The sequence below is a fragment of the Megalops cyprinoides genome, chromosome 2 (assembly GCF_013368585.1).
Source record: "Megalops cyprinoides isolate fMegCyp1 chromosome 2, fMegCyp1.pri, whole genome shotgun sequence".
NCBI classification, from domain to species: Eukaryota; Metazoa; Chordata; class Actinopteri; order Elopiformes; family Megalopidae; genus Megalops; species Megalops cyprinoides.
Window position 1 is genome coordinate 10,769,708 of NC_050584.1, and position 228,227 is coordinate 10,997,934.

General features: G+C 42.0%; 6 protein-coding genes across 8 annotated transcripts; 2 read left to right on the plus strand and 4 right to left on the minus strand.

Annotated features, from left to right (window-relative positions):
* Nucleotides 1–1,560: 1,560 nt before the first annotated feature.
* ndufv2 (NADH:ubiquinone oxidoreductase core subunit V2) lies at nt 1,561–12,098 on the minus strand. The gene is made up of 8 exons (XM_036554511.1): nt 12,031–12,098; nt 9,439–9,504; nt 6,783–6,845; nt 6,378–6,494; nt 4,315–4,483; nt 2,903–3,012; nt 2,143–2,219; nt 1,561–1,735 (listed from the first exon to the last, which is right to left on the minus strand). Exons 1-8 carry the CDS (start codon nt 12,067–12,069, stop codon nt 1,642–1,644), a joined length of 735 nt encoding a protein of 244 aa, XP_036410404.1. The 5' UTR covers nt 12,070–12,098; the 3' UTR covers nt 1,561–1,641.
* A 6,430-nt stretch (nt 12,099–18,528) lies between these two features.
* Nucleotides 18,529–66,845, minus strand: LOC118795733 (microtubule cross-linking factor 1-like). Of its 2 annotated transcripts, none has more exons than XM_036554436.1 (16): nt 65,460–66,845; nt 61,788–62,012; nt 61,215–61,373; nt 40,469–40,528; nt 38,845–40,236; nt 35,553–35,699; nt 33,698–33,814; nt 32,917–33,072; nt 32,034–32,201; nt 29,684–29,851; nt 27,906–28,142; nt 25,310–25,630; nt 24,605–24,681; nt 22,041–23,589; nt 20,832–20,889; nt 18,529–18,607 (listed from the first exon to the last, which is right to left on the minus strand). In XM_036554436.1, the coding sequence occupies exons 1-15, from the start codon at nt 66,357–66,359 to the stop codon at nt 20,851–20,853; spliced, it is 5,715 nt and encodes a 1,904-aa protein (XP_036410329.1). In that variant the 5' UTR covers nt 66,360–66,845; the 3' UTR covers nt 18,529–18,607; nt 20,832–20,850. The 2 variants fall into 2 exon arrangements, with proteins under 2 accessions (XP_036410329.1, XP_036410339.1); XM_036554446.1 differs by lacking the exon at nt 20,832–20,889 and adding an exon at nt 21,090–21,138 and having other exon boundaries at nt 18,530–18,607.
* A 5,264-nt stretch (nt 66,846–72,109) lies between these two features.
* LOC118795773 (ras-related protein Rab-12) lies at nt 72,110–80,216 on the minus strand. Its single transcript, XM_036554499.1, has 6 exons — nt 79,832–80,216; nt 77,921–77,981; nt 74,875–75,013; nt 73,695–73,784; nt 73,378–73,482; nt 72,110–72,779 (listed from the first exon to the last, which is right to left on the minus strand). Exons 1-6 carry the CDS (start codon nt 80,064–80,066, stop codon nt 72,672–72,674), a joined length of 738 nt encoding a protein of 245 aa, XP_036410392.1. The 5' UTR covers nt 80,067–80,216; the 3' UTR covers nt 72,110–72,671.
* A 181-nt stretch (nt 80,217–80,397) lies between these two features.
* Nucleotides 80,398–88,098, plus strand: LOC118772935 (gamma-soluble NSF attachment protein-like). The gene is made up of 12 exons (XM_036521620.1): nt 80,398–80,587; nt 81,361–81,428; nt 81,759–81,843; nt 82,259–82,276; nt 82,411–82,441; nt 82,800–82,909; nt 84,208–84,274; nt 84,586–84,656; nt 84,776–84,854; nt 85,145–85,224; nt 85,330–85,459; nt 86,837–88,098. Exons 1-12 carry the CDS (start codon nt 80,532–80,534, stop codon nt 86,969–86,971), a joined length of 930 nt encoding a protein of 309 aa, XP_036377513.1. The 5' UTR covers nt 80,398–80,531; the 3' UTR covers nt 86,972–88,098.
* Nucleotides 88,099–88,794: 696 nt separating this feature from the next.
* Nucleotides 88,795–96,180, plus strand: LOC118772853 (probable aminopeptidase NPEPL1). Of its 2 annotated transcripts, XM_036521487.1 has the most exons (12): nt 88,795–89,276; nt 90,281–90,466; nt 90,691–90,861; nt 91,620–91,709; nt 92,190–92,271; nt 92,745–92,887; nt 93,356–93,433; nt 93,960–94,060; nt 94,486–94,609; nt 94,977–95,147; nt 95,357–95,467; nt 95,632–96,180. In XM_036521487.1, the coding sequence occupies exons 1-12, from the start codon at nt 89,127–89,129 to the stop codon at nt 95,794–95,796; spliced, it is 1,572 nt and encodes a 523-aa protein (XP_036377380.1). In that variant the 5' UTR covers nt 88,795–89,126; the 3' UTR covers nt 95,797–96,180. The 2 variants fall into 2 exon arrangements, with proteins under 2 accessions (XP_036377380.1, XP_036377382.1); XM_036521489.1 differs by lacking the exon at nt 95,632–96,180 and having other exon boundaries at nt 94,977–95,109; nt 95,357–95,438.
* Nucleotides 96,181–97,705: 1,525 nt separating this feature from the next.
* LOC118795663 (piezo-type mechanosensitive ion channel component 2-like) lies at nt 97,706–220,966 on the minus strand. Its single transcript, XM_036554310.1, has 56 exons — nt 220,945–220,966; nt 196,789–196,884; nt 183,227–183,352; nt 170,745–170,787; nt 156,497–156,659; nt 148,538–148,724; nt 148,019–148,232; nt 140,088–140,256; nt 139,030–139,149; nt 138,539–138,574; nt 138,027–138,159; nt 137,659–137,804; nt 136,708–136,938; nt 135,581–135,695; nt 134,874–135,070; nt 133,909–134,057; nt 131,983–132,156; nt 130,802–130,843; nt 130,190–130,222; nt 129,543–129,754; nt 126,907–127,067; nt 125,396–125,566; nt 125,140–125,259; nt 123,680–123,880; nt 123,114–123,318; nt 122,892–122,993; nt 122,646–122,811; nt 120,735–120,978; nt 120,242–120,338; nt 119,381–119,540; nt 118,668–118,757; nt 117,887–118,005; nt 116,935–117,006; nt 114,086–114,189; nt 113,570–113,668; nt 112,541–112,661; nt 111,890–111,964; nt 111,470–111,636; nt 110,973–111,163; nt 109,666–109,839; nt 108,245–108,685; nt 107,426–107,684; nt 106,471–106,653; nt 105,829–106,096; nt 105,126–105,258; nt 104,451–104,598; nt 103,764–103,978; nt 102,565–102,723; nt 102,107–102,254; nt 101,452–101,640; nt 101,097–101,189; nt 100,413–100,582; nt 99,891–100,007; nt 99,717–99,796; nt 99,153–99,357; nt 97,706–98,582 (listed from the first exon to the last, which is right to left on the minus strand). Exons 2-56 carry the CDS (start codon nt 196,793–196,795, stop codon nt 98,330–98,332), a joined length of 8,397 nt encoding a protein of 2,798 aa, XP_036410203.1. The 5' UTR covers nt 196,796–196,884; nt 220,945–220,966; the 3' UTR covers nt 97,706–98,329.
* Between the last annotated feature and the right edge of the window lie 7,261 nt (nt 220,967–228,227).

Consider the following 228,227-nt stretch of genomic DNA (forward strand, 5'->3'; position numbering starts at 1 on the left):
AACCTGACGGGGAAAGCAGAGTTCGGAGTGGAGAACAGCAGGTTGTTAATTTTTTATGTCTGTTGAAATAATGCCAGTTATATTTTATTCAGATTCCGTATCGCCGGTTGGCCTCTTTAATGCCACCATGACAACCACGGTGGTCTTCATGTGCTGCTTAGTTGTAGAGCTTTTGTGGCGCAGTGGTAGTTGTGATAGAAGACACCGCGCCTGCGTGTATGTGTGTGTGTGTGTGTGTATGTGTGTGTGTGGTTTTCCCTGCAAAACGTGAATCGCAGACAGGATATCAGGGTGGGGGATGGGCAGCGGCTAGACGGCTCCTCGTGGGATTAAATGGAAGTGACAGCATGGCGAAACGTGGGAGACGGCTTCTCGGAGGAATGTCTATAGATGGCTCACCAGATCCTGGAAAGCAGCCTCGCTAGCTTGTTAATCATGTTGCTTTCAACACAGGCGCGTTCGAATGTTAGCGTGAAGCTCTTGTTTTTTCCTCTTGCTTTCGTTTTTAAAGACACGTGTTACCGCCGTTGTGGCAATATTTGGAATTAATACTTTGCCATTGCCATTGCCCTTATTAGTAGTATAACTGAATTATTAGTAACATTGAATAAGAATTAGGAATAATCCATCGATCGCACAATTTAGAGTAAACTAGCTAGCTCAAGAGAGAATATTTGTTAAATATTTTGTGGATATATGCAGGCTCGCGCGTAGAATACATGCTCAGTGAATTTACGTAAACATTTGCAGAAGGTGGTCTGCTAAACAAGGATTATAAACGTCATTTCTGACTGACGAAACTTACATTGTGCAATAATCGATTAGTAGTAGAAATGTTTTATAGTCAATGGTGCACGTGTTCTAAATCCATTATCATGCAGTGCAGTCAATCAAACATACTTGTGATGGTATATGTTGAATATTTTTATCATGGGTACTTTGTATCCTGAACCTTTGATTTAAAGTTTAAAAGAAAAGTTGATGATGAATGTTGAACAAACGTTGGTATATGCTGGAAATACTTCCACGAGTTTTTAAATGGCTAAATAAAGTCGATATGATGAGTGATAACGAGCTCTCCAAGTTTGTTTGCTCAAAGCATGGATGCCTACAGATGGTCATAACTCAAGTGGTATAGAATTGACTAAGATCAGTGGAGACTAAAAATGATATGGGCATTGAAAACATTCTGACTGTTGTAACAGAAATGTACTCACTTGTGGCCATAGAAGAGAGTTCCTGTTTGGTTGTCTTTAAAAGAAGTAAGGTTTGCTGTTAAAAAACAAAACTATGCCAGATAACTAAGTAAAACTAAAAATAATGTTTCTGGAAGCTGTAGACTTGAGAGGTTAATGCTTTCAATTTTTGCATAAAGGTTACTTTTAGATTATCATGTCATTTCTCCTGCTGACAATCACGACTGTGGTTTCCTCTCATGAGAATATTGGTCTTATCCCAGGCAAAAATTTAACATACCCAGGCTTTAATTAAATAAAACATATCAACTGAAAACAGACTCCAGAGTTGGTTAAATGAAAATATTTTATTTACATTGCACTCCAACTAATATTCATGAACACAGAGTACACCAATGAAGTACACTGAGTGAACTGTCTGAGGAAGAAGTTTTTATGACGGTCATTAGAGGTCAGCTCTCACACCAAATCCGGGTCCAGTAGGAGGTTCTGTTAAAGAGGTCAATCCACCTGCTGGCTCACAGGAGAAACGGCCGTTTCTAAAAACAGAATTTAGCTGTTAGTTTGCTGATAGTCAAGCCTGCAAAGTATCAACTTAATCTGTGCTTCAGTAGAAATACTGTAGTTCAGCAAGTAAGGCAGGTGAATCTTGAGATGTTCCTGACACCAGTACCACCTGTGCTTAAAGCTACTCCGAGTTAAAGTTTACTGAGCCTAAAACTGAATTGTGAATTTCCACAGAGACAGTCATGGAAATACTGAGCTGGGTCAAAGCTGAGACTTAGCACTGGCCACCAAAGGTGTGTGATTTAATACTTTCAGGAAATGAGCTGCTTCTGCCAAACTAATTAGCCTAATTTGTCTGTAGAAGAAAATGGCCTGTCATAAATATTAGTATACCACTGGGGCTGCATTAAAACAAGCAAGCACTGGTTATTACTCGCACCTGGGCCCAGGTGGTGGAACTCGACCAGCTTTCAGCTCATCGATGATTTGCTCAATGTCCTGCGGGAGAAGGTCCTCCTGAAAGTACAGAAAAACATATTGTAACTTCCTGTTCGTGAGTAGCAGGATGTCACACAGTATGTTCTCTCGAAAGCAGTGGTTCTCAATTCCGGTCCCGGGGACCCACTGCCCAGCACGTTTTAGATGCCTCCCTGCTCCAGCACACCTGATTCAAATGATCAACTGGGTATTAACTGCTGCAGCCGCTTGATAACAAGGTGATCATTTGAATCAGGTGTGTTGGAGCAGAGAGGCATCTAAAACGTGCTGGGCAGTGGGTTCCCGGGACCGGAGTCGAGACCCACTGCTCTAAAGGCTTCTCAAGTTTGTTTTGTCTTTTATCTGCTTCACTGGAATATGTTCTCTTTCAGCATGAGGACTGTAGTGGTAAGAAGCACTGCTACAGAGGACTAACTATTAGGGGGGACATGTTGACTTCCCATGCTGTAATATTATATTTTATATCCTCATATGTAAATAAAATCATAAACCAAGGTTCAGTGCTGAAAACCTTACTGTATTCCATCATATTCAGTCAAAATGTTGTCGTCCCCAAATAAAGACAGAAGAAAACAGGCATTTACTCTACTTGTCCTTCATTGATGGCACATTATAAACGTAAACATCAGCTATCCTCTTGCCCTATTAGGCCTACCCTGTTTAAATACACAGAGGGGGGCCACAGATGCCAAACTACTCACATAATAGTTATCATTGATTTGGACCATTGGTGCGTTGACACATGCTCCAAGGCATTCCACCTCTATTAGTGAGAACATTTTGTCAGGCGTAGTTTCCCCAACTTTAATACCTGTACACGACAAACACAAATTACTGTTAGTCTATTGCGATCAAGTACATGGATGGATGATTTTAAAATCTTAATATTTCCTTCAATAAGACTGAAAAAATGTCTGCTCTCTCATCGTGTTCACCCATATACCTTCTCTTAAATTGTCCAATACTTCATTCATCTTAGCTACAGAATATATGCCACACAGCTGACCATGCAAATTGTATATTTTCCTACCAAAATACTGAGCCATAGTGCAGAAAGACTACAGACACCAAAGTAGTTTATTGATGAAAAAAATGTAACATTTCTCTTTTCCAGCAGTACTTCTGCTCTCTATCCTCAGCTGTTCCAAATCCCAAGATGACCTTACATATGGCGTGTATGTTTTTGTCTTCCTATTCCAGCTGTGCGTTTCCCTAAATCACATGGCTACCAGCAGAGCAGAACAAAAAGCTGAAGGGGGCAATGAAAGAAAGACTCAAAAGCTTGTGCAGTGTGTCAATAACTAAACAGCCAATTACATCTGGAAGCTCACAGCTAGAGTATTATCTAACTAGAAAGTGCAGGTAATCACAAGGCAGCAGAAGCCAATAAAATGTATGCAAAACTGGGCGTGGCTGGGCGTGGCCAGAGACGTACAGCAGTTGACTCTACATTTGCTTGATTGTGATGAAATGTGAAATGATTGAGTGAGTCCTGTGAGAAATCACTGACATGAAAATTGTGCTTGGCAGCCGCAGTGGCTGCAGTGGGCTTGGCCTAGGACCTAGGGTAACTAAAACTATTTTATGCAAATATGGAAGCTATGATCAGTAAGTGCGCAAAAGCACAGCTGTACAAAAAAAGCTTTCTTAAAGATTAACCTGGAGGCTTAACGTTACACAATGAAAGACATGTCCTTGCAAGCTAACCTGCGCCCAAAGAAAATAAATAAGCCGTCAGCTGTTCTCACAGATGATTTTCCCACACAACGGGTCAGGTAATCAGTTAGACTAAAATGATGTCATCTAAAGAATGCCCACAGAGCAGCCTTGGTGGTCTGTCTCCTCATGTTTCATACTCATTAAGTGTGAGCAAGGTAATTCTTTTCAACAGGAGTGATTAAAATTCCTAGTGTCACTCAAGTGCAATATGCACTTCAGGCCAATTCAATTTAGTGAATAGGACAACATTTGAAATACGGTACAAAACTTTGAGCTCTACAATGAACATCCAAAAACGTCACTTTTCAATGCGCTATTTGACTGAACAACCCCGTTGCCGCCATCAACGGAGTTACTCATGCTTAGCATGCTCGCGGCTGTGTTGGTGTCTCACCAAGTTTGTTCTGGATGGCCTCCAGGATGCTGTCAGAGTTGCAGAGCATGCAGGGTGTTGTCGTGCAGATCTGAATGTGGTATTTCCCCACAGGCTTGCGCTGGAACATGGTGTAGAACGTGGCAACTTCATACACCCTCATAGGAGGCACCTCCAGCACTTCTGCTACCTGCAATGAAAAATGTAAAAAAAATAAAATAAAAAGGCATTCGATAACTATAGATAACTCAGCAAACGGGTAGAAAACACAACTAAAAAGAACAAAGCAATGGATTTGTAGTTGTAGTCGCACGAAGATGACAAATTCCATGTTCAGACCAAACAATTCCGGACTTTCTAACATCTTCTGACTCTTACCGATGCCACTCTTATGTTCACGCCAAATGCTCAACAGATATGAACTGATTCACAAAAAGTGCACAACCACCATTTGTATTGTGTCTGCAGCCTCTAAACATATTTCACAACAGTCTTTATTGTTATGTGTGACAAACTACAGTTCAGCTAAACATCTGGCAGTTTGTGTAGTTTGCAGGGAAACTGTAGGAAGTCCAACAGTGGAAATGCAGCATAGTTGGGACCAGCAATGTTTTTCCAAGTCATTATCAGCATAACGCCAGTTTGTAAAAATAGAATAAATTGTGTTTTTAAAGAATTTTTTCTGCTACATTAATTTTACACAACTATACTGAAAACTACCTTCAATATCACAATTTTGATCCCTCATAGAGCCTGCTCATTTCCAAGTAACCAAACTACTTGTGCATTTGCAACAAATCTACTAATATAGTGCAGTAATGTTGCTCTGTGTATAAATAGCTGGAAGTCTGACACCCATCTGGACCTCAAGAAGGCTAGTGCCATAGATAAGTTGTGCATATCCACACAAGGGGTCACACTTCAGTGTTGTAGCTGACCTTTGCATTGTCAACTGATCAGCACGGTACAAAGGAACATGTTTTAAATGTTCATATTTTCACTCCAATGTAGAACAGAAAAGAAAGGACCACACTTGCTATCCATGTGGTGAGATACAGAATAAAGAAATTTCAAGTAACCAACTAATGTGGAACAGCACAAATGCTCATAGATTTTTCTGCCTTAAAAGGAAACAATACAAATTCCCCTCAGAAGTCTCATTAAAAATATCCTAATGGGGAATAAAAACAAAATGCAACACTTGTCCTGTTATTCCCCTTAAAATAAACATCCATGTGTCAATCTTCATCTCGTGAGCGGAAAGGCATGAAATATGTAGAACATGCTCTCCAAAACCTAATGTTGAGCCCAAAGGGAAACCATGTTTAGGAATGAGCTCCCATTACACAGAGCACTCCTCCAGGGACATATACACACATGTTGAACACACAGCAGATCCCACAATTGTATGGTACTGTCCCGCATCACAAAGGGGATATAGGATAAATGCCTGAATGTACTTAAAACTGCAAGTGTCTGCTGGGCCTTAGAAGTGAGCACACCAGATGTACATCTTTTAATACCGGAGAGAGCAGTTGGCTGAGGCTGGTGTGGAATGAAGCCCAGTGCACTTCCAAGACTAATACACAACTCAGTGCTCAGTTTTCCTGGAAGTGTGATGGTGTGACAGCATGGCTCACGCTACATCCTTCGAAAAACACATCCATAAACCAGCAACATCTGATAAAGGACAATATCTGTAGACCAAATAACAGAGGCTTAAATGTTCCTCTTTAGTGTACTTCATAAAGCCTGGGTATGAGGGTTGGAGTTAATCAAACCATCTGTTGCGGTGGGTAAATTAGCTTGTGTACAGCAACTATGCTAATTATCTGATCTCCCACCCACAAACATAGTCAAGCGCTGCTTAATTCACTCCAGGATAAAGAAGCAATGGGGAAAAAAATGAAGAAATCTATCTTTCTACTGAAAGCATCAAACACAGGTAGGGCAACAAAAAAAGACCCAAAAGCTCCCTGAAAGTGGAATTCCAGCACCATAATGTATGGAGAAGGGAGAGCTGCAAGAATACAGAGTGACACATATCCACCAGGAAGGCAGAGGTCCCTCTATGCTGCACCTACCTTGTTCATGGCTGAGATGGGCAGCCACCCGTGCTGCCTCTGAGCCAGGTCCAACACTGGGATGGTAGCCGCTGCTTTGTGTCCTTCTGGGTAGTTTTTTATGATTGCTTCAACTCTCTGTGACAGAGGTAATGCACAGACAATCTTAGCAGTTTAATCCCGGTTCGTCCATTTGGAGACACCAATGTAAATGCAACTACAACTATCAGAGCCCATTACGACAACATCATGGGTAATGTGGCAAAAGGGCTCACAAGTGCCAATGATTTAGTCCTTAGCATTCATTTATTCATCTGAAATCCATTTCGGGTCAAACCAAGAATGCCATGGAAAGAGAGACAAAACTAATTAGCTCTTTACAAGAAGGTAACACTCCTGAGCATTCCTGAGCTGGGTTCCACTTACCTTGAGATTCTCGGGCGTGAATTCAAAAGGGGTGTCTGGGTTGTTCTCCGGAGTGTCTCTGTGCTGAAAGACAAGAAGCAGAACTTTCTGTTAAGCAAAGTGAAGCTTCAGTAGCATGAAAACACATGTGCTTCTGGACAACAGCACTAATATAAAGCCTCCAGTGCACCAGGGTCCACCACTTTCCACTCTGTTCATGACTAGTGGTGCCCAGCTCCGTCATGGGCTTACAACCCAAAATGTGCAATGGACATCAGAATTCTTCTATATAACAAAGCTGTACATATGTTTTAGCCAATATAAATCTGTCATAACATGATGCTATGTGCAAAATTTTAAAGTAAAGCAAGTGGCAGGGACACATTTGAAAGTCAAGTGAGGTTTTGAAGGTTAGGAAATTCAAGCACATCAACAGTCACCCCATGCAATACAGCCTCAAACCATGTGAAGGAACCAATTCTCATGTAATAGTATAATCACATATAATAGTTCTATTCTATCATGAATTAATTTGCAAGATTTTCAGATTACAGAACCAGATGAAAAAAATAAAATGCACATTTGCACTTAAAAATGAATATTTGCCACATGTGATATGCTGTAGCGTATGATCTAACAATTTGTAGCTGACATGCATAAGGAAGATCACACTATCAACCTACTGCTCACACCCCATTCTGATGTGCCACCAGACGTCCCTTCCAGTTAGCGAACAATACAAGTGTATCTAGAAATGAGCTGGAACCCGTACAGGGCACAGTGCTGAAAGCACCAGCTCCCAAAAAGTAATATGCATCTCATCAGATCCTCAGCCACGCTCATACCAGCCTTCACCCAACTCTGATGGCTGTTAGAGAACTGTGTCTGTAACTGAATGAGTCCATCAGTGAGTATGGGACACTACTGTTTAAGTAGCGTACTACTACTAAGTTTAAGTTCATAATAACAGAACAAACTTTGTGCGGTCATGTAACTTACTAGAGAGCATGACATAGAGAATATGCTGGAAAAGGTAGTATTTTCTTTTGCTTTAGCAGTTATGCACAAACAAGGTAAATTGGGACTTTTGTTGTAGTTACTGGACTACTCTGAATCGATATGAATGAATCGATATGTAAACCATAACAAAGTTTACCCACTGCGTAATGTATTGTCATGATGACATCACCCCTTCTTACTACATGGAAAAGTGTTCAGCCAGCAGTATACACAGACTTATCACATGCAAACAAAATCATTATTCATTCATTCATTTTCTTTCAGCTCCAGTAGACTACGCCACCATGTGAATAATATTTATGAAAAATCAGGATAATAATAATTACATGTTATATAATATATATATATATATATATAAAGTAACTAAATTAAAAGTATTCAGATTCCTGATCATTACATTGTAATGACACTGTATTCAAATACATATACTTTAACATGGAGTTGGTCCCCCTTCTGCAGCTATAACAGCTTCCACTCTTCTTGGAAGGCTTTCCACAAGATTTTGGAGTGTTTCTGTGGGAATTTGTGCCCATTCATTCTGTAGAGCATTTATGAGGTCAGTCACTGATGTTGGACAAGAAGGCCTGGCTCGCAATCTCCGTTCCAGTTCATCCCAAAGGTGCGCGATGGGGTTGAGGTCAGGGCTTTATGCGGGCCAGTCAAGTTCTTCCACACCAAACTCATCAAACCATGTCTTTATAGTCCTTGCTTTGTGCACTGGGGCACAGTCATGTTGGAATAGAAAAGGGCCTTCCCCAAACTGTTGCCATAAAGTTGGAAGCATAGCATTGTCCAAAATGTCTTGGTATGCTGAAGCATTAAGATTGCCCTTCACTGGAGATAAGGGGCCTAGCCCAAACCCTGAAAAACAGGTGTGGCCAAATACTTTTGTCCATATAGTGTACTTCTATGTAAACCTAACACAAAACATTATTTTAATTACATTTGTTCAGATAGTGTGCTTCATATGTTCACTTGAACTGAGCAACATAGTTCACAGACTGGAGCATTGCTTAACACACAGTTCATAACCTTGGCTACACAGAGCATTTCCTCCCTAAACTTTGCTTTGTCCCAAGCCCACAAAAATACTCATTTTTGATTGGTCGTTTAGATTTTCCTCAGTGAGATAATAATGCTGACTGGATTTCAATGCCTGGGAATGATTTGTTAGCATCTGTCTAGCTTTGTTTACACAAGACACAAAAAATCCTAAACATCCTGCTTTGCTTGGACCTTTTGTGTTCAGTTATCTGAGTCGGACCTTATAAGGGCAAATGTCTGAATTCTACTATTCATGACACGTATCTACATACGGACAGCATTTATCCGACAAGATCAGTGAACAGCTTATCTTCTAAACTGAAAATCTGGAGGAGCTTTCTACATGCAAGACCTTCTGTTAAATGTACTGCAGCAACATGTTATTCAATTAATAGCATCTACTCAGGTTCACTGTTGTCTGTTGTAACATTCTGAAAGGGGTCAAATATCAACTGACGGAAACACTTCCTCTGAAACAGATAAACACCTGTCGTGGTAGGGCTACCTCTCTTGGGGGTACCTCATCCCTTAATTATTGTCAGTTTTGGTTAAAATGTCATCTCTTTAGGTGTTCCAGGTGCACAGTGATCACTTTTTAATAGCACAGACTCACCACAAACAGAGCTCCACCTGCCCCAGAGCGGTACGCCGACTGATGCAGGCTCCGAATCTGCTTGGCCTGTCAAAAGACACAAAAAAAGCAAGATAAAATATCCACAGCACTCACAATGCACAGTAACCAGTATCTCAGGATAGTACATGAAACTAGAATGACATACCATCTGTTAAAAAACATACCATCTGTTAATGTTTTCAAGAGGAAAACATGGCTCTGTACAAATCAGATTTCACACCGGCAAAGTTCATAAAACAAAGTGAATTTGATATTATTTCTATTGTAAGAAAGTGTATCTCTTTAAAAACTTGCAATGCAGTAGTCTAAACTGTTAACTACTGGTATCTACAGTTTGATTCATATTGGAGAACTTTTGCTTTGATTATGATCTGTTGTAATGCAAAGATGAGAACAGCATTAATCTTTTCATTTCTATTATTTTCACTTGCTAAATGTGTTACTGCTATGAGTAAACGCTTGGATTTAGCACCACCCATATAACCTTCAAAGCCCAAATGTACGCTAGACATATTAAGAATTAATGTATGTATTCCCACCAAAGGTTGTGTTTTAGCTAATACGAATTTATATGCATCCCATTATGGCCCAAGAGGTTAAAGACATCATGATCCAGCATCAGTGCAGAAGTTTTGTAACTGACATTTTCATTTATGCTTTTTCCCCTTTATACAATCCTATTTCAGAATCATCAGTTACATACTAGGTTCATCTCGCCATGACGACCCCTGCACTCACAGGAACGCTGGGGACAGAGAATGCAATCCTCCAACATACTTGCCTCCAGCAACATTTTTTCACACTACAGGTCATGCTACGAATGACCCCCAAACTAAACTCTGCACAAACTTCACCCTGAATATGGGACACTGACAAAGGTCATGTCAATGGTCAATGTCCAACTGCTATCACTTTGTGAGTCCTGTGCACAAAAACCATGATATCAGTGACACTTAATATCTAGTTATAGTACTAGAACACATCAAAAAGAACGATACAATAAGGAAGAGCAATAGGCACCCACTGCTTATTGCTCAGAATTTGGGGAAAGGCAGAGGTGCTATTTACACAAGCATAGCTTTACTACACTTCAAAAAGAGAGGGAAATGTATGCATGTGCACTCTTCAGTTAGGTACTCAATGCAATTCCCTCTTCTGCCAAAATGGCCGCATGTAAATAGATGTTATGTTAGCTGTGTGGAGGCTCTTATAAGTGACCACACAGTGCTGGTGGACTAAAGAAGCCTGTAGTCTTTCATTAAATTACATTCATATCTGACTGATTGGATTTAGCATTGCCTAATCCACTGATTCTCAATCCTGCTCCTGCCCTCCCCCCCCTGCTCCACATGTTTTCCATCTTTCCCTGCTCTACCTACCTGAGTGAACTCATCAGTGGCATTTTTGATTAGCTGAGCACACCTGATTTAATCACTGTTTTCAATCAGCTGTGTTTGGAGCAAGGACAGGGGGGCTCCAGGAGCAGGATTGAGAAACACTGGCCTAATCTAAATCACGGCAGCTTCCTTGCCAATTCTGAGATTGTTGGTGATTGAAAAGAACCCAGAGACATGCCGAACTGCAGCCCTCCCAGACCAGACTCAGGCAGCTGTGAAGCAAGTGTGATGGCTGGGATATGGTATTTGTACTAGACTGCCCATTTTATTTCTTGTCAATGCTGTAACGGTGCTGGTGTTTAGTTGTATTAACGTTTTACTTCAGTTTACCCCTTTATTCTTTGTTACTGGTTATACTTTTTTCATTGAGACTTCTCCTTTAATTGGTTTAGATCTGTTCATTCATAAATTGCATTTGTGTATCCTCAACAGAATCAACATTTAGCCATGTTCCCTTTTACATAACAAGTGACAATGATTTATTACCCATATGGTACAATTATTGCTCATCTGCAGCACAGGCAACCTTAGACAAACGGGCAAGACGTTAGTTTGACACTACAGGTAAACAAGCATTCATTTACAGCTGTGAGAGATGTTTCTTTCAATCAGCTGGCCAGTTAACTAAATATAAACAATATTATCTCACCATGTAAACACGTCGCTACACGAACAGCTACCTGTTATACAATCTATTAAACAAAGAATGTATTTAGCCACCCTCAGCTATGCTAGTGCAATAACGATGGCTAGCTAGCTAACGTTTGCGCTTGCTCAATATTGTGCTGATGCAGAGCAGGCAACGTTGGCTAGTTCTACGAAACCTGTTAGACAAAACCGCCGCCAATTCAATCCACTTGCAAAAACTACGTTTTATCGAGCTGGCCAGCCATACCGTATGATGTGAGAGTACCATTTAAGATCTAACATTGGCTAGCTCGCTGGCAGTCGAAGAGGCAGCTATATAACTGAAGGTCGCTTCCATTCTCCTTGCCCTTGGATTATCTCGCAAGCTAAGTTAGCTAGCTAGCCATATACAGGCCTCAGCTCCCCCACACCAATGACAACCGATTCGCTACATTGATTTATAAAGCGTTTGTAATTGTAGAATATGCATCATTTTTGTAATTGATTGATTGTTTGATTTTTCTGAGTTGCATTGTCCTATACTTACCGTTTGAGAAACTGCCTTTCGGAAAGTCGAAGACAACATTTTTGCGTCTCAGAGGTTTGCCTTCCCCTGCGTTGACCTGACTGCAACTACAAATCGAGTTATCGTACAGCGATTGAGGATGACTGTTTGACACAAGGCTGCGAAATCGAGCGCAGACAAATGCAACATCATTTTTTAATTTTGTGTGCCAGACTGAAAGACACATCTCTGATACGTGAACTGAGTGGATTTCTTATTCATTCAGGTCACTGAAAATAATCTGTGTAGGTATCTAGATATATTTAGGGGATTTACATTACTGGACGTATTTGTTCACACTAAAATTCAATGTGTTGCTCACTTGAAACAAGTAAATGGTGTTCCTCCCTCACGCAACTTTGTTTCTTTGTGCTCTGATCCTATCATTTTTTCCTCCTCTGCTATAAAATACTAACTTTAACTTGTAATCTCGGTTATGCATAGGGTTAGGGCTAGGGTTATGGACAACTCTTCGTTATGTTCCTTTACTCTGTGTTCACGTTTTACTTAAAACAAGCCAACCAGTTATTGCAAAGTTTTTTTTTTTTTTTTTTTTTTTCCCACCGTAATAGCAGTGCAACTTTCAAAGAATGTCCAGGTCACAAGGTCAATCTGATGAGGTGTTTTTAGACCGTAAAGGTTTTTTTTTTTTTTTTTTTTTTTTCCAACTTTGGCAATAAACAGACATTTTTCTTCCAATACAGTAGAGTGTACAAGATTTTCATTTTTCTCCTGTTCAGATCCTAGTGACATCTTTCTTCTTCTGACTATATTGGCATGTACCAATATTCATTTCCCTGCTGAGGTGCAGATCATTAATCTGCATGTATGTTGGTGGGCTTCAAAACACATTTTAATTGAGTACTACAATACTGCTTTTAGTCTATGTTCAGGAAAAACTTAACCTTACATATTTTATCATAACACCCAGAGGGATACAGCTAAGTGCATAGAACATTCCTACTGACATTTACAGTTTGTACAGTTTTACATTTTAACACTTTTTGGTCACACATACATTTATGATGAACAACAGCAACCAACACACTGTACAGACAAGTTAACCAAAGAGACAGTCTGATAAATGGAGATATAAGGCAAAAGTGGGCATCCTGGACCCTGATACCTATCTGTCCTCTGAAATCTGAACACTTCCCCAGAACAATTAACACTCTTGTTAGCAATGTGATGAAGAGGTGAAGTGGGAAAAAAAAACAACTTAAAAATTACAAGTTCTCTTTGTGAAATGTAGGCGTGAAGGGTAATTTGTATGGACATTGTATGAACAATTTTATATAAAGTCTAGGAACTGGTGGGGCAGACTACCAAAGCACACACGGAAGACAGTGGTTTAGTTGTCAAAGTGTGCAGGCCATACACTGTTTACTGTTAGTCTGAATCTGTCCCTGATTCCTCATGCCATATCCAGCACATATTCCTCTTACTTTGCTTCTTCAGGGTGTTCTCTCTCTGTTTACAAGAAATCATTTGCTTACAGATTGAAACTACCCTTAAAACCCTGTAGTTCAAAGGCTAAATCCTTTTCATACTTAGAATTTAAGAATCTCCACAATTGGTGTCATAGGGCTGCAGGTGTCCGGATTGATTTTTTTAATGCTGCCCCTATGTGGCTCATCTTAGGTAATTGTTCACAGAGCAGTCTGATTCCCAGCTGGTGTCTTGAAGATGTTTTTCAGTGCATGATTCATTTTTCATTGAGTACTACAATAGTACATTCTATCTGAAGAGTCTTATTGCTGCTGCTTTTCCCCAGATATTTTTGCTTTGCAGTCTGAGTAGCAGTGGTTCATTTATCTAGTGTGTGATCCCTCTGTGCTGGTTAGACATCCCCAACAGTTAATGGTCACAGAATAGCTGTGCATTATTTCAGGCAGACATGTTGTCGCAGAGATCCAATTAACATCTTCTCTTTTGTAGACATCAGGTGCTTCTCATGTTGCAGTGAGGGTGTCTGGTTGACTATCCTGAGTGCACTCTTTAATTTATTACTGACTTCCCCTGCAATAAATCAGCTTCTCTGTTAGTGGGTGAAGGTCAGGATTTCACAGAAAAATGGTAATCAGCCAACTGTGCTGCACAGCCCTATCCTGTTACACAGAACTTGTCTGATCTCATCATGTATGTCAATGGTTTTTTTGTCATCATTTAATTCCAACATTAGGTTTCTTATCCAGCGATCTTCTTTTTAGCTTTACACAATTCATGCGTACCACTTCAAGTTTTGAAATGATGATACCTTATCATCCCCGTCTAACAATATGAGGATCAGATAATCAGACAGCCAGATTATGAGAGACTGGAAATTGTGCAAGGATGTCAGTGCCATGGTATACTTTATAGTCATAGTCAATTCCATGTCTTATCAAAAATACAATGCCTGCCACAGCACAGAGATAGCATCTTATCCCTTATGCCAGCGTTTCCCAAACCTCTCCTGGAGGACCCCTTGTCCTGCATGTTTTAGATCTCTCCCTGCTCTAACACAGCTGATTTAAATGATCATTTTGTTATTAAGCAGCTTCAGGAGTTCACAACGAGTTGATCATTTGAATCAGTTGTGCTGGAGCAGAGAGAGCCCTAAAACATGCAGGACAAGGGGTCCTCCAGGAGAGGTTTGGGAAATGCTGAACTAGGGGATGGAGAGGGGGGATGGCAGGTTAACAAGGGGGATGCATTTTGGTCATTTTGCTAACAAGGGGGATAGTATCCCCCCCCCCCCCCCCCACAAATCGCCTACTGGTCAAAGCCCTCAACCCTGTTATGGAATTATTTTTGGTTTTTAACATTTTTGGAAATGTCCTAAATGCACCATTTTTAAAACAATTATTGTTTCACGGTGCACAAGTGCTGTATTTTGTCAATGAAGACATTAATGATCATTTCCAAGCCAAACAAATATCAGGGTAATGCATTGTAAACCCTGTTATCTCTGTATGTCTTGCCAGTACATGACTTCCCTCATCTTTCAGTATTCTGAAGACTGAAGTCTACAGACTTATCATACAGTTCTATATTAATTAGTGGGAGTGATTTAATTTGGTGAGCTTTAGACAGCCAGTGTTACATATCTAGAGGCATCCATTCATATGTAATCTCTGAACATGTAACTAGCATTACTGCAGAAACATAGCTCAATGTATCTCACTGGTATGAGAATTTAATAGGAACAATATTTGAAAACAATGTAAAAAATGTGCCAATTGCGCCATCTCCTGGACATTGACAGGTAGGCTTCTCATTTTTGGTTTCGTTGAACTGTCGTATTCACTGGTAATGGCAGATTTATAAAATTATATAGCAGATTATAAATAACAAAACTTTCTCTTTTTATATAATTACAGTTCGTGAATAATAATGTAATAATAGAAACACCCTTATGATTGCAGTGCACAGTGCTCTTATCTGAATGACTGAGAAGTTTCATGTATGTATGGTGAGCTCCCCAATTCACCTGGAAGGCCTGGCACTGGTATTACGGGGTGATAAGGCCTCACAGGTCCCACCTACATCCTACCTTGTGCAGGAAGTGCAAGGATGAAAAAACCATACCCCTTTTGTCTTTGTGCCTAGTCCAGTGTATTCTATGCTTTAGATCGGAGGAACATAAGATTAAATAGGGAGGCACAACTGTGATACATCTGCTAAGTTTGTTTTGTTCTGGTATACACCTGTCAGTGAAAAAATGAGTCATATGGTTCTTACTTGGGACTAATGACAGGTTAATATTGAAACACTTCTTCATCATGGGACGTTGCCAAAAAAAGTCCTGGAAGATGATTCAATTAATTTGATCCTTTCTTCATTGCAGGGTGAGAATGATTTCATTCTGCAGCTATGCGCTAAATTTAAAATCGACCTGTGTTCCCTGCTGTGTTCACTGTAGAGGAAGGAGACTGTCACTGGCAGAAGTAGCAATACGAGCACAAGGCTTATTTAACACCCCACCTTGCGGAATCGATTTGATCTATTTAGGCTCTTATTGTGACAGAGGTGGGGGCTCAGATTTCCCTGATGCTAAAATGCATTGTGCTGCAAAAGCCATTGATCTCAATCTTGCTGCTTGGGTGTGTGATTTCAAACACCGTGACCTTACCATGCTAATGACAGTGCACAGGGAAGAGCTTGGTGGCTGCAATGGTGTGGTGCGGATTGTTACAGAAATTCAATGGGGACTCCCTGTACAAGGTCAAGGTCAAGCCCTTCCCTTGGGCTGTATTTGCTTTGGGATTTCCACCCTCTGTTAGGTTTAAGGTTGTTATTGTCTTTTTCTTGCTCTCTCAAAACTGTTGATATGACGCAAGGAACAAAACACCACCACACTTATCTAAATGTGTCTGTCTATAATGGTGGGCATACATCTCACTTGGCTGGAAAAAGCACGTATGTGCAACAACTATTGATGAGGATGGGATTCAAACCCACACATGCAAAGCACAATGGATTAACAGTCCATCATCATAATCACCATAATGGCCACCTCATCTGATGCAGTTGTGGTTGGGTTTGGTTCTACAGCACTGCTCAGCTGTAGTATTTGTAATGTGGGTCTTGTGGCAGTTTTGCCCACAAGCTTTCCATTAAGGATCTTTGGTCAAGGGGCCTGATACTTCCTTCGAACACAAAGGCTCTTCGATTCAAGTCCTGGAATACTTTAATGCAGTTTGTAGAATGTAGCTGCAGAGCTGCTTTCCGAATTTTTGCAAAAACAAAGTGTCTTGTGTTTCATTTTGATGTCAGACCGTCAGCCCTTTTAGCAATCAAAAGTTGTGCCAGGCTCAGTGATTATTAAAGCCACTCTGCATTTATGGGTTGAAATCACAGGTGGAATGGTGCTGCTGAACCCTTCAGTTAAAGCAGTCTCCTTGAAATGCTCCAGTGAAGTTTGAACTATATACACAAGCTACTAGATGACTGATGTAATGAATGTGTATCACTATACTATAATGATTGGCTTCCTTATAACTAAGTCTAAGAGTAAATTGTAAGACAACATTTTCTGTAATTTTTTTGTGTTTGGTAAAAAGGAAAACCGCACACACTGCACATGTATAATGTATGAAAGTGTTGCAGTACAATGGGAATGTTTAGTTTAACTGTTTGCTGAGAGCCTGCAAGTTACTTCTTGAATATCTGAAGAGGTATTGTTATCAATGACAGACTCTAGGGCCACATAAGATCACATAAACAAATACGACATACATGCATGTTAGTACACAAAATTACACAAATTATTCATATTTTATTCAATATATCAATTATTTCCTATTATAACAACGAACATAATCAAAACACCACCAGGAAACTTGTTGTAAATGCATGTTCAATTTATTACCATATTACCATTATAACCGCTCTTACATAGATTTTTTTCTGTTTGTGACATAATTTTCCCCATTTCCATCCCTATGTGTTTTCGCAGCTCTGCCATAACAACTGTAAACAGGCTGTTGAAAGCTACAATTATTTACATTAAAATTTTGACAAGTTAAATTAGGTTACGACAAAAATACAGTACAGGATTACTCACAATATTTTTACAGTGGTATTCACATAATGAGTCATGGTGAAGTATGACAGCTTGTATATACATGCACTAAAGTGCTAAGACCTAAAAGGCATGCAGATCAAATATCACAGAGATGCACACAATTGTCTGCCAATATGCATCAGGTTCACGTTTCCATCCCAGCTCTTAAATAATTGAATGCAGTTCTCGAAGAACTGAATGTCCATTACAGAAATAGATCAGATATTTTATGAAATTTTTTCTGCTCCAGTGAAGTTTTTGTAATTTATTAATTATCTGTAATGAATCTGTTATGTTTTTCAGCTCTGACCTCAGAAGGCCAGAACAGAAATGGAGGCTTTACTGTTAAGAAACTACTTTCCTGGGAAAAGCAGAGTGTTAATGATAACCAAAAAAAGGATAAACATTTCAACACAGTCAAGACACCTGAGATGACAAGTAAAGTGATGATCTGCAGTTATCCTTGCCATCCAAACAGCCCCACCTCTGATTAACCCATAAAAAATACATGTGTACATTCATACACATTCCCACGCATACACACACATACATATATATTATTTTTACAGTCAAGAACTCAGGTTTGTACAGGCACGTTTCATGAATTTGTTTTTGTGTTTCAGAACTTGTAGCACAGCATATTCCAGATTAGATTGTTTGATTTATTCATGTTTTTTTTTTCATTGCAAATTTTAAATCACATCCTCCTAGGTCTCCAGTTTACCTTGGTGCCAGGGAGACACAGGAACGGGTGAGGGAGGCGAGGCTAGAAAAGGCCAGGCTGGTGAGGGAGCTTCATATGAAACTGTGGTCTTCACCAGGCGCTTCGGTTTGTGGCAGACACAGCTCCACCGGTGGGAAACAGAACTTCCTCTCAGACGTTTGGGACCAGCGAGGAGAGGAGGAAGGGGAGTGGTTCGCCCAGCGGGAGGGCGGGCGCTGATTGGCTGGTCGGGCAGGTCTCAAAAAGCAAGAATCCAGCGGTGGAGCGACAGGGGAACGTGGCAGTTCCTTCCAAAGACAAGACACGATGTCAGGAAAACCCTGACAAAACAACACAAAATACTTTCACAGACGCTGCCCTGCACACACAACAGCTGCACATTAATCTCATCTGATGTTTCAATGTCTTAAACACCAAGCTTTAAAGAAAGCACAAATTCTTGCTATCCAGCTACATGAACTAGTACTGTACATAATATTTCGTGATATATAGCATTTTTAAATAAAAGGAAGATTTTAAAAGTCAAATCTGTCCTCAAGAGAATTATTTTTTCCAGTGCATTACTTACAAACACAGGCAGACCAACGGAAAAAAAAAACAAGGAAAATTTTCTCCATTTTTAGTTCTGTGTCTGTAGAAGCAAGTTTTAAAAAAGAAAGAACATCTATCTTTGGGCCTGTCATCTAGTCCTCATCTAGTTTGTTCCAACTATTTGTATTTTTTCTTTTATAAAGCCAAGCCCTGTAATCAGGCTTGTTTTTGTCTGAGTAGGTGATAGCTGCAGTCTGCTCATGTGAGCTATATGTTTAGGTTTAGGCTGTTTATAGTACTTTATTCAATAGGTGTTAAGACAAGTAAGGATGGGTAAATCTAAAGCATAAATATATTTTAGTAATCCTGCAACTGGGTAGTCCTATCCTGCGAAATACAGGAACAAAAATGCTTAAAAGAGTGGGGAAATGGGGGGAAAAAGCAAAAGGAGTGTTATTCATGGACAAATAGATATCATGAACAAACACGCGTTTAAATGGCATAGCACAACCAGCGTACCGTTCGATCAGGTTAGTGATTTTTTACACATAGCAGGAGTGGATGCATGCACTTTTTCAACATGGCCACGAATATAAACATGTTCTGTTGTATTTAGGTTATTCATGCAGTGCTGTTACAACACTTGCGCACAGCCTAAAGACCTGTTCTTGAACAGAACACAAGTGTTATGGGTGCAGTCAGTTTAACATTGAACTAATCCTGATGAATAACGCAAGCCAATGTCAGCAAAACAAAACAGATCCAACAACTGGGAGATGAATTAAAATAAATATTCCAGCTCCACACAATAACATATACATCTGGCACAAAGAAACATCTCATTGTTTCCTTTAAGTTGTGTGCACTTGCGCACACAAACAAGCCATTACTGTAAAAGAGCTGTGGAGAATGAAAAACAAATTGCATATAGAACACAACCAAAAACGCGGCCGTTGTCACGTCACGGCACTGGCAACACACGACCATGTTAAGAATGTGTCACATCGAGGGTTAGTTTGTTTCCAACATAAGCAGTGGTTACAAAACAACACATGAATGAATGTGCCCAAAACCGAAGCTGACATCTTCAGCGCTCAGAAAGAGACGACGCTGAAGTGAAGTCAGTGTTAAGGATGAACTGAGGGGAAATGAGAAATGATGGAAGAACAATCAAACAGCAACCTGAGACAGCAGTCTGACAGCAACCTATCAGACATTAAAGTTGTTTCTGGGTCCTGCAGCTCCAGCTGACAACTGCCTTCAGGCCCCATCACCTGAGGCAACAAACTCAAAGTCCTCTCCCAGCACTCACGAAGCAAGCCAGTTTTTGTGCTGGGGTCAAAACCAATTCTTTTGCTATGGTTCTGCTGGTTCTTTTTGTCCTCGCTTGGGGAATTTGGAGGAGTCTGGAATCTGCGACCGAAAGAGTCATCATACAGAATAGAAATGAAGTTTTTCTTCGAATGGGCCAAAGGAATTGTAATCTACATCAGCTAACTCCATGTTTGATGTGACGTGACAGAAGAAAACTGACTCAAATTTAAATTTTGTTCAAATTAGTATTAGGATGCTGAACTATTTTCTTGGCAGGAAAGTAAAGAATAACATACCTATAAAGTGAAGGCAAGCCATGAGTCATGTTACTATTACTCATGGAAGTGCACAGGATTATCATTGATATATACCAAGAAACACCCTTATTAAAATTTACAACCAAACACCTGTAGTCTGTGATGACTCTGGGACAATAAGCTCTGTGCAAGTTGCTGAGAGAGTGTTTTAGTGTATACAGAGACTGCATGCACACACACACACACACAGACACACACACACACACACAGCCAACAGGATGTGACCACTGCAATTTCTCTCTCTCTTCCTGGCTATCAGATCAGCTAACTGTGCAGGATTCTCTTCCAGTGTGTAGAATGACTCCTTGCTCTTCACAAACACAGTATTTTGGGAGAACTGAGAACTTACAGCAGTGGGACAAGCAGGTTTAGAGTCCCCAGGGAGCAGTTAGTAAGACAGTGTGGTTCTGGGTAAGAGCATACATACAGAGGAGGTCCCAACCGGGCAGAGAGGAAGAGAGAAAGTTTAGGTAAAGAGATTTGTCACAAATAAGGAAAAAAAAAGAAACAAGAGAACTTGAGGCTTGAAGGACGGATACAGAAGCCTCCAAGAAAACTGTGGTTATAGCCCTCCCTCCACCCAAGGCTGCGGTTATCATGGTATTACCATCATATTCTAAGAAGCAGCCTCATTTAGGGTGTTTTCCCTGTGGAACCTGCAAGAGGAAGAGTGTTTGAGGGCCCGTGAGGAATGCCCTCTCCATCCTTTTGGAAGAACCATCTGTACAATGCAATACCAAAAATATGATCCTATCCTGCAAATTATGAGATCAACTGATTTACAGTAACGTCAAATAGTCTGTGTATCATTCACAAAGTGGGCATTGCTTGTGCATTGCATTGCGTTTGATGTGCATGTACCATTGCCAAAATACTTATTTAATTCACAGGCAGCAGGGAATGGCTATTTTCAATGCCAACATCAAGACAGTTGATTGATAAAAACAATGCCTCCTTTTCAAGAAGGCGGCTGAGGAGTGCATGATGCCAAGACCTGTTCTTACTTTCCTACTCAGCTGCTGAAACACAATGGTGACACGCATCTGCCCTGATGTGGCCTCTTACCAAACAGTAGCAGTTGTTTTTTTCTTAGTGTGGCAAATTTTTGGTGTAATGCCTCCTCATTCACAATGTAATAATGACACTGCGTAGCTGGCCTCATATTTCAAGAGCATTCAGATAACTATTTTTATTTATTATTCTGTTATATATTACCAAATTAGAATTATGCATTTGAAATGTTTTGCTTTTTCACTGACATTTCAAAATTAGCCCTGCATTAGTATTGTGCATGAATGTCAGTTCTTATGTATTTAAGAAATTAAAGTGGTACTCAAAGGTACACAAACACATTTGCCTTTACATGCAACACATTTACCTTCATTACCTTCAAAAACAAGAATTGACAGTACAATGTCATCTAAAATGTAATTTATCTGATTTACTGAACACTGAACCGGTACAATAAACCTGACGATATGACCACAAATGCGAGACACTGTCATTTAATCAGCTTATTATGCAAAAATCTGTGGCAAAACTGTTTGTGTGCATTTACCTCAATGGATCCCTGCAGAGGTTTATCTCCTTCACTCACGCGTCCGTCTTTGCTGAAGCTGGCTTGGCTGACAGAGGGCAGCCTTTTTTCATCCCTGAAGGTTTGCTCTGATAGTCTCTTATTTAGAATCCTGGCAGCATTTTCAGCAAGGTTGTAGCCTGGAGGAGCTGACAGGTCCTGCCTAATGCTCACGACCTCTGGGGTCTTCTCCCCCTGTGTCTCTACAATCAGCTGAACGGGACTAGGGGGCCTGCCCCCGACATTCTTGGAAAACTCCTGAGCCACACTCAGGCCAGGCAGCCTGTTCTCGGCGGGCCTGGCCTCGGTGGGGTGGCAACGGCTGGGGGACCTGGCGAACTTTGGCAAGGCATCGTGGGCCAGCGGCGTGTGGTCGATTATGTTGAAGAGGCTGGAGAGCCCGTCGTTGATGGTGGTGTGAACGGGGCTGTCCCGGGTGGTGGTGGACCGAGCCCAAGCGGATTCGCTGTGTCCCTTCTGGGGTGGCGCTGGGGGGGCCGCCTTGCCGCCAGACAGGTCGGCCTTGGAGGGGATTCTTCGCTGGAGCTTTGGGGAGCCGTATTTCGGAGAGCAGCATTGGCGCTCAAACTTGCTCTGCACGACAGGGGAGAAGGGCATTTTCCTCATGTTGCGGGACGGGGAGGAGATGGGCGTGGAGCCCCCTTTGGGGGTCAAGCACTTGTGGGGACTGCTGGTGAGGTTTCTAAGGGCCTCCGTTTGGAGGCCCACGCTGATGGTCTGGGTGGTCTGGGTCCCCCTGGTGGTGAAGCTGTTGGTCTGGCACGCGGTGTCCTTGAAGTGGCGCTCGACCGGGGTGGAGCGGATGGCGTTCCTCACCGAGAAGGCCACCTCCTTCATGTCGTCGCTCAGGTTCCTCGACAGCTGGAGCCCATGCAGGGACGAGGAGAACCCCACCGTGGGGCAGATGGAGGGCTCGATCAGGCGGGGCCCGCCGTCGAGGAGCTCCTTGTGGTTTTTTGGGAGTTCCCTGGGCCAGCCCCCGAACACCTCGTCCGCCCCTCCTTTGGTACTGCCTCCTTTAGCTTTGGTCAACGAGAACATTAGCTCAGGCTCCACTGCAGGACCCCCGTCGCCAAGGGGGAGGCCCGAGCTGTCAATCTTGCAGTTGCGTGAGGGGCTGCGGAAGACTCGGACCCCGTAGTGGTCCGCCCCTACGCTGCTCCCCGGGGCCTGCTTCTGGCAGTGCTCGGGGCTGCTCAGCGTGTTGGTGGTGATGGTGGCGCTTGTGGTGAGGTACCATGAGTCTGGCTGGAATGGTTCTGAAGTCTGCTCTGCTCTCCTGCCCTCAGGCCTCTCCGCCCAGGCCTCCCGGAGAGCCTCCGGTGGCCCGCTCGGGCTGGGGAAGTCCCAGCGCTTGCTGTTGAACTCCTCAATGTACTTCAGGTCATCTGGTGACAAGGGCGGAGTCACCTCATCCCTCCCACTGCTCCCGTGCATGCCTTTCTCAGGGAGGTACGGAGAGCTGTCCATCAAACGCTGGAACTCACTCATGGAGCACACCGATTTTGCCCTGGGACACAAAATATGAACTGAATTAGACCGAACAGACTTCAACTGGATAAAAAGGCAATTCGTTAACTGTTAAATAGAGGTGCAACTGCAACATCTGTATGAAACTTAAGAAGTGATAAATGTTTGGAATAGGAAAAAGTAATGGTTGTAAAATTTTTAATAAGCATCTCCTCATCTGTTAAAAGTGCATGAGTGAATAATGAGATAAAAAATGAACAGACTTAACTGAATACATGTATACATTAGTACAATTCAATTCAATATTAGTACAATACAATTCCTAACTGAGTTTTAAAAAAATAATCCAATAATTACACCCTAGGGTAATCCACAAAGGGCAGGGAAAACAAATTAAACAAACAACTGCTCACCTCGTATCGCATGATACACATACACAGTATGTACACATACACATACACCAATTCATGCACGTTTTGTTCTATGTATCACAATCAGGTCAATGTTTTTGAATTTCATCAGAAAGCATTTTCTCCACAGCTAATTGAAATAATTATTCATCAGCTCGGTGGTACTACGTGGATCCCCCTCCCTTCAGTATTACAACAATTGTGAAGGAAAAAACAATAATAAGAAGAAAACAAACAAAACCAATAACTACTTCAGTTTAAACCTCCCTTGTCACATCTGGTAATAGAAAGAGCACTAATGGAGCCTGGCAATTTCCTCATGAGCCCGAAATATTTGCTCTGAGAAATTAGCTCATTTTGCACTCCATCATTAACAGTTTCTCCCATGTTCCCACTGCTATTGTTAGAATGGCATCACTTTCATTTCATGGTGGTCAACCCCGGCGTCTGACTAGCCAGCTCACAACAATGTCTACAGAGCTGTTTCAGCAGTGGCTAATACCATGAACAACAAGTGATTTGACCTCTAGCTCAGACAATGCATTCAATGAAGTAAGGCTGAATGATAGCCAGGGAGCCTAGTATCCTTCTAGGGCGGTTTCTGTCACTGGGGTAAAAGTAAACAGCGTGTGGGTCAAAGGTCACCTGAGGAGGCTCCCACTACGGATCTCTTCATCGTGATATGTCAACGGGCCCTTTTGGTCTGATATTTCATTCAGAGCCTGAAAATGGGTTGAAGAACAACAGTCAGTACAACAGAATTACTCACAGAGGTGAAAATCGATGTTTTTGACATCAGCTGATTCATATTTGACATGATTAAGCCCACAACTGGCTGGTTGACCTTTAATAATTACATAACTGCGTCATACCAACATACAAAAAGCAATGTACTAAGCGCTATACTTGTTTTGTGTCATTGGACTTGATCACACTGGATCAAAATGCATTCAAAACAGCACAAAGTTAGAAAGCTGACATGGAGCCATGTTCAAGGGCTAATCTTACACCACTCTTTTAAGTATTATTAATAGATACATATCAGCCTGTAAGTGTATTTTAAAATAATGTTACTGTAAAATAAAAATCAAGTATTTGAAATAAACTTAAAACATAAAGATTACTACAGAAACAAAATTTTAAAAAAAGAGCGGTGAACTGTACATGGTGGATATTGAGACATATGGTGTGGGTTAGAAGATCCTTAAAAACCTGCTCTTGTAATTCATGACATCATCATATGAGATTTGTACATGATTTTCTCATATCCCACTATTTCCCCTATGCTGCAGAGCAGACCTTTCATTTAGAACCACATTCACATTTTAACCCCTCTGAAGACTCCCTTGCCTCGTTTAAACACGGGAACCTCTTTTCGCTCTCCAGGCGGGACGGAGGGAGGACGTTGCTGTCACTCAGGGGGTCCAGAGACAAGGCATCCAGGAACAGGTTCTCCGTGGCTCGGAAACTCTCGCTGGCCTTCAGCCTCATCATTGCGGGCTGATCGTCCAGGGGGGCCTCCGAGTCCGAGAGGGACCGGACCGGGGCGGGGGCGCTGGCACGGGGAGACCTGGGGCACTCAACAGCACGAGGGCTACTTTGGGGAGACAACGCCCCGCAGTCTTCCTCCTTCAGCTCTAGTGGGGCCCGAATCTTCCCTTCCCTCTGCAGCTGAGAAACAAGGCGGGTACACTTAAAATACCACATATTTTCATTCATGAAAATGCCACTAAGTCATTTCATTTATGCTGACATATGAGTTCTATGCCGATGTTATGGCCAATAACCCCCTTAGCTACAGTAACCAAAGAAGTAATTCAGTAGTTGATATATAAGGAAACGTCATGCCATCAATCAATGCAAAAAATCAGAAGTCTTTAATAACAACTAACCAAAACCAAAATAACACATGGACATGCAGGGTCAGGGCAGGTATACAGAAAGTATACTTAGCTATTCCTTCAGTACACGTCTATCCAAACAAAGTAGAACGTTCTTACCTGCCATGTAACTGGAGAGCTTCCGGAGGCTAAATGTCTGTACTACAACAATCCTGACTATTAAGAGAAAGTTTCACATCTACTTTTAGTATGTAAACACCCTGCCCTGCCCTATGAAGAAACACAAAAATATATATGTTGAAAACAATAATAATTTCATGACAAAAGGGTAACCAAGATCACAATTACAACAAACAGCGAACAAGTCAGCTGGGACAACTCTGCCTATACTGACATCCATGTGAACGCAGACACATACAGACCCCACAGAGTATCAAAAACAAACAAGCTAAAAGGACAGCAGCATGTATGATATGAATTTCAAAATATGAATCTATGTGACACAAGAAAGGTGACATTATGTTTTTGGGAAAACTGCTGGAGGTGGTGTAATCCATTATGACATGTTGCAGTGCAAATATGTATTACAATCCTTCAGACTTTAAAAGGTAACTTCACCAAAAATGTAAAATTGAATATCTATGTATTAATATGTGTGTTCCTGCCTACCAGTTCAATTCCCAGGCCATTGTTGTTGTACTCTTGGGCAACACAGTTAACCCAAATTACCTACATGAATATCCAGATGTCTAAACGTGTAAATGTGTCTGTTGAGCGAAAACCTCTGTAATCTCTGTATACTAAAAAGGAGGGCTTATAGCAGCCAATTCCTCCTACAACACGTTCAGAGTGACATTTCCCTTTCTAATAGATATGTTATGAATCGGCACTTGAATAAATACCTTGCAACAAGGCAGTTCTTTTTGCAATGTACATACGAGCTTACAAAGCATGTACAGGTGGCTGTCCAGATACATTTCTTTAATTTAGTAAAATTATCTTTTATATATTCCATCTGTTTTTAGTGGAAATGTTTCATATGTATTAACATTTTAGTTAATATCAATAAACTGAGCACACTCCATCACACTGCCTGCCTCCATTTCCCAGAAAGCACTGTGAAGCCTGTCACACCCCATCTCCCCATCCAAGGCTTACACACTGTTGCTGCTCCATGGATATAAACTGATATTCCACAGAGCAAAACACAAACTAAAACAGTGTACAATGAGTAGCCTGCACCAATTCTGCAATACTACCAAAACCTGTACGCATGCGCCAAAATGGTCAAAATGTTGTTGTTTTTTTTTTTTAGTACAGAGTGGTAACATGGCCTGCAAGTTAGTTGACAACTCTGTAAAGAGTTGGGAGTGATGGAGCAATATATCTTTGGCTTTATAGGATTAGATAGCTTGGGGCATGTTACAAAAACATTATTTAACGTATGTATTAAGCTTGTGCTTTGCGGTATTAAAACAAATTAACATATTTTCAAGATGGATATCCAATGAAGTAAAAGTGAGAAATATTTTTACATTTATGTTGAAGTTACCTGACTAAACACCTGAAGGATATGTAAAGGTAAGCTTATTTCAACTCTTGAATAGAACCAGGAAATTAACAAGTCTCAGAAACGTATCCAAGGAATCCTAAAAGAATGTATCATGACCTCAATCCAAGAATTTAAATTCAGACCGTGTACACAGGAAATTAACTGTACTGAAACTAACCAGATTTCTGACAGATTCATATAATTGCTGTTTTAATTTCTGATTCAACCTCATGACTGCAACTTGGTATCATATGTTTGCACTTTCTTACTGAAAAGAAATATAATTACATTCTCCCAGCAGTTAGTGATTTGCAGTAATAACTTTTTTTTTGTTTGGGCTGTGAAATGATTTCATCACCATTTTCCTTATCTAGGACAACCTGAAAATGACCTGCTTTTCATTCCGCAACGCTAAAATCTGGAGCTGGAATTTTGTTGTTTGAGCTCTTGTGGTAAAGCGTCTTGCTGAAGTGCACAGCCCAAACGCACCATTCGCGCTTTGAGCCCGTGACCCTCTGGTGCTACGCTAAAGCTCACTGTGAGCCTGTCGTACCTTCTCAATGCTGTGGTGCAGCTCCCTCATCTGCCAGTCCCAGTCCTGCCTCTCTCGTTCGAAGCGCTCCAGCAGCTCCGTCCTCTCCCGGCTCCACCTCCTCTCGCCGTGCTGCAGCTTCCAGTGCAGGTCCAAGGTGGCGCTGTGGTTCTCCGCCAGGAGCCGCTGGTGCTCCTCCCGCTCCCGCCTGATCGCCTCCTTCAGGTCATCCCACTTTGGATCCCCGCTCGGCTCCAGCTGCTCAAGAGCGGAGGGGAAAGGCCCCAAATAATTCACACATGGCGTAGGTGTAGGATAACATCACAGCTTTGAGACTTTGAGACTCTTCAAATCATACAGTACTGCATATTACTAGCTATCTGGTGCAAATAACTATCCAGCGCAATTACAGTAGCAGTTTCTTTAAGGGGTAAAACTAGCAGTGCCTTGACTATTAATATGGCCTCTATTTATACCTGGTTGGTAATTTGGGATAAGATGACAGGTTAACGAACATTTAACGGTCCCATCTGTATTCCAAAACAGTCTCCCGTTATAGACAGGCATTTCATGAAGGAAATGAGCCAGTATCAGCCTCCAGATGTCCTTTCCACTGACCATTTCAGTGGGTGGGAATGTGACCAATGTGAGGGGAACTGTGCTCGGTGTAGGCTTCACAGACAAAGCTTAACTCAATCTGTAGATCAATACTGACGTTAATCAGCAGAAAATGTGACTTCAAGAAATGCAAATGCTCCGTTATGCTTTGAAAGAATTGAAAGTGCAAATGCTTGTATCTGGTTCACAGCCTTTGGGAATGTTGTGAAAAAGTTACACAGCAAATCACAATCCAGGCCTTAGCATCAAGCTTAGCTCAGCCTTAAAATGGGGCCTTCTGCTTTCATTCAGATGGAAACCATTTAATCATATGTTTGCTCTCCCCTGCAATAGGACCTTTTTTGAGCTAGGATAAATGAAAATCGTGTACAGCATATGCAACACAGGCATATGGACGTTTGAATGAAATACCAGAGTCGCCATTCTATGCCTCTTCTGTTCATTCCTACAAATATACAGAAGTGATACACTGTGACAAATTTTCCTTGGTGTGAAGGCTTGGGTTCATTATTTCCTTTTTTCGATTAAAGTCCATTTTAACATGAATGCAACTGAAAGGTGTACTGCCACCTTCTGATGTACAAAGCAGGCTGCATGCTGCATCAAAGTTACGCAATAACAGATTAAATCCATAACTGGTGGCTTAAGGAGCCCGTTGACCTATTACGTAAGCGATTTAAACTCATGCATCTGTTCACAACTGCCCTGCTTGACCTGCTGAGACTGAGCAAGAAGATTAAGAACGTATAAGACATTTCAATAGCTGTTCGAATCAATACCTATCACCCTGAGTTGGTGGAAATGACCGTGTTACCTGTACCAGCTATGAATTCATCAGCAGCAGTTGTTTAAGTATACTTTAGGCCAATGTCAAAGATGTTCTGTCTACTAGGGGAGTGTATAGTGGGCACCAATGTCACCCCAGGACCACTCAAGTCTGAACAGTGATTTATCAGCCTTCACTTGAGGAACACTTTTTTTGCTTTGCCTGATAGTAAAAGGCCATTTATCTTTTATCTGTCATCTGATAGGAGGGGACTCTTCAGTCTGCTCTGTTCAGTCAGCCAATGAGGAATCTGACAGCATTAAAAACCGCTTAGCTTGTGTTCAGCACGTCTAGCTCCACCCCACCGGGAGAAATGGGAGCTAGCCCCATCCTTTGCACACGGGTCGGAAGGTACCTGCTGTGCTTTGCTCTTTAGCTCCGCCCACTGCACCTCCCAGGCAGCCTTCTCATTGGCGTAGGTCTGCTGCAGCTGGCTGCGGCGCTGCTCCTCGTCCCGGAGCTCCAGGCGGAACTCCTCCAGCAGCACTCGCAGGCCCTGCAGCACGCGCCGGGTCTCACTGACCTGGAGGGGGACCGGCACGCACGCGCCGTTCAGTTCCCGCACCCTTCACACCGCTCCTCTGCGCCTCTCGGGTCTGGCCCGTTCAGAGTGAGGCAGTGGCGCACGGCTATCTAACCTCATCCTATGCTTACACTCACATAAAAACAACAACTATCACTACTGACTGCACCCCAAAATACAACATAGCAAGTGGGGTTTTATTCTGAGTATGAACTGCATGTTAATGCTGGGGAATGCCACATAAACAGCAACCTGGGCTTAGGGTCTAGTTTATGTGCTCTTAAACTAGACTTAATATCACCAAATTGTCAGACTTTTACTAAAAGCACCTGCACCACTGTTTTCCCGCAAGAGCGTCCATCCTTTTAGCACTGTTGTGAAATGTTTTCGCAATCATACAGACGTTTGAAAAGCTTTATTCGCACAAACTAGCCTTCTGGCCATTTTTATTGCAGTGTGCACGCTCTGCTTTCAGGGTAACTCTGACCCCATACACCGCATTGGCTTTTACAATGAATCATACAAGACCAGCTGAACTACCACATCCCTCAGTCATTACTACAGCTGCATCAGCGAAGCACTCCAACGTTTTTTTTTTTTGGTTTCCTGGATTTACAGCACTTATAATTGCTATGTTTTAAAGAAATAATAATTATTCATGTCATTGTAATGACATGGGAGTTAAATTGCCGAGACGCCCTGGAAGTGAGTCAGTCTGTGTTTGGTTCTGCTCTGGCGGTGACCGTCTCATGTTTCCCGTTTCCTCTGAGGAGGCCCGGAGAGCACTCAGGAACTCCCCTGTCTGGACTCTGCTGAAACCCTAGACTGCGTGGCTGCTGGCAGGAGCCAGACAGGTTATGTATAGAGTGCTGTCCTTGTACACGCATGTGACAGTGGTGGCAGGGCAGAAAAACCACGTTACTGCTGAACTGTATGACGTCCATAACCATGTCCTTCTTTGCCTCTGTTTCATCGGCTTTCAAAAGCGGAAGTCCACCAATATATGGAGTTTAACTTCATCATGCAATTTCAGGTATACACTTGGTATTCTTTTATAAAATAGTCTTAAGTGTTTTAAAAGGGCTCAATTTCATTTCAAATTACGCTCTTAGGAATAAGCTCTGCTAGCAACATTGCTACGTATTTTTTTCGATTGCGTAATAGAGAATGTCATGTAAACTATATTTTTGTCTGAATGAGTTCCAGCGTGGTGGTGGCTTGTATTAGTTATAAATGTAAACTTTGTTTTCTTATCTGTCATTTCTTGCCAATAAGAATCAAAACCACAAAAGACAAGGCAAGAAGACCATTTTGACTCTTTCATACAAAATTTCATACAGAATCTCAATATGTAACTCAACTTCACAGATTTATGTTTTAAAGATTCAGAGCAGGTGCAAACAAACAAATATTTCCCACGTGCATCACACTTCACTCTATTTTCTTATGAACCTGAAACAAGTTTTTTACCACCCTGACCACCACTTTAGCTGCAGAAGGCAACCCAACAGGAGAAGTCATAAGTGTTTTGATGCAGGAGCCATTTGCTCATACAGTATGTACCATGTTTGTTTGGGGATGCCTTCCTCCTGCTCTAAGGCCAAGACATTAACACAGAGTGTGTGATAACAGTGCTCTTTAAGGGTTCAGACAAAAGAAGATAAATGTGTCACCTCTACCCATGGGATCACCTTGGAAACCAAGTACATAGCTTTTAGATAAATACTAAAATTCTCGTTCAATAACACTTAGATGCCTGATGCGTCATTCTATAAATGCACAGTATATCAATATGCTTGTGGAATGTAGGGATGAGATTTTGACATCTGGGGACAGGTAAATGTACCAGCACTGCTATACCTTGAGGCAGCATCTGCTCTGTGCTGGACGACATGGCAATCAAATCAAAATCATTTGGTCGCTAGTGCTTAATCACCAGTAGCAATTTATTATCCCCCTCTAGCCTGAAGGAAATTATCACTGAGTCACTACCTTCAAATTACTGCATGAAAATACTGTACCTCCCTACCTTTTAGCCATCACTAATAGTGTCTAATGAGTATGCTTGTCACTGCTGTTTATACAGTGATGTCGTGATACTGATATAGTTATTACTGGGAGTAATGGAACACCAGGCATACGCTCTGAGAGACCACTGCTGGGTGCACCACAGACTCGGTACCTGTCTCTGATGTTGGAGAGGCTCAGGACTCTGAGGAAGGGCTCCCTGATCGGGGCTGGCTCCCGCACTGTGCTGAAAGCAGGGCCTGTCCTCTCTGTCTCCCTCCACTTGCTCCATTAGAAGACCCAGCTCTGGACAGCCCAGCCCAGTGCTGTCCAATCTCTCATACTGAAAACAAAGAATCGCACCCGCTTCAATATCTTGGTTTGATGCACAAAGGCATGCATCCAAACTGACAGATTCTACAAATGTGAATCATTACGCCAAATCCCAAATGAAAGGTTTCCTTCCTGCTGATGTCTGTAAAAATCACTGCTGTTCACTACCTCTTTATCAGATCTCATGAATTGTATTAGTTTTGTAAGTGAAAAGGAGAACACAATACTAACTACTGCAGCATGGAAGATGTGCTCTGATATATTTAAATACAAACTTAAATAAGCATGCACAACAATGTATTCTCTTTGAGAATAATTTTGCCATTTTTCCCTTTTCTAATTTGAAAGCTTAGCTCTTGAGCAAGAGTGGCAAATAACAAGGCCAAGTTCCGCCTCAGCGGACTTTGTTGGTGAATGACAAAGCTCAGACTCAAACCTAGGACATGTACTGACCAAGCAACTCAGGCGCCCCGGAGGTATGTTTTCAAACCCAAGCCGTTCACACAACCAATGAGACACACCCAATATCACCCCGGTTATGTTAAACGGTACTCCCGGCACCCTCGTGAACGCAGACCCCTCCGTCGCCTCGCACAGTGGTGACGGAGACCGTGTGCCCGTCCCCGCTCGCCTCCGGAAGTCCGTCCTCCTCGCCCTCGTGCGCCCCTCCCCGCTCACCTCCGGAAGGCCGTCCTCGTCGCCCTCGTCCGCCCCTCCCCGCTCACCTCCGGAAGGCCGTCCTCCTCGCCCTCGTCCGCCCCGAGCCGCTGCCTCCAGTGCCTCAGCAGCCACCTGAGCTTGACGTACAGCAGGAAGGTGCTGTGGCGGAAGAGGCGCATCTCCTGCTGCAGCAGCGCCCTCTCCTGCGGCCAGGCCTGCTCCTGCAGCGGAGACATGCCGGGTCAACGCTCCGCCACACACCCCTCACACTCTTCCTCAGGTCTGCTGGGGGGGGGAATGGAGCGCCACGGTGGCAACATCTGGAGGGTTTCTGTGTCCCTGCCTGACGTTATTTCAGCCCGCCTTTTGTCCTTGACTCACTGGCCAAATCCTTGCCAGTGTGAAACCTTCCTGTCTCAGAAATCATAATTTTATTTATTGTAGGGATATCGTTTGTCCCTGACAGACTCCTTCCTCCCTATTGCTGCTCTGAATCTTGTGTGGGAAACAAACAGCTAGCTCTCAGGCTAGGGCTACACACAAACACACATACACACACAGTGCATTATAAACAAACACGAACCTACACAAACTACGCATTACACATATTTTTTCAAGCTTTCAACAAAGCTATGGCTAAAAATCTAAGCACACATACACATGTAGTAATGAAAAAAAAAAACAACCGGGAAAATTGTGTCCCAAGAACCTGCTTTTCTTTTTACCACTTTTTTCCAGTATCGGACTTGACAAGGGTCTGTGCCGCACAAGCTTCACATAAATTTCAGCGGTTTTTCTCATGTGGCATGAGGTCAAACGAGCCGCTGCGGGCCGTAAGGGGTGTACCTGCACCACACAGCCGGAGTGGCCCCTGTGCTCCTCCTGCCGCTGTCTCCTCTGCTCCAGCTGGGCCTGAACCTCCCTCGCCAGGCCACTGACCTCAGGAAGAGGGGCGTCCCGGAGCTGCACACCACCCCCCCCCAGGGAGGGACACGGAGTTACTCTTGGCACACACTACTCCCCCTGTCACCTGCCTGGCCTCGCTACGCATTCTGTGCTTCCCTGCGTCTCCCGGGTGCAGCTCTTGGTGCGGACTTTCCTTGGCCGGTATTTTAAGTAACTTTTTCATGTGACTGTCCTGGAATTGGCAAGACCCGCTGAGTCACCGGCTCCTGCTTTCGACGGCATGGAAGCCGGCTTGTCAAACCTCTGAAACGGCAGCTTTTCAGTTATCCGATACTGTCGAGTTCCAAAGCATCGCTTTAGGTCCGCTCCTGTTCTGAATTATTTGACAGTGGAATAATACTGTTCATATCCATTTTAATCCTCTCTGCCAGGGAAGTGACTTCATATTAGAAACATGACTATTTGGCTACTTAATGTCTTCATTAATACTACTTGGAACTGAATGGCTCTCCATATACAATCCACTTCAAAATGCTTCAAAATAGTCAGTTATTATTCTAATACTAACTACAAAACATTAAAAGTGAATAAACTATATACATTTCTATTTTTCATTTGATTCGACAGATGTGAAGTGATGGAGTGTAATTTTGACCTGCTCACTCAGTTGACATCCTGTGTAATACTAATGCTGACAGCATGTCACACAGACTTTTCAGCAGCTGATTTCACTCTGGCAGTACCTTTCTTAGACAATGGCTCTGTGATCATGTTTTCCCTAGTTACGCATAAGTTAAAAGAGATAAACACTTCCACTATGTCACTTTCTTCCCTAAGAACACTGGTGTAGTAGTCGGTGTGTTGACAGTTCTGGGAAAATGCTGTCACGTATAAATAATTAGGCCTATTGGGTGTGTGTGGTATAGCTCATCAATGTGTCACAACAACAGAGATGAAACTGAGATTGTATTGTATTTCTCATATATGTAAAATATTTGTTAGCTATCCAGATGTCACATGCCGTAAAACTACTTCATTGTACATTCCACAAAACATTACCGACGACAGGCATCTGTCAGTGACAGGTCATCTGAAGACAAATGTAACACAATAACTTCCATTCTGAGAGATAGCCAGGCATGCAAAGAATCCTCCAGACCCACTCCTGAAAACACCAATATACAGACAACTTCTCATTTTACAGCAAGACCAGAGAAAGTCTGGCAGCAAATGAAAGGAATTGAAAGATTTTAAAATAATAAAATTTGCAATAACTAAGCAGTGGCTGAAAGAGCAGGGGGTTTGTGAGGGGTAAAAACCGAAAGAAAAATAGAGGAGGAATGAAGAGGAGATCTTATTTCGCCCATGCAGGTGGCTGCCAATCGATAGAGTTGCACTTGCTGGATCTATAGGGTGTTCCATTTCTAATCTCTGATTCACCTGATGTGCCTGGAGTCAGTAAAAGCACTGCAAACAGCTCTATCAAAATCCAGAACACTGGAGCACAGAAGGTATGTGAAGAACTAATCTTGCAGTACATTCTGTTCCACTCTGTACCTATTCTGTTCTTTTGACTAATGGACCAATTAAAAAGCACAGCCTGACTCCATTCAGCATACAGCTTACTACCAACCAGCACAAAACGAGAGCTCCAATCTCCCATGGCCTTCAGTCCTTCTTTTTTTTTTTTTTACTACCACCTCTCCATCCCTAGTATTGCCTGTTCTTAGGGACCCACAGTAATGTCGGAAGGTGTAAAACTGAAGGTGTTGAGGAAAATGGATCAGGCACTGACCTCCACACTTAAACCCTCTGGCCTGCTGTATTTACTGTGTCCATCGGCTCCCCTGCCCTGGTCAGTGCCCTGGTGACCTCGCTGGGTCTCGGGCTCCACGGCATGATCCTGTCCTAGACGCCACTCCGGTTCATCCCTCAGACCGGACTGTGGGAGGTGGGGGTGGGGTTGGGAGGAGGGGATTCGGGGGTGTGGAGGGGATAAAGGGGCGGGGTTGGGGGAGCGGGGAGGTGCATGGGCGGATCCGTTAACGAAAAGGAAGGACGGGGCAGAAGGGAACACAGAGAACCAAAAAACGGGTAGAGAACGGGGGGAGAGAAAATAAAAACGAAAAGAAACGAATGGACGGGGGGAAAAATCTACAAGACAAAGAAAAGCGTGAAGAGAAAGACTAACTTAAAGACGGTGGCGTAAGAGAGAGACGAGAAGAGAACTAAAACGAGGATGAGCAAAATCATGGGCTGAAACATCTGGAGGGGAAAACAAAGAGAAAAAGAGAGGAGAAAAGAATGCAAAACACTGGTTATGAGGCGCATGCAATGAAGGATACATGAGTCAAAACCAACAGCTGGTATAACAAGCATGATAAAGTTAGAGGACACTAAACGCATGTCAGTGCGTCGTGCCATGCAGTGAAGCGGTGCCCAAGTGAAGCTTAACTTATAACCTTGCCATCATTAAGTGAGCATGCAACACAGTCAATAAGTAGCAGTAACCACTTTAATGTTAACAATGCAATATGGGTGAACAACAGTTTCCCTGCTCGCTTCAATGTAGAATCATAGTCAAGTTGTTAGTAATACCCCCAAACACCACCCCACTTCCCCACTTCTTACACCATGTGGATTCGAGCAGAAAACAGAGGCCAGATTTGTTGATGATTATTTGACTTAAAAAGATCTGGATCCATCTATGAATATTGAATTTCCCTAACTGTACTTCCATTGGCGTTTAGCACATTGCTGCTCACACCTTCACAATTATGGCTCAGGTCTGCTGTCGCACGTATGCTTCATTCCATAAAAAGTAGTTTTTCCTTGTCTTTGTACTTTTACAGAAGGTACTGTAATCAATTTGCTGACCAACAGGAACTGTTTAAAGTCAGATTCTCATTCAGTTAATCAGGACGTATTGAACGTGTGCTAATTTAAGATAAATACCCATTCGGTGAGGACACTATATTTCTATATAGGCTTTGTAGCTTTAAGGCTACAACAAACATTACTCCAGAATAATGGCAAGCTGAATTATGAGGTCTTTGTTTGTGAGGTCAGACCGGACTATCTTAATCGGACACATTTACAAGGGATTCAGATAAACTCATATTAAACACCAATGATGCATTCTTATCTTAATTTCTGATGCATTCACATGCATTCTGATCAGAAATTAAGATAACCTTCAGAACCCTTCTTTGGAGAGCATCCATGTGTTAATTTACTTCAAACTGGTTTTGGCAATTCCCACCCCCCATCCCAGCTTTCTAGGGTTCATCCTGACAGGCTCCCCTGCTTGAGACCTGGTGGTTGTCTGCTGATCACCCTGCATTTAAAAAAGCCTCCTGCTAGCAAGCAGCCAAGCACTGCGCTGGAGAGCCAAAGAGCTTTGGAAGTCATGTAGTGCAAATCACCCTGGAGCAAAGCAGTTGTATGTGAGCGCAAGGCCAGCTAAGGGCAACAGCAGCAAAGACAGGAGCAGCAGCAGAAGGTCAAAGGTCAAGCTGAAGGGGATGGGCCAGGTGGAGTGGAAGTTTGCACCGTGTCCATTTGTGATGACTCGACCAGGCCTCTTCTAACTGATTTAGAACACATATAATTAGGCCTGATTTATTAGCATAATATATGGATAGCATAAGTCAGAAGCTATTTATGTACTTTTCTTTCTCTGTAATTATTAAAATAAATAAATTACATTGAAGATTAATCTACTAGACTTTTCAATGGAAAAATTTAACTTTATGAAACACATTTAGATGAAGACAGGAAGACAGGAAGAGACATGTTCTGCAAAACAGATATTTGAGGGATGGTTGACTTTGCAAGTCATGAATTACACACCAGACACTAACAGCAGCTTATACCTTTGTGGTAACCCTGTTTCCCAATGGAATCACTCTTGTTTTCCAAAAATAAGTCACAATTACAACTGGGTTTGTAATTTGTAACTGACAGGACAGTCAAGGACTTGATGAATTTTCTATATGAATGTGACAATTGTGATCTGAATGAGATCTGAATTCTGATTGAATTATTTAAAGATAGCTCATGAAATACTCTTACTAAGCTATCAAAAGATAAATAGCAATGTGTCCACATATATGTCTAAATTGGCCAGTAACACCTGCATGAAACAAACTAACAAACACAAGGCAAGATACCAAAGTAAAACACTGAATAATCTGATATTCCGAAAACTGTACAAATGTTGAAAATCTGAACTGTATCTTTGTTCTGAGCTGGCAAACAGTTGAGTACAGATAACTGTATGAATAACTACACAATCTCTTTCTGGAGACAAACTATCCAGCACAATGTACAATTTACATTGTAATCTCTTTCTGGAGACAAACTATCCAGCTCAATGTACAATTTACATTGTACAATGTATAAAATTGACATTCTATTAGCTTGGTGATTTGATATGACCATATTGGAACTGTTGGGCATATCATCACCATCTTCAAGATAAATGCAAGCACCTTACCACAGCACTGTTTTTAAAAAAGTGGAATGGCAGAAAGCCATTCACGCTATAATGTCAGAAAGCTATTCACAGTATTCAGCTGTATTTCGGACAATAATCCTGTGAAGAAGACTTCACTAGGCCACAGGCCAAAGTAAGAATGACATTTGCATTATGCCACAAAGTAGAATAGAAGCAACAGAGAGGAATGAATTTAATTTCCAAGAAGCATTAAAATCCAAGAAGCAGACAACAGAGAGCCTTCTAAAACCTGCAGCCTGTCTACTGTCGTTTTTCCCTGCACATCAGTGCCTCGCTTGCTAAATCCACTGACATTGTTTGGCTCGTACTGCTCTTAAGTGGCATTCAACAGGGGCCGGTAAATTGCCATGGCAGCTGATCCTTTCCAATACAAAGTCATGCCAGATGAGCTAACTACTGGGCCACATGAGTCATCTCTTTAATTGATGGGTGATCGCCATTTGCAGGTAGTCTTACTTGCTATATAACAACAAAAGAAGCAGCACATACTTATGACTAAATGTTGCAGGTGATAGCATATGAGGCCTGTGTTCATGAGAGCATAAAAGGTAAAAATTTGCACACATACCTGGAAGTCAGTCATGAGGTCCCTTCTCAGGGGTGTGACAGGTGAGTCGTGCGACATGGAGGTGACCCCGGACAGGAAGCTGGTGGACTCGGTCAGGTTGGGCATGGGCGAGAGGTCCTCCACGTGCTCCCCGAGGCCCTCCCCGAGGTGGTCCACCTTCTCCATGAAGACGCGCAGCTCTGTCCTGAAGGCCTTCATGCGGGTGTTGATGGCATCCAGCACCTGGGATTCGGCCTTGCCCTCGCATGCGTCCCCGCTCCCCCTCACCTCCTCTGTCAGGGGCTCGCCGCCCGTCACCAGCAGCTTGCCGTCGTAGATCAGGCTGTCGGTGTCTGTGATGAGGCGGTCCACGGTCTTGCCCAGGCGCTCCGCCTCGCGCTTCACGTTGACGAAGGTCTCCGCGTCCTCTTTCTTCGGCCAGGCGAGCTCGGCCGAGTAGAACCCGCTGACCTCGGACGGCCTCCTGCTGCCGAGCCCCGAAGTCCTCTCGAAGTGGTCCTCGGAGTCGCTCTCCCCGCCCACCGGCCCCTCCCTCCTGGGCTGCGGGGGCGGCGGGCACCCCGCCTCTTCGCCCTCGCCCTCCTTCTTCCCCCCGTCGCTCTCTGCGTCGCCCTCCCTGAAGCCCGCTGCTTGCAGGCCCAGGTGGGACGCCAGGTCGTAGCGCTGCACATTGGAGAGGAGGACGCGGTTCTCATACTGGAGCTTCAGCACCTTCCCGCTCAGCTCGTTGATCTGCTGGCGGGCGGCCTTCAGCTCCTCCTGCAGCGGCCCCGCCCCCGGGCTCAGGCAACACCCGCCACCGTTGCTGTTCCCATTCCCGCCCCCAGGCCTGGCTGACCCATCCTCCTGCGCCCACCCCGTCTCCTGGCCCGGCCCAAACTTAAAGCGGTTGAGCTCGGTGGTCAGCTGCTTGTTGTGGTCCTCGATCTCCGATATGGAGCGCCGCAGGAGCTCCGCTTCCTCCTCCACGAACTGTAGGTGGCGCCGCAGCTCGGCCGCCGACTCCAGGCCGTCGCCGTACGGGGAGGTGGGGACGCTGGAGAGGGGCTCCCTCCCCAGGCAGTCCTTCTCGTACTGGCAGCGGATGTCCTCGTTCTCCGCCCTCAGCCCGCGGTTCTCCACCTCCAGCTCCACGATCTTCCTGCCCAGGATGTTGGCCTCCTCCTCCACCAGTTTGAGCCGCAGCTTCAGCTCCGCCTCCCGCGTGCTCGGCGGGCCCCCGCACTCGCCGGTCGGCACGGCGCTGTCCACGTCGCCGTACATGCACTTGTACTTTTGCAGCTCCTGCTCCAGCTCGTCCTTCTCCCGGCCCAGCTTGGCCATCTTCTTGCGCATGAGGGCTGACTCCTCTTTGGCAAACTGGAGCTGGCACCTGAGGTCCGCGCTGTCCTCCTGCAAGAGACATCCAGTGTCTGAGCCCGGACCCCAAGCACACCTCTGCTGCCTGCTGACTGAGCGAATACCACTGATATCTGCTGCAATATTATCTGGTGCAAACATTGCATCAGTGGTATCAGTGCTCTGTGGAACCAGCAGGTCTATGGCATTCCACAGAGTTCAACAGAATGACAAGGCTGAGCACTGGGACAAATGCACAGGTTAAAATGAGAAATAAAACACCAACCTGGGTAGTGGACTTCTTTTCTTTGTGTATTTCTCTGCCTACCCTTCTCTTTGTGGAGCTCTGTGATGAAAAAAAAAGCAAATAGAGACAATGTCAATCAGCCAATCAGTGACAATATGTGCTACAAACCACACAGACAGGAAATGTATTCAAGGTATTAATGTTACGTTTCAGCAAATACAGCATTTTAGTATTTCTAGTGGAAATGAGTAAAAACACATTTGATATCATTCACACAACTTAATAAGATTTGCACTCTCTTTCACTTTCATGATCTGGTGCTGTATTTTAGTACAGGTATTCATAAATAAATTGTAATATAAATCAGAAATATGTATTTTTCCATATGGAATCCATGTGATGCTGGAGAAGGCTGCTCTAAAGAGGAGGGATTTCTCTATAAACACTTCAGCATGTTCTGTGGGGAGACTGGGCACAGGGAAATTAATCTTTGAGCGGGCTTTACATAATTCAATCTGTCGGATTAAAATTATATAAATATGAAAATATTTATTGCAAAGCTCAAAACATGCAGTCGGTGAGTCACTACTTTTGAAATTCTCCCCAAGTGGTAATTATATCTGGTAATTCACCTGCTGTATTAAAAGAATGGGCGGCAGTGTAGCATAGTGGTTAAGGAGCAGGACTCGTAACCGAAAGGTTGCCGGTTCGATCCCCGCTTGGATACTGCTGCTGTACCCTTGGGCAAGGTACTTAACCCACAATTGCCTCAGTAAATATCCAGCTGTATAAATGGATACCATTGTAAAGAACTGTAACCTATGTACGTCGCTTTGGATAAAAGCGTCTGCTAAATGAATAAATGTAAATGTAAATGTAATATTGTTGTATAAAATACCTACCTTTTTCTACAACTACACGGTAATTTCTCAGTACCTTGAATTTTGTAACAAAAACTCCCAAAGTGGCAGAGATGCATTAAGGTTATGTTCCACTGAAATGAAACTGTTCTGATACAATGCAATGACAATAAAGTCTATTCTGATTCTGATTCTGATTATGCCAGTAAAGACTGGATAGAATTGCAGTCAACACCAGGTTATGGAAAAACATGAACAACAGAAATGTCTGCAGTTTTCATAATTACAGCAGATAGGATGCAACATTTGACTGCAGTGTGAAAGGCCTACTCAAAAGCCCCAAGGTGCCCTTTCTGTCATGGATGACAGTGCGCATAAGCCTGTTGATAGGACATCAGAGTTTAAGATCGGCCCCACCCAAAAAAAAAAAAAAAAAAAAAGATTTCAAAATTTCACACGCTCTGAGGTGCATCTGTCAAGTCGAATCACTTGGATCGGAAAACCGAACTTTCCGTTCACATCCGCTGGATGCAGCCAAGAAATCCTCCCAGGTGGAAGTTCACATAAGACAGAGACAACAGCAAGACAACAGCACCTTTGTGTTCCTGTGCCCACAGGTCTTCTGAAACAGGGACAGTGCAAGTACTGTTCTAAAATCTTATGTCTCTTATTTAAATCAGGACTTTAAAAATGCTCCAGGCCCTCAAACCCCCTAATTAGTACATGGATTTTTTATGGCCCTTTGGATAAAATAGCCTAATACTCAACTATGGAATAAGAGCATAGACAGTTGGTATTCTCTATGCAAATCACCAATACCACTGCAAGAATATATCATTTAAATATTATAATTACAATTTAAATATGGCATGTCTTAAAAATATTTAGGTTGGCTCGTACATACAGACAATTACACTAGCCACAGTGGTGTTAGACATGGTCAATGCTTGGGAAATATGTACAGTACAGTATGGGTTTCACATACACCACAGAACCAGCCTCATCGGCAGTCACAACCCACCACCGGGTCCTGACCCACAGTGTGGGAGCCATCAAGTTAAAATAACACGGCCTGGCTTCTTCGACCTTTCCGAGTACGGAATTCTAATTTCTTGAAGAGTTTTGATGTGAAAAACGCTGGAGGAGATGAAGGCTCTCAACAAGCATCAACAATTACCCCTTAGCAGAGTGAATGAAAGCCTGCCATGCAAAACAGTAAAGTTATGTCAAGTTTACCTCAGCCTGGAGGCACGTTTGAATCATTTATGGCGAGGCAGATGGAAAGTGTGAGAGTGACCTCATTATGAGAAAGAACATTAACATATTTCCAGGCTGGCGCAAAGGCCACGCCGCACAGACACCGAAAACACCAAGCAAATGCTGCTCAGGGCAGACCACAAAATGGACTCATAAAGACGGCATCCCCAGGTGTACAACCTAACTATAACGTAAACTTTGCTTCCAGATCACGACCATGAGCGTGTGATGAACGTGACTAGCACTTCATCTAATATCGAGTTATAATGATGTCACTTCTATGATTACATATCCTTCAGTTGCAGATACCTGAAATAATGAGGTTTTCCCTTGCTTAGCGGCCAACAGCATCCTCTTCAAGCCCAGCACTCCCGCTAATTTATAATAAGGCTGGACCCTCTTTAATTTGCAGAGATCACAGGATCTATCCCATTAGCACAACTCCACACGGCTCCCCCACTGACATGTGACAACTGCGTGATAGAGCAGTGGAGGGAAAGGGTACAATTAAACGTGCGCTCAAAAAGCTTTAAAAAAAAAAACACTGACACACACTGCTGTGCAGATCCAGGCACACAGACTAGATCACAGCGGCAGGAGGGAAAACCACGAGGGAGAATGCCGAACACAAACAGCTGTCATTAAAATCGCAGCGTCGGAGCGACAGAGAAAACTACAGCGATCCGCGGACGCTCTTTTCCCATCGCATCAAACGACTCCGGACTGTAGCAAATGAGTCTGCTAAAGGCCCGGGCGTACCTGAGCAGCGCATCCCGTCATCCTCCAGCCTCTCTTTCTCTCTGTGACCTGAATACAACCCTCCACTGCCTCACTCCTTTCTGCGATTCTCCCTCTGAACGTCTGAGCATCTCACTGGGGAGTCTACCTCCCTGAGAGGTGTTCCGAGAGCTACCGTGACATGCTTCGTCTTTGATGTTCAAAAAAAAAAAGGTTTACGCCGAGGGCATCTATTTATTCACATTGAGACAAACTTGTGCTAAACCATGCATAAAGGCTTATAACATATTTCTTCAGTTTTTCCTTAATGCATGCGGACTGTCAGAAGCATTTAATCTTGGTGACAAAACTGTTTCGGTGGGAATTAATAACAGTGTCACAGTAAGGAGATGCCTTTATAGTGGGCATGGGGAACTAAAACTAAAAAAATGACAAGCAGCTTGTCATGTCTGGTTCAATGCAAAGCTGTAATTCCAGACTGATTTCAGAATCTATTCCAACGGTATTGTGATGTAATAGTAATGTCAGATACTAAAGGCCGTTCATTGTTCCCTGCACTCCAATGGTTGAGAGTACAAGGTTGTTCGTGAACACTGTGTGAGTGGTCTTATGGTAGGTTCTGTATGTGTGTAAGGGACCAGGGGTACAGCTGCGTGAAAGGTGCAAAGATAGGTATATGCATGAGGAGCATAACTATGCAAGGGAGCAAGACGGTGTTTGTGAAGAATGTGTGTTTGAGGGTTTTGGGTTGGGATTTGTGTAGGGAAAGAGGAGAAGCGTTCTGTACAAGGAAGCGTGTGAGGTGTTCAAGGTAGATATATGCGTGAGGACCAGAGCTGCAGGAAGGTGTGTGAGGGTGTGAAAACTGTGCATCTGTGGTTCATCTGTAGGCCTGTAAGAGAGTTTCTGCTGTAAGACAGTGAGGGTCAGCACTGCCTCCTCAGCCCTGGGCTTCGCTTGGCCCTTCCAGACAGCTGGCATCAATTCTGTGATCCCTGACAAATACTTCTAATTCTTCCTCCAGTGACAGGAGTAAGCTCTTGATAAAGAGACAGGATTAAGGATTCTATGCAAAGCTCAGAGGAAGACTCCTGTCAAAGTCTCCCTGCACAGCAAACAGACAGAATGACCCTGTAACCAATGGGGTAACAACAGGACTTATTGTGCTTTGAATAGGTGGAAGTCTTTTACAAATGCAAATACAACAAAAATGAATTGGAAAGACGTGAGCTATGACTGACTCTAACAGACTCTAATGACAGACTATGACAGACTCTAATGCAGTGTGAAAGAGGATTCCAGTCACTTTCTAAGACAGTGAGAACTTGCTTGTTTTCCTGTGATGTCACTCTTCAGTCTTCAGGGACCCCATGGCACCACATCATTTCGTCATATTCAAATCTCAAAACTGCCATATATTACAGTATATCATAGTTCAGGATGGAGAGATGATTAGAAAGGATTATATTCAGACTCCAACAAAAAAGTTGCTTCTTGATGTTAAAAAAATCACAGCATTAGTGTCCAATATACATGTATTAGTCCACAAAACTACATTCGGGACCAAAAGAAAAGAAACGTGAACCCCACAATCACAGAACAAACTGTATGTGGAAAAAAACCGCACATTCATTTTTGTGGATGGGAAAGTGGATGTGCTGTGTGCATGTAATTATGCGGGTGACCAGCAGTGCTCTGTGCTACTTGGGCTATGCGGTGATTCAGTCTTCCAGCCCAGCTGACCAATGCACACGACTGCACAACACACAGATGGGACTCGCTGACAGCACCTGTGAGCTCAGTCCAAAGCAATAAGAGTGTCACTGTGGCCAGTTAATCCCCGAAAAACTGGGGCATGCCCACGGGCTGCTCATCGCTAGGCAGCTTGCACCAGCTCAGCCCAGGAGGCATTTGTTGACAGTTCACATCAGAGAACTCCCCTGCCATCCTGAGAAGCCTGTTGCGCCTTCGCATTGTCCTAACAGAACTTCTGTTTGGCAGGCTGTGTTTGACCATCTGCGGATTGCTGAGGCCAAGGGAAGAACAGTCCTGTGGTTTTTTTAAGCTCTACATAAATGGTCAATGGCTGAACCCTCTAACCTGTGCTCCAGAGATGTCTAATGAGCTTAATTTTTGATCCTAAATAAGACACGAAGGGTTTAGTTACAATGAACAACAGAACTGCCTACAGCTGCTGAGGACCAGTGCAACCAGCCTTTAACTTCATTCACAAATACAGAGCTGCAGTGGGCAAAGTAGTGACGTTAAAATAATGACCAATACAACAACCAGCCTGCACTTTCCTCATGAACAGGAGTGCATGTACTAGCTTGACCAATTTCTCATTTTGTTTGAAATGGAACAGAAAATGGGATAAAGCCATAAGCATGTTGTCCGATGGAAAGCTTTATGTATTCTGTAGAAATCTAGGGTGACGACATCACGAACAGGAAATATAGGTTATTCATTTCTGAGGGCTTGGCGCATAAATAAATCATGCAGTCATGAGACTCTTACAAAACAGGCAACATAATCACTGAGCACCATTCTTGTGGTTTTCAACCGCATCTTATCTGCTGGTGCATGAATGACCTTTTGTTCAAGTTCATCATAATTGCACCTTTATGAATGAAGTACACTTGTTCAGCGGGCCGCTGTGATGCATCAATCAAAGCACGGCAGGATATTTTAAACGCAAAACAATAGAGGCTGCCAATAACAGTGACTTTCCTGGGGCTGAACAAAAACAGTTACAGCCTCCTGACACATTTTGTACAAATTATCATTTAAATAACATTTTGCTGAACTCTATGTTCTACTTCAGTGTATTGACTACATAGTGGACAGCCAAAAGCCTGTACAATGAAGGCAAAACACCAACAGAACGTGTAATATTCTGTTGTCCACAGAATTAAGAGATACAGAAACGTGAGTGCCATGACTAATCCTGCAGACATGTGTTCAGTGAGTAAAGCAGCGAGACTGCTTTGTTCTCTGGTGGTGTTCTCTGAGGTCAGAGCAGTGTCTGTCCTGCCAAGAGAGTATCTGTTTTGAGACTCCAGGATTACCTCAGGGCAATCCGCAATCCAGAAAGGAAAGCCTTCTTATTTACCAACACGCTGACTACCTGTCTTATAGGTACATCTAGAGACAAGTGCATCTCTGCTTGTCATGATTCAACCTTATGTCCCCTGTCACGTGACAAATCAACCATGACAAAAACTGGCATGATCTGCAATATCCACTACTGTGACCACTCCTGACACAACTGGGTTGATCGGCGGCTGTCCCCCACGCAACAGCTGTGGTAATCAGTCCAGTACAAATCCGGCATGATGTATGATACCACATCTGTAGTGATCGCTCATGACACAACAGGGCTGATCTGCGGTGATCCGCGGCTTTGCAGGATTGATCTAGCTGCTCCCAGATAAGCGCAGTGTTGATCGGTGAGACACAGTGTCCCAGCTGAGACAGGCTCCTGCTGGGCATAGGTTCTTCCCTTCTGTCAAAGAGCTTTGCCAGGTTGGATCAAGCATGTACAGTATATAACACACTGCACTAGGATGTTCAGGAAAAAAAAGCATCAACAGGAACACAATGGACCATCCCGCTCTCCTGAAGAGCTCTGTGCTATAAATACTTATTACAGAGATTTGTTTACTTGGCAGACGGCCTTATCCTGGGTGGGTTACACAGCTTTAGTGAGTGCAGAGCATGGCTGGAAGTGTGAAATACAATTCAAAGTCAAATTACAATTCTAATTTACAAAGTGATCTACCCCCTGTAACACCGTAGAGTGATACAGAGCATTAATAGATACATGTCTGGTGTACAGTGCAGAGGAGAAACAATAATTTAAACATAAATTATGTCTTCCAGTGGCTACTGTGAACTAGGAGTGTTCCACACTGACAGGAAAATCAATCTGTAGATTTGAAAATAAGTTATCTACCACTTGTAATACCCAGAAATGGAGCAGACCATTAAGGGATACAAGTCTGTAGTACACTGCAAAGTACAAAATAAATCACATCAATCTTGTGCATGAACTGACTTTCGCTTTGATGGCAAGGAAGTTAATTTGCTTTAAAATGTCTAACAGGAGAAGGTGAGGAAAGAATGAGACACATGATTTATGATGTGGTCACACTAAGTGCTCGGGTAGACAAGCAAGAAATGGAGCAATCACAATGAGATAAGCGTCTTTCTTCCCCGGCATCTACAGTCGAATGCAGCCTTTTTCTCCTCCTCTAGGGGGCAGACTTTCAGCTGCCAGTATGTTGTTGAATCTACCCAAACCGTCACATGCATTACAGTCACACTGTGCTCAGATGTCAGAGGCCAGTGGTTAATGAGCCACTTTCTACAGGTTTTGTCTGAGCTAAGTTGCATCAGCACAAAAAGAACAGGTTTTGTTACATACTGATCCTGGAACAGCCAAATTCCATCTCCTAGGCATGCATTCATTACATTACAGGAGTACCTGCTAACGTTGTCATATGACCAAGAAATTCAAGTCATGCAGGTGAAACTGTCTCCTGTGCAATTACAGAGTGAAGACAGAAATGCTTGGCTAAATACAATGTAGGCCTGCTGCATACTAGTAGAGAGCAGAAAAGTAGAAGTGGGCTAGCAAAAATATCTCAGTAAACCAAATTTCCCATAAACACCTTTGGTCCGCCCTCATACTAAAAGCTAACCTGTTCCCCCTGACTGATTCGCTTGCTTTCAAAACCTTCCAAGCAGCATTCCTTAACAGCATAGCTCCATTTTCCCACAGATTACTTCTTGTAATAGCTGTTGTTTCCTTGCTTAGTGTGTTGCAACACACAACATATTGTCAGTAAAGATGGTGATTAGCATACATGTAGCACTGGAATTTGTTGATAAATACAGAGACTTTTCTCACAGTCTTTTAAGTACCACTCACACTCAGACACATACTATAATGAAGATGTGTTGCAGTGGGCTTGTGTCTTTAGAAAGGGAGCCCAAAGCGAGACACATTAGTCATTCTTCCCAGGCAGCCCATTTAATCCCATTTGTGTATGACGCTGAAGTGGCCGTTTGTGTTGTTATGGTTACAGAGGAGGGTAAACTGTTGGAGACTTGGCTGAGATTCATCAAGAAGGTCAAACTGCCATAGCTGGATAAAAAAAGCAGTCCCGGCTCCAGTTCATGCTGTAAGGTGAGGACTAAAAAAGAGCCCTCCATATGCAGAATAACATAAACGTGTGGTTTTCTAAACACATGGACCTGAAAACTTACTTTACCACAACATACATTCAGACCCTAGCTGTGTTTTTTTTTTTTCCTTTGAGGATGAACCTCTTGGATGACGGACACAAGCAATCCCCTTCTGAATTACACACAGGCCATAAACCCAGCCCAGTCATAATGTACAGTGCAGGTTCATCTGTTTAACTGTTGTAAGTCCCTGGGCGAAGAGGGGAGGGACATGGGCCGCGTGCCCCTGAGGTTTCTAATGGACGCCTTTGTGCAGTGCGGCACATCAGTGTCACACATCCAATGTATTTTTAAACTCCTGTCTCAGCACTCACCAATAAAAGCGCCCGAGCCACGGCCATCTATTCCTGAGCCTCTGAAGGTCACCCTCATCCCTATATCTCTACCCGCCCCCGTCCAGATGATTGATATGAGTGCACACTAAACCACAACTGCACATCAGGGGCTCCCTCTTTCCTAACATAAGGAAGATAAACACACTCTCCAGACACTACGCCTCTGGAGAATACCCCTCCCCTGATAGGTCGGCTCAGCCTGGATCAGCTGCCACCTGCTCTCTCTCTCTCTCTCTCTCTCTCTCTCTCTCTGGGGCAGTGCTTATTTCCATGTGACTGGCCATGGCAGAGTCCAATTGGGTGCAAAACCCAGACTGACACAGGGTGCATTTAGGAGGCTTTCAAAGTACTAAGCAGCACAGAGCAACAGCCTGGCACTGGACTATATATCACAGCGTGAAGGGCTATCCCAGGTGGGAAACGTTTACCCTTAGGCAGGAATACTACACATGCATTGCTCCTTGGCGCGCTCACAGTTAACAAGGCATCAAATTGCATAAAGAATAACACGAGATCTGAAAAACGGAGCAGTATGCATTTAAGACAAAGAGAGGGAATCGTTTGGCATGTGGTGAACTAAACATGAGGACAGACAAAGTGTTCACCACCTATTCGTCCATCTTCATTCTGAATCAGAGAGCTAGGCAATGAGGGGCAACGAATACGTGCACATCTGTAGCACGCTAAACTTGATGCCTGAAGCTCTGCTTGCTACATCCTGCACGTTAACCGTACAGACTTTGGAGATCCGGTCCAGTCTGTGGAACCTGCTCAACAAGAGGGAATCACTCATACACAGCATCTGGTGACTAATTCTTGATGACAAGCTCAGCTCTGACCGTGGGTTCCTTTGGGGGAGGAACTGAGCTAACACGTCCTTTTCAATACCATCAGATCAGCACTGTACTGCAGCCTGTGGCAGCAGTCTGGGTGCATTGTCACTAACTGCCCTGATCGGGACAAAGTTCATTCTGTATCCAATTTAAGGAAACAGAAGGTGAGATAGCAGGTGGCGAGGATTCAACAGAAGGAAACAACAGCTCCAGGCACAAGGGTAGCTAAGCTTAAGACGATGAACACAATACGGCAAGCATGTTTTGCCGCTGGAATGGTCGATAGCCCTTACTCAGCAAAATAACCAGAATGCATTAGGAAATTCTGGTTCTTCCTTGACAACAGCAGATTAGAACAATCTTTTCAGGCTTCTGTTCAGAGGTCAGTGCCTCTCTGTTCACCAAGCAGGAGGGAGTGCCTGTGTCCCCTGGGCTTAGGGTACTGTCTGCACTTTTCACAGCCTTCTCTCCAGGCATCAATATTCATGTGTACATTTCAAACTGAGGGCTTATCTTTCCTTTGGGCCGTTCTCGCTGCGTAATCCTACGGCACGGTCTAGACTCCTCCTGTCAGAGATGCTAGCTGTGTCTGAGTGATAAACTTTTAAAGGCACTTCAAAAACAAGTTTCTTTCCCCTTGCGTAATAATGAACCATATTTATTATTCCGTTACAATAGTATTCTGTCTTTTGTGCAGAGGAACATAGCTGAGGTACATGAGATTTTGAATGCATTTTACATGCGATCCATAGCTCTGTGTAAAATGACCATGCAATAACAATATTTTATCACACTTCATTTACAACACAAAAGAACACAACTTCAACCACTTCCTGATCCAAATTTCAGAAGGTGTTATCACAAACTATCACACTTACAGAATGGTTCACAACGATATCTGCAAAGAAAGACATTTTGCATTGACATTAATATCTCAGAACAAATGCCACATATCCAAGGGTCGGATTTTTTCACACAGCCGAATATAACGTTGAATCCAAGCAGATAATATCTCCAGGTGCTCATTAGCAAAGAAAGTGCAGTATTTATCTGTGTGGGTCAGCGTGTGGGGGAGTGTTTTAATTAGGGCTTCTTTGAAGGTAATGCTTGAAAACTGCTTACCCTTAGTTAAGCATTAAAACTGGTAGGACTACTCAGTGACTCCTACGATCAACACAGGCATGATCAGTGAAAGAGAGGTTGCATCTTCAGCCCCTGAGAAACAGAACCAAACCAAACATCACTGCCCCCAGTAAGTAGGCCATACAGAGCTAGAGAGATTGTCTGTAATGAGAGCAAGACCTTGACGTTGTGCTTTTAACGAAGCTAGGCCACGCATCATTACCTTGATAGAATAATACTGTCAATCAATTCGTAGACTTTTACCTCACATCCTACCAAACACAGTGCACGTAACGATCTCCTATAGTAGTCTGCCTGAACTCTATTCAGGAAGGGAGGGCTCGTCGCCTAGCATGAAAGTGCAAGCTAGAGGCAAGCAGACAGAAATGACACAGGAGTGATGCAGAAAACAAACGAAGGGAGGGCACAAACAAATTCAATAATATAATCCAGACCTGATTGATGGATTTAAATACACAGCTCTTTGCTATTGCCAAATGTATCACCAGCTTCTTTCCCACCAATGTTACTGTTTGCCTTATGCCAGGGGTGTTGGTTGATGTCCTATGAATCCCAGAGGAATACATATAAAAAGTACTTAAAAAAGCCTTGTGGAAATTTTAAAGGGTGTGACATGGTAATGTTATGATCAGGCTTCTCAGAGACCTCAGGGGCCTTTACATCAGCGCCCAATGGTGACTTCAGCAGCTCGCTGTTGGTTAAAAGTCTTGATTTAATCTAGGACCCTTGACAGAAAAACCAAAGTTTTCTCTGACGTCAAGCGAATGCAAAGGTTGAAAATGACTTCACGCATTCCTTTGACAATGTCTCATATTTTCATTAAAAAGTGCAAGCTGTAGATGAGCGTGGCTGAATGTGCTGTGGTTTTTGTCAAAGTTGAGAATTATCAGCCAACACTAACACCTGTATCAATAAATGAAGAGAAGGCTTCTTATGTGCCCTGGTATAAATGAACATAGCACGCCCCTCGACCCTGGAATGTACCCAGTGTTATGCTGGCATGAACCCAACCCTCACTTAGATTCTGGCTTCCTGAAAAGGTATGTCGGGTGACTAAGTGCAGTGCTAATTTAGCAGCGGCATACAGCGCAAGCGACCAGGGAGAGCTGCTGACTGAAAGACCTGCTCTGACACTGAGATGGAGGCTTAGGGAATCAATTTTAGTTGCGACAGCAACACAGCCATGCAACAACAAACAAACCGAGACTTGGCTCGAGTATACACGAGCTTGAGGATTTTCAAAGAGATTTATACGGAGAGGCACTGATGTTGTGGGTATCTCGAGTACTATACACTCAGTGCCCAAAGCTCTGTTTCATGCATATTCTATTTTAATACCTCAGACTGTGCAGATCTGGCCCAGTCTATTGAACCTGTCAGCTCGTGAAGAATGAATCACCCATGCACAGCTTCTGGTGACTAACTCTTGACTGCAGTACAGTCATGTCACAACCAACAACCGAGACCTGGGTTGGTGATACACAAGCTCAATAATTTACCATGGGACCCTCAAAAGACCTTCACACCGAGCGGCAAATACATCAATAAGTATCAGGAGACACCTCTGTTCTGTTGTGAATACATCAGCACTGAGAAGTAGAGGCAACACTCCTCCACCCTGCAATGAATACATTCAATAACACTTACATCATATGGGTTGCAGAAAAACAGCAATAATGACTCTATGCATTTGATCAGAAAGTGGTAACGGCAGCCACTATAGGCGAAAAAATTTACAAGCATCTCTGTCAAAACAAATGTATCCAGCGTATCCAAACACCAGAAAAAAGGGCCTTGACCCTGTAATGGCCCACAGGGCGTTTAGTCTGGCTTGAAGGAACATTTTGTGAATGAGATGTGAAACGCGTTGAGGGACGGGGAGTCGGGGCCTGGCTCTACAGCCCTTCCCCGTCCTTCCTGGGGCGTGTGCGGAAGGCGGTCTGGTAGGATTCCAGCACCGCTGATGAGGTGGAAAACAGAGGGGCGTAGCCTCTGGCACTTCTCATCCCACGCCTTCTGCAGATGGCCAGAAACTGCTGTGGGACCAGCGGGCTAGAGCTGGTTCTCCCACTTGCGTCACAACAAATAAATCACACGGAACAAATTCGAAAAGCTGCAGTGCGTTCGGCCGTGGTGCTCCCACACGTCTCCCAGGTTGGTGTGACGGGAGCCTGTGGTGTCTGTCGTGACGTGACGAGCTGCACTTCATCCCCCCTACGAGGACCCCCGTGGGGTAGACCCTTGCAGAGTCTCCTCAGATTATGTTCGTAGAGGATCTGGTATTCCCCGGTCACAGTGGGGCAAAGTGGAGCCAGAGCTGGACATGCTAAAGCAGTAAGGCAGAGGAGTCCACAATTCATACAGTTTCATTATCCACAGTCTACTCGTTTGGAAACTCATCTGTGTGGACAAATGCAGGAATACTACATCACTCGGCAAACATTATTCTCCTATTTATCATCATTGCGTGTTTCATCTATGAATGTTAAATCGATGAAAATACAGGAAATAGAAAACACAAACTCATATTTTGAGTTTAACAATGTTTTTTTTTTTGGTGCAGTCACATTCAGCTTCTTGTCTTTCTTTGCAGAAGTGCCAGTTAAATCCTGAAACAAAAACTGTCAAGTAACTAAAAACACAAACAAACCAACCAAAAAAAATCAGTGACTTTTAGCTCAACGACAGGACATTTATTCAAATGGCTGGAAACTGTGAAGTAAGATGCTATGACTCAGATCCGCCCCTGTGTTTGGAGACGTGACGAGGGGATGAATTGTCTCCTCCCATTCTGCTGGACTCCCTCCAGCACCTCCAGGGCTGCCGGGCGGAACACACTTCAAACCCGGAGAGTCACTTCACCCTCATTTTCATGTGTGTCACATCTCCCTCCACGTTCGCGCACTGAGCCTGGCCCCCCCACTCCCGCGCTAATCTCCACCACAGACTCTGAGAGTGGATTAGCGCCCAGCCCCCGGTAACCCTGTACATGCATATGAAGCATCCCTCCTGTCTCAGGGGACTCTCGCTGACCACCCAAACTGGCGATGGAAAGACAAAGGGCCTTTCTGTCACCTCCCACCCCCTCTCCCCCCCGAGAGAGCTGCGGGCCGTCGTCTCTCTCGGCTCAGCCTCGCAGCGGTTCACCCAGCTGGTTAATGATGTGCCCCATTGTGGAGCCCCACCATGGGTCAGTGGGTTTCAGTCTGTCCCCTCTAATGAGGGGGAAGGGCCCGGAACGGCCCTCAACAGACCTGCGGCGTGTACACTGAAAGGAGAAAGCTTTGGAAAATTCCATCTTCCATATGGGTTGAAGGTTTTGCGCGTATACAGATGGACTCGTCCTTTCAACAGTGTGTTTTGCTAAGAAGCGGCAATCATTGTTCTACAGGAAACATGCATTTCCATTGCTGGAACAGCATTTATCCCCCACCCAAGTCCATTCCCCCTCTCTTTGTTTAATCTCAAATGATGAAAAGATGTATGTTGTGTAACACCAACACTACATTGCACTATGTAGGTGCCTGCCCTCCTTTCAGAGGTAATACTACTGATGGGAAAGTAATGAACCCTATTATTGTGTGGACATAATTTTGTTATCAATGAGCTGAACTGATCTTACTGGACTACTGTGAGGAGCAACGGTTGATAGATTCAAGTAAGTCAGTGACTGACAGCATGACATCTCCACCGTTGATGGGATTCAGTCTCAGTCTCCCACCACTAGTTAATACACTTGTGTAGGTAGCCATCTCTGTTTGTATATAACTCCACTGAACAATCATGTTTGAAAGTTTTATACATGTTAAAATACATGAAGGCCATTTCAGCAAAAGGTTTTGTAAAGAAGTGTTGACTGCTGCCCTACAGGAGCCTTCATGGCCATTCCTTCAACAGCACCCCCACACACCACCACCAGAAAAAGCTGGTCTTCTCTTTGCGTCTAGTGGCATATAAGCTTGATGAAAAGATTAATGTACTTGTCTAACGCCGACACTGTGCATTGCACTGTATGGGTTCCTGTTTATGGGTAATGCTAGCTATGCCTCGAGAACCACAAAGTGCATGGAGCTGTCATGGATCTGAAACAGTCATACTGGTTTACTGTGGTGAAAAAAGCATTTTGATAGGTTAAAACAATTAAGTGATATACAGCATATGACAGTTCTTCCCACAATGGGATACAGACTAATTCTCCCATCACTAGTTACTGTAGATAATGATGTTGTATCCTATGTAGCTAGCTCAGCACACATTAAATTATACTGCACAATCACAGACAGACTCAACTTCAGGTAACAGCAGTTCAAAGACAAACATCCCCCTGCATCTCAACCTGTTTGAAAGTGTCCAGATGGTGACCCGCTCACATGTTCACAATTGCACAGCTTGTGTTTATACGGACACTCACGAGGACACAAAATGTGCCCAGATTTCTCAGACCTCTCCTTTTACCTGGTCTGGTGGTTCCAAATCGAACGTTATGCTGCGTCAGAGGTCACAGTGGAACAGCCGCAGCTGGGAGTTAGATGGATGTCAGGGCTACTTTAGTTGCAGGAATTACAGTGCATGTGTTGGATACATCATCTGGTTCCACATTCAATTAAAAACATGCTCAATTCCACAGGACACTGTCTATGAAATACATGGCTTTTTGAACTGTCAAGAGGTTTTTGCATAACAGTTCCTGAATACCACAGGCTTGACACAAATCATTCCATTTGCCACAATGGAAATATTTTCTTGCAGATTTATTACAAAGAAATCTCAATAGCCTGCAAAGAACGTTATTCTCAGCATAAAAACATCTCAGCAATGATGAGAATGTTGTTCACACTGTCATAATTTTGTCATGAATGTATCATAGCTTACATCCCCTGAGAACCATGTGTGAACTTGAAACTACTGTACTGTTCTTCCTTTTTCACATTTAAGTCATTGAGAAACAAAAATGACTCAATATTAATATGCCACAAAAGGTAAATCGACTTGCTACTCCAGCATAAAATACTAGCATAGTATACCTGCATATACTAAACTGATCATTTACCACACAAGAGAAACAGACAGTAATGATGACGAATGTCTTGAACAACATCTATACAAATCTTAGAAATGTATCCAGCTGTTGATACATATTTAAAAATATTGATTGTTTTATGATAATTTTGGACACATTCTTGAAAAACTGCTATTTTTTTAAAAAAGGAATAACAGTCCTATAAGTCAAAAAAGCAGAGAGCAGAAGAGGTTTACGACTCTATAGGCTTTACACTATTTAGCTATTTTTAAACCACCATGATCCTGTCAGACAAAAATAAAGATGGTTTTCAGGAAGTCCTGGGTTTAATAAAAAACAATTATCACCACGCCATGCACCAAAGCAAATATTATAGGAGCTGTAAATACTTTTCTCTATTCATCCATACAGATGGCACAAAAACCTTTAAATTCCATTATTTGCTTAGCTGAAACCCTTACTGAAAGCCACTTACTTATCATCCATTCTAAACGGCTGGATTCTTACTGATGTGATTTGGGAGACGTTTTTTCCCCCCAGGGTCCACTAGCAGTGGCCCACCCATGAAAAGATTCACCAGCCTTTGGGCTACAAACCCGGCTTTTACCGCTACGCCACCCTACTGCCACTGCTGCATTTCCTTATGCATGTGTTGTGTGTTTAATAGTCTTCTGCTTCATGAGCATCAGAGTATCCCTTGTGCAGTGGTTAGAGTGGGGAGGGAAAAAAAAAAAAATCACAGGCTGGGCCATCTGAGGCCAAGTGGCTGTTAGTGTGCATTTAATACGCTTAGACCCACTTCCAAAATGTGGTGGGACTCCATGCAGAAAGCGCTTGGGCATCTGAGAGCCCGCTGTTGGCTCTTTGACCTCTTTCCCCAGCTTCGTCTAATTTTGTTGCGTCTCATATGAACTCTCTGTGGAGCCTCGGAAGGCTGCCCATGCTCCAACTCTACTCTGCAAAATGCCACTTAAAATCTGCTCCACTAGCAGTCAACCTGAGACACAGTTTGAAACAGACACATTGTGCATAGGGAAGCTAATGCAAAAATGAATCCTTTGCAAATCCTGCTTAATGTTTATATTTGATTAAAATGTAACACTGTACACTGTTTAATATAATTACTGATAAAACACCTGATCGCATGTAATGATCCAAATCTTTGAGACAAATCAACAGAGACCACATACAAAGGATTTTCTAACAATAAACTGCTTATAAAAATCTAAACATGTTGTAATTCCTACAAGGGAAAGGGACTGTGCTATTTAATTATTCTAGATCGGATTAAGCTTCTCAGAGCACTAATCCATTCAGGCAGGACTGTTTCAGCTGCTGCAAAGCATTGGGATTATTTTGTCTTTATTTGGGTTTAGGGAATCGAGGAAAACTACAAGCACGGACATGATACACCAGTGCAACTACCTGCAAGGGCGACGAGATTTGCACACGTATGAGAAGTATCACACCGGCTCTGGAACTGCTCCCACGCACTGACCTTTGCCACACATCCCCCTGTTCTCTGCGCGTCTCTAATTACTGAACGTTTACGGCGCGTCTCGTGCCCCTCTCACCGGAGCAGCGTCAAGAGTGCTTGCCGCTCTGCCGCGCAGGTGTTTATTGCTCCGGATGACGTGCTGGCTCTGAGCGCGTGACCGTAGGTCTCTCTCCACTCCCCCCGCATAGCTGGAGAGATGTCCGCTCTTTCAGCGGACCGTGCGTCTCAGTGCAGTACCGCCGCATCTGTGCTCCGCCGTCCCCCTCCCCACTTTGCTGGCGGAGTTGAGGAGGAGATGCAAACTAGGTCAATGGGATTCTTTCATCTTCTCAGAACCCTCACGCACACAGAGAGAGAGAGAGAGAGAGAGAGAGAGAGAGAGAGAGAGAGAGAAGCTAGAAGCCAATGGCTGTTCTTGCCATAGATGCTGCAAGGACCTCCCTTCTCCATTGCTATAATCATTTGTTTGTGTAGCAGATGCCCCTCGTCCAGGGGATAGAGTTAATGACCCATATCTTTTAGCAGCTTTGAATATTGCATTCTCTCAATTAGAGCAACTACACAACAAAACTTTCTCTGAGGCCCAGCAGCAAACCTGGAACAGCAGACACTGAGCTAGGATTAATACCTGTAAACTTATTATTAAAGCCCTACAACTAGTGAGCAATCTGCCCATTAAAACATATACAAACTCTACAAGACAATATTTGGGCTCTTCACCCAAGTTTAAAACACTGATGTGAGTGACCTCACCCACTGATAAGATGGTGCATTAACAGATCAAATTCCTCAGAGATCAAACTTTGTATAGTTTTAATACTTCTGCAGTTACCAATACCAACAGTAAAGGTTCAGCAGGAGAATTTGTTGAGTGGAACAGTGAAATATTGCTAATAAGGCGACTTATCAAAGCAGTTTGTCAGATCTTACACTTAGACCTCAGTGTGCTGTAATTCAACTTCTTTTCCAAACTTCCCAAATCCAAAGCACAAAATTCAGGTTAAGCACCTATGATCTTGGATTTCCTTTTAACACAAGAAAGCTTTAGAATCTGACCTGAAACAATAACACGTTTCTGTATAACCACTCCAATTACATCTGAACCTTAACTGTACAATACAGATGCATAAAAAATTTTTTTCTCTTGCATTGTGCTTAGAGGAATTTGTTTATCATTACGAGTTCTTGATGCCAGAAGCCATTTAGCAAAATCCTCCCAGTCACATAATGTGCATTCAAATACTTCATTAGACACAATTTGTATCACATCGCAGATCTTAATTCCTTTTAATCTAATTATCCCCTCAAATGTATCTACATTCAATTTTAAACCCTGCTGAAGAATTGCATGCCCATGCTTGAAGGAAGTCATTTAGAACAAAAATGTAAATGAATTGTGTTTTGCCAGGAATTAATGTCTAAATTTACAATTCTTCTCTACGTGTTTATGCCTGCTGCATATGTGAAGATGCTGAAATACAATCCTGCAGCTGCAGCCATGAATTCATAATGGAAACTTGTCACTTACACCTTTCATCAGTGTTAAAAAAGGCTGTTATCACCTCTTCATACATTAGTCAGAGAATAAACCCCCACCTTTTTCTTCCCTTTTCCTCTTTGTAAAGCCTAGAGGTGTGAGAGACAATTCAGAAACAGATTGAGTCTAGAGGGCTCCTGTGGTGGCTAAATGCTACTGGGGATTTTACAGGGTCCACTTACACTGCAAGTACTGGACACTGGGACTATTTCAGCTGCTCTCCACAGTCCCCAAGACTGGCTCGCTGTCCTCTACCAGGCCAGAACACTGAGACACTGGCCCCACCTCCTCTACTGGGACCGGGACAGTGTGACTGGCTCCAACTCCTCTACCAGGACCAGGACACTCAGATGGGCTGAGTAAGTGTGGGACCCTCTGGAAAGTCAATTTCAATCAACTATTAATTATTCATTCTTCTTCTTGCAGTTCAGATGCATGATCTTTCAAAGAATGAATATTTTACAGCTAGAAAAGGCTGTCTATCGTAACAACCTAGATGCACAAGCTCTCAAAAGTATTCATAGGGCTCTCAAGACAACCCTTTCAGGGTAGTTTTACTTGCCTTACACCCGCTGCTTAAGCATGACCACACCTGACTGGACAGGTTTCACATCATTTTTGAAAACTGGAAGTTTTCAGGGACGTCTTCCCTGTGAAGACTGAAGTGGCAACAGGCCACCATGACAAATGTTTTATGCACCTTATGGTCTATTCCTGACCATTTATTGATGCAGTGTAATCCGAGCAGTCCCTGAAATAATACATAATTCTTCATTACTGAGCAGTGAGCTATCCCATTATTCCCCAAGATACACAAATTAGAAATTTAACTGAAACTCCCGACAGCTTAATTAAATCCCGGATGCAAAAATAATAACCAATTATGAGTGACTGGTTCCAAGACACTGCGAATTACTGTCCAGAAAATTGGAGTGCAGTACAAGTGTGTTCTGCGTTTGTGATGTCTCAATTGTGAAATTTAGAAACGACTGAAAGAAAAAAAGAACCTCCACCTACTTCTTCAGAAAGAGTAGAGGAATCGTAGAAATCACACGACGCTGTTAAGAAGGCAGAGGGACCGCGTTTCTAGGGCATACCTCCAGAGATCTGCAGAACTCTCATTCTTATTAATAATGGTTTAGAAAATTAGTTTATCATGAGCTAAACCCTCTCCCTCAGACAAATCAATGGAAAAGCAAAACAACACATATCTAACACAATGTCCTCTTTTCTCAAACATGCAGACTCTGAGCCTCAGAACAAAGGTGAAGACTGAACTTTCCCACCAAGGCAGCTGCTGCCAAATTCCGCTACAGCCTGCAACCAACACTCCAGCAGCTTCTCAGTCCCAGTCAATACTTGCAAAGGTCAGCACAGAGGTGGTCAATGGTCTGTTTCCAGACTTATCTTATATGAATGTTAGTTGGGTCATTAAACCGTCACTGTGCAAAACAATGGCTGTGGTATTTATAGCGAAATGGCATCTAGAAGCTGGCATAAGCATCCCCGCTCTGGCACAGCGGTGCAGGTACAAGTCCCTGCCAGACTCAACACTGAAAACAGCGGAGTTATGAAAGTCTATAGTTCCACTGGTTGGAAATTACGGTTATTGCATGGGCCAACTTGTATCCCAATGTAAATTCCCCATGCCCACCACAAACCTTACTGACTGCTGCCCAGCAACAGCAAGTTGGTCCAACTGTGGGACACTACATTCTTGCAATGACATCCAGCACAAGCAAGAAATGCAAACTTTGTGTCTTTTATGAACAAATGTACATTCCAGATGTTCAGACTCAGCTGTTAAAAGGTTGTATGGCAGCTTTGCGCTTAAAGCTGGTAAAGAGGTTCTGGAGGACCTTTTCTGAGTCTATAAACCTCCATCTTAATTCCATTAATTATCTGTAAAATCAACTATTTATATGAGCACAGTTCCTCTTTCCAGATTGATTTTAAATTGTTATGGTGGCCTTTCCAGTTGGCCTAAAGTGAACCCAATAAACCCAGACAGCTTCCCTTCATTGTCTTATCCAAAGCATGACATACTGACATCACTCAGCCAGCATGCCACAAATGCTAAAAGCGACTACCCAGCTAAGTCTGTTCAGAGGGCAAACCTACACTGCCTGTGCTGGCCCCAATGGAAAAATAAAATCACAGAACAGACAGACACCATCTGGCCAGGTGACAGTATAATTGCCATTGCACCTGCAGCCCTGACCAGGTGAAAGCAAGCAACCAAGTCAAATACACAGTCAGCTGGAAATAACCACTGCCTCTTCTGAAACAGCAAACCACCACCCAAGCGTCTTACCTCCTTCAGCCTCTCGATCTCGTTGTGCAGTGCCTGCCTGGAGATCTCCACCTCGATGATCTTCTGACGCAGGAGCTCGTTCTCGTCCTCCGCCCGGGTGCGCTTGTCCTCCACGCTCTCCAGCTCATTGTGCAGGCGCACGGAGACATCTTTGGCAACCTGCGCAAACACACACGCAAGTCACATCCCTTATATCTCGCCCAGTACAGCTGCGCTGTGCTCCTATAGAAACCCCCATTAACGCCCTGCACTTCCACCGCAGAAAACCTCTTCAAAGACCATTACATTACATTACATTACATTATTGGCATTTAGCAGACACTCTTACACAGAGTGACTTACATCAGTTACAATGTTATCCATTTATACAGCTGGATACTTACTGAGGCAGTTGGGGGTTTTAAGTACCTTGCCCAAGGGTACAACACCAGTTCCCCAGCGGGGAATCGAACTGGTCACAAGTTCTGCTCCTTAACCACTATGCTTCACTGCCGCCCCAGACGGAAGGTATCTGTCGCAGCGGGAGAGGAGAGGGACGCGTGTGTGTACATGTGTGTGTGCTTGCGCGCTCACCTTCAGGTCCTGCTCCAGGCTGCGCACCAGCTCGCCGTCCACCTGCCCCGTCTGCGCCACCTTCAAGCTCTTCTGCTCGGCCTTGCGCAGCCGGTACTGCAGGATGCGGCAGTTCTTGTTGGCCCGGTCCAGCTCGCGCCGCAGCTCCTGCAGCTGGTACACCTCCTCCTCCAGGTAACTGTCCCGCACCTCCTCCATCTCCGCCCGCAGCTCCTCCACCTCGTCCTGCGAGGGCAGAGAGGGAGGCCCTCAGCACAACCTTCACGGAGCTACTCGGCTTTAACGGGTTCAGCTGCACGTCATTATGCACCCACATACGCAGCGTCACTTCACCTTGTGCCACTCGTCCAAACTCAAATCCCACTGGTACCACTTCATATCTGTCTCTGCCGTGCCAGCCAGGCTTAAAGCATAATTCCTGCTCTAATGACAGCTAATTTTCTACAGTTTAGGTCCTCGGGACAAGAGAACACAAATAAAGCTGGACTTACTGGGATCACCAATCCTGTCACCAAATGGACACTCATTCTAACTCCCATTCAACAATGAGAACCTCAAACATATGCAGAAAAAAATATCTCAAATACCTCTTTTGATTGCCACAAAAAAAAAAAAAACTTGTGAACGCTTGTGAAAAAGCACCTGAGCAATTTTCCTCCTAAAGAGAAATGAAAAAACCTTCCAATTTAATTTCTTTGGACTGTAACAGCCAAGAAGACAGTTTTCTTCTGTCTTGTTTCTGGACTGTGAGATTGCTCTATCAATGCTACAAGCCCCATGTACAATTTATGTCAACCCTGCAAATAAACAAAACTGCCCAACAACGATATGAATAAATGAATAAACTATAAACCAACATATTCTGAGATGCTATGGTAACATTTCCTTGAGCTCTTTCGCATAAATAACAAAAGAAGACATTCTGAAGATGCCCGAATTGGCGAGGACTCACACCAACATGTAGAAAAAATGATCTTCCTATAAAACTTGTGGGGTACCATAATGCCAAGTCTTCATATTGATTCCAAACTTGGCAACTATAGTTTTTCAGTAATCGCATTAAGAATTTCAGCATTAATCATGCTGTCACAGGAGCCATTCTGCTAACTTGTTAAAGTACTTACTCTTCAAGGAGGACAAATATAGTCTTTGACCCTTTGTGCACCACAATTCATTGAGGCAAGTATTATGCCTCTGGACCTCTGTGTAGTTACACAGTGTCAGGGGCCGGGGCCAGTGTGGAACCAGCCTGTTCTCTCCCATGGCTGGGGGGGCTTTTTTCTGGAGGCACACCACTAACTTCCCCTCACTTACTTCTCACAGACATCTTACTGGGTCAACTGTTCATTAAATTACCCCTTAGGTCATGGAAACCAGAGATGGAGTTTTTGATGGGTGGCTGAGAGCAGATTGGGATGGATGTCAGGATTGAGCAAAAGTGAGAAGCCGGCAGTGAAAGGTGGTAGAACTGATGATCAGGGACAGATGAAGGGAATGGAAAAGAAGTATACAGAGACAGGAGGAAAAGGACTCCAGAAAAATCTGCAACGGCCCTCAGTAAGAGTCTAATCAGTTAAATTTGCAATACACTGATAAGTATGTGTTGCAAGTTATCTAAATGTTCATTTTTGCAACTGTGAAATATACATGTATACGCAGTCAATTTATAGATAAAAAGAAAAACAAGCAGGCAGAAAAAACAATCAGGTGTTGGAATTCTTGCCATATCATGGCACAGACCATTTTAACATACAAATATATTGTCTCTTACAAACTATAGCTAATGTTTAGGCCCCAAGGCAGAATACTAACGGCTTAACTTGGGCGATCAGCTGCCACGGGAATCTAACAAAGCACAGGCTGAGATCTATTGTACGTCGCTACACTGAAACAAGGATGCCTCCTCCAAAGGGAGGGAAAGCATGGGGACACAGCTGGCAGACAGAGGAGGCTAGCCCCCCCACCCCCCCTCCTTTATTGTTCTCTGCGCAACATCTTGGAGTAGTCCTCTGCTATCAATCCTCTGGGGACAGGGCCATTGTGAAAACAACTGCCTTGGTGCAAAAAGCCACCAAAGCCAATTAAGAGGCTTGTCTTCATGACGAGAGAGGATGATAATGTGCCGCAGAGGAAAGTTATGAAAGCACTGACATTCGATTGAATTTCATGCTGAAAGAATGTGGCAATTAGCCTACTGCGATGGCTATTCCTCTCCTCTTTCTTGGCTATCCGAGGACTCGTTCGTCATTTTGAAAAACAATATCATTCCACATTCACATACCAAATATAATTTGCAGCAGGCAATGCCATCACAGACTTATTAGTCTCTTTTGAGCAGAATAAGACGGAATAGTTTTGAAAGACTATACCGTGAACGGTAGCCACACATACTGTACATACTGTGGAGGAAGAGCCATACAGTCACACAGACGGATTAATAGAGGAAACACAGATTGCTGAAACATATTTTGAAGCCGCTCTGAAATGTTACAGTACAAAAGCTCATTGAAAATATGGCTGTGTCTCCTGTAGTGGCCCCCAGTTCAGTGTGTTTCTGAATGCCAGCTGGGTACGGCTGCCAGGCAATACAATGTGTTAAACTGTGATTCATGTTAAAGGCAGCGCTGGCATTCACCTCCCTCATGTGTTGATGGCTTCACTGATATCAGAACAAATCTCACGCTGTACACACATACACAGACTCACACACCCACACACCTTAACTAAGCCCTTGATTTGATGCTGCCTGAGATACCTGCACATTTGGAGGTGTTCACTGTAAACAAGCTTTCATTGGCAGGCATTAATGCAAAACTGTGACCATCTGATAGATGATAACTCCCTTGTTCCTGATGAAGGAGGCAGAGATGTTAACCCAAAACATAAACCAGAATCGCAGATTTTAGTTTACATGCTGGATCAAACATGTAATTTGACTTCTGTAAGCAAATTTTAAAATGCCTAACTATGCACATTCTACGTTACACTTAATTCCTGCTATTGTGTATTAGTCCTCTTCACATAAAAAAGCTAAATATAGTATAATCATTTTTTACATTTTACACAAAAACAAACTGTTTTAGTGTCAATCATAACATATCGCACGACGTAAAAGGAAAACATCTTAAAATATTTTACTATGACCTGGCATAATATTTACGTTACAATTCCTCGGAGCTAACTGGCCGAAGAAATATCGGCATGCTGTGTTAAGCTGGTCTAGAATAATGAGGCGTGCACGGCAGCAGAGCATTTGGAAAAGTGACAGGTTCCTGCGTCAGTGAAAACGTTATCTGACAGTAACAATAAAATCAGAGTCCAATCAGAGCAAGATTACAAAAGGGCAACCAGGCATGACATCAGCCTACAAATACAGCAAATGTGCGACAACCTAAACGCAGCAATGAAGCGAAGGATTTTTACGAGGCAAAAAAACTAAGTAGACAGTCACAGACCCTTGCATTAAATACTGTGGCCGTAACATTTTCTGCATTGGTATCATCGACCCTAGCGTAATGCTGATAACCTCATGCTCGTTAAAGTTGTGCGAGCCCCACCGCTTGGCAATTCTCAGTGTACGTTTCTCCCCCCACAAATTAACTACACAAAAACAGGGCACTGCAAACGGATCCAACTTTAAAATAGACTGTCGCTAGCTCTCGTATTAATTACCTTGAGGTAGTCATTTTCCGAACGAAGGTCCTCAATTTCCCTTAACAAATCCTCTTCATTTACGTCTTTGTTGCCTTTCAAAATATGATGTGCCGGTGCACTTGATTTCCCCAGTTTGGGATCAGGTTTAGATTTCCCCAGTGGTTCCTCTGTGCTGCAATGTCCTTGCGTGAGCAGACCACGGGGCACACTCTCTTTCGCCGATGACATGGCGCATGGTTCAACAATGCGCGGTAGAGGGTGAGTTCCTCCGGTGGGTTCTAAAGATGATGCTCCCTGCAGCGAATTATCCCCCCCAACCAGCTGGTCCCGGTCGCTAGACCCAGAGCCGGTTCCGGACTCCGCATCGCTGCTCGCTGCCTGTGCGCACCTTTGTTCATCGGACAGCGGCTCGGAGGGACAGTCGGACAAATCCGAGCTGCTGTCCGTGTGGTTGACCCTGCCGAGACAGGCATCTGTTGGCACACAGAGAGGGGACCCATGAGTGGACTCCGCTACACAGGGAATTTTACCCTTTTTCCCTTTGGTGGCGTTTTGACTCGCATCTACTTGTTTACAGGCGACTTTCTGTTCAGATGTTGCATTCTGGGTGACCTTAGCTGGCTTTTTGGTTGTCACGGACTTGGCATTACTTTTCGCCGGAGTTGGCCTTTCTTTTGCTCCAGAAACGTTGCGCCGGGAGACACGGCTTTGAGCAGCCTGGAGTCCTGCCGATGGCTGTTGCTGCTTGCTCGACAGTTTGGGAGATTTAGGTGCTATTCCTGGTGGTTTGGCTGACGCGCGGGAGTGGATATCCTTGAGGACCGGTCTCGCTGGGGAAGGTGCTCGGTTCACGCGTTTCTTCTCCAACTGGTGGTTCTGCTGCTTGATTTCGCCGTTCGAGCCATTTGCACTCTCCATTATCCACAGACACCGGGAAGGGGAGGGTGATGGAGGAACTGATCAATCCTCAACCCAGACAAATAACACCGACAGATCGCATCGGCAACACAGTTCTGCTCATTCGTTTTCTTTTTCATCACTTCGGATTGGTGCACATCCTTTTCTTGTAGCTACTCACACCGAAACGCTGGTGGATTTTAGCAGATTGTCGCTATACCCGTGTTCGTCCTCTCTCCTTGAGGAAATCATGAAATTAAATGAACTTGTACGTTCGATCTGATGCAAGTCACACCTGCAGTCTCCGCGGGTCGTTGCTCCAGATTTCAGTGTAAAAACTTTTCATTAAAAAATGGTTTATATTTATCCCCCGTGCCTCCATTTCGTGTCCCCATCCTTTATCCGTCTAAGTCGGTGCCCATCTTTCTCCCCTTCCACTTCGATCTGACATGTAAAATCTGCAAACGCTGCGGTCTCTGCTTCTGACGCCCGTAGTTTCCCCGTAGCGCATGCGCTCCTCTCTCACAAACACGCTCACACCCCTCGCACCGGTCATACGAAATCAGTCATACTAGTGGTGTGAAATGTGGAAAGCTTCTTGCATCCTCATACTGATGGCTGCGTCTACAAATAATGGCACCAGTTGTGTGCGTGTGTGTGTTTTTTTTAACATAAAGTCCCTTTTCACGGTTACTATCAGTTATTGTATCAGGCTACAATTCAATATTTCACATTACGTGTAATTACAAAACTATGAATTATGTGTATCTCTATGTCTGAGCCCGTTTAATATCCAAAAATATATTATTTACTGTGGTAGCAACGAGAATTTTTACATCATATTACCGCGTGAAATTAATCATTAGCTCATGACAAATCGAACCAAAATGAAAGTCAAACGTTTCGGCCTTTGTTTCAATAATGAATACATACTGTCATTATCAGTTGAAACTATTGCTAAACGATAAAGTCAAGGAAGTGGGTGAGCAAAAGTAACACACTGAAGTAATATGTTCATTCTAGTTCTGCTATAGTTCTGCTATAGTATGCATGTGTTTTCAGGCAGACCAAAAAAAAAAAACAACGAAAAACTAATCTACACTTATATTGCGACACATTAAATTTCAATGCTAATTTGAATAGAATTAATCAAAAGTAATGCCCTTTTACACGAAACATAAAAGAAGCATGACCGGGATTGTTACCATATATTTAAATACTACCAAAATATGGCCTTGTACCGTTTGCATGAACAAGAATGGTTGCAACATTCTTTTGCACCTGACGCCAACTTCCCTAATTTACACCATCAAAGGTTTTTCCATACTTGTGGACATGCATCTTACTATTTTAAATAATCAGACTGGTTCAATGAGGTAATTAAAGATTGAGCTGGATGAATTAACAGAAGCTCCAGAACAAACATGAAAAACATTAGGTGAGGAACTGCTTTTTTTAAGGAATAAACACAACCTCTTTTACAGTGCTGTTATGGTTTGTTATCTGATTCCATCTCACCCAAATGGTAGTGGTGGTGACTTCCTGCTGTGATCAATCTTCCTAAAAAAAGTTAAAGAAAAAAAAATCCATTCCAACCATCAGCATGTAATCACATTCATGTAGCGAGTATACTCCACCCACTTTTAGTGGAGATGAAGCAAACATCTCTTACAATCCTTTAGAAGACAAATCACACCATGTTGAATCATTTAATGGTGATCCACGTCAAAGCTTGAAAAAGGGGTTAGAGTCATCCTTTGCAATGAAAGCAATTCCAGTATGGTGTATGTGACTAAAACAATTGATAGGCGTTAAGAAAAGAATTACATCACATGTAAATGTGCATACATGGCACACCAGTGCAGTAATGCCACAATCACTTACCAGCTCTACACTGGGAAATCTAGGCTGTGTTTCCTCAGACCCACTCTGTTGTAAAATGAGTAATACTAAGTATGAGAATATTTCTCCTCATGTCCTTGACAAAATGACTCCTACTCCATGAAAAAATGACTCAGAAAATTACATCATTTCAATTGCAGTCAGGGTTAAAACAAGACTGTGACTAATTAGCTAACCACAGAGTACACATTTGGTACTAATTAGTATCTCACACTTACCACAGAGCTGTCGGTTAAACTCAACCCAAACGTGCGGCTTTGAGGTGGGATTAAATATGTGATGGGCTAACTATCCTAAGGGGCACCAATACAGTCTCTGAAACAGTAATATTACCCACAACATATTGTGTTATTCTGGTGTCATTGTATGATTATATTCACTTCCTGGACACAAAGCATATTGAGCTATTCCATTATACTCTGCCATTTTTGAAACAACTAACTTTACATTATCTGATAGTGACAACTAGTGGCCGCATTAAGACATAGCTGATTTTCATCATACAAATATACACAAGAAAAGTAAATGCACCAATTTTTGGGTAATAAATATAAAATTTTATTTGCACTTCATTAGTTTGAAAATGCCACAAGTTATAAATATCACAAAACTTGCTTAAAACATGCCGACATACTCAAATACATACTCAAAAACTGTTTAGTATCTCATACAATGCAGTTTGCAGCTTCTTCATCTACGATATGAAATGTTACAATGCTGTTCTGTAAACTGCAGTTACTGTTTAAAAGGAAAGGGTAATATCCTTATATCCTGTACAATACATGCACTGTTTTAAAACCTTCCTTAGTGGGCGACACTTATTACTTCACTTATTTGAAAGACCACACGCCCATGAACTTCATTTTTAATACTTCTGCACTCCACTGCTTCCCTGACTCCCACAGCAGTTTGTCTGTGAACACAGGAAAAAAAAAAAAGCTTTGACACAAACATAATCACAAACACACAAATAGATCCTTATACAAACCTGAACAAAGAGCAAATCTTTTAGTCTTCTAAACTCGTAGTAATTTTGTATGATTTGTCACACCCACCAAGCTTTCAACATCATTTCTGATCATTTCGCTCTCTAAAAGCTGAGGCTGGCTATGGAAGAGGACTGAAGGTATATTATATACGCTATACTAAGTCTGTATTTCCCCTTGAAACCCAGGCACACTAAAGTGTCCATGGCAAACCTGGTCATGGAAAGGCTGGGTATGCTGGTCTAATCCTAGCAGGTAAACTCAATCACATACCCACTGTTTGATCCAGCACCCCAAAATCTTGTCCGAAAGAGCACTTATTTTGAGTTTGATGGATAACCCACAAATTGACAAGTTTAAATAACTTGATCTTTTGAAAATTCCAATCCTATGAAAAAATTACACTGACAAATTAAGACACCACAGCTCTCTTGATTATGTAACACAGCAATCAGCACATATTCTCAGTCTTTATAAACATGCATGATGACTGCAGTGATCCACAAAGACAATGGCTCTCCAGGACCAGTAATGGAGAAAACTACAGCTAAAGTACCTTTGCACACAAAGTAGACACAACAGACATAAGGCAAAACTATCAATTTGTCTTAGTATATGGCACATGTCTACCATAGCTGTAATCTATCAACCTCTTTCCCCAGTGCCTCATCAATACCCTTCATCTTTTCCAAGCTCTACGGACCACCTTCCTGTATCTAGTCAGCAAGATGCAAAATAGCAGCTAGGTATCAACTGTAGTGGTATTTTAACATTGGAAACTGGACAGAAATGAAAGACTAGAAATCCTACAGATAAGAGTGCAGTCTGAAACAACAAAGAACTTTTTTTAGTTTTATGTAGCTGATACACAATACTGTCAATACTGCCTTCATTTATGTCCCTTTTTGCAGCATAACAATAAATATTTTCCTCCATTCATCTGTCTTGAGAGGGGTATAGTTCATGTGAACAGTCTTTGAAACATTTCTCAGAATGCTGAGGAAAAAAAGGCCTTTTTCAGGCCTTTATCACACCTGCTCTTGCACATTTGAGTGTGAAAGACATATTTTAAATCAAACATTACACCTATTAGTGCTGTGAAGTGCTATTACGGACTCTTCTTCAATGCCCTCCCTCTACGTTTTATCCTTCCACATTCTACCTGTCCATAATTAGCTTCAGCTGATTGTAGTGCAAAACATCACACAAACAGGAAACACAAAATGAACCAATCACTCAACCACTTAGCCCAGCCAATAAAATACTGTAAGGCACTGTAATTTGCATTCTGAAACGCCACCATGGAGGCATTCTTCATAAGCCTAAAGAATGCACACGTTAAAATATTTTAATAGGAAGAGACCCTCATCAGTCAGGCACTGAACCATTACTTCTGTAGAGCTGAATTCAGTAAGCATGGTGCACAACTGCAGTTCTGGAAGGGCAGATTATTTACACGGTTTTCATTCCAATGGAGCCCAAAATCTCTCATTCTATTCATCAGCTGCGTTTAGGGCCGAGTGCTTTTCTTTCTCACGCACCCATTACATCTACAGAATGCTTTTTTCATGTAAACCTGAGAATCTCTGTACCGTGACTGAAATTTTTTTACTTGTTTGTCTGTTCATTGTCATGGTAATTTGGACTATGTAAATCATCACAAAAATATAATCCTAAAAGCAAAAAAACCTAACCTTTCAGATTATTAACAGTATTTAAGTCTTGAGAACAGCTGCAGATGTGGAAAATTACTTCAAAAAGCCTAAAAGAATACTCCAACAGTGCTGTTCCTTTTGTAGTAACACACACATACATCTTGTGCATCATCAATGTTTTTTGGATTAACCGTGGCTTCAGTTCCCAGGCACAGTCCAAAGCTGACTGTATAATACACATACACAGCCAGAGACTCATTTATGACCCAAAACCATGTATGGAATAACAAATGGAACCGCTTCTCAGGAGCCAACAGAAAACTAATAGAGGAGGAGTTGATTTTTTCCTATTACAGTACTGTCTCTCTAAAGTTACGTTTCAAGTAGCTACACATAAAAATGATATGAAAGGGCTGATTATGTTGAGAAGTTCAGGAACAAATTTATATGTGTGTGGTGTGAAATATGTGTGGATTTCTACAGATCTGTGCCCCTGTATTGAGTCTGGGAGAATTCCATTGCCAGCTACATTATCAAAGTAGCCAATCCCTAGTTTCACGCTTTGCTTTGCGAGATGGAGGACATAAAACACTCACGCACACATAAAATGTGCGGAATTTAACAAACTCTACACCCTACACTCTACTCAACTATTGTATGTGACAATGTTTCTGAGCCCTCATTCTGGGGACCTGTTGTGCATGCTGCCTTTCATTCCAGCTGAGTTCTAAAATAATTAAGTTTGAGCTGTTGACCACATACTCATTTTTATTTGGCATCTCTTCATTTAACATTCAATGCATTATTTGTGTGAAAATGTGCTTGCTGCTGGAGGAGTATTAGTGCTATTATAAAGTTGCTTGTTCTGTTGTATTTTTGTTAGTGTCACATCTAGTGCAGCTGTCTAAAAAAAATAGTCCAAGTAAATAACTAATTACCCTTTAACAGTAAAGTTGAATACCTGCGTGTAATGCTATTTTGTTTAAGGGACAAAGAAAGGAAACACCTCACAGAACCACTTTCACTAATATCCCTCTGTTAGAATAAACACATTTACATCAACCCATGTCCGTAACACAGATCTTATAAATAATATTTTTCATGTCAGATTTAGACCAATACTAATTTAGCAGTTCAACCTATCAACCTATCTAACCAATCTAACCTCAATAACTGTGAGCTCAGCTAGAATGAAAACCAGCACACACAGTGTACCTCAGCCCTGGTTCTTGGGAACCACTGTCACGTGAATCTAAATGAACCCCAGGGCAGGTTATGCACCACCACTTCTTGTTCTTCCTGTCATATGATCCCGTGGGTCCAGGCAACCTATCACAAGGAAGGGAGCGGAGGTGTACACGATCTCCGAGCCTCTTACTTCAGGGAACAATCTAAGAATCCGTGTCCGTAACCTAGCCTCATTACAGAGTGGCCCCACTGTAGCCGAGTTGACTGGATTCTTTCCCACAGCAGGTAACAAGGGCACTATCTTGGAAGGCACCTGCTGGACAGTCTCCTGTCCTGAACGTGAGGTAGACAGGAAAGGAAGTGAGAGAGGCAAGTGCTAGTGTTTCTCATGCTGTGTGGTGTCTTGTACTTCTGTAGATGGCAACAAGGTGGTGACACGTCTGCTGACTCTGCTTCCAGGCCAGGTGTGGGCTGCCCCTTGCTGGTAAGAATGGGTGGCTGTGGTGGTGGGGAGGAAGCAGGCGGGGGCCAGATGGGAGGAAGAGGGTGGGGCCAGGTGTGGTGGAGCCAAGCGGGGCTGCAGGGCGCGGGGGGGGTTGTCCTCAGCAACAGCGCACACGTGGAGGGGGAAGCTCTGGAGGCACTTCTGGCTCAGGCTGCAAGGACAGGATACTGTTGGACAGCCCCTTACTGGACATCTCCAGGGGCATCTGAAACAACACAAGAACTGTTTGTTTAGACACATACCATAGCTTGGACACATACCATAGTAGAACATGTATACAGCACAAACAACTCAGACACATTCCTATCACCATAGCACCACGTGCAATTTCACAGACACCACAACAATTTACTAATGAATTACGCTACCATGCTCTCATTGGGGCAAGAATCTGTTCATCTGCCAGGGGACTGTAGATAGAATGAATTTAGCTAAATCTGGCACTATATCTGCTGATATTGCTAATATATTGATCATTGTGTGCAGTCTCTTTTAATCAAAAAATAAATACTTTAACAACAAACAAATTTCCATGAAATGGAACGTTTGAAAAACACATACCCAAATGCACATGCGTGCATGCATGCACACACACACACACACACACACACACACACACACAGACACACAGACACACAGACACACAGACACAGACAGGCACACAAAAACATAGCTCACTAAATTAATCTTATGGAACAAAGCCCCCATCCCCCCCCCAATGCCCCCCCCAAAAACAGGAAACCACTGTGATCGTTTCAACGCAGCACAACGCATGAAGACAGACAGGGCGTCGCTCTACAAACCTTGCTCAGAATGTCATCCACCAGCTTCAGAAAAATCTCATCGACATTAAAGTTATCCTTGGCACTCGCCTCACAAAACCGCATCCCGGATATCCGTGAAGCAAACTGTAGAAGAAAAAACCCAACCAAGTAAAACAAAGCGAAAAGCAATCAAACATCCTTCATAATAGACTAATAAAAAGACTTTATATGTCTCCATTTCTTTGAATACCACATAATGGAATTAAATGTAGTGCACGATTGGGCTTCTGAAGACACCAGGCTGTAATGAATATTGCTTGCTTGCCCAATACAACGGAGGGAGTGCTTCCACTTACTCTTTCCCCTTGTTGCCGAGTTATTATCCTGTCGCTCTCACAGTCCAGCTTATTCCCAACGAGCAGGAGCTCTGCATCCTCAGAAGCATACTGCCAGAGAACACACACAGCTTCAGAGGGGACGCGCGCAAAGCAACAGCCATTCTCCCACTCCTCAGCTTCACACAGCGTGCCCTCACGCCCGCTAGCCACAAGACAACGTCTGAGATTATGCTCTGGGAAAGCGAAAATGAGGTCATGAAGTCTTGGGGTTTTTACAGATGCTCCAACACCGGTCACAGCGGAAGGAGAAAACAACATGAGGATCAACGTGACTTCGCGAGTCCCACCTTGTGCAAAGGCGATTTGTTCATTTACAATTTTTCCTGAGCTGAGCGGGAATCATCAGCTGGGAAAAATCCCAAAGTCACCTACTGAAGAGATCATACATTCACATACATTCACATTGGAATACTGAAACGCATTTATCAGAATATTCAGCAGCCCCTTTCACAGTCCGTTTTGTGTGTGTATGTGTGAGAGATTAAATTTTAGGTTTTTCTTTATATAAAACATCTCATGTGATCACAGTAGAAGAAATGGTGAAATTTTGTTTTACATGTCACATTTTTGTTTGTTAACCAGAGAGAGTTAACAGACACTGATCACACATGAAATAACAATTTCAAAAAAGGCAACCACAAAACACATTTACTTTAGTGAACAGTTACTTTACACAAAATGATGTGCTAATTTGTGAATGAACAATTTAGCAACATTGCTAACCCACCAGAAATGGTGGATTGGTGGCAATGATGGAAATTTAACATGTGACAGCATAATGTGACATCAGGCCAAACTGAATGGAATTTTGGACTTAAATGTTGACTTTTATTTGAAGTGCCTGGTGAAAAATATGTTGGGTTTTGTAATTTCTGTGAAAGCAATGAAAATTTTGTTAGTTTTGTAACGTTTGTTAAGAGTTCAGACAGCTGTGATCGATATTTTGACAGCACAGACTTCAGTTTGTAGAAATGTGCAAAATCAACTGAGAAAACCTGTAACAGAATCAGTTTAAAAAAATACAGGCACCAAATCTCTGATGCTCTCAGCACAGGTATTATTAGACAATGACAAGTGCAATGATGGTCCAATAAAACTGTTCAAAAACAGCACTGTTATACAGTTTGGAGAACTCTACCTTGTCAATCATTTTCATCCATTTGGGCAAGTCGTCGAAGGTCTCTTGCTTGGTGATGTCGTACACCAGCACAATGCCCTTGGCGCCACGGTAGTAGGCTGAGGTGATGCTGTTAAACCTCTCCTGTCCAGCTGTGTCCCTGCATGGGGGAACCACAGGAAGCACAGTGGTAACAACACGAGACTCCAGCAGAGCCAAAAAACACCAGCAGGAATACTTCTATAAATGTCTTTACAAAGATATTATGGATTGTATGGTATAGTGCAATTTGTATGTCGTATGAGGTACAATCAATTGTATTTTCAGTTGGTGTAAACGCAACTACATTTACATAAAAGGAAGCACATCGATTAAAATAATTTTATAGAGCCAAATAAATATCAACAATTCTAGAACAGGTGTGAGAAAAGTTTGTGAACCCTTTGGAATTACCTGCATCCCTGCATTAACTGCACCTAAAATATGGTCTGATCTTCATCTAAGTCATAACAATAGATAAACACAATCTGATTAAACAAATAATACACAAACAATTGCACTTTTTCATGTCTTCATTGAACGTATGGCTTAAACAATCAAAGTCTGGGCTGGAAAAAAGTATCGGAAACGCTAGGATAATGACTCCTATGCAAGCGAGTAACAGGAATCAAGTGAGCCAATCAATGAGATGACATTCAGATGTGGGGTAGAGATGCCCTGCCCTCTAAAAACCCTACAAAGTTTGGTTACCAACAGAGTCTGCCCTTCACAACAGATCTATCGATATGAAATATGCTCCGATCAGGAGATTTCAGAGAACCTCAGAAGAAGAGTTGTTGAGGCTCGTAAGGCTGCAAGGGGTAACAAAAGCATGGCTACAGTTTTGGGCCTCTATCAATCCAAATGCAGAGAGTGCACAAATGGAGGAATTTCAGCACCATTACTACTCTCCCTAGGAGTGGGCGTCCTGCGTGCACAGTACAATGCTCAAATAGGTTAAACAGATGAAAAAATTTGCATTTTGGAATGGCCAACTCAAGAGTCTTGACCTTCACACCATTTAAATGCTGTGGCATGACCTGAAGTGAGCCATTCCTGCCAGACATCCCAGAAGTATCAATGAACTAAGACAATTCTGTAAGCAAGAATGACCCAAAATACCACCTCACCATTGTGTGGGTCTGATCTGAGGGTAGAGGAAATGTTTGGTTGAGGTTACTGCTGCTAAAGGAGGTTCCAGCAGTTATTACTTCTAAAGATCCACATACCTTCACATTCTAAAGATTCACATACTTCTAAAGATTCACAGCCTAGACTGTGAATGTTTAAACCATGTGGTCAACGAAGACATGAAAAGGTACATTCGTTTGTGTGTTGTTTCATCAGATTGTGTTTATCTATAATTATGACATAGATGAAGATCAAACCACATTTTCAGGGCAATTCATTGACGAATGCAGGTAATTCCAAAGCGTTCACAAACATTTTCTCACAACTGTATGTAATTTCAATTCATGACACAAACCACTCCACATAGGCTGGACTTCTACCGCCTTCAAAACAAGCCTGCTTATAGATCTTTTCTGCATTTACCTTGGCCACACAGGGCCTTGGCTTCCCAAACAGGCACACTGTCTGTGAGGAGTGTAGAGGTGTCACGCTGCATAGGGTTAGGGCAGTGTGGGAGCCAAGGATGCTGGGAAGTTGGATGGGAGTGGCACTGTGACGCATTCAGGGCGGGCAGCCATCCAGCTGGGGATGGGTGATGGGTGATGGGGTGAGGTTAGTAGCTGCACACACAGACATGTTATTATGAGCAAACACAGCACAGTCACTCACGACATTTTAACGTGAGAGCCCATCTGCCACAGCATGCCCTTTCACCCCTGTATGTGGCCACTGATGTCAGAGGTACACATAGACTAAGAGCTGTATTACAGTGCACTCAGATTACAAGAATGACATCCATCCAGGACAATTTTATTCTTAAAAACATTTGATTCTTAACAACAGAGCTCTAAATTAATATATTAATTTGGCTATTTCAAACGATGTATTTTTTAATAATTTCACTGAAAAACGTCTTAATTTTTTATTTAAAGTGTTTTAACATTTTATAATTTGCTCAACTGTGAGGGTGGTGGACTGCAACCCTAAACTCTCTTGTCCTAAAACACCATGCCCAAATAAGTCCATTAGCCTAAAAGAAAAAAAAAAAAAACGCATAATCTGCACATCACAGAGCTGAAAAAATGATATCACTCATTCACAATGGCAAGAGCCTGAAGTCACAAGCTGTAGTCATGACATTTCAATTAGCCATGCCCAGGCAAAGCATTCCTCTAGAATGTCTTCATGAGGGAGATCACTCGGTGCATTACAGCGTCTGTTACATCTCAGAACTACCCAGCAAATCTCGGCGAAAAAGCATTAGGCTGATTTTTTTTCCCTACTCTCTGAGGGCAAGCTACCAAAAGATTAATTAATGAAAGAAGCATTAAAGACTTGTGGCATTTGCTGATGACAGTTAAAAAGCTGCATCTCGGTCAGGTAAGGACAGGGGATGCACCTACATGTATGCTTATGTAAAGGAAAACAATGGAGTGGATTTATAAGCCATTGTTATAGCAACACAAAGGCTATTAATGTCACAAGCTAAGAATCCCATTAAACCTCACCATTGTACAATCTCATCCGTATCCTATTAAGAAGAATTGTCAAAGATAAGGCCACAGCACCAAGTCAATTTTCTTCACAACCAGCCACAGGATACAGCTGAATACCCATTATCAAACACAGGGCTACTGGAGCAGATTTCAGCATGCTGACAGCAAATAGATCATGAAGATAAAGGCATGAGCCTGGTGCAGAGATCACGTTGGAAGAGGTGTTTCTTGAGAAGACAATGGTGTTAGAAGCAGCCCAGAGTCTGGGAGGCAGTGTGTAGCGTGTTAAAGTCACAGGGCAGCATTAGTCCGGCAGGTGTGAGGGGTTAGTCACAGGTATTGAAGCCCTCTTCATTGGAATCAAAGGCGACATATGGTGAGGCCAGAGCTGTCTCACTTACCAGATCTGCAATCTGATCTTCTTCCCTCTCAACTCTACAGTTTTGATTTTAAAATCAACACCTATTAAAGATTGGAAAGAGGAAGACATACAGGGGACAGAAGGAAATGACATATTGATATAAAATAATTGGTTGAGTTTGAGAGGGCCAGTATTACAAATTCAAATCACCCCATCATGTATGATTAGTGCCTTTCAAAAATACAATAAAATTGCATCTAGCTAAGAAGAGAAACAAAAGCATAATCAAAGCAGAGTTTTATTTTTTTTTTTTACTATTTTTTTACTGCAGAGTTTATGTATTAATGAAAAAGCTAAGAAGTTTGATTCAACGATATGAATGCCTTTCAGCTTTTCACAGCTCAGACAGCTGCAGACCTAACTAAACATTAAAATGCTACATGTTTAGAGAAAGGAAAATCATGTCTGTCTAAAATTACTTCTTTGACAAGAAAGAGGCTGAAATGACCACACATAAAAGTTTCTGGCTCTGACTGTTATGGATCGCTTCCTCAAAAATGGAACAGCAGTTGGAACAACCCACACGAGATACGCACGACACTGCCACACAAACAGAGCTCACATAAGTGACAACATTACTTAACAGACAGGCCTATAATTTGCAACATGACTGTGCACAGAGTGAAAGCGTGCCAGGCCAGACGTCCTCACTCAAGCTATTTTGAGAATTGTCTCTTGCTTGCGCTTGGTATTGCATGTCCTTTGTGGAGAGTAGGGTAGTTTTACAGAAGAGGACAGTACCACTATCTTACAAAACACTAGAACTCAGTCAAGCATCTACAGCTGCCATCATTGTAGCAGCACATGGACAGACTATCAATAAAGACGTTTCCCAATCACGTGTCACGCGATATGCTCTGAATCAGCGTGAATTCCAAAACATTTCTGCTATGAAAATGGACCAGAAAATATAATATTTTGTGGATTACAAATTACAGGATACATACTGTAATAAATCGTAAAATTCCAAGTATCTTGCATACCCTTGACAGACTACTGACACAAATTCCCACTAACGAGGCCTAGTAATCCTTATCATGTGGCAGCCCGATAGTTTGACAAGGAGCTGGTTAGATCAGACCACAATGCCTGTCTTACTTCAGGAAGCTTCCTGTTTTAGGAAGACGGAAACCCCAGCGGTATCCTCAGAGAGCTGCCCACACAGCTGCAAACACCAATTCGTGCATATCAGTGTGGCTGATTTTAAATTGTTTGATCATGCCATGCCTTCAAAAAATAGTTTGTTTTATGGGGTTCACTGTCGTAGAAAGTAACGAGAGGCTATCCCCTTTTTGAAGGCTTCCATCTTTATTCGCTGTGTGACAATCTCTGGTCTTTAGCTGGATTTGCCTTCGGGACTGAATAAAATTGAAGGCTTTTTTGTTCGCGCTCTTGCGGTGCAACAGGAAATGCACTGACGAAGTTTACCTGGCATTCTCACTAAACCACATTTAATTTTTTACACGAGGGAGACTGGAGAAACATGCTTTGCACGTAACTTTGATTAATGTAGTTAGTGTATTGTCATAATAACGTTTGTGTTAGTAGCTAGCTATCTGATGTGACAATAGAGAAAACCCTAGGTCAGAAGCTGACATCTAGATGACAGTCAAATTTTCTTTAAGGCATGCCAGACTGCTCATAAGCATCCTGTTAAATAGACTTACCAGTCTTGCTAATAACTACATTCATTGTAGCTAACTAGTCAGCTGGCAACTGGCGTACTAACCAACAACCGTTAGACAAGTTAACTAACTTACTTAATTTCGCTGTAAAAAGTGTAGTTAGCTACCTACATTTGGTAACGATGGTTGTTAGTTAGTCCACTAATGTAGCCATCTATAGCTCGGTCGCTAGTCTATTTACCGTTAGCAGGAAACAAATGACTTACCAACAGTTGACTTGCATGCTTCGCAAAAAGTATCATCCGTGAATCTTTCCATCAGGCTGGTTTTACCCACGCCACGGGAGCCGATTATGATGATCTGAAGTTTGAAATCGGCCGGCCGGGGCGGCATTTTCCTCCGGCGCGACTGAGCTCCCGTCAGCGCTGGGGACCCTCCCGCGGAGCCCCCGCTAATCCCCCCTCCACCGCGCCTCCGTTGTATCTCGTATCTCGAATCCATCAATAATTCCTCATTGGTATAATATATACATATATGTTTAAAAAACCGAACGATACGTTTTGTAGGAATTTTTTTGGAATGTTTTCCCAGAAGTCCACTAAACTTTTTTCTTCCCCTGCGGCTAACTTGATAAGGCAAACTCCTACCACCAGTTTGCGAGCTACATTACATCAACAGTTTACTGTGGCAATTCCGCTTCCGTCGCATTTTATTGGGAAACTGCGACACCCCGCGACCGAAGTGCTAGCCACGACCAATTCATTTGACGTGAGATACGCTTCAGCCTTACAGGGACTCGTGGGCACCCGTAGTCGAAAGCATATGACGAACAGATCTTCCGATGAACAGGAATAACAGCTGTAACCTGCGGAATTTTGACAGTCTCTTCCTGCATTAGCATATACATAGCTATACAGTATAGTCCTTTCCATTGTGTTTTGCTAGCGTAAAAGCTGCCGCGGGACCATGGCTGCTCAGAAGATAAACGAAGCACATGAACACATTGCCAAGGCTGAGAAACAGTAAGGAGCACATTGCTAGCTACTGTAGATACCTCGATAGCTAGCTAGCTCTCCGACAAGAACAAGAATACGAAATGGATAGTTCGCTAGCGGGTCTACATAGCCTTAATGCTGCTGTCAAGCTCATTTACTGTACTGTTGTGCCGTTTAATGATCTGCTCCGGCTTGCTGGCTTGCCGGCTTACCCAGTCATTTTCAAGGGAGAAATTGTCATTGCAGATTCAAAGAAGTGTGTGGCAACGTTAGCTGACATTAGATATTGCTATCTACCAACGTAACTAGCTACCCAGGTGACGTTAGAGGAGTCACTGTAGTTGCTAGCTAGGCACCTAGCTAACGTTAGACCTAACGTTACAATGGCGCTGCTTGTAGTGCACGTCATACAATCGGTTGCCACTGTGGCAATCCATTTTATTGATTAGGGGTATTGTGAAGGTGTGCCACAGTCCAACGCTGTAATATCATTTTGTTTGGAAAACAGCATGACAGTCTCCATTGATTTCGTTCCGATTTGCTGCCAGGTCCTGAACAACTTAGTTAGCCAGCTATAATTATTTTGTTGTGAGCTCTATCACTAAGTAATATTTTCTGAGATTCTGGTTCAGAGAAGGCTGTATTTCAGCCATTAGCTGTTACACACACCACTTACGTGGATTCATGAAAGTCAGTCAAGTTTATTTTGTCATGCAAACTCCTGGCTCCAAACGTCCACATGATAGCAATGTAAAACCAGCATTTTCATGCATATAACATTGTGAATGTGTCTATCGTAGTTTAAAGACAAGTTTCATGAAGTGGAAACCAGACTATGATAGCGCTGCTTCCGAGTATGCAAAAGCAGGTAAGATCATCTCAATGCCACAAATGACACGATTCCTACCCCAACATAATAACAGACATGCAAAGATTTTTTTCCCATTAAAAATGAAAGAGGACCCAGAATTATATTCCTCAGACCCAAATTTACAGCCTTACATCTTTATTGCTGAAGTGTATATCCTACTTGTTCACCTCTGAAAGGGCATGATCTATAGTCTTTGTGTTTTCTTTAAGCATTAAGTGTACATGATAAAGCAGTTTGTATAGACTAGTGGAGTAACTTCAGTTTGTGTGTGTGTTGGTGATGTAGAATTGCAAAACATCCTTAATCCTCAATTGTTTTTCTCCACAGCTGTTGCCTTCAAAAATGCCAAGCAGCTAGAGCTGGCAAAGGACGCCTACCTGAAGGAGGCAGAGGCACACACTGAAAATAGAGCGTATCCCTCCACCAGCTGTTTTTTTTTTTCTTTACGATATATCTATGCATGGCAAAACATCAAATACAACATTTTGAATCTATGCTGTTATTATTATTATATTGATTGCTTTATAATGATTATGGAATGTAACCATAGTACTACATTATAATTGGAAATTGGCTACATTACACCATATATTGAGGTGGATAATCTAAATGAGAAATGGCATCCTGTCATATGAGTGTACATTTGTTGAATGGATAGCTCACAGATGTGCATTTGTTGCACAGATTTTGTTGCAGACTTATAACTCTGTCAATGCCAGGATAGAATGCTTCACATAATGAAATATAAATTTTTGTATTTCATAATTTATGAAATATTCTGAGTCAGTCATCCTAACATCCCTGCATTTACTTAACTAAACTGTCAGTCTGTTCCATGCTGCCAAGTGAGTATACAAATCACAATAGATATGTTACTATGTTATAATGTTGCTTGAATAAAATTGCTAGATTAGCTTCCCCACTCTCCATTCCTACCAATAAATGTATTCCCCTTGTAAGCTGGAGTTTTGTTTTGCAGAGCATATGAACAGGCTGGAATGATGCTAAAGGTAAGTTTTGGATTCTACGTGGTAAGCTGTGTGTATCTTTCATTGCATTCAGTGACGATCACAGACTGCCTGTGATTGTTTTATGGGAGAATGTGTTGGACATTTTAGTACCATGTAGCGGTGAGTTCTGCAGCATGCACAAAGGTTATATTGCTGCTGGTGTGACAGTACAGGCAGAATTTGTTTGTGAATTGTTTAGTCATGTGTCTCTCCTAGCCAATTTTGGACAACAGCATTTGTTCAGAGACCGTCTAGGAAAGCATCTCATAAGCAGGATGTTCACTGAATGACTGTATTAGAAAAACCCAGGCTGTATTACAGAGAGTAATGGCAGTGGACAATGTTTTTCTGTCCACAGGACATGCAGAGGATGCCGGAGGCAGTCCAGTACATTGAGAAAGCCAGCATGATGTATGTGGAGAATGGTACACCTGATACAGCTGCAATGGCACTGGACAGGGCTGGAAAGTAAGTTGATGTAAATTCACTGGCCGTCTAACTGCAGCTCATAGAACGGAGATACAACCTATGTATGTTACCCTGTATAAACGTATGCTATAAACATGACACAAATCAGAAACCAGTGTGTGTTTTCACTAACTCCTTGCTGTATTTGCACATACTGTATGGGGAGTCAGCTACTTATGGACACACTACTCAGAGAATCAGTTGTAACCTCTCCCTTGTGTAGACTGTGAGGGATTCTTCTACATACATATATGTCTCATGCTGAATATTCTGCATGTGCTGTCTGTGTATTGATATTTTTACTACAGAACGCACACAGCTGTATATTGTGGCATGCTGGGGTCAGTCCCTTGTGTAGTCATACACAAGAAGTATAATATTATTTGAAAATGGTAAAACATTTACACTGGCATTTCAGAATCAGAATCAGACTTTATTGGCCGAGCATGCTTTTACACATTACAAGAAATTTGACTCTGGTTCCAGTGTCTCCTGTAGTACTTTCGTACAACAACAAATACCAAACAACAGTATTGATACAACAAACGACAACAGTAGTGCAGGACACATACATGGAACAAGGGTGAAGAGAATGAGGTATATAAAAATAAATATGAACAGTTACTGCACAATATGTTAAAGTGTACATGAGTGCAGGCTGTGGGTCTGTATACCTATTAGTTATATACAGCTATTGTACTGTACTATATACAGCAATTGCACAATGAGCATGAGATAAAGTATAGCTGAATGCAGGCTATGGATATGTACAACTGTGTTATACAACTATGCACTGCGAACACGCAGAAACAGAGTTCTGAAGGTTAACTAGCCCCTGTTTTTTTGCAGACAGAACATGGCTTTTCCTGATTTTTCTTTTTTTACTGGACATTTCTTAGTGTAATGTAATGTGATTACTTGACAGTATCATTTTACAATGTGTTGTACTGAGCTGCCATCCTTAGATATTTTAGTTAATTCTATTCCAACAATATCTGTTTGTTAACAAAAACTGAGATATCTTTGAACTTGGTACCATGTAGAAGGCATTAGCCTCAGGTCAAACACATCTATTGACCAGTAAAACATCTGTTTATATGAGTTGTGTTTTATTTCAAAATTATAGAATCTTTTCTTCTTGGATTATGTGATTATTAAATACTTACATATGTGATTATGACATATTCCTCAAAATGTGGTTCCTGATATGCTCTTTCATTTTTTTTTTCATCTGGAATTGCAAAACTACACTCCTCAATGACATGTCCAACACTAATGGTTTGTCCTGTCAATCACAGGCTGATAGAGCCAATAGATCTGGATAAAGCAGTGAATCTCTACCAGCAGGCGGCATCTGTGTTTGAGGTAAGTTAGGTGTGGACAAGAGACAGAAATAAAAGGCAATAGCTGTAATAATATAAATAGTAACAACAGTAAAAATAGTAACGGAATTGTTTGGGGACAGGTAGAGTTAGGGGACTTGTTATTCATGTCCATTGATGTCCTGATTTTTTAACAGTATTAGCTTATTAACTGATCAGAAAGACTTAGTATTTTTTAAGAAATGGCCAATTTTGTACTTGTGTAAATAGACATTCGTTTTGTTTAGAAATGAATAATTAATTTGATATTGATCACACATGGCTTTTGCATGTGTGTCTGCTGTATGCTTGCAGAATGAGGATCGTCTACGACAAGCAGTAGAGCTCCTGGGAAAAGCCTCAAGGCTTCTGGTCAGGCAACAAAGGTAAAGCTTTCATATGTGCTGGCCTCCAAGCTTATTTCCTTCCTGACCTCCTCTGCCCTGAATCAGGCTTCCATACCTCACCTCTCTCCTTTTTCATGGCCTCCTGTTGTTTTTGTTAGGTTTGATGAAGCTGCGGTTTCACTTCAGAAGGAGAAGAACATGTATAAAGAAATAGAAAATTATCCTACCTGCTTCAAGGTGTGTTGCAGTGAAGATGTGTGCATGCATCATTTAGCTAACATATGCACAGCATTGTATGATTTAAAGCTGAGAGAGTTATTGTAAAACAGTAGCTGTAATCATAATTTTTGTATGCCCATCATTGCTCAACTGCATGTCTGTTGAACCTCTGCTCCTTTTGTATTTTATGTTCTAATGAATTATTATAAGAATATTGAATAACAGGTCAAATAATATGTAGTCATAGCAAATGATATTGTGATCTTTGTGGAGGGTTTATTCTTTATTTTTGTTACATTGTTTTATAGAAAACAATTGCACAAGTGCTGGTTCAGCTTCACAGAAGTGACTTTGTTGCAGCAGACAAATGCGTCAGAGAGAGCTACAGGTACAAATATTCTTGTGGCTTTTTCAGAGTCTTTTCAAATCTTGGTGTATTTTTATATTAAGCATGTTTGATATTAGATGTGAATGCAGTTTTTATTCCCTGCAGTATTCCAGGGTTCAGTGGGAGTGAGGACTGTGTTGCCATGGAGCAGCTTTTACAGGGTTATGACGAACAAGACGAGGACCAAGTGTATCGTGTCTGTAATTCGCCTCTAATCAAGTACATGGACAATGATGTGAGTGCTGTCTAGACTTATGATGATAGTCATCTTTCTTATAAATGTTATGTATTATTTTCAGATAAGTTCAGTCTGCCTTGTTTTTCATTCTGAAGTTTAACACTTCTTGGTAGCATAGAAATTTCTTGGTGAACTTGTCTCAGAGAACTTTCCTCCTCTGGTGATTCTGTCTCCTCTGGTCATCTGTGAGGGAACACAGCATTCTACTGTCACATTTTGTCAGGTGTTTACAGGTATGGAGCTTTAAATGTTAACTGTTATTCCCATCCCTTTCTCTGAAAAGCCCCATAGAGTCCCACAGAGCCCCATAGAGAATGTTTACACCGAGATGTTCTTGTGAGCATCACCCTTTTCAAAATATATGTGAAAAATTGTCATTTATCACACAAGAGTCTGCTTAGTCACAGCAATGCGGTTAATTAACTTATATGATGGAGTGTGGAAAAATGTCCATTCCTCATTGCTATATACCAAATAGGACATAGTCCATTTAAGTTTAAAGACCTAATTTTTATCCCTGTGAATGCAAGTGGGCCATATACAATTCTCTTCTATTTTCCAACTGTGATCCATTTGGACCTTTTATCCAAAAAAACCTTTTTCTCATCTATGCGATTTTCAGGTCTACCCAAACCTGAATTCTACCATTTGGATTTCACAGTTGATGTATCTAAATATGGTGTTCTGCCCTATAAACATGAGATGTGTGAATGTCGCTGACATAGTTTGGTTTTCGCTTATCCTTGAAAGCACGTCCCTTCATTGTGCTAGTTAGCCTTCATCTGTCCTCTGTTTTTTCCTCTTCTCCTCTCCCTTTATGACATCTGTCAGATCTACGGTGTTCCTTAGTTCTTTCTTTTGTTGCTTTTCTGGTTTTGTCAATAGTAAATTTTGACAATAGTAAAAAATCCAGGAACATAATATTAGTTTACCCATAGCTAAAATGCAAAATAATTTTGTTTGGTTGTATTATTTATTTATTATTATGCTAAAGCATGAGAATAAATCCACGCGGTGGTACTGTGCTGAGTCTATCTCAGCACAGTTCTCAGTTCTGTTACAAAAGAGTACATGAAAACATCACCAATAAGAACATTTTTACTGAAATGTTCCATGTCATAGTGAATCATCTTTTCAGACTTCAGGTCCTGTTTTACTCTTGGTATGATTAACAGAAAAATAACAAGTTAAAAATCTATCAAAGATAGAACTAATGGCAACCCTGGCCTATGGTCAGGGGAGTAACACCTGTCCAGTGTTGGTGGATGGAGAGGAACACAGCTGAATTTGAGCCTGCTCATGTAATCATAATGAGTTTGTCATGTTTTGCATGTGGTCCAACTGCAGTGTCTGTCTGCTGCTCTGTTCTTGCAGTATGCCAAGCTGGCACTCAGCCTTAAGGTCCCGGGAGGAGGAAAGAAGAAGAAATCTCCCACTTCCCCCCAGGAAGCTGCTGGGGGGGCACAGGCTGTGGAAGAGGATGATGAGTATGAGGGCGGGCTTTGTTAGCTCCAGTCCCATAATGCTCTGTGCTTCACTGTACTTCCCCTTAAAGTGGTGCGGGTTCATTTCAGGTACGGGCAGTCTCCCATCCTGTTCGTTCCAGGCTTCAAACCTAAATGGGGATTATAATCTGCCCAGTCGCACTGCAGATCTATCCAAACACTATTATGCGCTTGCACCATTACAACAGAAGCATGAGATTATAGTACAGTACCTTAATGATAATCATAATGATGATTTCACACATATATATATTTGCCCTTTTTGGGTTTGATGTTGTTTGAATTATTTTTCAGTTTGCCCCATTTTCCAAAGTGGGTTTGACTAGACAACATGACATGAAACGTATGAATGATGTTTTTTTTTTTTTAACTACCAGTTAGTCTCAGTTAGGTCATGGATTCAAGATGAATTTTTTTCCCTCAGTTAATTGGCATATCTGTAGCAAAAAGCTATCCTTTTAAGTGCATCAGATCATGAAAAAGCCTTAATTTACACATGCAACAGAAGATGTTTGGGCCTGTGATTTCATACTTGCCCGTGTCAAGCGTATTTTTTATTTTTTGAAGAAGTTAACTGGTGCAACAGTAAAGTGACTATTTTATATCAGATGTCTTTTGGGTTTTGGAATATTGTTCATCAGCATAGTAGACAGTAGTGTAGCGGCCATTGAAGGTATACCATTTTTTTCTGTACAGTATCTAAAATTATTTTATAGTGTTACCGGTTTTGATCGTAGTAGTATATGTTCAGAGCTTGCATTTACATATGGTAACTGGTCCTGCAGAAAATGTGAAGAATAAATATTAACTTGGTATAATGTTTGTGATTAATTTATGTACAGTGTTTTCAACAGTTTGAAAAGAACAGATTTAGAAACATCATGGTAGGTGCAATTTGTACTGAGATGAACTGTGTATTGTAAGATGTATTTATGAAGAGAGGTTTTATCGGTATCGTGGATATATTGTTCCAATCAGCTTCAGCTGGAAACAGAATTAAGGTGGAAATACACAATACGTAGGTTCACAACACTGCGCCATGAAACAAAATATTTCCCTATTGATATGCAACTGACATGCTGTTTCAGTGACGTATCTATTTGGTTAATATTTTCTTTGTGTTTGAAAAAATACAAACTACGGATATAGGAGTAATCAATACATTATTACGCACTCTTATGGAAATAAAAGCTATGCTTCTATTGTACGTAGTAATAGTGTTCTCCATTCATTAAAATGCATTTATATTATTAACTATAACAAGATATAACAAAGGTGTGTTTACGATGTGAATTTCCCTTAAAAGGTAAAGACGCACACCGATCAAAGTTGGGGATGGCTGTCAACCAGGGTGTGGAATTACCTTATAACCATACAACACCGAGAGTTTGGTTAAACGCACTTGTACGTTGCTCTGGATAAGAGTCTGCTGGAATTCAAGAGTGTAAATGCAATGTTAGGTTTACTTACAGTACATCTTGTACGTTGCTCTGGATAAGAGCTATTGCTACCTGGCAAAAACATACATGTAAATGGATGATTCACATTAAGTTACGATACATGCTCTGGAATCTGGTGAATGCAAGTTCAAGGGGTCAGTGTATGAGGACACTTGGGGGCAGCGAATTAGATCACGGAACCAGGAAACGGAACTTGAAAATGCACTTCCACCAACTGACATAGGAGGGAGACTCCTCTTGCGAAGACAAATGCCAACTTGTTTTTTTTTAAGGCCAACTGTTTTCAGTAGCTGGCTTTACTTTAGAAAGCAATTAACCTATTGTATGTGTTTTATCTTTTTTTCCTCCACAATTTGCTGTTGGCTATAACTATATAGCTAACGTTATGCGGTGGTAAGCGAGCTACTGCGTGTCATGTTACAACCTACCTGAATAACGGTAACTGATATCAGACAATGAACATCTTGCACGTTTTCGTTTTAACTGAACAGCTAGCAAGTTAGCTGTTCAAGTAGGTTGGGATGAATATTCTGCTATTACGTAGGTTGCTGGTTATCTAGACTGTCACTTTAAATTTCGCGTAGGGCCAAAGAAAGAGGTATCCCGGAAGTGGAGCTTGTTTGTAGTCTCCGGTATTTGCAGTTGGGACTCCGCCGGTGAAGTGAAAACGAAAGACACAAGGGATGTGTTCGGGGAAAGATGGCTACGGTGGAGCTCGTATTCTGTCACGACTGTGGCGATAGTGAGCAGAGTGACAGAACGGTGCTCATTGTGGGTCAGTTACCTCATCTGCACTGCCTGGCTTGGAGCGACGTGAGGGACATCCTACAATCCCGTGTTGACGAGGAGGCAAGTACTTGCAGCATACCGGTAGTCGCGGCTTCACTTCGGCACAACAATGTTAGCTAACAAGCTAGCTATAGCCAGCAAGGTCTATCTGTCCTAATCGCTAGTGAGCTAGCGGTATAATATCAAACCCATTACTGCGAAGTTTACACCCAGTGTGCCAGACCCGTGAAATAAGAGGAGCCTAACAGAAGCAACAACTTCAGCGAGCACTATAGGCTGCTAGTTAACATTAGGTAGTAGCAGCAAGTAATTTTCTTGCGTGTCTGCCAACTTACTGGCTTGCTACCTAGCGTGTGTAGATCAATGTCTATTTTTGACGCAGGCATTTTGCTGAACTCTGAATCAGAGAAACGTTAAACTAGCTGGCTGTGACACTTGGGAAACATAAACGCTCAACAAAAGCTACCTCAGACCAACAGCTTGCGAAGGAGATTGCTATTTAGCTAGGTAGTCATCCATCCAAGTAAACAGGTGGATGCATTTCTATTCTCTTTTTATTAACAGCTATTCACTAGATAGTTAACGCTAATAGTAATATTCGACATTATATCAAAGGATGATCTGATATCTCCGTGACGGATTGGCTTGCTAGATTCTCTGGAAAAAAATAAAAATAGTTAGACTGATACGCAGCGATCTATGAAATTTCCCTCAGGTTTTAAGACTAGTCGGTGTATTACGCAATGTATGTATTTTCACAGTACCTGAAACTTGAGATTATGAGATGAGAAATAGCCTTCATCTGTGTAGCAGTTATACACTACAGTGTATAAGTCTTAAGCGCTGAAATGGTAGACAAATGCATCATTTCTGAAATGCTTGTATGGTATTTTGGCAGCCAAAGCAACATATATAACAAGAGGTCTGCCATGACTGTAATTGTGTTTATTTTTATGTGATCATTTTTATTTGTTTCATTATTTTGTCTTAATTTATTATTATTTAGAGAACAACTACTAATTCTAATGTCACAAATTCTGCTGTTTTATGTCTTTATTTTAAAGACTTGGGAAGCTGCCCTTAAATCTCTAAAGCCAAACCCAACAGACAGATGTCCCCTTTGGTTAAAGCTGGCAACAGTGGCTGCCCTCCCGTCGAAGATAAGTCGTCACAATACACCATCTTCTGCCCATACACTCACACGACTGGTCCAAACCTGCCTGCCTGGAAGACGTAATGGACACATTGCGGTGAGCATGTAGTGACCCTCCTGGACATGCTAATGCTTATTGCTGTTGAATTATTCAAATTTGTAAGCCTGTGTAACCTTCAGAACCATCTCAAATGGTTCCAAAGATTATACAAAAGTTAACCGTGGCAACAGACGAAAAAACCCTTGAGTGCGGTGATTTCAGTAGCGCACACATAAACACATTGAATACGAGTGCCTCTCCTGTTGTTTTGTCCTGTCCAGGTCGCGTGTGAAAGGACGTCCGTCTTTGCCTCAGCTTGTGCGATTGCCAGAGCCTTCCCTCTCTTCTCCAGGCAGACCGGAGACGACACGCTCGACAAGGGCCACAGGGTCACCGTCCAGTTCTTTTGTGTGGAACCGAACATGGAACCGCTCAGTACAGCAACCCTGACGGCACGTTCCCCTGCTCCCCATTTTCAGTTATGCCTCTCGCCAAGCTCTCTGAAGTCTAGTGTAGAAGGACGCTCTTGCTGTCCTAGCAGAATATCAGGATCCTGTGCTGATTTCAGCATCTCAGTTTAGACCCCACTGCGTGTCCATGTTCATCAGGACTGCCCACACAGCTGGTGTCCATCTATTTACACTGCACAACGTGTAGGGCTCTTGTATTCCTGATCTACACAGACATGCACATAGTGGGATGTATACATTATACATGATTAATGTATACAGTAGAGCTGTTGTCTAGTTGAGTTGCTAGATTTGTTAGCTGCCGGAGCTGTCTTCTTATCAGCGCTGCTTACTGAACAGTTTGTGTTTGAGGGTTCCGTTCAAACTGGAGGGGTGATTAGAACGTGTTGAGAGAGCCATAGACCCTATGCACATAACCTCAGTTCCCACTGAGGAGAGGTCTGTCTTCATGCTTGCAGGACTCTCTAGTAAACGTGGTGTGGGTGTCTCCTACACTGCAGCAGGAAGAGATTAAGGATTTTATTTAAACCTGACATAGAACTGTTTCTCTCTCTTTACAGCTGGAGAAAAGTCTACTTTGCATCATAATTTGGAAAGTTCTCAAATCACAGTGCAATTCAGCATAACATGCTAGTGTAAAGAGAGCCTGTCCTGCTTTGCACAAGAGGCAAAAGTAAAGTAGCTAAGCCTGAGCTGTATATAGACTGTATTTATAACATGATGTCCTGTTTCATGTCTAGTGCTTATCCAGAGTTGCAGAGAGCATCAGGCTGACAGCGCGAATCGTCGATTCCCCCTGCAATGAGATGGACACAGAGCAGTTCCTTAAGGTGGGCTTTCCCATCACTCACACAATGCAAAGGCTTAATGGTGATGAGATTCAGGCAGTATGCCTCCAGTTCTGTCGTTTCAGCTATTCAAGGAATGAACAGGTACAGGAAGTGATGTTACACACAGTGTCTTCTGCCCTGTAGCAGGAATTAATGATGAAAGATTTAACACTGTTAAACAGGCAGTGTTGATGCCTGTTTCTACTATAGAGGTCGGTTGACTGTCATGAATGTTAAAATAATGGAACCTGAGAATGGAAAGCGGAGAAAGTAATAAATTAACATTTGTCATCTTTTTGGTATATGCCTCAAGATAGTTTATAAGCAGCTAGTTCACTTTATAACATATACAAGCTACAGTTTGACATTGTGAAAAAAGTTTAACGAAACCATGGAAAAGGTTTAATTTTCAACTGACAGGAGAAAGCATCACTGTCCTGTTGTATTCCTAAATGTTGCCGCTGTGCTGCCCTGTGACAGGAGGTGGGGGAGGTGGGTGCAAAGCTGGGAATTGCTCCAATCATCATTAAGGGGGAGGAGCTGCGCAAGAGAGGATTCGGAGGTAAAGTGTTAACTCACAGAATCATGCTGACTTTAAACCTTATTGGATTCAGTTTTTAGTAATAATCCAAGCCTTGAATCAGAATCTTCCTTAATGTGCTCTGAGTCTAAGATCGATCGTATGTGGTGCCTTGAGGAAAGACAAATAGCAGACCACAGAAAGGCTCCTCTCCTCTCTCAACCCTCTTAGTGACATAGAAGATCAGATAGTCTGCTGCTGCAAAATCAGTTTTGAAAGGTGTGAGGTTTTACTTCAAAGCTGGAATTTACCACCACTGAAAAAAATATTTGTATTACTCAATAGTGTATTCAGCCACACATTGAGAGGAGAACTTATAAACAGCATAAAGTTCCTGTTATTGTCAGCACAACAGTGGTTTATATGGTTCTGTTGTAGAGCTAGCGGGTGTTGAGGTGTTCCTGTGTGGAGCTCTAAGGCCGTGTGGATACGCGCTCATGTGGTGTATGTCACAGGTATCTACGGAGTGGGGAGTGCAGCAGCGAGCCCCCCCGCCCTGGCAGTACTCAGCCACACTCCTCCTACTGCCACGCAGACCATTGCCTGGGTCGGGAAGGGCATCGTGTACAATTCAGGTGGCCTGATGATCAAGGGCAGAGTAAGCGCACCCCTTGATACTTACTAAAGAAATTAACCTGAAGCAAAACCGGGCTGCTCCACTTGAACCTGCAACCTTCAGAGTAGGAGTTTGGTTTCCTAACTGCAAGGCCATCCCACCACAACATGATATAGTATTGTGTGGCCTGGGTGGCCAGGTATATTAAGTGGCACACAGAAAATGAGTTTTCATAAAATTGCAAGTAATATATAAATTATAAGTAATAAATAATGTATGATATGATAATTATATCTTCCAAATCACTAGATTTTAATCTGGATATAATATTTGGTATAGATGGTTTTAGACCAGATCAGACCTGATGGTTTTAGCACACAGCAAATGAAAAGATCAGAATCAACCACTGAGAAATGAGGAAGAATCAGCCCGCTTAGCGGCACTGGTGTAGTGGTGTTCTTGCTGATGTGCTTGAGACACAGGTGGGGCACTGTGTCCTCCTGTTCACAGACTGTGATGCCTGGGATGAAGAGAGACTGTGCTGGAGCTGCTGCAGTGCTGGGGGCCTTCAGCGCAGCTGTCAGACAGGTGAGCATCAGGTCAGCCTAGCTAGCCAGCATAGGCAGGCGGCAGTGTGGTGTAGTAGTGAGTAGCGGGGCTCGTAACCGAAAGGTTCCTGGTTTGATTCCCTGTTGAGGCACTGCTGTTGTACTTTTGGGCAAGGTACTTAACCTACAATTGCCTCAGTAAATGTCCAGCTGTAAAAATGGATAAAATTGTCACTAGCGAGTAAGAGTATCTGGTAAATGACATGAATGTTATGTAATGTAATGTAGCCAATGCTGACACTCCCTGTACAGGTGTAAATGCAAATGATAGGAATTGAAATCATTATCGTAATTCAGTGTGAGAGCACTGACTTGGCAGGAACAGACATGGAATGATGCGGGGCAGAGAGAATAGTGGAATAGTGTTTCCCCCAATTAATCTTAAATATGGAAAAGGTCTTTCCTTGTGTGTGTATGTTCTCTTCATGAAGAAGCACATATTATAGTAACTTGTAATCACTTGAGTAAATACCACGTCAATTTTCCTTTGGGGAATGATGTTTTAGGGTTTCAAAGAAAATCTCCATGCCATTTTCTGCCTGGCTGAAAATTCAGTTGGTCCCAAGGCAACAAGACCAGATGACATCCTTCGACTGTACTCGGGAAAGTAAGAAAGAAAAATTGTAAATGTAAACATACTAAATGCACTGTCCTTACACATATGCCGTAGTGCCAGTCCTGTTCTTTCTCCTGTGGTGAATTAGTTTTGACATTTGACATCATTTTGAAATGACTTTTTACTGAAGTCATTTCTGTTAAGAGTGTTGCTCAGGGGTTGGCACAAAAGGCCACACCATGTATTTTTCTTCTCATCTAAACACTTAGACAATTGAGTGGTTTCATCTGTTGCTCGAAATGTCCGTGTCAGCATGTCCAAGATTAATATAAAGTCACTGCTTAAAGAGAGCGAATGAGAAAACCTTCAGTATTGCAATTTCAACAAGAGCTAAAGAGTCTAGTGCTTGACTTGGTGTTCCCCCTGAGGAGCCCTTGAGTGTGTTTGGCATCCTCTGATGGTTCTGTCCCCCTCAGAACAGTGGAGATCCGGAACACGGACGCAGAGGGACGCCTTCTTCTGGCGGATGGGGTCGTGTATGCCTGCAGAGACCTCAAAGCAGACATCATCCTGGACATGGCCACTCTCACCAGCGCTCAGGTAACACCTCCAAAGCAGCTGTGGAGTCTGCCAAACCCACTGTCACCGCTGACGGTTCAGATGCCGAGTCTGCTGGCACTGTGTCTCCTCGGTAATCGCAGCATCCTACCCGCAATAACCACGACTGTAATGTTTTCCAAACCCTCAGTCAAGTCAAGTTCCAAACCCTGCTTGGTCAAGTATTGAATTTACCAAACCTGCTCTTGTTTTTGTGTTATATTTGGGGAAAAAAATGTATATTTGTACTACCTGTTGAGTTACTTGCTAGTTACTAGCTTGCGATTTTGCTGCTGGTTTGGAAGTCACTGACACTGACTGTGGCGCTGGCTACGCTGCCGTGGTGAGTGCGTGTTGTATTGTGTCCCAGGGAATTGCGACAGGCAGGTACCACGCAGGCCTGCTGACCAACCGTGAGGAGTGGGAGAGGGCGTGCGTGGCAGCAGGCCGGAGTAGCGGGGACCTCGTCCAGCCCCTGGTCTTCTCCCCTGAGCTGCACTTCAGTGAGTTCTCATCCGCTATGGCTGACATGAAGAATTTTGTGAGTGAGAGTTTTTTCTTTCCTGTATCCAGAACTCAATCCAGCTGAAGCCCTAACCCTCTCCCCCCAACCCCCCTGTTTCTTTGCATCAGTAACTCTGCTCTGCCTATGAAATCGCTGTAATGTTGCGGACGTAAATGACAATGAAGCCGAGCTGCTCGGCCTGACAGGTGACTCACGTTCCTATGTGTGTGCTCTGTGCTGGGCAGGATCGCAGTAACGCCCTGTGTTCCTGTGGGGGCTTGTTTGTGGGGGCCCAGCTCGGGTTCGAATGGACAGGGGTGTGGATTCATGTGGACATGGCCTTCCCTGCATACAGCGTGAGTTAATCTTGAATTGGGGGGGGGTCGGCTTGCTGTAGGTCAATGAAGTGAGAATTTTAAAGTGTTGTGCAAACGTATACACATAAAGGAAGAGTGGTCATGACTAGTAAATCTGCTTTAATGCGCTCTTAGTTATCTCACCCCTTTGATGCATTCCCCAGGGTGAGAGAGCCACAGGCTATGGAGTGGCCCTGCTGCTGGCTTTGTTTGGAGGGGCCACAGAAGACGCCCTCCTGCAGCTGGTGTCCCCGCTGGGCCCGGAGATGGATGCGCACTCAGACGGCCACCCTCCCAGGTGCAACCCAAAACGGAGGAAACTGATCTAGCCCATGCTGCAGGGAAGCGTGTTGCAATGGCCTCAATAGAATACAGTTACCTTTAGGATGCAACATGCAGATCATGGACTTCCTTCAAATGTGCCTGTTACAAAGGAATGCTGGGAGTGGATTGATATGGCGTGCCCAGATACCTCAATGCGTGTGTTAATGGTACTTTTAACAAGTGTATTTTTATCTCATTTCATATTTTTTGTGTCTAATTTTTTATTGATTAAATATTGTTTAAATGAACTCCTAAACTAAAAAGTTGGGGGACAAAGTCTTAAGCTGTTGAGATGTTATGGCAAACTGTATTTTATATATCAGTTGTCAGCTGTAAAAAGATGTGAAAAGATATCAAAATGCGATTGCAACAGTAAAATTAATGCAATACACCCATATGTGTATGTGGTTGTGAATTATGTCACATCAGAACGTGTGTTTGTCTTGATGAAGCACAGATCACAAGACATTCACCAACATACCGCTGAGCCAAAATGAAGTACTGCATTATGTACATCAAAAAGAATACAGGTTAATATGTACATTCTCAAAACATCCTCATGAAACTATCCTCATTTGAGATGGATGTTGTCCAGCACTTGATGGTATAAAGCCTTGATTGCTTCATATGGAAACCTTGTTTTGAGTCTTGTAACCATCCAAAGTTTTCCTGGACCAAATTAAGTAGGGTCTCTTGTCCTAGTTGTGTACCTCATGTTTTGATGCACGGGGATGAGTAATTGTAACAGAAACTGGCTGCTTTTCCTTTAAACTAAATCGGTTGCATAAAAGAACAGATTGTAAGTGTAAATCATCCGTCATAGCCTTGAATTAGCAGTCTAGGTGCCAAAGTGGCACCTGGCTGTAGTCTTCAACACCTGACTGTGATACGAGACAATGTAATGCAGTGATCCCTTAAATTTAGCTATCTGTCTGCGCTGACATTTTTAGACACTTTTGACTTCATTCCAATATTGGCATTGGTAAAAAAACCACAAAACAACACAATGGACTCTTTCTGAATCAGAGCACCACATATGTTCATGGGCACATGTCTGTGTACAGTACAGCACAGGCACTCCCCATAATGACAGTCTAATTTGATGGTCAGGAATGAAGCAGCAGATTAAGACACGTGCTTGTCATAAGTTATACATGTTTGTGATTGACACAGTCACAGACTGCTGAACCTGCATGGTTCATGGTTCTGCATTTTTAAAAGTGGATTTCATCTTCACATCAACCTAGATCCAACATATGAACCAAGAAAAAAAAAGAAAACTTGCTTTGCTTTCCAACATGTGCTTTATTGTCAGGTCACTGAACCACAACTCCACCGAATGTCCTTTAATCATACAGGTACACAGTCTAATTGATATTTCCATTTTTTGCCAAAAATGTATGTACATGGAATGAAAATGATCAATAGCAATAATTTAACTTTTGTTTCATGCTACAATGTTTTCTAATGCATAGTCTCGACTGCCTTTGCTCACATCTTGCCTAAGGTATTCCCTTTATAAGCAAGTAGTTTCTTTTTTCTCCTCACATGTCGCATCGCTCTGTTTATGTAGTGAATGTCATTTTCTTTTTTTTTTTTTACTTTGGAGTAATGAAAACATAGTTCATAATTCACACACTACACGACTTGTCTCCATAAATACTTCAGAGTCCGCATCAGCATTCTATCCTGACTCTGAGGATCTTGCCTGGGCTCAGACAGAATGGGAGATCTACTCCACAAAGCGCTCAGAACATAGTTACACACTCCCTCGCAATGCTAACAGAATGCTCCTTAAGACAAACAACAGAGACCAAGCAGAACCTTTTTTCCTGGTGAGATGATTAGTCTTTTCCTGAGAGAAAATATCTTACCTTTAACCCATGGATTAGTTGATGGTACAAATGAAATAAGGCAAGTAAAGATTGTCGAATCGTTCGTCCACCACACCTCAAAGGTCTCCTCCTCATTTTTTTTTTTAGTCTGCTGCAGAACCGAAGCATTTCCAGGTTTAAGAAAAAATTCTTTTTTTTTTTTTATTTAGAAAAAAAAAAAGTGGCGAGTGTCTTTCAGTCAGTCTGCTGCCCTTTGTCTTTTCCAGGATCACATCATGAAAAAAAGTCGGTGTTGATTCAAGTTTACAGCCAGCCTCTCAGGGCTGCATATTGCACAACCCGTGGTTCACGTTTACCGATCTGAAAAGGCCAGAGATCTGAACAACAGGAGAACAGCAGTGGCGCGCTGCCTGGAATTGCACAGTCAAAAAAAAAGCCTCTCGGGCGTCTGTCAGCGTGGAGACCTGCAACGCAAGGGCCGACGGCTGAGATTCTCCTAAAAACTAGCGACGGCAGTTTTTTGCACCGTGGCCTTCGTTGCAGGAGGCAGTAGAGATGTGCACGCGGGAGATCTTCAGCCGCCGCCCAACCAGTCGCGTAGGAAAAAACCAGCCGCCGCCCGTTAGATTGTGCTTTCGTTTTTCGTGTCCACCGGTCCATCTTTTGGCACTCTCGCCCCGGGGCGGGAGGGCGGCGCCCTCCCTCATTGCGTCTTCTCCCGCGTCCACTTGATCATGGTCTCCGGGGAGCGGTAGAGGAAGATGAGCTTGGCGTACAGGTCCTCCTCCAGCTCCAGCTCGCCCGTCTCGCGCACCAGGAAGATGTCGGTGCACAGCTTGAGGATGCGGTCCACGCAGGGCAGCTCCTCGAACATGATGGAGTGGGAGATGCCGCTGAAGAACTCGCGCACGAACTTCCCGATCACCAGCACCACCGAGGCGTACAGGCCCATGATCCTTTCAGCCGTGACGGGGGGGGGGGATAAGTCAGAGGGGAGATTAGCTGACGCACATCACGCACATCACACAGGCAATCCCTATAGGCTTACATCAACTGAAAACATGAACTCTGCGATGGGTGGCACAATGCACTTACATTTATCCCACCTAACATCTTTAATGGAGTCACTGCTGCGCAAGTAACCCATACAAAAATTATATATTGAGAATAGGTTTTAGAGACTACATTTTCCTTGCTAAAATAATACATATTAAAAGATGTAACTTATTGCTGTTTCGGTATATTGCAATATATTTCTGCTTTGCATTAACATATTTTAAACGCAATATATTTTTGGGCGGAACAACATCAGAAGAAGAACATTTCTCAGCATGTTACAATTTATTTCATTTCTGTATGGGTAGGTGCCCGCACAAATAGATCAGTTACTATTAACAGGTCATGAAAGAAGCTAAAAAGGAAAGGACCTGAATATGTCTAATGTTGGTCAGCTTAGATATAGGTAACATCTAGCAGTTCTAGCAATCTGAAGTGTAAAGGTGTAGAAGAACACGACCTCCACTTACCCGTATCCTGCCAGGAATCCCAGACTGGGTGGGCTGACCTTGTCGCTGAAGACGCACAGCTCCAGGCCAGCCTCTTGCTTCTTCTTGGGGTTTGCTACGTCGATTTTACCTGGGAAGGGCTGGTCCACAATCCACCACTCCTGGATCTCACCTGTGCCGTTGTGGGTTCTCTCCAGTGCCAGTGTGATGTTCTCATAGTTGTCATCTGAAAGAGGCCGGAAGGATCAATAAAACTGGTTCAGCAGATCATGTTTACTTTTTTAATACTCAATACCTTGTATTTTTCATTTTAGTGAGGATATGCTTAATGTTTTGGCAATGAAATACAGTGCACTCCGCTTATAGGAAATACTGACGTAAGAATCGACCATAAATTAGTGTTCAGAACATTGGGAAAGACTGATTTCTATATTAATTTAAATGCTCGGCTGGTAAGAATCAATTTGGGGTCACTCACAACATGTAATATGATATTAATTATGCAAAGGTGCATAATTAAGGAAAAAGTCAGTTCAAACTTGGATACAGAGTACTGTGTGTGCATTTGAATCACTTCTGCACTACCTTTATAAAGCTGCTCGATGGGTTTGGCATTAGAGTCGCTAGGTGCTCGGATAAAGCAGGGGAAGACATGTGCTATGACCCTGTAAAGGAGCAGAAGGAAAAAACATTTTAGAAAGGTTCACTCCCTTATCGGTGAAAAAGACACCTGAAAGTGACGTCAATCTGGATACTTACACAGCATCTCTCCTCGTCCCATTCAACAAGTCAATAAGCTCCTGTCTTGTTTCTGGGTCCAAATGGGTTACATGTTTATCTGTTGCAAGTTCAGCTTTGGTTCCTAAACTGAGGTTCCTGTTACAGAGAAGCAGAGAAGAAAAGGTGTTCCACTTTGGCTATACCAAACACTGAGCCTTGTCTAAAGTTGTTTTGGGTCTGTTTGGATCAGGATTAAACCAGTAAATTAAATAATCACTTATTATACCCCGCAAGCCAGTCAACATGCATATGACTTCACTGCTCATTATCTTACTATTATTATTGTTACATTTGCTTCCATCTGTCATTTTTAAAGTCTGTCAAAAAAAAATGAACAGGACAAATCTAATCTAATCTAATAATGAATTTTACGCACTGAAGAATTTCAGTAATGTAATTGTCGTCGCCCAAACTGTTGCATGTGTTTAGACCCCTGGCTAAGCCTACATCTCTGCGGCCTGGTGCGGCTTGCCCAGGCCAGGGCAGCATGTCTGGGCATACCTTTGAATGGACCAGGACATGGTGACAGCAAACTGGTCCTCTTTGCTCAGCACCTCCATCAGGTTCTTCCTGCTGGGAGGACTGATGGTCCAGAGGGAGTTTGAACTTCCCTCCAGCTCGGCCACAATGACGTCTTCAGACGTGTACGCCTCCAGGAACTGCATGGCACCCTGACGGCAAGAAACAGAGCACCTCTGTTCAGCTCAAGTGATGGCCTGGGACATAAGGATGTGCAGCACGAGTAAAATGCACTGTAGCTTCCTTTTATGGAGGAACAATAATTGTTTCCAATATATGTAAGCCTATGGTATGACATCTTTATACAGCGCTGTATATGTACAGTATATACAGTAGATCCTGTGGATACTGCTAATCCTTTGTAATCATATGCTGTATTGCATAACCCTAACCCTACACTAATGCACTGCACCATTTACTTGTGGATGCAGTGAAAACAGTTTGTAGGTGGCTGTTGTTGTGAATCACAGACTGTGGTCTTTGTCAGTTTTTATAGCACAGCCATGCCAGCAAACCTACTGCAGTATCTCTGTCACTGCCAATCCTTTGTAATCACACACTATATTACATGTGGGTCCCATTACTAATATACTACACTGTTTATTAAGCACAGCAGCAGTCTTTTTCAGTTTGTTTGGTGCAACAATACCAGTGAACTGAACTTACTGGAGTATCTCGATATGAATTCACAAATTTTGTGAACTGTGAATTGGTGATCTCCTTAAGCTGATTCTGCTGAGCACTCATAGTGAAGATTGGCTGCAGAAAGGCAAGAAGAAAGCTGTTAACATAATGTTCTAAAACTGTTCTGAGAAAATGTCTACTGAAGCTGCTGACTTAACTGATTTATAACAATATGCATATGCACTTAAATCCAAAATCATGACATTAACTTGATCCTAATCTCCAAAGAGTCATTCAAAACGTATCATGAACTGTAAACCGTACACTGTAGTGGTTCATAATCGCAGCAGACCACACCTGGGTGTTTTGACCAAAGCCAATAAGAGGACAGCTGTACCTGGAATCCCCCAAGGGTGATGGTGACGGAGACATCCAGTGGCTTGTTGACCACTCCAGCCACAGACTTGACCAAAGACATGAAGAGCAGCGGGAACCAGACGATGCAGATGAGCAGCATCACGATCATGCCCCCCATCCCGTACTTCACCACCTTCTTCTTCTTCTGCCCCCGAGGTTGGGGGTACCTCTGGGAACGGCAGGAGATAAGTGGCATACGGTTTACATTACACATTATTGCTCTCAGATGCTCCTATCCAGAGCGGCTTGCGAGGTTTACATATACTCACTGAAGCTTGTCTAATTGCCTGCTTTCAGATATGAAGAGAGTTTGAAAAAAGATAATGGCAACATTTAGATTCATATCCTGCAATTTTGGCAGGTTTTTTTTGGCATGTTCAAATTCTTTGTCATTTTCCCATGGGGCTGGAACATATGGGTGTTGTTGACATTTTCCAACAGTAAGCACCAGTGGTGTAATGACTGCATGCCGCGACCTGTTCTTACACTTTGTCAAAACCCACCAAACTCACCAAAGTCTCCTCCACGCTTTGAAAGTCTGGCTTGCCTCTGCTAGCCTGACCATCGTGCAGTGCTTAGGAAGGGAGATCCTGTACGGGCCCTGCTTCAGCCTGTACCCCTCTTTAACCCCTTACCTTCTCGGACTCCCTCCAGCACTTGAGGACAAAGATGTGGGCGTAGATGTCCTCCACGCAGATCCAGCTAGACAGGCTGAGAGTGGTGTCCGTCCAGACCCAGTCCATCACGGCACGCAACTCTGTCAGGAACGGCACCAGGCGGAACCTGAGGGGCCAGACACAATCAAAGGCATGCGGGTGAGCTTTCAAACCCAGGAGCCATTTCCTTCTAAGCTGCTGATGAATGACACAAGAGCAACACAAACATAGCTCTTGTACCTCATTAGCTTTTGAAGGTTGTAAATTCTGAAGCTAGTATGATAACATATGGAATGTAACCCTCCGTAAAACATCTTCATTATTTTCCTGTATATGTGATCAAAATATGACATCATGGGAAATAATATTCATATATGTTCACTTTTTGATTATATGTAGAAGACTTCCAGGCTTCAGCATCTTCCCAACCCACTCACCCTTGGAACAGGAAGAGGTTGACATAATTGTAACTCTTGGTGAGGAAGTTGCCCAGCACACGGGTGGGATAGCCACACCGGATCTGATAGGCCGACAGGCCGAAGTAGATGCACTTCACAAAGTACCAGAGTTGCGCCACTGTGTTCTGACTGAAGCGCCTGGAGATGGAAACATGCAATCAGTTAGGAAAAAAAAAAATCAAAAAAAGTTTCAACTCAGATGGTTCAGAAGACTGAAAATGATTGAAAATGATCCCCTTTCTAAATTCCTTCCATCTTTGCTCTTATAGCTGGAAGTTCTTCCAAAGGTCTGGCTCTTGGACATTCTCTACCAGCTGATAATAGCTTAAATTTCGATTTATACAAGGTATATTCCTGGGTTTCACAGTCAGTGGTTTGTTTCTGGGCAGGTTGATTGCTTATGATACGCTATATGGACAAACGTATTCGGACGCCTGACCATTACACCACCAGGGACTGTAATAACATTGTATTCAAATACATATACTTTAATATGGAGTTGGTCCCCCTTTTGCAGCTATAACAGCTTCCACTCTTCTTGGAAGGCTTTCCACAAGATTTTGGAGTGTGTCTGTGGGAATTTGTGCCCATTCATTCCTTAGAGCATTTATGAGGTCAGGCACTGATGTTGGATGAGAAGGCCTGGCTCGCAATCTCCGTTCCAGTTCATCTCAAAGGTGCTCGATGGGGTTGAGGTCAGGGCTCTGTGCAGGCCAGTCAAGTTCTTCCACACCCAACTCATCAAACCATGTCTTTACAGTCCTTGCTTTGTGCACTGGGGCACAGTCATGTTGGAATAGAAAAGGGCCTTCCCCAAACTGTTTTGCCACAAAGTTGGAAGCATAGCATTGTCCAAAATGTCTTGGTATGCTGAAGCATTAAGATTGCCTTTCACTGGAGATAAGGGGCCTAGCCCAAACCCTGGAGAACAGGTGTGGTCAAATACTTTTGTCCATATAGTGTATGTAGTCATCACGGGCATGTTTGTGATGATGCTGCAGTGGTCTCCTGTTGCCTTCACTCATATTTCCTTATGCTAATCAGTTATTATATTAAAGGGCTAATTTATTTGAATAGTACTTTTTAGCAGGAAACAATGAAAAAGATCGAGAAGAGAAGGGTGCTGTCTGAGGCAGAAGTGGCTGGAGTGAGAGCCAGTTGTCTCTGTGTGGCAGTACCTCTCCGTGACCCCTGGCAGAATGAAGAACATCCAGCAATGGATCCCGAAGACCAGGATGACCTGAAAGATGACCTTGCCCATGACAGTCTTCCTGAGGTACAAGGCCCGGTCCACCACCATGGTGCCGAACTGGATCAGCACCATGACCAGGAAGGCCTCGGGCACCTGGTCCTCTGACAGGGAGGATGTGATGTCGGCAGCTGCGGAATGTTTCTGGGGGTAAACAGGAAAAACAGAAGTCGTTCCGTTTAGTCAATTTAGTTTAGTCTGGACATTTCTTGATGTGCCTCTTTTGTAATTTGTTTCGGTGGTTACACATTATTAAAATGGAATCATTTCATTTCATATTCCATCCTCCCTTCCATTCATCTCAATTAGCAGGAACTGCAATATCCTTTTTAGAGAGTTGAGATGAGCCAGGGCCAAATTCAGCAGGCACAGGGCACAAGTCCAGACCAATATCACTGCACAGTTACTAATGTATCAGTCATGAGTCACCACATTTAATTTATTTAGAAAAATCAGGCTTCATTACATTTACTAGTACTATAAATATTTTATAATCACACAGTTTGCCAACTTCTGGAAGTTTTTAGCATTTCTGAAAAAAAAAACTTCAAATCAAATCCCATCTAAATAATAAAAGTCTGCCTTAGGCTACAGAAAAAGGTAACAGCATAAATACCCCAAAAGCCCAAAACCCAAAGACAATGATGATGAAGTCCACAGTGTCGGCCAGGAACATCAGCACATAGACGTCTGTCACAGCACTGTACTCTGGGTGAATCAGGTTGTAGAAGAACTGGCGAATGGGAATGTAGATGTCCAGGGTTCTAGTAACATGGAACAAAATGTTCGTTAAACATCGGAAGTGCATGCAGAGACCTAAAGCCGTGGATAAAGCAGAAGAAAGGAGCCATTGTTTGTTGAACTTCAAATCTTTTGGATTCTATGCAGTGTGAGAAAATAACTACTAATCTACAGTGTGAAGTTAAGGTTCATGAAAACATTAATTTTCTCTGTGAAAGACTGTAGAAGCATTTACAGCAAACAGTTGCTAAAGTATATGGGATGCCACAGAAGGTTGTAATTACTGGTAATAGGAATTAGCTCAAATTTACATTAACATAAGTAGGCAAGTGTGGAGCAATCATCAATTGGAACATGCTATTTGATACCCCTGGGAAATAACACTGCCCCTGAAGAACTGCAGACCGTTTCCTCTTTAGAACATTCACTGCCGGTAACCCACCCTTTAGAACACTTACCGTGATCTTTTCCCTCTTTATAACCCTGAGTGTAGCCTGTAAACCCTTAAGACTCACTCACTGCCGCGCTTCCCACTGTGGAGGATACTAACGTTTTCACAGTGAAGGCCTTGGCTTTGATCAGCTGCTCCCTCAGTTTCTCGAGGAGGAGCTCCTTGCGGCTCTTCTGCTGGACGCTCAGGACGCTGCCGGCTCTCCTGCTGCTGTTCCGCGTGCTCGTGCTGCCTGTGGGGACCGGGGAGACGCGTGTCACCGTGCACCACACCCCACAGGGGACAGGGCAGAACAAATCAGCGCTCCTCAAACAGGGAGAAGCATCTTTTAGAAAGAGGATTCCAGATGTTAACATGTGAAAACCCTAGCTGTAAGTCAGAGAAGAGCAACTTACCATGTGCCGAAATTTAAATGCAAACTATAGGGCATTTCATTGCTCCTTCACTATTATACACTACCATCCACAAGTAGGTAATTTCCTTTTCTGATCAATAAAGTATTATCTATCTATCTACATAGCAAGATTATTTGAGTCCATCATGGATGAAAATGCTTTGGGGTAGAATTTCATATTTCTATTTAGATGAATGTAGCATTATGAAATTATATTCTGAAAGATTTTAAGCATTTAAAGTGCATTTCCCAGACCACTCCACATTAACACCTTCCACAGACTGACAGCAGGTGCCAAGGCATTGTGATGCTGTGTTAGAGCATGAATGGTCCCCTTGATCCAATCAGGAGTGGAAGACCAGGCGAGAACCCTCCCCCTCCCAGCGTCTCGGCCATAGCTGGCCTCACCTCTCTTGGAGCGGGCAGAGTGGGAGGAGCGGCGGGAGATCTGGGAGCCGGTGGTGGAGCTCTTGCGGCGCACAGGCGTCTGCTGCTTGGGGAAGCGCACGTGTACCGACTCCAGCGAGGCGGCCAGGTCGATGGACTTCAGGGAGCCTTCAGAGTCCCTCCTCTCGCCCGCCGTGGTGGCCGCTGGCTCCTCCCCCTCTGAGTCGTGCTGGTGGAGGGCCACCTTTTCCGCCACCCTGGGGTCATCCTCGTCCCACAGCCCGTGGCACTGATTAGGGGGAGAGGAAGTGACACAATTAGATTTATTCCCACAGAATGCAGGCAGGGACTGTGGTGCAGCATCATTTCCAGGAGCCCATTTAAACCATTGTGGTGCCCAGCATTTACAGCATGAAACACTAACCAACAGCGTTGCAGAGCTCACTGGAATATACAAGTTGTTTGTGGGCTTGCATTCTGAGTAGGACACTGTTGATATAATGCTGAGCATGGCTCTTCAGCTGAAATATTTAAATTAAATTATTTAAAGTAAAAATATGCTGAACAAGAATGTTTTGGAAGAAGTGCATTCATACTGTGAAAAAAAAAGTCTACAGTAAACCACAACCATGGAATTTTCCAGAATGTAAAGCAGGTAATCACCTTCAAGATGGATCTGTGAAAGAAGAGAGCCAGGAGCTGAACCAGGTCATAATGTACATAGCCTTCTTTCTTTTCAACACCAATGATGTTAGGAGGGTGGAAAGGCTTTGTCTTGTCCACCTCTATATGCTGGTTGAAGGGGAAGAAACCAAACTGGAAGAAGTATTTTATCACAATGGTGACCTGGAAGTAAAAAACAAACATGGACAACACCTGGTTATCAATAAAACAATAACATTTTTAGTGTTCCTTAGATACATTCCCATATCTTTGTGTGTATTGGCCAGCGGAACATAAAACTTTATACAGTGTTAATGAAGAGCATCTGAAAAGAAATTATGCCAGTTCAGAGAATTGGTTTATACTAGGCAATAAATAGCCAGACATCCTGGCTTTGAGCACTCGGAAATGTTTCCATAGCTCACATAAATTGTATTAATCAATAAGCTTAGAAGCTACTTTGGATACAATGCTGACATTTCACTTTCAGTTCAGCAACTAAACTAAATAAGTTAGCTTTTGCAGGCCTGCATTGTAAACTGGAATCTTGATTTAACTTATCTCGCTATTACATATAGGAATGTGACAAAAATTTTGATGTTTCTGTTAGCTTGCACCGCTAAATATCGAAATGATTCCTTTTATTCAGGAAACATACTTGTAAAACATGTGAGGATGTTTCAGAATGTTTCAGTCCTACGGAAATTAAACAGTCTGAATTTTGAGGGACCTGCAGACTTTCTATCCAAACAAAGCATGTGTACAGTGAAGCAGAGTGAAATCTGTTGATGGAATCCTCTTGACGTCATATGTGAAGTATATTCAGTACGGAGAGAGAGAGAGACACGGCAAAGCCACAGATTCTCAATACACGCTCCGGATAGTCAGCTCAGCATGTGTCAGAGAAAGTGACAGAAAATTCTGTCTCTGTCATTGCTGCGGCCGCGCGGCACACCTCGGTGTAGACTATGGCGGTCATCCAGAAGCGCTTGCTGGGCCGCGGCACGGACAGCATGGCCCACAGGAAGATGAGGATGGGCAGCACCAGGGTGACCACCGACGCGGAGATCATGTGATTGAGGATGATGACCAGGTAGCAGACCATCTCTGAGTGCGCCACCAGCATGTTGTAGAGGGCGTAGCACAGCTGCAGCAGCTGGGGCTGGCCGTGGTAGAAGCGCTCGGATTCCTCCAGCTCCTCATCGTAGAACATCCTGAGGGAAACGCCGGGATGACCAGACAGAAATGTAAACCCCTGCAACCGCCTGCCAGCAGACCAGTCCACACGCTCTTTCACCGACTGTGATGGCTTTTTAATGCACTCCTCAGTTCCTGGAAAATCATTTGCGGGACTTATTTAAACTTGTAATAACGTCATTCAGCTATCCACTAGTGTCAGCTTTCAACAAAACAATGAAGCTATTTAGCAGATAATGTGGTCCATACAAGGATAATAAACTTTAAAAGATGAATGGGAGTGGTGTGCGAGAGTCATATTTTTACTACATTACCACACACAGCTGCAACAGAAAAGCTTATAATGGCCTTTGAAAACTTCATGTGTGCATCTTGTGCAACCACTGCAACTGAGTTCCAGAGTTTTAGGATTAATAAGTTGTCCAACTGATGAACAGAACAGCTAAACACATTAGAATTCTTTGAAGAAGATTGTATACTAACATATGCATGTATCAGTGTACCTACTTAAGCCTGAGACTATGGTCTGGCTGAAGTCAAAGCTGTGAGAGTGGCTTGGTGGGGGTGTAGGCCTTACTTGTTAAGCAGCAGCTCGCTGGCGGTCAGCTCGTGGGTTAGAGAGGGCAGCACGCTGTCATCTAGGTAATCTGACCTACTGGCATCCGGGGTCATGACCATCAGATGCTTGTCGTCGTCTCTAGCTGAGCCGTCAGACGCCCCATCAAAGCTGACGGCCTTACTGTAGGAGGGGGGCACATCTGCATCTGTGGGGAAGGTGGTGGGGGCGTCTGTGTCTGGCGAATACAGCTGCACCTCAAACTCCGCGGGGCACAGGTAGTCCCGCCCCGCCCCCTGCGCCTCCAGGTCCCCGCCCCTCGCCTGTGCTGACGTCTCACCCTCCATGTCGAAATAGTGCCCCTCCTCTCGGGGCGGGTCCAGGTCCTGCTCGTCCTCCACCTCCTCGATGGTGTCGGTGGTGCCCTGTCGTGAGCACAGCATGGTGCACTGTGTGGGTTCACTAGTAGGAGAAAAAACAGGCGAAAAATTTAACATCTCCAACTGTCCAAGCTCTGACAGCGGCTTACTGTGAGAGCAAAGTGTGAGACTGATCCACATCAGCCTTTACCAAACACTGACACTGCAGTGAAATAATGTTCACAGTCTACGTCTCAATATGCATATTTATCTATTCAATTATTTACACTGAATTTAACATTTGAGGGAGTATCAATAAATATTCTCCTAATTCAATGCAAGGTGGCAATAACAGCATGCCACCGGAGGGCAGAGTTTCACACTTGTGAGTGCATGTATTGCAACCCAGTGAAGTTATATAGCACTGCTATACATTCTGCCGAGAAAGGAACGTTTGTGTTTAGAAACAAAAACACAACATTTTTTACAATTGCTAGAGGTCATTTACGTATAATGTGGAATCTTCTTTGATTTCTGTCACGCCTCTAACACCTGCATTATAGTTAAACACCAGCTTTGCCATTCTGCTGGCTGCAGTGCCCTCTAGTGAGGACAGCAGAGGAACAGAAGTTCTCTGTCAACACTGACACTGGGAGTACACAAGTCAAACTGCGCAGAACAGAAGCTTCCACAACAAGGCCACTGTCCTCGCCCCTCCCAGTACTCTTCTTACCGATGAGTCATCTCTGGAAAATAAGGCCACCATAGCCCAGACACTCAGACAACATCTTTTCATTTATACCAGAGAGGAAGACGCCAATTCCACATACTTGAAATTACATGAAAAAATTGCGTTTACCTGAAATACGCTTTAAAATGTCATAACATTACTAACCGGAGGAGAGATGCGTTTGTGTGGAACTCTCGGGTCTCGTATTTTAAATTCACATTTACATTTCTGAATTCAGCAAATGCTCAGTGAGCGGAAGTGGTTTTAACAACCAATGCAATAAAGAGCAACTGAAAGCCCTTCCCAGATGGACGGGAGAGATGTGTGAAGGGTGAGGGGGTGGAGCCAGGCACCTGGACATGGCGCTGCCGCCGCTGTCTGCAGACGAGTTGGACACGTCCAGGCCGTACATTTTGCGCAGTTTGGGCCTGGCTCGCTCGCTGGTTTTGGGGACGCTCTCGGACGGTCCATCCAGGCCGTCCAGCGTGGACTGGCGGGAGAAGAGCATGGTGGCCTCGGTGTAGGCGCTGACGGCACGGCAAGAGACGGAAGTGGGATTAGTGACGGTCACCACGACAACAACGAAGCAACCGACCCATGTCGAAGAATCATGTGCTCTACATGACACCTGCACTGCTGTAGGTCTGATTATACTTACTATATCAAATACATACTCAGAAGGTTCTGCAATGTTCATAAATCTGAATATGCTGCAGGACACTCACCCAAAATCATGGAAAATATGCACATACATTCCAACATTCCAACATGCTGTAATAGCATAATATACTGTATATGTCTATGTGTATATAACTTATTCTTTCCTATAGATTATTCACATTTTAGCAAGACATGGATATTTCCACAGCGGTGTAAAGTAAACAAGAAAACTAATAAGCCAGACCAGAGGAGAAATTTGAAGTCGACTTCATTCTACAGGGGAGAGGTCTATGGAACAGGGAGCTGCTGTGTGTACCTGGCACACTCCTTCCAAGTCATTTACAAACACTTAAGCGAGGAAGCCTAGCATTCCTCTGTATTTTATGAGGAGCAAATATGGACATCCTGGAGAAAATAACGAAAGGAGGGGAGTAACACAGCTTAAATGTCCATTCACACTGTACAGTGAGTGGAAAAACAAGCGTGTCATGAGCACACCAGAACATGCTCAAAATAGCTACTGTGAAATGGGCGTCACGTCAGACTACAGGAACACTAAGGGCTGGCTGCATGTTTGAACAATACCTGGAGCCTAACCTGCCTGCCATCTCATTGCTATTTATATTGCTTTCAGCTGTACTAAGGCAGCACGTCTCAGATCTGGTGCAGGGAACTACACCTGCTGATCTCTGTTACTTTCCTACCCTGCAATATGTGACTGTGCTAAATGAGATAATTACAGTAATTCTGTAACACAAACAAAACAAATAATAAAATAAACAAAATAAATAATGGCATGCAGATCCTAAAATTTGGTGATAGGTGCAGGACTGAAACATAGCTTAAAAAAGGGAAAAGTCAAGGTGTAGAGTTACATGTGGACTCTTTTTTTTCCATTAAATCTGTTATGCCCATTTTCTTCGAAAATCCAGCCAGGAATTCATTGGCAGGGTTATGCCATATTCGCATGAAAGTGTATCGGTTTCCCCTGCTCAAATACCTGGACAAACTGTCACGAGAGAGCACCGAGTCCTGGCTATCCGTCTGAAGTCCACTGCGATTGTGCTCTGCCCTCTGGGAGCAGGAAACTGAGTATTCATCTATGCCATCCAACCCTGATTCCCTTGAGAGATTCATACGCATCTGCTTCTGATAGTAGATATGGATGCTCTCCCGTGACGGAACATTACCCTGTTGGAATGAAGAGAAACCAGTGAACATAATCCCCGCGCCTGTCGTTTGTCCCTTTTCACCTTTGCATGGCTTCTTCTTTCCAAAGCACAAATTAATTATCTGATCTCACGGAGGGAACACTAAACTGTACGTGTAATCTTTGACAGGTTTAATTTATAGTCATGCGACATAAACCGTAGAAGGGATGTACTGGACCATAAATGGCACATTATGACAATAATATCAAAGGGCCTATATTATGAAAAGTGCCCTCAGGCTGGCGGGGTAGGGGCAGCAGGGTCAGACACTGGCGTAACCCGGTACCTTTTTGATCTCTCGGGTGAGCATGCACCGCTCGATGCGCAGCACGGTGGAGATGTCGATGTGCTCTCGGCAGATGGAGTTCAGCCAGGCAGTGAAGCTGTCAAGCAGGGCCAGGAACAGGACCCAGGTGAACTTCACAATGTTGAAGACCCGCTTGATGATGTTGTCTGGGGACGACACCGAGGCCAGCCACATTAAAGGGCAAGCTTGAGGACACTGTCAGGGGCACATAGCTGTAGCGGCAGACCTTGCTTGATGTCTTTACCTGTTTCCACGGCAATGCCCTCACCCGTTCTTTAACTTAATTTAATGTGCATGTTATATGCCACGCACTGACTAAAAAAATAAAGGTGATACTTTCTCAAAAGTGTGTCGCTGGATAATGATGAGGGAAAATGACGCAACGAACACTGCACCAACCTGGTCCGTCTGGCTCCTCCTCTTCTCCAACCTCCCGCTCATCCTCCATCTCCCCCACCTCTATTGCCACGTGGCCTGTAGAGGAGGTCAAAGACAGACAAAGAGAGGCCAGGGGCACCATTAAACATCCCTAACTGTGACGAGATGGCTTTCCACTTACACGCATGAACATTAGCAGCATTACGGTAATATCACAGCAAGGCGTCCTCGGTCTTCAGAGTGTATAAGGCAGAGCATTTGATGGGGATTACGCTTTTGCCATTTGTACCAATCTGGCTACTCCAGACATAAGAAATGCTGGATTATGGGATGGGATGAAAGTGGGACCGCAGCGAGGGCTGGACAGTCACAGAAAGTCTCCTACTGGACTGCAGCAAATCGTTAAGTGGCCATTCGAAGTTCCCCGTGCAACGTGCGCACAAAAACCCCATTCATGACTTAACGGGCTGAGTCAAGCTGGAGACACCGAGACTGAAATTTACCGTAACACAAAAAGCGACGCACGAGGAAAGCCAACCAGACGAGAGCAAACATTTCAGGGGCCAGATGCCCGGAGGAACTGAAGGGAACTGAATTCCCGTCCACCTGCAGTGGAATAACGGGACCTTTGCAAGCCGTCGTCTGCTTTGAACGAGAAATCGAGCCCCATACCCTCCTTCCTGTCCCTCCGTGGCTTGTCTCCTCCGGTGTGCTTTTTCCAGAACCTGCGCTTCTCCTGGCTCCTCTCCTTCATGGCAGTTTTGGAGTCCGTGATCCAGGCGTGGTAGACAAACTGAGGGGAGGGAACGCTGCTCAGACTCACAGGCTGGAGGACGTTCAACAGAACACAAACACCACAGGCAGACCATCTGCGCTAATTTAGGCCGTCTACTTCCAAAGTTTGTCTTTCGAATAGCCCGCGTTTTTGATACCCAGCCACGGGGAATGTTAACTGTTACTCCAATGTTAACACCGTGTAAACGGTCACAGTTACACAGCACGCTAACTGTTGATCCCGTCAGATCTACTTCTTCTTATTTACTGACAAACAGGAATCAACCAACCGCTTAAGAGCAGGCCGAAAGATAGAAGCATCTCTCAGAAGTAGACAGCCCTAATGCCATTTACACGTTAGCACCAGAAAGCATCGCTTGCATCATGAAGACATACATAAAGCACACAGAGCACAGATGACCGGTTTAGGGTGTGTTTAGATCCAGTGGAATGTGCCGAGAGCACATGGATGACTGAAGTGCGGAAAAAGCTGTCAAATATGGAAGCGACTGCTTACATTACTGCTCATTATAATTTCGGCAATCAAAACTATCAGAGTGGAGTAAATCACCCCCAAAGTGGCCAGGACACAACCTGGGCTTGCCTTAAACACAGACTGCTCCATTTATGATGGATACCATGGACAGAGACTCAGAGGCATGCACACTTCACAAAAACACACACGAATATGGAGATACTGGGGCAAAATACAAATGAAACGAAACTGCATTTCCACTGCATGCTTTGACTGATAAGTGGGCATGATTTACAAATTCATTAGCGACGGTTTAAGTCCGGCAACATTTTGTAGGATAAGTGCATTAAGCGAGATGAAAGCGCATCTGAAAATGCAGTTTGTGAAGTGACACATGACTGGTAAGCGTTTATACACAGACCACAGCATGACACATATGCCTGGGAAAATACCTTTGCTGCCCTGACTATATACTGAAGTATAGTTTTGGGCAGTTTAATGACAGACTTTGGCAAAGCCAACAAAGCAGAAGCAAATTTTCCAATTGCTCTCTATAAGGAAGGACAAAGTGGGTGAGAGTTAGTGGAACACAGCATTCCAGCTAATAACCTTCAAACATACAGAAGACGTGAGCAATTAGTTCTCTGATGGAGGCATTGTTAAAAAACAGTAAGTATGGAAAACTGCACTTGCAGGAGACAATCTTGTTTCTTGTGTAGCAATAGACAATGTTAGGGTACATATGCAATTCAAAGTGAGGACAAACACAGCTAGATAAAAAGCAACAATGAGAGAATTCTTAATGGTAAGTTAAAAGAGGCAACCCTTTAAAATGTTTAGAACACACTAACAAAAATCACAGAGTGACAAATAGCAAAGAGCTCCAATTTGCGACACATCGCTCCAATAAACTCCCATACGCTTCAGCTGCTACCCTGAGACAGGCCCCTCCCTGCTCACACACTCACCTGAAATGCTGATTTCTTAGGCGGCTCTTCCTCTTTTTTGTCATCTTCTTCCTCTTCTTCTTCACTGTCCGTCTCAAATAAGTAATAATCTCCACTCCTCACCACTGAGAGAATTTAACATAATTAATTCACTGTGATGTGATGGTGGGTTTAACATAGTATTAAACATCCTGCATTTTAGGTACGAACACATTATTCAGTCTACAGCAGTCACTTTGGGAGAAGCACAGCACGTGTAGTAAATGGCACTCACTTAGCCCCATCATTTTTGATTTCAGTTACCCTTTTACAGAAGTTTTCATCTACTGTCACCCGAGATTATACGCCTGAACAATTAATAACTGTTTACACATTGAACCCCCCACATAAAAGAGCTTTCTACTAACAAAATTAGTAGGAGGGCATACACGTGCCCAGAGATTTACACATATTCAACAGAAGTGACAGTTATTTACAACTAGCTTCCTCACACACATGACAACACTGCTCCTACACGTCCATTGCCTCACAGGACTACTGGAACATTCACTGCGCCTACTGTCCTTAAGTGAGCTCTGATGCTATGTGACTCGTTTGAGGTTCACCTAACCTAGTTCAGGCGATGTACCTTTCCCCGAATATGGCTATATACAACACTTGGGAAGAGCATCTCCTCAATCACCACTATAGCACTTAAAAACCTTGTATATGCCAGACAGGATTTTTTCCATCAACAGATAATTTTTTTTTGAGAAACTCAAATGAGGTCAGTTAGCAAGCTGACCACAGCTGCTATACATGACAAGCAATATATCTTGACGTTTTTCTAAACCTTTCTGTTATTTTAAACAATACATGGTACATTTAAACATGAATATACCAAGCTAATTTTAGTGAGGCACATGGGATCTGAATAAATGCTTTTACAGGTTGCTAACTAGCTATCAGGTTTCCATCTGCCACACACAATTACAGGTCACCAGCTAATTTACAACTGACTGTCATGCAAGTAACTTAAAGGCATTCCTTAATTGCTGCATATACTGCTATAGTAAGTAGAGCTGTTTCAATTATGATAATGATTATTATGTCTAACATTATGCTGGGTGGTAACTACTGTCATTTGTAGTTACAAAGGTCTTAATTTCAAATTAAAAGTGCAACAGTACAGGGAAATAAGCTCTTCTTATTATTGTTTTCTAAAAATGTATTTCATGTGTTTTTGCATCTCTCATTTTTGTTTTCAAAAAAAGCTGTTTATAATTCCTTTTTAGACAGAACCCAAGATGATGAGACTTACCACTCTTCAAAAAAACTTCTAAAGTGTTAAACAAGCAATATTTTCACAGAGTTAAACAGAACTTAAAGAGTAGTAACAATCTATTCTTAACATCATAAACATTTTTTGACTATCCCCACAAACAAAGCACAAAAGGAACATTAATGTAAAAAGGTTTTAAGCTGGTTAGAATTACCATTAAGAGACAAGCAAATTCAATTAAAAGAACTGCTAGTGAGCCCTTTAGGCCTTTAAAAAAAAAAAAGACACGATCAAACACAATACCGCTGTGGGTGGTGTGAAGCCGAGAATCGTCATAAAAAGAAATGAGTGCCACAGTAGACAATGTGGTCAGGACAGAATGCATCATCAGTGAGTTTGTACTTTAACGCTGTCTGCGTCTGCAGTGAATCCTGCTCAGTTCAGGGGTGGACCCAGCCCTCCGCAGAATCACATAACAGAACCGGAGTAAATATTCAACAAAACCTCATATCCTTGAACAGAAGGGTACAGCGGGAAGAAGAAAAAGGGTGAAAATAAACATAAAGATGAACTAAAACTATACGGAACACCAGGAAGTGCTCAACCTGATTATGATGATGAGAAATATTTTGGAGCTATCCAATAGTGAACACGCAAAAAGAATTGATCAATTCAGATTGCAGATGTTACAATGGTATAATCACCAAAGCAGATGCTGAAATTGAAATTAGAAAAATGAATCTTAGTATTCTGTAAAGAATATGAGTGACTTCACCAATCAGAAAGTTACCAGTACATTAATGTTCAATTTAGCAGTATTGAAATAATAAGTACCATTGGTACAGGATATGATCATGTATGATGTATACTGATCACAAATTAGTGTATTTATAATTAAGAAAGATAAAATATTGTGAATTTTCCAACCTTACATCTGCATTTACTAAATTCCTTTTTGGGTGCTCCTATTGTTACCTCATCGATAGATATGATCCATTCTCCTCTGTTTCAATATGTTGTGTTATCACACTATGTCCCCACTGACAGCTGGCCTTACAACCTGAACCCACTTACTGTTATGAAGAAAGCAGGGGAGAAGGACTATGTCTGTTTTTAACAAAGATCAATGAGGTATTCAAATAAGAGTGATCCCTTACTGTGGACTCTTCAGAACAGCTTCTTATGGGCCAACAAACCTGGGCAAAGTTTAACGTGCTGACATTGATTTGCTTCAGTATCACCACAAGGAAACCAAATTTACATTTCCAGGCATTATTTCTTTTCCTTTTTGGAAATATCCACCATATTCTATTTAAGGTCATTGTTTTCTCTTTAGTTTTCTGGAAAGTTTTACATGTATACAAATTAATTTTTTTATATGTGCCTACATTGATATAGAGAAACTGACAGTTAAAAATATTCTCCAGTTCAGAACCTTAAATAGAAATGTAAAAGGAATAAGGCCTGGGTGAGATGCCCAGCGGACTGGGCTTAACCAAAGGACACTCTGTATCTGTAGAGCCCAAGGTAGACAGTAACGGAATCCCCCGAGTTCTGGTCAAGGATATAAGGCTACCATCAAGGCCAAGAAAGGACAAGGAGAACCTACTGGAAGCATGGTCAACCCAAGGCCGCCACCACTGCTTTTTTTTGCTCTTGGCCTTTTCTTTGTCTGCGTCTCCTAAAATAAAATGTTTGGAAACATTAATCTGAAATACTTTCCCCAAAACATAAATTTATTGGCCAATAAAAAGCACACAATATCAAGAAATATCTGGCAAAAGAAACAACAATGAATATGTTTTCGAAAGGAATGTTAAGTATTTGTAATTTTAATAGGTGATTAGTTTTCATTTTTCTTTTTTCCTCATTATTATGAGTATTGTGTTGATGTCACTGATGCCTTTCTCCAAGGAAATGTACAAATCCATGGGAATCAAAAATAGAAAAAAGAACAATAAGTACTGTATATGCAATGCCACCCACAGCACATACAGTAACTACCAAAAACAACCCAATTTCAATTATGTATTTCAAGTATAATAAATGAATACAATGAAAAGAAATATATCTCTCATATTTGATAAAGAATAGTGACTAAAAATGTGACTCTGAAAATTGTTCTACAGAAATGAATGATAAAGTCAAGATGATAATAATAATCTGTGATTTAAATGAAATGATTATTTGCAACTGATTACAAATGATTTCACTTACACCACTGTTGCCTGAAGGTCCAGTTTTCATCTTTTATGTTAATCATTTTATGACTTTCACAAAAATGGCAGTAACATTATAAAAATATAACAGCATCGCTGAAAGAATTTCTTATGGAATCAGCAGAGATAAGCTCACTAGGTACTGAACGTTTATAGCAATGATGTTTTGGAAGATAAATTATGTTTATATAATATTTACTTATGTGGTTGGGTTACTATAAGCAAAATCTGGAATAATCTAGACAGTGAAAAAAGTATATGTTCTGTTGCCCTAGCTGATGAGTCTAATTCTTTCTCTTCAGGTACAAATGTTATTGGCAAACATTCTTCTCAAAATCATACCTTCATCTTCTTCTTCTTCCTTGGTCATGTTATGCCCCTCCCCCGACTCCTGAGCCAAGCTCATCATCCTCTCCTTACCCCTCTTAAACTTCTGCTGCCGTGTTTTAATGCGGTCCATTCTAACAGAATAGAAGAGAGCAAAACAGATGCACTGTTTACTTACAATTGGCTTTTTGTTCTATTTTCTGCATGTTGTTAAATGTCTTCTTTGACACCATTACAGCGATTATCCATGACATGAGGGAACATATTTGGCTTTGTGTTCTTACAGGCATGGAGGTGTTTCTGCATGCAGCAGGTATACACACAGCAGAGTGTCAGGAGCCCTCTTCAATAATTCCCTCTTTATCAGTAATGTCAGACCTTAAATCACTGTGCTGCCCTACAAGTGCCATCACAAAAAAGCACGGCATGCGCAACGTTGGTACATTATCATAGCCACAGCTTCTGAAAACTAGTGCCTAAGTTCCATCACAACATGATTAATTAATTATTGTTATTAATCATGTTGTGATGGAACTTTACACTAGTGTATCTGTATTGCAGTGAATGCCATTGCTTCTGTGTACTGGTATTGATAAACAACATCTAAGGTGCAGTGAATATCTATACTTCCATATGGAGATATAGTAATTTGTGCATAAAGATTAAAGTCTTGAGCCTGAGAATATCAGTACTGACCAATTTAACAGCTGTGATAAAGAGGGCATAAAAATGTGTTTGAAGTGGTGATTTAGTATGATTTATTAAGGAATGTATATAAATGTGAGTGGAGCCTCACTGTCTCTTGAGCTGGTCCATGGACTTCTTCTCTTCTTCGATCCTGGCCTTGACAGCTTTCACAATTGTGGCCTGGAATAGCTCAGCCCCTCTGAAATAAACAACCAGCTATTTTTATGGCTAATGCCTTACAAAGCTTTTAACATTAAATCTGTTATGCAATCCCCTTAAGACTGTACCCCTGGCGACAGGGGGGAAAATGTGAGGTCCATTTTGAATCGCCAGGTTAGGTTTTTTTCTACCATAACTGTCTATGAGCCGTAAGCAAACAGGGAAAGATTCCACTTTCTAGCGCTGGCATTGAATGGCTTGAAATGGCATGAAAGACATACTCAGATTACAATTTCCACAAAAGGTATTACATTTTTACAGAGTCTATAATCATATCTTATAAATTATATTATCTTATATATATTCACTGAATATGCTTCATGCAAACGTGACTGCTGCTGTATATGGTGTTTTAACAAACACCTTAAAAAAGACAATCAACACAAAACAAACAACATTTTAAAAAGGTTCCAAACTGCCATTGATTCTTGTAAATATGAGTCATAACCCATATAAATGCCATGAACTGAACTGAGATAACTTTGAAGACAAACAGAACCACTGATCAATGAAGCTACTTCCTGTTCAATTGTAGAAACGTGGCAGCATTTGAGCGATTGTGAGGGTGAAGGTTTGAGCACGTGCGTGAGTGGACCTCGGTACCTGGACGCTAGGATCTGGGAGGAGCGAATGTCGGCCACCACGTGCAGGAAGTAGTAGCTCATGAAGACGCGCCTCTGCAGCAGCAGGAAGGCGAAACAGATGCTGTCCCAGATGATCCCCGCCTCGTCGCTCGGCAGTTCGCAATGTTTGTTGGGGTCGGCTGCAGGCCAGGAAGCAAAAGCACGTGGTTCAAGGGGGAATCTGCATCACAGTGCTCTTACTATTGTACCATGTTATTGTACCATTCAACCTCCATAAAATACTGAAATGTAAGCTTCTCTTCCATGCTTTCTGTTAACAACAGGAAAAAAAAAACTGCCAACATAGCGCACAAAAGATCACCGGTATGCAAACTTTGTGATTTGAATCAATGTTCTGTGTGGAGGAAGGCAAAAATCCCTGTAAATGATGCACATGATCCATTGCACGTTTTGAGAGACTATCCCCCAGGCAACGGTACCAATGACCCCGGTGTATGACCTTCCATTTGTGAAGGCGATAAACCTACTGAACAGCCGATGCACTAATGTATATGATCTTGTCACACTTGTAACTGGGTAGGTGAAGTGTCCCGTTCTGAGTGTCTATGTGGTTTACACAGTGTACACATGCTGACTGTGAACTATGAAAATGAACATGAGGAGGATAAATTAAATCTGAATATGAATTTGAATGGCTCTCCAGAATGAATATGTTTCTTGAACAATTAAACAGTCAAGAATTGAATATAGTGTGTGCATGTATCGTATGATGTTTTCCAAAGCACAAACTATTCACCCAGCATTTGAAAGAATGCGTTTGAATTAAAAGCATTATGACACAGGCAGAATACGACTGCTTGGATGATGTTGGGATACTTACGGCGGGTGTAACCCTTGATAGTGCAGGCGAGGCTGAACAACTGGATCAACCAGCAGTTATTCACAACAAGGGCCTTGATGTATCCACAGGCAACTATCTAAGAGACAAGCAGAGAAACCACCATCCCGGTTTATTAGAGGTAATGATTTTGATATATTTTCCACTTGAAAATAGGGTATGTCTTTATTTCAGAATAATTCAATAACACAACTTAATTCAATAGCCGAACATAATTTCAGTCAGTGAATAATTTCAGAATAAGCAATTGAATCAAATAAAACCAAATTCCAGTAAAACTGGAAAGACAATGCACATCAAGAGACAAAGAGGATTATCAAATATGAAAATTAAAAACGATTTTCATTTAAATCCAAAGGGAGCAGCTCTAATCTAAATTAGATTCATCACACAGTACGATTTCACGTTGGACAGACCGGCCCCACAATAAATACTGCTGTAAGCGCGCAGTGCAGGGAGTCCTTGGGGCACTTACAGAGAGAATGTTCTTCATGGTGATCACAAACACGTTGTAGGCGATCAGGAAGTCCCAGAAGTGCAGGATGCTCTTAATGGGCTTGAGCAGCAGGTCTCCCCCAAAAAGCAGGAAGTAGAAGCAGGCCACCAGGTAGCCCATACAGAAGATGCTGATGCGCGTGGTTCCTGTGATGAAGATGATGGTGAGGACGAACCAGAAAAGGTAGCTGAACATGATCACCTTCAGCATGTCCAGGTATGACCTGCGGGCGAAGGGCAGAGAAGGAATGAGGATAATGAGCCGTCTTGTCATGAACTGAGTGCTTGTAGAGAGGTTCAGAAAAGGGCACAGTTTTCACATGGTTGCGGAAGGGCAGCCTTCCATGAGTCAGTGTAACTGAACACACTTTCCATTTCAATACCAATCAGTGGCAACTTAAGAGCAGTCACTGAGGTCCTGTGAAGGGGCTGGAAATAAACAAAATCTAAACCAAAGCTATCAGTGTGGCTATGTCATTTGGAAAGAGGGCGACACCAGAGCTTGACGAGGATCCATGAACACAGGGAAATCGTGAACAGCCAACACAGATGTCTCAGGCTCTTATACAGGGTAATGGAGCTGTAGGGCAGCAACATCAATTTCTTAAACTCCCTCTTCCAGCATCTTGCCACCTCAAACAATCTGTAAGAATCAGGTCAATATCTGTGTTATGACTCAGGAACCCATTCCTGGGGAAATGGTGAAACTCGGGAATATAGTTTACAGTACTGTCTTCCAGAATGGATCATTTGAGTTGAGAGAGCACTCTGTACATTTCCTCAACTCCACGGATATTGGCCCATTATCATTAGGATCCATTATTTCTATTGCTTGTGTGCTTTAAAGGCAGTAGGTACGGCAACAGCGCAACCTACTGTTGGGACTGTTTGCTGAGGCGGTCTACGGTCACAACGCGACCTTGCGCTGATGGGCTGAAACGGATTGCTGTCAAAGCTGTTTAGGCTCAATCACGTCAAAACAATCCTTTTTCCATATTTAAAAGTGATTTATTGAATTACGGGGAAGAAAATAGTGTACGAGTCGAAGGATGTGGTTAGGGGACGGGTGGAGTGACCGTGAAATATGGATTTTTCTCCCTTTCATCTGCAATTGGATACGAGGCAAGAACGAAGGAGTAAGTGCAGTGGGAAACACAGGGCCTCCGCAACGCTTCCTTTACTTAGTACTGGACAGTCACATAATAAAACAGTTCTCCACTTCACACATCAAAACAATGGGATGTCTACATAATCAATTAAGGCCAGCAGCCCAGGACAGGCTTTCTCCTAGTCCACCCATCTACTGTTTATTATTTTGTTACTTTCAGTGATGTGGGAACCAGAAGAGATCAAAGCTTCCAGTTAAAACACAGTACTTAAGAGAGCACTCAGGCTCAGACATCTACAATGGATGGATGATGGCGAGGTTGACATGTGGAAATTTTCTCAATGTTCTCTGTAAAAAAAGGAAAGAACAGTTGCAACAAAAGAGGCAATTGAGAGTTCAAGCCATTCCAAATCATCACCATTAAGGGTTTGGGAATGTGCTATTTATTTTTTCTTTACCGTCACCCAAGATGGCAAGATGATGGACTGTTTATCTTAATGGACTGTTTGCGCAGCTTTGCATCTGTTACCGACCTATTCAAAAACATTTCAAAATTTAACTAGATTCACAGGAAAACATCTGTGCATCATTTAACTCGAAGGGTCTGAGAAGGTTGTGTCAACAACACTAATGCAGCTCCATCCAAGTGCTGTCACACTACAGAATGGACAACAACTGACAGAAAGGTTTTGTGAATACATCAAGTAGCCTGAACACAGAGAGCCAATGAAAAAGCAGACAGCTACATATATGTAGCGCTGACGGTTCTTGGATAGGCTCTACCTGCAGTGGATGAAGTCAGGGACAGGGTTGTGCCGGCTGAAGGAGGCCGCGTCCAGGTCCCGGCAGATTTCCACGTTGTCCCCAGCCACGATGCGCACCGCTGCCTTGTTCTCATCCTCGAATATCTGCCTCTGCAGGGAGGCGCACAGCAGCAGCATGAAGTCGTCTGAGGGAGACAGGAGGGAGGGACGACGTCACACGCCCGCTTCCGAAGGAGCCCACAAGCCTCACTGCTGCGATACTTACAAAGGAGAAAGAGGGGGTTGGGCCTCGTGTGGAAATCGGGAAAGTAGAGCCACTTGATGACATTGGAGTCCATGGTAGAGGAGGGAAACCTCCATGGGTACTCTGAAATGAGGTGAAGAGAGTGCAAAAAAACCATAAATTGAAAGTCATGAATGCGCCCAACACAAATACGAGACAAATAGGTGAGAATGTCTCTTGAGCATCTCTCATTAGAGGACGTACCTTGGCAGGCTGCTGGTGGGATGCCGATGCACAGAAAGTACTGGAAGGTCATCATGCAAGCCAGGAAACAGCAGTACTTGGGCCAAATCTCCGCGATGGCTTTCCTCCTCCGCCGATACATGACTGCAATCAAGCAGAACGCGTGGAGCATCGCATAGAAGTCCATCCGCTGCCCAATCACGTTGACCGCTAACAGGAAACACGTCTTCAGAAGGCAGAGAAAGAGATATATGAAGGGAGGCAGGCAAGCACTGTAATGTACTTATAGTATTGTTCTGGTGTTCAAATTCAAACATGAAATAACATTCCTTAGCAACAGACTGAGATTTTCTCTTGCATTTTTGTGTTAACACTGTAAGGCCTTGCATGTGTTTAATGGTAGATGGTGTCGCACTTGTACGTGGCCAAAAGCAGGCTGATTTGTTTGACTTGTTTATAACAGTCATGATTGCGCTGATCATATATCAGAAAGGGTTCTGTCAGTATAAAATAAACAAATCTGCTTGGACACTCCGAGTTTCAGCTCTGGGCAGACACATTTATCAGCCATGTGATGGATGACCTACCTCCAGCCCAAACTTGTAAAAGAAGTAATTGATGAAGTACTTGGCGCAGTTGACGATGCCGTCGTCGAGGTGCTGCCTTGTGATGTCGTGAAAGATGGTCTTGGTGACAGGGGCCGTTAGGTTGTTTCTCAGCCGGTAGAACTCTTGGTGACGGTAAATAGTCACTTCAAATGCCAAGATGGCCAGCATCAACAGGTTGTTCTGGATACGGTACAAACAGAAATAAAGTGAAGCGCAGACTTTTCATTAATTCTGTTTACAGCCATGCATCGCTTAACATCCACGATACGTTCTGTGAAATAGGATGTTATGTGATTTGGACGTTGTGTGAACACCATAGTATATACAGTATATGGTATACTATGTACTGTACCATTACATGCCTGGCAGAGCAATCGCTTTATTTCCATGAGACATGAGATACACGTGTTGCGTGCAGGAATTGTTGCCTTCAATACGTCTGGTTACGTCCGTCCGTCTGCGATCGGGATTTTTAAACTTTATTATAGCCTTATGGGACTATGGACGTATATGCAAATGGACGTTGTCCGAATGGACATTAAGCGGTGCATGACTGTGCAAATGTATAACAAAAACAGACCTCAACTGAGCAATACATACATGGTAATATGAATCAATTGACTATCCTTCAATACACTACACACAACTAAACATTGGTTCGTAAATATGTATTTTCTGTATTTTCTTCTACAGTGTAGACCCTTGGCAGGTCATGTGCATATGGCCATTTATGACAGTTGTCATGGTTCAGAACAGCAGTATACTATAAAAATGAGGACAAGACTGTGATATATCATAAGTATTGGCATAGTTTGGTGGGTTGAGAGGTAAAAGGCATCATTATTCATTTCATTCCACTTTTTCAAGCAATTCAATTTACTAGAAAATGACAGTCGACCAAATACAGTGATGCAAAATCCTCTGTTGTCCTTTTTGTATAGCTAGCTTGGTAATGTGCATGGATTATCAGTACAGGTAACCAAACTACAGCCTTCTTTATTTGATTTTTGTCATGGGTGGACTTCTTCTTGACCAGCAGCCTGGAACTATTCACTGCCAGCATGGTACTCTGGCACAGTGTTTTTGCCATACAGCGTGCATGATTCTGTTGTATGGGGTGCACTGCATTAAATTTACATTTACATTTACATTTATTCATTTGGCAGACGCTTTTATCCAAAGCGACTTACATAGGTTACAGTTCTTTACAATGTTATCCATTTATACAGCCGGATATTTACTGAGGCAATTGTGGGTTATGTACCTTGCCCAAGGGTACAGCAGCAGTGTCCCAGCGGGGATTGAACTGGCAACCGTTCGGTTACGAGTCCTGCTCCTTAACCACTATGCTACACTGCTGCCGTGTAGTGTCATTATAATTATAGACAATTATACAATATACATGCTGCTGCTGCATAGAATGGTTGCCTTGCTCTCACCCTCAGGTACTCCAGGAGTGGGGTGAACTTTTTCAGGCCCACCCAGTTGGCTGGGTCGATTGGGGTGTACAGGAGCGACTTCTCCAGCTCCTGCCTCTGGGCCTCTGTGTAATTTGCTGGCTGTAGAGAAAGGACAGGGCATCAGCAATTGGAGGAGCTGGCACCAGCACAACCAAAAACATCACTGAACACCTGAGCTCAGGACACACACCGGCACAGTGAAAGAACAGCAGCGATTTTGGATACATGCACGCACCATTGGGCAGCTTTTGGAGGCAGGCTGGATAGAGGACAGCTGATACAGCATTTTGCAGACGATGATGATGCAGGTCCAGACGGTGCACACGCTGGAGGCTAGGGGGCGAAACTGGCTGTATGGAAGAGCAAAGGCCCAGCTCACCAGGAAGACATAGTTAAACAAGGACACCTGAGTTGTAAAAGACAAAAGAATGACAGCATGGTAAAACTTCACACATTTCTGTTCCAAAAGCATGTCTACAGAGCAAAGCATCAGTATGATCAATTTTGATATCTACCGTACTGTTGTCATATACTTGAAGTTAAGCTTTAAACATTTCACCACTGAGTTATACTTATAATGTATAGTTATAATATATACTTTAACATATGCATATATTCTTATCATTGTCTGCTGCAGACTGAAAACTGCATAATGGTTCCACTAACACTGAAGTTTGAACATTCTTGCTATATCCTCAAACACATTTGCTGCATCCTCAGACTTCCTTTTGCACCTACCAAGGCACTTAAAGACAATATGAATATGTTATGTAATGACTCCTACAATCAGATGGTGACATGTATGATTTAGTATTAGTTCTGCCTTTAGTATTAGCCTAACCTTCTTGTATGCACTTTTCTAAATTTCTCTGGGTAAGAGCCTCTGCTAAATGACTAAATGTAAATTTAATGTACATATCACATTTCACAGGCAATTCAGCTGAAGTGCCCTGCTCAAAGTTAAAACACAAGTCACCCATGTGAGGATCAACCCTGTTTTCTTTGGGTTACATGCCTGTTATGGGACAAGGGGAGTGGTGGTGGAAGGGTGCTATGTGCCTGCAGAGTGGCTCCATTCCCTGGCATACTGTAGCCAGGCTACATCTTCCAGCCAGCCTGCAGCTACACACCTGCTGCCAATGAACTCTCCCCTGGCTTATTTAAGGCTCCCCAAGCTCTCAATGGGTGTGAAGTATCATTGAAGGAGAAGTGTGGAAGGAGTGAGCAGTGTTTTGACAGAGTGGACAACTGACTCTTTGAGTAATGTTTTTTTTTTTTTTATGAGAAACTGCATAAGCGTTTAATGCTGGATTGTATTTTGACTGCTCTCTCGCCTGCTCACTTTGTTTGCTGCTCTGGGAACCAGCTTAGCTGGCCAGTAACAGAGAGGGAATGGGGGAAGTGCAGGTAGGCTCCAAATGGAGATTTTTGTTTTGTGTCGTTTTGGGCAGTGCATATCTGTCACAATAAAAGTCCTATGGTGCTTTTGGTACTGTATGATGTTTGGTCCATTATTTTAGTGCACAACCCTGTGCCTCACCTCTGGTCCCATCATAGTGCCCCCCCCCCCCCCCCCCCCCGGCAACTGTTACAGTGCCCTGCCACCGGCCTCCATTCATGTAATTATATGGTTTCTGTTCAACTGCTCCTACTTCCCAGATTGAGCTATTGCTAACATACTCCTCATGCACACACAGCTAGGCCAGCCCGCTCTTTGTAAAGGGTGAAATTAACAAGCACACTGACTTCCTTCACCGACACCCAGATGATGTAGGAGGACACGATCTTGATGATGTGCAGCTCAAGCAACCACCAGATGAAAAGCTGCATCTTGTGAAAATATTCCAGGAACTTGAGAAAGAGCACTGTCAGGCGATCCACAACCAGGTGCCACTTATTCTTCAGATCTGTCAAATGAAAAAAATGTGTGACCATTACCACATATTCTACTTCCAGCTGACAACAGCAAAAATAATTAATTGGAACTTGTTTTACACTGAACAAGGAGACAAAAGAACTTCGAGAGCACTACATTGACCTGTTTTGGCAGTCATGTAATGCAGTGTTTGTAAAACCTAAGCACCAATTATCATCACAAGGCTTGGCAACTCTTGTACAATTTCATAATTGCTGAATTTGCTTTGTGGTCATGTTATACTGGCAGGAGTGGGGAGATGTTGGATTCGGGGCTCTATGCTCACTTAAACAGTTGACAAAGCTACTAACGATGCTGACACCTGCCACAAGGGGGTGACACTACATTTAAACAACAGTGCACAGGGACAATTAAACAATCAAGGTGTAATTATCAGAACCTAGAAAGCTAGGCTAGAAACACACAGAAAAATATTTATGATAGAATATGCTGAAGAGGAATTGAAAAGACCTTTTCAAATTCTTTCAGACTGGAACTGGTATCTTTGAACCACTATAATGGGCATACATTTTGAGAAAAATATTATGATGTAACTACATTGAAAAAATGATAATGCAGAATCTTCATAACTACAACACACATTCTTTTTGCATTTTTACTGTTTTTCACCCTGTTTTTTGTTCTTGCCAACTATACATTAGCTTCGTCATGTTGTCACAACCTTTGGACTCTAGTGGGAGTGCAAGGCAAGACAAATGTAATCCTGCGATACACACACACACAAACTGTGACTATTTTTCACACTACAAGCCCCACAATGCACCAGGAGGCAGATGTTCAAAAAAGGATAAGTGCACCTGACATCATCATCAAGTAACTCACTGGTGCCCAAATGGGTTGCTGGGTGCCAAGAACGGTGTGATGAGGGAGCCTTGGCCAACATATCCACTCCTACTTTGGTGGAATGAAGCAAATTTGGGCTTTGGGCTCCCACTCACTGTTGACAGCTGAACTCAAGGCTGGCTCAGCCTGTGTATGGAACATCAGCCTTAAGCGCCATTTGGGAACCTCCCAATGACAGACATTTTATTATACGACACATTAAAGTCATACATTGAATCAGATGGCCCGTGTTTAAAACGTTTGGTGGTTTTAGACGTCATACGCTGATCAATTCAAACAATCGATCAATTCATTGACCTGCAGCTGGAATAATTTCCCAATCAGGAGTACCACCATATAAATGCCTGTTCTACAGGTAAGAGGGATTATGGGAAAGATGGCCCCCTACAGGGAGAGGCAAGCACTGTGTAATATGTATACTCTGTACAGTGTGAGGGAGAGAGATAAGCAGTGTGTGGTCTCAGAGGGCCTCACATCCTGCCCTTTGACTTTAGTTAAGTCCTGAGTCATTACCTCTCTTCTGCAAGCCCAAAAACATGCAACCTTGTATTAATCATTACTAAACCACAGCTCAAAGAAACGCTTCTCATCTTGAAAAATAAATAACTGAATACATAGCCATGAATGCCCTGATGTTTGCGTAGCTTGATCATTCATTAGGCATGACTCACATTTATTTATGTAAACAATTCTGCCTGTGTGAACTTGAGAGTCAATGGAAGTTTACAGATTCCTACTGCTGCAGTATGAATAAACCCATTAGAATGAGGGTGGTAATTAATGAAGAGAACTCTGGGTATAAACACACACCCTGTATAAGCTCTGTGCTCAGTGGCTGGGCCAATCCGCACAAGCACAGTCAGAAAGCTCTGCATTCAGTGAATGCGAGAATGTGTGAGCACACCGAGAAAGCTCTGCCCTGAGAGAACTGAAAACAGAAAACAGAAAAGAAAGCTGTGTTCAGTGACTGTGTCAAGAGGGGATATGGGTAAAACTACAAAGAAGGAGTCTTTCTTCAAAAATTCCCTGAATCCTGTTTTCTCAGCCAAAAAGTCTAGACACTTTTATTCACAAATGCTCGCTTTTCTGTTATGTCCTGTTGATCTGATGAAAGGATGACTCAGAGTTTTAATTTAGTGTGGAGCAGTGGTTTGGGATTTAGACCCCTGATCCTGGGTAGCAGCAAGGGGCATCTTGCTGGTTAATGCACCATGAAGAATACCCTTAGTTCCGCTGTAGCCACAGTGGCCCTAGGGGGAAAGAAGGCTGTTTTTATTTTCTCTCAATACAGCATTCCTACATGCAGAAATAACTACTGTTGCCTCTTTTCGATGTAAGGGGTAGTCCACGTGAAGATTTTCAATGACGCAGGGCCTAGGGACATCCCAGCACATAAAATGAACTCTATACAAAAAGAGCGCTTTCATCAACCACAGCTTAAACATGGAAGTAGACAGTGATGTGTTTAATTCGGGTAATCCTTTCCTTTTAGATACAGTGTTTAAGATTAAAATGGATCCACCGTTTGATATTTGCGAATGTTAGAACAAAAACATGGAGAGGCTAAGGCAGTGCCCTGGGTCTGGCTGCCTTCCTTGGGTACCTGAGCTCTGGTTGGTGGGTGGCTCCGGTGCGCCTGTGTTGCCATGGCGGTTCTCGGCCTTGCCACTCTGTTCTTTAGGCTCCTTCCCCTTCTTCTTCTCAACGCCCTCGTTTGCGTGGACCTTCTCCTCCGCCTCTTCCTCCTTCCTCACTGGGCCCATGGATGCATTGATCATGGTGATGTCAGCCAGACTGCCGTCCTGGTGCACCAGCCTGGGGACACGATGACCCAGGGTCAGACTCTGAACCACTCCTGCCCTCTCCACCCTCATGTACCAAGAGGAATTCTGGGCCAAGCCAATCTATTGAGATACCATGACCTTCAATATTGTGTGCTTAAGTTGCTTAACATCTTTTACAACATGGTAAATAAAGCTTGTGCTTGTAGATAAATAATGTCCATATCCTAAAATATCATATCCTAAATATCCCATTCATAAAAATAATGTCTGAAATAATAATGTCTGAAAATAACTATCTGTAGCTAACAGTAAAGTAGTGGACAGACTTGAATAATAAGGGGATATTGACACTTAAACTTGATACCTCCTCCTCAGAAACAGAAGGACATGGTTCAGAGTTTAAGTTCAGGAAGCATGAAATGGCAGCATATCAAAGCAAGCATTTCATGTCTTCAGTAAGACTTACTCATTCTGATGAGTGGGTATTTTTTGCCTGATGCTGCTCAAACAGTGTTTGACAGGAAGGCGCAATAAAGAGGAGAACACAGCAGAGAGGTCAAAGAGAAATCAAACTACAAGGAATGAGGGAATTAGTGCAATATTTTGAACAAGTTGGCAAATGACTGCAAAGGAGTATGTGCACTCATGCTTCAAAGTGGTTTAAGATCAAAGCCTGGGCTGCAATAGTGTCAGGATTTTGGGAAGAGGGGTCTCAAATTGGGATGTGGCTCCAAAATAAGAGGATGCAGAGACGTGAGGAGTTCTTAAGAGGACAGAAAGGCTGCATTTCACCCAAAACAGGATGTCATACGAGAATACAACAAAGGGTGTGGAAGAGGGAAGTCACAACAATTGGAGAGCATTTTGCTCACCTGGCAAAGTGTCCTGAAAGTCAGCCATGACACACCTCGACTGTATTGTATTAATTTAATGAAATCAGCACTGTTGCTTCTTACGCCAAAAAGTACCAATGTCTAGCTTCACATATTGACAGGGTTCAGAGATATGAGGAGACAGACAGACTTATTAAAGCATTGATGCGACATTCATGGAGATCAGAAAGCAAGCGAGTACCCACCTATTCATGATCAGATAGACACGGCCATTGACTTTGGCATGGCTGTGTGAAAGGCATGATGGAAAAGGATGGAGGAGGAGAAATGAAAGATGAAGGGATGTTAAAGAGAGCACAGAAAGGCAGAAAGGCCCAGTGGCTAGAAAAGTGGGAAATGAGCAATGGACAGGCAAGGTATATAGTAAACTTGAAATTCGGGGTGTTATTGAAACCCACAGAAGCTTATAACAGTCCAATGATTAGTTCATGCTAAACAGACATTAATGGTTGATGTTAAGGGTGACCACACTAAGTACAAGTCAGCGTGACAGTTTTTTAAAAACAATATCTGTGGAGAAACACAAGTGCTGTATGCCACACAAAAATAATCCACCAAACATCAGCCATCAGCATCAATCCCAGACATGGTGATATTTCTGTGTGCAATTACAAAGACTCTGAATTACAGCAACAACTACAATTAAGAGCTGTAACAAGCTGTGGGAAATTCAAAAACAATATTCAGACAAATGGGGACTCTTACAGTGAAAGGAATGAGGTAGGGTTCAGTGAAATGACTATGATTGAGATGAAAATGTGGATGCATAGCATACAATATGTTTAAAAAGACTGAAGTCATTGATTTCCTTTCTCATAAAAAATATTGTTCTTCAATAACCATGTCTCCTTAACTGCAATTCACAAAACGATCATATCCATTCTACAACTGACAACACATAAATGCTTGACATATTAAATTGTCAGTGTCTTTCCTGTATAATTTTTACTGTGCCTCATCTCAAAGTCCTGATATGCCTCAACTATCTATGCTGAAATTCCTCTTGTAAAAAGAAAAATCCACACCGTATACACCAAAACTGTATTCGACCAGATATTTTGTTGTGTACATTATTATAGACAGCATCATGGTACTCTCAACCTTTGCTTAATGTTTTGCATATTTGATCATATCATATCATACATGTTAATCAATAAATAATATCAACATTTAAACCCCTGACATGTTATATTCCATTTGCCAATTATGATTATTCATTGAAAATATAAAATGACATCACCAGTAACATGTTTACAATTTGCACATACCACTTTGAGGAGTGTGTAAAAGCCCTGATTCACTGAATTCTTGGTGTACCTTTAAAAGTATAAATGAAGCTGTTTGTAGAGATTTGATTGGTGCTCACCTGTAAATGGTGCTCTCGTGCTTAGCTACCACAGCCTTCAGGTCGGTGAGCTGGAGGAAGCGTTCGTGGAAGTAGTGCAGGTGAAGGATGCAAACCAGCAGGAAGGAGGTGGGGATGAAGATCCTTGTGAAGAGTGCTGGCACAGAGAATTTCTCCAATCCCAGGTCCTCCAGCCTGCAGGAGGAGCAAGAGGGACATTCATTCTGTGACCCAAATCAATACATTTTGCCACCAAAGGTCATTTTCAACCAGCCCAAGGTCAGACTACCTTATCTATATATTTATGACCATATCTTGTTGGATCCAAAATGGTAAACTCACTCTACAGAGGTTAACCATTACCTTTCAGCTTGTCAAAGAGCTTACTAGGAGATACATATTCAGCAGAGATGCCCAGGATACTGGTCGCTTTAAGAAGGGCCTTTCTGTATTCTGTTAGCAGTCAAGTTAATAGTGGAATACCTAAGGGTTGTCACCACAGTCATACCACAAATCTTTCAAAATCAGAAAAGCATAAAAATAGCATTTTCTGTATTTTCATATTTTATTTTAGGTATTCATTTTACAGAAGGTATTGTATTTTTGATCAGAAATGCTTTATATATTTCATGACATTGGCTTTATGACATTTGCTTCTCCACATAAGGGAAAAGCAAATGTCAATGTGCCAAAAGAGGTGCCATATGAAATCTTTATGATGTTCAACGGAATATTGGATACCAGACAAAAGTGTTTGGGGAGCGGGTAAATCATTTTGGACCACACTGAGAAGGTTGTTCACAAAGCAACTGCGAAGACCTTCCATACTCTTTTGATAATCCATGGCAGAGACTGAGAATATGTTTTTTGGCAGTAATATATATCTGTACACTCCAAAGAGCAGGCTGCAGTCAAATCTCTCACAGCCCTAATTCAGGCAGACAAAAGGCACAGGATTTATTTTATAAACATGCACAGTTACTTCTGAATGTCCCATTAAATTTTTACAAGATGTCTTCAGAATTCATGAAACTAATAATTAAAATATACACTATTCAAATAGTGTATGGCTTTAAGACATTTGGCTGTATACCAATATGTGTTATGCAAATGTTGGGAATAATCTAATGAAATTCTTTTGGAGAAACGTAATTGCTTCCAGCTTTACACCAATGCCTTCCAACATGATCACTATGCATTATGTGCATAGTATACAGTTTGTAATACCATAGACTCCTGTAAAATCACAATGTTTTTCCCAGTAAAGAGCATGAACAATAATAGTCTATTCTTTGTACTTCAAGCAGAACATGGTCTGCTTCTTATAGAGCACACTGGCAAGCACACTGACTCAGTGATTACCAAATGCTATAAATACAGTGCAAACTAAGATTCCCCCTATTAAATATCCAGCATGGATTTAATAGTATAAATGTGCTCCTATGAAGAAATGCTCATATCCTTCATGAGATCCTGAATGAAAACATATGAAGAAAGTATTGAAGGTACATGAAAGGAAGTTAATTTGGAAGTTAATTACCTCAATGTCACAAATTTCCCTTTAGTGAAATTATACATGTTGCTTTAGAAAAGGCCATGGCTTAAACCAAAGTCACAATCAAGTCCTTATGCCATGAATATATTGCTTTTTTTCCCCCTTCAAGTTAAAAACAGTATGGTGATGGTTAAACATATTTACAAATTCATTTACGTTCATTTCATACAGGGATGATGTCAGTCTATACGCCCAGCCCCCCATTTACGTTCATTTCATACAGGGATGATGTCAGTCTATACCCCCCCCCCCCCCCCCACACACACACACACACAATAAAAAATGCAAAAATAAACATATAAACGAACAAACAAATCATTCACTTTATGAATAGCCTCTTCATCTCTAAATGACGACCTGAATTAGATCAGACCTAAGGCTGTATAACTTACTTTTCTTTGCTCATTCCAGTCATGTTTGACCACACATGTATAGAAGATTCAAACTGGAAGGTGTAGACAAGTATGAGGACCAGCATTGTGTAAACCACTACAGACATCCAGAAGTACTTGAGCATTTTCCTCCACCACTCATAGTGCACCTGAGAACAGAAAGGAGACTGCTCAGTAAAATCAATGTGGCATTTACCATGAAGTTCCACTACACTAATGGACTAATAAGACAAACCAAAGCTAAACACAGTATATCACACATACATCTCAACTGCATCCCGCTATGAAATGTATCTGTACATCAGCTTCATATATCTCAGTGAAATGATGGCTGTCTTTCTTCTAGTTGTCATAGTACTTGTCATGAGTCAGAGGAATATTCTGTTTTTCCTGGTGTTTGTCTAAACAGACTGATTTTAAACCTCAGCATTTTCAAAGTTAATTCATGATTATATGCTATTCCCTTATCAGCCAGATGAGTTGATTTTACTCAGTCAATTGGCAATGAATGTCTTTATTACAATAGAATCTGTACCTAAAATGTGTCGAACCACTCAGAGGTATACCTCTGTGAGTACCAACTCAGAGTGTTTCTCTCATGAAAGTATGGGGAGTAATGCGGTCTGTTAGACCGCATTACCAATCCTTATTTCTCAACATTTTGTATGTATTCTTCTGAATCCTTTAACAGTGCTTCATTAAATCCTAACCCTGACTGAAAGTCATCTGTAGAAGTCTTGCATACTACAGAGAATGTCTCATCTGAAACAGTTACAGAGACCTACAATGCTGAACACTTCAGAAATTAGCTTCAAGGTCCCAGGTGCTTGACGACAACATGAGAAAGACATCACCTCTTAAAGAGTATGCAAAGGTTTGCATACTAAAAAACCTGAAAACGATGGGGCTCAGTTATTTAACACTAAAAGATGAGCATTCATTTAGAGATGGAAGAAGAATGTCACCTGATACAATGCGACGCAGAAGAGGAAGAGCATCATGTAGATGATCTTGTACATGACGATTCTGCCCTCAAAGCTGACGAAGAAGAACATGCCCCCGCAGATGTAGATCCAGTATTTGACAAACATGGCCATCACCATGTTTCCCAGGACCTGCAGAATCTCCTTGTCACCACCTCCTTCGTCATCTTCCTCCTCCTCTATAAGAAATGGAACAATTTTCAAATCTCCACAATACTAAACCAGTGGTATCAAAGTCATACATATGGCCAGCAATGTTTGTCCTGGGATCATATGACATGAATCTTACAAGGTACATTTTTTTTTCTGTAAAAGCTAGTGTGTGTAAGAGCTAGTGCTTTATTCAATGAGATTTTCTGTACACATGGTAGGCTAGAGGACCTAGTCCTTTAACTAGCTTTATTAATTAAACACAAATAATGAGGTTACATTAGATAAGACATCTGACAAGTCAGCTATCAAGGTTCCCAATAATCCCACTGTTATACTTCCAGTATTAACATACACATTGCAGAAAAGGTGTATAAACCATCAAGAAAGCAGAGAAACAGGGCTCGGCATGACTACCCACAATGCACCACAATGACCACCACTGGACAGGCAAACCAGCCAATCAAACCATCAATCAAAAGGAACTGAGCCTGGCTGAACTTCCGTGAGGTATTTTGATGGCTCCCCGTGGGGCTCACCCTTTCTGTGGGCGTCCACCCTGACGTCAGAGAGCACGGCCCGCTGGTTCTGTTTCTCCTTCCTCTCCATCAGCGACTGCCTCAGCAGCAGCCAGAAGCTCAAGAGACACAGGATCTGCACACAGAGGACAACATTCCTCTCAGCACGCCACATACCAGGGATTCCAGGTCTGGAGGGCCGCGACGTGCAACGCTACGGTCTCCACACCGTCACCCTGCTCGGTGTTTACAGGCATTCCCTTGCAGCCTGACCCTACCTTTCCCCTCCAATGACCCCATTTTTACAGAAAGATGGAAATGCATAAATACCATGATAAATGTACTTTAATGTTAATGACTCCTTTTTTTACAATGAATATACAATATACAATATTATTTTCCCAAATGGCCAGAAGAGACTTGAAAAAAATAACAAATTTAACAAACTGAATTATTTAATTAATGGCATTTGGCAGAATTTAAACTGATTTAATTATTACTATCTCAAGATCAAGGAGCTACCGCATTCTACAGTTAATAATTTAGATTTACATTGTAGTCAACAAAATACACACTGCACTATACACTCTTCCACCCTGGGAGCAGCAGTTGTGTTGACACTAGCCTAACTCAAATGTACATAAAAACGTCAGCGCTAAAACATGCATTACTGTTTCGAAATGTTAGCGTTCATGAATCTGGAAACTGATCTAGTGCGCTTAACAACGTCCAGTTGAAAAATGCATGAAAATGAAACATATAGTTATCTGGTAAACTAGTGACTTGCAGTTTCTTTTCATGAGCAATTCTTTACTGTGCATTATTATATTAATACTATAGTACAGTATTATATTATACTATATAGTATGTATAATATAAAATAAATATAAATAAATAAATAAATAAATAAATTCTGAAATTTCTTCCAGTCTCTCTTTAAGTCATGGTGACACTCATTTTTGTGGATATGTTTGTGCATTGTGTGTATTACAAAGCACAAAACATGAAATTGCAGTATATGTACTTACTTTGCAACACATAAAACAACAAGCCCTACAAAGGAACCAAGGCAGTCAAGAATTTACACTATAATCAATGCCTTCCAGAGAGAGAGAGTGAGAGAGAGAGAGAGAGAGAGAGACACCTACCTTTGACCCCAGTTCCCGAAAGGGCACCTCTTTCTTTAGAAAGAGTCCCGGGACGGGCTGAAGGAGCTCAAAGCTCCAGATGTACTGCAGGATGAGCAGCAGGTTCCCATAGAACACCATGAATGGGGAGGTGAGCATTGCGTATTTCCGCCTGTCACGCACCATCCACAGTGTGCACGACCAGATCAGGAACACAAAGGTCAGCCAGCTGACATAGGTGATGCTCCAGGCCTGAAAATGCAAGGGAGAAATGACCGGCTAAAAAGTCAGCCACTCGTACGTACACGCTGAAACACTAGGGTAAAGTACCCAACCATGGGCCTGCGGAATATCCCTCTGGGTGGGAGGAGGGGAAGCCTGTACCATGTCAAGGACATGCTATAGGAGAGCCATGATTAACATCTTCACACTGACTGCTAACTCTGTTATTGTTATCTGAGTACTTGACCACGTTTCTTCAATTAAACTCAACCGAAACACTACCATCTGAGCAGTGATTACAGATAACACGTAGCCATGCTATTCTATCTCATAACTTATTCAGAGGGGGGAAAAAATCCAGCCAGTTAAGAGAAACTGAATATGTCTTCCGTGGAGAATGCTAACAAGGGATAATGGACAATCTTCTCAAACATTACCACCACAGAGCTCAGCGGTGCAACTTGACTGTGGCAAGCACCAGCTACTTCGGAGGTACACGTGTTTAGACTAGGTGACTCCGGAGGACGTTTCAGGGATGGCAAACGAGGAGGGGACTCGTTCTCCAGGGGGTGCTTTGGGGGCAGTTCACACATGGTACACATTACACGGGGGCACAATGGTGGCTTTAACCTGTCAGTGCTAATGACTAAATTGCCCCCCAACCCCCCCCCCCCCCCCCCCCCCCCCCCGGAGGAGCCGGGGTGGCTGAGGGTGACTCACGCTCCTGAAAGGGGGGCCTGTTCCACTCACCATCATGGCGATCAAAGCACAGATGTAGCTTTGCTTCATGATGAATCTGAAGACCGTAACTAAAGCGCTCACTCGGGCGCCCTCCACCACCTCCGAAATCTCTTCAAGCTCTTCAGTGACCTCATAGACACTGCCGTCTTTTTTCTCTGCCGGAGGGGGGGTGTGGGGGGGAAAAGAGCGGTTAATGTTGCAAACCATCGAGTGGACGAAAATCACCTGAAACGCAGACCGCAACCTTGAAAGTCGAGACCTTTTTCACATTCTCGGTAACTTCTGCTAACAGCCCATTTCCCGGAAGAGTTGTTCTTTCCCCCCGTGCTGAAACATGCTGGTATTTGTATGATGTTTGGAGTGTGGGTGAGACTCACCTGACTCCCTGTCGGCCTGCTCCATTTTGTATTGCGGTGTGGAGTAAAGATCCAGGCCTGTGGGCCCGTTCTCACTGGTGAGGTTGGAGGTGATGTAGTCGAGAGGGGTCCCATTGGAGGTCACCACCAACACCTGGGGCACAGCATCAGACTCATAAGCCTCACCCAGTCCTTGCAGAGTGCAAATGTCTTACGCCGATTTTCTTGTAAAGCTTGCATAACTTTGGCATGGTCAAATTGCTTCAAAAAAACTTGCAGACACGAAGTTATCTAATGGAGTTACGAATTTCAAAGTGCTTCTACTTCAAAGCACCATGTACCTCAGCAAAGTACTCATTATATTAGTGATTATTACTTTTCTTTATCATCATTAATTTATCTTCATTAATTTTCCTTGGTGGACCTCATAATGGAAACATGTTAATCAAGAGGATCATAAATACTCACCACTTCAAGAATGTACTAAGTAGCAGTGTGTTCAGATAAAGAAGGCAAGGGGATTATATACTTACTTCAGATGTGCTGTAACCATCCTGGGTGGACAGTAGCTGCAAAATGGTACACAGTATGAGGTACATTGTCAATTTGCGGTCGAGGCCAGAAAAATTATGGACTTTGTTGTTCCAGAGTAGTAACAAAGGGGGTCTGCATTACTCAGGAGAACCACAAGACTAAAAGCACTTAAGGCTGGAAAATGAGGCAAACTCAGGCCGATGTTATGGGAATAGCCCCCTCATAACCTGGTGTGTTCGGACAGACTGGGGCAGGGTGGTGTGGAGCTGTGTTACTGCTTTTCAAGAGATACTTTTGTAAAATGGAGAAGGACTTTGGATCATGTGGACCACGCTGCCTGCTGCCTCACTGTTAGGGCTCAAAAGTAAAACAAATATTTCAATTCTGAGTTTTTCATCCAAAGATTTTGTAAGCAAAGAGGGGTGTCCAAAAGTACCACTTCATAAATGCATCATGGTGTCTGAGTGGAGTGAAGTGAAGGCAGACGTACGTTTCTCTCATCCGTGCCGTAGTGTGCACTTTTCCACATCTGACGCTTCTCCTCAGCTGTGTTTCCGCTGTTGCTGCACACGGGCTCCTCTTGCACGCTCTGCTCTCCTTCCTGAGACGCCTAGGACACACACACACACACACGCACACACACGCACACACACACATGTACACACACATGCACACACACATGCACACACACACACACACACGCACGCACGCACGCACACACATACGCGCACACACACAAACACACACACATACACACACACGTGCACACACACACACACACAAACACACACACACATGCACACACACATACGCACACACGCACGCACACACACAAGCACACACACATGCACACACACACAAACACACACACACACATCTGTTCAGACACAAGGGAGCCCAACATCTCAAGCTGCTCAGTTTCACCCACACTTCCCTCAGAGGTCACATCCCCAACAAGTAAATGTTAAAGTGCCAGAACAATGTCTTGTCCATAAACCCTTTTGTCGATTATTTTGTTGCTGCCCAAGCAAGCATCAATCTTGAAATTGTGACCATTGTGTCACACTGTAATAAAAAGATATGTGTTTGATTTACAATGTCCCTTGAATGGGTAATGAGAAAATTTTATTTCCAGTCAAAGTCTGTATAGGTCATTCATCCCACACTGTATTAGATGTACAAGCACATCTTAGTTTTCAGTGTCATCCAGAAAAAAGAGTGTGAGAGCGAAATGCACATTGAATCACTGTTTCATTTAGCAGACATGCAAGGAGCCACAGAAAATCAATATATACAATCACACCCTGGAATTAGAGTATTTTAAAATTATATATGATGATAAACTGCTCCTAATAATATTTTATAATTACTTATATTATTCCAGTAAAGAACCCCACACTGATCAACAATGCATATGGCTAAAGTTTCTACAGGAAGAAAATTAAGAATTACCCATTTAATTAGTACCTTTAATCCATTATCTGCAACAAATGAATCTATGGGGGAGACACAAAGACTCTAAACATTGAGCTGCAGCAGAGAACTTACAGTATCAACGGGGTCCTGGAGCCACAGTCGAATTAGTGTGGCGAGGGTATAGTACAGCACCAGCAGCATAATGGGATTGACAAAGTGGTGCCACTCCAGCTGTGGGTTAACCACAAATTTCCATGTGTTTGAGCAGTCACTTTGTATGATGGATGACATGCCAAATAACCTGTGAAGAGAGGAATAAAGAGGACACGTTTCAAGACTGCCGACCTTCACAAGGAAACGCTGTCTGTGTCTGAGGGACAGTGTTTACTTAGCACCCTCCTAGTATGGGGGCCTCCTTACAAATGCACATAAGCCAGATACTAAGTTACTTTAAGTAAATGAGAAGACCCTCAAAATAACTGAGTAGGTAATCATGTGAGGTACCCATGTGAGTTATCACCCATCCTTGCAGAATGTAGCATAGTTTATTATCCACAGTAAGTCCACGTCAGCCAATAACCAATCTGCGCAGATTCACTCTCTTCCAATTCCCTGGCAGACCCTGTTCTATACCTGCACTTAGCCCATAACGGTAATATAAAGATTGACCCTGGTCCTGTACAGAGGAGGAATAAGAATACCAGCTGTTTCAAAGGTAAGGGAAATAAGTATTCTCAGTATAGTTCCCCTTTCAATGCTCAAGAATGAGACCACAGGGCAGATAGGCACAGACTGATAGTGATGTTATGTACAGATTAAGTTCGCTTTGCCACCAAAAATGCTCACACATCAGCCCATGCTTCGTTCTTTATGTCTGCTTTACACAGATAAAGCTGAAGGACAAAGTTAATGGAAATCATTGCAGATGCTGGAGTACTCTTCATATCGGGTTTCACTTACTTCAGGATGTTACCTGACATGACCGACAAATTTCCCCCCCTTTGAGGAAAAGAGCCGTTGCCACATCTTCATCAGGCCTGCAGCACTCTTATTGTTACAGCTAAGTTTGCAGTGGGGTGAAAACTCATCTTTATTTTAGTTCCCCTTGCATTAAAAATGAATTAGGCACCACTATGTGAGTAATGCATTAGATGATTAGCTGTCAGCCGTTTAGGACTCATCACTAATATTGATTCCAGTTTATGTGAGGATCAAAGGTACCACACTCCTTCAGATGTTGACGGTGGGATCAATCAGCCAGGACAACAGCAATGTTGATGGCAGCTTCCCGCAAGGCTACACGCCCTCATACAAGCTGCTATAAAGGATGAGGTGGGCACGCGGTTTATGAAAGTTTTGACTGAACCCCTATGAAGTTTCAACACCTCATTGGTGATCTCCGTCTCACGTTGATTCTGTTACAGCCTCAAAGATGTGAGGTCTACACGACATGCCTGTGCAGCAGCAAACCTCAGAGTGATTCCAGAACAATTATGGAGAGCTCTGCAGTACTTGTTTCAGGGCTGACTGACATTCCACATCAGAACCTCACAAACAACTAACCCATCTCACTTAACTGACTTTAGCCAGCCGTCCACTGTAAAGACAGCCGCTTAATACTCACAGATCAAAAATGGTTAAAAATGGTCCATCAGAATGCAAGTAAACATACCACACCAGACAAAGCCCATCTCCTCTGGTAAGATTTTATTCAGAACTGAAGTCATACCCAAATTAAGATGATTTTTGTTACCAACAGCTCCTTGTTACTGTGTACTTTGCACTTATGTATACATTATCATTTGCACTTTAAATGAGGTGGATGACATATGAGTACTCTAATCCTTCAGTGCAGGAGTACAGAGGAGCAGTGTGTGGCAAAAGCTCTTTTCAGAGGATATTTTCCTACACCTGGGAATAACGGCACACGGTGTCATGTGACCACATCACAGCAGTGATCCCAGGCAAGCAGTGGACTGGAGTTTCAGCTGTTCAGTGTACTCAGTCAGCACCTGCATAACACCAAGGCCATCCCTGTCAACAACTAGGCTGAGCACACCCATCAGGAACAACAGCATTGACCAGAAGGAACCGGCCAGCGCCCTACTCATGACTACACAGCCTTGGGAGCTTCCTTCTGACTATAAGGGTACACACGCACATGCACACACACACATGCACACACGCACACACACACACGCAGGCATGCACACATGCACACACACACACACACACACACACACACACAAACCACAAACACACACACACACACGCAGGCATGTACACACATGCACACGCACACACACGGACACACACACACACGCACACACACACACACACACACACACACACACACACACACGCACACTAACCACACAAAGTTTGCAAACTCTGCAAAAAACAATGACATTTGGATTTTTTGTCTTTGCCAGAACAATGACCCATCCACCCATTGTACTTTAAAATGGAACCTCTCAAGAAAACCTAAAAATAAATACACAAACAAAATAATTGCTTCCTGGGTAGCTATAATAGTATCTATTCACACAAATGGTCTACAACCCCTTGCAAAACAGCTAATGCAGACATTATCCGATGGAAGGCAAAAAGGGCTTTAATGTGCAATTCCAACAATTCAAATTGGCTAAATAAATCAGACCTCATTTATGTGTAAGTATACAGTAAGTATGCCTAAGTATTTCCTTGTAAGTGGACTATCAGACATTTTCTCACTCAGTCACGATTAATGAGTTACGATAATCAGTTATGTAGCCCAGATTACAAAACAGATGATTCTTTCATGTGCCTTGTGCATGGATTTAATACTTTTTCATGTATTTGTGATTTAGAATAAACAGTCCATTTGTAAAACAAAATGCTTGTCAAACCAGTAATTCACAATCGCATGCAATCTGGCAACTGAATGAGAAAAACGAATGAGAAGAGTACAGACATAATAGCATTGCTTGGACTGTGCCAAACTACCTTAATTGGTCTTTCCAAATCAACGGCCCCTAGGCAGGTTAAGGACAAAAAACAACCCAGCAACCACGGCTTCCAATGTAACAACATAAATTCTTATATTTTGATGTCAGCCTGACAATTATGCATTTGTGCCAATGTTTGGAGAACAGTAGGAGCACTAATCTCACGGAAATTAAAAGCTCCTTGTTTTGTCTCTGTTTTCAATTGAATTGCCGCCTTCAACGCTCTGGCAGGAGGTAAAACACACAAAACCTTTTGTTTTTACAGGAGGGGTCAGTTTATGCTTGCACACAGCTGTATTGTAATCTCAAAAGTAAATTATACATAAAGGTAAAAGTATCAAAGGTAAACATTTTAGACCCATGAATATACACACTACACCTTTTGGAGTGATATATTTACAATATACGATATGGAATTTTGACTGCATGCCTGCTATTCCAGCTGAGCACGTTTTAAGATGTTCCCACATTCCTTGATATATGGAACACTCACGCACGCAATGTCCGATACCTTAAATACTTCCTTTGTTTTACTTCATAAATGTGTGATTGCACACAAATGTATCCAGGCTATAAAAATATGTGAACTTTTTTCCCTTGTGGAATGTTGCCCAGCTCATGGTGAATGAAAAGCCACAGTATGTGCCATCTGTGAAGGTAGCTGCCATGCGCAGGGGACCCAGCGCGGTGTCAGTATGACAAAGACACTCGCGCTGCTGTCTTTCTCCAGGAACCGCATGCACCGCAACGGCATGTCAGCCTCTCTGCTCTCCCTGGGATGTTTTCACTTAATGCCCACTTCTCCCCCCCCACCCAGCTGTTTTCACTCTTTTAATGACATTCATTAAAGGTTTTGAGAAAAGCAGCTTCAGAGGAAAACAACTGCAGCGGCCTTATTTGCAGAGCATAAAAGTGCACAAACATAATTCAGAGAAATGGCTGCGAAAGCACGCAGGGCTCAGGCTACGCCATTGCTCCATTCCTTTTTGTTTAAATCATACGGTCATAAAGGGCCACAATTAGGCTACATGAGTTAGCAACCATATCCTACCATTAAGCGTAAAATAATCACTGCAGAGAAATGAACTGAGGAAGTCTTGAAGGGCAAACATTTGCAAGATTTCTATGCCCAATCTGTGTAACAACGATGAAGAATGATAAATACCTCTTACTAAGGTACGTTATGTGGTATATAACTTACCTTAGTAAGAGGTATTCATCATTCTTCATCGCACATTATATGGTTCATCTATGCTGCACCTTCCACATGACCTATTGTCAAGATCACAGGAAAGAAGAAAGGAGATGCATTTTCCTAGATTTTACATTAGTGTGCTCTTGACTTTGTATAGTTGGCACACTCTGTTCAAGCCCAGCCGGCACAACAGTCACAGCCCGGGACACTTGGGACACTCTCTATCTATGTGTTTATCATCTGCAGTCAGCTGCCTCGGCCAAAGTATGCTACCCAATCAAATTTAACCTATATCATATAACACACAATTCAGCACATAGAACATAACATATAGAAGAACATTGCAAGAATGTTTTTGCTGGGTAGCTGGCCAAGTTGATGAAACAGAATAGCATGCCAATTCAGTTTTGAAGGAGTGAACATGCCCTAACATACACACATACATTAACACAATGTATCTTGCAAGTTATCCATGTGCAAACACACTTATACTGCATATAGACATGCTCAAACACACTCCCTCAAAAAAAAAAAAAATTCCGGCATTTGGTTGTAATCCAGCCTTTTTTCCCTGTATGAGTTTTCTACCCAGAATAGACCATGCTTGCATTTGCGCTAAATTGAAAAGCACAAATACTTCGGCTTCAGCTAGGGTGTAATAAAATCTGTGTCCTTGCCACAAGTCGCAAATTACAAAGCTGGTACTGATTTTGCCTATTTGTGATTGTTAGAAGGTTCTTTGTTATACCCCAGAGGCAATCTTCCCTCTACACGGCACAGCACTTTGCTATTAGTGGTGGGTGTGTCAAAATTTGGGATTTATTCTTGGTCTTTGCTGGAGACATTATCTACGGTATTTTATGACATGGCCTAATCCTAAACAATCTTGAAAAGAATATATCATCTCACATTATAATTAATTGTGGTTGTGAAAAATGCATGACTGTAAGCAAAGACAACAAACTCCTCAGCCAACATCAGAAGCCAAAACTCTGTATACCACTACTGGAATATCCACATAATGTTTTTTCATACTTTTTTCATACTTTCATACTTTCACTTCATTTATTCTTTCATTGCATTACCAAGAAGGACAAGACTACTCAAACAGTATGAGAATTATGTGCCTAGGATGTAAATAAGGAATACCTGTATTTGGAAAAAAAAATACATTTAAGTTGGAGACATCTAATTGCATTTTTTAAAAGGAGGGTCATGTGAGTTTGGTCACAGAGGTATTTTAAAAGCCTTTACATTTGTAACTGTATCATCTGCAAAGGCTCTGCGTTTATATACATACTCATGTCATGTTTATTCAACAAAGTGAGCAATACACTTTTACACAATACAATGAGGCCCCAACAGACGTTACGCTGATTATGCTTAATTGCAAACTTATGTTATTGTGTAGTCTTCTTAAGGAATAAAAAAGGTAATCCACAGCGACAGTTCACAAAGAGGAATAATATACACGGTAGTAAAATAAAGAACAGATTGCTAACCCCGCCAGATTTCTTTGACAGCTGTGTGTTCGTTATTTGTATTTTGTTGTCAGTTGCTATATCAGGAGACTGTTCAGACACAATTTAATGCAAGAAAACAGTTGCGTAATTAGCCCTGCATCCTGGATTAAAGTCCCTTTGAAAACAATGCTACCAGCTCTGAATAATGTCATGCAGGTTTGCTCTCACTTATCGTCTGTGTATTACACAAGAAAAGCCACTGCGCAACTTAAAGGCCTCTTTTTTTGCGATCAGGTCCTAATTTAGATTAATTGAATCTACTTTAGCTGCAAGCTTTTTTTTAAATGAAGCTTTGACTGTTTTTTTTTTTTTTCCCTGTGCTCCACAATGCGTGTAGAGTTCCCTGAAACCAGCTGTGTAATTTCGAGTGAAGCCAAGAATTGTCCATGATAATGAAAACCACCTGGATCTGCGGAGCTGCCGGTACCAGCACTCAGCCCCACTGCTCCGCTCTCCCTGTGCCTGTCCGGAAACGAGGGCTAGAGGGGCAGGCAGGGCAGCTTTGTGGGCGGATGATGTAAAACTTCACTAATACCCCATGGCGCAGAGTGGCTGGGTGAGAGCAGGACATAGTCTGCCGCTCCATTCGTGGCAGTAACAGGAAAGGCGCACAGACCAGCTCTGAATGGGAAACCGTGCCCTAATGCGCACTGATAAACACTCACCACCCCAACTATCTGCTGTGGTTTGGCTGCCTACCAGAGAGAATAAAAGAGCGACCAGAAAAGGCAGCTTTTTATATATTAAAACAGCAAATCAATTATAAATCCAAGATCAAAAGCACGCAACCTTTCTTGTAGCTTCAGTGACTTGAAACTGTGTTTAGGTAGCAATATTTCATATTTGCCATTCTGCGGTTAACAGTAAACAAACATAAGCCTTGAGTATTACAGCTACAACCATATATGAAATGTGAAAATGGCAACACAAATGCAACACACATTAGGGCAATTTACCAAAGGATTATGTAGAATTTTTAAAAATAATCCCGTAGGATTTTCTTTGCTCATACTGTTTTATATTTCATTACAAGATTTATTATAAACAGAAAAATGCTCTATGATATTGCGTAATCATCATTAGGGGGTTTTATGAAAAGTACCACAATGTACTTCAAAGTCTATTTATTCAGTGTAAAGCCCTGGCAAATGACACCTATATACCTTGCCTAAATATAGTTGAATGGATCTTTCAATCACATAAAATAGAAATACAATTAGAATAAACTGTTTATGAGGGATGAGCGGATTGGACTTGTCAAGAGCAACATTCAAACCTCCTTTAAAAATAATGCCTGTAGTTTGGACAAGCTGGGAAAAACTCACACTCACGACAAATGAAATACAACGTGATTTGTGGGCCAGAGCAGATGTCAGACATATTGTTGTGTGTTGTCTGGAGAAAGCCAGACAATGCAGATGTTTTATGTGGCCTTTAATCTTAGACACACCGTACGCTGACAGCTCTCTGTGGAGGTTTCTTGGAATGTCTCGCCCCTTTCAACTTTACAGCAGTAGCAACCTGAAAATACAAGCCTTGTGACTGACCAGCCATTACCTACCACAACCAGCCTGCATACAGACACAAAACCAAAGGAACACGGTTAATTGTGATAACACACAATGCTAACGGACAATGCCTACACAAGGCTAAAAAACTACATACTTTCCTTAGGTTCCATTTTGTTGGTCTCTTATTGGTTGCTGTGTCTGTGACTGATATGTTACACAAACATTCTTTTTTTTTTTTAGTAAAGATATAATATGCAGTACTAATGGCTTAAAATTAATGATAAATAATGTCTGAGGACTGGTAAAAATTCTTGGAACTTTAGAAACCCAACTTGTAAACAGCCAAGTAATTCAGCGTTATACTTGGTTTGCCAGATACCATTTTGATGGCAACATGATTCTCAATATAACTAATACCAAAGAATCAGGAAAATATGATTACAAGTTAAGTTCCTTTACCATCCAAGAATTTGTTGTTTCAGGCTGCTTTAATAATACCAATACCTTCAATGTGTTCTAGCAATGCACTGACAGTCCTTTGATTTACATTTACATTTATTCATTTAGCAGACGCTTTTATCCAAAGCGACTTACATAGGTTACAGTTCTTTACAATGTTATCCATTTATACAGCCGGATATTTACTGAGGCAACTGTGGGTTAAGTACCTTGCCCAAGGGTACAGCAGCAGTGTCCCAGCGGGGATTGAACCAGCAACCTTTCGGTTACGAGTCATGCTCCTTAACCACTATGCTACACTGCCGACCTCAGAGAAGCAGAAACCGTTCCTATTACAGTTCAGATTTGACATAACCACTGGTGTGATGATATCAGAAAGAACTCTGACCTTACGTAACTGTCACGTGGTGGGATGAACTCTTGGAAAAACTGGAACTGGTAAAGGTAGAGCATGATCAGGTGTCCTGCACTGAAGATGGCCATCAGCACACACAGGCAGCTGAAGATGAGGGGGTCAAACGTCCGGCAGAAAGACCACCAGGTGCACAGGCCCAGGAAGACGAAGAAGTACACTGCCGATGTTAGGGAGGGCAGCATGATCCCTGGAAGACGTGAAGAATGAGGTTGGATGAGATGCAATGCATGAAAAAACATGTTTAATAAACAGAGGCAACAAAATAATTGGTAATGACTTTTTTCAAGAATACCATTATTGTTAATTCATCAAAGTGGACAAATCAAAGCTTTCATGTCTGATACAAGGAAAGTGCTTTCACGTGGTACACTGAGAAATTCTACAATGTTTATACCCATATAAGTAGCACAGCTTTACCATCTCCGAAAGTTCCAGTATAAAGCCTTGACAACTCTATAGTTTCACACTATGGATTTCTTTCAGGACTCTCACCTGTTAGCCCAAGCAATGTGGTCACAACCACTTTTCCAGCCGTGGTAATGAGATCGCCGATGATTTCCTTGACTTTGGACGCCACGCCCGCAATCCGGCGCAGAACTTTCATCTTGGTGCTCTCCTCCTGCTCCTCCTCATCCTCCTCCTCCAGACCTTCCTCTGGAAGGCCACAATCACCCTCTGCCTCAAACTCCTCCTCGAACAGCATGTCGTCTTCCACCACCTCCATCTTCTCCTCCAGCTCAGTCCCTTCCTGGGGGCGTCAGACAGATGATGTCACATCTCAGCACAAGCGCCTGCTGAGTGGCTCAGGAAGAACATTTTTACATTTTACACTTATTTTCACATGACTTCTGCACCGTTCCACCATGATTACGCGACTACTGTATGGTTAGACAAGCAGATCTAGACTCATTGTATAACGTGAAAACTGAAACACAAGCTCATGATTCTGTTAATTCTACTCATACTGCAAGTCACTCAACTTCTGAGGAAGACCTTAAGAAAATTATTACTGACAGCTTATGAATCATGGAAAGTTTAATTCAAACTATACATTTATTTTGAAAATCTTGTTAAACCATAAGAGTCAAACAGAAATCATCTCCACATTGATCAATGCAGAGTGATACAGCACAATATTCCATCATCACTCCATTCATCATTTAAATTCTGATATGGCCATTCATTCTGCATCGGTTAAGGCAAATCCAGGATCAGAGGACTTTGAAACAAATGGCGGAAATGTTTTTAATGTTCATTATTGGATTGTGTGTGTTGTATGTTGTATGGATGAGGATACCCAGACACTATGCTCATTTTGGCCACAAGCACAGCAACATCAGTCACAGTCTCTCACTACTCTGCCTGGACGTGGAAGAGATCTGACAAGCCTCCAGTGGTACATCGGCTCACTTCCTCTTCATTATCATATGTCATTCCTGCAGTAGATTGTTATGTACATTGGAACGGACAGCTCAATTTCAAAGACACACAGAATGCTCTCCTTGAGGTTACATACTTCCCATTTAAATATTAGAAATGAACATATTTATCAGAGGGGTACAATCCATCTATCCATCAGTAAACTATCCTGTAGCGGGTCACGGCGATCCAGAGCCAAATTCACAACACATGAGTTGTAACTACACCCGGGATGAGAACCAGTCCACTGAACGGCACATACAAAACATGCTTTCATGCACGTATACACATGCATATACACACTCAAATACACACACACGGGTGCATGCATATAGACAGATATGCACACACACATATAAATGCACACACACAGGAGAAAGTTTAGAGACAGTGGGGAACCAAGGCAGCATGTTTTGGAGCCGTGAAGCTACCAGACACTCTGGAAGAAACTCATGCAAAGAGGTTGGACCCTCCCAGACCCTGGAGAGGAAAGACTACTCACTATTCTGCCTGTAGCAGGACACATAGCTTAAAATTGTGGAAAAATGACAGCATGTGCAACAAAAATCTGGAGTGTAACTGAGGTCCAGATAAGATCAAATGCTTCACGTACACTGCCCCCAGAGAATCGATGACAATCACCAGCAACTGAATAAGTAAAAGACTTTAAAGACTTAGTGTAAAGGTCAAAGTTTTGATATCATAATATCCATAATAGATGTGGGGTCATTCAATGTTCAACCACAAGAGTAACCAAATCAAGCAAAGTGCAGAAAATTGGCTGACACCAGAATGTAATTTTCCCTGCAGTTTGGATAATGAATGTGAAATATATTCCAGGTCACTGTGCACACTATCAAATACTATTTGCTAAGATAACATTGTAAGTGGACTGCGCATTTTCCTGCATGAAATTATGTTGTGATTTGAAGCCCATAGAATCACATCTAGAGTACACCACTCGCTCAGTGTGTTGATGGGCCTTGAAATTGAAAGTTTGGTGATATTTTAGCTTCTGAGTGATTTTCTAGTTATTTCTTTTTTGTGCACATAAAAACATTTTCTTTGCAAATGGATTTGGAAGCCTCTAAGCCTGAAGATGAAAGTAGAAAAAATGGCCCTAGGTAGAAGGGATGAACTCATTTGTGGGCCATGAGAAAATCAGGACATATGGCACTACGGAGAGGTTGTAGATGCCATACAACTACAATGGGCTGATCAACTCCAGGATAAAAAAGGACCCCTGACAATTAACTGGTACAAGCTGTTCAGGTTTCTCTTGGTGGCCACACCATAGCATAGTTTTTTTTTTTTTAGTGTTTTATTTAATGAAATGGAACTTTTTTCTGTTTATCACAGAAATACGTCAACCTCAACACTTTATATCAACTTATTTGAACAAGCTGATACTACGGGGATAACTCCTACACCTAGTCTGACACAAAAATCAACAGGTTCGGTATAAAAGGTTTGTTCTCCTGACTGGAATTTAAGAGCAGCTCAACAAAACCAAAAAAAGCTGATTTGACAGGAAACACAGTCATAACTCAGTACAACTCATTTCACACCGCATGAGACAGTGTCTGTGATGAGTCCCAAACCAAACAAAAATATGTTCTGTCATATGCTTATTAGTCATGGCCACACACTAAATTTAAACAAACACAGAGCAAGTGAACTGTTAATTACATATATTTTGGTATGAATGTGTGCAACAACCACAAAAACGTTGCATTCATCAAAATAACTAGTCATGGGATAACTAAGCCCCAGGACTCTGTCCATAACTGAACCAAATCCCAAACTCAATTTTAGGTTCAACTCCACCTATTCTCAGAATGACTTTGTTCAAGTCAGCAATAACCAAACTGAAACAATGAGGGCTTTGCATTCCTTAATCAGCTGTTTATTTGAAAGGGTCTTTACATAAAATATGAGAACCGTGCCACGCGGAGCTGTGCTATGTTTTTCCTACCACCAAAATGAATAACGGCTCTGTGCGATCGCTTTTGAGCTTATCTTGAAAGGCTCAGTTACACAAATGAATCACATTTGTGAAGCTGAAAAATACATAGTCCCATAATCTGTTTAATATCAGTTACCGTGCATCTTAATTGATTGAACGCAACTCAGCCGACAAGGCGGAGTTTGTTTAACTTCACCCACTGCTCCCACAAGTGGCGACACAGTCAGGCTCAGATCTCACGTCCAGAAAAATAAACAAGCAGGGTTCTGGGATCACGTAAGGATCGGATTGCACCTTGTTCCCTGCCTTCACAAACAGGCCTTCATATGAGTGGGGGGAGGGGGGGGGCTCATCTCACAGAAATCTCTCCAAGACTCTGAAAGGGTAAAAAGTTCCCGCTGTTTGCCAAGTCAGCTGTAACAGAATCATTGCCTTTGATGGGAGTGGATACTTGTGAGCATGAATACACATGAGGAACAAGACATAAAACCAATACGAATGACACACATTTGCTTCCATTAGCAACTGGAAGCAACTCGGTGCTTTATGTTTTACATCCGTCTGCAAGTGAGTACACTTCCATCATCAAGCTCAATACATGTTTTGATAAATAGTTTAACAAGGGATAGAAATCAGTCCTTGTTATTCAAGAACTGAAGTCTAACAGTATACTTCTGGCAGAGGTCCCAAACTTAGAAGAAACACACTGTTTTCACAGGGTTTCAATGCTGCTCACTTGTAGAGAACACTTCTAGCTTCTTCTTCACCACAATAGCGCGCTCATGGAGAGCTGACGCATTAAGATATTACAGGAGGCATTGATTTTGTCATTATTTAATTTTACAAACTGTTTTGTAACAAGGTTATTCTGACAATATGTCTTACTTAAATCCTACAAGGTATTCTTATGATATGGTTGTCATTACTGTTCCTCTAGAATGAAACAATACTACTGCCTCATGAAACAGTATAGAAAAGCATCATTACACGTAAGTGCTCTACTTTTGTGCTGAAAAACAAGCAGTCAAGATAATGATTAAATTACATTGTTTACTTGCTCTATGATACATACATTTCTTCATCTAGATTATAGAACATTCCGAAACCTGTTTATAACTACAGGAACAGGTGACGTGATCAAAGACAAACTTGTGGCACTGCCAAGACTCAAACCCATATAACACCCAGCCCAGCACTTAAACTAATTCTCAATCTGCCAATGGCATGTTCAATAACTAATGTCTAAAGTCAAACTTGGTGTAGGGACAATGTTTCCTCCAAGAGGCAATGGTTGCATTGCACTCTAAAGGATTTCATTAGAAAAATCACTAATAACCAGGAAGTGTACTTTTACATGCCCCCCTAGGCCCCACCAAAAAATATGGACAAACCCAGGTGATTTGGAAACTCTCCTTCTAGTAAACTAACCACTTGATTAATTACATCTCTGTCTGTTATACTTGGGCCACACGGGCTGAACCTGTTTTCTTTTCAGTTGTTTTCACAGTCACATCTGTCTAATGTAGGGCCCAGTGGCTGGTGAGAGATGTATGTGGTAATTATGTATGCCTACTGTGCATATGCCACACGTTGTAAAATTGCACCATGTGTGTAATTGTGAGCAGCAGGTGGGTCAAGGTTTGTAATCCAATAATAATTTCAATCCGTAAGTAAAATCAAACCGCAAAGTACAGCAGGCTGTTTACTTGTCTGGCGGGGATTTGGTTTTGAACAGAATATGAATATTACTAGGCCACAGGTTTGGTTGATGACTGAGCTGTCCGGGGTGCTGAAGGCAACACTTTAAAGACCAACTGTGATAACAGTGTTTTTAATCACACAGTGATTAAGTATATTCAGTCAGTGTATCTGATTGTCAGCTCTGAGGAGCAAAAGATGCTGTCCACTGAAACTGTGAGTGGTAGTACACAAGCGTGTTCTGTGAGATATTCTGGGCACAGGAACTGCCATGGAAATTTCCCTTTCAGCTACACAAAGCCACTGTCAGCTCCATTTTGACAGAAATGGTCTTCACCATGTTTTGAGGCAAAGCTCCTCCCAGACACATGAGAGTAGGGCTGGCATAGCTTCAAAGATTCATAAAGGAAATGTTCTCTTCGAGTCAGCCTTTTGAACGCGTATCTTGCTGGGGAGGGTAAATAAAGAATTTACTGTTTTTTAAAAAAAATAATGTGCAACATTATTTTTTTCTGTACTTACAGCCTCTGCATAATCAATCCACTTTTCTTGAACATTCCCTGCAGGATTTAAATCCCATTAAACCACTCTCGTCTTCACTCTCTGAGTAAAGTTCCATCCTCCTCTGAAATAAGGTTAACTCTGAGAAGCTTGTGGTGAGCCCAACAGGGTGTGGACAGAGCACTACCACGGAGGGCAGCCTCCTCTGAAACAGAGGATGAATCTCTCCTCTGATATGCTGGAGAGACTCATGAGAACAAGAGGAATTTCATTTGCCGCCACAATGACTCACAATACCGCGGCTCTCTACAACTATAGCAAACAATCGCTCAGATTGATACAGAATGCCAGCGTGGAACGAAGCACAATGTAGAGCCGCTGTCATCCCAGGGCGGCTCAGATCTGGGTGCTCGAGCCCCTGTGTCCAGGGCACAGGCGGAGGAGAGTGTTTCTAATTAGAGCTGAGTCATGGGCCGGTGCGGGGCCTGCCAGAGACGGGGGCCGCATTCCAGCTCATTACCACTACTAAACGGGCTGCTCGCTCAGGGGGGAGCCCGTCCCCAGACCTTTTTTTATTAGGAGAGAGAGGGGAGCTTGGGGCGGGCGGGTGGTCAGATCCCCGCCTGGCAGCTGCCACCAGGCCGGGATCCAGGCGTAGCAGAGAGGTAAGAGAGAGGAGCTCCAGTAACTCCGGCGCGGCCGCCACCAAAAATACAACAGCGCTAACGTGAGGCAGATGTGCGCCTGGCAGCTCTGGAATGCGAACGCATCGCTAATTGGAGCGTAACAGAAAAGAGCAGGAAGTACTAGAGTGTGCGTCCTGGAGCAATACAAACACTGAGTCGAAAAATCTCAGAAAGGCACCAAAGCTAGGACAAAATTCTCTCCTGGAAAGGACCAGAATAAATCATTGACACAGAATAGCCACACCGTGGATTTGAAAATGAATCTGAATTTGGCTCTTAGACAGGAACGCAGATTAAATAGAATATCAAAGTATCAGTGATATGAATGGCAGCTACTGATTTTGTTTCTCTAACTCCTAACAAAGAGTCCATTAATTTGGTAGCCTTTCAATCACGCTCTTTGACATGTCTAAGTGAATCAAGCACCTGGCTCCTCTACAGCTGGGCACACGTAAGTGCCCTGCATTCACTGGAATAAACTCTGTGCTGATTGCAAAACAACATGCGGTAAAACAACTCATCAGGGGTAAACGAGACGCGCGGCCAACAGGGGAAGAGAATAAGCCCAGTGTTTGCCGCCAGGTCAGATATTCACTGCAGAAGGCTGGCAAAAGTCATGGCAAGAAAGAGAAAAAGGCTCTCCAGAACACCCGAAGCATGCCTCGTTCCCGTGCAGAAACGCAGCCGACCTGAAACGGCACACAGCCTGCAGTGCATCAATCTGCACCGAAGGGACATGGGAGAGGAACCGTGAAGTAGAGAGGTGGAACCAGATGCACCATGGTCTTGCTGAGGCTGCACGTACTGGACTAACAGTGCAGAGTGGCACTATGGCAACAGCAGTAAAGGGTCATGTGGTCTCAGCTTCTCAGGGGGTGTAAGTGTCTCCCAGAAGTACTGCTGGCAATAACGTTAGAAAGGCTGCAAGCTGGGCAGGAGTGCCTACAGACCCAAGTGCCAATACCAGAGCAAAGTGACTATCAAAATGTGCCTTCTTCTGCAGGCTACCAGTAAAGAACAGAACATTCCTATTTCGGGGAAGGAACACCTCGCCGTTTCAAGCACTTTACACTGGATGTTTTTCTGTTGCAATGTACTGTTTGATTTTTGCTCTGTCTAATAAAGTTTTTTTTAACAAGACTCAGCAGGACCTTACTTTTATATCTTATTTTCCAGTCCTCTCAGTGCAATATTGTTTTATATTGAAATCATAAATACTGTATGATGCAATTACAAAAGGAGAAACAAAGATGTAATCATTTAATAGGGATAAGAGTGCACCACCTGAACATAGAAAAGACAGACCTTAGATAGACACAAGATTAAACAGACCTATATCATAATTCATGTTTGGGACAAGCCGACAACAACTACATTGCCATTCCCAGATTCCCAGATTGCTGCATGAGAGCAAAATGCATGCATGTATGCATCGATACTGAGCAATGATACAGTACACCAATTTCGTGTTGGCTGGTTTATGTTCCATACATCTATATCTTTTCAGCAGTCAACTGAACCTCCTATGTGGCCAGTGAGACACCACCTCCTCCACTGTATCCAACTGTTCCACCTCCAACATCAACTGCTATTAACTAAAAGGTCATTTGCTTTAAACCCATGACCAAATCTACCCTTGGCACACATACACACTTGAGATAGGGAGAGATTTCCAAACACACACACCCCCCCCCCCCCGGTGCACGTGAGCCTTCCAGAATCTAATACATATCACACCACAGCTTTGGCATTAAGAGGGTAGAGGGAGCTGAGGGAAGCACGATCTTAGGAAATTGCACACACAAATGATTGCTAGTTGGTATTCATCCAGACAGTAATGTGCTCCACTTATTACACTCCTTGGAGCTATGGAGCATAATTTATCACTAGTAGGACTACACCTGGAAAAGAGCAGTCCTTTTCAAGGAAAGAAGACAAAACACAGCTCTTAAGCGTTGCCGTAAAAAGACCTGAGAGACATATGAAATCACATTTCCTGCAGGAATATTTGCATGATGGAAAAATAGCATGCAACCCTCTGTTATCTCCCAGGGTGCTATAAGCTTTGAAAGAAGACAAGGACCACTGACATCATGCATTGCCAGCACCGATGTAAGTCATGTCTTAAAGCACAGCTGCATCAGATCCAACCGGGCTTGAGATATGGGGAGTCAAGCTCACCTGGTCGCTGGTTTCAAAGTTGCCGTTGAACTCCATGGTGTCCTCGGCAGGTGGCTTCTCCAACAGGCTGCGACACAGAAGCCACGTGACCAGCCCGGCCACAAACATGCCGATGTCCGGTATGAACACCCTGATGCCATTGCCTGCGTCTGCCCCGATTACACTGCAGAAAGAGACAAGGAACAACGCACAGTCAGCTAATGAGGCAAACACTGTGATGCACCATTGGTCTTAAAATTCCAGATTAGGTCAGATTAAAAGAATCAGATTACAAGAGTCCACTTCTCAATCTCCAAGTGTATGAGGAACAATAAAATGCACTGGGTTTTCCTGGGCTGTCCAACAAACCCTGCTTTTAGTTTAGAGACACACCAAATAAAATGGTTAAAATGAGACTAATTTCGCTTCTTTTCAATGACTACAAAAAGGATCACATGGGAAGATGGAGATTCTGTTTGGTCACCACATGCACAGCTAGACTTAAATGTTTGCCCAGTTGTGGGCGTGTCACAGCCCAGTCATGTAGTCATGTAGGCATTTGCATGCAGGCTGATTGTTCCAATTTAAAGCTTTTTCTCACATACAGCGTGCATACATTACGAACATGTATGGTGTAAGTATTTGCTATCACACCTACACAGCACATTTTACAGACTACATATTGATACAGATGGATATTTACTGAGGCAAACTGAGGTAAAGAATTCTGCACAATAGTACAATGGGCTTGTCTCACTAAGGTTCTGTTCATTCATAATCCTTCTCATGAGTCCTGTTGCCCAAACTATTGCCCAAGGCATGTTCATGCCAAGCATTGTGAAGTGTAAGGGACTGTTAATGAGGGACTTCTGAAAGTGTTACATAGTCATTATGAACGGATTCATAACACCACTTTAGACATCAATATTTTCAGCTCCATGCAATGATTTTGTGAACGTGTGTGTAAAAAAAGATTTTTGGCAGCCTGTAAACTGAACTTTTGTGCAAAATGTGATTATTATTCCTGCATCTCAGAGCAATGTTTCTTGAACTATGGGCCAGGACCGAAAATGGGTCCCAGGTAGGTTTAAGACATTTGTCTTGAAAAGATGAAATACAGTGGGCATCAATAAATGTGAATGCAATAATTACCATCACCACTGTGCACAAGCAAAACTCTTTAAAATGACTACCTATACATATCTATATGTGTACATAGATACATACCTATACCTACACATTCATTCATGTTTTACAATTGAATTACCTGTGGTAAACTGACTGATCATTTAATAGTGATAACACAACCTGCATATCTTATCCAAAGGTAAGGATTTGTTTCAGGCAAACCAGATGGTCTTAAAATGATCTATAAAATACTACTTGAATGTATTTTTGTTTGTATTTTAATTCAGCTGAACTAAATGTATACATTTCCCACATATTTAGGTTGCTTCTGCACACTTTGACGTGTCACAAGAGGACAGTGAACTTTTCATTGGAGTCTCAAGGTGAAAACGTTTAAGAGCCACCCAAACCACCCCACGTTTGCAGCAGACTCTTTTTCAACTTGGCATGAAATGGACACAAACATAACAATTTACAATCACTGGTAATTAGTTTACAATCTACATTTTTGTGCATGGGCGTTTGACAAACAATACTTCCCTTTACTGGTTTAAACTTAACATAAATATTAGCAACTTAGAGACGGCCTTCCATTACAAACCATTAAATGCATGCTTCAATGTTCGGGCAAAACATAAGATGGAGTCAACAAAACGTTTCTCAATAAAACTGTGAACTATGCACACATGAAATACCTTAACTTGGTGTCAAAAACATTATTTCAGTTCACAAAAAAGTAACTATACAATGGTCTCACCAACATCTGCAATACAGCAAACAAGGCAGCAAAAAAATATTTAAAGCTGTAAATAAAAATAAAATACATACATATATATATATATATATATATATATATATATATATATATATATATATATATATTGTGCATGAACTGTATATGCAACTTTATGAGCATCTCCACCCACACTAATAAAACAGGGAATGAATATTCTTGTTAAATATAATACCAATCCCACTGGAATCTCATGAGAACACATAATCAGATAGACTTAAAGTCTGTTTAACAAGCTCTTGTAATATGGAGGTGCACTGTAGACCCCTGAGACAAAGCTATGCACAAAATAAAGATTTCTGTTCCACAACAAAGGCATGAGACAATGTCCTCCACACTGCCTCTGATCCGTCTGGTTTTCATTTCCTTGCTCTGTGATGCAGAGGCATTTGAATCCTGCCCAGCTTCGGGTCCCCTTGCTTCAGGGTTTCAATGAAAATTAAAACAATCAATTCCCATGATATCTTTTAAAGTTGTGTTTTTTTAAATTCTGCCCATTTTTCATTAAAACGCTAAGTTTGACAAAGCTCCAAGAAGCCTGTCTCATAGAAATCATGTGTAACTATTCACATTAATGAGAGCATGCAATTTGTGCCTGAAATGAATCCACCATTGGATAATATTCTATCATTATGCAGCGCTTCATCGAACATGTGACTCAACAATTCAAAAGTTCCCTATCTGGGTGTAGGCACAGAAAGATGTGTGTTCTGTTGCATCAAACTGCTGCTCCCCCTAAACCGAGGTGCATCATGGGACAGTGGTGGGAGAAATGACAGAGGTGCAAAATCTCAAATCAGATTCACCGTCACCTGATCCTAGTATAGGTTACTTCAGGTTATGAAACAAGAGGCTAAAACAAAAGAGGCGGCTGATGCTAAGATGGCTGGTGTGATTTTAACCTTCCTTATGCGGAGACACTAGCTTTCTAGGAGGTAGTTATTATGGTAAGGTATGTGGAGCAGTGTATTTGTAACAACTTTCTTTCCAAGGTAAGGCTTCAGAAGTTTAATCTATGAAAAAAATGCAAAATGCAAGAAAGCACAAGCATGAGTATTTAAGTATTTAATTTCTTGGAAGACAGCTAGAATGCTAGCTGTCTTCCACTCTACTCTTTCAGTCTACTGTATTTTGTACAGTATATTTTGTATCCTCGAGGAGAGGGACATCATGCTGTGATTGTTTACAATGCACGCAGCTTGCCGTCCTGCTGGTTGCATTAAATGTTATTTAGTGATGCCTGCGTACAAAGGAGAACAATGATGGGAAACTCAAACATTGCTGCTTTGAAGTGAGCAATATTTGCTTCATAAACTTTAATGAGCAGCAGAGCATGCTAGTTAACACACTGGAAAAACACATGCCAGTGTGCCGATTGGCCAGCACCGCAATGGCCTTTTGTAATGAGGACTCCCTGTATCTTCACGATTTGCAATATTGGCTTAAAGCTGCTTTAATCTCAGCAAGCTCATAAATACAAAACTGCGAGATGGCAAAGCGCAACACTCCAGATGGCATTAATATATGCTGACGAAGATAATACTGTGTGATACACAAACATCTGTCTCTGTGATATACAACCGTCCTTCTCACTTGACATGGTGGTGGTTATAGCTCATGGTGCAAATTCTGCCATCTTAACGTCCATGAGACATCTACAGCATCTCAATGTAATAGGTACTAGTTATTAGTTCGTTGATTTCAAAATAGCACTTGAAAATGTTTACTTTGGAGCCAAGCAAAACAAAAAAAAGAAGCAAACAGTGATGACATAGGTTTAGAAATAGGTGGTATTCGATAACTTTGTGGCACCTGGAGGGCCACAGACCTGGATGGCCACAGAGGCAAATGAATAGCCACATGTAGCCTGCCTGAGGATACCGAAGTGTTGGAGTTACTGGAAGCTACACCGCGTCTCAGTGAGCCTATCAATAGAGCCTAAGAGAAGGCTGAGGCTCGCCACCTCTCCAGGGCGTACGGCAAGCCTCCAACTTACAAATACCAGAAAGCTGTAGGGAGAAGACGGCCGTCCTGGGTACAGCCAAGATGAATTCGTTCAAACAAACTCCTAAAAAATCTAAAAAAAAAAAACATTAAAAATAAGTTTAAGATATAGGTTTCACCCCAGATTCTGGCACTTCCACAATGGTCTGCCAGTGTGTGAGAAAGGTGCCCAATATGTGCCAATTTCCTCAGCTGAAAGCAGTCTCACAGACGGACGCGTTTGCTACGCCTTTTACCTGTGTGGAGAATTTCATCCATCTGAGCTGACCCAAGTGGATCAGTTATTGTGGACACTTTTTCGTAGTATTTACTATGTATCAAACAATGTGACAATGATACAGTATGCACACTATGGCAAAGAATAACAGCCATAGCTTTAGCACAATGCATGAACCTGTGCTGACACAAACATGGATTAGCTGGGACTAGCTGGGACCCATACAATACCTTTGCCATTTTTTAAGCAGCACATAAAAGAGACCCTCTGTATCCATGTTTTTGTCACCTAACCTATGCCCTGAACTGTGCAGTGCTACGTGTAATTAATTTGAGCATGGGTGACTGTGCCAGACACACAGTTTGAGTAGCAGCCACGTTGTGGCAATCCACAAACACTGCTCCTCGCCTCAGAGCTGAAAATAAGAAAGGAAAAGTAGGAGCAGGAAGACTGGAAGGGTGAAAAAGCTGTCCATGTCTGTGAGGGTGGGAGAAGGGAGGAGAGCAGTCGGTGTTGGATGACAGCGGGAGAATGAGAGAAGGGGAGGTGCTCTGCAGAAGCTCCCAGCCAATCACGCTGCACAACGAACATTCTTATTCTCTCAATTTAAGATTACTTACTGCGAAATGAGAAGGTAAAGAAATGATATTCCTTCTTTGGTGTGGGATGTTTTTTGCGGCTACTACATTTTTTTCACAGATCCTCACAAAAATACAAAAAAAAAAATGACCTTGTATTGGAGAAAAATGTGGCCTGCTTATTTATTTTTTTCTCTTGCAAAAGCGATGAGTAGCCTGAATGCTTTCACTTTTATTGTAGGGGAAACTAATGAGAAATAATACTGTGTGACACATTATGCTTCCAGTTAGAAATTATTTAGCCATACAGGCCAGCCTTGACAGATTTGCTTAGGCCACTTGTGAGACTATGATTTGTCAGTTAATTTGTTATTCACTGTGTATGCGTGTTTTTGGTGTTTATGTGCTGATTTCTACCACAGAGCAGACTGGCTTTCCATTTACGTTAATTAAACATTCCACAAAGGCATGTCAGCACAGATTAGAGGACACGCCTAATTTATTTCAGAAAATGCAATGCGTCGACTCTTCTTTTCCAACTCTTAGAAAGGGCCAATCAGTGGATAAAAAAGGAACTGATGCTTGGAAGGATGTGAGCAAACCTGCCCATACGACAGACCTTCATTTGGAGGGAGCACAGAAAAAAAGTCTGTATAAATATTTTTAAGTCCCGCGAAAATGGATTTTTTTCTTCTTTCTGGGCATGCGGCTGCCAAAAAATCTAATGAAATCCTTCAATGATTATGGTTTTTCACCACTTGTGAGGCCTTCTTGAAGAAATACAGAAACCAACAACTTTGTCAAACCACCAGCAAAAAATATGTAAATGTAAAGTGAGTTAGGATAAGGGTAACTCATAATTGACTCACCTGAAGACACAGACAGCTGATAGCTGTGATGTATCTGAGGTGAGAGTCTCAGCTGGGTTTATGCTGTGTAATCAGCAGTTGATTAAGCCTCAGCCTTTTTCCCATGTTTTCAGTAGACAATATTATAGCAATAAAACAAGTACATCTCAACTAAATTGCACCAGGCAACCATACACACACACACACATACAGACTGTGGTTTATACGGGGAATTCAAACATAAACAGATGAGATTTCAGGAGACTTTAACATCAGCAAGTCTTTATTTATAAATGCTGGAAGGCATGGGCTCTTTTTATTTTTAGTTTCACCTTCAACAGTCCAAAAAGTGCCTTGTTCCAGGCCACTATGAGCCACACGTCAATGCCTGCATTACCCCTGACCAACCAGGATCACAATGCATTTATGCATTTATCAGACACTGTAATGTGGAACTAATGTCGAGCCATTTCCAACTTAAGGCCCTACAATAAATCTGTCCTTCATTAAATCAATGTCCTCATCCATTAAAATCCATGCAGAACTGAGTGGTATAGGGGTGTGGCACCACTGTAATGCTATAGAGAAACAAATTCTTTAAAGAATCACGTCGATTAGGAGAGCGCATTGTTAATGGTTTTGCTTCCGCCACTTACAGTATATAGCCCCTCGAGCCTTTGAACATTGGAAAAAAGGATGTTCAATCTGTACATTCCCTCACTACGGAAAGCACAGTTAATACAATGATATCAAACTGGCAGGCAAACAACAATTGTCAATACAGCAATGGGAAGACACTGAAACATAGGCCTGATAACACATAATCAGATGATCATTTGTCAGAGGAACCACAGGGATGAGAGCAATATGGCAACGCCCCTGAGAAACCTAGTCATTCTGCCACCCAGAGAATGCGCCACGCCCTCCAAAAACCTTTCATATGACTGGCACATACAATACTTTTTGAAAGTGTATTCACACCTGTTATCAGATGTGCTTGCTTAAAACACCAAAGGACACAGAAATGTGAGGCTGTGGGGGTTTAAGGCCTTTAAGGTTTAAGGGCCATGGTTACTCCAGATGTCCAGAGCCCATGCGATGTCAGCCGTGAAGTTGCTTTCCCTCACCTGCCTTTTTTGAATCCATTTTTGCGCATTGTGACATCACAATTTAAGTTTAACGTTCAGCAAAGAGAGCATCAGTCTGAGGGAGAATACAGCTGAGCTTGTGGACATAACAGTCAGGATCTGTTTATCATAACTACTTCCTGCCACCATGGAGGACATGGCGCCCATTGATTCGCTTGCCTCTGGTGTTTGTGCTGCCTCAGCAGGGAGAGGAAGAAAAAGCCACATTTGCAGCGTAGCGGCCAGCCAACAGGTAATACTTTGTTTTTCTTATTTTCTACTTTGAGAAATCCAATTTCTTTACAAACAAATCTGTCAGAAAATATAAACCGCTAAAATGAATATTTTGTGTTCTTTCAAGGAAAAAAAACAGTGATATTACATTCAGAACTTCACGGATACAGTCTGCATCCAGTTTTAAATGGCCAACCAACATTTTATTTAGATCTAGTTACTTTATACACTATGTTAAAAAGCAGTCTTTCTGGGGGTCAGATTGATTGCAATTTGGGAGGTAACCGACGCATGACGTCCATCCTTCTACAAGGGATTTCAGCCTCTTCTATCCTCCTTGGGTGTCAGGGCTCCGCCCCCCTAGCTGTGGTGTGTTTGTTTTTCCCTGTCCATGTGCTTTTTGTTTTTCCTTGTGTTCCAGCCCCGCCCCGCTCCCCGCCTGGTCCCCGCCCACCTGATTGCCCCATTACCTTCACCTGCCTGCCTGCCCACCTGCATCTCATCTCTTCATCAGCCCAGCCCTATTTCTACCCTGCTTGTTCCTGTCTTGTTTGCCAGTTCGTCTCAGCGTTTTTGTACCTGTTTCGTTCCCGCAATTTTTTGGATTTCCATATTCTCCGTGCCTGACTCTGCCTGCCCTTCGTCTTCGTTTTCTGCCTGCCGTTTTGTCCCTTTGCCTGATCGTTTGCCTGCCTGGTTCCTGATCCTGCCTGCTTCTGTTATTCGACCCTGTTTTTGTCCACGGACTGCCTTCTGGTTTTTCGACCCTGCCTGCTTTTGTTTTGCAACTTTCCTGCCGTCATTTATAATCCCACCTGCAACCTGAAGCTCTCTTGGTCTGTGACTGAGTCCCTGCCTGAGCCCTTACATTGGGAGTCAATAGAAGGAATGGGGATAGGTCACATGATATCAACTGAAGCACACAGAATCTCCATCCCCCTGTTATTAATCCCCCCAAAAATATGTACTCATCGGGTCATTACACATCAATAAGTGTTCTCAGGGCCACGCAGGCACCAATTACACCCTAATCATTTGTACAGCAAAAGCAGGTTGGCGCGGCGCCCCCAACAGCTAGACACAGCAGGCGGCCCGGGCGGGTGGGGCGGGGTCCGCAGCCAGTCCGAAGCAGCTCCGCCAAGACCAACACGCAACACAGTGCCACGATTCAGACCTCACATAACACTGCCCACAAGCCGCGCACCTATCATATTCTCCCCCTGTGTTTTAATGACCTGGATTTAATCACTGATTTGAGAAAAGGTAACAGATATTAATTTTGTGTAACCCCAAGTTAAATAGAAAACACATGTGCAATTAGCATATTAAGTGGCGGTGGAGCTTTCAGGAGTCTGGCATCTCATGCTATGAGACACGGGGTCACCGTACGGACCTCATTCTGCCTGTGCCGTGAACTATGAGGCAGCCAGCAGTCTGAAATGGCCCGTGTGTCGAATTAAAGGCAACTAATATAAATCTTGTTTGTTTTTCTCCAATTCGGCCAAGTATAGCTGGATAGGAAGCCAGTTTCTGAATTCATGCTAAAAAATGCACATGCTGTTCTTGGCCAAAAGCAGTAGACAATGGTTCAAACAGTAGGTTGAAGCTCTGGTTTTGCGCATCTGGACTTCAAAGGGTTGCGACAGCATTGTGGCCTGGATCTGAACCCTCGGAACCAACATCCTAGTTCGGTGTAAGAAGTTAATCACAGCTGACAAGTCACACGGGGATGGAATCTCCACTGCAGAACAGAAACGAATAAATTAAACTGTGTAAAAAGTTTATACTACACAATATTATACCACATGACCATCAGGACTAGTCTTGACATTTCTAAACATATTAACTTCTGTTGGAAGCTTTTGTCTGTCATGATTTAATGATCTTCATGGATTCTGTCTCAACCTTGTGTCTCGAGGATGAGTAGAAGTACATAGGTGTCCACTTCTGCTTTGCGTCTTTTCAACAATTTATTGTCAGTACACATCATGTGGCATGTTCTAAGGCTCCTGTACTCAACAGTACAGTATATAAAATCTATTAATATTTCAAATGTTAAAGTATTGACATTTTGGTCATTCTTACTGTATTCTGGTCATGACATCTGAGCAACCACAGGGTGATTGAAAAAGTTTAAGAAACACTACCCTATGTCCTCTGCTGAAGGAAATTACAAGAGGCCGCTGCATCAATAAATAAATATTACAACTTCAATCAAATGGGCAGTTCTAAACAATTTACACAGCAGAGCAACACTCAGTGAAAATGTATTACAAGAATCTTCCGTTCCATTCTTAGGGAGAAAATGAAGTCTCCAGAGTAGTCAAGTAAATGTCAAGAAAGGAAATCCTTATTAAAAGCCTTTTTTACTACTTATTCTTTTGGCTAAGCATAATGTCAAGGTGCATCCTAATTGATATCTAAACTGGAATCTCAGCAATGCTTTGGGAGGAATTTCCAGTGCTCATAACAGAGAACAATATAAATGACATAAAAATCCTGTTAAATGACTGCGATCAAATAATTTTTCTAAGTACTGTGTCCAAGATACTGACATATTTTCCAAGATAAATCATACAAACTTTTCAATAAAGTGTAGAAATACTCCCCTCAAAATACAAGTAACTGGGATACAATACAATTAGTTTTTCATGTTTTTTTTTAATTTTACAAATGCTAAAACTTATTTCTGAAATTCATCACCAAAAGTCACAGTCTTCCTGCAAATGCTGTTGAAAAAATAAAAAACACTGGCAGACGTTATGCTTTTTATGAATCTAGCCCAACCTAAAAAGGGGGTAAAATATCTTATTTAAGACACAGGAGTTGATGGTTTTTGACAATGTGCTACAGTCTTCGAGAACAATAGGGGGAATGCTGATATGACAAGGAGGAAATCACTCTGGCCCTTGGGCTGACAATGTACTGAAATAAGCCAATGCGCACAAAGGCCTAGTTTAACTTTTGCACACACAAATAGCAGATTCTGACAATGATCATGGCCTTATCTTCATGAGAAAGGAAATGAATGCAAGTATTGTTTCTGTAGCACTTGCAATGGAGACCAAGGTCAGGGTCCACCAAATAAGAAAATAAAACATAATTTCTCCCCAGCAGACATGAATGATAGTAAATCCCTTGGGCCATAAATTTTTATGTGTGGTATATTGCTCAATCGGAACATGTGATAATCCTCATTCCCAGGCATCTATTCTGGGTACACAGATGTGTTTCTCCAGGGAACCCATCTAAAACTTAACATACCTACAGCAACAAGTATGGGGTATTTGGCTTCCACAGAAAACAAGGAATTGGTCAAATTCACAAATCAAATTAAGAACCAATTTCAATGGTCAGTTTCAATCAGAAGAGTGCTTCGAAGGTGTATTTAAATGTACAAAAATAAAGGAGGGCATGCTGAATATCTATATATCCTTAAGCATTCATTTTCTGTATGAATGTGGACATAAATGAAGAAATAAATACACTCAGAGAGTACGATTTAACAAAATTATACTTTGAGTACAGAGCCCCATGTTATATTTTTCAGTTTAAAGCAAGAAACCACCGGAGTTTAAAATAACACTCTTTGCTTGGCCACACAGAACCACGGTGTACCAAGAGGTCAAAATCCTTCATTAAATACTCAAAACTGTCAGGGCTCCGTCCCCTTAGCTGTGGTGTTTTGTTTTTCCCTGCCCATGTGCTTTTTGTTTTCCCTGTGTTCCAGCCCCGCCCCGCTCCCCGCCTGGTCTCTGCCCACCTGCCCACCTGCATCCCATCTCCTCGTCACCCCAGCCCTATATCTTCCCTGCGTGTCTCTGTCTTGTTGCTAGTTCGTTTCAGTGTTTTGACCTGTTTCGTCCCCGCCGTTGTTTGGTTTCCGTGTTCGCTGTTTTTGCCTTTCCTGCCCACATCCTGACAACGATTCTGTCTGCCGCCTGGACTCGACTGCCTGATTTCTCGCCTGCCTGGTACCTGACCCTGTCTGCCCCGATTCCCCGGACTGCTGCTCTGTGTTTTGAACCCTGCCTGTCTCTGACTGTCCTTCTGCCTGCCGTTTTAATAAACACCCTTAACCTGATGATCGCGTGGTCCGCGTTTGTGTCCCGGTCACTCCTGTGACACAAAACATATCCTTGATGTCCAATCCTATGAACAGGCTTGATTTTTAAACGACATTTGGTGCTGTTTTCAATTCCCTAACACAATTTTATATTAAAATGAGCATTTTTTCAGGAATGCATAAAACAATATTTCCTTGTGCCTGCCCAGCTATTTGCCAGTCTTTTTTTGACAGTGCTTTTTGGTAATGGTGCAGAGTCATGCTTGTAAATGACTGTGTGCTCATGGTTATCTCCCAGCAGCCTGAGGCTACGTGGTTTAGCTCCAGACAAAGTGTGACAAGGCAGAGCCAGGTAAATTACAGGCGTCTGTTGCAGATGCCCTGAAGAGAAAATCAGGCTGGAATGCATCAGACCTGCAGGTGTTGAAAATGGGGCTTCACCCAATGAAGAGCTCAGTGAAACGCCCTGTTGAAAGTCAAGCCTGACTCACTTGCAGTACAGATTCTCTATGGTGCTCTCCCATTTCTGTTAGGAGCTATTTACTATTTATGGTATGTATAAATGCACTGAAATGCACTCGAAACCTTACTGTTTCAGAATAAAACCAGTAATAAAGCCTGTCTTAAGGTAGGGTAGATCGTTTGTGTCGACACACTTTGGTGTCCCAAGCCCCAGGGAGGGATAATATTTGCAACCTACAATTTGCGTTAAGGTGCTTGTGTCTATCACAGTTCCCTCCCTCCCTCAGACACTCATACAAGGTCTGTCAGTCAGAGCAGGGGGCTCATTAAGTCAGCTGACACTCAGAGCCTTAGTGTAAGTAACAAACATCACTCAGCGAGTCCCATAGAGCTTGCTGCCAGACAGAGATTCATCAGTCAGTCCCCTGACTCCCAGAGTTCCAGTGTGGCCCTGAGACTGCTTAAGAACACCAAGCCCAGGAACGCTGCGCTCACACAAACTGCATTCAAATTTACTATAAAAACCTGAACACCGTCACATGATGTAATATCAAATGCGGTTTGTTTATGTGTATTAGAAATTACAATGGCAGAAATTACTATGATAGAATAGATGTGATTATAAATATTATGGCATGACACAATGCAAAGCTCACTTAATGTTATTGTAAATGTTCAGATGGACATTCTCCTGCCGAAAAGCCTTTCAATGCTGTCAAATACTCTCGAATTATAACTCTGATTTTTGAATTGAAAATATGTGTCATTTTCCATAAGGGACCGTTCACGCTCATCAGTGCTCTGATGACTGAAAGATGAACAGTGACTGAATGTTCTTACTTACAAAGAACACAAGTCTCACGGTAAAAACCCATGGCAGACAGACTTGCAGACTGTCAGACAGACAGTTCAGTCATAATCAAATCCATTTTCCTGCAGTAACAATAAAATGCCAAAACCCTCCTCACTTTTGGGCTGGCAGTAAGGTCACAGTGACACAACCGACTGGTGTCGCATGGACGTCCTGGCTGCATGTCTTGTGACCTGTGGCACTGTGCTGTATCGCTCTCAGGCTCATGCGGCACCTTGGAAGCAGTTGGGAATGAGATACAGGCTGCACAATGTATTGTATGTAGAGGAAAAAGAGGAGGTAGGTATTAGCCTGATGTAGTGCGTTAAATTTGCTCAATTTAAATTTACAGGGCTACAAAGCCTGCCATGCTCATTTTTACGAAATTCTGGCCCTGGACTCACCTCGCCGCTTCTCTTCTCTGTACATTTTGACAACTGTGGCAGGTCTTTCTGTCAGCATGCACAGAGTACCCGCTCTGTTCTCTCGGCGGGTCATGCAAGTGCAGCATTCTTTCCTGAACGCTAGCTGGATGTGTTCTCCTAAACTTGCCTCAGTTCTGCTCTCTGTGCCTCCGGCAAGTGCTTTTCAAGACAAATAACTAGTCCCACTCATTACTGCTGAGGCGATTCTGTTTTCCTTATTCTAATGTCAACAGACATGAGACAGCTTCGTTATTAGTGAGTGGTGAGTAGTATTTATCTACATAATTAATGTCTGCAATTAAACAACCTCATCATTTTTATTATTGGTACCTTTATAATGTACTGGGGCTAAACTAAAGCCATAATTCAGGCATATAACATTTTTGATAACAGCAGGAATTAAATTATTAATTATTATTACAATCTCCACTTGCTCATATCTGTAAACAAAAGTTAAATATCACAGTGACAGAGTATGAGAAAGTATTGTTACCTGATAACACAGCTGTACAGTTGGACAGGTGGCATAAGGTGACATTATGTTAACAATACAGGGTTTTCACACTGTACAACAATAAGCAACTATAGTTGGAGATGGTGCTGAGTTTGCCTTTTGTGTAAGACTTTAATCACTTGAGTGTCATAAATTCTGTAAAAGGCCTGGAAGCTTTGTTCTGTGAGAAATGAGAACTTAAAACCCGGAGGAAATTGTTGGAATAACTTACCAGGCATTAATAAATCTGTCTCATAAATACCATTATTTGGTATCTGCTTGATGTTTCCAACTAAACAGTTCCCTGGGGTTCATTTTCAAATACTTAGAGACTTTTTATAGGCAAGAAAATTTGAAATTAAGTTCAAGTGCAATTAGATTAGATTAAACTTGTTAAATGCCAGTTAAAGGAAATGGCAATTGTATCGCTATTGATTTGAAGTAGGGGGTACTCCCTTATGCTTGGTTTATCAAAGTCCAAGTTTAGATTTTGTAGTTTATTTACTGATCTTGAAAAGAAACCAATCTGCAACTTTGTCATAATATTTCCCTCTCTCTTGCAGCCTGCCAATATCTGTTTTTGCATCATGTTACAGTACTTGTAGACTGCCCCTGAAAAGTAACTCATGGACTCATGGAAGTAGTTCAATTGGCTATCAAACTACTGTAAAAGTGCTTTCAGCCTAGAACCGAAGAAATATGCACCTGAAAATATGCTGCAGGTGTTAACTACTTTGAAGAAACACTGTTTTTGTATGCTGTTTCTGTGTTCCACAGCTGAGCTTTTAAATCATAATTTAGTACCTCTCCAAATAATAGGTAATATCTGATTGTTTCATGGGGACGACGGGTCCATTTAAAAAAAAAAACACAGAGAATTCCAAGTGAACTATTGTCACATGTGTTTCCTTCAGTGCATCACGTGATACCATCTAGCTGGGTTGAACTGACACTATTCATAAAGTTGAGAAACTGCATTAAGCGGGTCAGGAGACACACCGGAAAGGCCCATAGTCAGACATGTTTAGTAAAGCACTCTCTTACCTCTCAAAGCCAAGCTGTCGTATCGATTTCTCCCAGGCTGAACCTGTGAACCAGACAAGAACGATTCAGATTTTAATAACCTCCCACAGAGATGATTTCAGTTTACATAAACCTAATAGGAAACATATGCTGCATCTGCAATTTATCACAGGTGTGCACAATGTGTGCATTACTTCTCTGCTTGTGCTACAGTTCATTTTGGGAAGTAAAGGATTCTCATCATTCAAAACAAGAGAGAAATTATTATTTCACAGATGACATGTTTGTGCAATAGCACTGAATCACCTTAAAATTTTTCACCCCTGACTGGAATTCAGTCACACATTTTAAATTGTAACAAATCATACAATCCATATACCTCATTTAGAACAAAAATAAAAATACGAAACTCACAAACTCCATATACACGGGAGCATTTCTAATGTGTCAAGACTACTTTTTCAGCTTGCAGAACCTCTTCCAAAAGATTTACATTAAGAGACTACACCTTTCTAAAGACTTAATCAGATTAATCGCGCCCCTTTGAGAAATTCAAACCTCTCCACAAAATGTCAACATCTCATACCAGAGACGAGGGCTGTTCAAGAACCCACTTCCGTAACTCTGACGTACCATAAATGTTAAATTACTAAAAATACAGCCTGGCTTGGCACAGTCACTACATGCACAGCCAGGTTCCTTCCAGCCTTTCCACTTCCTCAGTCCCCTCTGGTCCCAGGAGTGGCAATGCACCTTTTCTGAAGGTCCCAGGGGCCTCCTCCCCAACATTACTTTGTATCCACGCCTGGCATTGGCAAATTTTAGCAAACAATCGCCGCTTGCATTCCTCGCCGTTTTCCTCTTTGACATACATTGGGTCAAGCGTGCATTTAAAAATAAAATGGGCTGTCCACCTACACGTTTATTTCATGGTGTCCGACAGTACCCCTGTTCCTGACGTTCCCTTTGATGTTTACAAGCACGCTTCCGAGTATTATGTCCCCCTTCAGGGAAACCCTCCTCGCCTGCTTTGAGCTCTGTTTCGCTGCCAAGCCAAACATAACCCCACCTCGGCGTCACTCCAGCATTTAACCTGATAACGAACCAATTCGCCCATCCTTTGCCAGATGAGCAGTTGGGGGTTGAATTGCCGTACTAAGGGGCGGTCTAAGGGGCGGTCCACAGCATCAACTCAATTGTAGCAGCGGCAACAGATATCATACGTTCATACTATGGAAGGAAGTTGTTGCTTTCCAAATATGCTGTTCTCTGATGTTGAGCAAATTCTATTCTCTGTATCAGATTTTGATCATCATTCCTTTCTCATTGATCCTCCTGATCATCATTCCTCAAATAGCTAAATCTGAGAGTAAAAGAGAACTCTAGCAACGCACACCTTATGATCAGCATAGCCCCTAGTGAACTTCAATGCCTGCACGAAGAGCCATACACATTTTCAAATTACTCATATAACAGAGCTTATGTAATGAAAATGAGAAACTACATAGCGGAATAACTGCACTCATCTTAATGGGTTCTTCTAATACTGACATCACAGAGCTGAATACCCAGTATAATGTATGCATACATTCAGTAAATGAAAATGGTTCTTGAAAATGGAAAGAGAAGACAAGAAAAAGAATTCACTGAATAACCAGTATTTAGTCTCTAAAAAGTATGTAACTTCCCCTTACAAGTCAGATAATCAGTAATGATATTACTGGTTATGGAAACATACCTAGCAGATCTGCCACAGATTGGTTGCCACTGCACCCAATCACAGTAGAATAATATGTATTTGTAGGTAATAACAGCCTTGAATAACAACATGTATTACTAGTCAAGACAATCTACAGAGGTCCAAACGTGGTAAAAACTGTTGAAACTCACTTTAACTCAAGGTATTGTAAAACACTCATCTCAGGCATTTCTGGTAGTACACATAGTAGCTCTTTAAAGTGTATCTGTGTGTGTGTGTGCGCACGCGCATGCATGTGTGTGTCTGTTTATGTGAAATAATGAGGGACCAGTGTCTGTTTTACTTGCCCTGAAGGGTCAGTTTGGACCGGATGAAGTTGGGTAATTCAAACGTCTGGTTTCCCACCCCCCCAGTCTCACTTCTGCCCTTTTGCGGAGTGCACTACCAGAAAACTTTTTCTACTTGAAGAAAATCTTGGTTGTCCCTTTCATGTTTTTGTTTATAGTTACCCATGCTGACCCTCTGCTGCATCTTGTTCCCACCCACATATCTCTTCCATGCTAATAAACAGGAGGAATACCTGCTTTCCCGTCCGTTCATCTAATTTTCTTTCAAACCAGGGCACATCCTTCAATTCCATATCCCGAACGTATGATGCCTCTCTTTCTGCCCTCTCCCTCCCTTTTACTCTTCCCTCTGCCTCACTTCCGCCAATTTGGTGTTATTGTTGACAGAAAGTCCAAACTACAGTTTTTGGGTAATGAAGGAGCCGGTTCAGTCCTACAGCTTGTTCAGTCGTACTGTTTGTCTTTAACTGTGAGGACAAGCTTAGCGAGTCTGTCATTAACTCTGAGTACAAGGCAAGCAGGTCTCGGTGCTTACATAACATTACAAGCACTATAGTCATTGAACATAACCATTATTCTCTGAGAAAAAGTACAACTTGGTTAAATGTGTAAATTAAGGACCAAACACAATGTGGCAGGACTGAATTCCAGCCTTAACTTAAAAGCAAAACTTGAAAGAAATATAATTACTGTCTTGGTGAAAAATCCCCTAGCCAGATTTATTGAAGAGACTGAACAACATCTGACAAAGCTTAATTTAGATGTCTTTCTGACTTGAACCCTCCAACAAACTGAGTCATGTGCAAGCACAAGTCATGTCCAAGAATCCAGTGCTTGAGCAAGCACTTGTGTTTGCTTAGACTTGTATGCTTAGATTTCTAGTTTCAGTAAATGTACTCTGGTCTGATGGAAAAATGTTCTTGTGCGTTAAAATGTTAAATTATGCCACAGTTTAGTGAAAACGCATCATTGTTAAACTAAAAGGCTTCAAGTGGCACTTCAGACTTCTGAAACTGTGAAAAATCACAAAAAGATGGAAGCAAAACACTTGATATTTCAAGAAGCAGTATATTTTTGCAATAGAGAAGAAATCTGAATTCTTTTTTTCTTGAAACTATTTCCATTACCAAGGAAAAAAGAGAACTTTTAGATAAGAATAACAAAGAGGGTTGGGGTACGAGGTCCACCTGGGCTGAAACATGCACCCCGCGGCCTTAGACTGCAGGCCAAGAGAGCCCCTGTGGAAAGGGACGTGCTCTGTGGAGTGAAATATCTGCTTGTCTCTGTACTTTCAAATGTTTTTCCTCACCGACTTACTCGAGGATTCGAAGGCCTCAAATTAAAGGGGTGATTTTTCTTGGCCACACTCCTTATTAGCAAAACACATGGGAACGGTTCGGTGGAAGCCGGTACCCTCTCCAAGGGGAGAGTGAGGGGGACGAATTAAACGTTTTTTTAAGGAGCGGTGGGTGGCTCAGTTGTGGAAGCAGAGGCATCTGCTCGCGGTCCTCTGGTGATGAGAGAGATGGCTCAAAGCGGGAGGCCCAATTACATGGAGGACTGTAGTCAGCGGAGCTGAGAGAATGAGTCTGCACAATCAGACACCTGGTCCATTTGTGAGGACAGAGCTCATTAAGCAACCAGAAAATCTACACCATGAGATCTAAGCTATATCATAATATATGCAGACCCTAAAAATGACACTGCAGCTCTAGTCTGGTGAGAGGAATCTCTTTGCCCTCAGGTGACAAATTTTTACCTTTGTGACTGATGATTGCCCAATAAAGACAAAAGTGAACGTGCAGTCTTGTCTTACACAAAACAGGAGCCCTTCTCTCTCATACTTCCTGTTTGAGATTGAAAAGAGTCGCTTCCTGCAGAATCGTTTTGAAGAAAACTTTTTCCCTACATCCTATCCCAGTCGATGGCTTCCTCTTTGCTCATTACCGTTTGCCAAATTACTTTGATTGCTCTAAGTTGTTAAGCCACAGTATACATTGAACAGAAATGAAACACATCTGTGTTCATTTGAGGACAACTCTGTGTACTCAAGTAATGCTAATGCATTTGAAAGCTCACTGATTTGAGAGGTGATCCTAATCTAGAATCTATCTTTCAGTCAGATGTATTTGTGGAGCTATCCTAGTATAATGCCACATTTATAGCATTTTCTCATGACATTGACAAGAAAATACTCCATTAAGCCCCTCGTTCAACTGTGGGGTATTTAATGGGCTTGTAAAGCTGTAGGAGACACTATTATGACTTGTCTATACAATGAAAAAAACACCCAAACTCAAATCACAGTGGCTGTTGGTATTTGTTGTGGCCTTAAGGCTTTATGTGCATGCTGTGGTACAGTTTCACGAAAAGGTGAGGCCCTGCCAAGAAACAGTTGTGAAATGTTCCAACACATCTGTCAAGGTGTTCCACCACGACCTTTCTCTTGCCAAGCTGTTCTTTTTTTGTTTGAGTGAGAATATGAACAGAGGAAATGTACAGCGCTGTTCCTAAATATAATAGTCCTTGTGTGATTGTGACTGTCGTTTTATCCGCACATAAATCTACAGAGAGCAAGCGACATGAGAATTCTGTCATGACACAGACACTGCCACATGTCTCAGTCAGGCCAGGTGCACCCGTTCTGCAAGGACTGCATCTGCATCCTCTCTTTCTCTCCGTACCCTCACCTCCACCGCCGCGACCAGAGTGCTGGATCTGTCCCAGACGCTCGGTTGTGCGGGAAAGGCAGCACTGAGCAGCTGTATTCAGCGTCATGCGCACACAATGGGTTTGTGCGTGGAAGGAAGGAAACACAATGTCGAGAACAGGAAATCAACTCACAAGACACCGAAACGATAAACAGACGTTACACAATGAAAACAAAAGAAAAAGGCTATTGACAGTGGTGTAAACCTGACTGACAACTATTATTATCATCGAATAAGACCTTTACACATTTGTATTCCAAACAGGAACCATTCTTTGCAGTCACTGAGGGTTTCATGTGTGATAAGGTACATTCCAAACCTCTGATATTGTTTAAATGTTACCACTACTATATAGTTTTTATGCCAGGAACCAGGTAAACACTGAAAAGTCAGACCAACATCTACAAACCTTTAACAACAATAATTCACAGTATACATCATAGAGCATTGTTTCTTCCAAACAGGAATGAAAACATAGAAGCTTGTGTCCAAAAGCAGACAATACTGCTTAATTTCTTCTAGTTTTTTATCACTGTGGCTTTTCACTTTTGGATTATGCCATTTATTAAGGATCATGTCAGCACATTTTCTGTCATGTCATATTCTTTCTTTCCAGCATATGTTTCCCCATTTTCATGGATGCATTTCCCAGGCATAGTGAATCAAATTGCAAATGAATTAAACAGAGTGAAAGAAAAACTGACAAAAATACAAACAGAACACATTAAGTGAAAATTTTCTCCAAACTAAAAAGTTTCTACTCTGCTACTAGTTTTAGAGCAGACATGAGAAGACAGCATCAGTAAACTCCCTTACTCAAGAGAAAATTTTGTTTGCCTGGCTAATAAATCCATCACTGAAAATCAAAACATTAGTTCTGACTTCTGTTTTCACGATTTTCAATTTATTTTCGCAGAACCACCTGTGGCAAAAGCTGTCTAAAATGGAAGAAAAACAATTCCGGAACTACCATAACATTAACAGAACACCCTGTTTTCCTATGGCTGGGACTAAGTTATTTTAAATGTGTGGAGGACCACAGAAAACACAGGAGGCCAGACACAAAGCTCAAACTTTTACAGAACAACACTAAAGCCCATGTAACAGAACCCAGTGGCAAAAACCTCCACACTCCAGTAACGACTACAGAGAGCAGTTTAGTTAAAGGTTATTCTTATAAAAATAAATTTACATAAAAAGTCTATTACTGGAATGATTGCACATCATTTCTACAGATTTTTATAGCTTTTTCTAGTCTTTTTAACAACAGGGAAATGATGTGCGTCAAGAAAGTGAACTGGTAGGCTAAATATAATAGCAACACATCATACTGTATCAATATACAGCACTGCACATATCACACCAAGAGTCATATCGCACTGTTTTCCTAGGTTTCCTGTTTCTGTGCTTCTTGCACAATGTGTTTCTAGGATGATACATGGGAAGACCTGCATACCATACACATAGCCTTTCACAGGTAGATGGACATTGGACTATATTTCAGATTTTACACTAACCTTTTCAAGTGCATGGCTTCTTCAAAAGCGGACATACTGAGTCAGAACAGTAAAGCATCCTGACATAGTAAATAGTAAAATATTTGGTCAGGCACTTTTTTTTGACCAAAATGAATCAAAGCTGTGCACACAAGCAGGTGTATAAACTGCATATTTATGACAGTAAAATTCCTTTTCTGGTGTAGTTGCTGATGCAGTAGTGATCTCTTTTCTATAAACTGCAGCAGCAAATTAATTCTGAGGACAAATGACTGCTTCTCCTTTCAGCCTAAACCTAGCATTATGTTTGAGGTTTTGTACAGTACATGTACTTTGTCCTCTAATAAACCATCAAATTTAATGCAGAAACAATTACAACTTGAAATGTTTCCATCTTCAGTTATGATTGATCACATTCCATTGTGTTTCAGTGGTGAAAATTTGAATATAATGGCTATCTCTAGGATCACTGTGGCAAACACCAACAGTCATGAGCAAGCGGTTAAAAATGAAGTTAGTGTGATGTATTTTTAGACTGAACTGGGTTGTGTATCCTGAGGAAGGTGATTCTTATCATAGAAACGTAGCTGTTGACCGAGAGCATTAATTCACATTTTGACTTTTTCTATTGTTGCTGGCGAGTTTTAAGTGTATCGTCATATGTAACGCCATTTTTCTGGCCTCTGTAAATACACATAACAGCAGACAACAAATGATTATTATTTAAAATCTGGGTGAGAGAGGAACAGCAATGTATCAAAGACTAATAACAATAACATCTATAAGAGCAGCTTATCTGCTTCCTTTTTCAAAGAAATAGCTGCTGGAAAGTGCTGTTGGGCAGTAATTTTTTTAATTTGTTCTCACCAGCTTTTCTCATCAAATTGGCTCTCAAAACCCAACACAGGATGTGATTCACAGCTTGCAGGTGCTTGCAACAGCAATTATCATTTCCCAAAAGCACTTCGCACAACAGGATCTAAACTGTTAATCTGAAGTACGGTCTCACCATGTACGATCCTATATCTTATTAGAACCTGTATCATATTGTATGTTCTAATCTTAACACAATGCAGACAATAACTCAACATTACAGAGACCTCAAGAGTCAAGCGAAGTGCAATGGTAATGTTGTTGTTCAGAATCACATATTATTTGTTAAATTTGTTATGTGTTAAATAACGAATCATTTGAAATACTGTACTTAATATGCAAATGAAAAAGACAATGGTAATTATTTGAGTCTGCTGCGCTATTCAGGAACCTGGAAGCAAGAACATCAACGCGCTTATAGAAATTACTGAAGATTTATTGACATTTTCACTTCCTTATGAAGTATATACAAACACCCCAAGGGGGTCATTTCAAACCAGGTTTTCACTGACTGTTTTGACACCCATAGCATATAATGCCGATCCTGCTCTTGGGCTCCCAGACACTTTCTCTCAACCGAGGGAATCGTTTTTCATCACCGTACATCTCTGTACTTCCCCCGACTTGCCACTACAGAAAGTCCAGTTGTATTCAGAGCCATGTTAGCTTGCCCTTCCCTTTGCTCACAGGTTTGCAGTGAGCACATTTTAACAGCGTCAAATTTATTTCCTGCCAACAGCCTTGGAGGGAGATGTCATTTTTGGCGCAGCCCTGATTTCCTATGTTGCAGCGAGACGCAGTTTAAAAATGTCAGCACAAAGCAGTGAACCGAGAGATGAATTGAGTAAGCCAGGCAGAACTCAGCTTATGAATCATTACAGAATGCATAGAAATATTAGTGTCTGGGTATTCCATAACCCTCACAGTTCAACTGCAGACAATGCCTCCAGTGCGAAGCGAAAAATCCATGTTCCAACCTCAGATGGCTTATTTGGCTGTGGTAGATAACAGAAACAAAGGAAATGTTGAATGTTGAGCGCTGAATGTCAGACAATCTAATAAACCTTCTGCGTGTGAAGAGGGTTTGTTGTTTGACTTTGGTTTCCTGAGGCAAAATTATCAGAAAGAGGGTAAAATGATGAGGTATGAAGTGAACCACTCCACTGACAAATGCAGAATCTCGCAGACAATGAACATACTATGTTTCAAACTTCATTTGACACAAGGCATTCCAAATTCATTGAGCTAAAAACAAGTATCAGCAAGGCTTATGTAATTTTATATCATGTTCAATGTTCAATGAAGACAGGAATACAGGAATGTAACAATATACAGACCATGTCCAATGGGGAATAACTTATCAAACTGTGTCATTATCAGAGGATGCAGATGCTGTGTCATGCTTTCCTTCTTTTGCTATTTTTAAATAACCAATGAAAAACCATACAGTTAGCCATGCAATTATAGCTTATTATGTCTAACAGGAACTTTAAATTAACATGACGTTTTCAGAAAATTGTAAATACACATTTGAAAACGAATGTATTCCTAATAGACCTGTGTGTACTGAAATGGTTGCCAGCCTTACATGACAAAGGTATACTGTGGCTGGACCTTTAATAAATAACAGGATGAAAGGGACAAAGGAACCAAGGACAAGTAGAAAGGGGGCACCTTCCAGTGTGACAACAGGACAAATTTAGCAGTTACGCTCCAGATGGTATGCAGTCAGTTATCTCCGCCTATTTTGAACTTTCCAGAAACTCCATAGCGTACTACCAAGCATCCAAGGACTAGAAAGATCAATTTGGGAGATAAGAATGAAATCAGGTGTAAATTGTTTTGAACAACCATGGTATCTTTACACGTGCATTGCCGAGTCTAGTAAGTTTACAGTAACTGCACCTCCCCTCTGGAATGGTTTATTCTGTAATACTCAGTATGGAAGGCATTCTGTAGTAAAGCATTTATTATTCTGTATTATTCTTTATTACTTTAAGTATTCCTTCTCTGATTCCCCTGTAAATCTGTCAGGTGTGTAAATGCTGTTGTTTCCATTGTTTTTTATTTTTTTTTTTTACAAGCTTAACCATTGCTGCATTAAACAATTAATATTGAATAATAAATTGAAACATAACATGTAACGTAATAAATATAACAAAAATGCATCATGTACACTGACACTACATCAATTATTTGCAATTTATGACAAAAATGTGGCAATGCTAAAAAGAGACTAGACCCTCTTTAACATTGACCTAAATATTAATGCAAAAGCTACTTTTTAAATACAGTTTTTTAAACAATGTTGGTGATAGCTGAACTCACCAAATTATGTTTGTGAGGTAACCCTTGAATTTAATTTAATATGAGCCAAAATTAAGGACAAATGTTGAAGGGGTCAGAAAAGGCTAAATTCTGGACATCAGGGGAAGCTTGGGAAGAAGGGTGAGAGTGAATCAGGGGTCGGGAAGAACCGGACTTCAGGAAGAACTGCAGAGAAGGTCAGGGGTCAAAATGTGGGCATGCATGCCATAGGGCGTGACACAGTAAAACACACACTACCCTTCACATCTGCCCTTCATGTGCTCCAGCTGTTGCTCTGGAAACCAGAGCAGGGCCCTCAAAACAAAGTGACCTGGGCTGTCTCCTGATCAAAGAGATGTATGGGGAGCCCTGAACAAGGCTCTGTAGGCCAGAAACAACATCTCAGACTCATCCTAAAGGTTTACAACTGCTTCAGCCTGCTTACATCAGGAATATAGTATTGCCAAAGGATCCAGAACCAGAGTTAGATGTCATCATCATAACTGTGAAAATACCACTCAAAATACTCAGCTTTATCATCAAACTGCAGTCCAATCCTTTAAGACATTTACGTATAACTGAGAGTCCTAGCCTAGTGCTTCCCAACCCTACTGCTAGCCAGAACTATGTTGGTTTGCATCCCATTAAGCTCTCTACTACTAGCTGTAGCGTTGATTGAACTGTTGCTTGAACAACGATCTGAATTTGACATCCTTTTATAAGCATGTACTGCAAGTGCCTTATTACTGAAAGGAAGAGTGTTTGTCATAATGGAAGGATACAATCAAATATGTTTCTGTAAGTTATTTCTATTCACTCAAGCTCCATAGGAAATACAGGAGGTATTCCTCTTTACTGACAGTAAAGTAATTCATTGTTAAACAGGGGTTACAACAAATAACTGAACAACTAGTTAATCTTAAATGAGACAGATGACCCAGATTTATTCAAAGGACAACTATTTATACACATTTAGCGATTACGCAATTAACAGCTCAATCAAACCTACTTAAATGAGAACTCCGTTGTAAGGAACACCAGGATACACCATGTGCCCCAAGACATCTGGCAGGATTTTGGGCTTGAATGGAATTTCAGGAATTATATTTCTTTATAACTTTTTCTATCAAACCCAAGAGAACTTAAAGTTTGCCCCTTTATTGCTTTCTTCTATTGTCTGTGCCTGTAAATCATTAAGAAAGTGCAGGAGCTTTTCGCTTTGACTGAGTAGGTTGGCACTGCACTTTTTATCAGTACTTGGGAACTGATCATGAATGAGGTGAGAAGCATTCCTACGTTATAAAACTAGCAATTAATTCTTGCTGCTTAAAGTGTGGTGCAGGAAATATTATACCATCACAACTTTGCCCTGTCTAGACAAGTTGGAGTTTTATAGTTTGATACTGGATTTCATTAGCTTACGGAAGCCAACTATTTACACACTCCAAAAACGCAGCAAAAAACTTCTGTTTTCTTTTGCAAGGCTTTGGGAAGCAATTCCTCTTCCTTCTCCGCAGCCTGAGAGATTTATTGTCAACAATCGCAAACACCGCTGCTGGAGCGGTGAGGTTAGCCAGTCAAACTTTGGATCTGCAGGGGTCTACATGGAAACGAGGGACCCAGGAGAAGATACACAGCTAGTGTGATTCAGTTGATGGAATGAGAATGACAGCATGCCTGGCATAGGCTCTTGGTCTGCACATGTGAGACACGGGCCAAAAGCTCCATATTCTTGTGGTGAATGCACTGCTGGCCAGCGCTGCTCTTCCCCTTGGTTGTGTGTTTATCACCATCTTGACTGCAGATGTTGCGGTTCGTCGCTGCTTGGAGTCTTACGAGTGTATCGGCCCGCTAGCTGGCTCGCCTGGGAAGGAGACCAGTTTTGCTCGGCAGCACACTCAACCCCTCATGTCACGGGTGGCCTCATTCGACGTGCAGAGTGACCTTGGGTACCAATACCCATATGCAATGTGCCATCAGACAGCTGCATTTTTACAAAACTTAATGAGCAGGAACAACGGAATGCTAACATTTTTTCTTCTGAGGCCTAATCTCGCTCAGTTCATATTTAAGCTCTGTAGACCATTTAATACATTTTCCACTGTCATAACAATTAAGCTTAGTACATGAACCGCAAAAATCAGGGCAACTCAACCCCATGTCTGGAAGGCTACAGCGTGTGCCTGCTTTCATTCCAACAAGCCAGGCACTAACCAGTTGACGTAAGTAATGACTGTCTTGATTGAGCCAATTTAGCATCCCTCAAAAGCTCAGAAAGCGTTAGTGCTTTAAAGAAAGCTGGAAATCCTACTGATCTGCTGCCCTCCTGTACCAGCATTGAGTGTCCCATAATGGTGTATAATGGTTACACACTACGAAAACCTGAAGATGCTATAATTGTTTTTCCCACAAAATGCTATTCCACATCAAATATATCAACAACGGGTACAAACAAGTAAACAGCCCTGTGTGGCATGCCTCTTAATCAATCAATCATTTCAAAACATTTTAAAGGCATTTTGAGACTTAGATTAATGGTCTGCCATTAACAAGGTAAACAGCTAACAGCTCCATCACCATCAGTTGATGCCATGTTGTCTACTTGTTTATGTCAGTGGGGCGTGTTGGGTTTTGTTGTTTAATTTTTTACTTGTTACCCCTAAGTCATTGTTTAGACTGGAGCCCACCTCAGGGGTATATCAGTTGGTAAATAAATGTTAACTCCACATTTGATTCTCCAGCACTTCAATTGCCCTTCCCTGGTTTCTATTATCTATGACCCAGGTTCAATTAAACCACAGTGAGGTCTGAGTGACAAATGTAAGCAAGTGTTTTCTTTTTCTCTTTTTTTTTTGCACATCATTTTTTGTTTGTTTCAGTAATTGCTGAATTCAGAACGTTGTGGAAGAAAAAGCAGCAACTGCTTAAATTTGGCACTCGGATTAAGGACAAAGCGCATTGCAATTGAATCTGTTTGTGCTGGTGGTTTTGTGTTTTCCAAAGACTGCATTGGCATGCATCAGACTGAAAGAAACTGACAGGGAGTTAGTCAGTCAGCCTCTGTACTCACAGTTGAAATTGGGCTCGATGGTGTTCCCTGCCAGCAGGCTGTTGACGGTGATCTGATAGATGATGTGCAGCAGCAGGAAGGTCATACTGGTGAAACACAGCGATTTCAGCAGGCGCCCCGTGTGGCCTGGAGGACAAATAACAACACAAAGGATGAGATTTACAGGTATGATTTCTGTAGATTCCTTGCCATGTTTGCAAGAAATTGTGACTGGATATGTAAGCGTGCGTGTACACCTTACAAGAAACCCATCTATCACAGCATAAGTGCAAAATCTAACATGTCAACATCACACTTGTCAACTGCATCCTGGTTCAATTACACGAACATGTTACTGTAGTGACATATTCACGACAGGGGTCTGAAACCTACAAGACAACTCCCACAGATTTTCTTGGCAGAAAAATTCCAGCTAAGAGCCTCTCGCAGCATGCAGATTAACCTGCCTGTCTGCTCCTAATAGGAAGGTGGGTACTGTAAATTACTGGGATATGCACTAATGCTGCAGAGCAGGCAAGTGAGATTTGACTGCGGGCAGTATTTTCCTGTAAATGTTTGGATCTTGAAGGAACACACATCATATCTGCCCAGATTCAGACCAAACAAGTTCACTGCACCATGGCTCCATCACTGGGGAATATGATGATGTGACAGGGCCTTCTTCTTTTTCCACGTCCAGCTTTCACCCCTTTTGTTTTTGTTTGCCCAATTTTTTTTTTTTGGAATCGGTACAGCACAGGACATGCCAGCGAGAGGAATCAGAGATGGGCACATGATGAAGGCCCTGCTTTTGTGGAGCAAGGGCATCACTGAACCAGTGGGAAAGTCACCAGGACAGAATCCCACAGATTAAAAGCTGCTTCTCCTACGCTGCTGTCAGGGAGCCATCATTTCCCATACGTCCAACTTGGGAACACTCAGGCCTGATCCGGCGGGAGCAAACAAACCATTGGAAAAGTCTGATCAGATAAACAATGCCAAAAAAAACTGACCATCACTTCTTCTCATGGTGAGCAAAATTCTCAGATTTTCCAGCAACGTTTTTTGTGCACTACCATTATAATGATAGTGGTATAGATATATATAATGATAGGTATACACTGTACCTCTTCAGACTCTAACTGGACTGACACCCTTGCCACTTAACCCTTGTAAATCTATGATTCTTGGCTTGTACTTGTAGCACTATCTCCGACCTTGTATTTGTAGCACGTTTTTGCCTAGGTAATATAGCGGTACTTTATTGTCCCAGTGATTGTATTAGATATATGTACCCTTAGATCAGATCAGTTCTGTCTCCCTACACTGACCTTGTGCTCAGCTTCAGCACTATCTGCATTATATGACCTGTACACATCTTGCCCTTGTGCCTGTTTGCCTACTATATGCACTTTTGAACGTCGCTTTGGATAAAAGCGTCTACTAAATGAATAAATGTAAATTTGTAAACGTAAATAATGATTAATCAGACAATGCTTTAACAGCTGGAGAGAGAAAGGAAACGGCTTGAACTAAATGGTGTGAGTTGCTTAACTTTTCTTTATTTATGTTGAAAATGCTGAGCTATTTATCATGCTCCAACCTGCTGATGTGATCCCTATAATATACTGTAAATGATGATCCTTTGGATTGAAAAGATTTACCATATGAAATATTTAAATTTGTCATTACTTCCATTTAATTCAGTGCAAAGATACAGCACAATAGTGCAGTACATACTTTGGCCCCCTTTGTAACAAAAGGAAACTTGTGACTCTAATGTACAATCAGCAGTACAATACATGTCTTACCTACTAAATGAGGTTTTCCATGTAGTACAGAGTACAATAATGCAAAAAGGATATTCAGCTTTTTTTTCGAGTACTGCAACACCAACACTACAGAAATACAAGCAGGAACAGAGCATTAGTGTCTGGCCTAAGGAGAAAACTGAATTTGTAACCTGTAGTTGAGTCAAATTGAATCTGGGCAGCAGTTTGCTCCTGTAGCAGTCCCCAGAGAGACATTTACTCCATCTGTAAAACAGTGCTTTCAGAATGAGACTAAAGTGGACATTCTGGTACATTTGCATTCCTCATTCATTTAAATGTGAAGCAGCAAAGATAATAAAAGCAATTCAAAGAGCAGTAGAATGTGTCCGCACACATTATCGAAAAAACTACACTTGCTGTTGTAAAAAAGTAGCATATTTATTAAAAGGAGGGAGCTCCGGAACAGACAGGGTAACACATACAGTCCCCCAAAAAAGATATTCAGGGTTGCAAAAGTAAATTGGAAGACTGATACTCTTAGCACTGCCCAAGCTGTTTTAAGGGAAACGATAACCGTCCCGCGAAGCTGCACCAGCACTGCTGCTCCGCGGGCTATTGCTGCTCGTCGCCAACGCAGCCGAGCCCGGGACGCAGAAATCATTACACTGCCACAAGTCAAACAACACTTGAGCGGCGCTACAGACACTTAGAGCAGGATCAGAGGAGCTGACAAGCACGAGACACGAAGCAGGGAAGCTCTTTCTGTAAGCACACTAAAGAGCGTTACTATACGTCTTGCAGGCCTAGTGTGCTCTTAACCCGGGGCTGACTGACCTGCCGGGCCCCAGCCTTTTTGTTTCCCTCAGTCGCGAGTGCAGGGAAGTGGCTGATTAAAGCAATAAAGACGCAGCTGCAATTGGAATGTTACGACCAGCCTTTGGTCAAGCTGCCAATCTCGCACCGCGGAAGGCCAGCAGGCTTTATACAGTACGCTCAATCAAACGCGTTTCAGCACCGGCGGCCTCGTCCCAGCAGGGTACGGCCCTCTTGCTCCTCTGTTGTTTTTGAAATAGTAAGTGTCCGCGCGACTGCTGAGCTGAACCAGTAAAAACGTCTAGATGGCACATTGTAAGTGCTCCCCTCACGCCAAGTGGTATTAGCAATCAAGGGAAGGACTGTGTGAGAAGACAGAGGTTAAACGTGTGTATACATCCTGCAAATATGAGGCACACGTGCGCACTCATTTATAAGGCAGCTAAACAGATTGGATTGTTCTACTGTTAGGAGATTAACATACAACTAAACAGCTTTCTTTACCTAAACTGCTTACTGCAGGTATCACTTGAGTGAAACCCACTGTGGTAGACTGATTTGGCCCAGAGATTAAAAAACTGTGCTGAGGCCTTCAGCAGTACTGGCAAATTTAAAAAAAAAACATTGCAGAGAAAAAAAAAAAACATCTACAGTAGAAAGGCAATACTTGCACAGGAAGCTGAAATAAGGAACAGATGTATTTGTGATTTAATGAGGACAAGGGGTTCACGGATCAGCAGTTCAAAACAGAATCAGTTTAGGCTAGACAACAGACTTACATGTAGCATTTAAGTTAACACTGGAATAATTACATGTCGCAACTCTACTCTTTTCAGCCTCGGCTTACTTTTAATTAGCACGCCAAATAACAAAACAGTTGAAAGGCAGCACGTTCTGGCATTCCAATTCATGTCATCGCAGACCAATGGCGGATATAATTCCAGTGTATCAGGTGACTGGGGTTGCAGAAGCTCGGCGAGCGCTTGCTTCGTGTGTGTTTAACGTCTCCTTGTGTTCCTAATTCCCGCCACTGTTATCCTTGTTATGAAATTTCATCAACTTAATCGCAATCAAAGACTGTCCCCAGAGGAACTTACATAAAACTATCCCACTCTTTCCAAACTGCAGGAGTCAGCTGGTTTGCTCATTTGAGGGCGATGAGTGCTGCCTTCCTGCCTTTCATTACTCTAATCAATCAATCATTTTTGTCGTGTTTTTAGTCAACCTCTTCCGCATAACAAAATATGTACCCTTTGGAAAACTATGACCATTTCCGATTATCACTGCGAACAGAATGCTGAAATCAGCATTGCCGTCTGAAAGCAGCCACCCTTAATTGGTGGTTTCTTAATTAACCATCAATGATATCTTATTGATTACAAGGGTCATTTAAGGTTTATTCAGTGGTTATTAATGTCTCATCAACCTTTGTCAGGGTTTATGAATCAAATTCTTTTAGAGTAAGATTGGTTTGGTCAATTAAATAGGGAATTTGTACTGATCTGTACGTTTTAAAATGATTCAGAAAATGATGAAATAAAAAGTGATGAACTTGACTTGCAGGTGGCCGACTGTATGCTTTTGCTGCCTTTAAGGTCGATGTATCAGTCCTGAAAAACAATTATTTATTTTACGTCCCCAGGTAGATCTTTGCACCCAATTTCATCCAAATCTGCCCATAACATATTTAGTTATTTCATTCAAGCGCAGACAGACAGAGACAAACTGACACACACAGGGGGCCTGTGGGTGGGGGGGAGGTAATGAGGCACGACAGCACACAAGAACCAACAGCCAAGAGCCATTTCAGAAACGCTCCCGACACATTCCAGCGTAGCTCAAAGCCGTGAAAGCGTAACAACATCACACCAACGCCTCTATATCAGCTCACACCTTCTAATTACTCAGGAAATTAGATCTGGGTTTGGAATAGAATTGTGTGTCACTGAAAGCTTTTTGTGTTGCCAAAAGATATAAAAGGGATAGGGTGAGGTTACTGTTACTGCTGTTGTTTTTTTGATTGATTTCCAAGGGTCGTTACCGCTTCTCTGGAGGGTCTGAGGCAGGCCTGCAGTGCAGCAGTCTCAGCCAGGAGTGCATGTTGGGAAAGGAATGGCAGGTATTCCCTTGTTTTACATACATCCTGCAGAATAAATAAACCTGTTCCCCTAACCTCAAACCTACTCCAAGACAGAGGAGTCAGGCCGGGAGGATTAGCCGGGTCCATGAAGACGGCTGTGATCTCGGGGTAATGTTTATTTTAACAGCTGGGCTGTATCATGTTATGCGCCGCGAAAGATAGAGGTTGAGAATACAGCCGGCGCAATGCTCTACCCAGATCTTCGAACTAATCTGCAGACATAAGCTGAATGTAATCAACACATCTGCATTAAAAGTGTAATGCTTTCCAGATTAGAACACAACGAGATTAGCAGAGCACTGTATCCTATTTCTCAATCCCAGTGCCACAGCAACAGTGCCAGGGAGTTTGGCATTTTGGAGCGATGCAAAGGACGTAAACGTCTCTCGATACCTGAAGTTCAGCGCTGGTTGTCCTGAACACACGATTCTTCTGAGAACAGCAACGCATCACTGAGGATATCAAATCACGTCATTGTCTCTTTCCTGAGCAGAAACCATTAAGAGAAGAGAATATGCCCATTTATGCAGTTAGAATTTTTTCTGGTTCAGTCCAATTGCAGTTCCTCGCTCACGGAATTCAGACCCATATTTCTCTCATTATAAATCTGCTAGTCCTCAGTGCCACTCACACATGGAGAAAATCAGATTTGCATGTCTGTGCTGTTAAAACAAGAGCTGCAAAGTGGCCATTTAACCGGCATTATTTCTGGATGGTGGAGTGCATTAAATGAATGTGGCAAGGAATGGTACAATACAGCACAACACAACACAACACAACACATGCTTCTCCCTGTAATCACAGCATGGATAAATTTCAGCTGCTTCAATACATAAATTCAACCCATTCAGACAGGGCTAAGATATGTCTGATATTCAAAATCAAAAGCAGAAACATCTTAAACTACACTACGGTTACAATACTAAGAAAAAATCTACCCTGAGCAAGTAGCCATGGCGGTCCTCCAAAAATACCATTTATTTACGCATTCATTTTTCGAAAGCAATGTCTGATTTAACTGTCTTGCTGCTATGGTTCCAATCCATACTGTGTAGCTCATATAATTTAATGTGTCCTGGTGGAAAGCACTTGGACTTTAATTACAGCATGGCAAAATACCTCAGATCATGTGACTTTGTACCCTCCCCCGCAACGCCCCTCAACCACCTCACCTTCCCAAAATCAGGCTCATTTTGGGCCTAAAACGAATCACAGTAAATACCAAGAACACAATCATTGCATCTAACAAGATTGTGGCATGTGAAAAATGCACCCTAATGGTAATTATGAAAAGCTGTGAGCTTTCAGAATCACTTCCATACATAAACCTCAGGGAAATGCCACAGTTCTCATTCCTTGATTCCTCCGTGTTTTCAATGTCACAGTACTGCACCTACCAACCTGAACTCACTACTACAAACCTGTGCTCCAGGGCAACAGTGAATCATAGTGGTTAAGGAGCAGGAGTCCCAGGACAAAAGATTGCTGGTTCAATTCCACATATGAGTCTCAATATGTTATGGTTAACAAATCAAATTTTGAAAATACGAATAAATGCCATGTACGTACACATAGTAAAACAGTTCAATATATAATTTGTATGTTTCTTAATGTCCTGAGCATTTAGCACAGTTTTGCATGAAGCTGCAGACAAACCATTCTGTCTGCTACACATAACTCACTGTTAGGCCTAGCCTTGAATCCCTACAGCCAAGGGCTGAGCATAATCCATCAACACAGTATCATTTCTTATACAGTATCACTTATCATACTTTTAAGTGGAATTCCTGTGGTATTCCCACATAATTTCAGTCATAATTTGCATTCAGTAAGCTTTAATAAGGCTATGCTCTTGTCAACTGAAAAAAATAATCAACAGCAAATCAATTCCTTATTTCATATATGAATCAAACGCTGTTTTCTAAATAAAAGGTCTAGGTTTATTACCAACTAGCGTATAGACATTAGTTTGGATGGGGTTTGGGTGATTTATGGGCATATTATTCTTAGCTAGATGCATACGTATTTGCTTTGTTTTTGGTTCCTAAAGGATGTATCAAACATATATCAATAAAATCTGTAGAAACATACATTTTAATGTATGTAATTTTGTGACTCAACACTACAGATAAAATTAATGTCTTCTGATTCCTATATTTATGAGGATGACTCAAAACAGACATCAACAGTTAAAAACATGTCTTGCAGTATGAGCACAGTTTACATAAGTTTAACCTGTTGGGGAGACAAACTTTCAGACAGCCTCTAATTAGATTTTATGATGTGACTCATGGCCAAGCTATTTCCCAGAATGCAACGCTGCGGCTGGAGCCCTCTGAGTGAAGGTAGGCAGAGCGTGGACCTCAGCCCTTGCCAGGGGAATTCGTCAATGAATAAAGATGAACAAAGACGCGTTCAAAAAGGCAGCACAAGCTAGCATTGGTCATGGAATGTAACCACAAAACAGTGAATTTTTGGCATCAACAGTAAACAACAGTGCAGACAGCTACATTTTAGCTGTACCATCACCATCCTTTTAAACTTTTGGCTACAGAGTTTTTTTTGGACCACGGCAATGCTTTCAAGTGTGTTGGAGCAGAAAAGATCATACTTTATTTGGTCTTCAGGATTCTTTAACTCAACAGAGATTCTTTAAAACTCCTATAAAAAAGAAAGGGTAGTCACTTTATCTAAGCTCATTTATGGGCCTCTGATGTAGGCCAGGTTTGCTTTGTGGGAATGAAACTGGATAAGCAGCAGAGGGCTAAGGGGGGAAATGAGATGGGCTCCCTTGTGGGCCTGGTGACTCAGCCACCACGGGACTTCCCGAGGAAGGGGGTTTGGTTTGGAGGTGGAGACCCCTGGATGTGACCTCTCCATTGAGGTCTGTTTCCTGAGGAAGATGCCGTGTCTCCTGTGTCCCTCTCATCCAGAGATTACGTCTGTTTTCATTAGAGCGGGAGTCTGCTAGATCCCCTCCACAGCCTCCTTTTCTCCCTGGGTTTCCTCCTGATGGATTGTCTGTCCTCTGCCGCTGGGCCATGTTCATGTGGGATCCTTTCCCGAAACCCTCCATGTTGATTACATCAGGATTGCTATGTGCAAACTGCATTCTAGTATCTCTGTTCCTGGCAGGTCCACTGCAATCACTACTCCAGGTGATTTACAGACAATAAGGAGTTTCCACACGTACAATCTTTCTTGCTCTTTTTACATATCCGGAAACCACAAAAAATGACTTACCTCACAATTGAAAATATGACAGATTTATCACAATATATTATCTTATAGTTAAAGTTATAGAAATAGTTCATATTGAGGCAGTCATAGTAATAGTTAATATTGAGGCTGATATATGTTAACCTGAGAGGCATTTCTTGTCCAGTGTATACAAATTAATTATTTTTTATTAATTATTTTATTATTATTTATTAATTATTTCCAGTAATTCACTTTATCTCTTCTTAAAACTTACTAATAAAATTACTTCTGTGTGTCCGCCCACTTGTGACGTTTTTGTCATTACAAACTCTCCTTTCAAAAAATGACAAAGTCAGGAATGCAGCGTGTTTAAAAGCTGCCTGAAAACAATACTTTACTTGCTGAGTAATTGATGCGCAACATCTGGTAAAAGTAACCTTGCTGCCAACCTGCAATGCATAAGAACATGTGAATCACCATTGTCTGGCTCAGAGCATAAACAAAGCAACGGATGAACGCAGAAAGTGAGTAACTAGAGAATACGCCTTCATTGCTTGGAAGTTCAATTGCTTAACTCAGCTTCCACTCAATATCATTTCTGACCTAATCCACTTAACAAATCCTCTGACATCAATATAGAGACGACTGTTTTGGGGGTGGAATAGTCTCAGCTGCACAAACATATACTTCTTTGTTAAAAAAAGATGTTGAAAACTACTCTGTGAGACTCTCTTACTCAGTAATTTCAGAACATGAATGTTAATGAAGACGCATCTCTTACCGAATCCTGTAATGAGTGGGCACAAATAAAAAGTGTCTCCAGGCCTAAGGTTTTTCAGTAGAGGGCAGCGTGATTCTGTTCAAAGTCTCTCCCTCGTCTACATAAATGCCACAAAGTTAGGACGGACAACTCCAGTCAAGTCTGTAAGTTCATGCCATATATAATGTATTAGATACAATGTGCAATAAAGAGTCGCCTTTGCTAACAGCAGAGAGAGGGGGAAGTACTTCCCTTAATTATAATGTGGAAAGTTATACAGTAATTACCCCAATGGACAGACTGTACATGCATCCGCACTCCATCTTATGTGTTGTGTCTATAAGCCATTAACAAGTGGAAACATTGCCATTGATCTAAGACACAGCATCCAGTTTTCTGTAACATTAGCAGACCCTGAGAGCAGCCTGCTGCCAATGTGATTATTAAGTGCCTGAATTTTGGGTGAGATTTGGTTCAGAGGCTTACCCTCATCATGGGCTGAGGATATATTGTGCAATACAAAACGCATCAGATTGTGCATTTGGCTGGCGATCCCCTTTGAAACAGACCTGCTGATGGAACAGGCTAGCTGATGGAAAGCCTTGCTGAGGGGATCCATCATCTCTCTTCCTCTGGGCTGTAGGATGCTGAGGTGGGATGCGTGACAGGGAAACAGCTGCCGGAGAGGAATGTCTCAGTCTCTCCGCTGCTGGCGGCCGGTGTAATGTCACCGCACACGCTGCGCTTCTGACCCAACACCATCACCTCAACTGGCCTTCTAGAGAACACCTGCGCAAATTATTCATGTATTTTCATATGTGTGACTTCAGCACCATCAGTAAAATGAGAACTGATAAAGAAACAGGGTGGGGGCGGCCGAGTCACTGATCCCTGAATTCTGCCCTGATGCTGTCACCTTTTCTCGGTCAAAGGTTACACCGGCTCTGACGTGACATCATCGTAACCCAGCGTCAGACGGGCATTCATTAAAAACAGCAACGAGCGCGAGGCTGATTGCTCTGACAGCACTTACAAACAGGCTAATGTTTCGGACTTCTCACACGTTGCGCTTTTAATAAACCGTGCTGACCTAATTAGCCCAGCCGCTAGGACCCTGTTTCCGTTTGCTCCGCGAGGTGAAAAAGACTTGGCTTTCAGACAAGCGGAGTGACAGACGCTCGTGACATGTTCTGACAGGTCTATCACACTTGCCCTCAGGGACCCAAAAAAAAAAAAGAGCAGAAAAAAAGCAACACCCCCCCAGCTTTTCGTCTGTGGAGTTCCACTTCCCGTCATTCAGCGGAAGACAGATTGGACAGGTCTGTGAATAAACAGTGCCGAGCGCGTTACCGAACGCTGCTTCCACTCTGTCACCCACTTTTGTTTTATCAACCGCAGCCACAGACAAAAGGGCTGTCATCTCCCAGTGACCTCAGCAGGAGGAGCAAAACAGGTATTTATACAAAGGAGCCATTCAACCAAATGGCGGTGGTTCACCGTCCTTGAATCTAAGATAGAAATGTAAGCAAGGAGTATGTTATTATGATCTGCATCATATCAGCCTGGTGCTCACTGAAATGGATGAAGAATACTGTGATACTAGAAAATTTCTAATATTGTACTTCAGTGTGTTACTGCAATTTTGTTACTAAGACTTTTATACCAAGCACCACAATGCACTAATGTTCTGCTAAATGTGGATTCAAATTTCAAAGCAACATCACACCCACAAAAAAACATCATTTATAGACCAGTACACAAAATCAAGACAACTTTTTTTTCCATGTTTCCTTTCCCACTTAATGCTTCCATACAATGCATTCTAGGGAACACTGTTCAAGTCTTATTATGCAGTGTTGCCAGACAGCTGGTTTTATCAGGTCAATTATCAAATCATTTATCAAATAATTACCTTCATTATTTTAAGTTCATTCAACCTGGCTATGCTGTTATTCTCATGCAAACAGACCTTGAAAGTTGGATATTTTACGAATTTGCATCCCCAGGGGAATAAGTCTTGAAGACAGCCTGCAGTCACTTTTCACCTTTAATATCGAAGCCAACCTTCACATGGACACAACGGCTCATTTCAATAAGATAATGTCCGTTGGACAAAATAAAACAAAAAGAAACATGAAACTATTTCAGGTGGGACATTTTCCACACCAGGGCGTTCCTGCTTTGGAGCTAATTCAGTGTGCATTGGCACAATTAAATGTAAGCAACCTGATTAATTTTCCTTTAACGGAATATTAAACAAATAAGTCTTCAACAGATTGTCTGCCAAAAGTATATCCGCGGGCAATAATAAAACTGCACCGCATCACAAATTGACTCGTAGCATAACAAATGGCCTGACACAATACCTCAGTGGGAAGCAGGCCATAAATTGCTTTTAATCTTCCTCTGCATTGACTCCGCTACGCCTGAACATGCCGGTAACAAAGTCAATGAAGTTATTCACTTTGATCAGTCACAATTTGTGGCTCTCATCACTTCTCTGTGCAACACTAGGCGAACTCTAGGCAAGCTGTGGGCGGCAGGAGCGGGTTCAAGGATTCTAAACACACAGGGAACAGATTCAACCGCTATGGCGCGCACGCGATGCAGATCAGAAAACACTGAGCGTGCACTCTTCAAAGAAATGCCAACATGCATGCATTTGCTCTATCAACAGGGCCCACCTCTTTAATTATTGACGAAGATTATAAGTGGACTATGATAAAAAAAAACCCTCATTTCTTCTCTCAGAGGCTATCCAAGGGGGGTAGTGAAGTGCCTATCACTGCCTATACTTTTTAGCTTCTTTCCTGCTTCCTGTCCAGTCTCCAGTTCCTCCACTAGACCACAAATGATGGCCACACTTGAAAAGACGTAACTAACAATGTGCAATGTAATATTCCATGTGGGTTCACAAAAGATCCCTTTTGTGACTATTGGAATTGGATTGGATTGACTTGAACTGAACCCTTACTGGAACCCTTATATATAATCATACACAATATATGAATAATCACTGATAAAATAATCAACAAAAGTATAGAATTGCCAGAACCGTAGAGCAGAAAATAAACCACGAAAAAGATAAAACATACTCAAATTTAAAAAAGGGAAATAAAATCAAACCATTTCGGAGAAGTGAGGTTTTGGTGGGGTTCTAAAAATGTTCAAGTTCAAGTATCTTTAACAGAGCACTTAAAAAACACTTTTGTGAACACATCCACTTAGAATGGAGCCAATTACATCTGATCTCTTGAGTCCCTAAAATAGTCCTGATGACATGTACTTTTAAACTGTGTGTTTCACTGGACAGCATCGCCTAAGACAGAATTTTAAAAAAAGCTTGACTAACAAAAACATCTCCCTCCTACGGTATCACATGCATAAATATCCGTCTGTCAACTTTGCCGATTGTGTCATGTGAGAGACATAAAACACAGACTGAATCCCCAGCCCGAGAGATAAATACCCAGAGCTGTTTTGTGGTGTAAAGTGAGACGTAAAAGAGAACAGATGTAATGAGCAAGAGGAAGAGTGGGGCTCCAGATAAGAGCAGATTATTTCACAATGAAAGGCTCCTGGCCTGTGGGATGACTGTGTGGCCACTCAACATTGCGCAGGGGGTGCTTAATCACCTTTAATCAAACAAACATCTCGCTGATGCGGTCGGTTGGTCACAGTGAGGATGGGAAACGATTCCCCCTTCTAAGCAACCGGCTGGGGTACAGCGCGGTGAATGTGTTTTTGCGTCATTACCGAGAGCGGAGGAAAGCTTTCCGAGATGAACTGGAGCGGTTCTGAGGGAGACGGCTGCTCCTGCAATGAAACCTGTTGAATGCGCAGGATTAATCCTAACCGAGCGCTGACACTGTGACCTGCCGGACACGCGTGGTGAGAACGGAGGAGTGCCGGCGGCTACATGCAGGCAGGCGGTGGCAGCATTCCTTCAGTGTGCCGGACCCATCCTCCCCCTGAGGGAGTCAGAGCCGCGCTCTCCCTGCCTGCTGCACACTCTCACTCAATACTCCACTGTTTCCTCAGCCTCGATGAGGTGAGGCAGTAGAAAGTTTGGGGGAGACATTTTTGATCCCCCTGTGGGGCTGTATTCCAATTTTGCTGTTCATTGGGGCTAAATCATTTGGTGACATTCCTCACGCTGGCAAACCCAGGGGTAAGCCCACGCCGTAGCTGTTGCCCTGGAAACAAATCTCTTGGAACTCGTGCCACGTGCGTGCTGGAAACGTGTAAAGTCTTAAACGGAGGCATGGTATTGTTCCAGCAGTGTACAACAAAGCTCAGCGGTCTCTAATGCGCCCATTAGAGAGGGCCACCATCTTATTCGGTAATTTCATTGCAGCAGAGACAACACAACAGACATAGGGTAAGGTGTCAGGATTATTAACAACCACAATATGCATCCACTGCTTTCCATCTCCGCAGCCACCACTTTAACCACTAGAAGGCCATAAAGTTAATCATGTCTTACCCTGTTGGGTGTGTGCCTGCCTGTGCAGCACTGTGAGAACTCGCAGGCCTTCCTAAATATTCTAACAATGCAAGGACACATCCTCTCATTCCTTAATCAGGCAGTTTGGTTAAATAATTAGGAGAGTAAGACTGTGGAGGTAATAAATTAGTGCCTTGGATCCGGCAGTGCCACTAATCGCTGCCTCTCCCACGGCCCTGCTCCACAGCTGGGTCCCTCCCGAAGGGGCACAAGTTCAAAGAAAATTGTATCCTTCGAGTAAACAGCTCCATTAGCGATTCAAATCCCGCCATTAGCCGTTCCAGTCGAAACACTATCTGAACATAATGGGTTTCGACGGACGAGTCAGACCAGGCGGCCCTCCGCGCCCCGCGACACTTAAAGCAAAAAAAAAAAGTGTCCCGATCTTACCCTGCATGGTCGTCTTCGTTGGCTCTGCAAAAAGCGGGATCAGGAGGAGGTAGATGAGGTAGACGAAGGACAGCCCGTTGTACCGGAACAGACACGCTGCAGGACAGACACACAGACACGAGCAGGTCAGTTCCACTGCCACGTTAAAAGGGAGAGCACGTCCGCTCCCCGACACCTTCAATCAAATTCATACCCGAACCCTGTATCCGAGCAAATCAAACCATGGAGATGTGAAAAACGAACGGCTGTAAAGGTAACTTACGAGAAGGAATAAAAATACCACATGCCGCAAAACTTTGGTCAGCAGTACTAAAACCCAGTGAGTTTAAGTGCTCTGAAAACAACCTACATATGCTAAAAATTGCTCCAAGGTTTCGGGGAACATGTGAATAAATCGTATAGCAGGGGCACATGGGGGAGCTATGATAGACATTTTTAGCATTCTTTATTGAAATTATTTAATGAAAAACAGATCAGCACAGTTTCACATCCTGATCTTAACTCTTGTGCCAACAACGGGTAGGAGTACATCCACTGGTGCCTGGGCCCAAAGACCAAGATCACTTTAAGCTAAAGGGTGGCAGTGTAGCATATTGGTAAGGACCAGGGCTTGTAACCAAAAGGTTGCTGGTTCAATTCCGTACTGGGGCACTGCTGTTGTATCCTTGGGCAAGGCACTTAACCCACAACTGTTTCTGTAATTATCCAGCTGTATAAATGGATAATGTGAAAACATTAACCTACAAAGGTCACTCTGGATGAGAGGCTGTGCTGAATGGCATTGAAATAGTGTAAAAGATTAATACTGTAGCTTCACTTGGACCTTCAGGCTGTGTACTGATCTCATTCTATTACATGTTAAAATGTACTTAGATCACAATGAACACCTGGATGCTTGTGCGGAATGTCAAATACTTGTACTCCATGGACGTCTGCATTCATCAGATAAAATGCTGTCAAAATATGTGTTTGAAAGAATACTTTGAAAGATTAATGTACATAACTGGATTATTGTATTGGCTGGTCCCTATTCTTCCTGGAGTTAAAAGCACATTAAATATAGAACCAGGAAGAACACGTGAATAAATGTTATGGGGGCATTAATTATAGAAATGATTGATGTTTGTGCTGAAACATTAAAACACAAGCTACTTCCTGGAGTTTCCTAATCACAGAAGCCAGTTACTCACATGAATATTGATACCTGTCAGGCACAAAGTAGTAATTAACAGACTGTTACAATAATGCCAATAAACTGGACAAGCAACAAGCTGATAAGCTGTAAGTGGGTCCCTTATCCAATAAAGAGTTCTTGAGCACCTCATTCAGCGGGATCAGGCAATGACCAATCATCCTCTTTCATGATGGGAGGACCCAGATAGACCGAGCAGATAACAACAACAATAGGCATTCTCAATCAACTGTTCACATTTTAATGACCCACAGCCCTGAATTCATTGCTTATGTATCTTTTTTATAACTTTTCCCTTTCATTTTCAGAACTGTATCATCTTGACTACCTCAAGTTCACCACAGTTTTGCATTGGTAGACGTGAATGTAAACGCCCACCTTCTACTCCCCTTTTCAGCAAATTACCGAAAAAAGCTCTCATAGCATGCTTATCCCGAGGTAGAAACTCTGAGAAATAATCAGAAATAGGGTGGCTCTGATTATTTAGTCAAAATTTGCATCTCATAGCAGCTTATGCTGCAAGACTACTGTAAGAGCTGTGCTCTCTATAGCTGGCCCCTGAGTGGAAACTGTCAGGAAGACCAAACTGTGAGATGACTGTGAGACCCCGTTTGCGAAAAGGTAAACAGTTACACTGACTGGTAGTGAGGACAGCAGACATCCTCTGTGGTCTAGAAATGTTAGCGAATAAGCAATATACCCAACCCTGGAAAGTGCTACAGCAGGATATCAGGACAGGATTTACCCCCTTTGCCACATTTACTGACCGTGGAAACAAACACTGGAAATGTGTTGCATTTTCAGGGAAGCTTGCGAAAACTGTGAGGCCTGTTTTATCCCTGTTAATGCAATTGAAAGGCAGTGTCCACAGAGGTTTTAGCGGACTTCACCCTACCTTTCATGCCTGTGCAACAGTGTTTCGTCCTTCACACGTAAGACAAAGACCAGGAGCCGTTCAGGGGCTTATTAGTACCTATTCACCATCTAGTGGTTAAAGCTGCAGTGCTGTTGTTACTTTGAGGGAGGTCTGTGGGAGATCACTTGTAGTCTGTGAGTGAGGGACACTGCTATTTCGACTCCAAAAAAAACATACACCTGATATGTGTAAATACCACAACACTGCACGTCATTTTTTCAAACAATCTATAGGCAAATGTGTTCACCCCTACACTCATCCTTGTACAAACTGCACACAATGAAAACAGACACCTGATAAGAGGAAATATCAGTGCCAGGGGAACAGAAAATTCAAGCGACGCCTCTCCCCACCAGCTGCGCACACACACCCGCTCCAACACGGCCCACCAAGAGTCCTGTCCTCCGCAGGGTTCGGACACCCGAGCCTGCGCAGGCACAGACCGGCTCCAGGAATACAAAATCACATTTAGGCAAATGAGGCTTATCTTTCTTATCAGTGTCAATGGGGCTATTCATGAGCGCCTGACCCGCGGCCCACGTTTCCTGTTGTTCTGGCCACGGGGGCATTTGCAGGAACACCGGCGGCACTGACCCACTTCTCCTCAGCTCTCAGTATCCAAGACCAGAGAGCTTATCCTATTTTATTTTTCTTTTCTCGTGTATTTGCCTTGTTGGAGAGGGCCACACTGCAGATCGCTTGATTTAAGCGAGGTTTGTTGCATTATCCGTGGAGACGGGTGGATTGTTCTCTTTGGATTGCACAATGCTGGCTTTTCTCGGGCCGTCGGATTTCAGCCCACATCCTGCTGCAGCGGAATTTACACACTGCTTTAATTGAGGCGGGCAACTTCCCAGCTGTCCCACTGTGGTCTTCTCCCAGCCACAAGAAAAACCATTTAAATAAGCATCAAAAGCACCCTTGCTCTGAGGGTCACATGAACTGGTTCCTGTGCATGAGGCTGATGGATGATTTGTTTGGACGATCCAATTGACTAGAAACAATTACAGCTTCAACCGATGCGCCATTTTGCACTGTGCTTCATTACTATGGTGCAAGAAATAAAGTAGTTTAAACTCTCTCAGTACAACAATCTTACCTCATACAGTATTTTCTGTGACTCACAGACCTAACATCTTAAAGCTGGAGGCTGTTTTCTGTGTTGATGGAACAAATTAAAAAAATACCTGCCCCTTGCCAAGGACAGTTATCAGAAGGGAAATTCATAAAGTATTGATGAAACAATGCAAGAATTTATTGGATTATTTCATGAATAGCTGGACTACATGTAACTATTAATGAGAAACACCCTTGTTTCCTGAAAGAAATAGAACCATTGTGCTCTGCACTGACCAAGTTTAAAGGGTTCACCTGCCGGCAAACATCAGTTCTAAAGAGCTTTCATCTTAACTGCATGATACGCATAATATCTATCCTCTGAGAAATTAAAAACAGGAATTCTGCCAAAAGTGCTGATCTTTCCATTCTGTCTCTTCCTGAGTAAAATACACAGACATTTATTTGCAGAGCTTGTTTTTTACTAATCAAAGAGATTACAGTGAAAGAAAAATATTTTTAGGGCATTAGATGGCAAATATGTTTTCTATTAGATTTAACCCAGTGTAAAATTATTATTGCTGTACACTGCGCTTTCTTCATTGTTCCTCTGCCAAGATATAATGAGGGATTTCTCTGCTGGATGTCTCCATTGGAAGGAAGGCAGATTTCTGGCAGCCTTGAGAGGATTAAGTGTCCATTAACACTTTCCGCGGCTGGTGGCCTAGAGTTGGCTGGGAAGTACTGCGTGTCTTGAACAGTGGGTCTCAATCAGCTGTGTCCACAAAACGCAGTGGTGGTGTGCAGAGGTCCCGTGAGAGGTAGGGAAAAATACATCACATCTACAGCCTTTCCTGGTGCTCAGGAATAGGGTTTTTTGTTGATTTATGGTTATACTATTTTTTCCTTTTGGATTTGCTTTAACTTATGGAGAAATTCAAATAAATAATAATGCGAGATGAACTATTTCTAACCCCTTTGTTTTATGACAAATGGACAAAGTATGTTGTGAACGTTCTCAGCACAACGGCAGAGCAACTGCGAGCTTGTTTTCACTCTCTAACACCAGCTGCTGTAAGGCATTCACTCCCTTGCACTGAGACAGTGGCAAAGAACAGATGTGCACCGGACGGGGCGACGGTATCATATCTGAATAGCTTTTTTCTTCATTCTTTCTACAATTTAGAGGACTAGGAACGGTATTGATTCGAGCCCTGCAAAATCATCTGGAACTGGTTGGGGACTGGGACTCTCTCTCTCTGGGGTTTCAAAGCTTGAGCTTCTCCTGCGAAGCCTTCTCTCCCTTCAAACCAACCATACCAACTCCACTTCCCCTGGCAAAGACACAACCAAGGGAATATGCGCGGGTAAAGCCATTTGATAATCCTCACCCCAACAATCAGACGACTACAAAAAGGAGGCAGACAAGAAGAGACTAACCTTGGAAACAATAGCACAAAATATGGAGGGAGGCCTGGAGAGTGCCGGCAGAGGCTGGCTCTGACGCTGAGAAAACAGGGATGATTTGTACGCGCTTAAAGCTTGATCATCGCCCATAAAAATGACTTAAATCATAAAACGTACAACAAAGGATTTTAATTGTCCATTAAATCATGAAAAGATATTATGCTGCAGGCTGAATAGCGAGCAGCTGTGAGCCCGAGATACAGCAGTGTTGGGCACAGAGTGCTGGTGTGGGGGGACTCTGCACACCGTGCACTCCCACACATTCCAGGAGCGAAAACATCAAAATATCAATTACAAATTCATGGCCCTACTAAAAGCACAACAATCTCTTTTGGCAGCATGTGTGTGCGATTATTTTCTTGTCTGATTGCATTAAACTCCATAAAACACGTTGACATCCTCTGTGAAGGGCACAGGAGTACAGATAAGTAATGAGGGGAGAGGCAAAGAGGACAAGACAATAAATTACACGGTAGAGATCAACTGTGCAACTCGGTCTAACTGTTAAGTTCCAGTGAGTAAAAGTTCATGGTGCAAGGACAGGAAAGGGACAAGCACTTTGTTTATGGATTTGGATGGTTATAAGATTTCCAACTGATCACTTTGGACCCAGAAGAAGTGAGAAGTGATACTGCCTGCTGATCACCTCATAAAAAGCCAGAATGGTATATTAATAGATCAAGTACCCACTGCTCTGACAAAATAACTCAACCTTTCAAATTGCAGAAAATGTCAGCAAATTTTAAATGATGCATTAGTAATGTGTCCACTGACAAGACTTCATAAAGGCTATCTTTAAATTTTAATAAGCACATATAAATGACTACAGTAATTAATGACTATTCTATATGTGAATACTAGTCTGGCCTCCAACATAAATACTTGCGACACTTTAGGGTAACATTATCATGTTTCATATTTTCAAAAGGGCTAACTTGCCTGTTAAAAGATTATCAACCATACCTTAAAAAGCTTATTAAAATACCATGAACTAAAATTACAACAAAAAACACAGTCAAAAAGCAGTCATTTCTCCTCTGAAAATGTACTGTTGAAAAGACCTACAAGAGTCATTATCGTCCTTTATGGAGTGCAGATTCCACAAGCCACCCAACCGCCACTAAACCATAGACAGGAAGCCCACTGTCTCACCTGTGAGACAGGAAAGCAAAGGTAATCCCAACTCCTGCTGATTTTGCCTCAGGCGTAAAATACTTCTGCCATGAACGTGGTGTTGTTGATCTAACAGACACTCATTCATTTTAAGGTCAGCAGCTATATGGGTATCTTATTACTGCACATGACTGCTACAGACATGTTATTCTTTACTGACATTAATACAGGTGTAGTGGCATTCCAACATTTCTCTGCCTTGCACTGATTGTATCCATTTTACTTCAGATCTTTACCTTCGCTACAGAAGGATCATTATTAAAACACCTTTTTTTAAGATTGAGGTTAGAACATAGAGAAACTCAAGATAGGAACTGAAATGTAGTGCTTCACAATTGTTCAATTAGTCATTTAATGATGTCTACTCTGATTATTATCTTACACAGCAGGAGTCAATAACATGTTGGTAGAATGTGAATTTGACTATATTCTGGTATTCATTTGATTGACTTGTTAATACATACAGTGAGTTTGCAGAAAGTAATGGATTTGTCTAATAAGAGTCAGAGTCTGTAACACCTTTATGAGAATTGTATCCTTTATTAGAACATCTGAATGCTCTGACACAGGTCCAAAACATCAGTAATTTGACTAAAATTAAAAGAAACATGCATAATTTTAGTATGGAAGAGTGATATTTCCAGTACTTCTATTTGTTTGTCTACAACACACCAGAGTAGCTTGAATTATGCAGTTAATCGTTGTTCACTTTGGTAACTACAATACTAAAATAGAAAAATACATTACATTTCCAAATGATTCAGATTCTCCCATGTGTAACATTGTAACATCTTTGGGGGAAAAAACAATCCACTCTTGGTACAGCACTTTAGGTGTCAAGAGTCTAACATTTCACAGCATGCATAAGCTTGTTCTGTTTTATGTTCACTTTAAAACAAAAAGGTTCTGAATTGAACTTGAGTTTGAAGATATTACCATTCTCTTCTTTCATATCAGAGCTGAGACTTCCATTCCTTTCCAAGATACCAATCACAAGCATATTGTTATCATAATGTATCAGAAAAACATGACATACCATTGGATGGCAATATTGAGCAAAACATTAAGGTTCATCTGTTTGTAATTTGGCGCACACTGTAAATACATACAGTTCATATTTATAGCGCAGAAGACGGGAGTTTAGTCTGATTCCCTAGCATACGGTTACCATGTCATTACCAAACGAGTTCCTCCGATATCAAAATCAATCGAAGACCTAGCTGGCTGTTTACAGAAGCCCAGACAGTTGGTAGGACAAACAAGTAAGCGTTATTAGATTTGACCAGATTAAAAGTACACAAATATTTGGCTAATATGAGCCGACTGAAAGATGCGTGACACGGCTTTGGCCCGGTTCCCTCTCGGCAGCTGTAATGAATGGACCGTACATAATGCTGGCAGCGCTGCGACCCGGCCCGGCCCAGCCCACGGCCCACGGCGCTCCTGTGGTGGGAGCAAGCCCCAGGGTGCCGGTGGGATGCCTGGACCCGGGCCCTTGTGTTCTAGTCCCGCCCAGAGCCGCTTGGCCGGTCTGAGACATAACCGCACTGGCAGCCAGATGAATGACTCTGACCTTTTTTCATATGAGTCACAACCTGAGGATTCGGCGCAGAAATGAAAATAAGCTGGAGCTGCGCTGAAACAACACAGTGTGAACCGTTTGTTCCCCGGCACTTGGCAGATGCCAAAGCCCTCGAACGCCTTTTATTTTTTTCATCTGTGAATCGATCTTTTGTTTCGCCGGCGAGACCCACATTCTGTAAATCTCCCGGCATCTGTCCGACGAGCGGGGCAGACGCAGCCGGGGCTTGCGGACGGCCTCACATTGCGTCCCTGTTTGCAGTTTTCATCTAAAGCTCTCTTTCCAGCTGAAGATAACCTCAGTAATGCTCAAGCTCCACATACAGAAACTCAGCTTTTTACAGAATTGGGTTGCACACATCAGAGGCCCCAATCAGCTTTTCATTACTCTTATGAAATATTGCTACTCTGAACTAATTCTGCATAGTCCAGTGGTTTACAAACCAAGAGACAGGATCAATGATGGGATATGACAGAGACAGAGAGGGACCGCAGTATGGTGCAGCAATAAGGAGCAGGGCTCGTATCCCAAAGGTTTGCTTCCACTACCATCCTACCTTCAGGCAACACACTTAATCCAAATGACTTCAGTATATGTCAAACTGTAAATGAATACTATGTAAGTTGCTGTGAAGGGTGTCTGCTAAACAAATAATTTAAGGTAGGCCACCATATACTGTACATGTAAAATATCACCCTGTATATTTTACATTTTACATATACTCTACCACACTATTCAAAAAATCAAATTAAACAAAAAAACTGACATGATTTGGCACCCTCACCAAAATAACAGTGTTATCGCTCTGTGCCTGTGGCTAACAGTGGCTATTTGGTCATTAAAGCTCAGTACAGTACGGTAGCCAGCTGTTTGCCTTCCTAGGTAACCAATCATAATAAATATTACAAAACTGGTTCAATTAAAATGTGCAGCTGCTGAAGTGAAATGTATGTTTTATTATGTTGAAAATAAACAGTTTGACCATCTGTACACCATGGTGTGCCACACCAGTCCTTAAAAATGGTGTCTAACAGAAAATCCATTCGTTTCCTCTGTGAGTAACCATCTTAGAAAACATATGAGGCCCCCCGGCATCGTCAATGATGGCCATATACTGCATCTTTTGATAGTAATCCCTAAAAAATATTAATGTTGACACCACCAAAACTGTATCAACATAGTGTCTGCACCTGGCACAGGCCCAACACTAATGAATATAGTGAATATACATATATTTAAAAGACCAGTCCCCTAAATTTTATATGTGAACAAAATATTAGTATAAAGCATAAATATGTCAGCTTGGGGAGGCATGGGAATTTATATGAGGGTGTGCAGACAGAAATCTCAGGCAAGACAGATATGGTCCCCACAGTCTTGCTCTTCTTTCAGCCTGCCTAAGGTCTATTTTCACATGTAATCCTATCTGTTTCTTTTCCTCGCCTCTGCTTACACTTGAATTTCTAACCTTAAAGTTGTCTGCAGTTCCAGCCTGGACCAAAACTAACTCTGTGTACCTTGTGTTTCTCCAAAATGACTAACACTATACTCACCATGACCCCCCCCCCCATAAATAATCTTGTCAGCCCCTGGAATATTAACCTTCAACCACCTGGTGATAACCTGAAGATGCTATTGATATAAACTTAGCAAAGTGGTATTTCTGTATCATTTCCATGTATCATTTGTTCAGCATATACTGGTCCTTCATTTTAAAAATGTGTTCATACCATGTGTATTGTGTGTATGTGTATGTCAACAGAGTTGGACTGCTGTGTCACACTTGCAGCTAAACTGCATCGACCCTTAAGATTGGAGTACATTCCATTGAAGGTTGAGATTTTAATATGAAAAAACAAAGGTTTCAAAATCTTATCTATACTGCCACTGAAACCCCTAGCATGCTGGGTATAATAATTTTAAGAATGAACCTGAAAGATCTGCTTCAGATATTGTAATTAAATTCCATTATCAAGGTCGCTAAATATTCTTGATCAGATTGTTTTGCAATCAAGCCCACTGAGATCACATTTCCTATTTGCCACTACAGTATGACCAGTCATGGTGGAGGGAAAATACAGTGTGTACTTAGAGAATGACTACTTGGGTGTGATAAACTGGCTAGATACAGTAGTTGTGTAATAATTCTGGCAATGACGCAGTAGTCTCTGCAATACATAGTTGCCTTTAATAGCCATGGACAGTCTGAATTGTGACCTTATTCGTTAATGCCCAGACCAGCTAGACAAGACAAAACAAGTAAAGATGGTGAGAATTTCTGGTGTAAATATTTGATATCTTTTATACCTACATACAAAAAGGACACAATTTTTGGACAGGACAGTCTGAATTGTGACCTTATTCGTTAATGCCCTCCCAGACCAGCTAGACAAGACAAAACAAGTAAAGATGGTGAGAATTTCTGGTGTAAATATTTGATATCTTTTATACCTACATACAAAAAGGACACAATTCATGGATGATAAAAACACTGTTTTTGATTGGCCACTCTGTAATTTTTAATGCTATTTTGTCTTTGGAAGCTGCAGACTGTGAGGGAATTCAACAATAATTACCTGCAAAGATCCAATGTATTGAAACTGTTATAACAGAGTGCAGATTCTGACCTGCATATGCCCACCCCACCACAGACATCTCAGGCAAATGGATGAATAAAGTAAAGTTTGCAACCAACTAAATTGCTAAATGGAGTAAACGAAGTAAATGAAATGTCCAGCTGTTAGCAAACATATTCATGCAAAACCACATCTACTATTATCAGATCTGTAGGCTCCAATCAATCAGATAGTTGAAAAAAACATCATCTTTGGATTCAGAGAGCCAAGCGAGAACAAGTGGTAAAAGCAATATTTGAAATCTGAAAAAAAAACAAGTTCTGAAAAAAAAGTTATAAAAACAGCAGCCTATCTAATCTTTCTAATCTTTCATAATGGTAGAGCTCTTTTGCACATTAATAGATATTAAAAGATATTTTTCACACCCTTTTAAATCTTTATTTAAAGAGCTCATTTAAAAGCTCTGACTCATTCATATAATGAGAAACCACAATAGCCAAAGAAATCTAATGGAAATCAGACCTGTAAAAATATCTCACTGATTGCATGTACATGTGTTTGTACTTGTCTTGGAGAAAGTGTATTTTTTAGTGTAGGTTAGGACCATGATATTTCATACTGTGCAACAATGAAAATAATTGCCTGGGTTTAGGCAGCCACATGTACTCTTATGATACTCTTAAGACACTCTTCTTACATTTTTCCCACCCACTAATCACTAATTTCAACCCAAAGAGCGAGTCCAGCTCATGGTAGGACCAAAATATGTAATTCATTCTGATATTAGCAGCTTTTCCTCATGCTAGTTTTGATTCTGTTCATTTTAACAGAGAAAAGCGGAACAGCGTCTGTCCACATTTTAGTCGCTGTGTACCTCATCTGGTCAACTCCATCGCTGCAGCTACTTACGGTTAAGCTTCATGACTGAACATCACTGAAAAGAGGCAGGAACTAGAAAATGACACCGTGGCTCTTAAAAATTGTCTGATGAAAGGCCCTTCAATGAGTCAGATCTGATTAGCACCAATTTAGAAGTTATATCTAGAATCTTTAAAGTGTATTTTTGTAATGTGGCGTTACATGTTCCCTCTCAGGTTACTGCCAGTTCAGAGGGCTCTGGCAAATGTGTGCAGCAAATAGAGGTGCTAATGAAAGACCCTGTGACATGAGCAATTCTCACCACTTGCTGCAGGTGCTCAGAGAAACGACTTCCAAATGGAAACACAATTTGGGGAAACAAAACCGAGCAATAATCAGGGGTCAAATTATATAACTGTGACTGCAGTAAGAACAATGATAATAATAAAACATTAAAAGACATTCATATCAGTATGACACTTGACATGACTGTAAGCTCATTATTACAAAGCCTGTATGAAATGGAAGATGAGTGAGGTTTTTTATTGTATTTGCTGCTGAGAAAATCTTTAGCTGTGCCTTGACCAAACTTTTTGACCTTTCTGTTTTGCTATTAGATGTGTAAAGACTCAGATCTAACCCCTCTGGATCAACTGTGACAGCCAGGTTAACAAATCTAAACGCATAGTCTTTCCAACACCTAAATTTCACTTTTTTTGAGCTTATGAATACTCTACATTTATAAAGCTTTGCTTGTGTCATTTCATCTCTAAACAGGGGCTTTAAATGTAAAAGCTTTACCCAGCTAACAGTACGCTTTACTGTGGCTGTAACAGACTACCATTGTTCACAGCACGCATCTGCTTGTCAATTTGCACCTCCTGCTTGCCTCCCACTAGGCAAACTGTTTTTGGAGCCAGGTATACAGCTGCCAGCGTCACCTGTATGTACTTTCGCAGCAATATTGGATTGAAAACACAATAACCAAGACACAACAGAGAGCTTGATACTATTTAAATGTATTCATAATTAAGCAATATGTGTAAACCAATCTAGAGATAAAAATTGTTAGTTTCCTTGCAGTACCAATATTCATTGCCTTTCCATGGCCCCATCAATAATTCATGCAATGGTCCAAACGGTAAACACAACAGCAGTCAATATTATAGAGCCATAGCTAATTTTAGCAGCGACTACTTTACATTTGCCTCCGTAATCCTTGTCGATGTTCGCTGTCATCTGTGGTGAACCAGCGGACAGCTGGAGTCCTCGCCGGATTGATTAATTGCCCTTGGTTATTGGTGGTTTCACACAAAGGGGGCTTGTGAAAATGCCGGCGCTCACATTGTGAAAGCACTCTTAAGAGCCGGGAAGGTTCGTTTGCGCGCTACTCGGCGAGTGAAGCAGGACGGCTTGATTGAAAGGCCACAGACCATGGGTCTGAGGTGCGTCACTGCAGACGGCTCCCACACGCACACTGCAGCCCCAGCAAAAACAAGCACCGGGGCTCTTCGGTGGAGCAAGAGGAAGCTGGTTAAGAGCAGCGTGAGTTCCCCACACGCTTCCGATTTACGGCCCTGCCATGCTCCAACCGTCCCAATATCCATCCATGGCTCCCTGCATCTCAGGCTCAGACATATCTCCTGCAGCCAGGGCGCTAATTACAAAAGTCTTCCAGGACCCTGAACATGACGAAAGATTTACAGGCATTTACCTTTAAACCAGCGAAACGGTTAGCACCACGATTGTCTTCTTTTGTAATCTGTTTTTTTTTTATCATTTAATGAGAAGTGAATGTGAACTTTTTTTTTTCGTTGTGAAACCGGGCAGTCTTAAGCTCAATATGTGGTCAGCTCATTTCTGAACGTCTCCCTTTAATTGCCAAAGCAAAAAGAGTTCTGGATTATGTATGGTTAGAGGACTCAGTACACAAGGTCCTTTCAGGCTGTTGAACGTATTTCAATGGAGGTGCTGTCAGATTACTGACAGGAAACAGTTAAGATAAAACAGCGTGAAAGGTCTCCCTATGCTTCGTAACTTCGCTACGGAGCACAGGGAAAAAAAGAAATGGCCAAAAGCTGCTCAAAGCAAAAGGTGATACACATAACAAATATTCAAGGTGACCTTTGGATCTTTACAGCCTTCTATTTACACACATCTCATATTTATTTTATTATTTGGTAATCAAATGTGGATTACATTAACGTACCTTATAAGTGAAATTTTCTCATCTAAAATTCTCCCAAATGGTTTACAACCCAAAAACCACAGGATACAGCTGACAGCGTGTATAATGTAACAGAGAAGAAACTTAATCATGTAGTATAAGGTCAAATAGAACATAATCATTAAAAATGTACAACATCCATAAAAAGATAAAATGGAAAGTTAGGCTAGCACCACTTAAGCCGTTTTAACTAGTAAAACCAGAATTAGAATCAGAAGCTGAACTGTTCCCTGATGTAAAATGTTATGGTTCATTGACTAAAGGTGCAGCATGTTTTGGTCACAGCAGACAGCCCAGGTGCACACCAAAGTACAAGACGTAAAAAAAAATATTTATTGTTCCTCTTAACAAATATTGTTCAGTCAAATGATTATGGCAAATCCACACACTAATCCTTTGCACATTTAGTAAGGAATTTAGGATGCAAAGCAATTGGATGAACTAAAAACAATAATTTTGTTCCCCCAAAATACCTTAAAAATAAATTACTAAAAATGAATCTCTGAAGCAGTGTGCTTGTTTACTCATTGGTTGCTTTTGAAATCCACATATAAATGTGGGTCACATAATGGAGTGAATTCTGAATTTTGTGGCTTGATTATGTAAAAAAACTAGAAAAAAAATGACAGATTCAGAGAATAAAAGAACATTGTCTTGGGGAAATCATGACCTGTTGTAAAACTCGGTATGGATGGCAAGAGCTGTAAATATTTGCATAAGCCAGCTAGGGTTCCAGAAACATCTCTGCCCCATCATAATAATCTGTAGCTACCTTCAGGGCAGCTTTAAGTGATCTGGCCTTTCAACTTCAAGGTTGTCAGTTAAAAACTTTGTGGTACTTTGTGCAAACACAAGTTTGCTCTCACTGCTGACTTGTACCTTAATTTATGATGCAGTTCTATATAAGGTTTACAGAATCTGTATACATCCTGAGACAGAACAAACAGAATGTTTCTCAGCAGTGAAAACAGCAATAAAACACTTAAATAAAAACAAAACTGCGTGCAGAGGGGAACTGCCGTGCCTTCGGGGATTCTGAAAAAGCAATGTCTGAAATAGCATATGACGAAAAACCTTCACTTCGGCTTGTAATTAAGATCAGTGGCAGATTAAAAAGAGACAATGGCTTTCCTTATTTGGACACTGTGTTTATTTTTTATGGCACATCTAGTGAACTACTGAACTGAACATTTTAATGCTAAAATCCTATCATTTGAATCAAGACAGACAGACACAGCACAACAAGAGGACACGCTTGCTAACCTGATGCCTGGTAAATGGCATATTCATAAGTCTTCGAAGTACCTCAATTAAGAAAGAGCAACACTGACAGTTGAAGCACGGGGTTTAATCCCACCTCACCGACAGAAATGAAAAAAAGTCTATAGCTTAGCTTTCTTCAATTTACAGCCACATTTCAGTACAGTACCCCATGAGTCTGGCGACTTTGCTCTCGCTGTGTAAAATGAGTTCTACAACTGGCTTTACTTAGAAAGCTATCACTTCTCACTACATTTTCATAGCCATCAAGAAACCTTCCCCGTGGATTTAGCCAGAGTGCGACCATAAACTCACTGTAACTAAAACAATATTTAAGAAACACGACTGAAATATAACTGACAAACATACGCAGCCAAAAGCACTTTGTCACCCTCTTGTGCCAGCCAGGACTCTTGTGTCTGGATGGAATAACCAAGGGCTAACGAACAGAAACGAACCCCAAAATAAAGCTACTGTTATGCTTGTGCTGCCATTAAAACATATTCTGTTTGGTTGTTCCAAACTTAGTTTTAGCAGTCTGTGCAAAAACAGGACAGAACATTGCTCTGGGTTAACAGCATCCACAGCAAGACCAAAAATGCAACCATTCATTTCACGGCAAATGAGACATCTCATCGATTATGTTTTCCCACAATGTTTAAAGCACAGTATTTATGTTTGAAATATTCTATTATGGTTTTACATCCAACAGTACAGTCTTGAAACTGTACGTGTTTAAGAAAATTGCTTATCTTTCCATCCGTGTCTTAAAACTACAACAAATGCACGGACGGTGCTCTCTTAAATTGTGCTGTTTCTAGACAAATCACTTTTGCCAGTGTCATATTGATATTTTATCACTTCTGTAATATTCTAACACTTACACTAAACCCGTGGCTACAACATGGACGCATATGGGATGCATATGGTAATTACACTTGAGTTAATTTTCGCGTTAATAAATTATGACTTTACTGAATTTCACTTAATGAAGACATTAATTTCATTAAGCTATAAAGATGATTTACTTGCTTACTTAATTAAATATGCCCTGGCCACATACTCTAAATAGCATCCATGTACTGACATCAACTAGATGCCTAAAAGCAGATGTATGCAGTCAGCGAGGTGTGAGCGGAGCAGCCCGTGTCAGCCACCGTCCATGACGGCATACGGCAGTGGTGAAAACACGTCAGTTCCATTATAAAGAGCCCCAGACGAGGCCAGACAGACGCACTGGCCTTGGCCAACAGGCTTTTTTAGATAAATGAGTCACAAGTAACAGCTTATGCACGTCAAGGGAGAATCAACACAATTTCAGAACTGCACCGCACAATTCATGCTCTTGTGTGGGAGTTCCTGTTGTTTAAGAAATGAGAAAAAGCGAGACAAAGAGAAATGAACAATCAGGGACGAAAACTGCACTCCCATATACATCTAGGGAACAGTAACACACAGCACAGACTGATGCTGACAGGGCACCTAATATATGTCAGAATTCATTCCTCTAAGTAATTAGCCTTGTTAATAATTAAACTCTTGAAGTAAAACATTTTCAAACTAAAACGTATTGTTATCGGACTCATTTCAAATCAGTTCCTGAAGTGGATCATACTTAGCATTTCATGTCAAAAGTAATACCTGTAGCTGTAATTTAAAAAGATAGGAAAAAACATTATTCCTGTCATTTGAACTGAGTTTCCATGTAGCAAATTTGCATTGCCCAAAATACTGCCTATCAGGAGCAGAAACAACACAAGAAACTAAGAAATCAAAGCCAAATAAACTCTTTGACCAACAAACAATCTGAGCATTTATGGAAACACTGTGGCATTGTTGTAGAGAATACTGTGGAGACAGCCTTATTGGCAGTGATTAATGTCTGGCAATGCTGTGTGTAGTTTTATACCATACACGCCCTCCCCAGAAGCATCAGATCAAAGACTTTTTCTGATGTTCTCCTCACTGGCCTACAGAAGAACACTACTGATACACTGTCGAACATCTTAACTCTACGCCTTGGAATTTTTCTTTCAGATTGGGATGAAAAATAACAGCAGGGAGGTTGAGGCTCTATTTATGAATCGTGAATGTGGATTTACTGTATGTGTTCACAGGAATTCTCCAGTTAAAACAGAAATAACCTGCTGCATGTGTCGCCTTCTTGTGTGTACACAAAACTCATACAAAAACTCCAGCTTCAGTCAACTATAGCTCGAGTTTAAGCAAATGATAATAATAATCGAATATGCAGCTTTTTGCCACCACTATGAGTATTACTGAATTGCTGTGCTGCTGTTTTTTTAGGTAAATGTTGGTGTGCTCTTATGTTATGTAGGTTTGGCAACCCATCAGCTGTGAGACTGTCAGAGGAAAGTACTGATTTGGTGGGGAGAGACATTCCAGGAACACAAAGATTCCAGGTTTGCCTACAGAAGCAATCTCCATTGACTTTCCACCAACCCAACAGGGTGCAGTCCAGCAACAGGCAAGAAATTCTGAAGAAATCCTGCATCTCATTTTCATCAACATACTATTGAACAAAAGAACAATTTGCGCTAAAGTGCATCTCAATCATATGGCTGTTTTTGTGCATCCAAAGAAATAGTGGAAATGCCATTCTCTCTCCCTCTCTGCAGTCTGAGATTGTTTGTGGCTGAGATCCAACATGGATGCAATTAAAAAAAAGTTTACCTTACATCAAGGAGAATAGTTTACATCACAGTCTAGATAAGCATGCATGCTGTGAGACAGAATTCTGCTATATTTTTCCTTATCAGCCTTAGGTTTTAATCTCTAGGGCAATATCTTTTACGATTTCCGTGGACTGTTGAGATGGTGCGATGACTATGGATGTAACTCACCAATCAATTTTAATAATTTTGATGATCTGACCTCATTCCCAGCGTAATACATAGAGACAATCGCAATCTGTGTTGACCCCCCCCCCCCCCCCCCCTTTCCATGTGGAGAATAACCTTAATTCTCTTTTGACTGTAAGCTTGCTAAGATGTTCACAAGGGGAGTCTAGGTGTGGTCTGCCATTGCAGCTCTGCTGGCAGTATGCCTGGCATTAGAGAGTTTATGCTTAACTGCTCAATCACTGACATTCCCATTTGGAATGATTCCACTCAAAACACATCCACTTGCTATGCCTGAGTGACACAGGCACATTCTGACTGCCATGGATTCAGTCTCAAACAGATTATATTCTGTGACTCTCCATCTCTGAACATCTCTGAGGATATCTGAGCAGCACACAAACTTTTAAAACCTTACTACCTCACTGCTCTACCAAAAACCCACAGAATATTCTGACATTAGACCGTTGAAAGTGCTATCTTATTAATCTTTTGGTAACCGGGGTAAGATCCTGTAAATGACTGGCCTTTGCAGCCACGTAAAAAGGCATGAAATATTAAAAGTGTGTTTACGATGTCAGGAAGCAAATTCTTCTCCCTCGCTACTACATTATTAATGAATGAGGTAAAAACTACTTTCCGAGAATTAGCGTAAATGTGCAGGCTCAAAATCAGATCTGAGATCGGAGCCACCAAGTCACACTGTCAACTGACTGCTACTGCACCTTGGACTGAACAGCTTCTTTCTCATTCAAGAATATAAACATCAAATGCACAAGACTACACATTGCTCAAACTTACCTGAATGTGGTTAAACCTACATGTATGTTTGAATACTTCTAAATTCTTGGTGCACATTGGATGCATTTTCCCTTATATAAAAGATTGCACAGAATCAATAAGAAACACTTAAAGACACAATGACACAGTTCCAATCAAAGAACAATAAAATAATAGAAAAAAACTCCATGCAAGCTTGAGAGAAACCACTAAGAAACCACTCAGCCAGTACTGGCAAACCCCTAGCAGAAGGGGTTACAGAGTTAGGAAGTAATGTGTTGATGTTAATAGAGATACTGCAAGAACCCAATAAAGCACAGTGACTTGTGTTTTTTACACTGTAGGCTTGTTCATTCACATATATGCAAAATTTAAGTGCTGAAAAACGTCTTTCAAGTGAACAGAAATGGCAATTTTGTAACCAGTCAAACTTGTCAAAGATGTCAGTTGTATGCAATAAGATATGACCGAAAAAACCAGCACTGCAAAACATCCTAATTACCTGTTGAGCGCATTACGGTGTATGTTTCCAGTTGATCATAATGGCTTTGATACCATACGTAACAACCATACATCACTGCCCTCACAGATGAATATTTAATGCTCCTGATAATGTGCTGATATCACTTTTAAAGCCACACGCTTTAATACTCTTTAACATCACTGATCATCATATTTCGGGCTGTATTAATACTGATAGTCCATCAATGTGATTTTAGCCTCGGAATGTATATCAGCTATTGGTATGGACTTGCTCGATCGGCACATGTATCTATTTCGTGTCTCTGAGTTCAGGAACCCCCTGAAGGGTGTCAGCTGATCTCACATTCCTCGGCGAGATACATCACCACCCTCAGCTCTGTATGCTCACACCCCTTGAGTGTGGTGCTCCTCTGCAGACCACTGCTCCATGTGACTGACCTTCCCATTTTGTCCTGCTTCTCTCACCAATGATCTGTTGTGACTCCCAGCTGCAAAGCTGCAGTCGCTTCCGCCATACTCAGGGGGTCACATCTCACCGTGACAGGTGAGCTTTATCATAGAGTCCGTTCACACTTTTTTTTATGGCACCTTTCCGTAATTCCTTCCACAGGACTGCTTACAAAGCAGGAATTTACTTTTGGCTGACGCCAGATATCGATGATCCAGCTGGTTAGCCTGACAGGCTCCTTGTAATGATAGCACGGATATGTTGCATCTCAGTTTAAAAGAAAAAAAAAGACAAGGATCTCAGGGCATTCTTCCATCCAACAAACGGGGGGTGCATCCTGCGGCATATGGACTTGGTGCTGTTTGTTTAAATGTCACGTCAAATGATTTACAGTACAGAACTTTTAGCAGAGTGATTTAAGTCAGTTTGGCTCTTGAAGCCCAGCCTGTCCATGCTTTTTCCAGTTCACCAAGGGACATGAAACACATTGAGATCAGTATCTTTTCAACTTCACTGCAACGTACTTTGTCCTTAATTTCCAGTAAGGAGCTCAAACACGTGCTACAGGTGGTTCCGTTTCATAAACAACATGAATCATCTGTCATTGTTCATTTCAACTGATAAACAATGGCGTTTTGTTTCAAAAAGTAACATCTGCGGCTCAGTCAGCGAGGTGCTCGTCTTGAGTGCAGGCTGAGCCTCACTGCTACAGTTCAGTTCCAGCCACATCATGAGCCGACAATGATCAGGAGCCCACAGTGGTGGAACAAATTGGTTTTGTTACACCGCAGTAGTGGTGGGTGGATCAGCCAGGGTTTTCTCATCTCACAGCTCTCACACACAGCCCAGACTGCAGTCTGAACATGAGCTGCATTAGTTGACAAGGACCAGAGGTCCACAGCAGACTTCCATTAAGGCTGGAGCTGGGTTCTCCATGCAGAATTTCCAAGTATTATACCAACTTTGCTGTTGAGCATGTAATGCTGTTGAGCATGTAATGGTTAAGGTCAGAACTGTGACTGGGGAATCCTGTCCCAGATCAGCAATTACAGTCAGCTTCTGCCTCAGGCAGCATCATTCCCTTGTCACAGTAACACCCTCTAGTGATTCATCAGGCAACTAAGACCCCCTTCCCCCAATGAAGTCAGTGTGGGTTGTGCCTATCCTCCATTTGGAAAATCTTCCCCTCTGCGCTGCACTATGGAACTTGTAGTGCAAAAAAATTGCTGTTGGCTGCAAGTGTATTGGAGGATTGCGTCTGTAGAGGAAGTGATGCTTAGGCAATCTTAGGTTAACTTCTGCCTACAGGTGGTGACTTGAAATTCAGTGTGAAGAGGGGGAAAAGCTACCACTATTGCTTGAAATTAGCATAAATGTACCAAAATTAATGAATGACTACAAATGCTGAAACATACATTACAGTGACTAAAAATGACAACTGATACAATACAGATAACAGACTGATATAATCTAGTTAATGTGAGCTGAAGAAATGAATGCCCCTAAAGCAATTACATGGCAAACAGCCAAAAATAGCTGTTTTTTTTTTTCAAAATGAAAGCAATTCTCCTGAGCAGTAGGATACTAGAGAACTTGAAAAACACTGTTTCAAATGTGACTGTACTACCTCAAAATGATCTGTTTTAAGAGTCATACTTGAAATGCTCTTATGGAAAAAAGTAATGGCTATAGTAATATAAATTACCAACAAAAACTCCTTAATCAACACTATCCCACCCCTGCCATGTGATAGGTGAAGACAGACATTTGCAACAGACTGCAAGGACAGTATCATGCAGCTTGCATGAGGCTATAAATATATATTGTACATATATATATTTTTCCCTAGAGGGGAGGTGGACTGTGTCTGGGATACGCTGTAGGTTGGAAGAGGGGGGGTGACTAGTCCCCACCTGGCCCACAAATAATCCTAGGGGAAAATTGGTGCTGATTGGCTGATATTAACTAATGGGATTACTGTCGATTGATTGTTTATAAATATACCCATTAGGATTGTGGGGCTACACCCGAATGAGGGTTCTAACTGCCTACGTGTGGGCGGCAGAGACTCTTCGGTGCTTTCTGTGCGTCAGCATTTTGAATGCTTGCCTTTTTGGATATGCTGACACAATACAGCCTTTTTCAACTTTTGTAACACGGTTCCAAGAGTTCTTTGGATTGCTTTGGGATTAAGAAGCTCTTCCACGTTTCAATTAAGGATATTAAGCTTATGTGTGTTAAGCCTTCCGATCCTGTTTTCTGCACAGTTCTGCACAATCTATATTTACAGATATTTACCCCGAAAGACACACAGAGACATTTCTGTCTTAATGTGGATGACACAGTCCGTGAAAAGATTGCAATGGGCTTCTGTGCTCGCAATCAAATCTGTATGCACAAGGAATATTTGGCTTTGCCCAAACCTCTGTTTATTCTAATTATTTGCTTGGTATTAATTCAGTTCGATTACAGTAAAGGCGTGTTTGTGTATTGCGTACTAAGTGGTCTCACAGTGTAAACTGCTGAGGAATGACCAGTGATGGCTGTCGATAAATACATGCGGGACACCAGTGCAGTCAAAGGCCTCCCTGAGCTGGTAATGAGGAGCGCCTTCCCTGCAGCTGGATAAAGGATACAGCCCAGACAGGCCTGTTTGTGTTCACAACTGCAAACAATGTGCAGGCTGTAATGAGCTGCGGGGAGCCGTGGCAGAGCTGGCGAAAAAAAAAAAAAAAACCCTTAACAGGAGTCATCTGTGCCCCGACTGCAACGTGGAAGAGCCAGCGCTTTGGAGGTTATTACAGCCTCTCCCTCGGGGACAGCACTCTAAAGCCTCCCAACGCAACTGTTCACATTGAACTGCAAAACAAATAATGCCAAATATTCAATTTTCTACTGACTGTGGTGGCTGACTGTACTAGAAGACCATGTACCACGTTACACGTGGGAGGAGGTAAGTCGTGTAATGATAGGAGCAAGAATGCATCTGTTTAAGTACAGACACCAAGCACTTCATGAGAGTAATGGCTAAAGAAAATCAGACCAACACACTACGTCTATCACATTTTGATTCTAAAACAATTTTGTGCAAAACACCACAAGGTAAACTTCCTTTTTTTAAACTCCAATTAACTCCTTTTTGTGGCCTTCCATGGTTTAGGTCACTGTTGATATTCTGTGATTTTATTGGCGTCTCCATGGCCTCAAAGGTGAGACACTCAAGCTACAAAGATGAACTTGTCAATCCTTAAAGTATCAATCCAGGGAGCATCCTGAATACTGTTAGAGTCGACTCCCAGCTGCTGCACCTCAAAACAGAATAGTGCAAGGCATTTGATAAAAAAGACTTAATTTGTCTGCTAACATTATCCTGCCTGACCTGAATTTAGCCAAATCTGCAGCGCCAAACAAAAAACAACAAAGACAGTGAGCAAGAGATGTTTCCCTGGTCCATCTAACAGTGACCCTGATGGGTTACAGCTACTGTATGATGAAAATGAACTAATCAAATGTACTCCATACACACGTGAAGTGTATATCGTATTTTGCATTTCTTCAACATGCCTCGTGTTGACATATGTTGATGTTTCAGTTTTCCTTTTCAACGGTGTTATGCTTTACACACAGGAAGGCCATTTAACGTTATATTAACTTCTTTTCACACACCACAGGCTTTAATCAATGATTGCATTTGTTCAATGAAGGTGATTCTTAGATGAGATTCTTCGAGTTTAACCGCTGATACGTTTGCTACAATTGGTTCGCCTGCTTGAAAAAGTCGACATCGAAACCAGCGAGCACACAGCTTTGAACACTAAAGTGAGGCATCGTTGATAACAGTGTAAATAACTGCTTCCACTGCCTCTCTGCATTATTAAAGAGACACATTACTGCAGAGTCCCGTAATTTAAATGGCCGCAAGTCGGCTACGGCTACTGTAGTTACCGCCACAACCTGTTAACTCTTCAGCAAATTATACAGGCATGACTAGAATTTCACAAACATTATTTTATTTTCGTTTCGGCACAACTTATAAAAATATACAGTGCACTGCAGCTAATTTGTATTTCAAAAAAAAGACCTAAGAGAGTTTCATAGATATTTCCATTTCACTCAGATGATTGCCGCGTCCCCACACGACAGTGCTGCAAGACATCATGTTGATCTAGTCGGGGCTTCACAGTCTTACGCTTATAACCAATAGTACACTGTACGAAAATCTGGAACTGTAATACATGCAATCAGGGAAATCAAATAATGGTGAAACGGGAAGGTAAGCGCCAACGAGATTCTCTCGATCAAAACATATTTAAATGCTATGATCTTAATGTTAACAATATGACATTTGATAATAATAATAATAATAATAATAATAATAATGTAATTGTACATGCTATATGGTTTCACACATTTTAATTTTTTTTTTAATCCCAAAACGTTAACTACATTAACAATGACAGCTAGTAATAAGAACGCTGTTGTTTCCACCGATTTACAATCTTACAAGTTAAATTTCCGGTCAGCCTTTTCCGTAGCTTAAGAAGTTCAAGTGCAAAGTGTAGGGAAAAGATGAGAAGACAAATGTCGACGCACTCTACAGTTACTGCACCAGCAGTAACAGAGTAATATGGAGAACATTGGCAAGTAAATTACTGTTTGTCCAGTATGAAAAATGTATACTCAGATTTAGGCAGATTTAACATACTAATACAGATAAAAAAAATACACACATATAATTAATCAAATATACAGCCACTGTACCGTTTTAATTCGTATAGTCAATTATGGACAATTAAAATGCGCCCATACGTCGTGTTAGCTATGCCCCCAAGAGTATTTGAAGACTACCGAAAGCAGTTAATTTATGTAGGTAGGCTCCAGTAGGTTTTCTGATTGTTTAAACTGAACGCATTCGACTGTTTTTCACTATACAATAGCATCCTACATGTGATGCCAGTATTACTGCTTAGTTATACAAATCTAAAATTTAAAATATAGGCTATGTATTTCTACAGTCATATTCCTTACATTCATAACCTTTTCAGCTAAGAATGCACACTGCTATAACCCCATCGACTACTAGTACTGTTGATTCTAATACTACCAATACTCCAGAACTTAATTACACATAGTGTAGGAAAACAAAATTTACCTCTGCATATTAATGACATTTATTACAGCCTAATCGCAGTTATAAATCTGCCACTTAGCCACATGTTTGCGCAAACTTCACGTCTAGCCTGACAAGTAGCGTGCGATATGCAGCGATCGACTTACCTGCGGCTAGACATACTGGAAGAAGTAATCTGAAGATCAGTCCACAAACCACTTCGGAAGCCATTGCGTGGAGTTTCTTGAATCAAGGTGATCATATAGAAAATGTCTCTAAAATAGACGTGCGATCTATCTCAAGAAATTAAAGTCTTGCTCAGTTCAAGTCCAGCCCTTTCCAAATCTCACATAGGAGGGCATTGCTCAGGTTGTTTTGCGTTACATTCCCTTTTCTCTGGGGCACCCCAATCCAGGAGAATGCATATGCTGACCCATAGCCTATACCCGCTCCAGGCGCAGCCGAGAATACTCGCCCCCTTCACCCCCTGACTAGTTTTCACACAACAGCGCTTTCTGCTCCAGGTTAGTTTCGACACCCCATATCAGAGACCCAGAACATCTGTTGCGCATTGATGTTTTCTTAATATAAACAAGATGCACGTAACGGAAACCAACTCCTAAAATTGTCCCAAAACATGAAGTTTAGTTTTGTTTATTCACGATGTCCGCAGATACAGTGAGTCATGGTCTTACAATCTCTGGCAAACTGGTTTCCCCGAGTCTTCGCCCAAGAGCAAAAATCAAGGAAAATTAACTTCTTCATTCATAATTGCCGTCTGTACTCCTGAACCCAGTCCCAAAGTGGGTTCAGCATTAGTTTTGGACTAAAGGAGGTGTCGGACAGCGCTTGAGTGAAAAACGTGGTATTCTCTCCCTTGAAGTAAACAGCAACTCCTTATTCATTTGTTCGCATTGAAACAGCTGTAATCTCTGCCTTCAAACTTCATCTGGCTTTTCTGTTCTCCTCGTCAATGAAAACTTCACATTGTGACTGACAAGTTGTCTAACCAATAATAGGTCGAGTTAAGCCTCGGCAGCAAAGATGTGTCCCAATGAAGAGCGGGGGGTGGAACTTGGACAGGGAGGGTGAATGTGTCTGGAGCAGCTCGCTCCTCCTTCCAGTGTTCCGCAGGTTTGTCTGCCTCATTCCAAACCCTCCTTGGGGTCAGGTATCCCAAGTTTTGGCAGGTTCCAGTATAGGATAAATCGTTGGAACCAAATAACGGGAAGGGCGCGTGGGATGAACTGATTGCGGAAACAGAAACAGAATTGAACTCAAAATTGCATGTGGTACTAATTAAATGTGGGTTATTGATTAGTGTGTTGGCATCAAATAATTATAATTTTTTTTTTATTATGAAACGTTTTAGTTAGCCAAATCTGACAACGGTAGCGCTACGGAGACAAACTGTATAAAATTAAATCATTACTTGTGCAGGACTGAGACAATGTATTCGCAAGCGCGGCTGGTTCACTATCAACTTATCCAACGCGCTTAAAATTGTTGAAATGACCCCAAAAGGTTTTTATTTTGTTTGTTCAGTTATAATAATTTGCAAAACCATTTCAAAACAATTATAACTGTCCAGCTGGCTTGAAAGAAAACAGATGATGCAAATCCACTATTCTTGAGCGTCTGATTATTTTTGTCAGGTATCATGAAATGCCAAATTGGGCACAGATTTTGAACCCAATACATTAGTGGTGGAATTGGAGATGCAAGCGATTATGTTACAGCGCCATCTATCGACCTGAAACGATTTTCCTGCGCACTGTGACTGTGACATTGCCCTATCTTAAAAGGAACAAAGCACAATATAATATATGCAGAACCAAAGCTGAAGAGACCAACGTGAAATTGGTTTAGGCAACTTAGTTTTATTTTTAGCTTTATTTGTGATAGCTTTAAAATTTTAACTTATGAACTGAAATTTGTCCTTTTAGCACATTGAAGCACAATGAAGAATGGGCTGTCCTATCTTGTTAAAATATAATTTGAGATTTGGCAGTCCAGAGCTCACTGAAATATAAAACTAATGGCTGGAAAAATCCAGGAACAATTAAGCATTGTGCTTTCCTTAAGGGACTAACTAAAGAGCTGCAATATCTCTGGCCAGGCCTGTAGTGCAAGCTACTGGTATTTTATTAGTGCCAAATGTGAAAAGTTCCTTGCAGCTGAAGTATTTTTTTGTTGTTGTATACTGAGCCTATGAAGAGGGCAGTCAGATGACTATGTATGACCATGGTTTAGGATCTCTGAAATCATAACCCATTGGATGGATTTCTGCTGGTCCAATGAGCTGTGAATTACAAATTATACTTCAAAATGGTAATATAATGGCTAAAACTGATTCAGTGGTGCCACACAGTGAAGACGCAACATATTGTAAATTTAAATATGTTGCGGAAAGCACAGTTTCTGAATACTGTGACATTATACTATTTTTCACACTTCAAAGCCTGCATATACTATATAAAATGCATGTACTATATGTAATGAATAAGAGTAAAAGTATGACCAATTGGACAATCAAAACATACCAGTCAGTTTCCAGTTCTGAGGATCAAATCATAGACAAGTATGCAGTTCAGTAGGTTATTGTAGTCCCTAAGGAAAACCTTTTTGTTTAGTAGTGAGAGACTGAAGGTAGAGCCCACCGTGTTAGCAAGGTGAAGGTAAATGTACTCATGCCCCTGTAAATAGCTTCTTTCCAGACATTTTCCACATCCCTTGATTTAACAAGCATGGTATTTTGTGTAAGTGGCCTACTGTGGCCAATATTGCTCCCACTTGTCCATGTTTCCCTAATTATATAAACAGTGACATGCAATGGAATGTAGTAATATATAAAAATCAAATCAAGTGAGCCGTAAAAATAACTTAACAGTCTTGTGATTAAGAAACAAGAAGAAACGCTCTCCAGTATGTGGTTCCATGATTTAAATCAGGCAGCGTGTGGCCAGCAGTCTAATGTTTTTTGTTTGTTTGTTTTTCCAAATCATCTTAATTGGGAAAGACACCTGGCACAGGACTGTAGTGTAATCCACATCTTTCACTGTGGGTATACTTTTATGCTTAACTTCTAGATAAAGAAGAAATTGATTTGCTTGACATCCTATGTTTGACAGTATTCAGTGTCGCACTAATAATGATCACAACTTGACTTCTAAGCACCCCTTGTTGTAATATCTGAGATTTTTTTGTTCAAAATGTGCTCTGTGATGTAATTTTGTTTTGACTTTATGTCCTGAATGTCTCACTCCAGCAGGAAGGCATCTTAATTAGTTTTGGCTCTCAGATCATAACAGCATTCAGCAACATTGCGTTCGAAAAATGATATAATGACTTTAGCCCACCACCTTGACCAAACTTGGAGAAAATACACAGCTGCGTCTTCACTGTTTACAAAAATTAACTGTCATATTCCATGTGTGAGAGAGCATTTGTGACGTCAACAGCTGTCAGTTTAATCTGATGTAACTATCATTTTCAGAATATGATATTAAATACAATGCCAGTACAAACAGCATCTTCTGTATCCTGGGGATATGTTTGCAAAACTGGCCCTGGAGAGAACAACAGCTCATATGTAGCCAAGAAGGATAAATTTTTTTGTCCAGAACTATAAATAAGTACATGATCAGATTTTTGACCCCAAAAGAAGACTATTGAGCGGACAATTCGAATAAGAAAATGACTGCTAATGTTTCTTATAAGTCTCTAGTGATCATGGCTACACAGATGCTAACCACAGAATGTCTGCTTATTTGTAATTGTTCTAAATATTCTGAGGCTTGAATCTCAGGAGTAGTGAAACAATTTTGACTGCAATATTTCCCCATATAGGCCTAACTCTAAATGTAGAGCACATCATCAATCAGAAAGATAATCAAATGTTATTTGCCTGTGGAAAGGTTTTGGGGGATGCTTGTTTCACCATTGGAACAGAAAAGCAGTATATAAACTATGAAGCACTGAATGACCTCATCGACTATCTCTGTTCATGCAGATGGGAGATGACATTACATTTTTTCTCATTTAAGAGAGGCTGCATTTATCAGGTTCAAAATAGCTACAGGATGCATTGTAAGCAAATTGTATACAAAGGAATTGAAGATAATTTAATATCTTTGGACAGCACGGTAAAGAGAGAGTGGCATATTTCTGTTCTGATTACCAGTAATTATTACTAATACAAACTCTGAGTTGGATAATGCCACTCCCTTGTTATACATTTTAATGTGCACATTACAGCCCATATCTCTACCTGGATGTCAAACCGTAGTCTTAAAAGTGATTTTTCCAATATTGTAATTTTCTAAGACATACTGTGCTTGTTGACCAAAGCCTCATCTTTCCATGACCTCGCAAGAGCTCTGGGTGATTCTGCCCTCCCCCTTCCCACACCACAGAGACCCCTGAGGAGAACATTGCTTCTATGTACCGGTTCTTCCAGATCTTCACTCTTCAACAATATTAGCCCATCCATTCCTCACCACATACTCATCCCAGCTCCTGGTCCAGGCCATGACACTATCTTTAGTGTTCTTTACCTTGTCAGCTAGTGCTTTCTTGTGATTTCGCATCCTGTCAAAAGAGCAACTCAGCCCAACACAACAATGATAGCGTGTATGAATAATTACATGGGAAGACAATAAAGTTAAAGACAGCGACGTTTGAAGGTTTGTGCGATGGACGGTATTTTCATGTCTAAAACTGATCCAAAGTGTATTTCAACAAAATATTTTGGGGTTTCCACAATTCAAATCCTGTAGCAAGTCAGCAAAATATGTTTTACTCAGACCATGCAATTTTGTACGGTATGTAAGTATGAAACATTCCCTGTACATTAGGAGAACCTTACGCAACTGCAATACATACATGAATGTATGAAAAAAGGCTACTTTGTTTGGGCTATTGTTTTATATTGAAGCAGCGGAAAATAACACCACTTTTGATTTAAAACAATATATGGACCTTCTCCTTTAAAACTACTGATCCAAAAAGCCGGTTCCTACAAAAAGAGCATTGTAGAAGTGGCAGAACATATAAAAATCTTAGAAGCCAGTTCACATTCTGGCTGCTATCTCAGTCACCAAGATGCAAGTTTAAAATGCATGTTTGTTTGATGAGTTATGTGGCACAAGCCATATTTGCTCTCAGTAAAATATCATATTGTTCTTTGCCAAAGTGAATGCATTTGTTAAGCCGAATTGCACAATGCACATTGAACAAGGTAATATTTAGTAATACTTACTTCCAAGGTAAAGAAATGCCCATTAACTTTTTATGACAGCAAAATGCAAGGCTCTGTTTTATGACATGAAATGAGCAGAGGGAAAACCCTCAGAAAACACTGCAGTTGCTTTCTGAGGGCCATAAGAAATCTGATACTCAGGTCAATGCTCTGTTTAAGGCTTAGAGCCGAAAAGGTCCCACCACCACCACACCTCCAGGTGATCATCACCCACTTCCCACTGTCCAGTCAAGAAAAGTAAAAAAGTTTTCCATCAGCAGAACCTCACCCCACCACCCCCCACCCCCCTTTAAATTTCTGTAGCTCATTGATTGAGATATGGACCATGTTCCTGAGCTAGACAATTTTTAGGTAATGTGATTGGCTGATTCTTGAATACATCAGAGAGAGAGAAGTACTTTAATTTCATTTCAGGCACAATATACCTTCCTTCCTACCAACTGTTATTAGGGCATACAAATTAAATCATGTGAGTAATGTAAGTACCTTGTATAAAACGTTGTATAATAATTGTTGTCAACCTTGTTTTGGCATAAAAGTATCAAGACCTATAAACAAGGCCAGCAACATATTTATAAGTACAGTCAGCAATGTCAAAGGAAAGCTATTTCTCAGCATTCACAGACAATCCCAACCTTATTTTAAAAATGGGTCTCAATTATTGAATTATTACTAAATTCAATACAGGGGAGATTGAAAATACTGCAGAATATACAATATTGGATATGAATTGGATATGAAGCCCACAAAAGATCCAATGAGAACATGGACATCATTTTTATCAAAACCTTGAGAACCTTCATACAGGTCACTGTTCAAAAGGCAACAAGTAACAGGACTAAGAAATGAGTAATTACTACTACTATCATTATCTTTCCACATAGGCTTAGATTACTAAAGATGTGGGTTCAAAATGAATGCTTTGTGATCTCCTTATGAGGAGTGGTAATGTATAGATGAAAAAACACATGGAGACTACAGTGTTTTTTGATATTTTCACTAATTGTAATAGCATGTAATAGCATGTAATACTTCAGGTCCTGTACAAATGGTGATTTTTGTTTTTAAGCATACATGTACTGTAAGCACACAAAATAGTTTCAAATGCCCAATGCAGCAACAGTAGCATTTTAAAAAAGATTTAGTACCATTTGGCTGAACCACTCACTCAACATTATTGTATTTTGTGCTCGAAATGAAAAAGTGGGTGAAACTTTTGCCTGCCAGTTTGCCTGTGAGCATGCTGAGTCTGGCCAAATAAGGCTTTCTGACTCCAGCCTTTTACAGGTTTGCTTCAATAATCCTGTGAATCAAATCTGTGAATCAAAGCCAAGCTGAGGAGTGCTCTGAGTTTCTTGGCTAATGTGATTATGATACAGAAAATGTATTTTATTGCCAAAAGTAACAATATTACACCAGAGGTTCCAGACTGTAACTTTGCATCCAAGTCTATACACAGGTAGAACATTTATACAACACTACTCCCATAAAGGATGCTTACATTATTGTAAGACCTGATCCATTTTCTTTTTTTTTCTTATTTATTTTATTCATTTGATCCATTTTCATGTCTTCATGGTTTACTTCAGGATCTCCATGAGCTGGTTTGCACACAGTGTTGCAGGTAAATGTAGTCATGTAATTACTATCTTCAAATAAATCCTTAAACACATATCATTCATATTATAAATGCTGACCCTTCATAATATCTGATTGGTTTGTATCTGGTTGTAGATTTCAGGGAGTGAATAGTTTATGGTTGCATATCACCAGAAAGTGTTTGAAGGCAATGATATGCTTAACAAACAAAAGTGTGATGGATTGAGGTTACTATGTAAAAGGTACAGTGAAATTGGTGGACAGTTAACAGACCCCAAGGTTTAACGGCATCGTCTGTTACAATAGACCGTCACAGTTTGTCTTTCTTTTGCATCAACATTATTCTTCTTCAAGCAAATATGCTTTGCAGGCTTTGAAGACCTCAAACTTCAGGGTTTCACATACAGTCAGCTAATAATAGTTGAGTGTGGAATATTAAAAACACAAATAAAACAGAACTGAAACCGACTCAACCTGCAAAGTTGTGTGACCTAGACTGCCATGGGTGCCTTTATAGCTATGGAATTTATTGTGTACATACTGTAATGCAGTGACGTAGAGTGTGCAGTATGCAGACATTTGAGGCGCTTT

Excerpts from the sequence above, each read along its gene's own strand:
- ndufv2 (XM_036554511.1), bottom strand. The coding sequence starts at position 12,069 with ATGTTGTCTTCGACTTTCCGAAAGGCAGTTTCTCAAACG. Across the intron at positions 6,495-6,782 it reads TCACGCCCGAGAATCTCAAG|AGAGTTGAAGCAATCATAAA; the intron begins GTAAGTGGAACC and ends CCTCTGTCACAG. Across the intron at positions 2,220-2,902 it reads AAATCAATGATAACTATTAT|GAGGACCTTCTCCCGCAGGA; the intron begins GTGAGTAGTTTG and ends CTGTACTTTCAG.
- LOC118795663 (XM_036554310.1), bottom strand. Across the intron at positions 148,725-156,496 it reads ACTTTGAAACCAGCGACCAG|GCAGAGGGTGATTGTGGCCT; the intron begins GTGAGCTTGACT and ends GAGGAGTTTGAG. Across the intron at positions 122,994-123,113 it reads CCCACCAGCAGCCTGCCAAG|AGTACCCATGGAGGTTTCCC; the intron begins GTACGTCCTCTA and ends ACCTCATTTCAG.
- LOC118772853 (XM_036521487.1), top strand. The coding sequence starts at position 89,127 with ATGGCTACGGTGGAGCTCGTATTCTGTCACGACTGTGGCGATAGTGAG. Across the intron at positions 89,277-90,280 it reads AATCCCGTGTTGACGAGGAG|ACTTGGGAAGCTGCCCTTAA; the intron begins GCAAGTACTTGC and ends TTTATTTTAAAG. Across the intron at positions 94,061-94,485 it reads CTTCGACTGTACTCGGGAAA|AACAGTGGAGATCCGGAACA; the intron begins GTAAGAAAGAAA and ends TGTCCCCCTCAG.
- LOC118772935 (XM_036521620.1), top strand. The coding sequence starts at position 80,532 with ATGGCTGCTCAGAAGATAAACGAAGCACATGAACACATTGCCAAGGCT. Across the intron at positions 81,429-81,758 it reads TTCCGAGTATGCAAAAGCAG|CTGTTGCCTTCAAAAATGCC; the intron begins GTAAGATCATCT and ends TTTTCTCCACAG. Across the intron at positions 84,657-84,775 it reads CTTCTGGTCAGGCAACAAAG|GTTTGATGAAGCTGCGGTTT; the intron begins GTAAAGCTTTCA and ends TGTTTTTGTTAG.
- LOC118795773 (XM_036554499.1), bottom strand. The coding sequence starts at position 80,066 with ATGGATTCGAGATACGAGATACAACGGAGGCGCGGTGGAGGGGGGATT. Across the intron at positions 77,982-79,831 it reads AGCATGCAAGTCAACTGTTG|GTGTTGATTTTAAAATCAAA; the intron begins GTAAGTCATTTG and ends AATCTTTAATAG. Across the intron at positions 73,785-74,874 it reads GGATGAAAATGATTGACAAG|TATGCTTCTGAGGATGCAGA; the intron begins GTAGAGTTCTCC and ends GTTCTCTGGCAG.
- LOC118795733 (XM_036554436.1), bottom strand. The coding sequence starts at position 66,359 with ATGGAGAGTGCAAATGGCTCGAACGGCGAAATCAAGCAGCAGAACCAC. Across the intron at positions 33,815-35,552 it reads CAGAGGGTTTAAGTGTGGAG|CTCCGGGACGCCCCTCTTCC; the intron begins GTCAGTGCCTGA and ends GGTGGTGTGCAG. Across the intron at positions 28,143-29,683 it reads TAAAGAGCAAAGCACAGCAG|CTGGAGCCGAGCGGGGATCC; the intron begins GTACCTTCCGAC and ends GCTCTTGAGCAG.